Genomic DNA, 276846 nt, shown 5'->3' with positions numbered 1-276846 from the left:
TTTTAAGTGTAAAAAACTCTTGCTTTGACTTTTATGTTTGTTGATGCAACTTCTTTTTCTTATGTATATAACCTTTATCACATGTGGATATTAGGAGTAGAAAGTTTTAAAACCTCCAATTAAAGTAAATTTTGCTTTGCTTTTTTAATCTCAATTTAGATGTGGGGCAGGAAACTTAGAATCAAAACTTATCACCACAATGTTTTTTCTTTTGGTTTACTTCAATCTGTGTCTTCATTGAATTAATCTCCATCTATTATTCTGTCTCCTCCCTTTTAAATCTTGGAAATGTAGAAAGGAGTTAACAGTATTTTATAATTAATGCTCCTATGACTTTATTTTAGAAGTCTTAGTGTTTTCAGGCTTCTCCTGAACTATTGGTGAGTCTTAATAAATTGTGATTGATAGCCCTTAAATTCTTTTAAAGATTTTATTTATTTGAGGGAGCACGAGTGGGGTGAGGGGCAAAGGGAGAAGCAGACTCCTAGTGATCAGGGAGCCCAACGCACGGGGCTTGGTCCCAGGACTCCAGGATCATGACCTGAGCCAAAGGTAGATGCCCAACCGACTGAGCCACCCGGTACCCCAATAGGACTCAAATTTTTTAAAAGATTTTTTATTTAATTGAGAGGGGAGGGGCAGTGGGAGAGGGAGAAGCAGACTCCCTGCTGAGCGGGGAGCCAGATGCAAGACCCCAGGATCCTGATCTGAGTTGAAGGTAGACATTTAACTGACTGAGCCACCCAGGTGCCCTCGAATTTTTGTTTTACCGATTCTATAATTTGTTAAAGTGCACAGTACGTCTGGTGTTTTATGAATACATGAGAGAATTGTAAAGATTCTGGGTAGAACTAAACCTAGTTTCCCATAACTGCATAAGTCTTTGTTAGGATATTGATACACTTGTCAAAATTGGCTAATAAGCCTGTTAACGGAGCAGCTAAATTTGTGGAGTTGACAGTTAATTTTTGAAAGGTAGAAGTAAAATACTGCTAAATAGGTTTTCTAAATGCAGATAAAAAAGTATTCCATGGTGTTGCACATAATTTCAACTTTCTTAAAACATCCTTGTTTGTAGCCTATAGATTACTGAGTTTAAGAATTAAAGATTTTATCCAAAATTAGAGACATCTGCCTGACTTTTGTATCAAAGAATCAACAAATGTATTCAGTACTGCCTGTCTGCCATGTTCCTGGCATCGTTCACTGTGGTAGGGATAGAGCAGGGATGTTCTGTCCACATGGAGCATACGTTCTATTGGGGGGAAAAAAAGACTATCGGCAAGTGAACAAAGCTCAATTGGTAATAGTCTATTAAACTTTCTCACAGCTTTCCATTTGGGACAATTTAATAATTTTAGGAAAACATTTTTAATATGTACAAAGATCATCTATAGGCAGTCAATCTCTCTGATTTGAAAGGGCATGGAAAGAATTTTTGCTCTTGCTATAATATTAAGCTAGTTTATTCTGATTTTCCTTATACAATGACATAAATTATTACCCAGATTCAGCATTTGGGTCAAAATCCAAGGTTGTTTTTTTTTTTTCTGAAAACTAAACACATACCTTTTAGGATTTTTATGTGAATAACATTTTCACTTAAGTCAAAAGCTTACAGCAGTTTTAAAGTAGGCAGAGATCAAAGTCTTTAATATTTTTGTCATTTGCCATTATTAACCATTAAATTTCTATTTATACTGTGATAATCTGTATCCCTTATGAACACTAAGTTCGGAACGGGAAACTCTACTGTCAAACTTTTGAACCTGCAATGTACCGTGGTTGGGGGCATAGAGGAGTAGTAAAGAGTAAGTGATAGAATAAGCCCAGACCCTGCCTGCAAGGTGTTTAATGAATCAGTGGTGGGGAAGATCAGTCAAAAAGTATCCAAAAAGTAAAAATCTAATAATTCATATCTAACCACAGATAGTTTGTGCTTACTATCTGTACTAATAATAATGACTAACAGTTCAAATTGTGCTTGGCTTTTAAATGTATGGACTATTTGATTTATATTTCTGTTTTGCTCAGGTCAGTTTAGATTCTCTGAGTAAATTAACCAGTGATGGAAAACTATATGGCTGGCAGGAAAAAATGAGTATCTTTCCATACTAGAAATGGAGTACAATCAAATGGGTACAGTATACAGCAGGTAGTTAGCAGGGAGCTACTCTGCTGTTGTAAATAGGAGTAATATGACTAAAGCAACAACAGATTTGATAGCTGTGTGAAAGATAGCCCAGGGAGGAGTAATGGTAGAGCCAGACTTAACCCAGCCAGCCTGTGGGCTGCTAGGGTCTGTAAGCATGAAATGACTAGTGGAGCCATGGTGAGAAGAGGAGCCCAAGAAATTTTTTAAAGGAATAATTGGAGTCAATGACTTAGATGTGGGGACTGAAGGAAAGAGTGAAACACCTGATCATGTTAACAGGACCAGTGGGATTGAGCACCAATGACAATAAAATGGAAAAGCCTGCAAGGAACTGTTTTTAGTGCATGAGTGAAAGAATTTTGGTGAGAGAAAGTTTATGTTAAGTGAAATATTATGTTGACTATATTCTGAGTGGAGGCATATTTTACCAGTTGAGTCTTGGAGTCATTGACATACAGGAGGCAACTGACGATGAGTGAATTAAATTATTTTCGTAAGGATTAAATATGGAGAAAGTGAAATAGGAAAGCCTGGCCCTAGCGGACTGGGGTTGAGAAGGGTTGGAGTACAAAAGATGGCTATTGCAAAGAGAAGGCAGTAAATAGCCTGAGAATACAGCATCTTTGATGGCAAGGAACAAGATAATGTTCTTCTCTACTTGTCTCATGCTATAAGCCGGCAGTAATTTATTCTCTAGACACATCATAATTTATATTCGTCCCTCTTTATACTTCTTGGTGGGGAATTGGCTACTAATCTGAGACAATAGGATGGTTTTGGAAATACCATCCTCTAATTTGTACCAGGTCTATGGATGTCAGTGTAGTGACTAAAGTGTTTGAGAGCCAACGTTGACAAGCCTTTTTTCGAATTCATCTGAACCAAAACCAAGAGGCATCTTTCAAATATATGCCAGTTAAGTATTTCTCCCCATACCTTTCAATAATACAAACATTTTTGTTCCTCTCAATTTTCTTAGAGTTTGCTTTGGTGTTTTATCCACAAAAAATGTGTTAGGGAGATAAATTCTGATTAACTGGGCTCTCATCTGTTGTTGACCTATTTCTATTGCTCCGTAGAAAGATATTCATGTTCTAGTTGAACGGTATTAGTTTGTAGGGCTACTTTAACAAATCACCACAAGTTTGGTGGGCTTAAAAGAACAAACTTTTTCTCACTTCTGGAGGCCAAAGGCCAAAATCAAAGTGTCAGCAAGGCCTTGCTCCCTAGCAGCTCTAGAAAAGAGTCCATCCCTTGCTGCTGGCATTCCTTGGTGTTAGGCCTCAGTCATTCCAAACTCTGCTTCCATCTTCATATCGTCTCTGTGTATGTCTCCTCTCTTTTAGGAACATTCGTGATGGCATTTAGGGCACACCTGGGTAATCCAGGATAACCTTATCTCAAAATCCTTAATTACATCTGCAAAGACCCTTTTTCAAATAAAGATAACCTCTCAGGTTAGGGCTTAGGACGTGGACATTATCTGGGAGCCATTATCAGCCAGTGCACAGTGTTCTACTAATTTTACAGTAGCAAAGACCAGCATGGGTCTGTTCGCGGGTAACCCCAAACATCCTGAATTGAATCAGCAGGCCTAGGGATCTCCCTTGAGAGATCCCACCCAGGAAAGTCCCAGGTTTAAGCTGCTCTGTAGAGATTCTTTGGAGGGAGACCTAGAATCAGGTGAGACTCCCAGGAATCTGTAAGAGGTCGAGTTAAGGCTAGTTCCACAATTCCAGAACCGACATAGTACCCATGGGTAACTGCTAACTGTTACCCCACTGAATTCCCATTCACTTGTGTGTTAGCATACATCTTGTCTACACTACATATTTCATATTTTTCAGTGGTGACAGAAATTTCCCCCTTCCACTGACTTAGATTTAGGAGTGATATAAATAACGAACTTTATTTTCTTTCTTTTCATTTTCAGACTCAAGAGGGTTTTCCCTCCACCTCACCCCACCTTTAATCAGACATACATGATTCATATTAGAAGTAAAGGAGCACTTCTGAAACCAAACAGGTCATGATTTAGAAGATTTTACTCAACTTCACTGAATTGAATGTTTTCTTTACTACTTTTTTGTTTCTTGTTTTAGAGATTGGAGTGATGGACAGGCACGAATTACATGACAAAAGTTTATTTGGTTGAACAGAAGGAAGTACATTGAACATTTAAGCAAATTAGGGATTAATTTAGTCCAAGATGTTTTTTTTTTTTTATTTGTTAGTACATCTTGCATTAGGGGTGAGGTTTCCGTCTGTAATCACTTCTCAAAACTGAATTTGGACCTTCTCCAGATAAGTTTTATCCATTAATTACTTGAAGTAATGATAGAAGGAGCCAGTAACCATCTGTGTGGTTTACATGTTTAAGAGACAAACTTAAAGTTCCCAGAAGTTGATTAAGTCATTCTCTACTGGAACTGTTTTGGAAAAAGTTCTCATTTCACCCATTCATTCCTTTGAATTTTCTGACTTCAGTAAAGCATCATAAAAGATTTTAACTGGCAACTTAATAGAGTCTATTTGGTTAGACTAAAAAACAAAAGTATTCCTGAAATAAATTTTGAGCTCTTGCAGAAGCTGGACCAGCTGGTAGTGAACTAGTTAGCAAACACCTAACAGCTCGCTCTTAATTTTTCAGGAACAAAGAGAATGTTGTTAGCCACTTTCAAAACATTAATTTCATTCCACCAATGAATAGAGGATAGCACCAATGAAGGAAGTGGCTCTCACTACTCCCCTCTCCACTCTGAACTAGTATAGGGTATTCTTAGGTCAAGGCTTACTCCCCTTCTCAGAATGTGGCTAATGTCAGATGTAGAGTTAATGATTTTGTTGCCCAAGGCCCTCTGCCAGGGCTCGTTCAGGGAGGGTAAAGAGGACAAGTCTCGGGAAGTTGTCCAAACGGTCGATGTAAAATGCCAAACTATGTCAGCCCTGGAAAGTGAAGGCAATTTGCAATGCCACCTCTTCCCCCACTGTCGGAGCTGCATCTCCCCAAGAGTTCCTCTCCCCTAGGCTATTACATCATAAGGAAGGGCTTTTTTTCTTAGCTTAGTTGCTCATCAAACATTGAGACAAGCAGTAAAATTGGTCATAATTGGCTTAACTGCTTTAGCTCACTTTGAAGAAGAAAGGTGAATTCTAGGTGGCAAAAGATTTTGTGGCAGGTCTCCTTGATCTGCACAAAATAAACTCTGGAACACCACATGAGTTAAACCAAAATATATTCACTATCTAGCCTTAAGCCTAGTTTGACTGTAACTCCTCTTTTCCAAAGGAAAATAATCTGTGGAATTGTAGTAACAATTATTATATATTAATTATTAACGTGTTACTACATAATAATCTATGGAACCATTCGGTATCATAGGCTATTTCTCTGCTTTCCTTTCCTGCTGTTCTGTCAAGGCAGAGAATCACAAATAAAAGTTTAAGAAAGCTGTCACTCAGGTTCCCCAAAACCAATTAGTATGGGGAATGATGAAAGAATAAGAAAAACTAGCAAATGATTCTTTAATTCTTGTTTTTTGGTATGATGTTTCCATTAAAGAGACCTTTTTAGATTGAAGAACTCAAGCTCTAGTAGTTGGAAATAATAATAATATTAATCATTCCTTGGGTCCCCTAGTGTATGCCACTCACTGCTCTAAGCACTTTACATGTTTTTATTTAGTCCTCAAAACGATGCTGTGCAATTGGGGTTATTAGTGTCCCCTAATACTGCTAACAGAAGCATTAAATCAATAGAATTAAATATTCATTTTATACACTGGAAAATGAAATTATTTGCTGATATTACAAGTGAATAGCTTGAGGCGCCTAGCTGGCTCAGTCGGTAGAGCACGTGACTCTTGATCTCAGGGTAGTAAGTTTGTGCCCCATGTCGAATGTATAGATTACTTGAAGTCTTAAAAAAGAATTAGTGAATACCTCAAGAGCTCAAGAAAAAAATCTATTCGAATTATTCATGAATTTGGGAAGTGGCTAGATAAAAGATAAGTATGCCAGATAATTAATAGCTGTAGTCTATATTCACAGTAAGCCCTTGGAAGTTAATATGGGGGTACACATTTATGACAAAAACTATAAATCCCTCAAGGAGTAACGCTATTAAGGAAGAGCTATTATAAAGTCCTAATAAAGGATATAAATCAAGATCTGAACAAATAATTATATTATTGAATGGGAAGGTAATATCATAAAATATCAATTCCCCCAAATTAATATTTTAATGTAATATAATTCCAATTTGAATTTCAACTGGGTGAAGTTTTGAAATTGAAATTTAAGTGATTTTTTTTTTTAAGATTTAATTTATTTGACACAGAGAAAGAGAGAGAGCACAAGTAGGGGGAGCAGCAGAGGGAGAGGGAGATGCAGGCTCCCTGCGTGGGGCTCCATCCCAGGACCCTGGGATCATGACCTGAGCCAAAGGCAGACGCTTAACTGACTGAGCCACCCAGGTGCCCCTGAAATTTAAGTGATCTTAAAATTCAAGTGAAAGAGGGGCGCCTGGGTGGCACAGCGGTTAAGCGTCTGCCTTCGGCTCAGGGCGTGATCCCGGCGTTATGGGATCGAGCCCCACATCAGGCTCCTCTGCTAGGAGCCTGCTTCTTCCTCTCCCACTCCCCCTGCTTGTGTTCCCTCTCTCGCTGGCTGTCTCTATCTCTGTCAAATAAATAAATAAAATCTTTAAAAAAAAAAATTCAAGTGAAAGAAGTAATGACATTAATCAGCATAGAATTGAGTCCAGAAGTAGATTCTAGTGCATAACAGAAATTAATATATGAGAAAAATATATTTCAATAAGAAAGAATGTTAATAAATGATGCTAGCACAACTAGCTATTCATCTGAGGAAAATAAAAGTTCGACCCCTATATAAAGCGAATTTCAGATGTTTTTTAAATTTTTCAAGCTATAAAGTAAAATGAAAATCTTAGAAACTAGAAGTGTAGTCTAGAGATAAAGAAGACCTTTTTGGCCAATTCAAGAAACTCAAGCTATTTTAAAATTAAAACATTTTATATATTTAAATTATAAAATTAAAGAATATCTATTTCTATATATCTAAAGAATATATATACATATATATATAATTTGCTTGGCAAAATACATTACAGAGTAGATTTGGGAAAATATAACAATATATGGAAAACAAAGTCCTTAGAAATTGTGAAGAAACAATCCAAAGAAAACTAGATGAAATATTATCAGGCAGTTCAGAGAAGAGCAAATCCAAATAGCTCATAAACATCAAAGAATGCTCCAACTAGTAGCAGAGAAGTGCAAAGCAAAGTACCAAAGAACCCAACACATGGGCAAAATTCACAGAACACTCTAGTTCCAGAAGAGAGTTTAGAGAACAAGAAAGGAATCCTGTATGGTTGATGGCAATGTACATTGTAGAGCCTTTGGGTAAACCAAAATTTTAATTTGCTCTCTGCTAGTATCTGTTAAAATTGGAAACAAGCATATTTGACCCAGCTATCCTATTCCTGATAGCTACACCAAAAAAATGAAAAGATCTATACACAAGACTATTTACTGTCACACAGTGTTGAAGAAAAAACAGAGAAAGGGTAAATGACATCATCAATGAAGAATAATCGGATAGATTATGATTCATGCATAACATTGAACATTATGCAGCATTTCAAAGTGAGCATGATAGTTACTGGTTGACTTAGAGGGATTTCTATGAGGTATCAAAAGTGGACAAAGCAAGCTACTGAAAGATACGTACTGGGTTGTTAACATGGTTCCAGAGGAGGGAAGGGGTGAGGAAGTTAGGGGGATCTCAGTAGGTGGGAGAAAAAAAGCAAAAATACATCAGGAAGAAAAAGAAAAAACAGGAACACAAAGATATAGAGCATCCTCATTGCCAGCAGCAGGTAAATAACAGTTTCTGGACTATAAATTTTAAAAGCTCTATGAATGTCATTATTAGATATAAAATTGGAGGGATAATGTGCAATAATAAAAATCACCGCGAAGCAGTAGTAATATGAGTGACTTTTGAATTATTTGTTTGCCCCACGTATCGTTATGCTCTCATTAAGTAAAAAATAAGTTAAAAAATGTTAAGTAAGTCATCATCATAACTTCATACTTAAATCAGGAAAAAAAAAATCATCATTCGAAAAGTCAAAGGAGTTTAGCTTTCTTTTCTTACCAAAAATTCAACCTTTTACACGGCTAAAGACAAGGAAGGACGAGGAAGTGATTTAGTGAAGGACAAGGAAGCGATACTCCCCTAGGATGGCAAGCAGTTTTCTAAAGATTAAACTCAATCATTCAAAAATCGCAAATAGGAAGCCCAGATGGATTTTGAAGTGCAGATTTACCTAATGCCCTCTCGTAGCACAGACTAAAGCTTCCAAACAAGTTTCAAGGTCAATGTTCAAGACAGACAGCTTTTTCTTGCATTATAGTGCACTGCCGATACTTATATTCTATTATTTTATGCTTTTAAATGCACTTCTATCTATGAACCTGTGTAGTTTGCTCTTACATGTCAATATATTTGTAGCTCAAAATGCTCTCAAACTATTTTTAAAGTCATCTCCTGCTCTTGATTTATGAAACAAATATGCTATGTTTTCAATCATTAAAATAACACCTTGAAAATTTTGTTAAAGAATGATTCATAGCGGGGCGCCTCGGTGGCTTGGTCAGTTAAGCGTCTGACTTTTGCTTTCAGCTCAGGTCATGATCTCAGGGTCATGAGATTGAGCCCCAGATGCTGGGTGTGGAGCCTGCTTGGGAGTCTCTCTCTCCCTTTCCCTCTGCCCCTTCTCTCTCTTTCTCTCTCTCTCTCCCTCCCCCCCTCTACTCCCAGGGGGGGGAAAAAAACAAATTCATAGCATTATGGATGCATGATGCATTCTCTTAAGGATATACTTTGATAGATTCTCTAAATTAGAAGATATTTATTTATAAACAAAGGTAACAGTGCATATTTGGTAAACTGCCTATTCAAATTTTTTTTTTTAAAGATTTTATTTTATTTATTTATGTGACAGAGAGACAGCCAGCGAGAGAGGGAACACAGCAGACGAGTGAGAGAGGAAGAAGCAGGCTCCCAGCGGAGGAGCCCGATGTGGGACTCGATCCCGGAACGCCGGGATCACGCCCTGAGCCGAAGGCAGACGCTTTAACGACTGCGCCACCCAGGCGCCCCGAGCCTATTCAAATTTTTAACTATTTGTTATGGTGATTCTTAAAGTCCATCATTTAGTCAGATAATAATGTGTGTTTGTTCCCTCTTTATTCCTTCCGCCTCCCTGCCGTCTTCCATCTCACTCTGTATCTCCGTCTCACTCAGCACATGCCTCCCATCTTCAGCCAAACACTGAGGTCTGGACAATGACCTGCATGAGATAAACGGGACTAAACGCTAAACGCCTTTATCCATGTTCTTAGCACTAGAGAAGCCACTCCCTGGGTTCTTGTGCAAACCCCAGAAAAGAGGAGAAAGCACCTGTGATGTGTGAGATTGAATTTCCTGCCTTCAACCCACTAAGCCAGGCAGGATGAGGGCTCAGTCAGAGCTAACACACACCATATAAGAAAAGCAATTTACTGTGACTTTTCTTACCCAGTTGAATTTATGGGGTAAGGTTCATGCTAGCTACCTTCTTTTCATAATAAAACTAAACAGAGTATAAATCGTGCTATTTAGAGAAAACAGAACAAAGCAATGCTCTCTCCAGGGCCCTAATAAATCATTCTTCAGAAACGCAAATGTGTTTGATTTACAGGATCTCTATGCCAAGCAGAGAAGTATGTGAAAACAGCCAAGTGAAATGCATAAGCTGCATTGTGGTTTAGTCGGAGAGTGTCCTATATCAACAGGGAATAACGATTTTAGTTTTTCAATTGCTCCCAAGATCATTTCCACTATTGATGAAGCCTGAGATGTCTGTAAGAGGAGTCATTGCAATTGATTTATTTGTCTGGCAAACTTTTTGTCAGCAAATTCACCACTACCTTGAAAATGTCACTGACTACTTTATACTTAAGACTTAGAAGCACAAGCCACAACGATATTGAGCTAACCCTTACTGTTAGAATTCTAAGAAGCAATAATAATATATTTATGATTTTATGTTAAAAATCTCCCAGACATCGATGTTTAAATCACAATTCAGCAATAAAAGAGTAACTCAAAATTACAAAGTTTCACATTTCATCATTCTATTTCCTCTTCAAATTAAACACAGTTTAAGAGAATTAAGAGAAGCCGAAACATAAATTATTCAAGGTTCTTCCTGTTTTTACGCTTCACAAGATTAAGATGATAAAGAAGTCTTTTGAAGTGGTGGAGAGTACTGTGAAGTATATATATATATAATAGAATAAAATATAAGTGAAAATAAATTTAATCTATTTATACAAATGTAGATTCTCTTGCTAGAATATTTTTTGAGGAATTGAATCAATTGTATTGATTGGAAATGACCCACTCCTTCAAGAAAAATCTGAGCACATACTAAATGACAAAAGGTAGAGGTGAAAAAAACAGATATGCTCCCTGCCTTCTTGGTGCTGAACAAAAGAGCCAGCACTTCTATTGAATATTTGCTATATGTGCTGATGATAATATTAGCCAATGTTTATTGAGTGGTTATTATATACCAGGACGGTTCTAAGTGATTTAAATATGTAAACTGATTTAATCCACACAATAAATCTGTCCAATCTGTTATATGGAAGCATACACATCATTTGTCCAAGTCTCCACCAACTAAGTAGGGGAGCCAGGATTCAACCCAAGCAGTTTTTGTGTTCCTCAAATTGCTATATAAATACTATTTAATTACCAGTACACACTGTTAAAGATAATACTCATTTCTCAATTTTACAGAAGAGGACACTGAATTGTAGAGAGGTGAAATAAATCATTAAATGTGAACTGACCAACATCCTACCCACTAACCTGCTTTATTGGGAAGAAAGACCAGTGTCAAGCAGGCTCTACATTTAAACTTTGATCCTACTTGACCTTGGAGTAAAGCATTTTTCTTCAAACCAAACAGCATTACCCTTCCCCCTGCAAAAAAAAAAAAAAAAAAAAAAGGCATATCTGAAACGACAAAATGTACTCAGTCAGTAGCTTCCCGTTATCACCACAACCACATCCTTGTCTAGAATCCCATCACTGTCTCGTTGAGTCTTTCCATTAGTTTTTCTCCCGCACATGAAGTTCAAATAACACACCCAAATCCAGTGCGCACACTTTTACGCTCCACACTGAAGTATTGTTTTTCTCCCTGACTCATGAACTTACTTTTGAAAATTTAACATTTTATTCTATCCTTTTTTGCTCCCTGATCTGAACCAACTTTGTATCTTGCAACAAAGCTCTGTTTTGCTTCACATCATTGATGTTTTAACTACTTTGCAATATCACTGCTACTTATGCATAAAATATTTGTCAGAATTCCATTCTACTTACTGAGATCTGATATATTTTGAGCAGGGAGCCGAATTAACTAAAAAATAATTTAGAGTTTATTTTGGTATATATGTGTGTGTGTGTATATATATACTGAACATTGCCTTGCACAACAATGTGAATATGATTAATGCCACTGAACTGCACACTTAAAAATGGCTAAATACTAAATTTTATATTATGTATATGTTACCATACTTTTAAAAAAGATTTTATGTATTTATTTGACAGAGAGAGAGCACAAGCAGAAGGAGAGGAAGAAGCAGACTCCCCACTGAGCAGGGAGCCCGATGTGGGCTCCATCCCAGGACCCTGGGATCACGCCCTGAGCCGAAGACAGACACTTAACGACTGAGCCACCCAGGTGCCCCATATGTTACAAGAATTTTTAATAAATAAATTAAAGAGCTGGTTGATGTGAAGGGGGAGAAACAATAAAACACTGGCAACCAAGCACTAATGCCAATTTGCAAGATGGAGTAGTTTAACTTCATAGTAAGTTTTAAGTAAGAGTATTTTAAGAAAATAATAACCACATTTTATTTGGTAACTACAATATGGATTTAAAGTATTTATGTTACCCGTGTCAAGATCAAATAACTATGTTTGAGTAGGTAAGTTTACATGATTTTTTTTTAATGAGAGAATGTTCTTTTCCCCCCAGTGTATATCTTCCAGGTACTAGCACTGTGCCTAGTACATAGCAGACATTAAATAAAAAATTGTAAATGGATGATTAAGGCTTCTTCGGGATTAGATCCACTGAACTGCTTTATACAGAGAACAAAAGGACACTTTACAGCCGTATTTCTATTTTTCAGTATAAAGCTGATTATTTTGAGCTCTTCATCTAGACAGGGAAGAATGCTTCTGCTGTTACTGCAGCCTCGCAGAAGGAAAAGGATTGGGACTGGTCCAATTCACCCATGTCGCTAATGCCTCTATCACTGTGTCTTGAGTCTGATGTTGCCAAACGAACTGATAAGTATTACCAGAGTAAGAATAAGATCATATTTGAACATACATAATATGCCATACATATGATAATGCCTAGTACTGTTCTAAGGCTTTACACGTATTAAGTCATTAAATCTTTATAACACCTGATGATCGAGCACCATTATTACACCCAAAAGGAAAACCTGAGGCACGCACTTGCGCTCCAGGTCACATCGCTGGTAAGTGGTGGAGCTGGGATGTGACACTCGGTAGTAGTCGCATGGATATATAGTAAGAAAACCACTAACCAGCAACTTCCAATTTACCACAAGAGAAATTTAGCTGAGAAGGGAAAGACTGAAAAAAACAACAGCCAGAAAGAAGGTCCAGGTGAAAGAATGCTTTCTTCTGAGGGAGGAAAGATGTCAGGCAGATTTTGAAACAGAGACAAACTGACCTCACAAGCCATCTGATGTGACTGTGAGAAACACTCAACAATACCCAGGTCGTATCCCTGCACCCTGTCCTTCCAAATGTTTTTTTAAATGCTTATCATGAGAAAACCATGGGGACAAATCCAAATTGAGGAATATTCTGCAAAAATTGGTCTGAAAGTCTGGAGGACTATTCTAAACAAAAGTAGAACAAAGAGGACAACTAAAGGCATAACCCTCTATTGGCTCCTGTATTGGAGGAGGGCTGTTATAAAAGGCATTGTCGAGATAATTGAGGAAATTGAATATGTTGATTATGGTATTCCGTCAATGCTAAATGTCCTGAGTGTTTGTCGTACTAGGTAGAAGAATGCCTTGTTCTTGATTTAGGAGATGCCTTCCGAAGTACTTAGGGGGGAAGTGTCAAGATGTATACAACTACCTTTCAAATGGTTCAGGCAAAAAAACAAAAGAGAGCAAGCAATTGTGGGGAAATGTTAGTAATTGGTGGTCATAGTTAAAGAAATATTAACACCTTGGAGTGCCTGGGTGGCTCAGTCAGTTAAGCGTCAGACTCTTGGTTTCTGCTCAGGTCACGATCTCGGGGTTATTGAGCTCGAGCCCCGAGTGGGTCTCCATGCTCAGCGCAGAGTCGACTTGAGATTCTCTGCCTCTTCCTCTCCCTCTGCCCCTCCATCCACTTGCGCGCTCTCTAGCTCTCTCAAATAAATAAACAAATACAATCTTAAAGAAAAAAAAAGAATATATTTGATGTGGGAAACAAAGACAAAAGAAAAATTATTAAATTTTTCCTTACTGCCTACAGCCCATTGACAAGTCCTTGAAATAGGCAGAGTGACATTCCTCTAGGGGACTCAGCTGCCTCAATATTAATATTTTGCTAAGGGCAAAAGGCAATCTTAGCCCGACCTCCCCCCCCCAGGATCCTGTAAGTCTACTTTAACATATAAAAATTCCTTTGGAAACTTCCTTTATCTTTACCCCCCCCCCCCAAGATACATGTTAGGAATCATCCTCCAAGCACATGGTCCACCGATACACATCTAAAGGGCCTCGTGACTGAGGGTTTACTAAAGAATAATAAGTGACCTTTCCTAGCCCCCTCATGGTCCTAGAAACCTTGTTTCTAAAATACCTTGGAGGCTTGTGCTATCCCTACCCCCTTCCCAACTTGAAACTATATAATCAGTCACTCCTCACAACCCCAGTGCAGCTTTTTCTGCCCATGGGTTCTGTCCCAGTGCCTTAATAAAACCACATTTTTTTTTTTCACAGAGAGACAGCCAGCGAGAGAGGGAACACAAGCAGGGGGAGTGGGAGAGGAAGAAGCAGGCTCCCAGCGGAGGAGCCTGATGTGGGGCTCGATCCCAGGACCATGGGATCAGGCCCTGAGCTGAAGGCAGATGCTTAACCACCCAGGCACCCCTAAAACCACATTTTTACATCAAAAACATCTCAAAAATTCTTGGATGTTGGCTTTGAACCCTAACATCATATTTCCTACATCATATTGACACCTATTGTACTGTTTTTCAGCTTTAATGTAGGTTTGAAAGTTTTCGAAATAAAAATTTGGGGAGGGGATAAACAAGTAATGATTTTCTTCCTCAACTGTTGGGGTTAAGGGAGAGGAAAGAGTGCTCCAGATCAGACAGTTGGGGTCTGAGTGCTCTTGGGATAGCTGTTTCCTGGTCTTTAGCTCCTGTGCAGCTGTTCCCAAGCCTTTTCTCCAGCTTCTTAACAATTCTGTGAGTTCCTGATAAGCTTCTAGTAAATTCCCTTTTGCTTAAGTTAGTGATAGTGAATTTCTATCATTGAAATCAGGATCTCTAAAAATAAAGCTAGAATATATACAATATGCCCCACACAAGGAGTTTATTCCAAGTAATTTTAAGGTAGGTAATCAAATGAATACATTTTCAAATATTTTGGGGGCAGTATGGTGTTCATGCCTACTAATTAAATGTGTCAAAGTGAACCCCTCTACACTCTTCAACAAGCCTTTTCTCTTTGACTATGAACTGAACACTGGGCTAATCCTTTGCACCAAATTGCTCTTCCTCCTTATTGTGTGTCTTATGGTCAATCACTTCAAATACATTATATGAATTAAACACATCGGAATTCAGTTACCAGGGGACACATGGCAAGAACGTGAACCACTGGCTCACATGGTGAATAAATTTGCTCCAGCACCATAAAATCATTAGGACCAGATTTCCCTTTCAGAAAACAACAAGTGCACTTTTGTACAGGAATATTAGGAGATAGGAAGAATGAGAGAGCACAGGCTGGGACTCATCAAGTAGGTTATTGAAAGCGGAGACTTTTTTTTTAAATTTACATTTTAGGTAGTGAACATAAAGTGCAAAATTGGTTTCTGGAGTTGAGTTCAGTGATTCATCACGTACATACAACACCCAATGCTCATCACAACAAGTGCCCTCCTTAATACCCATCACCCATCTAGCCATCCACCACCCACCTCCCTCCAACAACCCTGTTTGTTCTCTATTGTTAAGAGCCTCTTATGGTTTGTTTTCAAAAGAGGAGACTTTTGAGGACTACAATGTGAAGTGTACATTTGGCATCTGGTCGTTTATCTTTGTGATAACTCTCTGATAAAGGCGTTACCTCCATTCTACAGATGAGGGGGAATATGTGCAGGAGGAAGGTTCAAGCCTACATAGAGCCCCAAATCACTTTTCCCCTCAAAATGTCATGTGGTCTTAGTGGGAATCCAGTATGAAGAGGCCTTCCAGTACATTACCTAGGATTGCAGCAGAATATAAACGGGTAAGGCAAAACTTAAGACTGATTCCTTCAGGGCCAGAATATTCTAATTTTGCCTATAGGGGCACTTTGAAATAGAGGGCAATACCATCACCCTTTATGCTACTTTTGTATGTTTATTTCAAGTTTTTATTTAAATTTCAGTTATTAGAGTACCTATACTGTAATATTAGTTTCGGGGAATTTAGTGATTCATCATTTATGTATCACCCTTTATGCTTTTTAAGACAGGTGGTCCTTTTCTCCTTAATAAAGAAAAATACCAAGTAAAAAACAAATAGTCCGGATAGAATACAATTTCAAGAACTGTAGGGGGTTTACACTACAATTCAAACAAGGTGAATACAGTGAGACTGTCAGGGACCCCCCGAGGTGGAGGGCAGAGCCTGCACGTCTGAATTCCAAGTCCGAGGTTCCTTCTTACTAAGAATACCAGGAAATGACTGCACATTTCTCTAGACGTCAAGAGACGTCAAGTTTCCCTTTAGGATAACCTGGCGCTTGGACCACGCCCACAAATACCCGTCAGGCAAAGTGGCCGCAGCGCCTCAGCGCTAGACCCTTCAGGCCCCGCCCCCTGCCCCGCCCAGCACTGCCGGCCCGGCCCGGCCCGGCGCCATGACACTAGTACAGCCTTCGCGCCTGCGCAGGCCGGACCTGCGGCAGTAGGCGGAAGTCGTCGCGCGTGCGCTCGATGGGAAAGCTAGTTCTCCCTCCCTCCCTCCCCCTTTGCTCTAGGGCGGCTTTTCTGGGACATACTTCCGGGTCGAAGGTTTTACTTCCGGAGAGCGGGAAGGCTGAAACGGGGTGATTAAACTGGAGTCGAGTTTGCGAGGTTCTCGTTGGGGAAGGCCGTGGCCATGGACAGGTCAGTTCTGGTGGTACTGACTAAGCTCGGAGACTTGCCCCTCCTGCTTGTTGGCGGAGCGAAATAAGTGAAACCCGACTCTCAGAGGAAGCCGAGGAGGGCCCGGGTGCTAACCTTAGGACTCCTTTCCTGGGCTGGGGGGCTCTGTAAATGATGGGAGAAAGGCCGCTTGGGTGGGGGTGAGTATAGACGGGGATAATGCCCTGCGTTCTCACGGCAGCTCTGCCATCTGTTTTGTGTTCTCGCGCGACATTTTTCGCTCCTGGGGTGGGCGGGATAAGAGGTGCCCGACATTCGAGATGCTGAGTGACCTGCCCGAGATCACAAAGCCAGTTTGTGGCGGAACTGGGTTCTCAACCCAGACTTCCTGATTACAAGTTCCAGCATCAGAGAGTTACTGAACTGAGTTGTTTCTATGACCGTGGCACTATGCTAGCCACCTGCGACATAGGTGAGTTATTCTATGCTCTTGGCCACGGGGAATTGGTTGTATAGTGGAGGAGACATCCGAGCAGTGCAAAGTGATGTGTTTTGATTGTTCTGTGAGAAGAGAAAATGAGGATGCGGGTTAAGTCTACCTGCCACGGGAGGTAGCAGGAAGAATTCTCAAAGGAGGTAACTTTCTAGTTGGTCTGAGTAATAGTGCCAACACGGAGTGCCTTAAACGCTTTAAGTATATTATTAGCTAATTTAATTTTCCTACAGTCCTTTGAGGATAGGTACTATGATCCTCTTTTCATACATAGTACTTGGGCTAAAAGAGCTTAAAAACTCGGTCACATTTAGGAAGCTAATAAATAGAAGAACCAAGTTGCCAACTTGAATCATTGTGTCTCCAGACTCCAGGAGGATTTCTGGTGAGTTCAGTGTTCACCAGGTGGATCAAGGGGGCGAATGTAGTCTTCTATAGAAGAAACAACATGTACAGGGTGCAAGAATATGAAAAGGAATGCGTTGTGTAGCCAAACGGTCACATGCAATATGTGTTTGTATGGGGATGTTCATTGCCGAATATAAGGCTGAACTGGTAAGTTGGGGTTAGATTGTAAAAAACAAAGGAAATTTGGACTTGATTCTGTAAGCCAGAGAGATTCTGGCTTCAGAGCTACCTGAAGGTTTTAAGTGGAGGAACAGCATATTGGATTCTTGTCTGAAAATACAGGCCTTTTGATTCACACAAACTACGTTCTAGACCTTGGGCTGAGAATGATGGGAGATCAGGGGCACTGTGATTGCAATAGTACTGAGACGAGAGATACCTGTCCAATTTACCTGAATTCTTTTTCACTTAGCCTTCCATCTGCCAGTCCAAACAACAGAATTTTTCATAGTATCCCTGGTTTGAAACATTTTGGAAACTACGGAAGATCCTTTTAAGAGATAGTTCCTGCAATTTTAGGGAACTCCTCAAATTAACAGAGGAAAGACCTGCCTTCCTGAAGCAATTATGTAAAACAGTGTTATAATATAGATTCCAAGTGTTGAAATCATTCCATAGGCAAAAAATAACATAGTGAGTGCTAGAAACTCAAAGATGACTGTGCAGGAAAAATTTGAGAAGGACTTTGAGGGATAAGCAAGATTTGGAAACAAAGAGCACTGTCAACCAAAGATCAAAGACTTGGCTACTGGGACGATCTATACCTTGACTGACCCAGGGTCCTTTGCTCCAATCATGATAAAGTTCTTTGCAAATGCTACATTCTCTATTTCATTCACATGAACTTAATGATACTATTTTAGGAGTGGCTATGGAGAGATGTCATCGCCTGTGATCCGGGAGGCAGAGGTGACTCGGACTGCACGGAAACAGAGTGCTCAAAAAAGAGTTTTAAGTATCCTTTCCATTTTAAGTATTGTTATACAAATTGCAATATGCTTGGAATCAGGATCATAGAATTTTCTTTTAATGAGAGATATTAAACACTCGCTATTATAATAAAATGCTGTGAAAATTAGTCTTTTAAGTCCCCAGATGTTATTTGGTAAATTGAATGCTGAAATACAATGAGGTTAAGATTTGTGTTACCCTGAAAATAAGGGTGTTCTGTTTTACTGCTATCATATTGTCATTAGCTTCCGCTGAGATTAGATATCCTTTTTTTAACTTTGAAATGTAAGGACCATGTGTAGTAATCTAAGATTGATATCTGAGAAATTAATTAGTAGAGGGAGTTATTTACTCTTTGCATAGAAAAAATGGTAGCCATAAAAACCTTGTTTTTAAAAAAAGTATTCCCATATTTTATTTGGTGTAAATATGGTTAATTCGAACTTTAATGGTGTCTTTTCTATGTGGAAAACTTTTCTTAACATTTCCTGTAGTTCGGCCATCCCAAGATGAAATTTTTGCCAATACTACACCAAGAAACCAGGTTATCCCTCGGACTCCCAGTTCATTTCGACCACCTTGTAAGATTTTTTGCTTTTAAAGCATTTAATAATAATAATAATATTAGCTATAGGTTAAAACTTACCATACACATATTTAAATATACTCTTTGGTTACAATATCAATAATTTAGGACAAATAATAATGATCGTGGTTACTGTTTGTTGAACTCTTACCATGTACAAGATACTGTACATAAATACACAATGACTATAATGTATTATCTCTATTTTGCCAAAACAAAGTGAGACTTGGAGAAACTATTCAGTAAGAATAGCATGGCTGAGCAAATATGTAAGTAATGGAATCAGAATTCAAGCAATGATTTGTATACTTCAAAGCCTATACCCTGTATACCAAATGGCCTCTTCAGTACACTTTATAAAATTAGAATATGAAGAATCCATGGGCTTATTCATGTCTTTTTTTTTTTCTTTTTCTTTTTCTTTTTTTTTTTTTTTTTACCACTTGGTTATATTTTAACGAAAGCATCTCTATTTGCAGTAAAAATTTTTCCTGATGGGCTCAGTAGTACCAAAAGCTGAGATTTAGAAAAATCAGTTAAATCTTTATATCGTGGAAATGTTAATATTTAAAGTATTTACTTAGAATCTCTGTAATTGAAAACAAAGTTATTGGGGCACCTGGCTGGCTCAGTCAGTAGAGCGTGTGACCCTTGATCTTGGGGTTGTGAGTTTGAGCCCATGTTGGGTGTAGTGATTACTTAAATAAATTTTAAAAATTAAAAAAAAAAAAACCAACAAAGTTATTGTTTGATTGATTGATTGTTTTGTTTTCATGATCACTGTTCATGCACTTTAGATTCTTTTTACTAACCTCTTATCTGTAGTTACTCCACCCAGCCGAAGCTTACTAAGGCATCCAGATGTTTCCTGCATTCTTGGAACAGGAGGGAGGTCTCCCCGGCTTACACAGTCTTCAGGGTTCTTGGGAAACCTGTCTATGGTATGTAGGAAAGCAGGGCTGAAAATTTCCCCCTTCGTATAAAAGTATGATCTTGAGCTGAAAAGCCTTTAGTGAGATTTGAAGTCCTAGTCATCAAAAGAGTAACTAGGTGATAGAGATTGAAATGGTTTTTGGTTAGGCTTTCAGAAAGCAAACCCTGAAGCATCTCAAGTCACAGATGGGAGCTGCAAAACCAAAAAGATTTAGATGCAGATAGAATGCCCTAATCTGATAGTCCGCTGATCCAAAGAAATAATTGGCGGGTTGCTGATAGCTATAAAAGCTGAGTCCTGTTTGTTTTTTGGTTTTTTTTTTTTCTTTTTAAAGATTTTATTTATTTATTTGACAGAGAGAGAGAGAGAGCCAGCGAGAGAGGGAACACAAGCAGGGGGAGTGGGAGAGGAAGAAGCGGGCTCCCAGCAGAGGAGCCTGATGTGGGGCTTGATCCCAGAACGCCAGGATCACGCCCTGAGCCGAAGGCAGACGCTTAACGACTGAGCCACCCAGGCGCCCCTGAGTCCTGTTTTGAAACATAAAAGAGTAGGAAGCCAAGAGTAATGGATGAAGAGTAACATAAGGAAGAGAGATGATGGATTAAAGGAAAGAAAAGAGAAAATGTTGGGAAAAGTAGATGAGACACGCTTCAGGAATCACTGTGGTACAGTATTTAAAATAGAAGAAATGTCATATAAACTGATACGGATTGACTTGACCTAGGTGTTTAAAATATCCTCTAGGAAAAGAAAGGATTGTATCTGAGACAGCACAGAAGAGTTCTGTTGGAGTAGTAGAGTATGATGGCTAATTTAGTGCCGAAAACAAGATAAAAACGGGTCTTTTGTATTTGCCTCTATGCTTATTAAAAAGGCACGGATTTTTATACACACTTGAAATTGTCTAGATAAGGTGTTTTCTGAAGAATGGTTTTGCATGTTAAACCTCTCCTTAATCTTTAAAATATTTATTGTTGTCTTACAGATTTTGAGTGTTATATCTAACAATGATCTAACAATTGAACAGTTTTGCTCTGCATATGAATCTGGTTTATTTTGGCAGTGTTCACCTTATTCTGCTTGAAAACATGAGCTAACTGACTGCATCTGGTTTTAAACAAAAGAAGATGACTTATTATTTACTGTTTTAGAACTGCAAGATTAATAGTAAAATTCTTACTGTCTTAAAGCCCAAGACAGAGTAAATGTGTATTGATTATTATAAATATTTAGGTTTAAATATACATTTTTATTGTTGCTTATGCCTGGATTTTATTAATAAAGGCAGTTTTTTTCTTTTTTTTTTATAAAGGTTAAAGTTTTTAAACCTTCAGATAGCTTTTTCTGCCTTAAAAAGATGGATTTTAAAGAAAGGTGAATTTTAAAAACAGGGACATGTTTTTAAACAGTTTAGACATGTCCAAAAATAGTAGAGTAAGCCCCACGTTCTCATTGCCCAGTTATCAATATATGGCTGATCTTTTCTCATCTACACCCACAAGCATTTCCCCTACATTACTTTACAACTCCCAGATTTCACACCACTTTACCCATAAATACTTTTGTATGTGTCTCTGAGACATAAGGGTACATTTCTTTAACACATCTGACACTGCATACGTCACACGTGCGTGCACACACACACACAGTAATTCCTTTATCATTTCAAATATCCATTCTGTATATATATTTTGTCATTATTGTATATATTTCATTAAGTGTCCACATTTCTTCAGTTATGGCAATTTTTTTTAAGTTGGTTTATTTAAGCTTCAAATAAACACATTGCATTTGCTTGATATGTCTCATCTTTTAATCTGTAAGTTCCTCCATCATCCCTTTTATTACCATTTATATGTTGAAAAAACTGGGTCATAGGTCCCATACAATTTCCCAATATTGAAAAAGTGATGTGAACTTAGAGCAGTAGGACTTACCTGTTAATATCAGCTTCAGTAGTACAAAATGCAATGTTTATTGCCTTTAAAAATATAGAGAGAGTAGTACAAAGAAGAAAACATTCATGAAAGGTGTGATTTCCTTAACAAATAGCCTGTGGTTCTCTCTTAAATATGAAAAACACAGATAGAGGTTTAAAAAAAATTTAGCAATATTAAAGTCTTTATTCCCTCAATGGGCAGTAGCTCATTCATTACTTTTCTGTATCTTCCCTTTTTTTTTTTTTTTAGGTAACTAATCTGGATGACAGTAATTGGGCCACTGCATTCACATCACAGCGATCCGGAACCCTCACAAACACAGAGTCCCACAGTGTAACAGAGGACGTAACTCTCAGTGCTGTTATGTTACGTGAAGATGATCCTGGTGAAGCTGGTAAAATGGCTTTGAACTTTTTAACAAAGTAGACTCTTCCTTTACTAAGATGAAGGAAGCTGTCTCTTACTTGTGAGTGTCATTATAAAGTAGTTTTTGTTAAGCTGAGTAGTTCCGGTAATGCCTGAGCTGTTCGATGTGGTAGCTCTGGAACGTTGAGAGCCTCACCTTTGTTCTCAGTTGGAGCGTCTTGCTTCAGCGTAAATACCTGGTCAGGTTAGTAGACTAGGCTCATATCTTTAGTCTTTTCACATTTGTTCTGTTGGAAGAACGTGTCTTTTTCATTAGGTTTAGTTTTTATCTAATATTGTTGACATGTTTTGACGTGGACGCTAATGCTGTTTTTTTGTTCTTGTTTTTTTCAAGTAGTATTGTGACCTTTCTAGTTTTAGGTTGGTTATTACCATTCCCTTGAGGAAAAAAAGTTTGCTTTCCATGTGTTTGTGTGTACTTGTTATTACATAAGTTCTTCACTTTATCATCATCATAAGCTAACGTAATAGAGTCAGTGTGCTTACGTCTGTGTGAACATTATCTTCTGTAACTGTCCATTAGAGTTACAATAACTGTTCCCGTTTGCGGGGAAAGGAAACTGCTGCTCATCGTGGTTAACTGGCTCCAGCTCACCTGGCTAGGAAGTGAAGACACCAGGATTTGACACTAAGCAGTTTGATTTCATAGCCCTTCTCTTACATGGTGGCAACCACTGCTTCCTTATAGTATCTGCCAGAAATAAGTACTCAAATTTTGAGTGATTCAGAAATCCTTTGTACTGAATCTTTAAAATACAAAAAAATCTTCGTTTTTAGTATAATGGATGAGACCTTAGATATGATATAGCACTTTAGTAGAGTGTGTGTATTTTCCCTGAGTAGAACATGTCATCTTAGTATCTGTTATAACTTTCTCAGCTACTTTGTTACGTGTTTAAAGTGCAATTCAGATATTTTAAAATTTGGCTCACATTTTCGTAGTAATTGTTGATAGATCAGATTACTACCTAACACATCTTTGGGCTCTTAAAAGACCTGTAGGTAACAAAAAAAATAGATAACGTTGGACTACATTAAAATCTAAAATTTCTATGCATCAAAAGATACAATCTGTAGAGTGAAAAGGCAGCACACAGAATGGGAGAATATATTTGCAAATCTTAAATATCTGATAGGAGGTTAATATCTAGAATGTAGAAGAATTACAGCTCAACGACAAACAACAATGCAATTTAAAAATGGGCATAAAGGGGCGCCTGGGTGGCACAGCGGTTAAGCGTCTGCCTTCGGCTCAGGGCGTGATCCCAGCGTTATGGGATCGAGCCCCACATCAGGCTCCTCCGCTATGAGCCTGCTTCTTCCTCTCCCACTCCCCCTGCTTGTGTTCCCTCTCTCGCTGGCTGTCTCTATCTCTGTCAAATAAATAAATAAAATCTTAAAAAATAATAATAATAAAAAAAAAATAAAAATGGGCATAGGACTTAAGTAGACATTTCTCTGAAGAAGATATAAAAATGGCCGGTAAGCATATGTTATGATGCTCAACATTACTCATCAGTAGGGAAATGCAAATCAAAACAGAAATGAGACTACCTCACATCCACTGGAATGGATACTACCAAATCAAAACAAAACAAACAAAAAACCCAGAAAGTACATGTGTTGGCAAGGATGTAGAAATATTGGAGCCCTTGTACATTATTGGTGGGAATGTAAAATTGTGCAGTGCTATGGAAAACAGATGGCAATTCCTAAAAAAATTAAAAATAGAATTACCGTATGATCAGCAATTCTACTTTTGGGTATATGCCCCAAAAAACTGAAATCAGGATCACAAAGAGATTTGTATACCCCTGTTTGTAGCCCCATTATTCATAATAGCCAAAAGGTAGAAGCAACCCAAATGTCTGCTGATGGATGAATGTTTAAATAAATGTGTTATATAATACAGTGGGATATTATTCAACCTTAAAAAGTAAGGAAATTCAGACAACATCCTACCACATGGATGAAACTTGAGGACGTTTTGCCAAATGAAATAAGCCAGTGATGAAAGAAGAAATACTGTGTGATTCCACTTATATGAGGTACCTTAATTAATCAGACTCCTAGAAAGTAGAATGATGGTTGCCAGGGACTAGGGGAAAGTGAACAATGGAGTAATTGTTTAATAGGTACAGAGTTTAAGGTTTTTTTCAATTGAGATGTAACTGACATATAACGTTGTGTAAGTTTAAGGTATACAACATTGAATTGATGTGTTTACATATTGCGATGTGATTATTAGTGTTAGCTAACACCTCCATCATACCTTCACATCACAGAATTACCATTTCTTTTTTGTGGGTGAGAGCATTTAAGATATAGTCTCTCAGCACCTTTGAACTGTATATAATACAGATTTGTTGATTATAATCAATGCTATGCATTAGATTTCCAGAACTTACTCATCTCCTAACCGCACGTTTGTACCCTTTGACCAACATCTCATTTTCTCACCCCCTAGCCCTGGTAACCACTGTTTTACTTTTTGTTTCTATGAGTTTGGATTTTTAAGATTCCATGTGTAAGTGTTATCATACAGTATTTGTCTTTCTCTGTCAGATTTATTTCACTTAGCATAACATTCCCAGAGTCCAGCCATGTTGTTGCAAGTGGCAGGATTTCCTTCTTTCTCATGGCTGAGTAATATTCCATTGTATGTATATACCAGTTTTTTACCCGTTCATCTCGTGATGGGTACTTGGGTTGTTTCCATATCTTGGCTATTATGAATAACACTGCAGTGAACGTGGCAGTGCAAATATCTTTTCGATATCCTGTTTTCATTTCCTTCGGTTATATATGCAGAAATGAGATTACGGTTTCAGATGGTAGTTCTTTTTAAAAATTTTTTGAGGCACCTCCATACTCTTCTGTAGTAAGCTGAACCAGTTTACATTCTTACCAAGAGTACACAAAGTTCCCATTTCTCCACATTGCAGCACTTGTTATTTCTTGTCTTATTAATAATAGCCGTCCTGACAAATAAATAAATAAAATCTTAAAAAAAAAAAAAATGAAAAGGCTAGCCTTTCCCCACTGAGTATTCTTGGTTCCCTTGTCAAATATTAGTTAACTGTATATGTGGAAGTTTATTTCTGGACTCATCTTTTCCATTGGTCTGTGTGTCTTTTTTTAATGCCAGTATCATACTGTTTGATTACTAAAACTTTGTAGTATTGTTTGAGATCAAGAAGTATGGTGCCTCCAGCTTTGTTCTTCTTAGGATTGCTTGGGCTCTCCTGAGTTATAGTTTTCCAAGATGAAGTGTTCTGTGGGTAGATGGTGGTGATGGTTGCACAGCAGTGTGAGTGTACTTAATGCTACTGCATTGTACACTTAACAATGGCTAAGATGGTCAAGTTTGTTATATTTATCGTATCACAGTTACCATTTTTAAGAAAATACAGGAGTTAAAAAAAAGTTGTGTAGCTGTGTTTTTAAGTTTTCAAAGAAACAAAATTACCTAGGAGTATGTCACTTAACTTTTTTGTTCCTTTTCTTTTTAATGTGTTCTAGCATCCATGAGTATGTTTTCTGATTTCCTGCAGTCTTTCTTAAAGTACTCTTCATCTACAGTTTTTGACCTTGTAGAAGAGTATGAAAACATTTGTAGTTGTCAGGTAAGTTCATTTTATACCAAGTTAATTTGGTCAAGCTTCAGTACTCTTAGTTTTTTGAGCAGCCTCAAGCTATGAATTTCCATACTGTATGTAAGGGGGATGTCTTAGGGGTGTAGTGGCAGGAGTGGCATGGTTGGGAGGTTAGCCAGAGCAGCTCTGTTTTTTGCATAATGAAGGTCCATATAAGATTTCTTTGGGAACAAGAGGATTCTGCTGCTTTAAAAAAAAAAATGAAAAATCCAAAATATGCAAAGAACTCTTAAAATCCAATAATTAGGAAATTAACAGTCTAATTAAAAAAATGGACATGGGGCTTCTGGGTGGCTTAGTCGGTTAAGCATCTGATTTTTGATCTCAGCTCAGGTCTTGATCTCAGGGTTGTGAGTTCAAGCTCCGTGTTGGGCTCCATGCTGGGCGTGGAGCCTACTTAAAAAACAAAACAAAACAAAACCCCACAAAATATGTTAATAGACACCACACCAGAGAAGATACACAGATGGCAAATAAGCATATGAAAAAATGTTCAACATCATGTATCATTATGGAATTATAAATCAAAACAATGAGATGTCACTGTATACCTATTAGAATGGCAAAAATCCAAACACAACACCAAATGCTGGCAGGGATGTAGAGCAGCAGTAACTCTCATTCAGTGTTGGTAGGAATGCAAAATGGTACAGCCACTTGGGAAGGCAGTTTCTGTGTCTTACAAAACTGAGCATACTCTTATCGTATGATTCAACAACATTCATACTCTCATATTTACCAAAATGAGTTAAAAACTTATGCCCACACAAAAACCTGCATATAGATGTTTATAGCAGCTTTATTCATAATTGCCTAAACTTAGAAGCAACCAAGATGTCCTTTAGTAAGTGATTGGATAAGTCAACCATGGTACATCTAGACAAAGGAATATTGTTTGATGCTAAAACAAAATGAGCTATCAAGCCATGAAGAGACAAGGATGAACCCTAAATGCATATTACTAAGCTAAAGAAACCACTTTGAAAAGGCTACATACTGTGTGAATCCAACTATATGACATTCTGGAAAAGGCAAAACTTGGAGAGAGTAAAACTAGACCTGTGGTTGCCAGGGGATGGGGAAAATAAGGATGAAAGTGGAGTTGGGTGGATTTTTGGGGAAGTGAAACTACTCTAAGTGAGATTGTAATGTGGATACCTGTTATTCATTTGTCAAAACCCGTAGAATATACAATACCAGTGGGACGCCTGGGTAGCTCAGTTGGTTAAACATCTGCCTTTGGCTCAGGTCGTGATCCCCGTGTCCTGGGATCAAGTCGAGCATCTGGCTCCTTGCTCAGTGGGGAGCCTGCCTTTCCCTCTGCCTGCTGCTCCCCCAGCTTGTGCTCACTCTCTCTCTCTGACAAATAAAATCTTAAAAAATATATGTATAAAGCACATCAAGAGTGAATCCTTATATAAAGTATAGACTTTGGGTGATAATGACAGGTCAGTTTTGGCCATTGATTGCTGTAACAAATGTACTGCTCTGGTGCTGGATATTCATAGTAAGGAGTGAAGTTGTATGTGGAGTCAGAAAGTAACAGGGGCGCCTAGGTGGCTCAGTTGTTAAGCATCTGCCTTTGGCTCAGGTCATGATCCCGGGGTCCTGGGATTGAGCCCTGCATCGGGCACCCTGCTCAGCAGGAAGCCTTCTTCTCCCTCTCTCACTCCCCCTGCTTGTGTTCCTTTTCTCGCTGTCTCTCTCTGTCAAATAAATAAATAAAATCTTAAAAAAAAAAAAGTAATGGGAAACTCTTTACTTTCCACCCATTTTTGCTGTGAACCTGAAACTGCTTGAAAAAATTGTCTATTTTATTTTATTTGTTTATTTATTTTAGAGAGAGAGAGCACGTGCACACCTGAGCTGGGGCGGGGGGAGCATAGGGAGAAGGCAAGGGAAGGGGAAAGAATTTCAAGCAGACTCTGCATGCTGAGCGTGGAGCCTGACGTTGGGGCTCAATTTCACGACCCTGACATCATGACCTGAGCCCAAACCAAGAGTCAGCTCCATAACTAACTGAGCCATGAGGTGCCTGTAAAAAAAATTAAGTCTGTTTTTTAAAAAAGGAAAAGGAGGGGCGTCTGGCTGGCTCAGTTGAAAAAGCATGCAACTCTTGGTCTTGGGATCATGAGTTCTAGCCCCACACTGGGTGTAGAGATTACTAAAAAAATATATATTTAAAAAAAAAAAGGCCTTCAAATAACTATTGCATTTAAGAATGATTAAAATAATAGCCAATATTTTGAGCATTTAATATTGTTTCAATAATCAGTCTCTGAATTGTTCCATTATAAAAGCAATAGCTTCATTAAATAACAAAAGCAGTAATAATAACTTAGTGAATTACTGGAGTTAGGATTCCAATAGAAAATTTAATAATGGGAAGTACAGATAACACTTTTATTAAACATTGCCCAAAAGGAGGGAAAAATTGTGGTGGTAGTGATTCTTCATGTTCTGAATGAGAGCTCTCCTGTTTCCTAGTTCTTCTTGATAAGATAAGGAAGTACTATTCATAACCTTTGAGAACGATTTCCTTTACCCTGTGTCCTTAAACTTTCTGATAAACAGTTTTGTGTGTGTTTCTGGAGAGAACATCCGTACTTTTCGTTAGATTTTCACACGTGCCTCAACCTGAAAAAGGTTAAGAACTGTTTCAGAACAAGGAGGGACTTTGGTTAGGTTTTGGTTAGAAATGACAATGTTTTAGTACCAATCTTTTTTTTTTTTTTTTAAGAGAGTGCTTGCACGTGGGATTGGAGGAGGGTGGGGGTTGAGGGGGAGGGGGATGAGGGGAGGGGAGAGAGTCCCAAGTAAGCGTGGAGCCCGACTAGGGGCTCGATCCCAAGACCATGACCCAAGCTGAAATCAAGAGTCAGGTGCCCAACTGACTGAGTCCACCTGGCACCCTGTACTACCAATCTTAAAATGTTTTTCTTGATTTGTTACATGGTATTAATTTTTCAGGCATAATTTGAAGATATTTTTAATTTTCATTGCTATGCTATTAGCTCGTGTTATGAATTTGTCAGGTATACGTTAGATTTAGCTTATCTCCTGGGTAGGTATACAAGAAGAAAAAATATACCCATGGCCATTATTGTTGAATCTGAAATCTAGAGTATGTTAAAACTTTTACATATATACTCACATAAACATACCTTAGTTCAAAGGCTGTTTCTGGTGGGAATGTTATATTTCATTCAATTAAAAAAAGGCAATAGATAGGCAGGAACAATTTATAATATAATGTGTGTGTGTATTTATATATGTATATATTTAGTTTTAGCACCATGCAGTTGAAGAATACGAAGTTATGACTCGGAATGGTAGAAAACCTCTTTACCTCTGTGTTTTACGTCAGGTGAATATACTGAGTAAAATAGTGAGCCGAGCAACACCTGGACTTCAGAAGTTCTCAAAAACAGCCAGTATGCTCTGGCTTCTTCAACAGGAGATGGTCACATGGAGGCTGCTGGCTTCCTTGTACAGGTACAGTTGTGTGGGACTCATCAGTGAAATAAACACAAGGTGACCAATACGCAAATTAATTTAAAAGTTAGAGTAGGATGTGTTTGGAAATAGGTTCTGCTATTTTTGATATTTATCGTTTCTAAAGCCTTGTAATTAGATCATTGGCAGGGTGAGTTAGGAGGGAGGAGGGAAATACTAGGTCATAAAGCTGCTAGCTCCCAAGAATGTATGTATTACAATTTAAGGAAAGTGCTGAAAATATTGCAGTGCTTAGGAGAGGATAGGTAAGAACTGAAAAACTGACGTTATGTCAAGCGGCAGTCTGAAAGAAGTTAACCATTTCATTCTCAGATGCTCAGTAGTTTCGGCTCTCTTTCAGTTGCTCTCTCATCATGATGAGAAAATCTTGAAAGAAAATCAGATTACTTTTGCCATGCGAAAACATTATATTCAAAGGTTAGGTATGTGCATCAGGAGGTAGCCATGACAGACTTTTTGTATATTCTAGTATCAGTTTTGTTCAGGTGTCAGTTACAGATCCAGAAGGTATTTATTGTATCTTTATCTTTAAAGAATGATTAAATTTGTTGGGAAGCTCATTTATTTATGCTGGCTAGAATGCTGGTTTGTGTATATGAATAGTTTAAAAGGTGATTTCATATATAAATTACGGCTTTTTCATTTTGTGTTATTTTTCCTCAGAGACAGAGTACAGTCTGCATTGGAAGAGGAAAATACATTTGCAGTTACTGTAAGCTTAAAATTAATTTTTTCCTCTATAAATATTTAAAAATTGAAATGGTTTTTAGTAATAGAATTTTATTTTTTACCATCTTGAGTTTCTTCATTTTAAAAATTTTACAAGTAAATAGAGGATATCAATGTCATAAAATAATCAAATATTGATTTATATAATAGAGTAAAAAGGTAAAGGTCGTCCTTTTTTATCTCTCTTACTCTTCAGTCTAACAGCTTGCTACCAGACACTTTTCTGTGAATCCTTATGTCTACATACACATAGTTTTTTTGTTTGTTTATTATTAACATATAATGTGTTATTTGTTTCAGGGATACAGGTCTGTGATTCATCAGTCTTACACAATACACAGCACTCACCGCAACACATACCCTCCTCCCCAGTGTCCATCACCCAGCCACCCCATCCCTCCCACCCCCCCTCCATTCCAGCAACCGAGATTATTTCCTGAGATTGAGAGTCTTTTATGGTTTGTCTCCCTCTCTGGTTTCGTCTTGTTTCAATTTTTCCTCTCTTCCCCTATGATCCTCTGCCTTGTTTCTCAAATTCCACATATCAGTGAGATCATATGATAATTATCTTTCTCTGATTGACTTATTTTGCATAGCATAATATCCTCTAGTTCCACCCACATCATTGCAAATGGCAAGATTTCATTTTTTATGATGGCTGCATAATAGTCCATTGTATGTATATACCACATCTTCTTTATCCATTCATCTGTTGATGGACATCTGGGCTCTTTCCATCGTTTGGCTATTGTGGACATTGCTGCTATAAACATTGGGGTACAGGTTCCCTTTCGAGTCACTACATTTGTGTCTTTGGGGTACATACCCAGTAGTGCAATTGCTGGGTAGTAGGGTAGCTCTATTTTCAACTTTCTGAGGAACCTCGGTACTGTTTTTCAGAGTGACTGCACCAGTTTGCATTTCCACCAACAGTGTAAGAGGGTTCCCCTTCTCCACATCCTTGCCAACATCTGTTATTTCCTGACTTGTGAATTTTAGCCATTCTGACTGGTGTGAGGTGGTATCTCATTGTGGTTTTGATTTGTATTTCCCTGATGCCAGGTGATGTGGAGCACTTTTTCATGTGTCTGTTGGCATTTGGATGTCTTCTTCGCAGAAATGTCTGTTCATGTCTTCTGCCCATTTCTTGATTGGATTATTTGTTCCTTGGGTGTTGAGTTTGAAAAGTTTTTTATAGATTTTGGATATTAGCCCTTTGTCTGATATGTTATTTGCAGATATCTTCTCCCATTCTGTCGGTTGTCTTTTGGTTTTGTTGACTCTTTCCTTTGCTGTGCAAAAGTTTTTTTCTTGATGAAGTCCCAGTAGTTCATTTTTGCCCTTGACTCCCTTGCCTTTGGTGATGTTTCTAGGAAGAAGTTGCTGTGGCTGAGGTTGAAGAGGTTGCTGCCTGTGTTCTCCTCAAGGATTTTGATGGATTCCTGTCTCACATTTAGGTCTTTCATCCATGTTGAGTCTATTTTTGTATATGGTGTAAGGAAATGGTCCAGTTCCATTCTTCTGCATGTGGCTATCCAATTTTCCGAACACTATTTGTTGAGATTGTCTTTTTTCCATTGGATATTCTTCCCTGCTTTGTTGAAGATTAGTTGACCATAGAGTTGAGGGTCCTTTTCTGAGTTCTCTACTCTGTTCCTTTGATCTACGTGTCTGTTTTTGTGCCAGTACCATACTGTTTTGATGATTATAGCTTTGTAATAGAGCTTGAAGTTTGAAATTGTGATGCCACCAGCTTTGGTTTTCTTTTTCAGTATTCCTCTGGCTATTCAGGGTCTTTTCTGTTTCCATAAATTTTAGGATTATTTGTTCCATTTCTGTGAAAAAAAGTGGATGGTATTTTGATAGGGATTGCATTAAATGTGTAGATTGCTCCAGGTAGCATAGACATTTTAACAATGTTTGTTCTTCCAATCTATGAGCATGGAGCGTTTTTCCATTCTTTGTGTCTTCTTCAATTTCTTCCATGAGTATTCTATAGTTTTCTGAGTACAGATTCTTTGCCTCTTTGGTTAGATTTATTCCTAGGTATCTTATGGTTTTGGGTGCACTTGTCAATGGGATCGACTCCTTAATTTCTCTGTCTTCTGTCTCATTTTTGGTGTATAGAAATGCAACTTATTTCTGTGCATTGATTTTATATCCTGCCACTTTACTGAATTCCTGTATGAGTTCTAGCAATTTTGGGGTGGAATCTTTTGGGTTTTCCACATAGAGTGTCATATCTGCAAAGAGTGAGAGTTTGACTTCTTCTTTGCCCATTCGGATGCCTTTTACTTCTTTTTGTTGTCTGATTGCTGAGGCTAGGACTTCTATTACTTTTTTGAACAGCAGTGGTGATAGTGGACATCCCTGCCTTGTTCCTGACCTTAGGGGAAAAGCTCTCAGTTTTTCCCCATTGAGAATGATATTCACTGTGGGTTTTTCATAGATGGCTTTTATGATATTGAGGTATGTACCCTCTATCCCTACACTATGAAGACTTTTAATCAAGAAAGGATGCTGTACTTTGTCAAATGCTTTTTCTGCATCGAGAGTAACATATGGTTCTTGTCGTTTCTTTTAATAATGTAGTGTATCACATGATTGGTTTGCAGGTGTTGAACCAACCTTGCAACCCAGGAATAAATCCCACTTGGTTGTGGTGAATAATCTTTTTAATGTACTGTTGGATCCTATCGACTAGTGTTTTGGTGAGAATTTTTGCATCCACGTTCATCAGGGATATCGGTCTGTAATTCTCCTTTTTGGTAGGGTCTTTGGCTGGTTTTGGGATCAAGGTAATACTGGCCTCATAAAATGAGTTTGGAAGTTTTCCTTCCATTTCTATTTCTTGGAATAGTTTCAGAAGAATAGGTATTAATTCTTTAAATGTTTGGTGGAATTCGCCTGGGAAGCCATCTGGCCCTGGACTCTTGTTTGTTGGGAGGTTTTTGATTACTGCTTCAATTTCCTTGCTGGGTATGGGTCTGTTCAGGTTTTCTGTTTCTTCCTGGTTCAGTTTTGTAGTTTATAGTCTCTAGGAATGCATCCATTTCTTCCAGATTGTCTAATTTGTTGGCATGAAGTTACTCATAATATGTTCTTATGATTGTTTGTATTTCTTTGGTGTTGGTTGTGATTTCCCTTCTTTCATTCATGATTTTATTTATTTCGGTCCTTTTTCTCTTTTTTTTTTTTTTTTTGATAAGTCTGGCCAGGGTTTTATCAATCTTAATAATTCTTTCAGAGAACCAGCTCTTAGTTTCATTGACCTGTTCTACTGTTCTTTTGGTTTCTATTTCATTGATTTCTGCTCTGATCTTTATTATTTTTCTTCTCCTGTTGGGTTTAGGCTTTATTTGCTATTCTTTCTCCAGCTCCTTTAGGTGTTGGGTTAGGTTGTGTATTTGAGACCTTTCTTGTTTCTTGAGAAAGGCTTGTATTGCTATATACTTCCCTCTTAGGACAGTCTTTGTTGCATCCCAAAGATTTTGAACAGTTGTGTTTTAATTTAAATTTGTTTCCATGAATTTTTTTAGTTCTTCTTTAATTTCCTGATTGACCCATCCATTCTAAAGATGCCCTTTCTAACTTTCCTCTTGTGATTGAGTTCGAGTTTCAAAGCATTGTTGTCTGAAAATATGCAGGGAATGATCCCAGGCTTTTGGTGCCAGTTGAGACCTGATTTGTGACCCAGGATGTGATCTGTTCTGGAGAATGTTCCATGTGCATTAGAGAAGAATGTGTATTCTGTTGATTTGGGATGGAATGTTCTGAATATATCTGTGAAGTCCATCTGGTCCTGTGCGTCATTTAAGCCCTTATTTCCTTGTTGATCTTTTCCTTAGATCGTCTGTCCATTTCAGTGAGGGGGGTGTTAAAGTCCCCTCTGATTATTGTATTATTGTCAGTGTGTTTCTTTGATTTTTGTTATTAATTGGCTTATATAATTGGCTGCTCCCATGTCAGGGGCATATTTACAATTGTTACATCTTCTTCTTGGATAGACCCTTTAAGTATGATATAGTGTCCTTCTTCATCTCTTATTACAGTCTTTGGTTTAAAATCTAATTTGTCTGATATAAGGGTTGCCACCCCAGCTTTCTTTTGATGTCCATTAGCATGATAAATGATTTTCCACCCCCTCACTTTGAATCTGGAGGTGTCTTTGGGTCTAAAATGAGTCTCTTGCAGACAGCATATTGATGGGTCTTGCTTTTTTATCCAATCTGATATCCTGTGTCTTTTGATTGTAGCACTTAGCCCATTTACATTCAGTCATACACATAGTTCTTTTAATGTATAGTATGATCTCATTTGTATACTATACTGAGTTTCTGTTTTATTCATCAATATTTGGGTTTTTTTTCATGTCAGTTCTTATAGATTTACCTTATTTTATTGTAATATGCCAGAGTATACGTGAACCATAATTTTTTCAGACATTCTGATGGACATATCTAGCTAGTTTCCAGTATTTCTGCTATAGCAATCAGTAATGCAATGAACATTCTTCATATTTGTATATTCCGAAATTTCCTGCATTTTCAGAAGTGAAATTGTTGGGTCAAAGTTTAATAGACTGTCACAGTGCCTTCCCAACGGAATGTACAGATGGTGGGTAAAAGTGTTTATTCTAATATCAATAATTTGATGTTGCCAGTTGGAGGGAAGGTGTATTACTTTAATATGCATATCACTGAGCATTAGCAAGGTGGAGGGTTCTTCATTCTTACGCATTAGTATTCTTATACAAATTCTATAGTCATATCCTTTGTTCATTTTCCAATTAGTGTTTCCTCTTGTATATGTTACAGATCGTTTTCTGTTACTTGTCTTTCAACTTTGTTTAAGGGATCTTTGTCAAGCAGACAGTTCCACTTTTATGTGCTCACATCTGTCAGGTTTTCCTTTGTCATTCATTATCTTGTGTCTTGTTAAGGAAGTCTTTCCTACCCATTTTCAAAATATTCTCCAATGTTTTCTTCTAAATCTAAATCTTATTTACTGTATAATTAGCTCTTGGAATTCACCTGGAGTAAGTTTGTCTCTGAAGTAAGAAAGAGATTTAACTTTTTTCAAATGGCGTCCATTTAGTCCAACACCACTTATCAAACAAATGTATTTATCATATTTGTATATAGATCTTTTCTTTCATTGATCGATTCATTTGAAAACCAGTATTATGCAACTGATTCTCTAGTTCAGAAGTTTTGATATTTGGCAAGGTAAGTCTCCCTCCTCATTTAAAATTATACATTTTTGCACACTTTTTTTCCAGCTGAACTTTACAGTTTTCATTTCTTTTAAGTCCTATTGGGATATTTATTGAAATGGTATTGAATTTGTAAATCTGGGGAGAAAGGACGTCTTTACATGTTGAATCTATTTATGATCATACGTATCTCTCCATTTATTTAGATTTTTTTAATTAACATATAATGTATTATTGGTTTTAGAGGTACAGATCTGTGATTCATCAGTGTTAATATAATACCCCATGCTCGTTGCATTACATGCCCTCCTTAATGTCTGTCACCCAGTGACCCTATCTGTCCACTCTCTTCCATTTACTTAGATTTTTTATAGTTTATATAAACTCTTCTCTATAAAAGTCTTTATGAATCCTATTGTGAATGAACTCTTTCCTGTTACATTTTCTAATTAGTTATTAGTGTCAAATAGGTTAATGATTTGTGTGTAGTGCTCATATTTAGCCATTTTTCTGAACTCATACTAGCTCCAGTTGGTTTTTTCATTTGATTTTTTTTGAGTCTTCTACATTGGCAGTAATTGTCTACGCATAGTAAGTTTCCTTTAATCCTTCTAATCTCTAATTTCTTTTACTTGCTTATAACATTGATTAGGAGCACCCGTACAGCATTGAATTGTATTAGTAATAGTAGGCATCTTTTTCTTATTCCTGACTTTTGATAATGCTTTTGTTTTATTGCAGATTAAGGGTTTTGTTAACTAGCTAAGAGTTGGGATGGGTATTGAATGTAATCAGGTGTGTTTTAGCTTCCATGAATATCTGCCTTAATTTATTAATGTAATGGCTTGCATTTTCCTAACGTTGAGTTATCTTCAAGTTGGAGAAACTCTGTTATGATACATTCCTAAATATACTACTAAATTTTATTAGCTAATATTTTATTGAGAACTTTTGCCAAATGTATTTTCTTTTTTTGTGACTTATCCTTATCTAGTTTTGGTGTCTGAATTATGTTAGCTCTCCAGAACAAGATCATAGATCTCCCATCATTTTTTCATACTCTGTTTGAAGAACATAGAAACTACTTGTTCTTTAAAGACTTGGTAAAAATATGCCTTTAAGATCATAAAGACCAGGGTTTAATTGCTTTTTATTTTCTGATTATAAAAGTAATTCATGTTTGAAGTAACTATAAATCAAAAAAGGAAAAAATACATACACATTTTTATAGTAAATGATTTCAGTCATACATGTCTGTTGTTAATCTGCTCTTTCACCTAAAATATTTTTAATATCTTTCCAATCCTTTAATATATTTATTCTACAAACTCTGTTTCATTCCAGTCAAGTGACATGCACATGTAGGAAGATTATCATATATTTGGCTATTTATTGAACTTACTGGTTTTAATAGTTTTCCATTGATTATTTTATTTTTCTATCTACAAATAGTGATGACTTTCCATACTTATTACTATTTAGTTCTTTTTCTGATTTTACATATTAGCTAGAACTTTCAAAGTAAAGTTGAATAATTACAGGAATTCTTTTCATCTTCTTGGTATTATTTTTCTTATTTTTATTTGTTTTAAAGATTTTATTTGAGAGTGAGTGCGAGTGGGAGGGAGGGGCATAGGGAGAGGGGCAAGTGGAGCTCCCCACTGAGCACAGAGCCCAAAAATGGATGGGGCTCAATCCTGGGACCCCAAGATCATGACCTGAGCCAAAGTCAGATGCCTACCCAACTGAGCCACCCAGGCACCCCTGTCTTCTTGATTTTATAGGAATGTCTCTCTATAGTTATCGTTTGTTATAGGCTTCAGCTATATTAGCAAAATATTCTTCTATTTCTAATTTCTGAAGATATTTTTATCAAGTGACATTTTGACATCTATCAAGGTGTTCACATTGCTTTTTCCTTTAACCTACAAATAAGATGAATTAATTAATAGATTTGACCCATGCTTCTACTGGTCACAATATCTTACTTTTTGATATACTGTTTAATATTACTTGCTAATATTTATGTGAAGTTGTCTTTTAAAGTCAGTCTTAAGACCCTTAAATTGTCAAGTTTTATTACCTATCAACTTCTGCTCTGTAAAGTGAAAAGAGTCTAAAGTTTTTAAATGTTCACTTTCTGATAATGTCACATGACTACATACTGCCATTTATTAAGATTTTGTTTGTTTGTTTCATTTTGTTCTCTGTTTCATTTTTCCCCACAACATCATCTCTGGGGAAGTAACGTTTTAAAATTCCAAGTGTAGCCAAAGAATTAAAATATCAGGTAAGAGCAGCTGCAAATTGATCTAGCAGTTTGAAATTTACTTACGAAAATTTTCCAAACATGAATATACAGATTTATTGTATGGTTAAATGTTTATGGGTAATTAAATATAATTATGTTAGATTCACTTTTCCTTTTCTATTGAAATAACATTCTTAGAGCATCTTTTTTTTTCTTTCCTTCAAATAATTTTTTTTAATAGGCTCTTAATGCCAGTGAGAAAGTGGTGGTGGAAGCATTATTTCAGAGAGATTCACTTGTCCGACAAAGTCAGGTATGACTAGAACTTTGAAATATTTTTTTAATGAAACATGGAGAGAAGGTAAATGACATACAAAGAACTGACTTTTTAAATTTAAAACATTAATTTTTTTCTTTTTGATCTTTTTACTTGTAATTAAAAGGCATTAAGAACCTATTCTTCAATTTTTGAGTAATAGCCCTAGTATTTGCAGGAATAGCCTTTTAAGAACTGTATTATTCCTATAGAAAATTTAATTCTTTTGCCATATCTGTATATCTTTTTTAAAAAGATGGTTGGAAAAATTGTTAATTGGTATTTTTTTAAGCAGAAGCCTTTTTTGAATTGAGAATTGGAGTACCACTTCAAATAAAACACTAACAGATTTTTTAGTTAATACTCTTCTTTTTTTTTTCTTTCCTAGCTGGTGGTGGATTGGCTAGAGAGCATTGCCAAAGATGAGATTGGAGATTTTTCCGATAATATTGAGTTTTATGCAAAATCAGTGTATTGGTAAGTTACTAAACATTTATTCTTGAAGTCACTTAACATTGGTTTTGTTTATTCATCTTTCAACAGATATTTATTCAATTCTTACTGCTTATTCAGTCTGTCAGCAAAACAGATAAAAACTCTGCCTTTATGGTGTTCTAATTGTTTAAGAGAGACCAGAAATAAATATTTAGCCTGTTGGGTAATTAGAGTTTTTAAAAAACTCCTTTTCTTACTGATCAGTGGAACAGACTATAGAACCCAAAACCAGACCCACACTTAGATGGTCAGTTGGTGTCCAATAAAGGCATTAAAGCAATCCAGTGGGGAGAATGAATGTCTTTTCAGTAAACCATGTGGAGAAAACTGGATATCAATGCAAAAAAAGGTCAACCTTGACACCTCCCTCACACCATACCCAACATTTAATTCAAGGTGGATCACAAAAGCTAAAACCACAGAGCTTTTAGAGGAAAACATAGGAGAACATCTTTGTGACTTGGGGCTAGACAAGAGTTTCTTAGGTCATAGGAAGCAATAATCGGGGAAAATTGGACTTCATCAAAATGAAAAACTTCTCATTAAAGACATCATTAAGAAAATGAAAGGGGGCAAGCCACACACTGGAAGAAACAGGTAAGACCTGTAGCCAGTAGAGAGCTACAACTCAATAATAAAAAGATAATGCAATAAAAAGGGCAGAGATTTGAACTGATATCTCACAGAAGCGGACAGATGAATGGCCAATAAAGGCAGGAAAACATGTTCAGCATCATTAGTCATCTGAGCTAAAATGCCTCTTTCTCTTTAGCATTTTTGCATGTTTTTCTGAGTTTGTACTCTCTTTTTCTTACTTTGACTTGATTTTATTTTTTTATTTTTTTATTTTTTAATTTTTTTTTATTTTTATTTTTTATTTTTATTTTTTTTTTAAGATTTTATTTATTTATTTGACAGAGATAGAGACAGCCAGCAAGAGAGGGAACAACACAAGCAGGGGGAGGGGGAGAGGAAGAAGCAGGCTCCCAGCGGAAGAGCCTGATGTGGGGCTCGATCCCAGAACGCCGGGATCACGCCCTGAGCCGAAGGCAGACACTTAACGACTGAGCCACCCAGGCGCCCCTGATTTTATTTTTTTTAAATAGACCTACTAAAATTACTCCTATAAAAACTTTCGTACTTTTTCTTGCAGGGAAAATACCCTGCATACCCTGAAACAGAGGCAGCTACCTTCTTACATAGGAAGTGTCCGTCCCCTTGTCACTGAATTGGTAAGTTTCTTTGAAATGAAAGTTGTCTTCAGGTGTCCATGATTGTTTTTGGTTTTTGTTGTTGTTGTTGTTGTTTATTTTTATTTTTTTTAAGAGTTATTTATTTGTTTGAGAGAAAGAGTGAGAGAGAGTTTGAGAGGGGAGAGGGTCGGAGGGAGAAGCAGACTCCCCGCTGAGCAGGGAGCCCGATGCACGACTCAGTCCCGGATCATGACCTGACCAAAGGCAGTTGCTTAACATGCTGAGCCATCCAGGTGCCCCCTGTGCTTGTTTTTTAAAGGCTGAGAATTTTTCTTCACACAGATCCTTGGTTTGGTTTCCCAAAGATTTGCATATATTGTTTAACTCTAAAGCTGCTCAGTTGCATTCGAATCTGATGAAATGTATTTGAACATATCTGGGGCCCATGAATTGTAAATTGTAAAAGAAGGTAGAGAAAGTGATTTGCCAGCTTTAAAAACAAATTAATTTTGGTCTTACAGTAAGGTTTGACTCCTCAGGGGTAAGGTGATGACTTATGAAAGCTCTTACATGGGGCACCTGGGTGGCTCAGTTGGTTGAGTGTCTGCCTTCGGTTCAGGTCGTGATCCTGGAGTCCTGGGATTCTGGAGTCCTCTCCATGTTTCAGTCTGCTAAAATTCACAAGTCAGGAAATAACAGATGTTGGCAAGGATGTGGAGAAAGGGAACCCTCTTACACTGTTGGTGGAAATGCAAACTGGTGCAGCCACTCTGAAAAACAGTACCGAGGTTCCTCGAAAAGTTGAAAATAGAGCTACCCTACTACCCAGCAATTGCACTACTGGGTATGTACCCCAAAGATACAAATGTAGTGATTCGAAAGGGAACCTGTACCCCAATGTTTATAGCTGCAATGTCCGCAATAGCCAAACGATGGAAAGAGCCCAGATGTCCATCAACAGATGACTGGATAAAGAAGATGTGGTATATACATACAATGGACTATTATGCAGCCATCATAAAAAATGAAATCTTGCCATTTGTAATGATGTGGGTGGAACTAGAGGATATTATGCTAAGCGAAATAAGTCAGGCTCCCTGCTCAGTGGTGAGCCTGCTTCTCTCCTTCCACACCCTGCTTGTGCTATCTCTCTCTCAAATAAATAGATGAAATCTTTAAGAAGAGAAAGAAAGAAAGCTCTTATATATAAAAAGCAAGGGGGGAAAAGCTTGAGGTTAGAAAGGTCATTCTAGGATATGAGTAATAGGAATAACAGTAGATTTGAAAAGATCAGGAGTCTAATTCTTGTAGAAATAAAGGAATAGAGCATTGTGACAGGTGGAGACGTGGGAACTAAATGTTTATAATGAAAAGTGAGAGAAATAAGTAACAATTGGGAAAATTGATAGAATTCCATTGGGTACCAAAGTGGTTTTGACAAAAATTGTTTGGAAACTACTAGAAGAGCATGAAATAAATCATAGCTAAATTACCCTGTAGCAAGGAACTAAAAATCATTTAATCTTAACGGCTGGAAAGTGGTGATTTCCTTCTTACCAAAAAGAGACCGTGCTCCAAAACTGAATGATTGTATCGGTCTGCAAAGTATTTGTGAAAGAGCTATCTCATCTATTATGAACTTTATTTTCCAAATCGATATTAGTATTACCATATACTTAGTAACATTTGAAATAAGAGTCACATTAAAATAGTCTTTCACTTAAAATTCATCATGAAGATCACATGTGCTATTTGCTGCAAAAGTGAGGACAATATGTTATCCCAACTGTTTAAAGGCACATTTTGTTCTATCTGTGAAAAATAGTATGTGGGATTAACTGTTTTAGGTAGATTTTATTTACTAGAAATTTATTCTTAAAAGATTTTTTTTTTTGGACACGGGTCTGTTTTATATGGCCTTAGTTCCATAATGGGCTCTCTTATATGTTCTCGGAGTATCAGCTAAGCAATTTCAGGTCACAGAATGTATTGTCGACTCCTCCTTCAGTTTTTCCTCAGTGCTCATTCTCCATCTAGGCCTATTTCTGTTGAGAATTAACTTGGTTGTGTAATTGCTACAACAGGGTACAGCTCATGTCAGCTTGAATGATGAGTAGCAGTTTTAGAATTGTCTGGCTAGGCTGCCATAGTGGTGTTACCCGCCTTGCCTGACCGAGGCTTGTACCTTTGTGGACCAACAGAGTTTGTTCTGAATGGGCAGCAGACAGTTGTGTGGCTCTCTGGAACACCTGTGATACTTTCACTCCCCTTGTTACTTAACTAAATTGTAAATAAATTTATTTCAGTATATAAACTCAGGAGATTTATCATCTCGGTGATGTCCAAAATGTACGTGGCTACAAAGAATTTATCATTGATGTTTTTTGTTTTGGTTTGGTTTGGTTTTTTTGGTAGGACCCTGATGCTCCCATTAGACAGAAAATGCCCCTTGATGATCTGGATAGAGAAGATGAAGTCAGATTACTCAAGTATCTTTTCACTTTAATCCGTGCTGGAATGACAGAAGAGGTAAGTCATACATCCCTGCTTCTTCGGTTTCAAAGTCATAGATTATTTAAGTTGGAAGGGATCTTTGTGACCACCTACTATGTCTCCTCGATGTAGTAATCTCTTCCACAGTATTTCTGGATCTACTTCCTGTTTGAACGTTTCCGGTGATAAGAAACACATTGCTGCAGAAAGCAGTGCATTCTTGTTTGTGCAACTCTGATAGATTCTTTTTAAGAAGTCAAATTTTGCCTCCCTGTATTGTACTGCATACCCTGGGCTTAACCCCCTTATTTTTAGTTCTGATTTTTAAGAGTTAAGAATGAACCTGACCCTAATTGCTCTTCTAGGTGACACTGTTTACCCTTGAATGGCCCACAGACTTCTTCCTTAAAATCTCACTTTTTAAAATCTCTTTTGTGGTACTTAAGATGTTATGTATAGAATGTGAAGGATCTAATTCATTAGCTTACTGGATGACTTTGCTGACTCTTGAGGTGGGCAGTCTGATGCGTAGGCGCTTCAAGCTTGGGGTAATAGGTGGCACCTGTTTTGCAGTCTCCTTGGTGATGTTCTTTAGGTAGATCTATGTTAGTTCAAACTATTGTAATTTCTTATGGTAGTAAGTCCTGAATTATTAAGCATCATTCTTATTTTTTAATTAAGAAAAGAAGTGGTTATTATATACTCATTTATTCAGAAAATATTTGAGTTCCAGCCACTCTGTCTGGTGATATGGGAAGTAACAGTGGCAAATAAAGTTGTATTTTAAAAAACAGAAAACAAAAATATCACATTACTGCAGCCTTGAAAAACAAAATCTCTTAAGGTCCCACTACCTTTACGTAACCACAGGTAGTGGGGTTTTGTTATTATCATTATTATTACTATTATTATTATTATTTACTAGAGCACTCTTTTTTTTTTTCCTGCCTTTTTTTTTCTTAGAGACAGCAAGGGCTTCCATAAAGTCCATATTTTCCATCGTTTCCATTTACAAGCAAACAATAATATAACCCTGAAACCCAGAGATCTTGGGTGACTTCCAAGGTCACAGGATTAGTGAAATAATCAAGGCTGGAATGCAAGACTCTGATCCCAGTTCATGCCTATTCTATTACAGTGTGGTCACTCTGGCTCTGCCACTCATTGTGAGTCCATGAGTAAGCTAATCACCTTTGGGCCCCAATTTTCTCATCTGTTGAACAGGCACATAATTAGCACCTCTTTCTTGAGGTTCATATGAGGATCAAGTGAAGTAATTCATGTGAAGTACCTCATAGTGTCTGGCTCATAGTAAATATTCAATAAATGAGAACTCCCATTATTAACATTTTCACCTCACATATGAAGAAACTAAGTATTAGAGCCTCAAAAAGACTTGACAAGAGAACAGGATTTTTTTTCTTTTTCTTTTTTACTGTTACCTTTTGACCCCCCTTCATCCATTTCTCCCAACCCCCACCTCTGGCAGCCAGTGTTCTCTGTATTTATGAGCTGCTTTTGTTGTTTACTTTTTTAATTCCAAATATAATAAGGGAGGTCACATGATATTTTTCTTAGTCTGACTCATTTCACTTAGCATGATGTCCTCTAGGTCCGCCCATGTTGGTGCAAATGGCAAGATTTCTTTCTTTTCTGGCCAAATAATATTCCATTGTGTGTGTATATATATATATATGTATATATATATACACCCCACATCTTTTTATCCATTTATCCATCAGTGAACACTTAGGTTGTTTCTATATGTTGACTATTGTAAATAATGCTTCGGTGAACATGGGGGTGTATATATTTTTTCAAGTTAGTGTTTTTGTTTTCTTAAGATAAATACCCAGAAGTGGAATTACTGGATCATATGATTTTTCTATTTTTAATTTTTTAAGGAACCTCCTTACTATTTTCCACAGTGGCTGCACCAGTTTGCATTTCCAGCAGCGGTGCTCAAGGGTTCCCTTTTCTCCACATCCTTGCCAGTACTTGTGTTTGTTATCTTTTGATAAGACCTTTCTTTTTTACCTCTTTTGAACATAATCATAGTATAATACATTGAGGTTTTTATAACAACTTTATTGAGATATAATTCACATACCATATAATTCATCCTTTATCTTGTATTTAAAATACACAAGTCAGTAGTTTTGATACATTGCATTATTCTTTTTTTCCTACTGTGATAAAATATATATATCACAAACATCACAATTTGTCATTTTAACCATTTTTTAGTGTACATTTCAGTGCCATTAATTGCATTTACAACTTTGTGAAATCCTCACCACTATGTTTCCAAAAGCCTTTTCATCAACCCAAACAGAAACTCTGTAACCATTATGTAGTAACTCCCCATTTCTCCCTTCCCTCAGCCCCTGTAACCTCTGATCTACTTTCTGTCTCTCTGAATTTGCCTATTCTAGCTATTCCACGTGACTGGAATCATGCAGTATTTGTTCTTTTGTATCTGATTTATTTTGCTTAAAAAAATGTTTTCAAGATTCTATATACAGTTCTTATCCTTCCTTTTTTAGATAGTATGTCAAAACAAAGCATTTTTCCATGTTACTACAGAGCTTTTAGAATTTTAATAGCCCGATGTTTGGGGTAGGATATTCTTTAACTGGTTATATTAATCGAGTTCTCTAGGTTCAAGTGATAAAAACCCGACTCAGGTTATTTACAAGTGAGGAATTGATTGGTTTGTGGAACAGGGAAGTATAGACGGTTATATCTGGTTTCAAGCAGGATCCGGGGACTCAAAAGATGTGTATCTCCAGCAGGAGCGCTGGGAGTAGTAATTCCTCTGAGATCACATCCCTAATCTTAGACTTCAGAGGTGGGATCATAGGATCTTACCCAAACCATATGAACTAAATGGGGAAAAGACAGTTCCTAAAGAGGTGTTGTATCTATCTCACTGGTATATTTTGCTGGTAGTCTAAGCTCATCTGCTTGGTCACAGTTAACATAAATATCAGTGGGCTGAATGAGCACTAGTGCCTTGTCATTATAGAGACTAACTCTGTTTTCGTAATACTTTAGTGTGAATTGGGGTCATCAACATCTTTAGCCCCATTTGTCTCTAGCAGAATTAAATGCTTGTGGGCACCATGGGAGCCAATTAGGAAGCCCAAAATCAAAGAGTAAAGGGAGTATTAGGGAAGGGAAGAAAGGCGGAGACCACAGAAAGACATGCATGCTTGTGGCAAAGTGAAATGCCATTACTAGTTGTCTGCATTGTCCTTTGAAACATCGTTCTTTATCTAATCCTGTCATATATTGCTTATATACTTTTCTGTTAGGTACAGATACTTTTCCAGTACTGCACTGGTTAGATGACTAACTGCTCTTTTTTGTTTCTAAAGGCACAACGGCTCTGTAAACGTTGTGGTCAGGCATGGAGAGCTGCATCACTTGAAGGCTGGAAACTCTATCATGACCCTAATGTGAATGGAGGTATTTTAGTAGATTTGATTCTGAGAATTGGGGATATATTTAGTTCTAAATGCCAGTCTTTATGAAGCACAGCTTTTGTTTTTAGAAATTGTTGAAATAAGGAGTTCTCTATTTTAAACTATAAATTTTTATTTCTTTCACTGTTTTATAGGAACAGAATTAGAACCTGTAGAAGGGAATCCATATAGAATCATTTGGAAAATAAGTTGTTGGAGAATGGCAGAAGATGTAAGATACAAGAAAATCTTTACTGATACTGATTTTTAATTAATTGCAAGCCTGCTGAAGGTGCTGTGAAACATTCAGAGTGGTATAAGACTAAGTTTCTGTTTTCAAAAAAGCTTTTTTTTTTAAAGTAGGCTCCACACCCAGTGTGAGGCTCAAACTCACAACTCTGAGATTGAGTTGCATGCTCTACTGACTAAGCCAGGCAGGCGCCCTGTTTTCAAAAAACTTCTGATCAAATTGAAAAATAGGGGTGGGCAGGCTTACCTACTAATCAGAATTATTCAGACACTAAGAAACACTGATAAAAGGCAAAAATACAAAAGAGGTACCAAATGAATTCAGAAAATAAGCATTTGGGCTAAAACGGACTTCCCCGGAGAGCGAATTGAATTGCGCTTTAAAAAATTAGTTGTTGGGTTTGAAAAGAAGAGGAAGGAATTCACGGTAGGATGTGTAAGTTGGAAAACCCAAGGGAAGGTGGGAGGTCTATCAGGGAGAAACAGAAAGCTCACCAAAGGAAATAGAGTCAGTTCTGTTACGACACCACGTGACCTGTGCATTCCTTAAAAATCACTACAGCACGCAAAATTGCGCAGAAAACCCACAGGCCTTTTGGGGAAAATAGAGTTGCAAGCACGGTACGAAAAAACCATTGGTGAGACATCACAAGATAAAAACTTAACAAAACACCGTTAAACAGAAAATACACAAACACTACAATAAATGCAGCACTTTACCTTGAAAAAGCACTGACGTTTACTTGTGGAATTGAGTGTCGGGGGTTGCAGCTTGTGAGTTACTGTGAGGTGTAGAAGGAAGTTAGCTGAAATTAAAATGAAAATTGTAACACTTGATATGGATGGAGTTAGCTTACAATACACCTAATGAAGTGAGGTAGCAGGTAGATGTGTGAGGTATGTTAGTTTTGTGTATTTATAACGGGCTCCATTCAGCTAGGTGTGGTTGTCTGCGTCCACCTAGTATTTCTTGTAGATGAAATTGTGCATTATGGGAAATTTGCATTACGTTTAAGTTGTTCCTTGGTGGATCAGTTGCACTGGCACAAATTCACATTTTCAAAACAAAGGTTGTAACAGAACTAATGGAAAAGATGATTGAAAAAGATAAATCAAGAACAGGCGCTGGTGGTCCTCAAGTGTTGCTCTAAAGGAGTATATCATAGGTAGTAGTGAACCAGCAAAACCTCAAGGGCACACGGCAACAGTGCTTTAAGAAGATTAGCATGACAGTGAAAAATAGGCTCAAAAATGGAATGGACCAAAGGCTGAGAAACTAGTTAGGAGCCTGTCGGAATTATTCAGACACTAAGTATTAAGGGCCTGTCCCAGGATAATATTGATAGTGGAAAGGAAGGGAACAAGAGTGGTCAAGAGAATGATTGGAAACAAATGCAGAGGAGGTCTCAGGTATATAGTGAAAGCGAAGCCTCTTATTTAGATGATAAGAAAACAGGAAATGCCATCAATAGAATCTGATAGTAAAATGGACTAATTTGGTGAATATAATTAGTCCTGCTTAGGAATTAAATTCAAACTGGTGCAGGACGGGTCCCAGGTGCTTTGTTTTGATATTCTTAGGTAAGTATCAAATAGTGTAGGTATTTAGGAACTTCCTAGAGGAAAACATCTACCCCGGTTCTATCTGGAATAAAATTTGACTATGATAAGTAATCATTAGAGTTGGATCTTTCGTCCTGTATTTGAAACTTAGATGATTTTTCCTGAAGATTTCAGCACCGACTATATCAGCAAACCGAGTCCTTATTGACCCACTAGATCTCTAACTAACGTTTAGAAACTATCAAGTGAATAAATAAGTTCAGTTTAGAAGACATTGTAAAATTCCAGATGATGAAAAAAATTGACATGTTAAGAAAAACATCATTTCATATTTATACTCATTGTATTTCAGGAGCTTTTTAATAGATACGAGAGGGCAATTTATGCAGCTTTAAGTGGGAATCTCAAGCAGGTATGTAATCTATTTTAATTCTATTTTTTTCCTGTGGAACAAAATCAGATACATATTCTAATAATCATATATAATAAATTTTATAAGCTTAAGCTACTTTCTAAGAGTGGCAGTGACAGCGATAATCATGAAATAGAATAGTGACTTGAGCTGCTTAATTTCATGTATGTCGTACACCAAGTGATGTTTTAGTACATGGAATCAGACTTTAATTTCTAAGAATTGTAAATTTAATTACAATACATACATATATTTTTTTACAACACACATTTATTGATGACTTATAGTGCCGATAGGTTTATACGGAAGTGTACCACTAAGGCGGAGTGACTGTTGGGATTGTCTTGTGTGTGTGTGTGTTGTGCTTCTTGCAAACCCCACCACTGCCCTGCATTTTATAGCTATTTGAGGGATGTTAGAATAATTAGTTGAAACACCATCTTATATCAACATGGAAAATTGATGCTGTTGTGAACTGAGTATGGAAAAAAATCTTAATAGTTCAAACTTTTTAGAAGATGTGGTGTGGGTGAGGTAAAGGGCTATATGATATGGTATTTTACAATCCACTATATTTTATGTCTTTAAAATGACTTTATGGTCATATCAATAGTAGTAACTTCTTCCTCCCCCCCCCCCCCCGCCCCCGCCCCTTGTTGACTGTGTATGTGTTTCTGGTTTGGCATGGGGAAAAAAGCTGCTTCCTGTCTGTGACACCTGGGAAGACACAGTGTGGGCCTACTTTCGGGTGATGGTGGACAGTTTGGTAGAACAGGAGATCCGGACGTCAGTAGTGAATCTAGATGAAACTGAAGAACTCCCTAGGGAATATTTGGAAACAAAGTGAGTTTTGTTTTTTTGTCCTGGTGATTTGCAGTATGCTCTGTAAAGTTTTATTTTGTAACCCTTATTAATATTGTTTTATCCCTTTTCTGTTTTCTTTTTAAAGTTGGACCTTAGAAAAGGTATTTGAAGAACTTCAAGCCACTGATAAAAAGGTAAATATTAGTAGAAACATTTTAGGATAACCGGAATAGGAAACAATGTTATGCTATTGTGTCGTGTATCTGAAAGGCAAAAAAATATATGAAACTTTGTTATATTTTCTCTTCTTTTCCTTACCTCTTATCTAAATGAGAGACATTCTTTTTTTTTTTTTTTTTTTAAGATTTATTTGAGAGAGAGCACAAGTGTGGTGGGAGGGAAAGGGAGAGGGAGAGGGAGAAACAGACTCCCCACTAAGCAGGGAGCACAACTCGGGGCTTAATTCCAGGGTCCCGAGATCATGAGCTGAGCTGAAGGCAGACGCTTAACCGACTGAGCCACCCAGGCGCCCCTAAATGAGAGACATTCTTTAAAAGGAAGAGACTTAACTGCATATTTAAATGATACATCATTTCTGCCTCTTTGGTTCAGGATTGGTTTCATCTAAAAACAAGGGTATGCATGTAAGCTAACTTACCCCTCTTTGGAAAACGAAAAATATTAATGGAAGATTAACAAGACTTTTCCTAGATCTTAAAATCATCTAATATTTTTAAGTAATATTCTAAATAATTTTAAATAACTGAAGTATGTAACAAAATAATCCAGAGATGTAAATAAAACCTATATAATAACTTCCTCCTAACCACTTTATGATTATTCTCATCCCCCAGGGGTAATAAAATATATAGCTATGTAGTCTTCCATATCCTTCTCTATACTCTTACAAATATGTGTAAATAATGTAGATATTCCAAGGTAGGATTTTGATTTTTGTTGTTGTTTTTTTTGCATCATACTACATACATTACTCTACAAGTTGGCGGGGGGGGGGTTGTTTTTTGGGTTTTTTTTTTAATTTACTTTTTTGAGAGAGAGGGAGAGAGATTGCATGGAGGGGAGGGGCAGAGGGAGAGAGAATATTAAGCAGGCTCCATGTCCAGCGCAGAGCCCCAGCATGGAGCCAGACACAGGGCTCAGTTTCATGACCTTGAGATCATGACCTGAGCTGAAATTAAGAGTCAGATGCTTAACTGACTGAGCCACCCAGGCATCCCAATTGTTTGCTTTTTGTGTCTGTTTTTTTCATTTAATGATACTTTTTCCAAGTTAGTGGATGTAGATTTAATGTAAACTGACTTATTCTTTTTAATCATTCCTCTTTTGATGGTATTTAGGTTGTTTCTAGCACTGCAGTGAACATTCTTATATACATATATGCTTACCTGCTAGTCCTGTTTTAGGATAAGTGTCCTAAAAGCAGGACTGCTGAGGTAAGGGGTAGATGTATATTAAATTAATTACCTGGTTGTAGCATTTAATTCATACTCCCATAAGTAATTTACTAATGTGGCCATTTCCCTGCATTCTCACCAGTCCCAAATTTCACACTTTGAATTTTTTGCTAATCCATCAGATTAGGTGGGAATTAGGAACTCACTGTCCTACTCTTACTTCCCTGTCTATTCATCAGTCTAAGCAAGTTTTCCGGTGTTTATTGACCATTTGTGAATTTCCTATTCAGATCTTTTACCTATTTTCTTGTTGAGTTTTATCTTTTCCTTATTACTATATATGACCTCTTTGTATAGTAAAGAAATTAATGCTTCTTCTGTCAGGTGTTTATTACCAGTCTGTTATTTTGGAGATTCTAGCTAATTGAAAATAAAACAAGTAAAGGAATAGATATAAATATTAGAAAGGGGGGAATATTTACATATGATAAAAGTGTAAATCTAGAAACTCAAGATTCAATCAGTTATTAGGATTAATAAAAGAATTAATAAGAATTAATGAGAGCTTTTTTAAGTACCTGAATTCAAGACAAAGTTACCCCAAAAAATCATAGCCCGTCTGTACTTTACACAACTAATTAGAAAAGGATTTAGTGCTCCCCCCAAAAAATGTCCCATTAAATTATTGACTAAAAATATAAGATATATAGGATAAAATTAACTAGGGGTTTGAGGACTTTCATAAAGAAACTATAAAATCTTATTGGAAGACATGAGTAAATAGATGTACCATGTTCCTGGGTGAGAGGATTTGATGTAAATATTAGGCATTCCAAAATTAACATAGAAACCTAATACTTTGGGGGATTATTTCTGAACAGAAAATTTTACAAGTAGAAGAGTAAGTGAGAATGGCAAGACAGCAAGAAAATTTGGAAAAAAATAATACTATGCAGTACTTGGCCTTATTCAATAATAAAACAATATAATTATACAACAACGGTATGCAGTTAGCACAGGAATGAATAGATCAGTGAAACACAGAAGTCTTTATTAGATCCAAATAATGAATTAGCACTTAATAGATGACAGAGGTGATCTTTCATTTCAAAGGAGGAGGGATGGTTTATTTACATACACGGTATGGGCATGATTGACTTCCTATCTGGAGGAAAACCGAGTAAATCCCTACGTCATGCCACATTTTAAAATCAGTTCAGATGGAGCAAAGATTTGAATGTAAACAAGAATGAATGCTGAAAGAAAATTTAGATAACAAAATTAAAATTAATATATATTTGACAAAAAAAGAAACTATTTGCTTCCAAACAATGCAACAGCAGGTCACTTGTAGTTTTTTCTACTCTGTGTCTAATCACTATTTTGGTGGTTTCTGTTACACTTGGTGCCGTGTGCAGAAGAGAATACGCAAGGAATGCTTTCAAGAACTGTTGTTCATGTTCGAGGAAATCTTATAGTTTGTTTTGCTTAAGTTACATGTGCCCTTCCTTTCTGGCTCACTATGGAGTGCCAAGAAAAACGGTGGTAAAACATAAAAATAAAAGTTTAATAATATTCACAGACATTAAATTGTTTTACCACAGTTCTCTGCTTTCAAAGATCGTTCAGCTTGACTATATCCCAAAGGCATTATCTTTCTCAAATTTGTTTTGATCTCCTAAGACACCTCATATGCAACTTTTTCTTTATGTTGTTTCAAAAGTTGACGTTTTCGTTTACTAATAATACGTACTATAGAATGACCACTGGGAGATTTATGGAAAATGTAAACATTTTTTCAGAGAGTTTTGGAAGAGAATCAAGAACATTATCATATTGTTCAAAAATTCCTTATCCTGGGAGACACTGATGGTAAGATACTATACCTTTGTTTTGCTTTCTATGAGTTCTTTGTTATGGCAATTTTGTAAAAAGTTATCAAAACAGTGCATGACTCACCACATCTTATAATCTTTATATCAGCGTATTTGAATGCAGCTGTTAATTAATTGCTAGATAATAGAGTTTGAACTTACTCCTGGGTCTGTTTTATATGGGGTTATTAACAATGAGGTAGTGATTTCGTAGTACTATAGGAATACAGTAAATATCCTTAGTAATGTTTATTTCTGTTCTTTTCATATTTATCCCTATTATTGAATTTTTGCTTTGATGGCTTGTAGGTTTGATGAATGAATTTAACAAATGGCTTTCCAAAAGCAGAAACAATCTACCTGGACACCTCCTCCGCTTCATGACTCACCTCATTTTGTTTTTTCATACTCTGGGACTACAGATCAAAGTAAATAAAGAACAATTGACTGTCCTTTGCAAGGCTGATGCTATATGCCTCTTATTAGGAAAACATGCTACTTTTTTGCCATTGTTTTCTAGAAATGGTGGTAAGGGTACAGAAGTCTTTTTTTAAGATTTTATTTGAGAGAAAGTGAAAGAGCACAAGTGGGGGTAGGGACTGAGGGAGAGCAACAAGCAGACTCCCTGCTGAGCAGGGAGCCTGACGCAGGGCTCGATCCCAGGATCCTGGGATCATGACCTGAGATGAAGGCAAACCCTTAACCGACTGAGCCACCCTGGTGCCCTGGTATAGAAATCTTCTATATAGTCTAGTATGGTCATTCTATGATAACTCGCTATGGGTGACCCTTTGGGGCTCTGTTTTATGGATGCAGAATACCAGTGGTTGTATTTGTGTTTCAAGTAATTTTTTTAAAGATTTTATTTATTTCAGAGAGAGAGCATGCACGTGTACAAGCAGGGGGAGGGACAGAGGGAGAAGCTGACTCCCCGCTGAGCAGGGAGCTGGATGTGGGGCTGGATCCCAGGATCCTGAGATGATGACCCAAGCTGAAGTCAGATGCTCAACTGGACTGAGCCACCCAGGCGCCCCTATGTGGTTTTTGATAAATTCATAACTTTATCTTCGTCAGTACCCAACTCTAAATCAGCCAGCTAAGCTAACTGAACCAGAGTTTTTCTATGTGAGGTTTCAAATCTTTGTTTTCTTTTTTCTTTTTGTTTCTTTTTCCTAAATGATAATAACATTTTAGTCAGTACATGTAGAAGGCAAAATGATACAGTAGTTGAAAGCTGGGGCTTTGGAGTAAGTCCTGGGCTTACGTCCTTACTCCCCAGCTTCTAGTATATAATTCTGGGTAAATAAAACCTCCGTAGTTTCTTAGTTTAGAAACTCTTAGTTTCTTCCTCTGTAACTTGTGAACAGTGATAGTAACCACCCACAAAGAGTTATGGAAGGTTAAATTGGACAGCACATAAACTCTGCTAAGCACTTAGCCTACCTAACATATAGTCATTGCTCCATAGTAAATATTAAAATCATTAAATCATTTAATAGCAGAATTTTTATTAGATTTATTGCTGGTACACGTAAGCAATCGTGTTTATAATTTATCTTTTTTTTTCTACAAAGGAAGAAGTTTCCATTGAAGTTTTAAAGACATACATACAGGTAAACTTTAAGAATCCACAATTTGATTTTTTTTTTTTTACCGTTTTGGTGGAAACAAAAATCAGAATGGTAATGTTTTAATGCTCAGTGGCAGGAAAGTTGTCAGAATCTGTAAGAGATCTTTTAATTATCATAAGTATATTTTATTTGGAATTTAAAGTCATTCTGTTCAGTACCATAAATCCACGTCTATATGAATCTCTTGTAAATGTTTGAAATTTTAAAGTGAATTTTTTTAAAAAGCACTGCTGATCCCAGAACCTGTTCTATCATTGACATACTTTGGCCTTTTTCTGTTTTTTAGCTTTTAATAAATGAGAAGCATACAAATCTCATAGCATTTTATACCTGTCATTTGCCTCAAGACCTAGCGGTTGCCCAGTATGCATTATTTTTGGAAGGTGTTACAGAATTTGAGCAGCGCCACCGTTGCCTGGAGCTGGCTAAAGAAGCAGGTAAAAATGGTTGAGAACTTTTTGTTGGGCTTCACAGGCAAGTTATCATTTTGGCATTAGTAACATTTATCTTTCTAGTTTTAAATCTTATTTCTCTTGAGAGAAAAAGAATGAGATTTTTGATGAAATTCTGTTTTAGGAATAAAATAACTTCTGTAACTCATGTGTAAAATATCCCCATTATGGCATTTCCTTTTATAATTTTATAATGTCTTTTCATACTTTACATGTTATATTTTTAAAAAATTTTTATTCTAATTTACCAAATCATTGTGACTATTTAGAGAATATTAGTGTGAATGATTAATTCTTGTTTTTGTCTCTTTAAAAAATTCCTTAGATTTGGATATTGCAGCTATAACAAAGACTGTAGTCGAGAATATCCGGAAGAAAGATAATGGTGAATTCAGTCATCATGACGTGGCCCCCGCCCTAGATACCAGCACTACTGAGGTAACGTGAGGGGCAGAGGAGATGTGTGCGTAACTCCTAATAATCCCTCATGTGGCTCTTTGGTGAACTTCCACCTTAACATACTCTGGCTCCTTTCTTTTTTTTAAGAATTTTTCTTTGTCATCTGAAACCTTTTAAATTTTAAAAATTGGCAGCAGACTTAAGGTCTTATGTATGGGATTTAAATTACTTACAGTAGTATTGTGCTAAAGGAAGCTTCTTTAACAGAAAAAAGTGAGCATTGGATTTTTGCTCATTGGATTATTCTAGATACATGATCAATCACTAACTCTTAAGTAGATTACTTACCCTATTTTCAGAAAGCAAAACATTTTAGAGGAGGAGGAGGAGGAGCAGTTAAGTTGATGGGACATAATTCCAGATTCACACTCCAATAAGATTTTTTTTGTAATTTTTTTTCAGCTTTTTTTTTTTTTTTTTAAGATTTTATTTGTTTATTTGTCAGGGAGAGAGAGAGAGTGTGAGCATACAAGCCCGGGCAGCGGCAGGTCGAGGGAGAGGCAGGCTCCCTCCTGAGCAAGGAGCCCAACGTGGGACTCGATCCCAGGACCCTAAGATCATGACCTGTGCCGAAGTCAGATGTTTAACCGACTGAGCCACCCAGGCGTCCCTTTTTTATAATTTAATAGAGTTACTAAGTGTGAGAAGAAACTAAGGAAAGCTAGATTCTTTCAAAATTTCGGATAACTTGAGGGAAAATCATGCTTACTAAAGTGCAGACGTAAGTTAATTCTACTAATTTGCAGAATATATTAGAAAAAAAGCACAATTGATGTTTCTTTTTTTTCCAATTAAATGAATAGGAGGACCGTTTAAAAATTGACGTGATTGACTGGTTGGTATTTGACCCAGCACAGAGGGCAGAAGCACTTAAACAAGGCAATGCGATAATGAGAAAATTCTTGGGTATGCTTTATTTTAATATTATTTTTTCAAGTTTTTGTTCAAACCTATATATTCTTAAATTTTGTTTCGTTGTGTTTTTTTGTTTTTCTAATGTTCCAATGGGGGAGGGGAGGGCAGATGACAAAACCACCATTCTTACATATCAAGAGCCTAGTATTACGAAACAAAACATTTAACGTTATCATTGTCCTAATCAGTTTTTCATATCATCTCAAGGCTTTTGAAAAATGTAGTTGCCTTAAGACACAAAAGTTGGTAAAAGCAACTGCATTAAATGAATCCTTTTGTGACTTGACACATTGAAATAAGGAAAAAGCCTGGCCGTTAAGTAGAAGGAATCACCCAGACCTTTAACAGAAGTACTTTGGGACTCGAAATGCTTATAGCTGACTGTAAAAGTTGCAAACCAATTAATTTGACTCCTTTAGAAACCACTATATTGCAATTCACATATATTGAAAATTGTGTATCTTTTTCACAGCATCAAAAAAGCATGAAGCTGCAAAAGAAGTGTTTGTGAAAATTCCTCAAGATTCTATAGCGGAGATCTATAATCAGTGGGAGGAACAAGGAATGGAAAGTCCGCTTCCCGCTGAAGATGATAATGCTATCAGAGAACATTTGTGCATTAGAGCTTATTTGGTGAGATGATAAAGAAAATCACAAATGTTTCTATCTTCATGATGATTTTTCTGATTTCACTCTCAGACTTTGAACTGTTTTTCCAGAAGTGGTGACTGACTTCTTGGCTTATCTCCCTTGTGACTGTGGTACTGACTGATCCACAGGAGCATTGAAATCGTGGTCTGGCTTTCATCAGCATAAGCTTCTAATTAATGCCGACTGACCAAGAATTTCTCACATGGTAGAGAGTGTGTGATGTCTGAAACTTAGTTTTCTTAAGATTCTTTGAATGCTTTTATCAACTTTAATATTTCTTTTGTGGGGGGCAATAACTGAGAAAGGTAAGATAATGTAAATTTGTTATACCTAAAATAACAACATACTTAAAACTCATTCAACAAATAATGAAGTAATTACATCAGGCTAGATTCTAGGGCTACATCTGTGGATAGCAGTCTGTCCTTGCCCTCTAGAAGCTAATGGGCTAGTCAAGAAGACAGACAAGTAAATGTGCGTACATCATAGAGCAGTAAATGGCAAGATACTTATATGACTGGAGTGCTTGAGTTAGGAGTAGGTGCCAGAAAACACAATATACGTGTACCTTGCTGGTATTTACCAGTTGACAAAATATTTATTCACAATGATTTTTTTGTGTGCAAAAAATAAATATCGAACAGTTCTGTTTTTTGATGTTGCAAAATTACTTCTAAGAACCAAATTTTTTTTTTTAAAGATTTTATTTATTTATTTGACAGAGACAGCCAGCGAGAGAGGGAACACAAGCAGGGGGAGTGGGAGAGGAAGAAGCAGGCTCCTAGCAGAGGAGCCTGATGCGGTGCTCGATCCCAGAACGCTGGGATCACGCCCTGAGCCGAAGGCAGATGCTTAACGACTGTGCTACCCAGGCGCCCCTAAGAACCAAATTTTAAAAACTGCGTAGAACATATGAAAACTTGTGTTTGTTTTGTATTTTTCTATTTTATTTTACATCTTAGGAAGCCAATGAAACCTTTAATGAGTGGTTTAAGCATATGAATTCAGCTCCACAGAAACCTACTTTGATACCTCAAGCAACTTTTACTGAGAAAGTGGCTCATGAACACAAAGAAAAGAAATACGAAGTAAGTTGAATATAGACAAGACCTACCTATTGCATTTTAAAAATACAGGTCATATATTTATTTTTTTCAGACTTTTTAATTTTGATTCCAGTATGTTAACATACATTCTTACATTAGTTTCAGGTGTTGTCCAGCATCGTGATGCAACACTTCCATACATCCCCCAGTGATCATCACAAGTGCACTCCTTAATCCCCATCACCTATTTCACTCATCCCCCCACCCACCTTCCCTAATCTGTGGAAGGACACTTGGGGGCTTCCATAACTTGGCTTTTGTAAATAACACTGCAATAAACATAGGGGTGCATGTATCCCTTTGAATTAGTTGTTTTTGTATTTTTTGGGTAAACCGCTAGTAGTGCAATTGCTGGATCATAGGGCAGTTCTATTTTTAACTTTTTGAGGAGCCTCCATACTGTTTTCCACAGTGTCTGTACCAGTTTGCGTTCCCACCAACAGTGCACAAGGGTTCCTTTCACTCCACATCCTCACCAACATTTGTTGTTTCTTATGTTTTTGATTTTAGCCAGTCAGGTGTGAGGTGATACCTCATTGTGGTTTTGATTTGTATTTCCCTGATGATGAGTGGTGTGGGCATCTTTTCCTTTATTTCTTGGCCATCTGGATGTCTTCTTTGGCAAAATGCCTGTTCAGGTCTTCTGCCCATTTTTTAATTGGTTTATTTCATTTTTTTGGTGTTGAGTTGCAGAAGTTCTTTATATGTAATTTTAGATACTAGCCCTTCATCGGATATGTCATGTGCAAATATCTTCTCTCATTCAGTGGGTTGCCTTTTAGTTTTGTTGATTGTTTCCTTTGCTGTACAGGTTTCTATTTTGATATAGTTCCATTAGTTTGTTTTTGCTTTTGTTTCCCTTCTGGAGACATCTAGAAAAATGTTGCTATGGTCAGTTTTTTTGTTTTTTTTTTTAAAGATTTTATTTATTTAGTTGACAGAGATAGAGACAGCCAGCGAGAGAGGGAACACAAGCAGGGGGAGTGGGAGAAGAAGAAGCAGGCTCATAGCAGAGGAGCCTGATGTGGGGCTCGATCCCATAATGCCGGGATCACGCCCTGAGCCGAAGGCAAACGCTTAACCGCTGTGCCACCCAGGCGCCCCACTATGGTCAGTTTTTGAGATATTTACTGGCTGTACTCTCTTCTAGGATTTTTTTTCAAGATTTATTTATTTTAATTGAGGGAGCGCAAGAGTGCGAGTGCAGGTGGGAGTACGGGTGGGGGAGAGAATCTCAAGCAGACTCCCCGCTGAGTGCAGAGCCTGTTGCTACGCAGGGCTGCATCCTGCGACCCATGAGATCATGACCTAAGCTGAAACCAAGAGTTGGATGCCTCGCTGATTCAGCCACCCTGACACCCCTCTCTTCTAGGATGTTTACGGTTTCAGGTCTCCCATTTAGGTCTTTAATCCATTTTGAATTTATTTTTGTGTTTGGTGTAAGAAAGTGGTCCAGTTACATTCTTTTGCATGTAGCTGTCCAATTTTTCCCAACACCATTTATTGAAGAAACTGTCTTTTACTTATTAGATATTCTTTCCTGATTTGTTGAAGATTATGACCATATAATTGGGTAGATCAGGTCATATTTAAAGAGATAATTTCTTCAGCAGTTATATTCTTACTATAACAGGTGATCTTTCTGTTAATGGTCTTTGAAAAAAAGCCATCTGTTTAGTTAGTTTTCTGCACATTATTAACCAAACATGAAAAATACCTTCAGGTGACATTAATGTTCATTTATGAGGTTGAGATTTTAGTGTTTTATTCCACTACAATCTGTTGATAGTTATTTTTGTATTTGGCTGCCCAAAGTCAGCTCTATTTTTTTTTTAAGTTTTATTTATTTAAGTAATCTCTACACCCATGGAGGGCTCGAACTCACAACCCAGAGATCAAGAGTTGCATGCTCCTCCATAAAGTCAGCTCTTTAGAATGATATTCCGTGTAAATGTTCCTGTCTGTACTTTTACAAATACATTATTTATTGATTTTAGTTTGTTAATATGTCTGCCTTATGTTTGTTTTGCAGATGGATTATGTTATTTGGAAAGGCCATTTGGATGCCCTAACTGCCGATGTGAAGGAGAAAATGTACAATGTCTTGTTGTTTGTTGATGGAGGGTGGATGGTGGATGTTAGAGAGGTAAGCTCTGACCATTGTGTACAGCTAAAAAGAAGAAGTCTTTTTTCAAATGTTCTTTCTCTGAATAGGAGCATCTATGGATCTTATATAACCTTTGTTCTTATAACTGAACATCCCATAATTTAAACCTAGACTGAAAATACTAATACTAACTAGGGAATAGAAATCTTGGACTGTTGGGTGAACAGTTTCTTCAGATTTAATATGTTCATTCTGGACCTAAAAATTTAATTTTATGTGTATTCAACTCAAGAATACAAAGATAAGTCTAGTAGCCGTGGCCCTCATCTCTGAGCTATCTATTTAAGTGACCTGGGGGGCTTTTTAAAAATGCGGGGCTCCACTCTGAGATTCTGATTTTAATTCATCTGAGGTAGGGCTGGGTTTTTTGGATATTTTCTTGTAATCTGCTGGAGAGCTAAAATGTGTGTCTTGGGTTGAGATCAGTTGCAGGAGTACTAAATGCCATAAGAAAAGCACAGATTAAGTATTTTGTGCGTTCAGGAAAAGAAAAGGTTGCTTTTACCTAGAAGAGGTCTAGACAGGATGCTTGAAAGGTGTGCCATTTGACTGATTCCTGAAGAATGGGGTAGAAGCTGGATGAGCTGAGGGGAAAGGAAGGATACTGCAGCTATCACGTGAGCAGAGAGGCAGAGGCCTGATCCTGTGGCATAGCAGAAACCGTGCGTAACCAGCTTTGCCTCTGCAGACCTCATGATCTGTCCAAGGGAAACTGGAAATGCTGGATTCTTGAATATCTGGTACAGTATTTTGAACAGAGAAAACCATAGGAGCGTTCTCGGTATCTTTCCTTCTGCTATTCTCCGTGTCCTGATATATTTACTTTTTTTTTTTTTTTTTTTTTTAGATACTACATTTGTCTAGCTCTTCTAGCCTCCCTTTCTGACCAGAAGCAAAAAACGATAGGGCATAAGACTAGACTAGATTTGAGCCCCTACTTACTGCTGTTCCTGATACAGTAAATTCTCCCTAAAGTTCATAATAGAATACTGTTGATTTCATAAATAGTTTTGAACCTTCAGCAAGTTACTTGAGCTAAATTTTTCTCTTCTGATGCATGCTGGTTTTCATGAAGATAAAATTTTAGTGTTGCAAAATGCTACTTAAGTATCATTCAAATTTTGAAAAGTCTTTAGTGGTTTATTTATACATAAATCTTTATTCTAATTATTAACCTTAATAGGTTAGATAATGAAAGTCAAAAATAGTCTGGAGTATTGTAAAAATAGAGTTGGAGTGGAAGGCAATGAATGATACTTTCGTATTTTATCAAATATTTAAAAATCAATATTCAGGGGCACCTGGGTGGTTCATTCAGTTAAGTGTCTGCCTTTGGCTTGGGTCATGATCCCAGGGTCCTTTGATTGAGCCCCACATGGGGCTCCCGGCTCAGTGGGGAGTCTGCTTCTCCCTCTACCCCCTGCTCATGCTCTCTCTCTCTCTCTTGCTCTCTCTCAAATAAATAAAATCTTTAGAAAATAAAAATAAAAATCAATATTCAGTCTCAGTCACTTCTTCAGATCTAATCCAGAAGAGATTTCTTGAATAATCAAATGATAAATAATGATATTTTGAATCACCTCAGTTGAGTTTAGCTTAATACTCTTACATATTCAACAAAGTAGGGAATTACTCAGGGCTCCTGCTGGCCCACAGTCACTTGTATATGAATTTGGGAATGGTGCCCCTTCTCTTAAAGAGATCGATTCTGTGCCAAGTGCACATAACCTGTAGGGTCTAGACACAGGCTAGACCTCGGTGCCTCACTTTCCAGGCCAGCCTCCATTGGGCAAGGATAGCCCTGGCATTGTACGCGGTCTCTCATATCCACAACTAAGGCTTTTACGTAATGCCAGAACAGACGCTTCGTGTTAGAAGCTCGTAGCACACAGGGTTGGCAGGGGGGTTGGAGCAGGCAGCTCGTCTTTACCTACTTTTCACCACCTGCACCTCGACCACACTCTAGTTGAAACCTCAACTGTCCTTCCCTAACTTCCCGGTCCTCCTTATACAGCTTCATCGTCTAGATCAGCTAGTAATCCTTTTAAAATGGACTAGACGTTACTCTTCTACTTAGAACCTTCTGATGACTCCTTACTATGTTTTGAATAGAACTCAGTTCTTTTCTTGAGGTACAAGACGGCACATACACTGGACCTTGACTACCCCTCCCCCAGTCTTGTATCCTACTACCTGACCCCCCACTACATTTTAGCCTCTGGGCCTCTGCTGTTCTTCCTCTGCCTAGTATGCTCTTTCCCCAAGGTAGCTGTGTGGATGGCTTTCCTGCCTCCTTCGGTAGTGTGCTCAATGTCCTCTCTCTTTAGAGACCCTCCCCCTCCCCCAGCCAGCCTGTATCACTTTCTCATTATCCTGCATTGGTTTTCCTCATGGCAGGAAATATATATAATAGATATTTATTTGCTTCTTGTGCGTCTACCTCCATTAGGATGTGGACTTCATGAAGGCAGCAACATTGTTTTCTTCATTTCTCTTTGACACTTAAGTTAATGCCTAGCACATAAGAGGCTTTCAGAAAATATTTGGTACCTTTTGTAAATGACTGGGGTGAATGCACTGTCTTCATATTAGAGATACCTGTAATGTCAGCTCAACTCCTGCTGGCAACACATACCAGTGAATGAATTTTTCTCATGTGTAAGGCACTACTATATGTCCCTAATAGAATGTTTTAATTTTATATATTTACAGGATTTTTCAAAGCTTTTGTTCATTTAGATGACAAAAACAGCTTAGGTTGTGGAGAGCGATTTATTTCCTTTTCCTTGTGGCAAATTGCTGGGCCCATCGGACATGGTTCACGGTGGTTGGTAGCCTGCTGGTATGGGAATCCATTTTAGTTCGCAGAACAGGTTACCTGTAACACCCCCATGATATTTGGCAGCAACAGGACCCAGAAGAAGCAGGTGCCAGAATCCATCCTGTCAGATCAGATTACTAATAGACCTGCTGCTACTTTCAGGTGTTAAGGGCGTCTGGGAGCCAGGGGGCACTTTGCCTCTTTAGCGTGGGGGGGAAAGATTACATTGGAACACAAATGGAGTGACTCAGAGGAAGCAGTCCTCCATTCTTAACAGGCTCTGGGTGGAAACAACTATTTTGAATTATGAGTAAGACCTTTGGTTTTAAATCCACTTCTGAAGGTAGCGAGTGCCTATTTGAGAAAAGAAGAGTGCTTTCCCTTTTAAAGTTAAGAAAACACAAAGCATGCATTTTAATATTTACTGTTATATATTTTTATCTCAAAACAAGACTAAAGGATTGATGGTAATTTTTCCTATGTGTGGAAACCTGACCTAGGTCACCCTAAATTAGTACAATCACTCATTGGTAGAATTACCACATTACATTTTGTTGCTTCATGCCTCCACTTACCTACCTCTACCTTTGACAAATGCTTTAGCCACTTAATATTATACTCTGTCCCATGAAGATAATTTCACTGATTAATATAAATTGTCATAAACAAAAAAACTTCCAAACTTCTAAGAAGGTACTGCTTTTAAAAAAATTAATTAGGTATTTTATTAGGCTTTTCTGAAGACCAGTTATTTAGCTTGTCTTGTTTTCAGTTTTGTCTTATGCTATGAATTCCATGGATTTCCTTCCTATTTTTAAGAATTGCTTCATAAATTTTCAGGTTGGGCACTTTTTAAAATTATTTAAATGATTTTAGTTTTCAAACTTGTTGCGAGAAAATGTATTGGGTATATTTCTCTACTCTTACTGTGCCCACATAATTTTTTAGAAAGGCCCATGTATACTTAGGAAGAAATGCTAATTGTTTTCTCTACATTATTTTCCTCATAGATCTGTTCTGTCTCATTAATTATATTATTCAAATCTATAGGTTCTTTTAATTTTTCTATTTTTGAAAAATTATACAAATGAATCATAAATTCACGTTGCTTAAACACAGTTTGCGGTGACATTGTCCCACCCGCTGTGCCTCTCCCCTCATCATGACCCTTCTTCCTAGCAGCGATCATCACGAGTTTGTGTGTCCTCTCGCATGTCTTTCCAAATCTGTACACATCCAGGGCAGGTGCCACTTTTCTGTTTTGTTCCAGTGGTATTTAGTCTCTAACTCTTACTGCTTTAAGCATGTTTTTATTCAAGACACAGTAAGTATTAGAAATACAAATTCAAAAAAGAAAAATATAAATTCAGAAGCATTTTGTTTTCGTTATCTAACCTGGGACTCCTCTGCAGTATGTTTTGTTTACCTTCATGCTGTTTTACCGAAAATTATGTCTCTAGCTATCATTAAAATCCTGCCTTGTTTTCTTTATAATGGGCGTCATAAGCTTTAGAGAAACCCCATTAGCTTTTACCTGTTGCATTTTGGTTTTGATTCAGCACTTGATTTTTTTTATAACAGTTATTTAGCTTCAACTTGTTAAAATGACAACTTGATGTCTGACTATAGGATGCTGAAGAAGACCATGAAAGGACACGCCAAATGGTCTCACTGAGAAAGCTTTGTCTGCCAATGTTGTGTTTTCTGCTTCATACCATATTGCATAGTACTGGTCAGTATCAGGAATGCTTGCAATTAGCAGATATGGTCTCCTCTGAGCGCCACAAACTGTATCTGGTAAGTTCTAGAGCATTTACAGCTTTCAATTTTAGTGATTTGATAAGCTCCGTAATAATATTTGATTTTGTGAGATGTGTTTACATTTTTTAGATGTTCTTAGATTTTCTTAAAGTAATGGTCCACTTCTAATGTTTGTTCTGTTTTTGGAAATACATACATATTCGTAAACACTAGGAAGTAAATAGACTGGCTCAAAGAAATAGCTTTGAAGTTCTTGGACCACGCTAACATACTGGCCTTGGCTACATAAATCTTAAAGAGGAATTTCTTCTTACGTTAAGCTAATTGGGTTAAGTGACTATAAATTCATATATTCTTCCTTGTTCTCATTCTTAACTTTTTTTTTTTTTTTCTTAAAATCAGGTATTTTCTAAGGAAGAACTAAGGAAATTGTTGCAGAAGTTAAGAGAGTCCTCTCTAATGCTCCTAGACCAGGGACTTGATCCATTAGGATATGAAATTCAGTCATAATCCATCTACTCTGTGATCTCACTAACTTCTGTGATAAATGGAGTTTCTTGTAAAATATACATATTTGTAATTACTGGGTTTTTCTTTTGCATTGTCATGGAGAAAATGAAAATTTAGATATTTGAATTTTGTACTTTTCAGAATATTATGGTGATACTTTGAAAATTTAATGTATTATATCACTGTCTCCCTTTATTAATAAAATTATATAAAAATTAAAATTTTCTAATGTAATAAGAAATTAAATTTCCTATTATCCTACTTTTCTCCTGTGAGTATAAATACTCTGATATCTTAAAATTATAAAGAGGATGGAAAGTAGAATCGTATCTAAACCAGGTATGTAATTTCTTATCATAAAATTTAGTATTTTTTAAATACTACAGTTAAGATGAATATAGCAAGATTTTTGTCTAATATTATACTCTTGTTTTCTTTATTTTGAAAACATTTCTCTTTTATTAACTCATTCAGCAAACTGGCTACTAAAATAGTTGGATCTTCTGAAAACTTATCGTGGTTCATAGTACCTGGTACATAGTAGGCACTGAATAAATTGGGAAATACAAAATGAGTGGAATCTAGTCCAGCCCTTGTACTAGGGGAAGTACAACAAATAATGCCGTGAAAAAGTGCAAGTAGTCTGTGCAAGAAGAAACTGTTTCAGCTAAGAGGTCTCTGAGGAAGTAGCATTAGAGCTGCTGTTTGAGTAATGCACTGAATTTGCAAGGGCAAAGAGAAAGCACAAGAAGAGTGAGGCACTGCACATTAGGAAATCAGTATGAGCAAGGCCTGGACATGTTAATGCATGTAATGCATGTTTATGAATCAGCTAGAATTTTTCTTTCTTTTTCTTTTTCTGTTTGTTTTTTTTTTTATAAAGAGAGAGATCACATGCAAGAATGGAGAGGGAGAAGAGGGGAGAGAGAATCTTCAGCAGGCTCCACACCCCATGAGGAGCCCAATGCAGGGCTCGATTTCATGACCCCGAGATCATGATGAGCTCAAATTAAAAATTGGACACTTAACTGACTGAGCCACCCAGGTGTCCCACACCTGAGGAATTTCTTAAATACATAGTTACCGATGCCACCTCTAGAGATGTCTGGCTAAGAGGCCTGGGATAGGGTCCTGGACGTTGTATTTTCAAGTATAATATGCCATAGGTGATTTCAGTTAGTTTGGGATATTCTGGCTTAAATCAGAGATGGATATTGACTCCTCCTCTTGTACGCAAGGCAGGTAGCAGTAGTTGACCGTGATGCTCTGTTGGCATCAGCTGGGGAAAGCTGTAGAGACAGCCAGTCCTCCCCAAATTGATAAACAGGTTCAACACAATTCTTATCAATATTTTAGCAAGAGAATAGATTGTATATTAGTTGGTATGACTGAGTTAATCTTAGGTGTGGTAAAATTGTATTGTGGCCAGGTAGGGGAGTGTCCTTATTTATTTATTTATTTATTTTTACTTTTTTTACTCAGAGAGAGAGCACAGCAGGAAGGGTGGTAAGCAGAGGGAGAAGCAGGCCCCGCACTAAGCAAGGAGCCCCGCGCGGGACACCTGAGCCAAAGGCAGGAGCTTAACTGACAGCCCCCCAGGCATTCCGGGTGTCCTTATTCTTAAGAGATAAACACTGAAATATTTAGAGATGAAAGGTCGTGAAGTCTGCACTTTAAAATGGTTTAGCTTTAGGGCACTTGGCTGGCTGGTGAGATAGTGACTAGAGCACGCGACTCTTGATCTCGGGGTTGTGAGTTCCAGCCCCATGTTGGTATAAAGATCACTTAAAAAATAAAAATTTAAAAAATAAAATGCTTTAGCTTTAAAAGTCTACACAGATAAGTATGTCAAAATATTAACTAATGAATCAATGTGAAGGGGACAGCCATGTTTATTATACTAATCTTTAAACTTTCCTGTAGATTTAAAAATCTTCAAAGTAAAAGATTTGGGTGGAATTAAATAGTGACACGCAACTGACTATCCATACAAAAAAGAAATCAACTGTGACCCTCACTTTATATCATTCACAAAAATTCATTAGAGGTGGATTATAGGCCTCAATATAAAAGCTAAAACAAAAACTTTGAAGAAAAATAAATACCTTCATGACCTGTGAGTAGGCAAAGATTTCCTATAGAAGAAAAATGAGATTTCCTATTGACAGAAAGCAGTAAGCATAAAGGAAAAAATTGATGAGACTTCATTAAAATACAAAACCGCTCACCAAAGACACCATTGTGAAAATAAATAAGGTAGACACAGGCTGGGAGAAAATACTTGCAAAAATATATCTGACCAAAAAAACCTACTCAGAATATGTAAAGAACTCTTACAATTCAATAATAAAGGAAAAAGTGGGCAAAAGAATAGATGATTCATAAAGAAAGAGAATGTGCATAACCAGAAGCCCATGACAAAGTACTCAAGTCAATAGGGAGTGCAATGAGAGACACAATGAGCTACCACCACCTGTCTATCGAGGGTAAATCAAAGAGACTGACAGCACCAAACTGGAGCAACTGCTACCGAACGTGGCTGGGGGAATATAAAATGGTACACTCTTTGGAAAAGTTTTGACGCTTTTTTTTAAAGATTTTATTTATTTGTCAGGGAGAGAGAGCATAAGCAGGGGGAGCGGCAGGCAGAGGGAGAAGCAGGCTCCCGGCTGAGCGAGGAGCCCCATGCAGGACTTGATCCCAGGACCCCAGGATCACAACCTGAGCCAAAGGTAGACACTTAACCGACTGAGCCACCGAGGTGTTCCAAGTTTTGACTTTATTCTTATAATCACCTATTCTTTAACCCAGAAATTTCACTCATATATTTACTCAAGAGAAATGAAAATGAATTCCACAAAAACACTTGTGCAAATGCATTTTATAATAGCCCCAAACTGGAAATGACCCAAATGACCATAATAGGATGACTAAACAAGCTGTGGTATGTTCATACAGAACAATATTACTCAACAATATGAAAAGGAAAGAACTACTCAACAAAACCTAGACACCAGAGTACATACTGTACGATCCATTTATATGAAGTTCTAGAACAGTCAAAACCATGGTGAAGGAAAAATGAAAACTGGTTTCCTCTTGGGGATGGGGATGTGGGGATTTCCTAGGGAAACTTGTAAGGTGATGGAAATGTACTGTATCTTAACAGGGGTATGGGTTACATAGGGGCATCCATTTATCAAAAAATGTACAGTTTAGATTAGTGCATTTGAGTGAATGTAAATTTACTTTTGAAAGATCAAATGGAGGGGTGAGGAGTAGGTACACGTGAAAACGGCAGCTGGTGAAGCCAGGTGACGGGTATTAACTTTGCACAAGTTTGAAATTTTCCATAATAAAAAGGAGGGGAAGTGGGCCGGGAGCCAGAGAAATTTGGGTTGGAATCTTAATCTTATCCCTCTAGCTGCAAGGTAACAGCCATGAACCTCTATTTTCAACATCTGCAAATGAAAATAAAGATAATTACATTTCAGGACAAGTGAAGATGAGGACTACTGTGCTTTGTGAAGGAGGTAGAGAAAGCCGCTTAACCAATTGAACCAATCTGGAGAAGGGCAGTTTCCTGAACAGTAGAAACCTGGATGAAATGGCAAATATGGGGTTAGACTCAGTAGCCCTAATCCAACAGGGATTTCAAATCCACTAGATACTGTTTTATTTTAATCCAAATTTCAGATTTCATATCAAAACTATTTCCAAATATTGCAAGATAAATAGATGAATGATAAGATTATTATCCATGCTAAAATTATCAGTCCAACTCTATAACCACAAGGAGACAATGAATTGAGTAGACTGAATGAAGACGGGGTGCCACAGCCCTTAATTGGGGAGCAGATGAGGGTAAACATTGTAAATGATTGATTAGAGGGTTCTGTAGATCCAAACTGGAAGGGAGGATGGCAATATAAACTGTGGAAAGGGCACGTGGTGTGGTAAGAATCCGTAGAATTTGGTGGCATGATAGGAAGAAAAGCTCATCAGGAAGACCATGTTAGGAAAACCAGACTTTAGACTTTGCCTAATTGACTTCTACGCATTCTCAAATCTTGAAGATTCATTTCCTTGGGGAACTCCTTGACCACCTCTCCCTCCCCAGGTTTAGCTCTGATTGTGTTACACCTTCACAGAACCGTATTTTATTACTTCAAAATATTCATTTATCATAGTTGATCATTGTTGCCTGGCAGTCTCTCACTAAGTTCTAAGGGAGAGGGTCTGGTCTGGCTTTACTCTCCACTATCTTCCAAGTGCCAAATTTAGTGCCTGGCACAAAACAGGTGCTCAATATCTGAATAATTCTTACATCAAAGAGGAAATTAAAACTCAATCAGACTACTTAGGAATTAAGGACTGAGAATATTACACTGTCGTGAGGGCTGTGGGTAAAGCTATTCTCAGGGGGAAAACTCATAGCCTAAGTCCTTTTATTTTTTATTATTTTTTTCTCAAAGATTTTATTTGAGAGAGAGAGGAGAGAGCATGTGTGCCCTTGCCGAGTGAGCAGCAGGAAGGGCAGAGAAGGATGAAGAGGGAAAGGGAGACAATCTCCAGCAGACTCTGGGCCACTGAGCACAGGGCCCCAGACTAGGGGCTCCATCCCACCACCCTGAGATCATGACCTGAGCCGAAACCAAGAGTTGTGCTCAACCGACTGAACCAGGTGCCCTTAAGTCCTTTTATTTTTAAATAAATTGAAGAACTGAACATTCTATTCAAGAAATTAGCGGGGAAAAGTCAAGAAAAAAAGTTATAACTTGAATCAAAATCACTAGAAGTAATCCTTGAGAAAGCCAATAAAATAGTCAAGTTACTGGGACCCGTGGGTGGCTCAGTTGGGTAAGTGTTTGCTTTCGGCTGAGGTCATGATTCCAGAGTTCTGGGATCAAGTCCCACACTGGGCTCTCTGCTCAGTGGGAGCCTGCTTCTCCCTCTGCCTGCTTCTCCCTCCCCCTGCTTGTGCTCTTTCTCTCTCTGACAAATAATAATCTAAAAAAGAAAGAAAGAAAAAGCTTAAAATAGTCATATTACTGGTAAAACTAATCAAAGGACAAAGAAAACCCAAATGCATACTTTTTACAATAAGTGGTAGAACAGCAGATGAAATAATTTTTTTTTTTTTAGATTTTTATTTATTTATTTAACAGGGAGAGAGAGCGCACAAGAAGGGGGAGCAGCAGGCAGAGGGAGAAGGAGAAGCAGGCTACCTGCTGAGCAAGGAGCCTGATGCAGGCTCGATCCCAAGACCCTAGGGTCATGACCTGAGCCAAAGGCAGATGCTTAACCATCTGAGCCACCCAGGCGCCCCCAGAAAAAATAAATTTAAAATAAGGTAGATCACTATATACAACTCTAACCAAGTATATTAGGACGTTTAAGTTAAACGGAATTTTCCTAGAACAATTAAAAGGCCCAACATTGATTCAAAAAGAAGAAAATCTAAATAGTGTACTAACGATGATGAGTATGAGAATTCATCATACTATTTCGTGTATTTTGATTTTTAAAATAGAATGTTTAAAATACACTTTCATTCCTTCCAGGCTCAGAGTTTTCCAACAAGTAATGCTAGAAGAAAATGGAGGAAAGTCTATGAAACTCTGTAGGAAAGAAAGTGTGACTATGAATATTCATGCAGTCAATTTGTGATAGAAGTTTAAGAGCCATATCAAAGTTTTTAAAATCATCTCTGTTAAATAAATAAATAAATTAATTAATTAATTAATTAATTAATTAAATTAAATACACTTTCAAGAAGTAATGCTTTCCCTTCTTTGGGGATGACTACATTTGCTGAGCACCTGTCTCATACTGGCCCATAGTGTCTGCACTCCACCAGCTTGAGAGCAGCTGTCTAGCAAGTGCGTCAACTGACACACAGGAGATGTCCAACAACAAGAGAGGAGTCCCAGATGAACCCAACCAGAGTCGGGGTTAGGCGACCAAGGAGGTAGGGGACCGAGGACGCAGTTTTTCCTCACGCAGAGCCCAACGCGCCTGCGCAGGATGGAGATCGCTCCACCCACAGCTCGGGGTCGGAAGCAAGGGCGCCCCGAGCCACGTGGTCGCGGGCGGAGGGGGGCGGGGCGCGCGGGACGTGCTGCCGCGTCGTCACCAGCTGAATGGGCGGTGGCGGAGCATGTGTGTGCCGCTGAGGCTGCTGCTCGCCCGGGACGCCGAGAGTGCATGCCTCTCCCGGGCCAGACCGTGAAGCCGGAGAGGACGTGGCGGCGGCGGAGGAGGGGAAGAGCAGCGGGAGACAGGCTGGGCATCCTTGTCGGGGGCTGAAGGGCCCCGGCTTGGCGGAGGTTATGGCATCGCTTGCGGACCGAATGCGAGGCAACGGGCGCATCGCCGCTGGGCTCCTGCTCAACCTCCTGGTGTCCATCTGCATCGTGTTCCTCAACAAATGGATCTATGTGCACCACGGCTTTCCTAACATGAGCCTGACCCTGGTGCACTTCGTGGTCACCTGGCTGGGCTTGTACATCTGCCAGAAACTGGACATCTTTGCCCCCAAAAGTCTCCCGCCTTCCAAACTCCTCCTCCTGGCCCTCAGCTTCTGCGGCTTCGTGGTCTTCACCAATCTCTCTCTGCAGAACAACACCATAGGCACCTATCAGCTGGCCAAGGCCATGACCACGCCGGTCATCATAGTCATCCAGACCCTCTGCTACAAGAAAACCTTCTCTACCAAAATACAGCTCACGCTGGTGAGTAGCTTCAGCTTCGCGAGGTGCACCTTTTCACAGTCCACGTCCTGGACCGTCTTTCTCCCCGGGAAATTTGAATGTTTAACCTTGCGCCACGCTCTTTCCCCATCGTCTTGAAATGCACACATGCGTCATCTGTGACCATGTGAACTTCAGGCTTATTTGGGAGAAGTGAAAAAAGTCATCCTGGCACTCTACTGGGCTCTTAGCCCAGAAGAGTGTGCTTGTGTGAGTTTTAGGTAACTACTCTTTGATGGAAATCCTTAAATGCTGTGATTGGTAAGAAAACTGTATTGCGTTACGCAATTCAGTGTATCGGAATATCTGCAAAATCTCAAACTGAAAAACGGCCCTCTTTTGACCCAGGGGAATCAGATCATGTATGGTAAACCTTAAAGATTCAGCATAAAATATGTCTTCGAATATGTCTTCAGCAACATACTGCAGAGGTTTCTGTGTCTTTAAATAAAAAGAGATGATAATTTTAGCACTTAATGATTTACAATATTTAAATTCTTAATGCTTTTGTTATACGTTCATGCTTATGTGTTGTTTAGACACTAGTCCGAGGGGTCCATTACTCCTGTGTGCCTGCAGGTGGTATGTGTTTGTTGCAAATTGCAATGCATTGACTCATTATTTTACCCCGAATTTGAAGTAAAATTAAATACCAACATAAATATAGAATTAACATATTTCACTTTGAGGAAATCGGTTTGTTTTTTCAAATGGAAAAAAAAATCCATTTTTTGTAGAAGTTCATTGTTTCCCAGTGATGTTTTTATGATTAACCTTGTAAGACAACATGAAAAGAATACTAAGTTTATGTCTCATGAATTTAATCTGAACAACATTTGCCTCTTTTTCTTTACAGATTCCTATAACTTTAGGTGTAATCCTAAATTCTTATTACGATGTGAAGTTTAATTTCCTTGGAATGGTGTTTGCCGCTCTTGGTGTTTTAGTTACATCCCTTTATCAAGTGGTTGGTAATTTTTTTTTCTTTATGTGCCTTTTTAGCAGATTTCATAAATTTTGAAGCTGTATCCCAAGGTTTAGAAAATACAGTATAGAGACAATAGACTGTTGGGAAGAAGGCATAATTGCATAAATTGTCTGACTCCGGGTGAAAAGAAGAAAGGAGACAGAGAAACTTGGGTGTAGGGTGCTCACCCAGTACCTCCCCACCTGTTGTAAGTGTATAGTCCCCATGCTTACCAGTGTGTGGGGGGGGGTGCTGTAGTATCATCGGGGAAATATTTACAAAATGAGTAGTAAGACTTTGTCCTTGAAACTGAGATCATTGGTTAAATTATGATTTACTCTTTCATTATAAGATTACTGTGAAGGATCGGGTACCTTTTCCAAAATTTGATCAGGAAAGGAAAATTTCAGATTTATAAATCTTTGCCTCAAAAAATATGCTGCTGTTACAACTTGTATGTCAGCTTCCCGTGATTTGTCTCTATCCGTAGTTTCTAGCAATGGGTATTTCACTTCTGGTACCACAGTAGCTCCGTGCCTTGCCTGTAGCAGGCACTCATTAAAAATTTGTGCACGGATCCACCTACTTCATTACCATAAAATCACAACAAGTATGGTTTTTTGTTTCTTACATAGTGGGGAAAAATAACTTGGTGAAGGGTGCAATGAAACAGTCTTTTCTCTATACTGAAAACCTTGGAGTGGAAATTCTGGGTGTGCCTGCATGGGGAGTCTGAGCCAAAATGTGTAACCAATTTTCCTTTTTCACAAATACCTTCTGGTTATAAACTAAGGCATTTGTGTTACGAATGTTACAGCTTTAAGAAGCCTTAAATCTACAGCCTTAGCACTTTCTAGTACTGATCATTTCGGAAACATTGTTACATAAATGTGGTGGGGTTGAGTACACTTTTAAGCGGGAAGAAGCAGCATAAATAAGAGACCAGTGTCATGAAAAGACAAAGCACCCACTCAGTGCTGTCATTTGGCTTCAAGATGGTGTGTGTTTCGCTACAGAGAGTAAACAGAGCAAACTCAGCTTTGTGCTTTAAGAAGATTGTACTTAGATGTACTTCAGTGAGTTTAAATTTTGTTACTAGATACGGCAGGTGAACGTTCCTATTTGTCTTTTTTGTTAGACTATTTTTTTTGGCCCAGTGGGGTTAAATGTTTTTTAAGTATAGCAAGAAATTGTATTTATTGAACATTAGAATTTCTTGTATTCCTTAATGCATAATTTCAACTCAGAGTATTCACTTGCCAATATGACCATTTTTGTTCCCAAAAGTCTCAAAATTGCTGTAGATTAGAATCAAAGAATTCTGTACCCTCAGGTACGTATCTGAAATGGGACTGACTAAGGAATGATTTGTGGACAAACTAATAGGCAGAGTTTTCTCTTGTTAGTAAACAGTAAAAGTACTGTTAGGGAACAGGTATATTCCCCAACAGGTATATTCATTTTTTAAAAGTTGTATTTTCCCGTTGTATCCCGGTGTAATTTCTAAGTTATTTCTTCTTATACTGCTAGGGCATTAAAAGGAGTTAAAAGATGAGTGATGAGGTATTAGCTTTCGTTGTGGAGAGACGGTTGACTCACTTATGCATTCATTCAGCAGACATTCCTTCTGCTTGATGCTTGGCCTTGGAGATACAAAGATGGATAGCAGCTAAGATCCCAGCAGTGTAGAAACACGTGTAGACAGCTAATCACAAGCAGTACAGCTCAGGGTATGAGGAAAGGTCTGAGGAGCACGGGAGAAGAAGTGGCAGTTCTCCTAGGGGTGGTGAGGTAAGACTTCATGGAAAAGTTAGCGATTTAAATGGAAGGGCCTACAGGAATTTGCTTAGCGGAGAAATACAGCAAAGGCCTTTCTTTGCGACCACGTGTGAAAGTACGGAGCATTTCTGGAGAACTTGGTGTATGGGGTGAGACTCTAGTTGCATTGTGGAAGGCCGAGGCTTGGGGGTGGGTGAGGCCAGATGGCACAGTCTTGAATGTCATGCTAAAGGAAGTGTGCTCTTTATCCTGCGGGCGCCGGGAAAGTTTAGATAGGGGAGTGACTTGACGGCTCCCTGTGTTTCAGCACATTAACTCTGGTGGCAGTGACGGCTGAACAGTTGGGAGGCTCTCCATGGTTCAAGGGGAAGACAGGAAGGCCCTGAACAGACAGTGCTAGAGGCCCCGAAACCTTTTGGAGCAGGAATTATTAGCAGGACCAGACCGAATGTAGAATGAGCAAAGTAAGGCATCTCATCCTGGGGGTGATTAGGTCTTTAATTATGGGAGCCACACAGGAGGAGCTCATTTGGGGAAGTAAGCCCTGAGTTGTTTTACAACAGTCCCTGCAGAGTGTGGCAGTGAAGGCCGCCCAGACGCTGTTGACGTTTGGGGATGAGGGATGCCCTGAGAAAGGAGGTCCGAGCTGGAGACATCTTCGGGTGTAAGTGAGATCAGTCAGGGAGATACAAGAAAAAGGCCACACATCTGCCTTAAAAATAGTAAATGAAGAAAGACGTAGGTGAGGAAACAGTGCAGAGCAGAAGTCAGGTTCGTCCAGGAGACACTCGCCAGTTCCGCAGAGAGCCCCAGCAGGCGGAGGGCAGAGGGGTGGCCCGTGGGTGTGGCCGTTGGAGGTGACAGCGCCCTTCGGGAGAGCAGTTGCGTTAGAGCGATGGTGGGCAGAAGCCAGGGTGCACAGAGGGGAAGTGGAGGCCCTGAGAAGAGCCACCATTCCAGGCGGTTCTGTGTCAGAGACATGCAGCTGCCTCGTGAGGCTGCTAAAGAAAGCGAGGGGCGGGCGTCCACACTCTCCCTGCGGCCCCCCAGGAGCAGGCCGCAGAAGAATCGATCCTTTGTCCTCCGTATTCACAGGAGACTCTCAGGGAAGGCTGGCAGGAGTATGTTTCACATTTCCTGCTCCTCTATTTTTGTCTTGGTGAATTTCTATAGCCCTCGAGTTTATATAACAGGATACCCAGATCTCCAGGAAGAAGAATTATGTAGGAGCAGTCATTCAGAAGCCTGGCTGTTCTCGCCAGATCTTATAAAAACAGCCCTGTCAGGCTTTTTTTAGTCATATTTGCGAAACATTTTGAGGACTGATGGGATTTGAGGTTTTGAGGTGTTGGTTCTCCTGAATAATATAGTCTTTTGGGTTTTTTAAAAAATCTTTTTAAAAGACGTTATTTTAGAAAAAGAGAGCTTGAGTGGGGCTGGGGGAGGGGGGAGGAGAGGGAGAGAGACAAGCCGACTCTGCACTGAGTGTGGAGCCCAGCTCCAGGCTCGATTCCATGACCCTGAGATCATGACCTGAGCCGAAGTCAAGGGTTGGACGCTTAACTGACTGAGCCACGCGGGCACCCTCTGAATGATACCGTTTTTATTTATTTTTTTAAGATTTTATTTTATTTATTTGACAGAGAAAGTGAGCACAAGCAGGGGGAGTGGCAGGGAGAGGGAGAAGCCTGCTCCTTGATGAGCAGGGAGCCCGATGCGGGGCTCAATCCCAGGACCCTGGGATCATGACCTGAGCCAAAGGCAGACACTTAACCAACTGAGCCACCCAGGTGCCCCTCATAGAGTCTTTTAAAAGGATTTGCAATTATCTAATTTCTTCAGATGTATTGGTGGGGGATTACCCACAGAAAAATCATCCATAAGGAAGAAAATTCTTTCTGCCATTGGTTGAGTTTTCTAATGTGAATGAAAAGGCCTCACATACTTTTCTAGCCACCACATCGGTAGCCCGGATAGCTGAGGTTCCTGTCATTCCCTAATTAGCCTGCCCTGCCCACCCTGTGTTCTTTTGCTGGGGGGGGGGGGTTAGAAAGAAATGAAGTCTAGCACTGCATCTCTGTTCCTGCTTCTCCCCTAAATTTCCATTCCTGTCTCCTTTTCCCAAGATCTCTGATACTCTTGGACCCCCCCTGTATGAATTCATTGACTTGCCCCATTTACTAGGGCCAACAGGGAAAAGAGGATATTTTTTCTCCTTCTTTATAACTGAGAAGAAAATAGATAGTCGTGCACTGAATTTATAAAGCTCCTTTCATCCACGATGCTTAAAGGACATTCGTATATATTACTGATCTTTGGAGTCTTGTAGAATAATTAGGCACTTCCTCTTTCCCCAGCCCTGCCCCACGTTCCCATCCTGGTGACTAGAGTTGCATCTTTTGTTTACGAAGCGATGGTATTTTTTTCCTGCCTCACGTGTCTTGTCTCCGATTTTCAGTGGGTAGGAGCCAAGCAGCATGAATTGCAAGTGAACTCGATGCAGCTGTTGTCGTACCAGGCGCCCATGTCCTCCGCCATGTTGCTGGTCGCCGTGCCCTTCTTCGAGCCAGTGTTCGGGGAAGGAGGACTCTTTGGCCCCTGGTCCGTGTCCGCGCTGGTAAGTTCTACTTGTTTTGCTGTCTGCGAAACAAGAGAATCATCCCGCTGCTATTCGTGCGATTTTTAGTTTTCAGAGCACGGTCTCGGATCCATTCTCCCGCTTAATCTTCATAATTACCCTTGAAGGGAGGCAAGCGAAGGATTATTTTTTAGACAAAGAGACTGAGACACAGTGTGCGTGCGTGTGTCTGTGGGTAATTTTATAGACACAGAAGCATGTCATATATGCTGCTTTTATCATGGATTCCTTCTCCCCAGCCCCCTCCCCACACACATTCGACGTTTCATTTCCCCGTCTCTGCCCCTGAAGGTAAGTCGTGTTAACATTCTAATGCGTGTTCTTCCCTGGTTTTCTCTGTGCTATCCATACCCATGTAAACTATACACACACACGTGTATATACGTAAGTTAAACATTTGTTTCTTTGACAAAAGTGGGATCACAACATAAATAATTTTCTGCGTCTTGCTTTTCTTGCTTCGTGTCTCATGAACATCTCTTCAAAGCATTCTGTTCAGTGTCCGTGTACTAGATGCAGTTCTTGACCACCGTGAACAGCGTGGCCGTAAACATCCTGATACATGTGTCTCTAGGAGCTGGTACTTTCTTTCCTTTGGACTAGAGTCCTAAGAGTGCAATTGCCAGATCAAAGGGAAGTGTACTTTGGGGGCATTTTAAGTTAGAAAGTGTAATCCCCCTACTTAGGGAAGGAATTTCTGCTTCCCGCAGCTTTAACCTTTGGAACGCAGCCCGTAGAAAAGGCTTGTTTGTTGGTGGGGTTAATTTATCAAACTTACACAGCCCTTACTCTAGCCCAAGAACTAGCCCAACACTTTGCAAATGTTAACTTATTTAATCCTCATAACAACTTTATTAGGTGGATACTATTATTATCCTCATATTTTGGATACAGGATGAGGAAACTGAGGGACAGAGTTAAGTAGCTGACTCAAGATCCCACAGCCAGTAAGCAGACCCAGAGCAGGAGTCCAAGCATGCTGACTCCAAAGCCCGTATTCTTTTTTTTTTTTTTTTAAGATTTTATTTATTTATTTGACAGAGATAGAGACAGCCAGTGAGAGAGGGAACACAAGCAGGGAGTGGGAGAGGAAGAAGCAGGCTCACAGCGGAGGAGCCTGATGTGGGGCTTGATCCCATAATGCGGGGATCACGCCCTGACCCAAAGGCAGACGCTCAACCGCTATGCCACCCAGGCGCCCCCAAAACCCATATTCTTAAGTGCTCTGCTGTGCTGCCTGGGAGCAGAATGCTGGTGGTTTCAAACTCAGACACTTGGCATAGAACCTTTTTTCCACAGTAGATATCACTTGTCCGTCTCTCAGATAATATTGCCCCTTAATTTTACAAAAATTCTAGCCATCCTGGTTACCTGGTCTTCAGACTCTTGCAGCATAGATACCTTAAACCGGAAGCAGGGGGCCTTATGCGATAGGCCCTCTGACAGATTCGAAGAAGGGAGAAGCAGCCCCCAAAAGTCAGAGGAACTAAGAACATAGCCGTCTGAGTCCACAGAATAAGAAGTCACTTTCGTTCCTTAATGTCCCTAGAGGGCATCGTTGCCTCAGAATAGAGCCGGTGGTTGTGTTTTCTGTGTGAGTCAAGTCATCAAGAAGTACTGTGCAACATTCTATCCACTCAGTAAAATTAACAATGGTGTATTTCTACAAACAGTTTTTTAAGTCTTTAATGAACATTTCTCTTAGTTGAAAATATAACGGACTCACTGTTGTAAAACAAATGAGCTTTTACTGTTTTTACCTAAATAGGACGCAAATCCAGCCCCTTTAGTCCTCCTGTGACCACGGTGATCTAAAAGCTGATAAAAGCCTCAGGGGACAGAAGGAATCTTCAAATAGGACATATTTTCTATAGAATTTGATTTCTTAATAATTCAAATCATAGCTGATACTTTATCTAAATTCTCTTATTTTAGAAATAGCAAATGACTTTATAACTTTTTAAATACAACGGTGGGAAAGTTTGGACAGATGTACTGTGGACACACAGCGGTGCAGCCACTTTGTCCCCATCCTCGGCCGGGCTGGTTTCTTCACGGCCCACGCACACGCCTTGTGCTTTCTTGCCGCCATGCTTTGGCCCCCACTGTCCCATCTGCTAGGAATCCTACTCCTTCTTCTTTCTCTAATGTGTACATACGTTCAAGGTCCAAACACCACTCCCTCCCTGAGCCCCAAATGACATCTCCTGCCTAGAGATTCATAAAAAACCTGTTGTGTGTTTGCTTGTTAATGAGGCAGCGCTCAGGACTCTTTCATCTATTTCCTGAGCTCACTGCCTTTCATGTGGCCAAGAGGTGGCATAGCAGAGTGGGTTACGCACAGGGACTCCAGAGCCAGGCTGCCCTGGGCTTAAATCTCAGCCCTACCACTTACTACTGTGTGATCTAAGGCAAAGTGCTTTTCCTCTCTCTCTGTTAAAAGGGATAATATTTTACTACCTCATGGGTGTTTGTGAGGTTTAAACAAGGTAATATATGTAAAACATTTAGGACAGTTGTTGGCATGTAATAAGTACTATGTAAGTGCAAGCTATGATTATTATGATTTTTTAGTATGTCCTCAAGTGGTTTCAAAGCTCTTTGAGGATGAGACCCTATTCTGTTCCTTAAAAGGTATGGCCTAGCTTTATAGATAACCAATGAATGCCCATTGATTTAATTTAAATAAGAATAAGCATGAGCAGTTAGTAGAAAAACATCTGGAAGGATACGCGAGAAGGTATTAACAGTGGTGGGTGGTTAGGATTATAAAAAGTCCTTACATTCTTTTTGCTTATCTTTATTTTCTGATTTTTTTTGCCTGTATTTGGAATATGCATTATTTTTATAATTAGAAATTATTGCAAAATAGTTTTTCTTCAGATGGATAAGAAAAATGAACCTGGAAATTCACATTCAGGCAGGATATTATTGGAGAATTTTCACTGCATTTTGTAGACAAAATTACATTTCTAAATACTATTCATTCTGCTATTTTATTCTCAATGCCTTGCTGTCTCCCAAAGGGATTCTTTTAAAACTCTCGTTCTTAATGGTGGTTGTTTAAGTTTTTAGGAATGCCTAATGAAATGGATTTTTACCTGAGGACTATAATGATCACAAGTGCTTTACATTAATGATTTTTTGGGTTTGTTTGTAGCTTATGGTGCTGCTCTCCGGAGTAATTGCTTTCATGGTGAACTTATCAATTTATTGGATCATTGGGAACACATCACCGGTCACGTATCCTTTTCCTCGTAACTCACGAATGCGTAGTCTTTTATATTTTCCCAAACTCTGTCACAATTATTTCCTTCTGGGAGCCTTGCATTTACTATTACTGGCCTAAACTGAGTAGCTAGACTGATCTCCAGGCTTTTCTTGTATCTTTCCACACTAGACTCTACGGAAACTTAAAGAAAGGTGAGCTAGGGAAATGAGTTAGTTTTCTGTCTCATGCAGGCTTTTTTGTTTTCTTATGCAGTAAGTGACCTTTCCCCTTACCAAAATCAACATAGAGCACCAAGCCTGGCACATAGTGGAGTTAAATAAATACTGGTGGAGTGGATAACGGAGTGGACGCTGGGGTTCTTAATCACTTGTCAGCCCCTATAGTAATAAAGTGCAGGTACAGCCAATCCAAAAACAGAAGATAACTTCAGACCGTTGACATCTGACTTTTGAATATGTTTTTGTACTTGTTTGGATATGGGTGTGCCTGTTTTTCTCAGTATTACCTCCAATCAAGAAATGAAATCAGGCCTTAAAGGTCTGAATCATTTTTAACATTTTGCTTGTCCTGCTGTTTCTCTTCTTGTTTCACTCTGTCTCCACTCTTAAGCAAAAGCAAAGGATTTCCCCAAATCAGAGAGGTAGTTTAGTAACATTATATCCAAGTGTGCTGATTTATTTAAAGGAGTGAACGCTGAGATGTCAGCAAAGTAAAAAAGCAGTCTCTTTGCCAACTATCGATAAATACCAACAACAGTTATAACAAGAATAATTATAAAAAACCCAACACTTAATAAATGTTTATTTTCCACCAGGCACTGTTGGAAAGAAACACCTCAGGTGTATGAGGCATCATGCTCTCAGAGCAGCTCTGTGAGGTGAATTCTGTCGTATTTTGCAGAGGAGAAAGTGGAGGTGCAGAGAGGTCAAGTGACGTGCTTACGGTCATACAGCTGAGAAGTGTGGTGTCCAGATTTGAGCCCACGCAGTCTAGTCCCAGACCTCGTGCACCATGCTGCCAAATCAGGGCATCCAGGGATGTGCCCTAAGAACACTCGTTCGTTCAGCAAATATTTACTGAACGCCCACTGCAAACCACGCTGTGACTTAGTCAGTACTTACGTGGTGAATGTCTACTGTATGTTGGGTCCTGGAGCAAGCAAAAATCCTTGCTCTCCCAGGTTTCAGTGCTGGTGAGGGAGACTATAAGCAAGAAAATTAAAGTATACGTAGACAGTGTGAGATAGTGTGAAGTGCCAAGGAGAAAAAGTAAAGCAGGAAAGAGGAGCTGAAGTGTCGGGGGCTGGGTTGAAACTAAAGAGGGGGCAGTCAGGAAGGGGACTTCTAAGTGAAGACCCGGGGGAAATGCAGTCGCCCCATGCAGATTGGGATGATTAGCGTTCTGGGCAGAGGGAGCCGCGGGGAGGCCCTGACGAGCAACAAGGAGGCCTTGTGGTTGTGGCGGGGAGCGGACAGGGTGGAGAACAGCAAGGCTCTGAGAGGAGCTTGTACTGAGTGAGATGGGAAGCCTTGGATGCCAGGAGCGGAGAAACGACGTGATTTTACCTATGTTCTAATGGGATCAGTCTGGGCTGTGGGTTGAGCAGAGACTGAAGCAGGGTTTTCAGCCTCCGTCCTGCTGCCCTCGTGGGTTGGACAGGCCTTGTTTGCAGGGGCGTGTCCTGCCCACTGTCAGGTGTTTCCCAGCGTCCCAGCCACTACCCGCTAGGTGCCGGTAGCGCCCCCTTCTGCCCAATGGTGACGGCCAGAAAGGTGTCCAGACCTTTTTGGCGGCAGAATCACCCCGGTTGAGAAGCACTGCGCTGAAGGAGGCAAGAGGAGAAGGGACCCTGGAAAGAGGATGGTGGTTTGGTACCAGGATTGGATATGTTTTCAAGTAGCACCAGCGGGTTTTGCTGACAAATCGGATGTGAAGAATAGGAGAGGAAACAGGTTGGCTCACGTGGTTTGGGGCCTGAGCGCCTGGTGTGCTGCCAGCAGCTGAACTAGGACAGCCCGAAGGAGGTTTGGGGGTGGGAGTTGGGGGGAGAACAAGTCTGGGAGTTCAGGGTCAGGGTCTCAGCAGCAGTTCTTCCAGAGTCGGGTGTCCTGTGTAGATGCTGTTTAAAGCAGGGAGGCTGGTGCCGGTTACCATGCAAACAAGTAGAGGAAGAGCCGCCATGAGACTGGGTTCTGGGTCACGTCGGTGTTGACTCTCCGGAGCTGAGAGGAGCTGGCAGTGGAGGCAGAGGAAGGGCGACCAAGGCAGGGGAGGGAAGCCGTACAGACCCCCCAGGTGAGGAGGAAGGGGGTCAGCCGTGTTGAATGCCACTGACAGGTCAAGTCGAGGAAGGCCGGGAATTGAGGAGGGGGCTCGGGAAGGTGGAGGGCGCCGAGGTTGTGACGGGAGCTTTCCGAGCATGGAGGGGAAAGCCGGAGCGAGCGGAGAGGGGAATGAGGGGACTTGGAAATACCAGGTGTAGACTGTTCCTTTTTGATTGAATTTAATGTATATATGCCTTTTTTACCTCACTGAAGAATTTCTTTAAATTTGCCTTCCCTCTCGTGTAACTGCCTTCCACAGGTCGTGAACTACGTCAAAAGAGAGGCTGAGGAGTCAGGAAACACCGAAGTGTTAGAACCAGTGTTAGAACAGTGTGCTTTGAGACAGTTCAGCGTGGAAAGTGAAGCCTGTCTTCTAATGGTTAGAGTTAGCATCCTGGGGAGGGGTCAGTGCACGCCCGGCCCGGCCCTGCAGCCGTCGCCGTCCCCTGCCGGGAGTCAGGGCTGGGAACGGCTGCAGTGTCAGAGCTGCCCTGTGTGTTTGCGAGAAGATGCCTCAAGCACCCGGCAGATACTTGTTAGGCATAAATCCTGCTGTTGACAACGGCCGACACATATGGTGCTTGCTATGTGCTGAAAACTTCGCATATGTTGGCCTCGTTAATCCTGGGAGGGAGCCTTTATCGATTTCCATTATACAGACAGGGAAGCTGAGGCACAGAGTGGTAGCTATTTCTTTTTTTTTTTTAAGCTTTTGTTTATTAGCCAGAGAGAGAGAGAAAGAGCACAAGCAGGGTGAGGGGCAGAGGCAGAGGGAGAACCAGGCTCCCCGCTGAGCAGGGAACCCAACACGGGACTCGATCCCAGAACCCTGGGATCATGACCTGAGCCAAAGGCAGACGCTTAACCGACTGAGCCATGTAGGCGTCCTTGGTAGCTATTTCTAATAGCGTTATTGGAAGAGCAGCTGAGTGCACACCAAACATCTGAAAAAATAGTGAGGTCCTAATTTATAAGGGAAAAAACATATGTAAAATATGGAATGAACGATTTTTAAAGGCATGGCGTGTGTTTAGTTTGTTATTTTAAGTACAGTGATTTGGAAACCTCTAACCAAGCAGCACGTTACTGCTGGCCACCCACCAGACTGGATCCTGGACTTGGAGTTAAATAGACCCGTCCACATTTGGACTCCAGCTCTGCCACTTCCAAACTCGGTGATCTCAGTTATTTGAAATCCTTGAACCACAACAGTTGTAGGATGGGAAGAGTGGTACCGCAGTGAAGGTCAATGTCATGCTTAATGACGTGAGGTGACACGTGCGGGTAGCAAGCATAGCGCCTAGTGTGTCACTGGTTCTCCGGCTCACCGCTCCCTTGCCCTGTTTCCCTCCCAAACTGAGGCATACCGGATGTGTTTACCTTGAGTCTGCTGTCTGGTGCCATGCACACCTCCCTCATTTGCCAAGGGAAGTTTATTAGAAATAGCGCTGTAAAACATCGTAATAGATTGCTGGGCAAAATCGCTTCTCTGTACCTTGTTCTCAACTCCTTTTTCAACCTTATCACATAGCGCCTTTGTTCTTCTTTGGAGAGAGATAGTAGAGACAGTCGAGGCAGTGTCCTGTCACTATTGCTGAAGCCTACTGAGAAAACTAGGATTGACCTAGATCGAAGTCCTTGTTTCTTATATGGGGGATTGGGGGGATTCAGGCTGTGCTCCATGCAGTCCTTCCAGCCACAGGAAGCCACACTTCACGTGTATGTGTGCGTGCGTGTGTGAATGTAACATCTCGCTTGTTTTTCCTTCTCTGTGTGAGTGTGTGGGTATAACAATCTAGCTTGTTGGTTTTCTTGATCCTTAGCCAAAAACCTCAGCTATAACATGTTTGGACACTTCAAGTTCTGCATTACTTTATTTGGAGGATATGTTTTATTTAAGGATCCACTGTCAATTAATCAGGGTCTTGGCATGTTATGCACGTTATTTGGCATTCTCGCCTATACGCATTTTAAACTCAGTGAACAGGAAGGAAGTAAGAGTAAACTGGTACAGCGTCCATAATTGGGTTTTGGTGGAGAAAAGAAAGCCACGCCAAGAAGATAAAAAATGTTGAGTGTGCAAGTTACTTTTAAAGAAGAAGAAAAATTATATTGCAAAATTCATTGAATGATGGTTTGCAAGAAGTAACACAAAGGAAATTTTATTCATAAATAGGACTTTCTCTTTTAGAGTACCTCTAAGACCATGGCTCATGCTTCTTCTCAAAGATTGATTATGTGAAGTCTGTAGGATGCTTCGATTATACCAAGTGAAATACATGAAATTTAAGTTCTATAATAGCGACAGAGGGATCCATATCACTGTTCTACAAATGTGTCATGGTTTGTAAGTGTTCGTACCCTTCTAAGGAAGGACTGTGAGGACTCCTTTACTTGCTCATAGGTGGCCCCCAGTGTGAGCTCTTTTATAATTTCAGCCGAAGTGTTTAAGTCAGAATTTAAATCTAGCATTTCTATTTTAGTTGGTTTAGTAAAACTTCCTGCTTATTTCACTTACAGAAATGAAATATCATTTCTAGAAAGCAAAGTGTAGGAAAGAAGACCCTAAGACAAAATCCAGATCTGAAAGTCCCATATTTCCAGTAGAAAATTGATGTAAGAAGTCACACGTTATCCAGAAAACTACAGTTGCTGTAGGTATTCCCTTGTTTCTGAGCTCTCCGTGAACTCTAGAAACCGCGTATGGCATTAAAAAACAAAACCGCTCCATGTTTAACTGGCCCAAAGAGGAGACTATGGACGGAACCGAGCAGATGTCTTACCCCGTTCTCTCGGCCTCTCGGAGCATTTCACGTTGGTAATATCTTGGTACCAGCTCCCCGCGTCACCCCCTACCTCCCACGTTGGAGGCAGGCATGGAGCTTTCTTTGGCACTGAAGGCTTTGTTGTGAACTCTAAGGTGACTGAGGAAAATTTTCATGCAGCAACTCAGGGCAAATACTCTCCAAACGTTAAGCAGAAACTTGGTGAAAATATGAGGAAAGATTTTAAAGAGAAGTAGAAAAGTAGTGAATATTTAACCAGCTCCATTCGTTTCTAGAATAATTTTTTAAAATGAGGATACAGGGGAAGTACGGGGTTTCCACTGAAGGAGTGGGGGCTGGATTATTAGTGCCACAGATTTCCTCACACAGCATGTCTCTGCCTTCCAACTTCTTGACCGTTGAGTGTTAAAAGCGGTTGTCGATAATTTCTCACAATACATTGAGACAGTCCCTCTTGGAACAAATCTTTTAAAAATATTACATATAAACTTTAAATGAAAAAAAAAACACAACTCTTCAGAGGACAAAGAACCACCTATAAAAAATATACCTTTTTGGATTTTTTTTTTCATGGCCTATTTGAAATGAAAAGCCTGACTGAAAATCTGTTTTGACAGAATTTCCATGTTTCGGTCAATTGTCAGGTGACTAGTACGTGCGATTTTCTGTTTTGTTTTAAATATTCTTTGGTTCTTCTCGGTTTCTAAAGAAATATTTTGCTGTGCTAAGAATCAGCAAGCACTCTGTCTTACCAGATGAGCCTCAGGCATTATGTTTCTCTAAGAAATGTTCTCCGTGTGTGTTTAAATTAACATATAGTTATTTCCCCAAAGCTGGAGAAAAGTATTTCCGTGCAGTGAGGATTATGTGACTTCTGCACACGGACAGCTGAGTCGATTTGTGCTGTGTGGAAATTCTATTTTAACTGTAAATACGCGGGGGGTGTAATAAATGTTGGGGAGGGTTATAATAAATGGCTGCTGTCAGTAGGAATGCAATAAAAAGGTTGGAGCAAGATAGGGTCAGGGGATGTGCATATATAATTGAATAAAATATGTGCCACCGGAACTGGGGTCTGATCAACATTTTTTACCCTGAAGATGATCTTCCCGTCGAAAAGGAAATCCCTGGGGGAAATGACCAGGCCCAGCCACAGAAACAAACCAGAAACAGTGCCGTGGATGACACCCACTGTCCTTTTGTTACAGATGTAACTGTACTTGTTTGTAATTCTATGTTAAGTGGCCGAACTTCAGTTTTCACCTGTTACAAATAAAGAGAACCTGATATTTTTACTTTTCATGTTGTGCGTCAGAACTTTTTAGAACCAGTGAAAGAAGGATCGCCTCTGTGTGTATTTGCAGTGGTAATGCTGGTCTGTCCAGCCCCCCAAAATGCAGCTTCTAATAAAACAAAATTCTCATGTTACTTTAAAATAACACGGGGGCGCCTGGCTGGCTTAGTCGGCGGAGCGTGAGACTCTTGATCTTGGGGTTGTGGGTTTGAGCCCCAGGTCAGGTGTAGAGATTACTTAAAAAAGTAAAATCTTTTTAAAAAAAAATAACATGGGGCACCTGGGTGGCTCAGTCAGTTAAGCATCTGACTCGATTTCTGCTCAAGTCATGATCTCAGGGTCCTGAGATCAAGCTCGACATCGGGCTCCATGCTTAGTTGGGAGTCTGCTTGGGATTCCCTCCCTCTGCCCCTACACTCAATCATGCTCTCTCTCTCTCTCTCTCTAAAATAAATAAATAAAAATCTTTTTTAAAAAATAACATACCTTGAAGGAGAAATCTGTCTTTGAAATGAAGCAGGCTTTCTTCTGTTTCATTTTTATTTATTTTTATTTTTATTTTTTGTTTTATTTTTTAAAGATTTTACTTGAGAGAGAGCAAAAGTGATCACAGAGAGAGAGGGATCACAGACGCAGAGGGAGAAGCAGAACTTGCCGCTGAGTGGGAAGTCCAATGTGGGGCTTGATCCCAGGACCCTGAGACCATGACCTGAGTTGAAAGCAGATGCTTAACTAACTGAGCCACCAGGCGCTGCTCTCCTGTTTCATTTTTTAAAATGCTTTTTAAACCTTGCCATTTTTTTAAGTCATAGTCTTTTTTTTTAAATTTATTTAAAAGCAACAGCATTAATCAGACATTCCACATTGACTCCATCAGTAAATATTTGTTGGGTGAATGAATACACAGAATGGCCAAAGGTGAAAGTCTGATTGAAAGAATGGAAACCGGATTTATTAGATATATTGTGTTTTGCATTTCTATTTCCAAACTTGAATTGGATTATACTTGCTACGCTCAGGAATACAATGATAATTTCATTCACTCAGCAAAAGTTTATTGAACATATGTGCCAGGCATTCTACTAGGCACTGTGCAAAGACAGTCCTTTCATGCCAGAGCAGTCCTGGATGTCCTATGATCTTAAACCTCTATCTAGCAGAAAAGATATTAAGTAAAAACAAGACATTAAAAATAAGGCATTCATCAAATAAAAACAGTGAGTTTATGATGACAAATTCAGATAAACGCTAAGAACATAATTCTCTAGGGCATGTCACAAGAATCTGGCCCAGAATTGGCTGTCAGTGAGGTGTCCATGAAGAAAAGATGACTGAGCTGAGCTCTGATGGATTTATGGAAGTTAGATAAGTAAAGGGAGGGGATCGCATTCTGGTACAAAGGAATAGCACGTGCAAAGGCCCATGAGTCGAACTGCAACAGGATGCTGTAGGAGGCTACATTTCAGGGAGGGAAGGTACGGTGAGACATGAGACTGGAAAGGAAGGCTGGCCTCGGACTACAGAACACCTTGCAGGCCATGTTAGGAATCTAGTATGAGCAAGAGGGAGGGTTCTGAGTCTTGTCGCAGTCAACCCCTTTGTGCTGAAACTAATCAAGGAGAACCAGAGGGATGCTAGGAGACCAGCTGGGAGACGATGTACCGAGATGTGATAGCTTGGAGGGCTGGTCGCGGCGAGATGATAGATGTGGACAGATCCAGGAGAATTTAGTAGATGGCATCAACATGGCTGGAGATGGATTAGAAATGGAGGGCACGGGAAGAGGTGAAGTCAGGAATCACACTGATTCCTGGGTCTGATTGGTGTAGCTGAGAGAGAATGGTGCCATTCTGCGAGACAAGAAACAAGATGAGGTGTAGCATGGGAAGGAGGAAGATGATGAGTTCATAAACAGCCATCTTGATTTTGAGGCGTCTTTGAGACATCCAGTTAAAAATGTTAATCAAATGATCAGATACACAGGTCTAGAAGTCAGGTAATGTTTTAGTTGGAGTGGAAAGAGTCCGTGGGGAGTTCACGGGGGTGTGACTGATATGGATGAAAACGCAGATCAGGACGGGCTTGCCTAGGAGGCCTGTTTGCAGCCGAGCCGTGAGGAACTCTGGCATACACCGGTGGAGGAATATAATTCTGAGAAGGAAGAAGAAGACAGGAGGAAGCCGAGGCTAAGATAATGGGAGAGAGGGTGGACAGATGAGACGTCACTGCCGAGAGGTTAAGGGAGATGTGTACAGAAAAATAACCATTGCGTTTGCTGGCAGTTCACTGTTGACCTTGGGAAGGCTGTTTCCGCGGAGTGATGGTCGCAAATGCAGACTGGAGCGGGCCGAGTCCTCAGTGTGAGAGAGGATATGGAATCTTCGAGTATCCCCAGTTCTGCCGCCATTGCAGCTTGTGATATTGAGTGCTGGTTGACATGAGCAGGGGGCTTTTCGTGTGTGAGTCTAAGACTCTGACCATAACGGTAATTTATTAGAAGTAGAGTTGTAAAGCACCAGATAGCCTGTGTACTTCTGCCAGGGACACGTCCTTCTTTCTGTAGCAGGGATGATCTTTTGTCCTGAAAAGGAGTTTCCTCTTTGGCTACTGAAGGTATTTTTGAAATATGGATTGCTATTAATAAGATCAACTGTTACTTTTGCCAACTGCCAGCGTACTTTGAAAAAAAAAAAGTTTGCAGGCCCACTAAGGGGTGATCAGTTATGCATTTTTGGTTTCTGTTACTGCAAGATAACCCTGCTGAGAAAAAGGCCAGTCTCAGTCGGGGAGCTAGTATGGCGCAGTGGAACGGCTTAGCCTGGACATCGGGATCGCGGCTCCCGGTCCAGACTCCACCATTACGTAGATTGTCTTTGGCTTTGGGCTGTCTTGGTTGACTCTGGGTTCTCAGTTTCTTCATCCACAAAATGAGGGCTTAGATGGAAATGATTTCCAAGGGACTCTTCATCTCCAAAATCCCCTGCTTCTGCTTTTTCAGATTAAAATTACAATTTCTCATTTGTTTATGTTGAGAGCAGATTTGATGAAACGAGAAAGATTTTTTTTTTTTTTTTGGCCCTTGTAAGAGCTCTTCTTGTTCGTGTGCATTTTTTTACTGGTGGATTGTTTTTAGAAAGTATATGCAAAATATTAAATGTAATATATTTTCATATTTGTTAGGTTACAGGACATATGGTTTCATTTGATTTATCAGAATCGCTTCACACTTCGTATGAAGTCATTGAGAGGTAAAGTATTGCCAATTCACCAAATTATTTATGGCTGTTTGAGGGATACTCTTTGATACGCTGTTTCTAATTTGGAAAATAGCACATCACACAAACCATAGTAATTCACATTTTTCTATTGAATTAAAAACTTCATAAATATATGTACACCACAAGAACAAGCCTGCTTATTTATTTAACCAGCCAGGATTAGGCCTTCCTTTTTTTTTTTTTTTTTTAGGACTTTACTTTTTTTAGAGCAACGTTAGGTTCATATGCATTTCTAAATGTTGGATTTTTATTACCCATAAAAATTGTTATTTTTTTGTTTTGTTCTTCTGTTTTTTCCTGAGAGAGAGAGAGAGAGCAGGTGTTGGGGAGGGGCAGAGGGAGAGGGACAGAGAGAATCTTAGGCAGGCTCCATGCCCAGCATGGAGCCCGAACTCGGGGCTCGATCTCATGACCGTGAGATCATGATCTGAGCCGAAATCAAGAATCGGATACTTAACCGACTGAGCCACCTAGGTGCCCCAAAATTATTTTTTCTTTTACAATCAAATGATTTATATCAACCAAATGTTTTCATTTTCCTTTTCCTGTTTGTTCTTAGACTCCCCAAAGTCAGTTTCCTATTTTCTCAATTCTCCTTTTCTCAATTTAAAATTAGTGTTGGCGGTTCGGTACAGGAGAGTGATGGGGAGAGGTCTTACCAGGAGACGGGAGGCTCAAAATCAATTAGTCTGTTGAGATTGGGGGTCTCCAAAACGGGGATTTACTATGGGAACGATCAGACTCTCCAGGTCTTTGGACTAGAGTTCTTAGAGATCATGGAGTGGCTCGCTGACTGTATTTGCCAGAATCAGAATGTTTTATACAATTTAACAAAAACTTATACAGGGGGGAAAAAAAGACAAAAAATGCTGTGGAAGCATGGCTGGTTTCCTAACCAAACACCCATTCCTATTCTTTGCGTCTACTCCAGAGGCTGAAATGCTAAATTTTCTTTTCACCATGTTGCCACATAGTTAAGGATAGTCGTGTAAGATCTCGCCAGTGAAATGTAATTGGAGGTCACTGAGGATTTCTGGGGAATGTTTTGCTTCCCTGCTAAAAGGGGCAGATGTGGTCGGCGCTGCCTTTTCCTGCCTGGAATGTAGCTGTGTATGTCTAGACTTGGACTAATAGCTAAAGGAGTGGTGAAGACAACCTGATGTGAAAGTGCTGAGCTGCTAAAACAAGGCCGTCAGGTGCCTGTTTCCAGGCTTCTTGTTCTAGACGAAAAGTAAACCCTTATTTGTTTAAGCCACTTTTAATTGCTCCTTGCCACTGAAAGCATACCAATGAGAATTTGAGGGTGAAACGGGGCAGGAATGGGGGACTTGCTCTGTTAGACTTTAAAACCCAGGAAGCAGCAAGTGAATGTAGCTGGTTAAAAACAAAACTAGAGTAGTTGGTAGCCTGACCCCAGCCGTCTTTGCAGTCCATAGGGCACCAAAGCACGGGGGCCGGGTGGATGGGAGAGAAGAAATTGTTTGGTGGACATGGGGGCACATAGATGGAGTCCACACCTGGGGCTATTGGTGCCTTGGGGTGAGTGAACCAGCTCTAACAGGAACAACCTTTCCAGTTAAGTGGGAGGTGGTCTATCTCAGACATAGCTTTATACTTATTCAGTAACTGCCTTATTCCCAGAATTTTCCCCAGTTCTTCAAGTTGAGTTGGTAGATCAAGAAAGCACTATCACCAGTGTCTTAAAGGTTATGCCTCCATCTTGGAACTGGACATCAATGTGAAGGTTCTAAGGATATTCTGTAAGAGGAACAAGGAAAAACTCTGTAATGCTCCAAGACTTCCATAAAATCATAGGAGAATGGAGTGTCACTAGAGGGCCTCCCACTGCCCACACACATAGGACTGTGGATGCTAGTGAGAGCATGTGTGATGGAAGGAAGTGAAGTGATTGTCATGGAAAATTCTTCAGCCAAACACAGGACAATTTTTCTGAAATAAAGAATATCATGAGGATATCCAGTGTCTGCACTCAAATAGCGTCCTCACAGGGACGTCAAGCCTGTGAATATCTCTTACCTCTGGAAAGCTCAATGCTGCTCTGAAACTCAGGGATTTTGCCAAGGAAACTATGGGCTACAACTTTTGTCCTCTCCTCCCCTGACACTGCACTGTGTGGCCCCACAGAAGTATGATAAGGCTTGTCATCATGGGTTCTCCAAAGTCATCATGTTTGTCTCCATTCTAACCCAACCTTGGCCTCACCCTCTTTCCTGGTGTGAAGATCCAAGTAGAGTGGTCTGAATTTCCGCCACCCTCAGGGATGAGAGAAGTCAAAGGAAGTCAAGATGCTCATCTGGACCTGCTGGAAATGGAGTTCACTCAAAGAATGACCATTGCAGGGTTTACCAAGTATGGGATCATGCAATTGATAACAGTTCTCCGGATTAGTGCCATTTAAGGTATAGACCAGTGTCAGTCCACGAACGGTTTCTTACCCGGTCAGACAAAGTAAGCACAGAAGTTGAGAGTAAGTGTTGAGGAACTTTTATAGCACTTTGGTATCACCGTGACAGCCAGACAGTTGACTTTGTATTTTACAAAAGTGTCCCTCGGCAGTGGATTGGAAGTAAAAAACTGGTTTCCAAACAGTTGGAGAAGGATTGCCTCTCCCCATCTGCGGAGAAAGTGCCAGAGTTTTGGCCACAAAATGATTTGATTGTGAGGAGCTTTGTGGTTTACTCAGACTAGCCTCTTGGTTATGTGGCTTAAAACAGGTCTTATGTTAGGGCCTTTGAATCCCAGACCTCTCCAGCCCACTAGAGCCGTGGAGCTTAGTGGAGGGACAAGAGGACGTGGGGCAACAAGTTTGCGGCATCTCATATATAACTCATTAATCTGATCGCCTGCTCGTTGTCTCCACTGGGCGGTCTAAGAGATCTCTCACACTGAACTTCTCTTCCCTGACGCCAAACCCCTTCATCCACAACATTATCTTAGCATTTGCTCGGATGGAAAGTCTTGAAGTGGTTATTGACATTTCTCTTTTTCTCACCTCCTTACCCACCCTGGCAGGCTGGTTGGCTCTGCCTTCCAAACATCCAGAATCCAACCTCTTCATACCATCTCCACTGCTACCATGATGGTCTCCTAAAGGATCTCCCCACTTTTACCCTAACTGTCCACAGCTCACAGTGCAGCAGCCAGAGTTGGCCTGTCCTGTCCTGCCTCTTCTCAAAACCCCTTCATGGCGCCCCCATTGTACTCACAGAGTCAAATCCTCCCAGCGGCCTCAGGCCATATAGTACAGGAGCTCCTCTCTCATGCTTTCCTGCCTCCTCCGCCCCTACCACCAGGCCTTCACGCTGTCACTGCACACTCCAGCCATCTCCGGCCTTGGGGGTTTGCTCTGGCTCTGTGTGGAAGCTCTTTCCCCATCGTCTGTGTGGCTAATTCTCGCTTCATTCTAGACTTCCCTCAAAACCTCACATTTTCAGTGAGGCTCATCCTGATCGTACTACTGCAGCGTACCTCTCCTCTCTCCCTGCACTCTCCAACCTCCTGCCCCTGCCCCAGTTTTTCTTTATTCCACTGAACGCGTATCTTTGTATTGTACCATTTTCGTGTGCTCATGGTTTACTCTTGCCCTCTCCCACCAGGATGTGAGCTTCACGGAGAAAGGGATACCGTTTTATTGACTGCTACGAGTAGAGCCAGGCACTTAATAAATGCATCTCCCTATAGCAGTTCTTACCAATTCCCTTGAAGAATCCCCCCGAATGAACCTCACTGTCGCCTCAGAGAAGGGAAAGCCGAGGGAGAGAAGGAGGAATAAGAGAGCTCTCATTAAAATTCAGGGCTGAATTACCCACTAAAAACTGCAAGAGCTTCTCGTGCTCTGGCATTGCCCTCCCCGTCTCCCGGTCTTCCATTCTGTCTTTCTTCATTCCATTCTAGATGGACCAGAAACAGGTGGCGAGTGAAGGATCGGAACCCACCCACTGACAGACTTGCAGACTTACACAGGCGAGGCAGGAGGGGTGGAGGAGCGGCTAAATCTATTCATTCACTTTTAAAACATACATCTGTAGCCCTCAGTTTGTTTCTCATAGTCCATAGTCTCTCATGTTTCATTCCCCCTTCTGATTACCCCCCCTTTCTTTATCCCTTTCTTCCGCTACAGAGGGGAGGGGGGTGGGGGAATGGGATAGACCGGTGATGGGTAGTAAGGAGGGCACATATTGCATGGTGCACTGGGTGTTATACACAACTAATGAATCATCGAGCCTTACATCGAAAACCGGGGATGTACTGTATGGTGACTAACATAATATAATAAAAAATCATTATAAAAAAAAATAAAAAAATAAAACGTACATCTGTACTGGGAGCTCCTGGGTTTTTTTCATCAGAGTGGGAGTTTGGAACAGGCATCCAGAACATCCCTTGCCTCTCTGTAACAGAAAGTTGGGAAGCAGGAAAAAAGCAAAGACAAAGTTTAGCGGAGAGAAAACACAAAATAAGATAGAATAATTCCATTCAAATGTATCTGTAATCATAACTGCACTAATATTCATATGAAATTCACCTAATTTAACACAAAGACTTTAGATAGAATCTAACTACAGTTGACCCTTGAACAACACAGGTATGAGCTACGTGGATCCACTTATACGTGGGTTTTTTAAAATGTAGTTGAGCTATAATGTTATGTTAGTTTCAGGTGTGATTCAACAATTCTCTCTATTACATAATGCTCACCACAGCGGTGTGGTCCCCATACAACGTTACTGACTATATTCTCCGTGCTGTACTTTTCATTTCCGTGACTTATTTATTTTATAACTGGAAATTTGTACCTTTTAATCCCCTTCACCTGTTTTGCCCATCCCCACACCCACTTCCCTCTGGCAACCACAAGTTCTCTGCATTTGTGAAACTGTTTTGGGGTTTTTTTGTTTGGTTTTCTTTGCTTTTTGGATCCCACAAATAAGTGAAATCATATTGTATTTTTTTTTCCCTGTCTGGCTTACTTCACTTAGCACAATATCCTCTAGGTCCATCCATGTTGTCCCAAATGGCAAAAATCTCATTCTTTTTTTTTTTTTTGGCTGAGTAATATTCCATTGTATATATACACCACATCTTCTTTATCCATTCGTCTATTTTTGGGCACTTAGGTTGTTTCTATATCTTGGCTATTGTAAAACATGCTGCAGTGAACTTAGGGGCACATATCTCTTTTTGATATATGCAGATTTTTTCAATAAATATATTGGAAATTTTTTTGGAGATTTGTGACATTTGAAGAAACTTGTAGATGAACAGGGTAGCCTAGAAATACCAAAAAAATTAAGAAAAGGTTAGGTATTATTGTAAGAATACAGCATATAATATGTATAATTTACAAAATATGTGTTAATCACCTATGTTATCAATAACATTTCTGGTCTATAAGAGGCCATTAGTAGTTAAGTTTTGGGGGAGTCAAAAGTTACCTATGGATTTTTGGCTGGAAGGTGGGTCAGCACCTCTAACCCTTGTGTTGTTCAAGGGTCAACTGTATGTACTTTTTGTAGGAGACTTTCCTAAAGGGACGTCTGGGTGGATCAGTCAGTTGAGCGTCTGTGTTTGGCTCAGGTCATGATCCCAGGGTCTTGGGATCGAGTCCTGGATCGGGCTCCTCACTCAGCAGGGAGCCTGCTTCTCCCTCAAACTGCTGCTCCCCTGCTTGTGCTCTCTCTCTGACAAATAAGTAAAATCTTTTAAAAAGAGAGAGAGACTTTCCTATAAAGAGAAAGAAGAAAAAAGAAATCGAGGGTAGTAATAGCAATATTAGACAAATTAGAATTTAAGGCAAAAAAGCATTAACAGGATTAAGGAAGGTTTTTTTAAAAAGGAAAATCCACCAAGAACATAAACAATTATGAACAATGTAACAAACAGTCATAAAATTAAAAGGACAATTGAAAATTTTAACACAGCTCTGTCAGAAATGATAGAGCAAACAGCCTGAAAGTTAGCAAACTTGTCTAATAGGTTTATTGAGGCCCTGCACTCAGCAAGCAGAGAACACACATTCTTTCCAAGTACTTGGGAAATATTTCCAACAGTGAGGATTAACAGATAATATTATAAATAGTTGGTAGGTTTAAATGAAGACATTTTTGTTTCTGTCCATTTACTCAAACAATAAAAATGATGTATTTAAACCACCTTTTACTGCTTTAAAATACTTCTGAGAATATATTAGAATATTGAACAATTAGATTTCAAGATACAGTTTTCGGCGCAGGCGATCTTGTGGCTTCAGGGAGGCTTTGGACGGCACTGCAGGTGGGAGGAGAAGGAGCAGGACCATGCGCTGTCCTAGACGTGTGCCTGGAGCCAGAAAGGGTGTAAGCAAGCATCACATGAGAAGAAGAACAGCTCCGGAGCAGCGAACTGATGAAGCCGTTCGCAGAACTACCCAGGAAAGTTAAAAGAATAGAAAAATAAATGTGATTAATAAAGAAATATGGGTTTCCACTAAGCATAAAGGGAGTGAGCAAGAGAGACATTTTGGGCCACTTCTTTGGCCCCTGTTTCTATCTTCTTTTTTTAAGTTTATTTATTTTTTAAGTAATCTCTACACCCAAAGTGGGGCTCGAACTCAAGACCCTGAGATCAAGAGTCACGTGTTCTTCTGGCTGAGCCAGTCTTGATAGCAAGTTTCTGTCATTTCTAATATTATTCCTAATGCAGGACATCTGGGCTATCCTAGATCGGTTACTCTTTTTATTTCCATTAGTTCTACATTTTGTTTTAAAATCTCAATGCATAATTTCTAAGGTTAAAAATTTTATGGGGCGCCTGGGTGGCTCAGTCGTTAAGCGTCTGCCTTCGGCTCAGGGCGTGATCCCTGCATTCTGGGATCGAGCCCCACATTAGGCTCGTCCGCTGGGAGCCTGCTTCTTCCTCTCCTACTCCCCCTGCTTGTGTTCCCTCTCTCGTTGGCTGTCTCTATCTCTGTCAAATGAATAAATAAAATCTTTAAAAAAAAATTTTTTTTTAATTTTCTATATGCCCTTCTGAGAGCTTTGCTTCCTTTTGGGTTGGAGAACTTTTTCCATCAGACCTAAGATTGCAGGACTGCAGTTTGCCACCCCCAGCCTATGAAAAGGGGGCTTGTCTTCTCCAGCATTTATGTCTTGGAGCCCTGGTTCAGAGGGAACAGAGCCAGACTCTGGGCCAACACGGAATGAATGCACAGTCAGGACACAGAGGGGAGAAAGCAGGGAAGCCTTGTTTAAACCCTGGTTGTGGTGAAATCTTTGGGGGAAGAAAAATTCAAGAGGAGTTTATGAAGAGCGTTATTTGAAAAGTATAAGATTGTGATTGCAGTATAAACTTAAGTGACTTGGGGAATGAACAATGCATGTGGCACAAGCATAAAAAGGTAACCATCATTCTCGTTGTAAATCTGACAGTATTTGTAATCAGGGCTGTCTGTGATACCGCCGCTTGCCAATTAATTCTGAACGTTCTCATGGTGAAAATTCTCTGGACGAGCAAGGATTCTCTATAAAAAGGAAAAAGCAAGATCGTTAAAGTATCAGTATAAGTCGAACCTCCTTTTGCTGAAAAAAACTATCATGGTTACAGTTACAGAGGACTGTGTGTACATTTTGGCTTAGAGCCGTCAACCACTCTGCTTTGCTAATAATAAACAATAGTGGTTTGCAGAGATGTTACTTTAATTAATGCGTCTCCTAAATGGTTTCCTTTTGACCTCTTTTTCTCCTCCTAGCCCCTCGCTTCAAATATGAAGCAAATCTCCAGTCTGACCTCGACTCTTCTTCTCTTAGAAGCTTCCTGAGCGCAGAAAATGTGTCTGCTGACAGTGGGTAAAATAGTGCTGGTCACATATCAGACACGATCAGCCCTAAGCAGCCAGCTCTCAAAACCACATCTTTCGTTCTGTGCTCCTGTCCATAGTTCATCGCTGTTCTTTCAAGAAACAGTGGAGTCCCGTGAAAAATGCAGTTTACTGCAGTTCACAGCTCGATGAGGGGAGAGCTTTCCCTTGAGGTCCCCGCGTGCGTACGTCGGTGCGCAGCCCCAGGGCCCTCCGTGTCCTTTATCACCCAGGCTCCTGAAGAGTCCTGTACTCAAGGGTCAGGCCTAAATAAAACGATCATCGTGACTGCTTCTTCAAGGACGTTGGTAAGTGACTCTTAAGGGAAACTGGCTTTGTTGTTGTTTCACTCGCGGGCATGGTGATGAAGGACAGTGTGGTGACGGCTGGTACCGCTGGTGGCAAGGCCCTGAGTCGGGCCGGCGGCCAATAGTTCTGCCCACCCTGCTCTTCGTGCCGTCAGTGCAGCAGTCCACGCGGTCAGTGCCAAGCCAGTCAGGTCTCAGTATTATTAGGAAGAGTTTTGACCTCACAAGACCCTTGCAAGAGGTTCACTGGAAACGTCGTGAATCGCTGCCCTAGGCTTTCGGGATGTCATGGCTGCTGCCCCTGGGGAGCTAGAGTTCCAGTGATGGAAGACAACCAACAAGGGGAGAAGTAAACGAGGGGCTTTCAGAGCGTGATCGAGTCTGTGAAGAGAGTAAACACAGGGAATGGGAGAGACAGTAACTAAGGGTGGAGGAGGGGCTGCTTTGGAAAGGTGAAGAGATGACCTCTGACCCGGGAACTGAAGGGTGGAAAGGGGTCTGCCATGCCCAAGACTGGGGAAGAGGTTTCTGGAAAGGTGATATAGCAAGGGCCAAAGGCCCAAAGCAGGAAACAGCTTGGCATTTAAGAAAGAGGGGCCTCTGGGTGGCTCAGTCAGTTAAGCATCCAACTCTTGGTTTCGCCTCAGGTCATGATCTCAGAGTCTTGAGATTAAGCCCCAAGTTGAGCTCTGAGCTCAGCGGGGAGTCTGCCAAAGTTTCTCTCTCCCTCCCTGCACTTGAGCTCTCTTTCTCTCTCTCTAAAATAAATAAACAAATCTTAAAAAAAAAAAAAAAAAAAAGACAAGAAAGAGTAGTCCTTTCCAGATAACGGCAGTAATTTTTATGACCCTTAGGATTCCTTCAAGGGGGAGTCTATATTCTTATCATTGAAAATTATAATAGTATCTATATTAACTTTTTAAATCCTTCTACCAATGTTGTTATCCCCATTTTACAGATGAGGAAACTGAGGCATGCTGAGAATAGGAAAGTGGTGGCAGAGCTAGAACACCAGGAAGTTTGGCCACAGAACCTCTAATCTTAGAGCCTCTTTTTGAGAAAACAATCACTCAATAGTTAAAAACTTCCTTGTTAGTGCATTAAAAGTCTTTTCTCTTTCTTTCTTTCTTTCTTTCTTTCTTTCTTTCTTTCTTTCTTTCTTTCTTTCTTCTTCCTTTCTTTTCTTCTTTTCTTCTTCTTCTTCTTCTTCTTCTTCTTCTTTTTTTTTTTTTTGGTGTTTAATGTATCTAATTTATCCCTCCTTACTTTGGGTCTGGAGAACTGAAGCTATCAGAGCCACTGACACATCACATCTATCACTTGAGGAAGGAACAGTAGCTCAGTGGAAAGGAGTTTCTCTGAGTAATTCCCCTGAAAAGTTTCTCTCTCAACTTGAGTAGTCACAGATGCATTGATTCTTTATGAAGATTTTGTCTTATTTTAAATGAGATAAAAAGAGCAACGAGCTGTGAAGCCAAATGATCCACTCTGTGACAGGTTCTGTCTCTCTGCGACACAGGTTGGTCGCTGAGTGATTTGTCTAACTTCTGCATGGTCCTGTCAGGAGGTTACAAAAGTCGAACGTCCTACTGCCAAATCTATGCAGAGAGGCCAGAGGTTGTAATTCCCTCTCTAGGAGGGAAGGGAAGGGGACCTCACTGTCAGCTTGGGGAGGAAAGGAAGCCTTCCCCCAAACAAGGGCAGTGAGACCCCCTACATCACATTCTTGAGATGTTTGCACTGACCCAGCAGCATCTCTTTAATCTTCTTTGTGGAATCTTCTCTGCTTGGCTTATTCTCAGCCCACCCCGCCAACCCCCCCCCCCCCCGGCTCCAATCCATGGGCATGGGCTGAAGTTGCAAACCTAATTCAAAAAGTCAGATTTACTCTCTGGTTATAGGCACTCTGTTATCTGGACTGCAACAGAACCACATTCCTTACTGAGAGACCAACCCCAGTCCACCAGGCTTTGGCCGTCTATACCTCAGCCCTAATGGTAGACTCTGGCTTCCGTCCACCAAAGATCCTGCTTGGAGCTTCCGGAAATTATGTGGTCAAATCAAGGCCTGGACCTGTGTTGGGAACTCTGTCCTGGCAATAAAGAAAACACAGAATATGCTTCATCAATTTTCTTTCTTTTCTTTTCTTTCTTTTCTTTCTTCCTTTCTTTCTTTCTTTTTCTTTCTTTTTCTTTCTTTTTCTTTCTCTTTCTTTCTTTCTTTCTTTCTTTCTTTCTTTCTTTCTTTCTTTCTTTCTCCTTCCTTCCTTCCTTCCTTCCTTCCTTCCTTCCTTCCTTCCTTCCTTCCTTCCTTCAGATTTTACTTATTTGACAGAGAGAGGGAGAGAGAGAGGGAACACAGGCAGAAGGAGAGGGAGAGGGAGAAGCAGGCTCCCCGCTGAGCAGGGAGCCCAAGGCAGGGCTCGATCCCAGGACCCTGGGATCATGACCTGAACAGAAGGCAGACGCTTAATGGCTGAGCCACCCAGGCGCCCCGATCAGTTTTCTACCTCTGATTTCTGTAACATGTAACAGACTCTGAGCTTCAAAGGGCAGGAGTCCTGGCTGTTGCTGCCCACCTCTCTACCCCTGACACTGGCACAACGCCTGGCACCGTATGTGTCCAGTGACGATCTGTTCAGTGATTGAACGATTACACGAGTGTTTTAATTGGACACGTGGAAATAGACACGTGAGTGTAGCAAAAAATGTATTCATTCACTTGGTCTTTTCTTCAAGGTTTCACAAAGGTGTATTGAACCCTGATTACGGCAGACACGCTGTTAGATGCTAGGAATAGAAAATCCCTGGTGAAGCAATCTAACCAAGGGGACTTTCCCAACAAGGTAGTCTCAAAGAAATAGTCCTTTTTTTTTTTTAAGATTTTATTTATTTATTTGACAGAGAGAGAGAGAGCCAGAGGGAGAGGGAACACAAGCAGGTGGAGTGGGAGAGGAAGAAGCAGGCTCCCAGCGGAGGAGCCTGATGCGGGGCTCGATCCCAGAACGCCGGGGTCACGCCCTGAGCCAAAGGCAGACACTCAACGACTGAGCCACCCAGGCGCCCCTCAAAGAAATAGTCCTTTATTCAGTTGGTAGCGTGAGTTAAGAGTCTTCTGCATGCAGTACTCTGTACTAACCCAGAAAAATGGAACCACATGGAAGACATTTCCTTCATCACGGAGCCTTCTGCCTAAAGGCCAGAGAACATGGCCATATGCAAAACACTAAAATGTTGTGCGATGACATTTAGGAGCAAGAATTTTCTTGTTAATACATCACCTATTGTACCAAAACACTGCAGCCTTATGAGTAATTGAGTGATTATTAGTCATGGTGTCTTCATCAGAGTTTCCGTCTGGCTGTGAAGCTGTCCCCACCCTCTGCTTGTGGAACTCCCCTTCATGCAGATCTCGGGGAGTCAATATCTACTTCTGTGTCCAGATGCCCCTGTGAGTCTCTCTTTTAAGAACTCAGTTCTCTTCCTTCTAAAGTTTCATCCCAATTTGCAATTAGATCTTTATTTGTTTATAGTGTTTCTCTTTTACTGCACTGGAAGCTCCAAAAATGCGAGGACTTTTTATTTTTAATATATTTTTAAAGATTTTATTTATTTATTTGAGAGAGAGCAAGAGCAAGGAGAGGGGCTGAGGGACCAGGAGAGGGAGAAGCAGGCTCCCCACTGAGCAGGGAGCCCAACATGGGGCTCGATGCCAGGACCCCGGGATCATGACCTGAGCTGAAGGCAGATGCTTAACCGACTGAGCCATCCAGGTGCCCTGGAACTTTTTATTTTGATCAGAAGATCTTTCACATGCCTTGCATTGTGCCCATACACATTTGTTAAATATATGAATTAAGGATCACAAGCAAATTCCTGCTTAAAATATTTTGATACCTAGGGGCGCCAGGGTGGCGCAGTTGCTAAGCGTCTGCCTTCGGCTCAGGGCGTGATCCCGGCGTTTTGGGATCGAGGCCCACATCAGGCTCCTCTACTAGGAGCCTGCTTCTCCCTCTTCCACTCCCCCTGCCTGTGTTCCCTCTCTCGCTGGCTGTCTCCGTCAAATAAATAAATAAAATCTTTAAAAAATTTTTTGATACCTAGCAGATAGGATTACAGTGATGATTGAAGAAGCTTGTGACACGATTGGTTACAAAGGATGTCTCTCTTCACATTGAGCCAAATGACTGTTTTCGCTCATGCTGGGCAAGATTCTGGTCTAGATTCTAGTTTACTTTTTTTTTTTTTTTACTTTTTTAAACTTTATTTTTAATCATGATAAAGACTCGACCTTTTTAAAAACTAGTACTTAAATTTCAAGTGATTTATTTGCACAATTTATTAATATTGTTTTCAACTGAAATTTAAGAAATACATCTTTTAAACATCCCCTGATTTAGAAAACATATCAGAATTCAAGTAAATTGATACTTTGGTAAAGATGTATCCATTAATCTATCTTTTTTTAACTCACTTTTATTTTTTATCTTTTATTTTTTTTAAAGATTTTATTTATTTATTTGACAGAGATAGAGACAGCGAGAGAGGGAACACAAGCAGGGGGAGTGGGAGAGGAAGAAGCAGGCTCATAGCTGAGGAGCCTGATGTGGGGCTCGATCCCACAACGCCGGAATCACGCCCTGAGCCAAAGGCAGACGCTTAACAGCTGTGCCACCCAGGCGCCCCTTATCTTTTATTTTTAATTGAGATATGTTGATATCTCAATTATAGGACAGCTATATATAACATGCTGGTATAAGCTGTACAACATACCGATTTGGTACACTGACATGTTGCGGTATGATTACCACCGTAGCCTTTGCTAACGCCTCCATTACCTCACATAATTATTTCTTTTTTGTGGTAAGAACATGTAAGATCTAGTCTCTTAGCGACTTTGAGGTATATAGTACAGTCTTGTTAACCATAAACACGACGTTGTGCGGTAGATCCCCAGAACTTATTCATCTTCTAACTGCAGATTTTCACCCTTTGACCAACATCTCTCCAATTCCCAGTAATTTATTTTTTAAAGATTTTATTTATTTGAGAGAAAGAGAGAGCACAGGAGAGGAGCAGAGGGAGAGGGACAAGCAGACTCTGCACTGAGCGTGAAGCCTGATGTGGGGCTTGATCCCAGGACCCTGAGATCATGACCTGAGTTGAAATCAAGAGCCGGCCACTCAACTGACTGAGCCACCCGGGTGCCCCGACCATAGTTTATTTTTAAAAATTATTCTTGGGGTGCCTGGCTGGCTCGGTCAGTAGAGCATGCGACTCTTGATCCTGGGGTTGTGAGTTCAAGCCCCATGTTGGGTGTAGAGTTTATTTATTTATTTATTTATTTATTTATTTATTTAAGATTTTATTTATTTATTTGACAGAGATAGAGACAGCCAGCGAGAGAGGGAACACAAGCAGGGGGAGCGGGAGAGGAAGAAGCAGGCTCATAGCGGAGGAGCCTGATGTGGGGCTTGATCCCATAACGCCGGGATCACGCCCTGAGCCGAAGGCAGACGCTTAACCGCTGTGCCACCCAGGCACCCCGTGGTGTAGAGTTTATTAAAAAAACAAAAAACAACAACAATGAAAAACTAAAAACTATTGATTTTTGTTCCTTTTTTATGTGGTATATTTGGATTTAACTTTAAAGTGCTGACACTTTTTAAAGATGTATTTATTTATGAGAGAGACGGGGGAGGGACAGAGGGAAAGTGAAACTCAATCTGACTCACTGTTGAGCGTGGAGCCCAATGAGGGGCTCCATTTCAGGACCCCAAAATTACGACCTGAGCCCAAACCAAGAGTCAGACGCTTAACCAAATGCACCACCCAGGTGCCCAAAAGTGCTGACACTTTTAAGTAAAGTGATGAGGGCTGAAACATTTAGCCTTACCCAGATTTTTAATACTAACCACACCACCTGTAAGTTTGAAAACAAAACCACAGATTGTGGCATTTTCTGGCCGTTAGAGGGAGCCACTGCTTTCTAAATCTTAAACTGTAGAGAACTTCCTCTTCTGTCATCTTAAAACCAAGGCCTCTTGAAAGTATTTAAATTAAATTTCAGCTCGGTAAATTCCCTTAAATAGAAAAGATCCTAAGAGGTAGAAAGAAATAAAATAGATAGTCAATTGATTTACATTTAACATTCAGAAATGCTGCTTATTAGAATTTGAATTCATTTTCAGAATTTCCAGAGGTTTGAAGGGCCCCGCTGGGTTTATTAACAACACAATAGTCAGTTAGAGAACCAGAGAGGGAACTGCTTAAAAGGAAAGAGTGACTAATGGGGTCAGAGCCCTAAAATCCTGGTGACTTAGCAAATTGCAACGCAAGGATTTTTCTCTTAAAAAGTGGGGGGGGGGGGTGCACCTGGGTGGTTCAGTCGGTTAAGCGGCTGCCTTTGACTGGGGTCATGATCTCAGGGCCATGGGATCAAGCCCCAAGTCCCTCTCTCTCTGCCTCTCCCCCTGCTTGTGCTCTCTCTGTCTGTCTCTCTCTCTCAAATAAATAAATAAAATCTTAGGAAAAAAGTCTGTATTGATTTCTCTTGTTGGTCCCGGTCATTACTTCTCAGCCTATAATTGTGCTCCTCCTTCGTTTCCTCCTCTAATGATAAAGGAAGCTGCAGTTGCTAAATGTTTGAACCAAAAGGTAGAGCCTGTGGTGGCAGAAGCCTGGGCCTTCGCCCTCATCTGCGGTTGCTTTTTTGTTTTTTTTCCTCACTCTTGTTCTTTTTGTCTTCCTTTCCTATCATATTATGGGTTTTTCTTAACCCTCTCCCCAGCCTTTCTTCCTTCTCTCACTTCTACCTTGAACGCACCTGCGAAATAAAGCAGGGCAGCGCACTGCTCCTGCAAGTCAGGAAGGCTAGTGCAAACGAACAAGGCCTCAGTGGTCACTGCAAATATAATGTAAAGAGAATTCCTTTTGAAAATAAATGAAACACACAAGGTGTTCTAACTCATTAATATAGATATGAGATGCAAATGGAAATTTTTAATATATAAAATTGGCAAACATCCGGTTTTAATTTTCATAGAGACCTAGAAATCCACGTCGTTCTAAATTTAGTATAGCCAAGGGATATGGGGAAACAAGTACCTCTTCTATCGATCGTGGGACTGTAAATTGGCGTAGCCTTCCTTTGACGCAGAGAATCCATGTGATCCCAAGGAAGGAGGAGTGGATCCCAAGGAAGTAAAGATGGGCATAAGGGTTTTTGCCAGGGAAGTTTATCGTGACCCTATCATTAACAGCAAAAAAGTGGAAAGCACCTAAATGTCTAACAGTTCTTGGTCTGCTAATCCGTGTGATTCCCCAAACTTCTGGAAAGACCTGGAGTTTTTACTTTGTACTCGATAGGTGACCCTTGGTTGGATGGGTAAGGACCCTGGAGGTTCGTGGACCTGTCCAGTTTTCTCTCATTTCTGAGTATAAACCGCTTCGTTTCACCACTGTTTTTAATCTGCTGCTGCTTAGAACTTCCACCTACTTGCAATTATAACCCTCTTTAACTTCTAGTCTGGTTAAATATAATAACGGTGGTCTTTTTAAAAAAGTATTATTATTGTATTCCTCAGAGCTTAGCATCACGATGAATATGCTCTTAAGAAATTCTTATTGAGGGGGCGCCTGGGTGGCGCAGCGGTTAAGTGTCTGCCTTCGGCTCAGGACGTGATCCCAGGGTCCTGGGATCGAGCCCTGCGTTGGGCTCCTGCGTTGGGAGCCTGCCTCTTCCTCTCCCACTCCCCCTGCTTGTGTACCCTCTCTCGCTGGCTGTCTCTCTCTGTCAAATAAATAAATAAAAATCTTAAAAAAAAGAAAAAGAAAAAAATTCTTGCTGAATGAGTGAATAAGTGAATGAGGTATTTGTGATCTGCCTTGAATGTGATTGGCTCTACTTCATGCTGTAGGCCTGTATCCCTCTGCAGAAAGAAATCATTTACACAGTAATACAATGGGGGGGGGAAACGACTATGATTCATAGCATTTAAAATGTTAACCTGACAAAACAACAGTGATGGTTTGGCCATCCATCCATTCAACAAATGTACTGAATACCTTTTAGGTACTAGGCACTGTACAGCACTAGAGATAAAAACTCAGAATTACAAATTCAGAAAACTATCTGGCTTGAGTTGTTTAAGGTCTCTTAAGGGACTATGTGTGGGGGTATCAATTTCTCAATTCAGACAAGTAGATACACCTGAAATACTCATTTCCTGTCTATGGGCATCCCCTCCTTTTATGTCAAGGTACCTCTGAAACTAGATAGGCTACCAGAAAGTTTTTTAATTGGCATATCATCAGAAGTAAAGGAGTAGACTAATGTAGAAAGCTATTTCTTTTAAGCCATGGAAAGACCTAGAAAATTTTATGTTTTTCTCTAGTAAAGCGATTATTTCCATGCCAGACAATCATCAAATTCTTATTATTTAATTCCCTTTTTTTACATACTTCCTGTATATAAATATAGCAGTCCTTTATATTATTTCAGATAATAAGATAACTAAGTTACAATTCTCATTTTAGGACACATCCTACTTACTTAGAGAAGTCTGGGGTATTTGCCTAACTTCAGCCAACTGTGTGTAAGCCTTTACATAGCGTGGGATGTTCCTGCAGATGACTAGTTCACCCAAGTTAGGGTGATTTGTACAATAAAGGTGGAATCCCCTCTCACTGGGGGAGCTATTAAAATTCAGTAAATGGCATTGGGACAGCCATTTGTCTGGATAAAAATGAAGTTATATTCTCTACCTAATACCGTTCACAAAAATATATTCTGGAGGGATTAAAGACCCAAACAACAAACAAAACTACCTATATCGGGGAGAGAATATAGGAGAGTATGTTTATGATTTGGGGGAAGTAGAAGTCATTCTAAACCAGGTCCTAAATGCAAAATATATAAAGGAACAGACTGATAAGTTTGACTCCACAAAGACTGACCGATGCAAGCAGCATATCAAAGTTATCTGATACAAAAGGCGTCATCAGCGAAGTTACAAGATTGATAAGCGTGAATAACACCTACGACATGTTTAGGCAAAGTCAAAAAACAAGTGACAGATCAGGAGACAGTATTTGCCATAGGTATAGCACAGAAAAGGTAAGCATTTAGATCTATAAAGAACTCCTACAAAAAGGGAAAACTCAGACCAATGGGAATATGGAAAAAAATAATAGGACAAGTTATTTATAGAAAAATAAATATAATTGGCCAATGAACGTATGAGGAGAAGCTGAACCTCACCAATTACCAAGAAAAAAGGATTATATTTAGAACATCGGGTTAACAATTTTCAATCATTATATGGCAAAAATTAAGCATTCTAATAAAATATCTTATGTGGGTGTGGGAAAGCATACAGGCACATTGCTAATGGGAATATAAAATTGATACAGTCATGTGGAGGGGCAATCTGGCAACACTGAGTAACATAAAAACACGTGTATGCTATGAGCCAGCAATTCTGCTGTTGGTATCTGCTTTGGAAAAACACTGGCACTTGTGCATTAGAAAACATGTACAAACATGCCCATTGCAGAGTTCCTCATAGGGAAAAACTGGCAACACTGAACTACGACTAGAACAAAGGCTAACAAAGTGTACATTCAAACTACGTAAGCAGTGGTAACGAGGCCATTACTGCAGTCGGAGCTCACCTGGATGGCTCTCCACCGTGTCCAACTGGATAGAAAAAGCAAGTTACAGCTATATTGTTGATGCCATTTTATAGAGAAAGAAAATAAATGACACCATGGAATGAAATTACATATGGCCTTAAGAACACGTGTAAAAGTGTGTAAATATATGAAGGAAGAACTGAGAGGAAACTAGCCTAATTGATAAGCCAGGTTGCCTCTGGGACGAGGAGGGGCAGGGATGTGGGTGGGGCTGGAAGAGGATTTGTCCTTGTCCCCTTTTTAAAAGAATGCATGTATTATTTCAATTTTATTTTAAAAAATTAAGTCGGTTTTCTGGTGAATAACTGCTGAAGAGGAGGGACCATGTCTGGTCCCTTTAAACATAGATAGATGCAGACAATATCAAAACTGAAATATGTATACATTTATAAATAGAAATTTATTTTTTAAAATTTTTTGTTTAACTTTTTTAAAAAATAGATTTAATTTATTTATTTGAGAGAGAGTACGAGCCAGAGAAAGCGGGAGGGGGGAGCTGAGGGATAAGCACACTCCCCACTGAGCAGGGACCCCCCCACCCAAGGAGTCGAGGTTCTTGGTCCCAGGACCCTGGGACCATGAACTGAGCTGAAGACAGACGCTTGACCGATTGAGCCACCCAGGCACCCCTATAAATAGAAATTTAGATTTAAACACACGTGTATATGCATATAAAGCCTAACTTGAAATCAAGAGAGACTTTCATTTGTACCAGCAATAAAAAGGGAGCTCCCAAATCTAAGCAGGAAGCGCTAGAGCCGAGGGGCTCGCCGAGCAAGGGAATGGGATTGGATTTTGTTAGTGGAGACTGGGATTTAAGCTCTAGGTAGCAGCGTCAGAAGCTAACAGAACGTGGAGGAACCCGGTAGACAAGGGACATCAGGCTGGAGAGCAATGTATGTGTGCAGGACTGACAAACAGCACCTGGCCAGGAGCACCTCCCCACCCCCAATGTAAAAATACCAACTTAGAAAGGCAGAGAGTGAGGGAAATCTAAAAGACTGAATATTTCTTTCTTTCTCTTTCCTTTCCCCTCTGTCCATATTTTTTTTTTAAGATTTTATTTATTTATTAGAGAGCAGGAGTAGGGAGGAGGGGCAGGGGAGAGGGAGATGCAGGGCTCAATCCCAGGACCCTGGGTTCATGACCTGAGCCAAAGGCAGACACTTAACTGACTGAGCCACCCAGGTGCCCCTCTATCCATCTTTTTCTTTTTTTTTAAGATTTTATTTTTAAGTAATCTCTACACCCAATGTGGGGCTCGAACTTACAACCCTGAGATCAAGAGTTGCATGCTCCATCGGAGGAGCCAGCCAGGCGCCCCCATCCATCTATTTTTTAAAACCAGAATACTTATTGCATGACTACTCATTGAAATCCTTATGATAAACTGATAAATACCACAAGCACCTATAAACAATTCTACTTAAGAGAGACTGGAAGCTGTCTAAATGGACTGTTTAAATGATCCAAGCCAGCCAGATTTAAATAATATCAGGCACTTGGTTTTCCTATTAAAATCCAGGTAGAGCCTCAGCAATAATTGTAGGTAAAATTAAAATGTCATTTTTTGTTTGCCTTTCTGAGTTGTAGTGAGTTAAATGTGCAATCCCTCTACTTAGTAAAAATCCATTACAATATGTATTGTCTATAGTTCTATTTCCCCCACGTTTTCAGTGCCTGTTTGTTCCAGCCAGAGAGTTCACTGTGCTGCCAAGACTCTCATAAATGAGAGTATCTTGAGCTATTTTTAGTTAAGCATGTACTGCAAGGCCAGTCATTTGTGCTTCTTTTTCTTAACTTTCTGTCCTTTATTTTGGGTTCCGGGGAACAGTGTGACCCAAAATGTCTGACATAATGTATGTAAGTGATAGTGTTGGCTCACAGTGAAGAAACAGACTATCATGACTTTAAAACCAAAACCAAAACCAAGGGTTACAGTGACCTGAATTACAGGAACGGCAAGTAGAAGTTGGCCGTCCCCTCCTAGATCTAGCCACAGGAGAAAAAATTTGAAGACCCAAATGTCGATGAGGCAGCTCCGCATTGTGGAGAAGGCAGTGTCTTTTTTAAGCACTCTGAAGATCCGTAGCAGAAACATCTGGATCCAGTTACATGGTGTTAGTTTCAAACAACTCAGAGACCAGCAACGGCCTAAACCTGCGTGGTCAGGCAGAGACCTTGACCTCCAGGCAGGAATTTCCTGACCCACTGAAAGCATCCACGAGGACAGCAGCCACCACCCAACTTGCCTTGGGAGGAAAGCTTTCATGTCACGAAAGATTGCTCTGCTGTCCTACAAGATAATACCCCTTTTGTGGGATTCTCATTTGAAGCTCATGCCAGCCTGCCATCCAGACACCCATCTCTGCCTAAGCTGTCAGATTTGCCCGGTCTGGGCTGGACCACAATTATTTGTTCAATACAAAATTGTATCCGTCATGAGCTTGAAAGGCATAATTTTCTAGGAAAAATGTCAATGAACAAAACTGACTTCAGGAGAAATAAGAAATCTAAACACTGGGGCACCTGGGTAGCGCAGTGGTTAAGTGTCTGCCTTCGGCTCAGGGCGTGATCCCGGCGTTCCGGGATCGAGCCCCACATCAGGCTCCTCCACTGGGAGCCTGCTTCTTCCTCTCCCACTCCCCCTGCTTGTGTTCCCTCTCTCACTGGCTGTCTCTCTCTGTCAAATAAATAAATAAAATCTTTAAAAAAAAAAAAAAGAAATCTAAACACTAATCATGCCCCAGAGCAGGCTAAATTTGTGGCTCTGGTGACCCGGAACTGGAAATGGGGACATGGGTCATGGATCTGTCACATGCCACACCCTCTTCTCCGTTCTCGCCACTGTTATGCAGAATTCCAGAAATGACCCTCAGCGATGCTTACCCTGTATATTCCTCTCCCCTTTGAGTGTGTGTAGAACCTGGCGAATATGATGAGATATTATGCCCATGATTATGCTACATTACATGGCAAAAAGGAGTTTATCTGAGTTGGCCAAGTCCCATCACAAGAGCCTTTAAACTCAGAGTTTTCTTTGGCTGGTCTCAGGGGAGTAAGTCAGAGGTCTGAAGTATAAGGGGTACTCAACACACTGTTTCTGGCTTGAAGATGAAGGGGGCCATGTGCTAAGGAATGTAGGTAGACTTCGGGAGCTGAGAGGGGCCCCTACTGACAGCAAGGAAAAGGGGGTCACAGTTCTACAATTACCAGGAGCTGAATTTGAACAACAATCTGAATGAACTAGAAAGCAGGTTTTTCTCTAGAGCCTCCAGATAAGAACCCAAGTTGGCCAATCTTCATTTTGACCTTGTGCAAACTGGAGCAGAGAAACACAGTCGAGCTTACTTGGATTTCTGACACATAAAACTATGAGCCAAAATATTTGTATTGCTTTAAGCCAAGACATTTGTGGTAATTCATTACACAGCAATAGAAAATTACTACATTACTCCTTTGGCATTGAGGGGGGGAAAGAGGAGGTGGGAGAAAATGATCTTTTCTTACATGATTGCCCTTAAAATTTGTTGCACTTTTATTAGTTGGACATATTCATGTTTTCTTTATATGAAAAATACCAGCTGGACAATGGAGACATTTCTGTCCCCTTTCTGTTGGTCGTGTTGGCCTCTCTGCTTAATGCAAATTGAATATCAGTTCCCTCCAGGTGGCAGGTATACAAAAGCTAGTTCTCCAAAGGGTCCTATGGCATGGCCCTGGCAGGAAGTTGGACAGGGGGGATCCTAATGAAGCTCAATTTTTTTTTTTTTTTTTTTTGCCCCAACACAGCACATTCCACCAATGGATGTCCTTTGGTGTCTGTTGCTGCCAGGGTTCTCTTACCACTCCAGTGGCCATCTTGGGGGCTACCAGCAAAACTCCTTAGACCCCTGCCATCTTCTTCAGGGACCACTGACCTATGAGAAACTCCAGAAACCCTTCCACACCTAAACAGGGAGTGCTACACCACCTCGTTATGTCTCTTCTGCCAGTTGAGTGGTTCAGCAACGTTCAGACAAGATGTAGTCACGTCTCAGATATGATTGGGGGGCAAGTAGGGGACTTATAAACTCTTCATTCCTCCAGAAGGTAACCTGTTTTGCTCCTCGTCCTCCCTTAAAACTGTCAATGCTAAAAGTCATCAAACTGGTTGAGCCTGTATTGCCCTATGGGAACCAGAATCTCAGGTCAAGAATTGGACCTTATCTGAACTTAGCCTTGGAGAATTGAGTAACTGTTCTCAACAGGACAATATTTCCACTTAAATCCCAGAGATATTTGGTAACCTTTAAGGACAGGATAAACTCTCAGGTATGCTCCCGTATCATCCTGTTACACTATTCCTGTTGCAAATTCAATTCATCAGTGTCCTTAAAAAAAAAAAAAAAAAAAAAAAAAAGACCCATTATAACTAAGTAGAGTCTATCTGAGTAAATACAAGGATGGTTCAATATTAGAAAATCTATCACTACAGTCTTAACATATTAACAGATTAGGGAGAAAAGCCACGTGATCATCTCCAGATACGTAAACACTCATTCATATTTTTTAAAAATTTCAAAACATGGGGGCATCTGGGTGGCTCAGTCGGTTAAGTATCTGCCTTTGGCTCAGGTCATGATCTCAGGGTCCTGGGATCGAGTTCCACATCGAATCCCTGCTTCTCCCTCTCCCTCTGCCTGCTGTTCCCCCTGCTGGTGCTCTTTCTCTGTCTCTGTCAAAGAAATAAATAAAATCTTTAAAAAAAATAAAAATAAAAATTCCAAAACATGAATAGAAGGAAACTTTTATAATGTAGTAAAGGGCACCCACCTAAAACTTACATCAAACATCAAACTTTGAAAGCATTTTTATTAAAGTCAGGAATAAGACAAGGATGTCTACTATCTTTGCTACCATTCCATAAAATAATAATTGCTCTAATGGTTATATGACAAGAAAAGAAGATGTAGGAAAGGAGGAGACAAATTGATGACTTTTACAGATGATTTTACTGTTTTCATAAAAAATTCAAGAGCATCTACTGAAAAACTGGCAGTATTTATAAAACAAAATAAAGCAGTTTTAATGGCTGTAAGATCAAAATACAAAAATCAATCATTGTCCTAAAGAGAAAATGATAGAACATTATTAAAGAATGTAAAGAGAGACCTGAAAACAAGTGTCACGTTCGTTAGGACAATGAAGAAGCCAGACTGAAAAGACATCAAACTAATCTGTTGATCCGATGCAATTTGAATGAAAATTCCAGTAGGATTCTTGTTTATGATTTAGACAAACTAATTCTCAAAGTGACATCCAAGAACAGCGAAAACAATGCTGAAAAAGGTAAGACAGATTTTCTTGTTAGATTTTGAAACTCGGCGTAAGGCTTACTACCCTATGGTCCAGTAATTCCTTTTGTATGTTTACAGATTCATAAATTTATAGTCAGTGTCATAAAAACATGGACTCAACGGGTGTACACCAAATTGATAGTTACAGCTGCCTCACAGAGGAAGGGGAATGGGATTAAGAATAAAAATAGGGAAATTTCAACTTTTTTTAATATTCCATGTTTTAATATCTCTGAAGCAGAAATGACAAATGTGAACTGTAGGCAGCGGTTACATTAGATATTAATTGTTCTGTGGATGTTTCTGCATATTTTAAACTGTCAAGTTTAAACAAACAAAAAGTGGATTACTTCTCAAAATAGAAACAAAATGCCTCTGTTTATACTCACCATTTGATGGGATTTTGCTTTTTAAATAACACTATTCAACTCCAGACGTTTGGAAAGATAAGAGGAATTTGAACTACTTCTGTAATTTTAGACAGCCAAGTAAATATTGTGGAACTTCCAGCATTCTAAACATTGTACACACTGTTTCCGAGATAAATCTTGTTTATTTTTACTCATTCTTTAAAGATTAATCAGTTATCGTTAATAAATGCAAGTATGAAGTGGTCCTGGGACCAGGACAAAAGTCTATTGTGAATGTGTTTGCAGAGTTTAGGTCCCAAAGAATATCAAGATGCTCAAGGCGTCTCCATCTCTTGGAACAAAGGACCGTATCAAGAGCAACGCTACTGGGGCGCCTGGGTGGCACAGCGGTTGAGCGTCTGCCTTCGGCTCAGGGCGTGATCCCGGCGTTATGGGATCGAGCCCCACATCAGGCTCCTCTGCTATGAGCCTGCTTCTTCCTCTCCCACTCCCCCTGCTTGTGTTCCCTCTCTCGCTGGCTGTCTCTATCTCTGTCAAATAAATAAATAAAATCTTAAAAAAAAAAAAAAAAGAGCAATGCTACTAAAAATTAAGCAGAAGTCGGCTCCAGAAAAGCCTGGAGTAAATATAAGGGCAGAATGACATAGGATAATAGTGGAATGCAGGGAAACAGCAGCACCTGGTCTGCATTTTTTAAAAAGATTTATTTACTGAGAGAGAGAGAGAGAGAGAGAGAGAGAGATAAAGAGTGGCACATGGAGGGGGGAGGGACAGAGGGAGAAGGAGAAAATCTCAAGCAGACTCCCCACTGAGCGTGGACCCCCCCCCAACTCGGGGCTCCATCCCCTGACTCAAGATCATGACCCAAGCCAAAACCAACAGTAGGTTGCTCAACCGACTGAAGCATCCAGACACCCCTGCATTTTTTTTCTTAATGGTAAAGTCACAAACAATAGGAACAGATTCTCAAGTGAGAAGATGCAGTGTGATTTCTCCTTCCTCTTTTTCTTTGACTTCTGCAGTATTCAGTATCATTACCTAACTCACCATTTTTGGGACACCATTTTTGGGACACCATTATGTGGCCTGTGTTGGGTGGCTTTCTGGTCATTCCTCTCATTCTTCGCTGTTTCTACCCCTGCTGCCTTATCCCAGTCCAGTCTCTTTTCTCCTTTGAGGAACTCATCACTTTTTATACGTTGAGCCAATCATCCTCTCAAAAGGTCTGTCTCTAGCCTGAGCTTCAGTTCCACATTTTCTACCACTGAACTCTTCGTTCTGTAATGCATAATTCAAAACTCAACAACCAGCCAGCTTTTCATTTCCTCTAGACTTTTTGTCAGTGGTATCCTCCTTCACTTTGGGTGGAAATTCAGAGTCAGCCTGGTAGGTTCTATGACAGAGGGCAGTATGACTATCTTGTTCACTCCCTGTAGCCTTGGGTAGTGTTTGTTACACATGGTAAGTTTTTAATACCAATTCCTTGAAAGATAGAATCCATGCCTCAACCACCTCTCTCCTCAACACCTTAAATCCTATCACTTCTTCCCTCATTTCTGTTCTCTTGTATTTTCTCCATCTCTTGAGATTTTCTTATCCTATGTCAGACACACAGTTTCACAACCAGAAACCTCACTGTATTTGATATGATAAAGATGAGATTTGTTAAAAGCCAAACCCAATCCCTGAATATAATAATGTTAACAATTCAATCAATTGAATGACCAGTATGTTTAAGAAAGATTCCTTTCTATAGGCTAGGGAGTGGGAAAAGGGAAAGTTACAACTTTATTAAAAAAAAAAAAAAGCCCCTATAAAAAAGGAACTAATTGCTTCCTGGACAAAGAATCTCGTTTTTTTGCAATGACTGTGCTTTTGGGTTGAGCCACCTCAATTCTTACGTCTTCTCATTTTTTAAATTGCCACGTCTATGTGCCAAAAGGAGAAAGGTGAGTCTTTCAGTAGAGCTCCTAACATATAAATATATATTCTTAATGAGAATGCATGTTATATAAACAAACCCAAACATTCTAAAAGCATAAAGTGAAAAGTAACCGCTGTTCGTTATCTCCTCCGCCACCCCGCATCACGGTCGCCACAAGTCTTCTGCTTCTCCAGCTAGAACATTTGTATGCGTCGTGTACAAGTGTATATTGTAGTAGTTTTAATCATACTTTTTAAAAACAAGTCTTGAAATAACTCATTTGTATACAACTCCGGTAGCTGGCGGTGTGGGCTTAATATATCGCACAGCTGTTAATTTTGGTTTCGTTTTTGGTAGCGGCACTTAGGGCCTGGTGCCTGCAGTTTCCACCGCGGTCGGGAGTTGTAAACACATGACACACAGAAATAGCACAACGGATAAAGAAGTCCCCAGGGTTGCGCGCCAAACGAGGCGCGGCGGGCTGGGCCGAGCCCCACCCCAGGAGAGCTAGCAGACGAGACCCGCCGGCCTCACGGCTGCCCCGCACCCCCTCCCGCCCTGCGGGGCCGCGGGCCTGTGCTGTGCGCGCCGCGCTCCGGGGCCGCCCCCTTCGCGGAGGCGGCCAGCCCAGCCCCCTCCCCCCATTGGCGGACGTGGTGTGCCCGGGGCGCGCGCGCGCGTAAACGCCCGGATGAGCCGCGGCTTCCGGCGCGCTCCCTTCGGGCAGTAGGGGGCGCGCGGCGGGCGCACCTCGGCTGCCTCGGCTCTTTCTGGGGCCTGTGCGGCCCTGTGTGGCTGGGAGGAAAATGGAGCAAGAGCCCCAGCCCCAGCGGCAGCTCTAACCCCTGTGACCGAGGTCCTGCCGCTTTCGCCCCCAGGAGCCTCCTTCTTCTCCGGACCTGGTGCGTTCGAGCACCCCAGTGGGTGCCTGGGCCCCGCGAGTGGAATGGTCGCCGAGGCCCAGGGCGTCGGGTTTCTGCGCGCCCAGTGAAGGGAACTGGGGAGCCTCGAGGGTCTCCGCTCCCCATACCCTCCAGGCGCGGACAACCCCGCTTGGTGAAGAGCAGGTAGCGGCGGGGAAGCGCGTGGCAGTTCTGGGTTTGTTTTGTGACTTGGGTCTCCCAGCTGGCAGTCGTTTGCAGTCTCGTCCCCGCCCGCAGCCTTTGTGCATTTGGTGGTGGGGGGCGCGGGGCACGTGGGTTTGTGGAGGTTTTGTTGGTAGGACGCGAGGTTGTAGCCGCTGGGGAGGAGGGCGGGGTTTCTGGCCCGTGAGCCCGGCGGGCGGGGGCCGGGGGGACTCCGCGGGTGGTCGGGGTAAAGGTCATGTGGGCGGGGGTTGTGCTGAGCTGTGGTCCGCAGTCTCCCGGCTCGGGGTCCGGATAATGACAGGTGCCTGTTCTGTAGCCTGCGTGAACCGGGCGCCGTGTCTGAGCGAGTTTGGGCTGGTTCTGTGAGCAGGTTGACTCAGCTTTTCCCTTTGGGCTGGTCAAGTTCGGACACGTTCCTAGGACGCAGTAAAGGGAGCTAAGCCCTGACTTGTCTCCAGCTGGGTCTATTTAAACCATGCTTTTTCCCAGCTGTATTCACTGGCGATTAGATACCTGTGGTCAGCGACGTAGAGCACTTATTCTACACTGATCCAGGTAAGGACCCGCTTGCTACTGGCTTTAGTTTTAATAAAAATAGTATTTAAGGGCATTATTTACATCTATTCCGTATGACTTTTTTTTTTCCACAGATGTTTCATTATTTCAAGTTTTTATCTTGTGTGTTTTTTCTTCCCCTACTCGTAGGCAAATGTGCAATACCAACATGTCTGTGTCTACTGATGGTGCTGTAAGCACCTCACAGATTCCAGCTTCGGAACAGGAGACCCTGGTTGGTATTTTTGTCTCAAGTGTAACTTTTAAGAATAATTGATTTTGTGAGGTGATCTACTAAATTCCATAGACCCCATTTATAGCATGGTTCTCTAAGTGAAATTGTATGTACACAGTTTAAATTCTGCCATTTATGCCAGGCATAAATGCAAAAGCTGACTGTAAGAATCGGTATTTATTTTCTTAGTCCTTTATCACCCTGGATTTAAAATTGAGTTCCATTAACATTCTTAAGCATGGATGCTGAGGTGGTGTTTGTTATTGCCCGATTTTTTTTTTCTATTTTGACTTGCCTGTATTTAACTTTTTAGGTGGTTTCTAAAAGTCACAAAAGCAATTCATGCTTGTAAAGATTTTAGGCATTACAGAAGTGTAAAAAGTGAAAGCTGAAAATTCTAGTCTTCTCTTTTGACCATGTCTCCTTTTAGATTTTTTCTGTGTGTGTACCCACATATATACATGCAGGTTTTAATCTGTTATTGTCTTGTTTTGTTCTGTTAAGACAGGTGTGCAGATTCCATTCACGTCAATAAATCTATAGAATTCTGCTTAATGGCTCCATTGTGTTCCAAAGCATTAGTGTACCTTTTTAAAAATTTATGCCTCTGCTATAGGTTTTTTTGGATAGGTTTTTAAAAAAACTGCCTTTAGTTTTTGAGTATTACAAATAGTGTTGCTTTGTATGTGTATCCTATGTTATGTGACTCCTTCTGTAAGATTTTGTCTACAGAAGTAGAACACCTGGGTCCTAAACTATACGTATATTTGATTGCTATTCATAACTTGCTAACAAAAGATTGTGACAGTTTTCCCCTCTGCCAACACTGAATATTATCAATTTTTATTATTTTGCTATTTTTGTGGTGAAAGGTTCTGTATTACTGTTTAAATTTGTATTTCCCTGATCTCTCTTGAGATTGGGCATCTTGTCATTTCTTTTGGGATTTCTTTTGGGATTTGCTTGGTCTTATCTGTCCACTTTTCCTTTAGGTTTATGGTGTTTTTTCTTAATAATTTGTAGTAGTTCTCTGTGTTTCAAATATATGTAATTTTTATCATTTACAAAGTTTGCACTTAATTTTGTCATCTTTTTCCTATTGAGAATGTTTTTATGAAGTCAAATTTATTTTGTTGGTTTTTGCATTTCACATATCATGCTTTGGAAGAACGCTCCCATCCCAAGATTATACAGATAGAGCCCTATATTTTCTGGTAGTGTTTTTAATTTTCACATCTAGATCTTCATCTGGAATTTATCTTTTTGTTATTAAATTTAAGATTAAGAATGGTATTGTCTTTTATAGTGTTCTTGCATGTCTTTTAGGTCTTAATAAAAAACTGATGGCTTTCCATTGCAGATTTTTACCTTGAGTTCTGTGTAGTTTGAAGTTAATATAACACACATAAAATTTTAGGAGGAAAAAAAAGTAATTTTTTTATCTTTCAAGCAAGAGTTCATTATTTAAGTGACCTGAAAGTAAAGTATATATGTAAGCACACACACACAAAAGTGTGATCAAAACAGTTAATGAATCAATACCACACTTATTGTGTATTTTAAGTTTTTTGGTTATTATTGTTAAAGATTTTATTTATTTGAGAGAGAGAGAAAGCACGAGCAGGGAGAGGGTGCAAAGGGAGAGGGAGAAGCAGTCTCCCCACGGAGGTAGAGATGTGGGTGGGACTCGATCCCAGGACCCTGGGATCATGACCTGAGCCAAAGGCAGATGCTTAACCGACTGAGCCACCCAGGCGGCCAGTGTTTTGGTTATTAAATAATATTCTGTTGATTAGCTGGAAATAGGCAATTTTCTTAAATCTAGTTTTGATAGTTAGATTCCAAACTGAGATGCTGTTAGATTTCAAAGTTAGGCAAAGGGTAGGAGTATATTGAAGAGAGACACAGAGGCACCAGTCTATGTGGACATGGCAAGCTACAAAGACACTTGAGTTTTAAAGATTTTGATATAGCAACGGTTAGGGAGAAAGAGTATATTATATCCCTGCCTCCTTGCCAGTTATTTTCTCCATACCACTTGGAAAACCTCTAGATCGGGGTCAGGCACACTATAGCCTGTGGGCCATATTTGGCTTCCTGCCTATTTTTGTAAATAAAGTTTTATTGAAATGTAGCCATGGCCTTTGGTTTACATATCTGTACTTCTGAGTCAGACCATCTGGCAGGAAAAGCTTAAAATATTTACTATCTGGGTCTTTATAGAAAAAATTGACCCTTGATCTAGTTGGTGGGTTCCTTATCATCCCCCCACCCCCAATATCTAGCACTGTCTGGTGCATGGTAGAAGCTCAGGAAATGTTCGTCAGGAGATACTTGAAATGCAGACCTACTAAGAGGTAGCATGATACAGTAGGAAGAAAATGCTGGTTTGTAGTTGAGGGTTGTGAGTTGCAGTCTCAGATCTGCTCTCAATTATCCTTGTTAGTTGTTTAAGTCCTCCAGCCTTCAGGAGCCTAATGTGTGGAAAGAAAAGATTGGGAAATGGAGCTACCCTAAATACTTACTCTTTTCTCTTGGATTTTGCAATTTAGTTTATGGTAATCTCATTGGAGTATTCCATTTATAGTTAAGTTTGTAAGGTAGTAAGCAGATAATAGAAATAGCTGGAGGAAAAAGAATAATTTTCACTGCCTTGGCATGGATACTATGTTTGATTGCAGCTGATGATACTTGAGGATTCTGTGATTATTTGCATAGTGAAATCTCAGCATTTTTTTCCAAATTGCCTTGACAGTCTATGATATTCAGTTTCTATAGTCTGTTATGTTTAGTGAAAACATTATGACTTAGTTTTTGAGTTCTAACCTTGTGAGATTGTTAAATATAACGTCTGCTACCTTTATTGAAATTCTTCATGGAAATGCTTGCTGTGGAGCTTATAGATCTGGAATAATTTTGGAAGCATAATAGCAGCTTTTTTGTTCTTTGTAGGTTAGACCAAAGCCTTTGCTTTTGAAGTTGTTAAAGTCTGTTGGTGCACAAAAAGACACTTATACTATGAAAGAGGTAAGCTGAATTAAGAGTTAACAAGATAACTAATGTCTTGCTAGTTACATATAGCCATGGGGGGAAATTGGCCATATAGAGGGATTTTTCAGTAAGCAGCAGTATTAAGTATTGTGGTCATTTGAACTACAATTTGAAGCTGAAATTCTAATTATTCTTGAATACCTTTTCTCAGCTAGGAACTCTGAGACAGAGGGAGGCTCTGCAGGGGTTCTTAGCATTTTTGTGCAGTGGACCCCCTTGGCAGACTGGTAAAGTCTTCTCAGAATCATGTTGCTAAATGCATGAACCAAAATGTATAGATTACAAAGGAAACACATTATGTAAAAAAGTTATCAAAATGGTAAACAAGTTTGTGGTCTGTGTGCTTTTCTGAGTGTGTTTTTTTATTAACACATGAAATAAGATTTAGCAGCAGATCTAATAAATGTAATTTCAGAATAGTGAGGAGTATAGTTAGTATTTTGAGATGTTTACACCAAGCATAGTATGATATGAAAACACTTGTGATTTTTATTGGTGACAGAAATCACAGGTATTACTAATGCTTTGTGGTTTGTGGCCTATATTCATAATTGAAGAAAAAGCTAAATTTCAGTTAAAAGTTAGTGAAAATATAGATAGAAATTTTTTTCCATCCAAATTAATGGACCCCCTGAATTCTATCCAAGGACGTCTTGGGCATTCATGGATCCCAGGTTAAGAACTTCTGCACTAGCGATATATGAGTACAGTATACTGATCTTTCTGGGATAGAGGTGAGCTGATTCATGAACATATGTTCTATTTAATGGATGCATTTCAATGTAATGTTCTCTAGCTTTAAATTGTGCACAGAAGCATGATTTTCAGTGAGACATTGGGCCATCTTAGGCAAAATTTCATTGTGAATGAAATGTGCCTTTTTCCCATCTCTCCCACTTAGTTTATGGGGCCCAGATTGCTTACAACACCGAAGTAACTTATCTACATCAGGATAGTGGGTCAGAAAGAGACTCCACGCCATTTTCCTTTTTCAGCCACACTTTTTATAAACTTATGGGGTGTTTGGTAGGAGTGTAGGTTCTCTTCTTCCTTTTCCATTGTTTATCAACTTATCTTCAATCCATAGTCACCAGGGAATATTCCTTTAAGTCTGAGGCCTGCTTAACCAGTTAAGTCTATGGACAGTAGAGGAGCTTGCAGGGAGGTGTCAAGGTTAAGGATGTTTTTGAGGTTAAGGATGTATTTAGGGCTGTTAACTTGGGTTTGACTTCATGACCATCATGTAATTGGTTAAGGAAACAAAAAGGTATGCATTTAGTACTAGAAATGAGGAGAAAATTGATCAGGCCATTATAAAGGTGTAGAATGCTTATGCTAAACCATGTAACAGTTATATATATATTGTCTGATTGAGTTTTCAGTTGCAGGATCTTTGTTTTGGGGCATATGGGAGAATGATGACAGCTAGTATGGAGTAGTAGAAAAAACACTAGACTAGGAGTCAGAAGACCAGGTCCTATTTCCATATCTTTAATACAGTGAAAACAATTCTATAAAATATCAGAGAATGAGACGGTACTTGTAAAAGTACATTTAAACTGTAAAAAAAAATTCATACATATTTAGGTGGTTAATAGGTTTGTATGTGGATATCTTAAGATGTATCACTTCTTTGTCTTAATGGAACATACAATATTTAGCTGTATAGGCATGAGTCAGGGTCACTATTTTGATTATTGTTTTATAGATTATATTGATATCTTCAAGAGTTCATTTTATTCACTGAATTCTTCCAAACCGTTGTGTAGATATAATTGGTCACGTTCCTGTGGTCCTCATCTGTGATGACTTCAGAGGCTGTTGAGATGTATGGTGTTTGGGATTATTTACTGTTTACTAAATGACTCCAGGTCACTGCTATGTTTTAGTTGATGTTTTGATTTTGCAACTTTTTATTGCTCTCAATGGTTTTGCATTTTGCTGCCTTTTCCCTTCTCCGAGTACGTAGTTCCTAGATATCTGGGCAGAGTTAAAGTCTGTTAGGCACACTTTATCTAAGTAAATTGGAAAAGCAATGTCTACTCCCATAAAATTAGAAGGAAAAGATTCAAAAGCTTTTTTGAGTACTGAATGGTGGTTATTATAGACAGTTACAGGTATGGTTGCAGGTTATGTAACCATCTTTAGATAAATGAGATATTGAATGTATTTGAAACTAACATTTAATTTTCTTTAATGCTCAGAAATCTTATTTCTGTTTCAGGTTATATTTTATCTTGGCCAGTATATTATGACTAAACGATTATATGATGAGAAGCAACAGCATATTGTGTATTGTTCCAATGATCTTCTAGGGGATTTGTTTGGAGTGCCAAGCTTCTCTGTGAAAGAGCACAGGTAAATTCTTCAGCTTAGTCCGTTGTAAAAAGCCAGTTGGGCAAACATTTCAGTTTACCTCCCTCTTCACTGCCTTTTGTCAGAGAAAAATTGTTGCTGTATATATAAAAGATGCGGAAATTTAATTTCTTAGTAATATAGCATATTGCTTGAGAACCTGAGTTCTGGAATCTTATAAACCTGGGTTTGAGACCTAGCTCAGTCATTTACTAGCTGTGTGACTAGGTAAATTGATTTACCCTCTCGAAGCCTCAGTTTACCCTTACTGTAGGGATAATATAAATACCTCATGTGGAGGTTATGAAGAGCCAATGTGTAAGAAGCAATGTTTGACACATAGAAATCATTTAAATGTTAGTCACAGGGGCATCTGGGTGGCTCAGTCGTTAAGCATCTGCCTTTGGCTCGGATCATGATTCCAGGTCCCAGGGTCCTGGGATTGAGTCCCACGTGGGGCTCCTTGCTCACGGGGAGCCTGCCTCTTCCTCTGCCAGCCGCTCCCCCTGCTTGTGCGTGTGCGCACTGTCTCTCTCTGACAAATAAATAAAATCTTTAAAAATAAATAAATGTTAGTCACAGTTACTGTATCTTAAAAAATATTGTTGCAATTACTTTCAAAGACAATCTTTAGACCACACTGTGGTAAAGGCTTAAATTTGAGCCTTACTTTGGAGATTATTTTGTCATATACCATTACAGCACTTAGCCGAATTTAACCCAGATAACATTTCTAGAATTAGTCTACTCAGAACTGAAGACTTTTTTCAGTCTTCGTTCCTTAAATTACATTTGGAATTCCTTTTCCCGTTTGGTTTAGCACAGTCCGTGTAGAGCCTTAGCATGCATGTGTATCTTAATAAATGGGATGAATACTTTTCACCTGAAGCAATTAATTAGAGTCTACTGGTATTTAATGTTCAGTAATACTATAGCTAAAAAGATAGTAATTAAATGGAATATTTATAACTTTAAAACAATTTCATTATATAACCATAATATATATTCATTATTGGGCAGTAGGAAAAGACAGAAAGCTAAGAATAGGGGAAAAAAAGACTATAGTTTGTCATTGAATGGTATTTAAAAAAAAATAGTTTCAGAGAGAGCATGAGCGGAGGGGTGGGGCAGAGGGAGAGGGAGAAGCAGACTGTCCACTGAGCAGGGAGCCCAATGCAGGACTCGATCCCAGGACCCTGGGATCATGACCTGAGCCGAAGGCAGATGCTTAACCGACTGAGCCACCCAGGTGCCCTTCGAATGGTATTTTTACCTGTTGTTTTTATATTATGTGCAGATGTGTTTTGACCCAGTTGTGAACATACCATATTTAATTTTGTCATGATTCTTAATTTAACACTATATAAACACCTTTCCATTAAGAAATCACATTTATCTAATAAATTTGTTACTGTTTTATACTTTGTCTTGGGATATAAGCTTTATTTTATAAATTTAAGAATTAACTGTATTGGTGATTTTGTACCCTTTGAGTGTTGAATCTTCTGATAATGTTCTGAGGTATTGTATAGTTTCTCAAATTGAAAGCATAATTTACAAGTTATCTTTGACTTGAATTCTTGTATGTTGAGAGGTTAAACACTGGGGAAATTATGTACCTGGAAAAAGAATATGAATAGGAATATTGATATTTATGAGTTTATGGGGCCGTATCATTAGTCCCAAAGGTGAAAAAAAATAGTTGGGATTGGCACTTCCCCTTAATCATGAGAATTAGAAATGATAGCATGTGACCAGTAACATTGCCTAAAATCATTAGTTTAAAAGAAAAGAAGGAAAAGTGTACCATAACATCAATGAAGACTAAAATAAGTGAATTGTCTTCCTATTGGGATATAAGCTCCCTGAGGGCAGAGATTAGTTTATATTTTATTCCTTTTTTTCCTCCGTTTCTAGAACAGTGGTTCATAGTACGTTTTCAGTCTGTATATATTAAATGAGTGAAGGAATCTTCATCTTTTTTTTTCAAGAGAATATTAAATCGTTTATTGATTACACATGATAATGGATGATACACAAGCTTTAATCCCATCTTTAATTTTATCTGATACCATAATTCAATTTAGATATATTGCATAGGATGTGCCAACAATCATATTAATAACCAAATAAACTCCAGGACTTTGCTTGGGTGACCCTTTTAATGGTGAACTCCAAGGTCACAACACATTAACTGTCAGTTCAACTACACCAAGGTTTGTGGAGACAATGGCTTCTTGTGCCCAAGCAGGTTGCAAATAAATTTCGAATGGAACCTGGCATCACCCTGATGGAATTCTAACTTCACACTATTGGGGTAGTATACCAAGACGGCTTCAGAGTAGACTAACTTTACACAGCACATTTAAAAAAAGACACATTTATTCAGCGTCATGATCAGACTATTACATTTAGCAATCAATAGCATGGGTGCAAAAAAAAAATCTACATTAAAACCCTTTGTTGGAATGCTTTACACTTTCCACAGAACAGAAATTAAAATAACCTGTTATACAATTAGTCACAAATACAGTCCTCGAGTTTTTTGCCCATACACATGAGTATTGTCTAAAACATGTCTTCTTTGTAGCAGCTAGGCCCTGCCATGCTTGGCTGAGTTCACAAATCTGTTGTAACCTGTAGCTTCCCTGTCACTTCTCTGGCTCTCCTCTCCTGCTAAGCTTTGTTTCCTGGCAGTAATTAAAACCTTCTGCCACTGCCGTAGCTACTGCTGCTGCTGGAACCACCATAGCCACCTTGGTTTCATGGTTTGGCAAAGTATTGGCCTCCACCACCATAGGGGCCAGAGCTTCTGCCCCCAAAATTTCCTCCTTTCATGGGTCCAGAATTTGAGGATTGACTCTTGTAATTGCCAAAATCATTATAGCTTCCGCCACCTCCAAAGTTGCTTCCACTACCACCGCTATAGCCGCCTCCGCCTCCTCCGTTGTTATAGCTGTCATAGCTGCCACTCCCGCCATAGCCACTGCCCTGGTTTCCATAACCCTGTCCACCACTTCCATAGCCTCTGCTTCCTCCGGAGTAACCAGGGTCGCCTCCTCCATAACCACCATCATTACCAAATCCGTTATAGCCATCCCCACTGCCACCATATCCACCACCACCTCGACTGCCGCCACAGCCACCTCACCCACTGAAGTTCCCTCCACGACCAAAATTGTCATTCCCACCAAAACCACCTCCACGACCACCACAGAAGTTTCCAGAGCCACTTCGACCTCTTTGGCTGGATGAAGCACTAGCCATCTCTTGCTTAGATAGGGCTTTCCTTACTTCACAGTTGTGGCCATTCACAGTATGGTATTTTTGAATGACGATCTTGTCAACAGAGTCGTGGTCGTCAAATGTTACAAAAGCAAAACCTCTCTTTTTGCCACTGCCTCGGTCAGTCAGGATGTCAGTCACTTCAATTTTCCCATACTGTTCAAAGTAATCTCTTAGATGGTGTTCTTCAGTGTCTTCTTTAATGCCACCAACAAAAATCTTTTTCACAGTTAAATGGGCACCAGGTCTTTGAGAATCTTCTTTTGAGACAGCCCTCTTTGGTTCCACAACTCTTCCATCCACCTTGTGTGGCCTTGCATTCGTGGCTGCATCCACCTCCTCCACAGTGGCTACGTGACAAACCCAAAGCCTCTGGAGTGCTTGGTGTTTGTTTCTCTCATTACCACACAGTCCGTAAACGTTCCCCACTGCTCAGAATGGCTCCTCAGACTCTTGTCGGTTGTTTCAAAGCTCAAACCTCTGATGAAGAGCTTCCGCAGCTGTTCAGGCTCTTTGGGAGACTCTGACTTAGACATGACGGCGGTGGGAGGGGAGACTTAGGATGCTTACTCGGCGGCGTCCACGGGCAGAAAGGAGTTGGAATCTTCATCTTTTAATAGATTTTAAGATCAAGAAAGAAAATCCACGAGGTGATTAATGGAAGTCAGAATTAAAATCAAGTTCCTCTATAGTGGGTTTTGTATAACCCACTGCCTTTTTAGGCAGTCTGCTTCTAAGCTTTAAGCACAGAGCTAGAAATTTCTTTTGTGTTTGAAAATACATATATCAACCTGCTTCTGCACTCACACCCATTCCCTGGGGTCTTTTGGTAAAGTACAAATATGGCACATTTCAGGAAATGGAGATACGAAGTCTTTTCAGCTAGAGAGACCTTTGTGGTTAGTCAGAGTAAGTGTATGTAATCACCGTACGACTAATTATGATGCTTTTCAGGACCTGGAAGCTTGCCAGTGATGTAGTTTGAATGCAGTGATTTAAAATTTAGCTTGTGTACAGTATTTAAACATATATTTAAAAGTGTGGTTAAGTCCAGTTTAATACATTTTTATTTTAAAATGTACATCTTTTTCTTTTTTTCCTCCCTACAAGGAAAATATATACAATGATCTACAGAAACTTGGTAGTAGTCAATCAGCATGGTAAGTTAATTCTGAGTACCATAAACAACACCATAAAAATATTTTAAAGACATTTTATGTATGTGGAGTCATTTAACAGGAAGAAATGAACTATATGAACTAAACATAATACTAAGGTTCTAAGGCGTATTTGCGATATGTGAAGTTAAATACCTTATTCCATCAATGTAAGCCTTGGGATGTCAGTATTAAAATTTGTTTTGGAAGATTTCTGGATTTTTTTGGGGGGGAGGAGGTTCACAAGCATTTATTAAACACTTTATTTTTAAAATTTATTTTACATTTTTATTTTAATTCCAGTGTAGTTAATATACCGTGTTGTATTATTTTCAGCTGTACAATGTGGTGATTCAGCAAATCCATACATTAGCTGGTGCTCGTCGTTACAAGTGCACTCCTTAATCCCCATCACCTGTTTAACCCATTCTCCTACCCACCTATCCTCTGGTAACCATCATTTGTTCTCTATAGTTAAGAGTCTGTTTTTTGGTTTGTCTCTTTTTTCTTGGTTTTGTTTCTTAAATTCCACATATGAGTGAAATAATATGGTATTTGTTTTTCTCTGACTTACTTCATTTAATGTTATATTCTCTAGATACATCCATAGTGTTGCAAATGGCAGGATTTCATTCTTCTTTATGGCTGAATACTATTCCATTATATATATATGTATTTATATATATCTCTTTCTATATATGTATATATATATATATATATATATCCTATTTTCTTTATCCATTTATCTATTGATGGACACTTGGGCTGCTTCCATAATTTGGGTATTGTAAATAATGCTCCGTTTATCTTTTTGAATTGGTGTTTTTGTATTTTTTGTGTACTCAGTAGTGGAATTACCGGATCATATGGTGATTCTATTTTTAATTTTTGAGAAACCTCCATACTGTTTTTCACAGTTTGCGTTCCCTCCAACAGTGCATGAGGGTTCCTTTTTCTCCACATCCTTGCCAACATTCGTTGTTTCTGAAAGGTAGATAATTTCAAGGCCATGCTTACTAGAGATATGATCAAACCTTGAAACGTGTATTGAAAGGGTTTGAGAAGTAATATAGATACATAAGTAGGACCATTTGAATGGATGAGCCCTTTTTTGTTTGTTATTTGTAATAGACAAAACTTTATCAATTTATTTGTGTAAGTGGCATTTAATTTCTCTACCTGTAGACTAGCAGTTCTTAACTGGTTGTTTTTGGGTTACATACTCCTTGGATTATCTGATGAAAGCATTGGGTTCTTATTTCAGAGACACACAAACATAAACATATACAGTGATGCGCTGGTGAATGTTTAACAACCCACTTTTCAGGGGAAAAGCCCTGATCTTGTGGTGTTTGCTGAGTTCCATGGTGTAAATAACTCCCACCATGGCCATTTTCAGGTTACATGAATGGAGTTGGTAAGAAAGGTACACAGTCTGCTTTGAGGACCAGTAGGAGCTGGCTCCCCACACACCATAGACATCTTAAAGCCCATCCTTGAACTACAATTAAGAACTGTTCTCAGAAGCTTCCTACAGTGAACTGGCTACTCTTTTGTGCTTCCACTATTCTGTATTTAGACTTTATTGTTACATTGTTTTCTTACACTTATTTGTATTTCTGTTTCTTGTATCCTAACCAGGTTTGCATTATGCATCAACAGTATGGTGTTTTATTAATACAATGTTTAATAAATGAGTTGAATGCTCTTCCAAAGTTAGGACTTAAGGCCCAGAAAGGGCATCACTCTTATCCTAGAGTAGAAGTGAGACTGGTGACATGTTTTATTGTTTTACAAAGCTCTTTATGAAATCAGGTGAAGGCAAATAGAACAAACGACTATAGTATTATAGTAGTATTTTCAGTTTTCTTAAATATTATCCCTGATGTGTTCATTCATTCGTGTAAAGAAACCTTGGTAGATTACTAGGACAATTATATCAATGAGATGGTAACCTGTAGATTACTTGGGTTATTTCCATTCTGGATTTGTTTCAGGTTTCAGTTTAGTAGAATTAACTTCAGAACTCCTGTAACTGTGTTCTCAACCTGTCACACCTAGTACTTCCTTTTTATTACATCTGTATTGTAACATCTTTTATTACATTAAAACAAAATATAATCTGGCTGTATATATACAACTTAAAATCAGTATAATACATAACCCATAATATAAAGAAATTATTATGATAATGTGCATAATTTCAGAATGTTAGCGCGTGAGCCTGACATTCCTATTAAGATGAGAATGTTTCCCAGGGAGTAATAAAGGGTGTTTGTTTATGATCTTTGGCAGCTCTATTCCCTATCTGAAATTTTGACTTCTGAGCTCTGGGTCTATATATCCAACCACAAACTAAACCTACCTACCTGAATGAGTTTCATCCACTTAGGTCATTATCTTTCTATCCTAATCTGTTTGTCTTCTGAAGTTTCTCTCTTGGTGAATGGGACCACCCATTTATCCATCCAAGGCAGAATCTTGGAGTCCTTCTTGACACCTTTCTCCCTTGCCTTGTATATCAGACACCAGGCCTTGTTGGTTTTTACCTTTTTAACTTCTCTGGAATTGATCTTTTTTCAATGCCGTAGTATAGGCTTTAATACTTTGGCATTTGTAGTTTTGCAGTTACTGTCTAGTACTGGCTTCCCTGCCTCTGCTCTCTTTTTCTTCTGTTTTGCCAAAGTTTTTAGGGGTTCCTTATTGTTCGTTGGATAAAAAACTTGCTGTGAACTAGCAAATCAGTCTTATCTATTGGATTAAACGTTTTTAATGGTGAGTGGCTGCAGCAGTGCCATAGGGCAGCTTCTGAAGCTGGGAAGAATGCGGTGATGCAGGTTGGACGGCATGCGTGCTGCTTGCTGACGTCCTTGAGCTGTTTCACAAGCCACACGGGATCCTAGATCCTGCTCACATTCCAGGAATAATTGACTACCTGTAATTCCCTGCAACAAGCATTGGTACTTCACTTCTGGATGCTTTTTTCATGGGGTGCTCCCTCAGTCTGGAATAGCCTTTCTTAGTCCTGCTGCTTCATGTTCTATTATGTGAAACCTTTCCTGATTCCTTGTTCCTCAGACTTTGCCCTGTCCCTACCAAATAATCATTGCTCTGTGTTCTTCACTGATTTATCTTACAGTACTTCTTTTATCCTGTTTATTATACTTCCATTACTCTTAATGTAATACTACTCTGTATTAAAATTGAATTATCTTATTTACATCTCCAGTATCTAGCATGGGGTTGGCTTCTGGGAGATACACATTTTATGTGTGTTGAAAGGTTAAACTGTGTAAGGAGTTTGTCCTGGACTGGCAAACTAGTGTCTTTCCTAGTTGTGATTCTTTGTTGTTGTTGTTGTTTTTTTCCCCCCATCAGAACCATCAGATTCAGGCACATCTGTGAGTGAAAATAGGTGTCACCTTGAAGGTGGGAGTGATCAAAAGGTAATCTTGAAATGAACACGTTCTAGTATGATGTTTCTTGAAAGTTAGGTTATTTTAAACAAATTATTTTTAGCTTCCTGGTGTTACAAGTTCGTTTTTGTCCCCTCCCTCCCCGAATGCTTAGGAGCCGGTGCAAGAGTTGCAGGAAGAGAAACCTTCATCTTCAGATTTGGTTTCTAGACCGTCTACCTCATCTAGAAGGAGAGCAATTAGTGAGACAGGTATATACGATTGTTTAATAGACACTTTCAAATAGCTTTTCAGTGTTTATTCTCTAATAAAATTAATGCATTTAGGCTTCATGAGATTGTGTTTTGTTTTTTAGATGAATTTCTGAGTTTCTTTCGTTCTTATTTTTATGTGATTTATTTGGTTTAAAAATTGCTTTCTTAGCAACATCTTTCTGGTGGACTGTAGCAGGCACGGTTTCCTGGGCCCCACTGGAGTTCATAGTCCGTTGTCTATTATTCAAGATAATAGAGGACAAGTGTATATCCTCTATATTAGTCCTTAGTTACCTTAGCAGTTAAAATATTTGTTGCTTCTAATAAGTGATAAAACACTGAGTGTAAAAGCAAAGTGAATAACATCTAGAACTGAAGATGAGATAAAATAGCTGAGAACATTTTACAGAGAAAAGATAGTGGAGGAGGAGGAGGCTGTTGCCTGATTAAAGTCATAATAACTAAAACTGCATGATGCGGATGAAAGAAGGGTTCAAATCAGTGAGATAGACTAGATAAATCCGGACTAGTGTGTACGCGAGGGCAGAGGGCGGTAAGGACACCTCTGTTTTGTTAACTGTGTGGGACTGAAACAAATGGTCAGTTATTTGGGGAAGAAGAAACAAGTTCTGTCTGTACCACATGCCAAAATGAATTCCAAATAAGTTTAAAAGATAAATGAAAGAAATTATATTTGAAGGTTATTCACTTTAAACTTGACAGTGTTAATACCTTTATTACGTAAAAAGTTCCCCAAAGTTGATTAAAATATTAAAAATTCATATAGCAAAAAGGGCAGAAACCCACGTTTTTCATAGTAAATACAAATGACTGATAAATAGGAGGGAGTTTATGGATGTTAGTGATTTCGCTTTATAGACAATAAAAAATGCAAAGGTGTCTTTTCTAGGCTATCAAAGTAGCAGAGATGAATTTTTGACTCATCCTTGTTAGCTTGTGTGTTGGTACTGTTGTACTATTGGTATATCAGTTGGTGTAAGTTGTTGGTGTTAAACTTTTGTGGATTATAAGAAGGTATGTAGTTCTTACCATTTTTCCAGTAACTGTACTTCTAGAAATCTATTCTAGGGATATAATCAGAAATTCAAAGATTATATATGTAGAGACACTAATTGCATCATTTATAATTGAAGACATATATGATAGAAAATGTCATCACTCTGGTTCATGCCGTTGCCCTGTCTCTTTTTTTTTTTTTTTTTAAGATTTTATTTATTTATTTGACAGAGACAGAGACAGCCAGCGAGAGAGGGAACACAAGCAGGGGGAGTGGGAGAGGGAGAAACAGGCTCATAGCAGAGGAGCCTGATGTGGGGCTCGATCCCAGAACGTCGGGATCACGCCCTGAGCCGAAGGCAGACGCTTAACTGCTGCGTCACCCAGGCGCCCCTGCCCTGTCTCTCTTGACCATAGCAGCATTGTTCTGATTTTCTTACTCCTAGTGTTCCTTCATGTAGTACCAAAAGAGATGGTAAAAGGTAAATTGAAATGTATCGCTTCCCACTTAGCCACTTTTGTTACTTCAAATAAAACCCACATTTTTGGGGGCACCTGGGTGGCTCATTTGGTTAAGCGTCTGCCCCCAGCTCAGGTCATGATCCCAGGGTCCTGAGATCTGGTCCCACGGTGGGCTCCCTGCTCAGTGGGGAGTCTGCTTCTCCCTCTCTCCCTGGCTTGTACACACTCTCTCTCTCTCAAAGAAAGAAAGAAAATCTTTAAAACAAAACCAAACCACACTTTTTACCTGAGCCTACAAGGCCGTGCTCTACCTTTAACCATTTTTTGGCCCTTTCCCCCCACCTTTATTGTTTCCACTGTACTGATTATTTGGTTCCTCAAGTCAAAACTCCTTCCTGCTTTAAGGCTCTTTGCACACGGTTTTTTTCTGCCAGCAGTTCTTCCTATCTCTGCTTACATGGTCAGCTCCTCATTTTTCTGTTTTTGCTTAAATGTGACCTTCTGAGAGAGGCTGTGTATAACCAACCGGAATCTCTCTCTCTTTTTCCTTAGCCCCAGCTTGTTTCCTCATAGTACTTACTATCATTTGTAAATAATTACGTTTTGGTTGCCTTGATGTTTGAAATTAAACTTCCTCTGGTGGCGGGGATGATTGCTGAGTTCACTTTTGTGTACCCACGGCCTAGCACTGTGCTGGACAGTAAGCAGGTGCTCAGATTTGTGGACTAAATCATTGAATTATGATGAACAGTAGAGGGGCGCCTGGGTGGCTCAGTCGGTTAAGCATCTGTGTTCGGCTGAGGTCATGATCCCAGGGTCCTGGGATCAAGTCCCACATCAGTCTCCTTGCTCAGCGGGGAGCCTGCTTCTCCCTCTTCCTGCTGCTCCCCCTACTTGTGCGTGCACTGTCTCTCTCTTTCTGACAAGTAAGTAAAGAAAATCTTTAAAAAAAAAAAAGTATCAAGGACTTATGATCTAGTTGTGGAGATCAACACAGAATTACTTAAAATATAGGATATAAGAGTGTTTGGAGAATTCAGAGGAAAAAAGATGTCTTCTGGCTAGGAAGGTCAAGAGAAGGAAATGGAGTGAGCAGAGGCGTGCGAGTTGTACCTGTTTCAGGCATATGGATTATAGTTTATTTAATCCTATAACCCTATTTGGTACTGACATAAAAGGCAGCAGTAAACACCTTGCCACATACATCCTTAAGTAATTACGCAGGTATTTCTCAATCTCTAGGATAGAGATTGCCCACAAAATGTATCATTTTAGATTTCTACCAACAGTGTATAAAAATGTCCTCTCTCTCAAATCTCTTGAAATTTTTTCTCTCATTTTAATTTTTGTAGTTCTTGTGGGTAAAAAGTGGTATCTTGTTTTAATTTGCATGTCCCTGGTCAGTAAGAGGTAGGAGATTTTTTCATATGTTTATTTAGTTCTTTGTGTTCTGTGAATTGCCTTTTCATATATTTGACTTTATTTTTTTTTTTAAATCAAGTTTTGTTTTACTTGATTGGTGGGAGGACTTGTATTAAGGGATAGTAACCATTTTATGTATGTTGCAGATTTTTTTTTCCGGTTAGACATTGCTTTTTAACTTTTATTTTGCCGTGTAAGCCTTAATTAATATAGTCTTATCTTGATAAACTTTTTCTTGAGGGCTTTGCAGTGCTATTATCATACTTCCTTACCCCAGTATTATAAGAATATTATTCTCTTACAACTATTTGGATGGTTTTATTCTTTGTTGTTTGTCTCTTTAATTCACTTGGAATTTATTTTTATATTTGGTACACTGCATGGTAGGACTCTCACTTACGTTCCTGACAGATTTGGTAACGTTATAAGTCAGAGATAATTTATTATTTAAAATAAACCATTTTCACTGGTTTTGTTTCCTATTGAAAACACAGGGTACTGAGGAAAATGTTAAGAATACCTTCTAAGTAGGGGGTGCCCAGGTGGCTCAGTCAGTTGGGCATCCAACTCATGGTTTCAGCTCAGGTCATGGTCTCAGGGTCATGGGGTTGAGCCCCGCTTCGGGCTCCGTGCTGAGCGTGGAATCCGCTTGAGATTCTCCCTCTGCCCCTCGCATTTATGCTCGCTCACTCGCTCTCTAAAATAGGTGGATCTTTAAAACACACGCACACACACAAACTTCTAAGTAAATTAAACATTTTTGGTTCTTTTCAGAAACAAATCTTATATCCTAAAGTATGATTTTGACAAAAATTTTAGCTTACTTGCTTAATGAAAGCTCTAGATGGGTTAAATTAGTTGTGACTTAACGGAGATGATGTTCTGAAAGAAGCTTAAAAAACCTTTTTTTTTTTTAAGTTTATTTACGTATGTACATAAGTTATCTCTGCAGCCAATGTGGGGCTCCAACTCATCACCCCGAGATCACGAGTCACACGATCCTCCTGCTGAGCCAGCCACACACCCAGAAGCTTGAAGAGCTTTTTTAAAAATGCAGTGTTCTAGGGGCGCCTGGCTGGCTCAGTCACAGAGCATGTGACTCTTGAGCTTGGGTTCCTGAGTTCAAGCCCCACATTTGGTATAGTGCTTACTTAGAAAAAATACAGTGTTCTGTCATAGCTCTCAGTGGGACAGATCCAATAGAAGTGTTGACTTTTGAAACAATAGTAATTGTGACTATTTTTAATTTCATTGAAATTAGATTTTGGTACAAATAGGTACTCAAGGCAGCTCATTTGCTGAATGAATCATAGTATAGGGTTTTAATTGACTTGTCTTTCTTTATGTATCCAGAAGAACATTCAGATGAATTACCTGGTGAACGGCAGAGAAAGCGCCACAAATCTGATAGTATTTCCCTGTCCTTTGATGAAAGCCTTGCTCTGTGTGTAATAAGGGAGATATGCTGTGAAAGAAGCAGTAGCAGTGAATCAACAGGGACACCATCAAATCCGGTAATCTCTTCATTTTAAATAAAGCAAGACTCTTGAGGCGCGTGGGTGACTCAGTTAAGCATCTGCTTTCAGCTCAGGTCATGATCCTGGGGTCCTGGGATCGAGCCCCACATTGGGTTCCCTGCTCCATGGGGAGCCTGCTTCTCCCTCTGCCCCTCAGCCCGCTTGCGTTCTCTCTCTCTCTCTCTGTCAAATAAATAAATAAAATCTTAAATTGAAACTACTATATAAATCTTCTCCACTCCCAACCCCAAGTTTGAGAGAAGAGTGGGAGATAGTTGTAGGGTATGTTTGGTAAAATTAGTACCAGTATTAATAGTTGTGAATGTCATCCTACATATTGGAGAATCTTCGTGGGCCACTGCACCAGAAGTAAAGTCAAATAAATAGGAGTATAGAGTGGTCTGAGGATATGTTGTTTTACTTTTTAAAAAATAAGGGAACAAAAAAGCAAATTTGGTTCAGTTACATATGTTAGAATTCTAAGGCAGTTTTGTTTTGAATATTTAGAATAACAGTGTCTTTATTTTCGTAGCTACTAACGAATAAGTCAGCATAGTCTAAGCCACACATTTGCCACACAGAGGCCTAGATATCAGGAGAGGTCTGTTTACTAAGGCTGTGGAATATAGGTATGTTACTGCATGGGTGGTGGGAGAGTTTTAGTACTTTTTGATTATTGATAGAAAATCCCAAAGCATTAGGAGTAAAATTCTTAAGGCATGTCATTGGAAGAAGTTTGGTGTAAAAAAAAGAAAAAGAGAAAGTTTTTGCTGACAAGAATGCCTGACAAATGGAATATTATCTTTCTTTGTCATTAAACATTTGTCTTTAAAATATTAAAAATGGAACTTTTGTGTTATGGCAATATCTCATGGCCATTATTCTGGATATTAGTGATCATTTTATAGTTCCTAGAAGGTGTAAGGGACTGAATCAGTTGTGATAGTAATCTTATTCTTACTTTTTCTGTAATGTTACTTCTCACATTATGTTTACATTTTTCTCTTCCAAAGCAGTGATTCTAATGGATACGGGTGGACTGTCCAGTTAGGATTTACTAGAGCGGTTACTTCTGTAGGCCACTAGGTGGCATGGACGGCAAGTTCTTCAGTCAACCCGTCCGTCAGTGTTTTGTGTCCCAGGTTCTGTCTGGTACTGGGGTGGAGTGGTAGTCAAGGTAGATATGGTCCCTGCCCTCAGCGGGGGACACATCATCAACAATGAAATAGGTAATTAAGACATTTAATAAATGCTATGGGAAAAAAATACAGGTTATTGAGGCCAAATATATGCCATCTGAAAATTAAATCCAATTAAAGAAAACTTGACATGTACACAGACTTCATGTTTGGATGACGCTATTCCTTACAAATGATTTAAATAGAACTCCTATTCCCTGCTAAACTTAAGTCTTTGTTACAGTTGTTTCAGAATTCTAGTTGAATGATACTTTAAGTCCTTGTTTTTGCTTTCTACCTGGGACACTGCCCTGTTACCAAAGTAACAGAGGTATTTATTTTTTCTTTTTGTTAGTTCTATCCTATATTGTCTTCTAAAAATTCTATTAAAAAACCACTGTTTTTCAGGCTAAAATTCTAGTTGTGAAAGCTTTTGGTAGGGCAGGGTTTTTTCCTTCATTTTAGCTTATCCGATATGAGAATGTTACAGTCCTCATTTGGTGGTGGTGTTCGCCAGTTTGTGAAGGGGGTTAAAGAAAAGTGCATTTGCCTTCCATCTTTCTTAGCGGTTTAATAAATTGGGGAACTAAGGCTATATTTTAGGCTCTATACTAGGCAGTGTATACGATATCTCGGCAGCCTCAAATTCCATTTACAGATGGGAAAGATAAGCTTGAGAGTTTTAAATAACTTGTTTTAGGTCCTATAACTAATAATTGCCACAGTTGGCATTCAGGCAAAACCAGGGACTTCTGACTTCAAAATTTAAGATCTTTCTGGTGCTTTTTACATGTACAATATTTTAGAAGTTTCTGGGTCATTCTTTTTTGAACATTAGCCAAAACTTTAAAAAACAGCTTTTAACTTGATTTCTTCTTAGCATCCTAGAACAGGGGTCGGCAAACTTTTCCTTAAAGGGCCAGTTAGTAGCTCATTCTGGGCCTTGTGGGCCGTATGGTCTTTGTTGCAGCTACTCAGTCTGCTGTCGGGCTTAAAGCACTCGTAGACAACAGGAAATGGCTGTACTCGGTAAAACTGGATTCCTTAAAGTAGATGGCAGCAAGCCATACTTTGCCAACCCGGACTGTAGGGGATACTTGCTGAGACTTCAACCTGCCTTGTGATTTACCCCCATATTCTAAACTTAGTGCGCTAAATGCTAGTTAATTGATGTATCCAGTTTCTTAGGTTACTTTATTAGAGATTGTATTCTAGGAGCCCGGTGTGGGACTCGATCCCAGGACTCTGGATCACGCCCTGAGCCGAAGGCAGACGCTTGACAACTGAGCCACCCAGGCGCCCCTTACTACTTCTTTCCTAACATCGCTATAAAAAAAGTCTTTTGATCTTAGTGTTTATAAAATACTTTGCTTTTATAGATAATAGAAATATCAAAGATCATTTAATCCAAACTCTTCTCATAGATGAAGTAGCTGTGGTCTTTACAGGTTAATATGTCCAAGGTTAAGTAGCTCCTTAGTGGCAAATCTAGAAGAGTGTTTATATCGTGATCCTTAGACCACTGTACTTCTAGTTCTAGCTTTTGGCTTTGTATATGTTCCTCTTGTTAGCCACTGATAGCAAATATTATGGGATTAATGGTCTTATTAGGGTTCTTACACTATAAAATGAGGAACCACATGAGCTGATACAGAATTTTTAAAATAAATTTTAAAAAATTATGTCTGAGGGGCGCCTGGGTGGCGCAGTCGTTAAGCGTCTGCCTTCGGCTCAGCGCGTGATCCCCGCGTTCTGGGATCGAGCCCCACATCAGGCTCCTCTGCTAGGAGCCTGCTTCTTCCTCTCCCACTCCCCCTGCTTGTGTTCCCTCTCTCGCTGGCTGTCTCTATCTCTGTCGAATGAATAAATAAATAAAATCTTTAAAAAAAAATTATGTCTGAAAGCTGTTTCAAAGAAATTATTCTCAGAGTTCATTAAAAAATCTCATGGGGCTCCTGAGTTGTTCAGTCCGTTAAGCGTCTGCTTTTGGCTTAGGCTCCCTGCTCAGCGGGGAGTCTGCTTCTTCCTCTCCCTCTTGCCTCTCCCCCCTGCTCCTTCTCTCTCTCTCTCTCTGTCTCCATCACACTCTCTCAGATAAATGTTTAAAAAAAATTACTGTGTGGGTTGTAGCTACTAGCATTCTATCAATGGGAAGATATAGAGATTAAGACATGTTTTTAACTCAAAGTGTGTATAACTCAGATCTCTAAGACTTATGCATGCAAGATTATGCATAATTTATGTGTAAAAATATGTAACTTATATATTTATATATAAAATATATTCAGTATGTAAGTAAAGAATTAAAAGGGGAAGTACTCTTTTAGTTGTGGTATTGACAAAAGCTTTAGCAAAAAAGGATGAGTGGGACTTAAAAACTGTGAGGTTATTCCAGTGAGAGAGCTAAATGTGGAAGTTGAAGCGCCATGTTTGGTTGAGGAAAAAAATGTAGAACTGGCTGGTTGTTCATATTTGGGGGATGGGGGGGAGTGTTTAGTTGGAGAGAAGATAAAAATGTTAATGTGGTCCTGGGTGAACCTTGAATGTCAAGGGAATTTAGCCTTTTTCCTTTATGTAGCAATAACCCAGAATCTTACTCTAGTGACATTGTGCAGGCGAGATCTAAGGAAGTAGGACAGCAGGGGTGAGCTGGGAAGCTGTTACAGAGGCCAGTAGGTAACGTACTTTAACTTTTTTTTTCTCCCCCTGATTTTAGGATCTTGATGCTGGTGTAAGTGAGCATTCAGGTGACTGGTTGGATCAGGATTCAGTTTCAGATCAATTCAGTGTAGAATTTGAAGTTGAGTCTCTCGATTCAGAAGATTACAGTCTTAGTGAAGAAGGGCAAGAACTCTCAGATGAAGATGATGAGGTAGTTTTTTCTCTCTAATTACAGTCTAAAGTTCTTCAGTATTTTCTGTATTCATTGATAATTGAAATAATAATGTATTCTGATTTCACTTAATCTTTGACTTTTGATTTGTTCAAACTAGCATATGGTTTTGTGGACTTGAGGCTTTTGTAGTTCCTTGTTGTCTGGTTTATATTCTTGTAACTATAAATGTCAAAAAGTCAATACTTCTTAATGAACATTCTTATAATAGTCTTATTTTAAAACAATCCCCCTCTTTGGCATGCCTAGCTGGCTCAGTAGGTGGAGCATGCCGCTCTTGATCCTGGGGCCAGGAGTTTGAGCCCCACATTGGGAGGTAGAGTTTACTTAAAAAAATAAATTTAAAAAAATTCCCCTCTTTTAATATTAATTTACTTTTTATAAAAGTAAAGCGTGCATACGGTTAAAGTCCCTGGAGATGACCTTCAACATCGTTGACTGTTTCACAGTTAATATCTCCATATTTATAAAAATAAAAATGTTTATACTGAATTTTTTGCCTTACTTATTTTGAACATCCCGTCTGATGCCTTTTAACCATAGTGGGTCAGGATTTCATGGTCGTCCACTTTTCCCCTTTTACACTCACTTATTCCATTTGACCTCTGTCTCAGAATTTCTCATTTATAGTAGTACATGCTTTTTGTTTAGGACTTACCACTTTTCCTGGTTAAGAAAAAAAGGTGATGAATTGATGCTAATGGATTTGTTTTATTAGGTATATCGAGTAACTGTGTATCAGGCAGGGGAGAGTGATACCGATTCATTTGAAGAAGATCCTGAAATTTCCTTAGCTGTAAGTATACATGTCCTTTTTTAAGGAATTAAGAAAACATAGAGGTTAAGGTTAGAAAAATACGCATAGTCTGCTTCCTGACATGAGGTAATTTCTATAAAATTAAAATCTTTTTAGAAAGTGTTAAAGCATTTTTGTTCTTTTATTTGTTGTGTCGGAATGTTACTGAATGTTTTTTTTAAGATTTTATTTATTTGACAGCGAGCAGAAGCAGGGGGAGCGGCAGAGGGAGAGGGAGAAGCAGGCTCTCCACTGAGCAAGGAGCCTGATGTGGGACTTGATCACAGGACCCTGGGATCATGACTGAGCTGAAGGCAGACCCTTAACTGACTGAGCCACCCAGACGCCCCTGTTACTGAATTTTTTAGGGTGTGTGGGTGTGTGTGTGTATTTGAACTTTGAACAAAAATTTTTTTAAAGGTTTTATGTATTTGAGAGGGCAGAAGTAGGGGGAGTGGCAGATGGAGGGAGAGGGAGAAGCAGGCTCCCCACTGAGCAGGGAGCCCGATGTGGGGCTTGATCCCAGAACCCTAGGATCATGACCAGAGCCGAAGGCAGACACTTAACCGACTGAGCCACCCAGACGCCCCGGAACTTTGAAAATTTTTTATTGAAAATTTCAAGTACGTGCAGCATAGAGAGTAGTATTATATATCTCTAGTATATTTATCACCCGGCTTTAACCGTTACCAACGTTTTGCCAGTCTTGTTGATTTGTACTAGAGAATGTGGTAGGTAGGATTTGCCGTTTAAGAATTCAGGACTAGGGCCGCCTGGGTGCCTCAGTCAGTTGAGTGTCCTGACGACTCTTGATTTTGGCTCAGGTCATGATCTCAGGGTTGTGAGATTGAGTCCCGCATCGGGCTTGGTGCTCAGGGGGGAGTCTGCTTGTCCCTCTCCGTGTGCTCCTCTTCGCCTCACCCCTGCTCACACATGCACGTATGTTCTCTTTCTCAAATAAACAAAATCTTTAAAAAAAAAAATTCAGGACTAAGGGGCGCCTGGGTGGCTCAGGTAAGTGTCCAGCTCTTGATTTCGACTTAGGTCATGATCTCAGGGCTGTCAAGGTGGATCCCTGCGTTGACCCTACGCCCACCGTGGAGCCTCTCTCTCCCTCTAAAAAAAAGAAAATAATAATAAAAGAATTCAGGACTTAGCACACTTATATTTCATGTTTGTGTTTTTTTAACTGAATATTAATGCTTTAATTTTTGTTCTTAATATTGCCTTTAACTATATTTGAATGGGAAATCTCATTTTTCTTTGCTGAGTTGAAAAGTTATCCAAATGCAAAAAAGATGAAATTGTAAAATTTTTGAAAAAAATTTTTGCTGTATTAGAAAATAATTCAAGTAACTAGTTGACATAGATCCTGCAATTTATCGGGCTCTTTGAAGCACTTTCTTTCCCATATTATAAAACTTCTGTCTTTGGTTTTTATCAGTTGGGTAGCATCCTACTTTGAGAACTTGGAAGAACTAATGTGAGAGAATGAAGTCATCTCCATCCTTACTGCTACTTTCTTAGGTCATTTGTGAGGCAAATTAAAAATGGTTATTCATGGCAAGTTTTACATGGACATTGTCCTCAGGCAAGAACCATGCTTCAGTTACGATAGGGGGATAGGATGTGTTCATTAAAGAGCCTGGGGATGGTAAGGGGGTTTCTTACCCACATGGCGTGACGGTGGAAAGGCTTGGGAAGTAAGTTGAGGTATGGGAGAAGCAGTAAGCACTTACAGAGATGAGGACACAAGAAAGTATAGATAAGTAGGGGGCATACATTTTGGATAATGACAAGGATGACAGGTTTTAGCTGGCAGTGATTGCCGAGAAGAATGTTTTAGTGTTTTCTTTGTGGATGAAGTTAGGGAGCACTCAGTTGAGCCCAGGCTGCAGAGCACTGCGGAGGCGGTCCCAGTCAGCGGCGCGCTGGGCAGTAGCTTCATCTAGGTTGATTGGGTGGACATTGGGCACGGTATCCAGGGTTAAGCCTTTAAGGGAGTGAAGTGAGTACAGGCCTCGTTTCAGAATAAAAGACTACATCACACTTGCTTCAGCTAAATGAACCAATTGTATCTGTGTCCTTAAACAGATAACTTTATTGGGACATGGTTAAGATCACAGTGAATAAATTTTTTTGTTTAGGATTCTTTAGCATGGTTTGGCTGAAAAAATTATGTACTTCATGTACTTTTTAATCTCATGCTTGAGGAAAGATGGTTAGATGTCACATGTTTTATATAAAACATGAAATGCTGAAAATTGAACTGTGTGATAGATTTTACGTCAGACATATTGCAGTTGCTGGTGTTGGCTGTGACTAGTGGTTAAAGGGTTACAGAAACTAACTCTGTCTTTTTCATTGAAGGACTATTGGAAGTGTACTTCGTGCAATGAAATGAATCCTCCTCTTCCACCTCATTGCAACAGATGTTGGGCCCTTCGTGAGAACTGGCTTCCTGAAGATAAAGGGAAAATACCTGAGAAAGCCAAACTAGAAAACTCAACACAAGTAGAAGAGGGCTTTGATGTCCCTGATTGTAAAAAAACTGCAGTGAATGATTCCAGAGAATCATGTGCTGAGGAAAATGATGATAAAATCACACAAGCCTCCCAATCCCAAGAAAGTGAGGATTATTCTCAGCCATCAACTTCTAACAGCATCATTTACAGCAGCCAAGAAGATGTCAAAGAGTTTGAGAGGGAAGAAACACAAGACAAAGAAGAGGTTGTGGAATCTAGTTTTCCCCTGAATGCCATTGAACCTTGTGTGATTTGCCAGGGTCGACCTAAAAACGGTTGCATTGTTCATGGCAGAACAGGACATCTTATGGCGTGCTTTACGTGTGCAAAGAAGCTCAAGAAAAGGAATAAGCCCTGCCCAGTATGTAGACAGCCAATTCAAATGATTGTGCTAACTTATTTCCCCTAGTGGACGTGGCTATGCAAGTGAGTTCTACATTTCTAACTATATAACCCTAAAAATTTAGACAACATAAAACTATTTTTTTACATGTATCAAAGGAAGAAATTATCTGTACATGTAGATTTCTTCTCTAGTGTAATTTACCTACTTTGGGAGAGACAATAGTAAATACTTCTTTTAGAAAAATTTCAGTTTTGTTTATATTTTATATTTGGGCTTTAATGTAATTAAAATTGGACATATAGCTCATCCTTAACCCTTACTCCTCATATTTTAAATGATTTCCATTCCTTAAAATTTAGAGAAGTACCTGATTTTAAAAAATATAACATTTAAATATAAGTTATGTACATTCAGGTTATGGTATGCAGTGATTATGTTACTTACAAAACATTCAAATCTGCAGATAGTTTCATTCACCATGCTTATGCATTAAATTGTCTAAATTTTTAGGTTTAGTATACGTATATTATTTATTGATTTATAAATAAAATATTAAATGATTAAGAATTGTTTCAAGAATGTGATTATTGGATCTTATAAATTTTTTTTGGTAATGGGTTTTAAAATGGAAATTATACTTGAATATCATCTACTTGGGTAATCAAAGGTACGAGTCTGAATGTGCTTCTGTTTTTGGGAAGGCCAAGACTGCCCACGGTGGCAGTACGCATAGTAATGGACAGCTCGATGCAGTCGGCAGCTTCCAAGGCATCGAGTAAGACTCAACTTGAGAGAATGATGTTACAAAGCTTAGTAGGGCCATGAAATGCTGTTTTCCCCTCCCATTAACTTATATTATCATATGGCAAGTTGGCTTAAGTCGTTTCTCAACAAGTAATAGTGAATGTTCTGGAAGGGATGTAGCTGGGGCAGGGCGGGGAGCTAGAACTAACCACCCTGCTTCTTGTCAGCATGAAAAGCCCTGTTGTAATTTTCTGTAGTTTCTCTGCATCCTCTCTGAAGCTAAATTCCACGGGGCCAAGAACCTGTGTTTGATTGTGACACCATATGTAGGTGATCAATAAGAGTTTATTGACGGTCTCAAAGCATTGGGACCTATCTTGAAATTGACTTCAGAGCAGGAGTCTGTGGGCTCCGAAGTCAGACCAGGGTTAGCTGTTGGCATCATTTTGTTCACCTTCATTTTTAATGAAGGTTTTAAAGGTACTGATTAGCGTGAGTGTGTAGACCTCTGTCTAAGGCGGCAAGTGCGAGTTGCCGTGGCATGGTGAGCACAAGTTCATAGTTGCGCTTGCTCGCTGTTCGGACTTCGTACTGGGGTTTGATTTCATCTTTACAGAAAAGTGTTTCTTCAGCTTAAAAAAATACTGTTTAAAAGTTTGTGGCCATATTGTCTATCATACAGAGCCAGTTTTCACTTATATATAGTAGGGAATTCCTGACACAAGTACTGCTTTAAAAAGATAAATATATGAAAGCAGTAGCACGTAGGGTGCTCAGAAGTGTTGTGAGTATGTTCAGTTATAAAGTAGACTGTTAACAGGAAGTAATAAAAAGCAGAGCATAGAACAAGAGGAGTCTCCAGTGCAAGCAGACGGGAGACTCCCCGCATGTTCAGTAATAGGTAATACGTTTGAAATGATGTGTTAAAATTGTTAGAATAATATTTTGGATAAGTAGAATAATATTTTGGATAAGTAGACCATAATTGATTATTTTTAGGAGACAGATGATCCTAAAACATATAAATTTTTATTGTTCTCTTTTAAAGCTCTTCTTTAGAGATTTGTGTTTTTAAAAATTACGGACATTGGAGCACCTAGTGGCTCAGTTGGTTTGGCCGCTGCCTTTGGCGCAGGTCATGATCCTGGCCTCCTGGGAGTGAGCCCTGTATGGGGTTCCCTGCTCAGCGAGGAGTCTGCTTCTGCTTCTCCCTCTCCCTCCCCCACCCTTGTGCTCTCTCTCTCTCAAATCTTAAAAAATAAAAAATTGATAGACATTTTCCTCTTATCCTGTTTCAGTCCCACAGACCTGCTGTCAAAATATAACTATTTAGATGTCCTGCTAATAACTTAAAGTCAACTTATTACAGTAATATCTTTCACATTCCAAATTGCAAAATTTGCCTTTTTTTCCCCATTTTTGTTACTGTCATGTTAGATGAATTCCATTTGAACATTTCTCAGTTAAATTTCAGTACATTTATGTGTTAATTTTGGTCCACACCTTTCCAGGTCACACCCTGCTATTAGGCCTTCTTCCAAGTCAGTGAAACCTACCTGAATTGACCTCCCTGCCTTTGGTCTCTCCCATTTTTGGTTCATTTATTGATAATTTACAGATAGCTTCATGTTGGTTCCCTGATTTAAATACAAGAAAAAAAACTTGAATAATTCTATTTCTCGTTGAATATTATCGCAAATGTTCTGGGTGTTCATTTTAGACTTTTAGGCTCCTCTAACGAAACAGCTACTTTTCTTTTCACCACCATACTCTTAAACACTTTTGCTGCAACAAAGTTCATTTACATCCTCTCTCATGAGTTATTTTTATTCTAATGGAGTGGGAAGGGCTAAATTCAAATAGATCTGGTACTTGCTCTGTGACCTTAGAATTAGAGCCAAATCTATAGAGCCTACGGTAGGGCCTGGCAGGTAGTAAAGAATTATAAATGTTAGCTTTTAATACTTTTCTGACTATTAGCACTCCAAAACCCAGCTGAATCAGCCTTGAATTAGCCCTTTTTTTCCTTCTGTACTGTCTCAACTCTGAGGTACTTTGTTCACACTTAAATTTATTGATATGTTGCTTTGTATCTTCTCTCCAAAAGCAGGTCGTGACATCCGTTTGTACCTCCCCCGCCCCCAGCAGATGCCTGTGTAATGCGTTGTGTGCACAGTAAGCATTCGGTAAAGGATGATTGCCAAGGAAAACGGCTATGTAGTTTTCTCAAATTTAGAAGACGAAAAGACAGTTTTAAAAAATATCCAGGAAAAAAGTCTGCAATATTGCAATAATTGCAATAAATTACCTCAAAGGCAAAAGAGAAACATTCGAACAAAACCATGGTTTTCAGAAGTTGATACGGTATCAGAACTGTAACAGAATTGGTAAAGCTTTGCCTAAAACATCCCTCTGTTAAGTTTTTCCACCTTTTCTCACGTTTATCTTGTTCTTTTTCAAGAGGCAAGTGAGAAGACCAAATCTCTTTAGTCAAACACTGTTCTGATCACCAGGTGGAAGCGCTGCTCCGGGAGTTCTCGCGGGCATCCTTCAATGGTAGGTAGACCCCTACGGGACAGCACGCTCCCGCGGAGCTTGCTGGGCTAGAGAGCAAAGACCTGCTGGAGCTCTGCTCTCGCTTGTTAAAACACGAACTTCCCATCTTGGTCCTGAAATCCTTCAGTATTCATCCTTCAGAACTTCATGTCCGTGGTCAATAAGGGAAGACAATTTTTAAATGAACGTTCACTTAAGTAAGTGTTATTTCAGCATGAACTCTGAAAATGTTCAATGAGTGTGTTAAGAAGGTGTAGCGATTACCTGTGTGAACTGGTGCCTCTAAAATTTGAGGTTCCAGTCGTTAGATCATTTGCTTTTCCCTCATTATAAAAAATAGAAATAGAAAATTTCTGCATAATAGAAACTTTCAAAAACGAAGTCGGAAAAATAAAAGCACATAATTCTGCCATCCAAAAAATGGACTAATCACTTATCTTACTTCTTTTCCCTATTCTAATGTTTTAGAATTTAGTCCATTTTAAAACTATACCTTGCTTTTTGGGGAGTAATGGACCCTCTAAGGAACTGCAAATATTGAAGTCTAGCTAAAATGTCCCAGGGAGCTTCTGCCAAGGGGGTTACTATATATAATGAATTTTGAAGAATTTTGAAGATAGAAAACCTTTTCCCATTTACTGAGTTGAGATAGTCGTTGTTTTTTAGAAATTGGTACCTCTAAATTAGCCATTTTTTTTTTAAGTTTTTATTTATTTATTAGAGAGACAGCCAGCGAGAGAGGGAACACAAGCAGGGGGAGTGGGAGAGGAAGAAGCAGGCTCCCAGCGGAGGAGCCCGACGCGGGGCTCGATCCCAGATCGCCGGGATCACGCCCTGAGCCGAAGGCAGACGCTTAACGACTGAGGCGCCCCTCTAAATTAGCCATTTTGTACTCAGCCATGTCTCATTTAAACTGTTATATACGTGTTTTAGAGGGCAAACTTGAGTCTGTCCTTGGCTAGAAATTTGACATTGGGTTACAGTGATGAGGGTTAGAGGCTATTAATTTTCCAATTCCTACAGAAGGCAAATCTTTGCTTATAACTACACTCTGTTTCAAAAGCACTTTGAAATCAACAAAATTTATTACTTGGGACAAAAGACTTCTCCCTATACCAGCATTTCCCAAAATATGTTTGGTAATCAAGGAATTTAAGTTCAGAGGGTTGGTACTAGGCTTAACTATTTAAAGAAATGGTTCTCTGGCTTAGTATGTTTGGAAAATCCATTTCTTTCCTGCATGATTTCTCAGAGCCTTCACTACATTACTGTGCATTCTGAAGTTTGCAATTTTTTTTTTTTAATCAGAAGGCACATTTTTCACCCATCATCTGCCCCATGGTACAGTGATTTAGAATATAACATACACAGCAGGATGGGTATGTATCTTAACTGTCCTGGAGTGACTGGGTTTTGAAGAGTTGTTGCAATATTATTGCCTCATAAAAAGATCATTACATTTGGTCTTGTCCAGGCTTTATTTGGTGGTAATCAGTTCTGTCTTGTATGTGGACTTCGTTACATTTGCATATTTGTTTTTAAGGCAATGGTAATGGAAGGAAACCATATTCATTGCTTACACGAATATTCTTTATTAAGAATCAGGACGGGCACCTGGGCTGGCTCAGTCAGTTAAGCGTCTGCCTTTAGCTCAGGTCATGATCTGGGGGTCTTGGGATTGAGCCCCACATCAGGCTCCCTGCTTAGCGGGAGTCTGCTTCTCCCTCTCCCTCTGTCTACACCCCCCACCCTGCCCCGCTCATGTGCACTCTCTCTCTCAAATAAAATCTTCAAAAAATCAGGATTATTCTAAATTTACTAAATTCAGAGGTAGTGATGGCCCCTACCCCATAAACTTCGTCTTAGACAATTTGTGCAAGTTCTTAATTATAGAAGAAAGTCACTGAGAAAACTTATAAATCAGCTGTGAAACATCTAGAAAAGGCTGCGGAGTAGTTCACGTGCTAAAGTAGGATACGTTGTTTTGTGGCCAGTTGAGTATCTGCTTGTTAGTGATAGAACGTAAAGTCTCTAATGAAGTTAAACTCTTTCCCTAAACTTCTATTTTCGGTGTTGTGAGGTGGTTTGTTGTTGTTGTTGTTGTTTTTTGGCTCTTCAATCATTTTCTCTCCCCTTCCCCCCTGTAAAGTCATGAGGAAGATATAAGGGATGTCGTAAAATAGACAACTGTATCGTCCCTGTAGAATAAAAAGCAAACTTCTTAATAAGCAGTTTCCCATGTTGCAATGAGACAATATGCTGTGCTCATTTTTTCTGGATTTCCTAGGAAAAGGCATTTCCAATCCAGTATCAGATAGTTTTACTTTCTAAAGCTAGAGGTAACTTCTTAGAGCAGCTTAAAAAACATTACAAATGCAAATTCGCTTGCGGAACAAAACACAACAGTGATTTCTTAGACTTCCAAAATACTAAGAGGCTTTTAATATTTCTGCTCTGAATGTGATAATTAAGCACCAAAATCAAATGGACACTTAACCTGTGGTGGGGACTTACCATTTCTCTAAAATACTCCTTTCCATTTAGATTCATTCATGTTCATTTATCATAATTTAGATACATAGAAAAAGCTGTTAGTTCAGGAGGTTCCTTAGCTCTTACTAAATGCTCATTGCAGCTAGCCGGTGTTTCAGTAATCAGGTCAATTCTGTTTGTATCTGAGACAAAAGACCTGGTCTTTAATAAGGTTTATCATGCTGCCTTCAAATTATTTATGCCACCTAGTGTTAATGATCCTTTTTCTGCTGGGGCGAGTACCAAAAAGGACATCAAAAACATGGCATCTTCAACTACGGCTTTCGATAGCCACAGAGTCAGTCAAGCAGGGGCCTTCCTTTAACAGGTAAGGAAACCGAATGTGGGGTGGGTATGAACTCGGGGTTCCTGCCTTCTCGTTAAAATTTTACTCCCGCATTCTGTCGTCTTTTCTCTGTCTTGTAAACCTTTACCATGTTGTTTCCTCCATAAAAGGAATTCTACCTGAACTGAGAACCCGAGGAGTCTGCCCCCAGTCTAAGAGGGTAAGGGATAGGAGGGAAGATGGCCTGTGGGGGATCTGGGGCTCTGGTCTGCGCATAGTTGGAATTGCATGGTGGTTTCTCCCTTTGGACACTTAACTTGGTTAGTGGAGATTGAGTCATACTAAACCCTCACTACAAAGTTCACTTCTGAGCACTTTGCTGCAAAATATGTACCCTGAACGTGCTCTGTATTAAATTCAGGGTTGGTTTAGATTTGGTTTGGAGATTGTTTTACTTGTCTCTAAGTGATTTTAAGTTTGATAAAATTTCTGATTTTAAAAACATTATTTCCTTAAGGAATTTACATTAAGGCTCGTGAACCAGTTCAGATTTTGGTTCATGTCCCTTTGAAAATGGGTATCTTAGAAAAGTTAGGACTCAGGATGTCTGATTGAAAAATAAGGCTTGAAGGTAAATCGAGTTCTATATATGTTTTGTAGCAAACCAAAATCACTTCTGTAATATTAATACATACTTTCAAGTGTATAATAAATTACTGTTTATTTAAATAAAAATGATCCAGATATTCAAAAGTTATTTATAAGAGATAAAAAGGCTACCAATTCTGTTTAGAATAACAAGTTAGATTCTGCGCATGTGGAATGAGCTTGGTCCTGGAACAGCCAAGTGCCCACGAATCTCCCATTCATTTGTGGTGCTCGCGCATTCCTCACGTACTGAGCAAGGTATAGTTTTGTGTTTAGGTCCTAGAGAACTTGCAGTTTGAAGAACCAGGGCAACTCACATTCCATGAGCAATACAGAGCACTTAGAAATCTGCTTAGGAGTTGCTATTTTTTGGTTTGATGTTTCTCCCCTTAATTCTTACATAAAATGTTTGAAGATATGGTTAACTCTCATGATAATGGAGAACAGTTGCTTCAATTGAGTACTAATGGTAAAAATTTTGTTTTCTGATAAAAAAGGTAGCTTGTGTTGTTAACAGGTAACACAATACATTTACTATGAACCTTAGGATAAATGTATTTGACTTTATTTGTTGATACATATTTGAAAACTCTTTAGTCAGTGTTGCTACTGAGACGAAATGACTCAACGCCCAACACAGTGTCTGGGAGAGACTGGGTTTAGTAGGTTCATGGAACTCTTTGTTCACTCATTCATTCAGTTTCTACTATGTACGGGGCTCTGAAGATAAAAAAATGAAATTTTCAAATAATTAAATAGATCCTGGCCTCAAAGCTCACATTCTATTAGGGAAAATCACACATGAAAGTAGATCATAATACAGTTGTAAATTCATAATAGAGGTAACCCATTTAATTTGAGTACCGAAGAGGAAAGGTCCCCAGATTGACTGGGAGGGAGAATGGACTGGGAGGGGTGATGGTCAGCAAAGGCTTCCTGGAGGAGTTGACACCTGAACTGAGTTGAAGGGGCGGCAAAGAAAACGTGGTGGGTCAGAATGGCGCTCAGACACGGGACGCAGACGGCGCACTGAGTGCACACGAACTACAAGCAAGTTGACTGTTGTTTTTTGTTTCGAGTAGACCTTCTTCCCCAGTGCTGCGCGAGGACGGATTTGAAGAGGAGAAGGCCAGGCGCGGGAGACCGTTCAAGCTGCTGCAGCGGTGCCAGTGAGTCACGGTGGCCTCGACTTGACGACGTTACTAGCCATGGAGAGAGGGAGAGTCAGCCAAGGTTTATAATTCACGTCGATCTTTAGTGACTGATTTCTCCTCCTCCCTCAGCCCATATCGTCATCAAGGATGACTGTCAGTTCCTAGTTTGGTGGTGCCAGAGACCAGTACAGGGGGAAGAGCAGCTCCAGGGAGAAAAATACGTTCAGTTTCAACACGAGGAGTTTGAGGTACCTGCGGGTCCATCCGGTGGGTGCGTACAGTGGGAAGTTGGACTTGAGTTTGCAGCTCAGGCAAGGGGCTCGAGTGACACATTTGCAGGTCATCGGCACAACAGAACTGGCAGCTGAGTGCAGAAAGGAGGGGCGCTTAATTGATCTGTGGTTCTGGGGCTCTGTAGATAGAACCTCTCCATCCATCAGGCCCATAGTTTTTCTTGGGCCACTGAGACGTGGTTGCCTCTTTCCGCTCCTCTTTCCTTAGAACATTTTTGCAGTGAAGTATTCCCAGTCCCGTCGTCATTTCTGCCTGCGCCGAGAAGTAATTACATACGGCCCTGCCTGTGTCTTCACATACAGCACGACGGCCAGGGTTCGTAGGCGGTCGGGAATCGGCGACTGCTCACCTTCATTGCTTACGTTCATCTGGCTCTCCGTAGACAGAATCTGCTCCATTTTTTTCTTGCAGGAACTTCTTTCTTGATCCTCAGCTTTTTCTTACAAAGTTCTAAGACAACTTCAAGATTAAGTGTAAGTGGACAGTACTTGAAAGGTAGGTGTCTTCCATTCATCAAGATTAAACCATTCCTTTTGTTATCACCACACACGGCTGGTTGTGGTTTGAAAACAACCGTTTCTCTTCTTAGGGAAGGACCATGGCGTTTCTTTGGTCCAGGTCCCGCAGAGGGAGTTAAGAGTTGCAGTAACCTGGTGTGCATAATCCCTGATTCCAGGTGATGATGGGGCTTGTGTTTCACATTTTGCTTTATTTGACAAATATGTGAAAGATAGTCACTAAGAATAAGAACAGACCAGGCTTTGTTGCAGCTGAGTGGCTTGGCAAATCACTATACAGAGGAATCTTAGGACATGAAGGATTTGATACTGGGATAGAATCCAGTTGGCCTCTGAAGGGAAGTAGAATATCCTTTTTAAGAGCACTAAAGTTCTGGGATTTTTCTGGAATAACCACCTTTGTGAGGTATGGATCGTGTCCAGGGACTGTAACCTGAGAGGAAACAAAAAACAATCATCTGAGTGATTTCAGATGTTTTGTGGTGCCAACACTAAAAACACTGAAATCCACCGCTAAAATGAGGCCTTTGTAAGCACACGTAGCCAGCTGCCAGGCCTCCCAGGCTAGTAACGGCTTCAGGCCTGCTCACTGAATGAGTTGTCCAATGCCTGTTGTCCCAAGTTATGAAGCGAAATAAAGACAGGTCCTTCATCTGGAGATGTAAGCTAGGAGAAGGCAGCCATAGACTGATTCTCTCCCCATCATTTTTATGGAGAGCAAAGGTAAAGAGCTGACTGTTTCTCTTTGTTCCAAGTCTGTACTTAATATCCAGATTGGGTATCGAGATTATTTATAAGTGGAATTCTGTTCCCAATTTATTCCATTTTCCTTGTAGCTGGTCTAAGTTTATTGCTTCCTCAGAAGGCTTTGATTTTTACCTGGCTTTCTCCCTGAGTCTGAATCTTCAGCTAGATTAATTGATTGATTGATTTTTGGTGGAAGAAATCAGGAAAAATAGACAAATGCTAAACTAACTACAGAGGAGAAATACTTTTTTAAAAATAAATATTAGAGATAGAGCGAGCGCGCCCATGAGTGCACCAGCCGGGAGGAAGGGGGTGGGGGGGGGGATGAGGGAGAGGGAGAAGTAGGCTCCTTGCTGAGCAGGGAGCCTGTCGCAGGACTCGATCCCAGGACCCGGGGATCATGACCTGAGCTGAAGGCAGACGCTTAACCAATTAAGCCACCCAGGCGCCCCTAAGAAATACTTTTATTATATATGGAGAAGGAAAAGAATGGGGGAAAATCATTTATATTTTAGTCATTCATTTCAGCTTCCGAAGTCTTGCCTTCGAACGTTGTCCTAGAACTAGTAGCTAAAGCCAACAGGTACGACGTTAGTCTAAAAGAGGAAATGAATAATTCATAACTTTATAAAGGTGTGCCTTATTCTGGGGATTAGATTTTAGATTCTAATTTAGATTCATTACAATGACCTCCCCCCCCCACGCGCACACACTTTTTTTCATGGAATGGAAATATCACTGTAACAGGAAAATAAAAGGCCTTTTTTAGGCAAAAATTCACAGTGAATTGAGGTCTTTCCAGTTCTAGGAGAGATTGTTAAGAAGATTAGCAGTTGATGGGCCCCTCTGCTGGGCTTTGTCGCAATAACCTATGGAACAGAGCAGCTGTGAATCCTACAGTTTTATGAACTGACAAACATGCCTTTTGTTATTTCACCTTTAGGACATAACAAAATACAAAGCCAGTTTTTACTACCGAGTAGATGACCGCCTTTTCCCAGGAGTTGCTTCTACAGAACAACTGCTGGTCACTGGCATCAGACCCACTAAGCAAAGCAGAAGAATCTTGAGAGTCTTAGAGAAAGTCGTATCGAGGAGGAAGAGGCACGATCTGGCCAACTCAATCAGGTACTTATTCATTTAGTTCATTCACAAATCCAAGCCTCCCTCTAGGAATAAATGATTCAAACATCTTCATAGAATTAAACCTGGGACTTTACTTGCATTGATTGGAACTCACCATCATTTCCTTACAAAAGGGCTGCAAAATATGCTTTAGATAGCGGTAAAATTAGTGGATCGAATTTTATTTATAATGAATTCTAAGGAACTTGTATCCCAATCCATTTTTTAATAGCAGAAATTATGTTTCATGAAACGGGCGTTGAAATGGTATTCCATGAAGCTTGGAAGTACTTTGGCTACATTGTTTAATTATTCTTATTAATAATCAGGTTCATTCCATCTTTTATCATAGAACATATCGCAAGAAATAGATTTGGCTTCTATTAAAAACACTGCCAGTTGGGAAAAAAACATGATTTGTTTGGCATGTTCCTTTATTCCCACCTCTCCCACTCCCTGCCAAATGCAAGTCTGATGATGTCCTTTCCTTCTGTCCTGATGTTTCTACTTTTGGGACTTTACAGACTTATTACAGATTCCTTCTGGGTAAGTACTGCAAGTTCTAAAATGTTTTAATAACCATAATGAGGGCTGTATACTTACATTTATTACATAGGACCCAGGCAAGAGAAGAAGATAATACTCTCCAAATTTGTTGGTTCTATAAGGGCAGATATGTTTTCTGTCTTGGACTTCTACAATTACATTGGGTAATGGATTTCCATTCTGATCAAAAACTTGACCCTTTACACCTGCAAGACAAAAAGAACATTAAATGTTAACACTACATTTTATGACATGTGAAAAAAAATTTTTGTAGCTATTTAAGAAAAATACACCCAATATTTATTAGGCTGTTTGGATGATGATGATGATAAAGTATTTAAGAGAAGGTTAACCTTCCCAAAAAACTGAGAAATAATGGTCATATAACATTAGTTTCAGATGTACAACATAATTTATTTGTGAAGTGGTCACAGTATATCTAGTTAACATAATTCAAGATTTTTTGTTTAGAGTTTTTATAAATGGGTGTTAGATTTTGTTAAATGGTTTTTTTCTGCATCTATTGGGATGATCATATTACCATCTTTCATTCTGTTAATGTGGTATATTACGCTGATTGATTTTGCATATGTTGAGCCATCCTTGCATCCCTGGAATAAATCCCACTTGATCAAGGGCCTTTCAATATATTGTTGAAGTTGCTTTGCTAATACTTTTTTGTATTTTTGCATCTATTTTCATCAGGGATATTGGCTTGTAATTTTCTTGGAATGTCACTGGTTTTGCTATCAGGGTAATGCTGGCCATGTAAAATAATTTTGAGAGCATTCTCTCCTTCTCTGTTTTATGGAAGAGTTTGAGGACTGGTATTCTTTAAATGGCAGAATTCACCAAGGAAGCCATCTAGTCTTGGGCTTTTGTTTGAATTAGTAATCAAAAACATGCCAAAAATCTCTTACTAGGTCTGTTCAGATTTTCTGATTTTCGTGATCCAGTCTTGGTAGGCGTATGCTTCTGTGGATTTAACTATCATCTAGGTTGTCCAGTCTTTAGTCTTTTATGATCCTTTGCATTTCTGTGGTATCAGTTGCAACATCTCTCTCATTTCTGATTTTGAGATCTTGCTCTCTTTTTCGTAAAGCTTTACCTTTTCAAAAAACCAGCTCTTAGTTTTATTCATTTTTTTCTACTGTCTTTTTAGTTTCTATTTCATTTATTTCTGTTCTAATCTTTGTTTCTTCCTTCTTCTAACTTTGGGCTTATTTTGTTCTTTTTTCAGTTCATTGAGGTGTAAAGTTAGGTTGAGGGTTTTTTTTTTTTTTTTTTTTTTTTTAATTCCAGTTAACAGTGTTATATTAGACTCAGGTATACAATATAGTGATTCAACAATTCTGTGAGATCTCTGTTTCTTAATGTAGGCATTTATCCCTCTGAACTTCTTAGAACTGCTTTTGCCGCATCCCATAAGTTTTGGTATGTTGTATTTTCATTTCATTCAGGATTTTCTCTTTTGACCTGCTGGTTGTGCAGTAGCATGTTGTTTCATCTCTGAATATTTCTGAATTTTCCAATTTTCTTCTAGTAATTGACTTCTGGTTTCATACCACTGGGGTTGGAAAACAGTTGAAATGATTTGTCTTTGTAAATTTTTTTTTAAAGATTTTATTTATTTGAAAGAGCAAGAGCAAGAAAAAGCACAAGCAGGGAGAGGGGCAGAGGGAGAGGGAAAAGCGTTCCCCCACTGAGCAGGGAGCCTGACGTGGGGCTTAATCCCAGGACGCTGGGGTCATGACCTGAGCCGAAGGCAGACGCTTAACCACTTGAGCCACCCCAGTCTTTGTAAATTTAAGACTCATTTTGTGGCATGACATATGATTTATCCTAGAGAATGTTGTATGTGCACTTGGAGAAAATGTGTGATCTGCTGCTGGATGGAATGCTCTATATATGTTAAGTACCATTTTCTGTCTAGATGACCTATCCATTAATGAAAGGGAGATATTAAAGCCCCTTACTGTGATTATATTGCTGTCTATTTTCCCCTTTAGGTCTGTTAATATTTGCTTTATATAGTTAAGTACTCCTACGTTAGATCATTTTGTTGGATTGACTCCTTTATAATTCTGTAATAACCTTGTTTCGTATTAGTCTTTGTCTTAGTCTGGTCTAAGTGTAGCTATTCCAGCTTTCTTCTGGTCTCCATTGCATGGAATGGGTTTTCCACCTCTTCACTTTCAGTCTGTGTGTGTCCTGATATCTGAAGTGAGTCTCCTGCAGGCAGCATATATAGATGGGTGTTACGGTTTTTAATTTTTACTTATTTTTTTATCCATCCAGCCACTCTGTCTTTTGATTGGAGAATTAGTCCATTACATTTAATTACTGATAGGTATGTACTTATTGCCATTTTGATAATTGCTTTCTGGCTGTTTTGTAATTCCTTTGTTCTTGTTCTCTTCCTTCACGATCTGTTGGTTTCCTACAGTGGCATGCTTAGATTCCTTCCTCTTTGTTAAAATGTATAGGTTTTTGCTTTGTGGTTACCTTGACACTTACGTAAAACTGTAACAGTCTATTTTAGTTGATAATAACAAGATTGCATTCTAACCCTTTGCAGGTTTCTTCCCTCCTGCCCACATTTTACATCTTTGAGTATTCATTAATTATTGTATTTACAGTTATTTTTGCTACTTTGTCTTTTAACCTTCATAATAGTTTTATAAGTGATTAACCACTACATTACATTGTTCTGAATTTTATTCAAGATTTACCTTTACCAGTGAGTTTTTCTGTTACTAATTAATACCTTTCATTTCAGCCTAAAGAAGTTCCTTTAACCTTTCTTGTAAGGCTGGTCTAGTGGTGATGAGCTCCTGAACTATTTGCTTGTCTAGAAAATCCTCTCTCCTTCAATTCTGAATGACAACTTTGCCAGATATTCTTGGTTGTCAGTTCTTTCAGCACTCTGAATATATCGTGCCACTCCCTTCTGGCTTGCAAAATTTCTGCTGAAAAACTGATAATATGGGAATTCCCTTGTATGTAACAAGTTTTTCTCTTTCCACTTTTCAGATTCTCTGTCTTTAACTTCTGCAACTTGATTATAATGTGTCTTTGTGTGGGTCTGAATTCATCTTATTTGGAACTCTCTGACCCTCCTGGATCTGGAGGTCTGTTTCCTTCCCCAGGTTGGGAAACTCTTCAGCCATTATTTCTTCATATAAGTTTTCTGTCCCTTTCTCTCTCGCTTCTCCTTCTGGGACCCCTAGAATGAGAATGTTGGTATGCTCAGTGTTGTCCCATAAGTCCCTTACGCTCTATTTCATTCTTTTCTTTTTGCTGCTCTGGATTAGTTCCATTGCCCTGTCTTCAAGTTCACTGATTTTTCTGCTTCATCTAGTCTGATGTTGAGTGAGTCTGTTGTATTTTTCAGTTCTATTACTGTATCCTTCAGCTGTGTGACTTATATTTGGTAGTGTCTTGTAGTACCTCTTTGTTGAAATTCTCATTTTGTTCATGCATTGTTCTCCTGAGCTCAAAGCATGGTCATTATTTGAACTCTTTATCTCCATTTCAGTAAGGTCTTTTTTGAGGCTTTATCTTATTCTTTTGTTTGGACTAGATTGCTCTGTTTCTTCATTTTCTTTGACTCTGTGTTGGTTTCTATCCATTGGGTAAAACAAACAGCCGCGTCTTCCAGTCCTGGAGGAGTGGTCTTTTGTAGATGAACCTCATCATTCAGCTCTGCCCTAGCTCCTGGTTGTTTCTCAAACCTTTGTGATTATCTAAGCAGCCACTTTATTCTTAGTGGTTCCCTGTAGTAGAGATTTTGCCAAGACCTCTCAGTACCTAGATTCAGGCTGATTGATTGTATGCCAGACCCTCAGGCAGAGGCTTTTATGCAAATAAACCTCTTTCAGGGGAAGACTGGGGGATGGATGTGTCTCCCTGGTCCCTTTACACTGAGCCCTGGGGTGAGAGCCAGTTAGAACCATGAACACAAACCCCACTGGCTACCAGAGCTACTAAGAGGTATCTCCTGGGTGGTAGCCCCCAAAACTTGGGCACCAGATGTATGCACAGACTCCCTTTTGGGAGAGACTGGTGAGCTGGAGGGAGGGAGCATGCAAACATGGTGTCTGCCAGCCTCCATCTGTGGAGAGTATTTCAGTAGACCCCTAGCAGTGCGTTAAAGTAGCTGCCTGCCCCTCAGGTCAAAGCTCTAAGACCAGCAAATAGGTCTTTTTCACAGAAAAACGGCATCGAAATTTCAGTTGGCTGGCTCTGCACTGGGCCCTGGCAGGCAGCCAGATGCACCTGTGTGGACCCTTTAAGCACGATTTCCCAGTTCGAGTGTCTCGTGGATGCAAGCTCTGTGGCTTTCAAAGCTAGGTATTTTCAGGGATGGTTTCTTGGTTGTAGCTTTTAAAAGCTGGGGTGCCAGATGTGGGGTTCAAACCTTTTGCTGCTCGGGGAGAAGCTTGGAGTTGAGTTCCTTCGGTGTGGGTTGCTGCAGGAGAGACGGGGTGAATGGCAGGATCGTGTCCCAGCCTCTCCTACTCATGGCCATGTAGGGTTATTCTCAGTCATCGCTGTGCAGCCATGGCTCAGGTAGTTTCTGCATTTCCCTCAGAGGAAACTGTCCCATCTGGAGCTATAGATCCGGTGCGTCTTGGGGAGATGAGTTCAGGATCCCCCTGCACTGCCATCTCGAACCAGAACTTGGTAAGCTTGTTTTTGATGTAACTTAAAATATAGTAAGCTAACAATCAAATTTATAGGCTAAATTTGCTGCCAAATAGTCCATTTATAGCACCTGTTATCAAAATGAGAGAACACAGACCAACCTAAATCCATTGCTGTCCTTTCCAAGTTGCTTACTCAGTCACCAAACTACTACAGCACTGCCCGCAGTAGCGTCCGCTAAACTAAAAAATGCCAGTGTATTTACAAAAAGTGGGGGAGGCGGTGGCACCTGGCTGGCTGAGTCGGTGGAGCCTGGGACTCTTGATCTCGGGGTTATGGGTTTGGGCCCCACGTTGGGTGTAGAGATTACTTTAATAAAAAAAAAAAAAGCTAGTGTATTAATTTACAGTAAGATACTTACCTATGTAAGGGACTCAATAGTTTTGTCTCATGGTCAAACTACATGGGAAACAATTACAACCACAAGATTGCTTGGAATCATAGAATCGATTAATGGTGTCTTATTACTAATAACAGGAGTGAACATTTATTGTTAGTATATTTCAGACTCTACGGCAAATGCTTAACGTGCATGTTCTCCTTGGAGCCTCCCATCAACTCTGTGACGTAGGCAACATTATCACACTTTTACAGGTGAGGAAACTAAGGCTTTGGATTATTAAATAACCTTAACCTCCTAGAGCTAAGTGGTACACCCTGGCTATAAATCCACACTGGTCTCCAGGGCCCACACTGAACCTGATACCATTCCCCTCACCTCAAAATTTCAGGAGCACAGTTAAGAAAAAGTCATTTTAAAATGTTACATTTTACCTTCCAGTGTGTTCATTCAGTGACATATCATCTTAATGACATGAGAAGAAGCCACAAGGTAAAAATAACCCTGAACTATCTCCAGACCATTTTACTTAGTAATTATTTACTGGAGCACAAAGATATGTGGCATATATTATAGTTCCTTCAGAAAAGTTTAAAATGAAATGTAAAAGTTTTGACACATAGCAACAAAATCTTTGTCTCAAACATTAAGGAAACTTCTGGGTGACCCAACTTGCCTTTAACTTTCCTAATTCTTGACTCTTCATTTCCGCCTCCCCCAGAGAAGAAATTACTAAATGCCATATTTCCTTCTTGCATATTCAACAGATAATAGCAGCTGTGAACCTCTATTTTCAGGTAATGTGTCCTTTTGCCTCTTCTAAAAGTTTCCTTTATTCTTACTACTTGGTATGTGTCCTTTTGATCTTTAGGTGGGACCCAACCATAAACATCAGTCATGACTTAGTAACCCAATTATGCATTTATTCATTGGAAATCAGTGGCATTATTCTTTGAAGAGATATTTCCATCATGCCCTTCTTAGGAAGTCTTTTGACACATTAGGTAAGTACCAGTCAGGTATCAGTGTAAATCCCACATCACTAAACATTCCCAAGACACCGTATCATCACCTGTAAAATGGGAGTGATAATGTACCACCTTCCAGGCCTTTCCTTCCCAGACAAGGTGAGCCAGAGACATCCAGATGGGTCAAAGTCTCAGATGCATCTTAGCAAGTGGTGAAGCTGAGCCACTGAATGCAACACCACGTGACAAATACCAGTAAGAAGGTGTTTGCTCCCATCATCCCCAAGCAAAGACCGTCTTAGGTTCTCTCCATTTCCGTGTGTAGTAGGAAGACAAGTCACAAAAACCACACTATGGGTTTCATTATTAAATTAAATTAGAAAAAAAAAAAAGCCTCTGTCTTAAACCACAAGGGGGCAGGGTTGCTGTGCTTATATATATATTTTTAAGTAGGTCCTGCATTCCTGATTATAGGGACAGGCAGATATTCTTTATAAAACCTAGTATAAATGGACTTGTAAGCCCTCCAAATTAATAAGTCATGCTATAATGTGTATGTTAGTTAACATTTTACAAAGTCCTTCACTGGCATTATTAGGTCAGCATGATACTCAGAGCCGACCTTAATTCAGTGCTTGGAAAATAACCTTTACAGCTAGACTGAAATTCTGAACAGAGTAGTGCAGTTGTGTGTGGCATATTTTTTGTTCAGCTGCACTCCCATGTTGGTGGTGATGGAGAAATTTTAGAATAGGCAGAGTAACACTAAATAAATAAAATAGAAAGGCTAAATTACTGTGTGCTTCAGGAGGAAAATCTAGTAGCAGAATACCAGAATATTGAGAGGACCCACTAATCTAAGATGCTGATGAAAAATGACTTAACATCCCTTATATGAAGTAGGCTGATTCCCTGTGATATGTCTCAGCCCTGCGAACTCACCAATAATCTTGGTGCACCTGTGCTGTGGGGTGGGGGTGCTGGAAGTTGGGGAGAGAGGTGTGAAAGGGGGGAGGGGCATATATGGGGCCGAGGGATGCTCTTATCCTTGCACTCAGCCCTGGACCCCATGTCCTTCTGACTCTCTCCCCTCCATCTCTCTAGCAGGTGGAAAGCTTTGGGGTGAAACATGCAGAAAATTCCAGGAGTTGTGCAGTTAAGCAGCAGGCCTATGATGCAACCCTCCTCAACACAAACCCACACCTACTTGAGCTTGGTGTGGTAGCCTAACTGCTATGCTAATTTCTGAAGCCGTTCTGAATGGAGAAAAAGAACTTAAACCCTGGCAATGCAGACAGCCTTCCACACCCAGCCCACAGAGACGCAGCTTGGCTAAATAAGCTTGAACTGCACAACTCCATCACCATCGCAAGCACTGTTTCTCTGGTAGAGTGGTTTTCAAAGCGTGGTCCCTGGACCAGTGGCAGCAGCATCTCCTTGGCAAAGATGCACCATGCAGGACACACTAAATCAGACTCCGGGGCTGGGGCCTGGCGATCTGGGTTTTCACAAACCCTCCAGTGAGTCTGCGGTGCAGGTTGGAGAACGACCACTCTTGCTCTGGTCAGTCTGCCCATCTATGATCAAGGCTAGACAGCTGTCAAAAGACTAGACGGGGAAGATGGCCAGGACCAGGGAAGTCATGTGGCAGAGTTGCAGGTGTGTAGGGTTTGAAGCTAATGGTGCTGGCTCACCACGCCAGGACTGGGAAAAACGCAAAATGGCACATCCAGGGTTCTCTGGATCTACGATATTGTGGGACAAGTGACAGGCAAACTGGGCATTTTCTAGATGGGTGATGATTTAACAGTAAAAACTGGTTTTCCTGGGTCTTTTGTGAGATTTCCTGGTCATTCGACATGAAAAATTTGAAGTACTCTGGATTTTCCACCCACATATTAAAGTAACATACATCATGCTTTCCCTTCTATGCACTGACGGGCATTGCATTTCTCACGTGCTGCAGATATTCAGGCAGAGAAAAGTGTTAGTCATTAGTTCTGGTACTCAAAATGAGGCTGTACCAGGAAAACAGAGGGGCTTGCATTTTCTCAACCCAAAGATTTTGCCAGATTCTACATTTTGTGTTAACATAAATTAATAAAAAGAATCTTACAAACCTAGGTGCACCTGTTTTATATATTCAATCAATGAGGCCTTGTTTTTATTCCAGAAGAACGGAAGCTTCTCCTCATGAGGATATTTACAGCATGACAGCTCCAACGTAATTTCAAAACACTGGGCCCAGATGTAGTTGTAATCTTGCATTCCACCTAAACACAAACATTTCATTTTTTAAGGTCTAAAACTAGAATGGAGTCAAGTATCCTGTACCTTGGGGACAAGTCAATCAGACAGTTGCCAGGAAAGTACATGTAAACAGGAAAAGATGAATTTGACATATTAGCATATAAACTCAGGACTTGATATTTTATTATGCAGGCACGAACAGGCAATCCTAACTACTCCCATATGGGTACCTGGATCAGAGCAGACTGAAGTTCAACTGTGCAGCCACTGAGGGGGAGGGTCAGTCCTTTTTTGTCAATCAAACATTACAAAAAGGATTCATCAGCATACATTTCTTCTGTAAATTACATTCTAAACAGATATGGAATGATACTTCTAAAAAACTGTTTACAAACCATTCATAAATACATAATGTAAAGCCAAGTATACTCATTTAGAGAATAATGGCTAAGTTTAGTGAGCATTCGCTATGACCGGGTACCATTTGGAGCGTTTGTCACGGCAGTGACTCCCCAGGTCTTACAGACGAGGAGACTATCCCAGAGGGAAGTAACACGCCGGTGAGTGCAGAGCCCAGCATAGGCCTTCCAGCTCAAGGCCCGGGCTCCTGCCCGTGACACGGAGCTCCTCCGGGCATGAAAGCCGGGCCCGGCCGGCTCTCGGGAGAGAAGGGACTGCTGCTGCCTTCTGAGGCCACCAGTGCCCATGCTCACCTCCCAGTTCTCACCTCTGGAGACCCTATTTTCAAAGGGTTATAATCCTATTTCGTATTTTCTCAGATGCAAAACTTTTGATATTTTAAAATCTCTGAATTGGGAGGGGTCTTAAAATTGAAGGCTGAAAAACACCATCGTCATTAGTTTGGCCAGAAACATTTTCTTTTCTTCCTTGGTGGTACAGTGTATTTTGTAATCAGTGGCATCTTGGATTTGATGAAATACAGTAACTTTGAAGGAGGTACTTTCTGCCAGATTTTAATTTGTTACGCTTGATATCTGCCTAATAAAAGATGTATTCTCAATTCCATGGGGCATTTGAATTAGAAAAAACCTCATGCTAAGAAAACAGTCAAAATATATCAAAATATTTAAGTAATATCTACGTAGGTCTAGATTCTAGCAGGAAGAATTCCTCTGTCCTTTGTATTTACTTACCTTCTAAGTTTTGCATCTCTCGGACCTCGTTTTCACCAAGAAATGAAAAAGGAAGAGAGAAACAAACCCGAAGTCCTCTCAGGTTGGACGGCTGTCAGGCCGAATTTAAAGGGCAGGACGGGTACAAAGCGCACAGGAGCGGGGCTGCTAGGCGAGAGCGTGCACGGCTCCGGCTCCGGAGAGTGCGAGTCCGGCCTGGGGACAGAGCCCCCGCCCCGAGCAGGAGTGCTTTGTTCTAAGCTTCTCAAAGGAGCTGGCTCCGCCTGCTTCTCTTCTCAGGACACACCGCTTACACACGGGTCCCCTTGGGGGCACTCCCCGACGGCAACGCTCGGTTCCTAGCTCATCCCCACGCATCTGGATCTGCCCTGAGGGACAGCTCCGCCCTGCGGCAGGACGGAAGCCTCCGCAGTCTGAAGAGTCAGGAGCATCCCGGGGGCGACAGAGAGAAGGGTGGGGTGCTGCGCTGTCGAGCGGGCCCTGCTGCTCACGGTCGTGGTCTCTGCTAATCTACGTTACCCGGAGAGCCGGCAGAGAGACACGAGTGCCGGCCTGTGCAACAGGACGGCGCAGCCCGTGCGTCCACGGTGACGACTGGGAAAGGGGCCCGTGTGCCGAGGGGCAGCCTCCAGCTTGCTGCGGGCAGGCTCCGGCCAGTCTCCAAGGCGGCAGCTTCCACTGGGTGATGGAACCCAGTCCCCGCCCACCGTCTCCCCTCGGGCTCTCCCGCCCCAGAGCCCCCGACAAGCACGAGCTCTCCTACATCCCTGGGCTTGCGCTTACAGGATCCCTTCTACGAGAACATCCTTCCCGCCCCCAATACCCTGATCCCTACATGGCAGTCTCCTTACCCCTTCCTCACCCAGCCTTCCTGTTCCAAGGGCAGAAAACTAGAACCCCCTTTCCCCCCACCTCATATCCACCTGGAAAAGTGCTTTTGTTCAGCTTGCAAAGTGGCTTTAAAAATCACCATACCTCATGTGAAAGTTCAGCCTATTTTACACACTGGATGATCTGGCGATACGTGGATCCCTCCTATCTCGTGGCCCTAGGTAGCTGGGTTAGCAGCTGTCCCTGGTGGACGTAACAGAAGCGTTACATTTCTCCAGGGTCTTCTCTACTCCCTATTGTATTCTGCCTTTCTACCTCTGTGGCACACTGTACCTTTTCTAAATCGCTTACTTTTATTCTAATTACACTGCCACCACAGTGATTTACTTGCATGTTGCTCTTCCCTGTTAAGCCTGAGGGTAGGGGCTGTGTCCTGCTCCGCTCTCTTGGCAGAGTTCCTGGCTCATGGTAGGTGAACGCTGGGCGAGTACCGAGCAGCTCTCGGGCAGTCACCCCCCACCACTTCTGGGACATCAGCTGACGGAACACGACTGAAAGGACGGCACCGTGCCCAGCAAACTGACAACTTCTGGGGTCAACCAAAGCCAGCTGGCAGCTGTGGATGAAGGCACTAAGGACAATGCTAGAAGTGATGAGAAAAGAAACTTACCTTTGAGTGGATACCAAGAGTAGCCATTCGTGATGCCATTGGGAAAGTTCATTTTGTTTTTACAGTGGTCTCCTTTCTTCATGGTGGGATTTCTTGAAGCGTAGGTATGTGCAAGGTGTTGAAAAACATCGTCGTCGGGGGTTAAGCTACGGGAGTGTAACGTCCCCGTCGCTGTGTGGGAAAAACAAACCAAGACCCTTCTGTTGGTGTCGGAGGTCGAGGAGGGTCGAGGAGCCACGTGGCGCCGTGTTAGCAAACACGCCCTCGCATCACGTGCAAAGACCCTGCTTTCCCAGAGGGACCCCTGCCCCCTCCCCCGAGCACTCGTTTGTGATGAACAGAGTGATATCACACCAAATAGACGAGATGCATATTCCAACTCCTCCTGTATCGGCCTCCAAGTTAAATATCGTCTTAGCCAGTCTACTAGTTTCTGGAGGGCGCTGAACTTTCCTTACATACTGGAGGGGCTGACTAAAGGCACCGTGCTCATTTTAAGTCCTCGTCCCACAGGGTTCTAAACGGAGTCCAATCATCACTTCTATGATTAGCAAAGAAAGGTAAGGTGTTCTGCTTTTATTTTCTCTCAGGCATGCTGCCCATGTGGGGTATTCTAACCCAATTTTCCTGCTTTTCTGATGAATCTCAACCCCATGGGTTGTCAGGTTCAGCCACACTGCCCATCTGCAGTGTATAAATTGTAGGAAGGGTGGCCCAGAGGTGAGAAAACGAGGCTCTTCTACCCCTGGCAGAGGAGGGAAGAAAGCAGACTTCTGCCCTCCGGAGACCGTCTGTGCAGTCGCACTGGGGACGGAGAGCCGGGCCAGGCCGCTGTTTGCTCACCTGGAACACCGTTGTCAAATGGGTAACTGGCCACCAGGGCACCGCCGTGGAGGTTGGCAGAGAGGACAAACGTCTCCGTCTTCAGCCACTCCATGACGGCCACAGTTTCAGGCTGCCTTGATACATTATTAAATTCAAAAGCATCGGGGAAATTTCTATTCAGGTCATAGTAGTTGTTATTTTCCCTTTAAAAGAAAGAACATTTGAGGGTTTACTGATGGTATGTGAGGAAGTGGATTCGTGCAGGGTGTATCCCTTTGGTTTGGGCTCCAGGTGTTCTTCCAAATGTGAACCCAGGGAAGGTGGACAGTTGTCCTGGCAGCCTGGGCCGAGCCACAGCTGGCACTCACGCACTACTAGCCCCTTCCGTGTGACCTGTCCTCACTAGTGGGAGAGTAGTAGTGTGCTGTAAGCAGGGCTTTGATAAGTGCTTGCATTTTGGGGCTTTTGCTCTTGGAACACTCCCTGTGGGAAGCCTGAGGCTCGGGTGCTAGGCCTGTGGAGAGTCCGCCTGGAGAAATGAGGAACCCGGGTGACAGCCAGAGTGCAGACTCCAGACGTGCCCCAGACTGGCTGTCTCTGCCAGACCCAGCTGAGGCTCCAGACAGGATGGGACAGAGACGGCCAGCCTTGCTCTGGCTGGTCCAAATTCCTAACTCACAGGATTGAGAGTAAATAAAAAGGTTTAAATCCCTAAATTTGGGGATGGTTTGTTACATAGCAAGTGATAACAGAAACAACAGGAACACACTACTTTATACAAATGTATTTCTGGAAAGTGGACTGGCCATGTTCAAATACTCTAGAAAAACAAAGTTGAAGGGAATCAAGTGGTGAGATTTTTTTTTGGTAAAAGCAAACAAATGTTTGCACAAATATAAATGTGTATTAGACATCTGAGAAATTCTAAACTTCCTGAGGCGGATTGCAACAAAATAAACTTTAAATCAGAAATACTGCAAGATTCCCTCTTCCTTTTTGTTTTTTTTTTTTTTTTTTTTTAAAGACTTATTTATTTAGAGAGAGAGCACAAACGGGGGGGAGGGACAGAGAGAGAAGCAGACTCCCCACTGAGCACGGAGCCTGGTGCGGAGCTCGATCTCACGACCCCAAGATCATGACCTGAGCTGAAGTCAAGAGTCAGACACTTAACTGACTGAGCCACCCAGGCGCCCTGACTCCCTCTTCTTTTTTGGTTAGTTCTTGTACCGGGTTAATAAACCAACTGGTAATTACTGAGGGCCTAGGTAGGCCCTGGGGATTTAACAGTGAGCAACACAGGCTACAGGATTCCTGCCCCTGGGTAGCTTACAGGTTTGTAAGGAGAGACGCTGAACAAGAAATCAGACCTTAACATTTGTGCTATGAAGGGGAAAGGGCGGGTGATATGAACCAGGGGCTTACTATAGGATAGAGCAGGGAGGGAGTCTTCGCAGAAACATTGTTGAGCAGTGAGGGGGATGAGGAGTGGGAAATGAGGTGTGCCCAGTGCCTGAGGCGGGAAAGAACCAGGTCGGTCCAGGAGATGGCGGACACTCCAAGCGGCCGGGGCAGGGTGAGCAAAGGCGAGCAGCAGGGCGGGCACAGGAGTAAAGCGGGCTTCTTTGGGATTTTACTTTTCCTCCTCAAAGCAGCGGCAGCCTGAAGAGTTTTCAGCGAGGCAGTGACATGACCCAGGCTGAGCTGGTTCACGAACCAGGCCCCGGGGCACGGTCTGATGGGGGCCTGGTTGTTCCACCTTGACCAGCCCATCCTTACCTTCCAATGCTGTAAAAACAATCAGGCTTGACGACCGCTTCAAATCCATCGGGGTTCATGGAGGGCATGAAGTGTATCCGGGTACGGTTGATTAAGTTTGTGATTTCAAGGTCTTTTCCATCATTGGTTACGAGATGTTCAATTAAATGGAGCAGCAGCTCCCGCCCGACAGTCTGTATGTGTTAAAGACAGAATGGGATATTATTAGGTCAGAGGAAAAGAAGAAAAATAGTCCCTAAAGCACAAATTCACCGGCGAGGGATTCTACTCCGATTTGGTATTTGAAACCAAAACCAGTTGGGAGCCCACTGTTTCTCAAACACGTGGTGCTCTGGTAGGTGGCAGTCCCGGCGCTGAAAACCGTTAGTGGACATTAGGGGAAAAAATTAAAAAGTTAATTAAAAAAAAAAAAAGGTCCCATCTGTAAAGAATTTACTTTTTAAAAAATGAATTAGGTGGGATAAAGATTATTCTGTTTCAGATTTGTTTCCCTTCCAAAACACTTTCTGGAGTGGAAGGGCAGGGGCGGCGTTACCGAGAGGGCCCCGGAGCGCAGCTCCATGAGGATGGGCCGGCAGCCGGCCACCGTCGTGTGTGTCTCGGTGGATCGCAGGGTGACAGTCACTGCAGCAGACACATGACACAAATGTAGGTTTTAATAGGGAAAAATTCAGGTTTGTAACAAGCATAATTTAAATAGGTCTCAGATTTTAATAGCCCCCTATTTCCGAATTGCCCTCTTGCGCACTTGGCCACGTTGGCCATCTCTGCGTATTTCCGACTGCCACAGTCTCGTGTTGCCGAAACCTGAGTCATTTGCACATCGGCCTCACAATTTTTTTTCCATATCTGCATATTATCTATCCACTGCTTTGTTTCTATTTTTAAATCAGCTCCCTTTTTACTCACGGGAGAAATGAAAACCTTTGTGTTGTCACTATTTTGCTAGATAGGTTTCTAATGTGCATTGTTTAAAAAGCAGGACTATGAAAATAAAAATGGTCATATTCACCTTACATATCACCAGTGACTGGGAAACTAAAAACCTATGAGAGATCTCGTTTTATAATCCCCAATGGTGAGGACTGTTTTTTTTTTAATTAAAAAAACACTTCAACCTTACTATAGAAACATTTGACTGGGCTCTATCAGCTTGTGTCTATAGTTCTGGGTTCAAGGAATCGGCTTCTGAGTCGGAATGCAGGCCTCTTACCTGAGACCAGACGCTGCTGAGGGCTGGTGAGTCATGGGAAAGTGGCTACATTAGAGGCACTAATGTGGGCAGTGAGCAGGACAGGAGTTTCCAGTCACAACTCCACCGCATGACCTCACTGCTGTGACAACGGACGAGCGATCCTCGCGTGCTAATTCCTCACTTTATCCCCCCCACTGGCAAGCAAAGAAACCACATTTTATGCATGCGTTATCCTAATGAACATGGAATAATTGAGACTAAGAAAGTTTGGAATATGTGAATTACATATTCACAGGTAGTCATCAATTTCAGAGCGGAAATATATTCAATTCTGACTTTAATTTCTTCCTACTTATTTCTATCTTCTACTACCTTGACTTTTGTTTTTACAAGTCAACAGTGTCAGCTTGTGGGGCACCCGGGTGGCTCAGTGGGTTAAGGGTCTGCCTTCAGCTCAGGTCACGATCCCAGGGTTCTGGGATGGAGTCTCACATCAGGGTCCCTGCTTCTCCCTCTGCCTCTGCCCTGCCCCTCCCCCCTGCTCATGCTCTTTCTCTCTCTCACAAATAGATAAAATCTTAAAAAAAAATCGTCAGCTTGAAAAAGTCCTCACAAACTAATAACCAAAAAGTCAAGTAAGCCACACACTAGGTTTCCAGTTCTCTGTTTTGGGAGCTCAAGCACTCTGGAAGCAACCTTATGAGCTCTTTGCTGGCCAGAGGAACTGCTGGTGACTCTCTTTTGTAAAAAGTTCAGTTACATGTGGAGAGTGTGGCGATTTAAGGAGCATTCTGCCAAGGGGTTTGGGAGGAGGAGAAGGTTAAGGAAAGGGAGGAGGCAGTGGCCAGGAGTCAACTGTGGCTCCTGAAATTTCTAAACGTTGGTTGGGACTGTCGGATGGCTGGTTCAGGAAGAACCCGAGGCCCGAGTCCCCAGTCAAGTACAGAGTACATCCCCATGGGGCTCAAGATGGGACATTCCCTGAACTAAACCACCGTAAGCACGCCACAACTCAGGACAGGCGTTGGCAAAGACGGTCGTCCAACTCAAAGCAAATGGAAACAGAGAGGACTCAAGAAGCTACTGTTAAGCTGTAGAATGAGACTGAGAAACTGTGGGAGAACAGGTACAGAACAGAATGTGAAAGTCAATGTTTATCATTAACAGAGGGCGGGGGCTGGGGGGAGAGAAGTATTCATAGCCAGGGGTCAGAAGATTCTATCAAGAGCTAAAAATTATATATTTTAAATGATTACAATTTCCAAGTTTTCCCTCATTTTTTTCCTTGACTTTGGAAGAATCTTCCAATAATTTCTTATTTTGAGAAAATATGTATCAAGTTCACCAATTATTGTAGTTTCACTTCAGTTTTATCCTGTCCAAGTAAAATGAAACCTCATAAAGGGTACCATAGAATAGGACACCCATTTTATTTTATATCCTTTTAATCCTTCTCATTCTCTTACTACAGAAATCCACAGGTGTCTAGCATGATGTCTGGCAAAAATTTAAGAGGGTTATTTCTGAGTGGGGGATTCTGAATGATTTGTATTCCTTTTATTTTTCTGGTGTCACTTTTTAAAGAAAACCTTTACTATTTTTACAAAACCAATAAAATCACGATTCTTTCAAGTAAACAAATGTAAAACCAAGGTATTTTCAGTTTGTCTCCATATTCCAAAACAAATCACAAGTCCTTAACTGCAGAGGAGAAGTAAAAAATCTTGGAAATATGGTAAAGAACCAGTTAAGAGTCAGATAATTTAAAAAATGTTGAGGTTAAACAGCTAAAATTTCAGGGAGTTAAAGTCCTCTCTTTTTGTTGGGCTATATTTTGCTGCCTTCCTAACAGCAGATTTATGCCAAATATTATTCAAATTAATTCTTTCCAGCCTTAATATAAATGTTTCAAGCACTCACTCATGTTTTATGCATAAACCTCCCTTCTTTAAGTCTTTGAATATGAAACCTCAGAGAGTCCAAATTTTAAAAAAGAACACGGTCAAAGCAATCCCAATAGCTTAATCAGCTTTCCATTTAGCACGCTCACTTCCTCTCTGTGAGGGTGTAGACTTAATATGAGAATCCCTTGTGAAGAGACTGAAAGGTTGGATGAACACACTAGTTCCCAGAGCCTTTCACTGATCATTCATCTACCAGGTAAAATGGCCATCACCCAGAAAGCAGAAAATAAATTCTCCATCAAGGTGGGATTTGCTAGAAATAAAAATGAGTGTTCTAGCTCTTCAAAGACTGTCTTTTAACAGTGGAAAAAAATTTTTGAAGAGTCTACAATCTAGCTAACTTGTGAGAGAGTCAGAGAGAGAAGGAGGGAGGGAGAGAGAGAGAGAGGGAGGACGAAATCCAGCTATTGCAATGATGGAATCTGTTTTTAAAATGCTACACTGTAATGCAGCTTCTCAGTGAAAAAAAAAAAAAAGCCTGTGAGTTCTGCGGCTCCCCTAATGGTGTGTTACTAATTCATTTGTCTGATTGCCTTAAGTCCTTCCTCAAATATCAACCTAAATATTACATTATCTAGCAGACTTTTTCCTGGGCGCCCAAAGTCTGGGTCCCATGATCTGCCCATGTGGTCCCAGAACTCTGCACGTTTGTGTTTCTCCTAATACTGCCCCCATACATTTACAACGGCCCGACTGACCTTTACTGACCTTGACTGACCACCCCGCCCCCCATTCCATCCTCTAAGCCTGAGGTCAGGGTTCCAAACAGGCTTTCTCTGTAGCCCTCGTATCCTGCCCAGCTCTGGGGATATCGTGTACTCAGTAAATGATTGCTGATTACTGTTGACAAATCCATTACAAGGTCAAGACTATTCTAAGGAGGAAACTTCTGAAAACATGAGGACTTAAGCTGCTCAATGAGGGCAGATGTACAAATGATCAAGTTCTTTCCTTTGAACCATTTTCAAACACTGAACCACTTTTCCAGAGGTGGCTAACAATTCTGATCATGCCGAGGACTCAGGATATCGGGTCGGCCTAGCCCAGCCTTACCAAAAGTGGAGATGCAGAGAAAAAGCACAATTACAGGAGAAATTTAATACATGCTCAAAAGAATCAGACACTTCACTTGGAATAAAAATTCTAACCCCAAAAGGAAAAAAATAATGGTCTAAAGCCACACTGCATAACGGAGGACATTTTGCTATCATCTGGGATAATGGTGGAAAAGAGAACTTGGCAAATGGCATCTGGAAGGACAAGCTTTAATTCTGTTGTTTTTAGTACATTTGGAACCTGTACTGAATGTTGACTACACATCCCAGATTTTCCAGCACAGGCAAAATTCAGATATTATGTCTCAGTGTTCGTATAAATACCCTCTAAATACAAACATCTAAGCATACAAACTGTCTCATAAATTGTCTCTTACATGCCTAGAAGGTGTGTGAAAATCATTTTTTCATTATCCTTTATTTTTAAGTTGAAAAATATGGTCACTGTTATCCAGGGAATGTTTTTGCTTTCAACTTACATAGAGAGAGCACAATAAATTATAAATTAATGCCATCCAAATGTGAAATTCTAAGTGTGATGTGGGTATTTCAAAACTCTACCCGAGGGGTGCCTGAGTGGCTCAGTCAGTTAAGTGTCTGCCTTTGGCTCAGGTCATGATCTCAGGGTCCTGGGATCGAGTCCCACATCAGGCTCCTTGCTCAGCAGGGGAGTCTGCTTCTCCCTCTGCCTGCCGCTCCCCCTACTTGTGCGCGTGCCCTTCCTCTCTCTCTCTCTGACAAATAATAAATAAATAAAATCTTACACACACACAAAAAGTCTGCCCGAATAACCCATCACGGTAAAAGTAATTCATTGATGTTTAAGAAATAGGAGGTTAAGGGGGAAAAAAAAGAATCCAAGCTGGGCAATTCAGTTAAGCATAACAAGCACATATTGAGTACCTACCCCCCGTACTACTTAAGACGATGGCCCTGAGATCAAGGGAACCGTGTGAACCCAGCCTATGACCTCTACTTTGCCTATTACTGGATTACCTTAAAACTACTGGCGCTCAACTTTCCAGCACATAGTCATGCCTTACTTCAGTATTTCCATTAGACAGGAATTAGAGATGTCTTAACGATCTAGAGATTAGCCAAGATGTTCTTTTTCTACAAAGTTTAAAAACCATGGGATAGGAGCAGGCACAGAGCAGCGTGAGGCGGCCTTGAGGAAGGAACGAGGAGTGATTTTCCCAGGCTTCTCTCCTGCCCACACTGAGGCTGAAGGTAGTAGATGTTCCCAGTTTGGGGGCCTGAGAGATTCCTGGTTAGAGCTTATGACAAAGCCAGCCGGTAGCAGAAGGAGGGCAAGGAGGACAAAGACCCCATTCTCAGACAGTGTCAGTATTGGTGGAGTAAGGGAACGGTAGGGAGCCCCACTCAGTGTGTGCTGGCATCGCCCCTTCCAAGGAGAAACCATCACTAGACCTCAGCTGGGTCTGCAGAAATTAAATCTAGAATCGAGGCTTCTACAAGGCAGTATGCACACGGAAGGCCCAGATGAACTAGAAAAACACCTGCTAGTCTCATGAAAATGAGAAAGATGGAGACTCAGAAACACTTCTCCCACGTTGTTCTGGAAAGAGCATGAACACCAGGTGGCAAACGCTTACCAAAGGGTGCTGTTAGCTATCCCGTGTGATTCTCCCGCAATCAAGGAGGGGGAGGCAGGGAGTAGAACAAAAAAAGGGACAGATGGGGACTTGGATTTCTATCCAGGGTTCCTCTAAGAGCTTGCCACTCTTTTACATGATGAATGAGACCAAATCTCATCGAAGGGCACTGTTAGGTATCCATCCAAGCAGATCATAGATCTGTACATCAAAAGGAAAAGAGTACAAACAGAACCCTTAGAAGGCAGCAGAGAGACGGGGCGCCTGGGTGGCACAGTCATTAAGCGTCTGCCTTCGGCTCAGGGCGTGATCCCAGCGTTATGGGATCGAGCCCCACATCAGGCTCCTCTGCTGGGAGCCTGCTTCTTCCTCTCCCACTCCCCCTGCTGTATTCCCTCTTTCGCTGGCTGTCTCTCTCTCTGTCAAATAAACAAATAAAATCTTAAAAAAAAAAAAGGCAGCAGAGAGAGTCAAGGAGGCAGACCCGTAGCTGGATAAGGCTCAGTGCTTGGGCTCGGATTCAGGCAGCCTACGACGACGCACATGCCTGGCTCCCTTCTGGATAACCAGGACTAACCCACATGCCTTATGCAGAAGAGATCGAAAGAATCAATGCCCACCAAGCACTTAGTGTAGCCCATGCTCATTAATGTTGGCTCTCGTTACTATGTGCTTGTAAAGCACTGCGGAGAAGGTAACTTGCCAGCCTCATCGGCGAGGCACAGTGAGCCAATGTCATCGGAAGGACATGGGCCAACGGCAGGGTGATGGAAGACAAGAGAAGTATTACACAAGAGGAGGCTTAACGTCACTTCTTTTATAACAATACCTGCTGCAAAGGGGCCGTTTTGATTTTGCTACCTAAAGTTTGCTTTTTTGCAACCCTCAGTATCAGCCAAATTAATCCATCTTCATGTTTCCTATGGGTCTATTAGCTAAAAAATGTTTCACCTAAATCCAGCAAACCTTTACATTTAGCTTCCAGTTGAAAGGAAACAGAGAGACCAGAGGCACAAGTTCAATGATACCGTAAGGAAGGAAGCAAAAATCCAGAATGTGGGACATTCTGAAGGCCAGGTAACTGATCAGGTCTCTTTATTAAGTCTAGGGGAATGAAAAGATCCTTTAAGTGCTAGAACAGAAGAGATTCAAGGGAATGGACCACACGTGATGCCTGGTCGTGGACTGGCTCCTGATGCAGACAATCTGGGGGACGTTTGAGAGACTAGAAATCGGGGTAGAAGACAAAGAGAGGATAAACTCCTATTGACATGCAAGGGTAGCTAGCATTAATTAAATGTTACAAATAGCAAATCAGCACAGCTCATTTAATAGACGTGCACACGTGCACGCACAAACATCTAGAAGAAGAGTAAGGAATTAACAGCACTAATGTTTAAAAGGTCAACAGACAATGTTGTTGTCGGTTTATGTTTTTTTCTGATCACATGACTGATCTTATAATAACAACAACAACAGATTATCTTTAATTTATAAAAGACCTGATTCAAAAACAAGGTTTAAGGACAGAAGGTAAACATTCATGGGGGAAAGAGCAGGTATGACCGGCAGAACTGGGTCTTCCTAATGCCGCCGATGCTCACGGCCATCTAGCCGGGTACCTAGCGCGGGCAACACACACACCTCTGTGGGGTGGGGTCCAGGTGAGAGAGGAAACATTTTAAAAAGTGTGGTCACTTCTGTCCACCAGGCCACTCTGTGCATATGTGTCCCCTGTGGGGTTCTCCACACGAGGCCTACAGACTCCTAGAAGATCTATACATCCTGAGGTCAGCACCCCAAATCTGTGGTGGAAAAGCGAGGCATCCATCTAAAGACGGTGAGAACCAGTGCCCTAAAATGTTAGCTTTGCAGCTTTTTATAGTGGGTTCTCGAAAATGCTCTTTCAATTCCAGAAGATCTGAGAGAGGAAGAAGGCTGGGTAAGGTGGGTGGACCCTCAGACTCGTCTGCTCCTGCGTGAAGCCATCACTGTCCCCCGCTCCTCACGGCACCAGGAGGACAGAAGGTACAAGATCCCACATTCAGCATACGTTCCTCAGTGGCCCACAGAGCCCGGACACTGCCACCAGCTGGGACACACGGGGGATCACAGGGCCTCAGGTCCCCGCCTCAAGGTGCACGGGGACTTTCCCCCTTCTCGATCTCAGTCCTTAGCATGCCTAAGAATCCGGGTGAACTGCAGAGCCCCAATGTGATGGGCTCTGTTAACGACCCAGACAGCAAGATGCCGCAAGTCTGGGAAAGCGCATGTTAGGAGTAAGCAGACTTGGAGGTGAGTGAGGGAAAGGACTCTGCCTTCTCTTTCAAAGTTTCAGCTCGGAGGATTATTTCTGAGCAGCACGCTGCAAACTCTCAAGCGCCAGGAATTCAATAAGTAAACTACCGAAGTTAACGAACGCTAGACACTCTTACTAAAACTGGACCCCACGGGCCTGGGTCCAGAGTCCACAGCACGAGCGAAGCGCGGGCGGCCACCTGCAGCGAGCAGTTCTCTATCACCACAACGCTGGTCCAACTCCCGGCAACATCAAGCCTCTGACAGGCACAGTCCGATCACACTCAGAAAGTCATGGGGGGACTGACCTTCCATCCACTCACAAATCTGGTCCAAAGGCCACCCCGTTCTTAGGGGCGTGGGTTTGCGTCTTGCTGCCGCTGCAAGAAGTGCCCTCTGCCAGCAGGACAGGTCGGGCAGCGCGAGTCCCGAGACGTGGCTCCTGCTCCTACGAGCCTGGGGTTGGGGAGGGCGAAGCCAGGACAGGAAGCCCGGCACCCGAACAGAGCGGCCAGTTCCCAACTGTCTTCACAGGTCAGCGGGTTGTACCTATCGGACTACGCCTTTGCTTCGACATGCCTTAAAGTTAAGCCCGTTCTAGGGGGCGTTACACATACTGCTATGTAAACGTTCTTGACTGTGATGACTGGGAGCCCACTTCCCCTCCCATTGGACTGCCCAGGCGTATGGTGTCCCAGGAACAGAAAATACCGCAGTTGTCACACTCCGGAAGTCCTCCGAGCAAGGGTGGCGAGACACAGAGGTGAGCACCCTCAAAGGCCTGCTGGGGACGACCGCCCAAGAGGGTCATTTGCAAAATGAAATAAATAACTGGACATCAAACAAAACAAAAAGTTTCTCTCTGAGAAGTTGGAAAAGAGGCAAAACATTATAAAATTTAAGGGTGTTTGTTGAGAGAACCCTATGTTTGATCACCCCAACTTCGATATTGAAAACACTGAGTAGAAAATTAAGAGAAGGTGACAAAGCTTTCAAAAAGCCAGATATTAGGAGTTTGGATAGCTCTCTGGGATCTTCTGATTGTTTGGAGTTCAAATACAATAGAGCTCCTTAGCTGGGTCCCCGATGCCCACCAGGAGGTGGGAAATGCCAACCCAGGACGGGTTCGGGGGCTCGGCCAGCCATGTGGAGCTGGGCACTGCGGTTGTCCCAGCTCCGGCACAAAACCAGCGCCAGTGACCCTCCCAGGGCACTGGCTGTGGTGGTTGCCGGACCCTGGTTCCTTAAATTCTCTCAGAAGTCCTCACTGGAAGACCTTTCCAGACTTTTTGGTACGATTTATGCTGCTTCCTTAGCATTTACATGGATCGCGAGAGACCCGAGGGGACGTTTCTCTGCTGACATCACATTCAAGCCACAAACGTACCTCGTCTCCGTGCATGTTGGCCACGTATTTGAACTCTGGAATCCCAATTCTGTGCTCCTTTGGAAAGCGCCCCACGACAAGAACCCACAGGTTTCTACCTTTACAGGGAAGAAAAAGATAGACAAATAAGTTGTGTTTGTAAATGACAGAAGAACTCCGGGAGAATGAGCCGGGAAAGCAAGCCGCGGCTTCTCCCACCTGACTCACGTCTCAAGACGACCGGAGTGTGCAGGACTAAAACCTCGTACTCAAGATGCCTCGCTCCCGACCAGCCCCACCCCCTTCAATTTAGCACCGATATTCCACTTACTATTTCAGAATGTGATTTTTAAAAATTGAAGACTGATTAGGCTCCATGGGTCTGATTTTTCCAAAACGTTTATATACTTTACTCTGAGTTCCTAGTGCTTTATAGAAATGACCTTGCTAATTCACACGATTACACAAACTGAAATTATAGTTGATGGTTGACTGGGAGGGTGCCGTAATTCTCAGTTCAAAGAAGGTGAAAAAAGCAACAAGGAATAAAATATGGAACTCGGAAGGGAGATTGTTATTCAAGTAACAAATCCTGAATCTTGCATCAAACACTGTGTAACACAGCTCCTTTGCAGCAAGTGTCCTTGATATGCACGAGTCCTGTCAAGTAAACTGGGAACCATAATCCATCCTAATGATGCCTCAAGGATACTTCTAAATCCTAATCCTGCCTTGAGGAGCATGATTCGGGCAAGGAAGGGCAGAGACTAAAGATCACTGAGGATTTGCTCTGTGTAGACATTATGGTTGGTACTCTGGTACGTGTTATCTCGGTAATCCCTTGTCATGACCCACGGAGATGGATTTTTAACCAAACTTTACAAACGAGAAAACTGATCTTCCAAACACTTAGGTAAGCTGCTTCTGATCACACAGCCAGTAAGAGGCTGTGACTTGAGCCCCGGAGCCAAGGCGTGGCCTATTTGACTTAGATTCTAGGGTTCCTTCCACTACAACTGCCCATCGCTCAGGAGGCTTGGTTTCTTAATCAGTAAAACGAAGAGGTCTCTCCCGGTTCTAAAATCATCTCTTTCAGTCATCAGGCTCTCTTAATACAAAAGACTTTAAAGTTAGAAATTGAGGAATGTGTTCAAAATCTATCACACATACACAAAGTTCAAAAATCTGTGATATCTGAGCTTTCTGTGGAATTCAAGAGTCCGGGGAAGGAACTTAATGGCAGCTGATGGGCTAATGTGGAACAGGTTTCTGTGGGATTTCAGAGCCAGTCCCTTAAATCAGGGGTCCCACAGGCTGAGGAACACTCAATTGCCACGAAGAACCCAAGAAGAAACAGATACTCGGCCCGTCTTTTTCACCATTCTTAATTTATTGTAACAATATTTTAGGTACATTTTTCATGACAGGGTGATGTTCTAAATTTAGTAACTGCAGGATGTCTCAGAAAACACCCACAAAATGCTGTCTATCTGACTGATGCCACCTGACTAGAGCAGAATCCTCGTTCATTCATATATTCGTTCACTTAGTACGACTATATCCAGGCATTTAGACATGTGATCAGACTCCACAGGGAAGTTATACGCTCTACACCCAGTGAGTTTCTGATCTAGTGGAGAATAGCAACGTGCAAACATATAATTACGCCAGATGGTGACATATACAGCCAAAGAAGTGTGTACAAGGTACTGCTGTGCATGTCGAGTAAAAGAAATGGTTAGTTCTTTCCAAGGAGGGGGATCATGAAAAGCTTTACAGATCTAGGGGTTTACAGAGGACTTTTTTTTTTTTTTAAAGATTTTATTTATTTATTTGACAGAGAGAGAGACAGCCAGCGAGAGAGGGAACACAAGCAGGGGGAGTGGGAGAGGAAGAAGCAGGCTCCCAGCAGAGGAGCCTGATGCGGGGCTCGATCCCAGAATGCTGGGATCACGCCCTGAGCCAAAGGCAGACACTTAACGGCTGCGCCACCCAGGCACCCCCTTACAGAGGACTTCTGAACAGGGTTTTGAAGAATGATTCTAAATTTGCCATATGGACAAGTATAATCCATCTAGTGATTTCCCATCAGAACCATTTCATTAATCAGAATCTTCTATTCCCTGGTATGATTTCTCAGGTCATCTGGAATTTCAATTCTACAAAGTTAACATTTTCATGTGAGCAAGGAAGTTTTTGTTTTGTGGTTTTTTTTTAAAGGCTGGGTGTGGAGCCTACTTAAAAAACAACAAAAAACAAGGGCCTTGAACTCATGACCCTGGAGCCATGACCTAAGCCGAGATCAGGAGTTGGACGCTTAACCGACTGAGCCACCCAGGCACCCCAAGGAAGAACTTTTTCTGAGCGAGCTAATAAACCTGTTTCTTTAGGTTTCCTTCTGCAGAATTCTTTTTTTGTAGATATTATTGCTTTTAAAGCTAGAATAATCACAGATTTGTACAGAATATGATTTAGTCCCCTCACCTACAAGGGGGAAATTCAATATCATCTCAACATAATATTTACCAATTGTTATAACAATATAACAACCAATTTGCAACAGCTGGCCTGTTACAGAAGGATAGGGTAAGACAACAAAACCTGACTTGAACTGGACATCCGATCTTAATTGGCTTAAGGAAGGAGGGAGATCAATAAAACCTAAGTGGAGCAGTACTTTGTGGGTAATTCAATCCCAATTTTAGCACGAATGGCCCCCAAATGAACTGCGAGATGAAAAATTTATGAATAACCTCAATGGCACAAAGTTTGAGAGTGAAAACCAACCAATAATCCTAGAAGATAGTCACGCAATGCTTTTGGAATTACAAGCTTCTTGAAGGTTTTAACTCCCCTTTCCCACAAACACTGGCCATCTCTGGCTTAGACCAAAGTAAATGCACAAAAGACAAACTTTACTTTCCACAGTATGATTGCCAAGGTCAGGGTAATTTAAATAAGATTTTTTTTCTATCAAGGTTGGAAAGGCTACCCTTATTCCCCCCTTCCCAATGGCAGGTGTGCTGAAGAGTTCTGAAATGCTTGGCCTCTTCCTCTTCACTACAAAGTAAACAAAACCTGGAGGCCAAATATTTTAGTAACTGTATTATATTCAGGAACTGGAGCTTGATACAAATCCCAGGGATGTGACACAGGTGCCCAATTAGGTTTGCTTGGAAGATCAGGAAAAGCTTTACAAATTTAGAAGGATTCACAAAGATCCAAAGACAAGAAAGCGGGCGAAAAGTGCCATGAAATACTTCAGGAATTCAGGAGAAAGCCGATGGCAAAGTTCAGAAACTTAAATATAACTTCAACAGGTAGAAATAGGAGGAGTGTCCTGCCCACATCAGATCCTCGTAACAATGCCAAGCCCTGAGCCCCATCTGCTAAATCAAACTCTAGGGGGAAAGCTCAAGGCCAGCATTTCACAGGCTCCCTTGGTGATTCCGAGGCCCATTAAAATTTGAAAGCTGGCTGAGGCTGAAGCAGTGAACATCCAGATAGATCTGGGAGGCACTTGGTTTTTAGGTAAAACCATTTCATCTTACATATAATCACAAGCACACGCCTATGTTAACAAATATACTTCTCTATCTTTTTAAATGGCTGCTTATTATTTTACTATCTGAATATACTACCATTAGTTCAACCACTGCCCTTTTGTTAGATGTTCAAAAATAGTTTTATGCGAACTACAGCATATCCACCAAAATTATATACAGAATTTTGAAATCAGAATACAAAATTGTATTAACTACAGCCATGTAAAAATCGATTGTTCATTTAAAAAGTACCATGGAAGGAAACCGCTCCATGCATATAAAGCCTTGAATTAACAGACGGGTCTACAAGAGTCGACAGTGACGCACTCTGAGTGATAAGGGTTCGAGTGATGGGGTGATGAAATGAAAAAACTTTTTTCCCCACTTCCGTACCTTTCCAGTTTTTAAAAAATAAAACACCAAATCCTATCACTCATGCAGTACAGATCCTACGCACCAGACCCCAGCACTTTGCTACTTGACCTGCACAACATCTCCCCACGACGGGTGGTACCCACGGCTTCCTGCTGGGGAAACAGATCCAAGTGGCCCAGCCAGGGTCCACACCAAGGTCTGTCTGATTCTAAAATCTGTGTTCTTCTGATGATGCCAGGCTGCCGTAATCTCCCTGAAAGCACTGGGTAGGCCAGAGCCAACCTCACCCTGGGGGAAATGTTCCCAGGCAGTTCTCTCCATGTGGTGTTGCTACGGTTCACACCTGCAACAGGACCCAGCTGCCACCTGGCTATGACCAATGGAGCGAGGACAAGAGCCCCGACTCGAGGGCTAGCTATCCTGTCAGACTCTTTCTGCTCAGAGGGTTTCAGACTCCGCCTGGGTGGCCTGGTCCCCGGAGCAGAGCTGGAGTGATGAGGCACATTCCGGTTTTTCATGAGGCTTGTTTGTATTGATGAGCCACGAAGCTCTGGTATCCAGAGGGATGACTCAGTGGCTGGTGTCCCAGGCTCCACAGAGCTCTGCGTATCGCTACAATCACCGCCCGAGCTAAGTCAGAGCTTGAGAGAGCTTGCCCGAGAGCTGGGGTGTCCTCATATGAAAATGGGAATAACAGCTCAATGGACGAGGCTGTTGTAAGGCTGACGAATCCCTTCCTCCTTCCCCAAGGATGAGTCAAAGGTCTGACGCCACACCTTCAATGTCACTCGTGCACGTTCCAATTACCACCCACACAAAGAGCTCAGCACACATGGCTTAGCCCTACAGTAAATAATGGGCGAGATGAACACAGCACGTTGCTTAAGTCACGTTAAACACCTGGCTTCCAAAGTTCACAGGGCCTCTGGCTTTGAAGTGGAGGAAAAGAGGTTCCTGCTAAGCAGCTCATTACAAAAACAACGCACGCACAAACAGCAAACAAACAGGGACAAAAGGCATGGGCAAAAGTTTCCAGCCTGGCTAAGCTTGCAGAGTAGCATCACTCATAGCTCACAGCATTTTCTGTGACCACCACAAGCGGGAGGCACGAGGACGCTCCTTTCAGCCAGCTGGGCACAGCCGTAGGTGACCTCAGAAGGCCGTCATTCTGGAAGTGTGGTCTCGGGACCAGCAGCATCAGCAGCATCTGGGAGCTAGTGAAATAGGCACTTTCTCGGGCTCCACCCCAGATGGGCTGCACCAGAAGCTGAGAGGGAGGACCAGTGTTCTCGGTTTTAATAAGAACCCAGGGGATTCTCATGCACACTGAAGTTGACAAACTGCCGTAACAGGAGCTGGAGATTTGGGGTATTAAAAATTTCTGTAGTAGAGTTTAGCTTCTCCTGTCTGATACACACTCTGTAACCAACCCGCCCCAAAGGAGCCTCCCTCCGCTGCATGGTCATCACTCTCAATGCTGATAGCCGGGGCTCCCAGAACCCCAAGATTTTGTGGGGATGACCCAGAGGTGAGGAAAGCTTAAACACTTTGCTTTAAAACTACTCAGTCTGCTTCTTTACTTCTCCCTCTGCCCCTCCCCCTGTCCGTATGCTTGCTCCCTCTAAAATCACGGGGCGCCTGGGTGGCTCAGCCGCTTAAGCGTCTGCTTTTGGCTCAGGTCATGATCCCAGGGACCTGGGATGGAGCCCTGCATGGGGCTCCCTGCTTAGCAGGGAGTCTGTTTCTCCCTCTGCCTGCTGCTCCCTCTGCTTGTGCACACGCTCTGTCAAATAAATAAATAAAATCTTAAAAAAAAAAATCAATCTTTAAAACTACTCATGTGGGGGCACCTAGGTGGCTGAGTCAGTTAAGCAACTGACTCTTGGTTTCCGCTCTGGTCATGATCTGAGGGTTGTGAGATCAAGCCCTGCATCAGGCTCCATGCTGGGCATGGAGTCTGCTCTCCTTCCCCAACTCCCACACCCCCCCTTCCCCACGTGTGTGCGCTCTCAGGGAAAAAAAAAAAAAAAAAAAGTAATACCATAGAAAGACATCACTGGCAAAGCCTATCTCTTCAAATTCCCCCCCCCCCGGATAATCTCATTGTATCTGCCTGCATCGTCAAATAGTATTTGTATGTGGACAGCCATGATTCCAGAACTGGAATAATGTTTTGAGTTTGAGAAGTGCAAAGTGGGACATGAATAGAGAAAAATGGACAACAAAAGGACCTAAATACTGGTCATATGGCAGTCGAGTGGGGCAGTCGCAAGCCAGGTGAACAGAGGAGGCCCTGTAAGGATGAGGTAACACCCAGGCATAGGCCGAGCGCTAGCCCGGTTACCTGCTGGAACACAAGCCCGCCTGACTTCAGGAGCCAGGAACGGGACAGCAAAGGCTTTGCTGACCATGGCGAGGAGACCAAGCTGGGGGCACAGCCAGCACCGCAGCCTGGATGGACTAAGTGCTCCCCGAGGCAACTGGACTCCTGCGTGAATCCTGGTATGGACCTGACAAAAATCAGATGCATCTTCACTGTGAAACCTACTATCCTGCACAGAGGCTTAGCCTTTCATTTTCCCATTTATTCATTCAATAAATAGGTATTGAATGCCTAGCCTGATTCTGGCATTTAGTCAGCTAAAACAATTGTAAATCACTGATTATACTAGCCTGAAAAACACTAATTTTCTACTTTTTGAAACTATTTTGGAATGTCATATTTTTTATTTAAGTAATCTCTACACCTAATATGGGGCTCGAACTCACAACCCTGCGATCAAGAGTCTCATGCTCTACTCAGCCAGCCAGTCAGGTGTCCCCTGATTTTCTGATTCCTGACATCACTTTCATCATTTGGAAAAAAAAGACAAAGAAAGAAAGAAAAAGAAAGTTCAAATGAAGCACAATGTCTTATAAACTTTCCATTATTTGGGGCCTTAATCAAATGTGAATCAAATCCCATGGCTCCACTGCTTATCCTGCAGTAGCTCCCCGTGGCATTATGATAGGACCCAAGCCCTCAGTGGGGCACGTCGGACCTCTCATGGTCTGTCCACTTTCTGCTTCAGCACCAACCCTCCCCGCCCCAACCACAATCCCATACACCAGGCTCTAGCTATTCTTAATTACGTGGAGTCCCAGAAGGAGCCAACCATCCACCTCTACCTTTAATGCATGCCGTTTCTTCTGCATGGACAGTCCTCTGTCCACCTGATCAAAGCGGCCCACTTCCACTGGCCTTTTCAAGGCTTAACCAAAAGCCCCCTTCCGTCCAACACTTTTCTTACCCTTCTCCTCCCTTGGTGCCATCCCTTGCCAGCCTGAGTTACTCTCCCTTTGGAACCTTTGTAGTACTTCTGCAACCCCTCTCCTAACACTAATTGAAGCCACAGGTTTTCCTGCCAGCAAGGGATGGTATATCATTGTGCTTGCAGAATCTCGTATAGCGCCTGGCACGTACATAGATGATCGACATGTGATTGTTGATGGGATGGATGACTGGATACGTTAACAACTCAGGAAGTCCAATTGGAGCTGGGGTCACCCCTCGTCCAGAAACTAGATGGAGTTTTCCAGTATTATGGAGAAGTCTGCAGCTAATCTACAAAGTACAATTTGGGTAGGATCTGAAAAGGATCCAGTTTTCTAGATTGCAATTCCAGAGTAGATGGACCTTCTTGGAGTATTACCATGGCAGAGTGCAGATATCCAAACCAAATATCTGGCTTTGAGTTAGACTCTTCCAACATTATGGGGAGATGGCATTTCATTTGCTTCCACATTTGTCCCCATGCACAGCACTAATGTTTTGAAATGATGCCTGGGAAATGCAGACGTTAGGTTCCATTTTATGTCTTCCTGAACAGGTGAAGGGAGTGGGAGAGGAGATTTCAGTTTCTAAATCAGGGATTCTGAAAGACATTTCCTTTTTTAATTGAAAAACAGAAAGGAGGGACGCTTGGGTGGCTCAGTCAGTTAAGCATCTGCCTTAGGCTCAGGTCATGATCCCAGGGTTCTGGGATCAAGTCCCGCACTGGGCTCTCTGCTTGGCAGGGAGCCTCTTTCTCCCTCTACCTGTGGCTCCCCCTGCTTGTGCTCTCTGATAAATAAATAAAATCTTAAAATAAAAAATAAAGAAAAACGGAAAGGAAAAATTTGAAGATGCATTGAGTTGGGATAAATTTTCTTTTCTTTTCTTTTTTTTTTTTAATTTCAAAACAGGTCACGACTCTGGAGAAGCAGAGCAGCTCGTCTTGTTAATTATTAACCAGAGCATCCTCGGCAATCCCTCTGCCTTTCTGCTCTGGCGGGTCTACCTTCTCTGGTCCTCCCACTCTATTCCCAAGTCAGAGGCTGAGGAATCTGTCCCTTCCTCTAAAAATTTTAGTATTTGACCTGTAAATTAGAAGAAGTTTTAGAAGAAGTTTTAGAACTTCTTTAGTTTAGAATCTAAAGTTTAGAAATTAGAAGTTTTAAAAAATTGAGTTTTAAGAACTATCCATCATTCTCATATCCCAACCACCATAATCTCCCTATGTTCCTTTCTAGTCTTTTTTTTTTTTTTAAATACAGAGACAGGAAACTTGTTTTTAAATCCCCAAAGTGAAAATCTCTAGAGGCTTCATACTATAAAAAGCTGAGAACTTCCCTTTTTGGTCCCTCGGAGAGAAGTCAAACATCACCAGATCATCCTTTTGAAGAGAGTGCAGCAATCATGGTAGCCACGCTGAGTATTATCTTAAAATGCAAACAAAACTTAAAGAGATTTTTTAAATCTTGTTTTAAAAGATGCAATAATTACAGCTAACACTACACATTTATTGTCCATTCGAGAGTTCTCTTTTATAGTTTGTCAGGAGCATCTGCATTCAGTATTGATGTTCCAGTTCTTTCTCCCCAGTTGTTTTTATTTCTTATGAGTTCCTATAGGTGTCTCAGAGCTGTGATTTGTGATGAGGTCAATTCAGATCCATTTGACCCAGAAAAAGACAGTGTGTTGGAGGCTGGCTTATCCTTCCTATTTATTGTTACCCTAAGAACTCATCTTTTCGTGGCAAGGAACAATGGCAATTAATTTACTGGTTTCCTCATAAGCTACTTGGGAGGATACAACTTTTTCTTTCCGTCATCCCACTCCCTGAGCTTGTGCCCTAACAGGCTTTCTTTGGAGAGTGAAGCCACTAGGTCCAGACAGGGATGTGGAGCTCCTGACTGACAGCAGGAGGAGCCCTGAAATGAGGTTCCTTGGAGGACTCGACCTGACCAAAAACTAGGGCATCTGACAGATTCGAGGGATTAACAAAGGTGGACTTCTTGCTAGTACCATGGTTCTGAGATTTAAATCTCACAAAGGACTCAATAGTTTAGTAAGGACATCAAAACCAGTATTTCAGTGGCACACCATCTGCCTCAAAACAGCACCTGGGATTTTTTTTTTTTTAAGATTCTTATTTATTTGAGAGAGAGAGTGCACAAGCAGGGCAGAGGAGCAGAGGGAGAAGGAGAAGCAGGCTCCCCGCTGAGCAGGGGCCCAAGGCAGCACAGGGACTCGATCCCACGCGGGACTTGATCCCAGGTGGGACTCGATCCCAGCACCATAGGATCATGACCTGAGCCAAAGGCAGACGCTTAACTGAGTGAGCCACCCAGGCGCCCCACATCTGGGATTTCTTCAAAGATACTCAGTATCCCTCAGCAGCACTTTATGTACTGATACAGGTTCTAGAATCAAAGTGCCAGGGTTTAACCCTCAGTTCTGCCACTTACTAGCCATGTGGTATTGGGCAAGTTGCTTCGCCTCTGACTGAATCCGTTTTGTCAGCTTTGTTACAGGATTAAGAGTAACCACACCTCACGGGGCTGCTATCTCACTTAATCCCCACAAGCTTTACGAATAGCGCCAGGAACATGGTAAGCACGCCCCTGCTTGAGGACCTCAAATGCACAGAACTGGCTGATGACAAACCTCAGGCTCCAGCAGACGAGGCAGCAGTGGAGCAATTACAGAAAGATTTCAAATATGAAGTGTCCATAACATACGGATAGAGACCTTCTGCCAAGAATCAGCTGCAATGTACGTCCCAGAAGATCTGCACATAGGCTCAGTGCAGAAAGACCAATACCCGCTTAAGTTTTTTAAAAAAATTAGAAGTATGGACTCAGGAAGCAGAAGGGGCTATCTTGAGAAAACCCGTCCTTCAAAATCTGTTAGCAAAAAAAAAAAAAAAAAACGGCCACAAACATTCCTATCACCAGACATCCAGTGAGTTTACTTTTTAGAGATTTCATTCAGAATTCCCAGGACGAGATGCCTGAGGATGGCGTTGGGCCTGCAGGCTGCACGCACACATGGCCAGAGGGCAGGGCAGGCAACTGGTCACCTCGGCTAATGGTGCTGAACCGTTAACCATAAACATGTCTTTCACATTTTCTTACACGGCTTATTGTCAAAGTGATTGAAGCCATCACACAGATTTTAACTATCTCCAGTCTAATGAGGCTGGAAGCCATGTTAAGATTTCCAGTCTGGAGGGAGTCCAACTCATCACTGAAAGAGCACAGCCCAAGAGCTTGTAGATAAGGAATCTGTTCTTTAACAAGTCAATGACATAAAACTGGTTCAATAGGAGTGGGTCAATGTCAACAAAAGGGAGGGGGAGGGTCCCAGATTACGAGACTAAAAAGACATTAACACCATATGCAACATGTGAGCCTTGACTGCATTCTAAAAAAAAACAAAAGTTCTAGAAAGGCATTCGTGGGATCATTGGAGAACTTTAAAATGGAATATATTTTCATTGAGTAGTATTTTTCCTAGTTTAATAATGGTGTGTTGTGGTGAGGTAGGACAAAGTCATTTTTAGGTGATGCATGCTGAAGTATTTAGGGATGATGTGGCGGGCTACTTAGCATGTCTAATAGTTCAGCGAAATCTACAGATAGAGCGCAGAAAAGACAAAGCCAACATGGCAAAAGACTAACAGCTGGGGCTTCCACATGAAGACTACGCGAATATTTTACTATTTTTACAATTTTTCATAAGTTTGAAACATTTCAAAATAAAGAGCTGGGGAGAGGGGAGGTTTCGAAAAGGTTAAGGTAAAAAATCATGGGCTGATCCACTGGCTTCCACAGCTTACAGAGGTGAGATGCAGGATCAAGAAAGGTTGGAGTTGTTCATCTGAAAGCTGAGGCCGTGAGGAAGGGAATGGAGGCCCGGAGGTGAGAAATTCACAGGCTGCCTCTTCCCACTGAAAACACAGGACTATCCTACGAAAGGAGTTAAGAAATTGCTGTGTCAACTATCTCAAAACCAAACCACATTAGCTTCTTACACATCTCCACACATAATGAGAAAGAAATCATCCCAATGTGAATGTTAACTAAAGGACAAACTTTTTTTTTTAATTTTTACTATAACCGGAAAACAAACCACAAAAATTTTTTTTTGAATCATATGATTTATGTGACCATTGAGCCTTTGGATCACCAAGTCATTAAGCCAGCAAAGGCCAAGTGACTAACAGAGGATAAAAATAAGAAATGAGTACAGCTTGGGTGTTAGGCAACTGAATCATGACTCCCATCTCTTCCCCAAGATTGGACTTTGGATCAGGGGAAAAAAGGAATGTAAGCGGTTGGAATTCTTCTCTCTGCCCCAATGTGATCACCATTCCCCTTCAGGCTTTAGTTGAAACAGAGCAGCAAAACTATTCCGGGGAAGGAAGGGTGAGGGGAGGCAGGGACAGGGGCAGAAAAGTCTGGAAAAGAACGGCCTGTCACCCAGCCCTACACAGACTCTGAAGAAGCCCTACTTTACCCCATGGACATCAGTGCAGGACCATACATGTGTGGCTTTCACGGATCTTTTCAATTTATCCTTTGACAAACAAACAGCATATATTCGCTGTCAACAAACTTGAGAAGCTACATGATAATCACTCAAGGGCTTTCAAAGAAGTGGTAAATGGGAGATTTATTTACATTTCTGTTTCTGTTCATTTTTAATACAGCCAAGAAGATTGGGCATACTTTAACACCATAGTTCTAGATGGTGCCTAGAACCATAAGCTGGGGCTAATTTTTTTTTTAAGATTTTATTTTTGGGGTGCCTGGGTGGCTCAGTCAGGTAAACATCTGACTTTGGCTCAGGTCATGATCTCGGGGTCCCGGGATGGAGCCCCACGTTGGGCTCCCCTCTCCGTGGAGAGTCTGCTTGTCCCTCTCCTGCTCCTCTCCCTGCTCAAGCTCTCTCTCATTCGCTCTCAAGTAAATAAATCTTTAAAAAGAATAAAAATAAAGATTTTATTTTTAAATAATCTCAACACCCAATGTGGGGCTTGAACTCATGACCCCGAGATCAAGAGTGGCATGCTCTGTGGACACCCAAGGAGGCAGCCCTGCTGGTGCTAATTAATTTCTCTACCAAAGTAGCATGTTACATTTGCTGTCCCTATTGTTGCAAAGTGGATACAAATAAAAACATTGACTTAAGAAGAACCAGCGCCCAGGCATTCACATCACTGCAACAGCGTACTTTCAGAAATGTCAACACCTATCTCAAGCTTACAAAGCAGATCCACTCACAATGGTCACTCACTGAGGGGCATGATAGAGTGAGCTGCTTCAGTAGGAATTTCCACTCATTTTGGGCTTTTCCAGGGCTTCACTGAGAATTTGATTTGGATTAAAAAGGGAGAAGCATATTTAAATGATGTCATAATTTTGGAGTCAGAGGAACAACTCAAAGATTTTAGGAATTCCTATCTGCTTAAAATACTGATATTTGACATAATTTCCAAGGTGTTTTCATATACTTCGTATTATTTAATCCTCAGCAGAAACCACATGAGATAGGTAAGGCAGGCATTATTATCCTCATTTTACTGATGAGGGAGGGAACAGGCTAGGATAACCTTGGATTTGAAGCATTTTTTGTTTCACTCTGAGACTAATGTTTGTTCCACACCGCTCTTCCAGTGTAAAACAGCACTTTCCCTGTTACCATCTTAGATGCGATACAGATTTACCTTTCTTAAGACAAAAACTTGAGGCATCTAACTCCCAAAACAAACAAGAGCTTCATCTTCCTCGTCCCTCTGCCCACCCTACAAAAGCAACTTCTATGTGTGTGTGTGTGTGGTTAGTGTATATTGTGTTTGTGGTGTGCATGTGGTATAAGTGTTGTGTGTGTGGTTTCTGTTGGTGAGTGCACGGTGTGTGTGTGACATAGGTAGGTGTGTGTGTTTGGTCTATTTGTGGTTTTTGTGTTATGTATATAATGTGTGTGATGTACATGTGTGGTGCATGTATGTTTGGGTGTGTTATATGTGTGGTGTATACGAGTGTTTTGTAGTTCTAGGTGTTGTGTGTGTGATGTATATGTGGTAATCGTAGTGTACGTAAATGTGTGGTATGTATGTGGTGTTTGGTATATGTGTGGTGTGTGTGTGGTGTGTGTGGTGTGTGTGTGGTGTGTATGGTGTGTGTGTGTGGTGTGTGTGTGTGGTGTGTGTGGTGTGTGTGTGTGGTGTGTGTGTGTGTGAGTGGTATTATTGTGGTGTGTGTTTGGTGTATGCGGTGTGTGCACTGATACACCACACATATACCACACATGTATTACATACACAACACACAAATACCACACATACAGCACACCACAAAACATATACTACAAACACACAACACGCATGCAGCACACATACATGACAACATACATGGGAACCACACACCTCAAACGTTTGACATGCTTCTATACCACGCACATACCACATTTACCGCAAAACCCGCACATATCACAGAGAACACACATGACACACAGAAGACCAATACGCACATACCCCACACAAACCACAAATATACCCCATGCACACATCACTCACATACCACACATACAGTACACATACATGAAAGCAACTCAAGTCACCTCTCCAATAGCGACATTCAACTCATCAGACTCATCAATGAGAGATGCCTTCTGGGATGTCATGTGTTTATTTTCTTTTGTGCCTATAGAAGCTTTGAGAAACTAACTGCTTACCATTCAAAATCAATGTTATCTGGGGTACTTACAAGAAGAAAATATACTAATTCAAAAAGATAAATGCACCCTTATGTGTATTGCAGTACTCTTTACAATAGTTAAGATACGGAAGCAACCCAAGCACCCACCAACAGATAAATGGATAAAGAAGATGTGGTATATGGATAACTGAGTATTACTTAGCCATCAGAAGGAATGAGGTCTGGCCATCTGTGACAACACAGATGGACCCGGAGAGTATTAAGCTAAGTGAAACAAGTCAGAGAAAGAGAAATATCATATCATTTCACTTGTATGTGGAATCTAAAAAACAAAACAGATGAATAAACAAAAAGCAGAAACAGACCTATACAGAGAACTGATGGTTGCCAAGGTTGAGGGGGATGGGCAAAATGGGTGAAGGGGAGGGGGAGGTAAAGGCTCCAGCTACGGACTGAATAGGTCGTGGGGATGAACGGCACAGCAGAGGGGATATAGCCAACGGTATTGTAATAGCGTTAGATGGTGACAGAAGGTGGTTGTACTTGGGGTCAGCATAACATACAGACTCGTTGTTGAGTCAGTATGTGGCACACCTGAAGCTAATGTAACATTGTATGCCAGCTATACCTGAATTTAAAAAAAAGTTTTAAACCCTTTCCCCACCCCACCCCCCAAAAACCAAAGTCCATGTTATTTGCAAAGCAGGCCTCTGCACACACAAAGAAGCCAGCATTTATTTTGGAAGTTGCTATGTTTCCCAGCTATTTCTCTGGCTGTGTATTTATAATCGGCTGGCTGATCCTAATTCTTTTCTGAGTGGAAGACCGTGGCCTTAATGATGCCGCCTTGTACTCGTAACTGCAGCTTTTACTCAATACACCGAAAGTAGCAACACTGAGTGTTCAGGCTCTGAACTGCCTGTCAGAGTAGATCCACACTGTAAGGTCAGAAATCTCTCAGGCCCACCTTTTCGGCCTTATCAAACTGCGTAATTAAGCTTACATCTCAGGTCAGCTCCCACCCTAAAATGTGGGCCGAGAAATGCCCACTTCTGAGGAGTATGAGGAAAGGCAGCCGCTAATAAGCTGCCTAAGTGTACTCGCCCATTTAAGCACATCTTATCTTGATCTTTGGTAGTTTATAAAATATTTAACAATTCATGCCCTGCCAGTTCCACAAGGATACGAGGCAGCTTGGTCAGAGAGCACATTGCTCACTGGCAAACTATTCGCAAGAAAGAGTAGGCCTAACAGACTCATGAATGCTCAACATCGCTCGGCATCAGGGAAATACAAATCAGAACCACAAAGAGACACCATGTCACACTGGTCAGAATGACTGCAATTACCAAGGCGGGAAACATCAGATCTTGGCGAAGATGCGGAGAAAAGGGAAACTCTTGCACTGTTAGTGGGAAGGCAAACTGGCGCAGCCACTCTGGAAAACAGTAGGGAGGTTCCTCAAAAAGTTAAACATAGAGCTACCCTACGACCCAGCAATTGCACTACTAGGTATTTACCCAAAGGACACAAACATAGTGACCCGAAGGGGCACATGCACCCCAATGTTTATAGCAGCAATGTCCACAACAGCCAAACTATGGAAAGAGCCCAGATGTCCATCAACGGTTGAATGGATAAAGACAAAATGGCACATGCACGCGCGCACGCACACACACACACACACACACACACACACACATACACACACTGGAATATTACTCAGCCATCAAAAAGAATGAAATCTTGCCATTTGCAATGATGTAGATGGAACTAGAGGGTATTATGTTAAGCAAAATAAGTTAGAGAAAGACAAATATATTGTTTCACTCATGTGATTTAAGAAACAAAATAGATGAACATGGGGAAGGGAAGGAAAAATAAAATAAGATGAAAACAGAGAGGGAGGCAAATCATCAGAGACTCTTAATTAGGGAACAAACTGAGGGTTGTTGGAGGGGAGGTGGGTGGGGAGATGGGGTAACTGGGTGATGGGCATGAGGGAGGGCACTTGATATAATGAGCAGTGGGTGTTATAACTGATGAATCACTGAATTCTACCTCTCAAACTAATAATACACTATGTATTAATTAAGTTGAACTTAAATAAAAAAAATTTTTAAAAGGAAGACACTTGTCATGATGAGCACTGGGTGATGTATGGAAGTGATGAATCACAATATTGTACACCTGAAACTAATATTGCACTGTATGTTAACTATGCTGGAATTAAAATAAAAACCTAAAAAGATAAACTTATATGCACAAACCCTATTAAAGTCCCAGAGCTTCTCATGGTCTGCTAAAAAAAAAAAAAAAAAAAAAAAAGAGTGGGCTACGTGCCATGTCCAAAGGCCTAGAACTGAGTTCATGCACACAAATGTATGATGCAAGACAAGCTTCTCAAAAGGCGCCTATATTTCCATGGGCTGTGACACAGGAACCGGAACGAAAAGTCTCAATAATTATAAGGAGCCATTCCAGAGACACTTTTTGACTATATTAGACACTTTCTCACAATGGATCAATGTTGCCCTGGCTTCTCTCCCACCTGTTGGGACAGTCACAGCTCTGCACTCATCATTTACAGCACCTGGTGGCCAGCCTCGACCTTTTCTGAGGTATGCCTCTATTTTCCTCCGTTGAGTCTAAAAATTTTGTGAATGGAGACTGTATTTAAGCTGTTGCCCAGCTCACTTCACCACACTCAATCAAATGAGTGGGCTGAAAAAAATGAGGCAGATTCTTAGGAGAGGATAGGCAATATGAGATTTGCCAGGGTTTTCTCATTGCTCAACAAGTCAGCAGTGCTCAGCCACAGAATTACTAATAGGGCACCACCTCGAGACAGACCCGACCATAACTCAGCATCAGATACAGTCTTAAAGACAAATGAGGATGTACTGTTGAAGCGACCCTCCACACTCGGCACACAGGTAGGTAAGGTGGGCATGAAATGGCAAGACAAAGGGGGAAGGCTGGGGAGGAGCCGTTTTAACCACGGCTTTTGCGTTTGGGTGGAAGGGGAAGACGAGGGCTGGAGGATGTGGATGGCGATAGGGTCATGTACAGATGACTTCTACCTAATGGAGATAAACTTCGGTAGAACAGAGCCAGTCCTGGCATTTCTCCTCTTTCCATTAAAATGCAGGAGGATTTGTAAACACCTCTCATAGAGGCATGAGAGGGATTCAGAGAATTCTTGTTGCAGTAATTTTATGCAGTGGTTCTGCATTTTTGTGGATTTTTTAAAATCATGTAAGATATATCCTGCAGTGTGAGTTCGGTCATTCCCAAAAGTTCTCTTGCTCTGCTCATACAGTCCTGTTGACGGCCAGAGTTAAGCAGATCAAAAGCAGACTAGACCAGGTTGGTAGCATTGCTGTGTTTCTTACAAGCGTATCTCTGGAGGCACCTGGCTGGTTCAGTCGGGAGAGCATGCAACTCTGGACCTTGGGGCTTTGAGTTCAAACCCCACATGGAGTGTAGTGAGTACTTAAAAATAAATCTTAAAAGAAACAAAAATCCCCAAGCAGATCTCCAGACTACTTGCAGCAGAATTACCTGGGGTTTTGTTAAAACTGCGAACTCTCAGGCCCCACCCAGAATGGGAATCTCTAAATATAAGTTCAGGAGTTTGCATTTTTCACAATACCTCAGCTGACTAGAATGCACACGATTAAAAAAAACCAACCAACCTCCTTAGTGAAATACAATATACACATAAAAATTGAATTGTATAAACTGAACCCACAGTTGTGTAGCTAGGGCCCTCGAAGGACCCCGTGCCTACTTTCAGGCACTGGGATCACGCATCTGTTGTGTATACATGTAAACCATTCGTTCTCCGGGCTGCATAGTAGGGCAGCGTGAGATGCAAACCCGATGGGGAACCACGGCCTTCCAGAACGAAGCATAAACAGAACTTCTCTCTGCACGATCGGCCACATCTTATATCTGAGGGCACTTTTCTCCTTTTTTCACCACGACGTTGAACTTTGCCAGGAACTACAGAACTCCCAGTCACGGACGCCAGAGGGCTGTCTGGGTGCAGGTGCGCTACAGGCGCAGCTGCTGTTCAGCTGGGAAGGCGGCCTGAGAACCACAGACACTTGGTACAGAGGTTTCTCGCTCTGCCTCACGAGGACTCATGGGAGCGTAGCTCTCCCAGTCCGCAGCATTTGCAGAAATAGCCAATGCGGAGGCCGGAGCAGCGGAGCGGTTCTGCTTACCTGGAGCCAGACTCCGTGGGGCCGCGCTGGGATTCTGCTATTTCTGGCGTGACCCTAGGCACCCAATTTAAGTCCTTGCAGTCTCAATTTCCTCCTGTGTCAAACAGGCTTATAACTGTACCTTGTTGGGCTGTTAGAGGGAGTAAACGAGCTAACCTTCGAAAAGCACTTAGAACGGCGTCTGGCGCATAGCAAGCAATCACGCGTGTTTGATGAACGATCTGGGATTTCTAAGCTCGCTGGTGTAACACACACACTATAGGGTTGTATGGTTCTAAATGCCAAAAGAAAAGGGGTACTGAGGTGATTTTGAGTGGACTGGCCCAGACTAGTTCCCACTCCAGCCTTCTTTAAAGAATTATCTACTGAAGGCTTACTGGGTTGTTACCCATATTTCAGCCACAGGGCATCCTCTTTCAATTTCTGAGGATGGAGACCAGCTTCATTAAGCAGTTGGAGGTGGGAGGGGGGTGGGGAGAGTGTTCAACAACATGGGGGCCAGTCAGGAGTCTCATTTCTGTTTTGCATTTGAGGAATCCCAGAGCAGCCAATTGAGGCTCCCTAATTTTATAAAAATCACGGAGTCTTATGAAGACTCAAGTGTTAATGGGATTTTAGCTGTTTATTTTGGTTGCATTTTCCAATTTTTAAAAATGTTTAGGTAATCTCTTTCACCTTCCCCAAATCCCAATTTTGTAGATTCATTAATTTTGAGCCAATGCTTTCTCATGCCTCAATTCTTTGTATATGCATTCTTTTCAGATGTATTAAACAAAAAACCCTTAAAAAATAAACTCTCTGAAGAAACTCTCTTAAATCTAAAAAGGGTTAATTAACATACCTACCACTTAATGGTCTACTTTGAACCTCTGGTAGCCAGAATTAATGGAAATAAAGTCAATCATTAATCCAAGGTAGGGTTATTCCCCCCCCCCCCAGGTTGGGTTACTTTTACATAGGATATTATCCCAAAGTCATTTTTTGTCCCAGATGATGGATTAATAATCCTATTGCATTACATTGCATTACAACTAGAAATACCAAAGAATCCAATCTCTGAATCATTCTGGCTTATTTTTGGTTCTTGTATCTGAAGCTGTGACGTTTCATGTATTTGAGAAGTTTCATGTATTTCCTGAGCAACCAGGACACAAGGTCAACCAGGGGCTCGGCTCATCCTGCTGCCTCCATCCCTTCCTACACCCATTATGACCCAGTTTATTCGACAGGCTACAGCCTTCTTTCCCATCACTTTACTCTTTCTTGACATCTACTCCTTAAGTGTCTTTCTTTTTCCTTTTTTCCAGATTTTAAGTAATCTCTATACCCAGTGTGGCACATGAACTCACAACCCTGAGACGTGAGACCAGCAGTCACATGCTCTACCGACCCAGCCAGCCAGGTGTCCCCTAAGTGGCTTTTCAAAGTCTTCATGTTTCTTTCTGCTTACAGAAATCATACACACGTTTTAAAATGTTGAACTTTCAAAAATACATATACTGTATGTAGGATGTGAAATCTATCTGCACACACTCCATTCACAAGAATAGATTCCAGATGGAGTCAGGTGCCAAATGTAAAACGAAAACTATAAAAATATTGGAAAAAAGCATACACTATATTTATGACCTTAGGGTAAAGGCAGTCTTTTTAAATGAGACATAAAACATAAAAGCATAAAGAAAAAGATTGACGACTATGCCTTCATAAAAATTAAAACTTGTGTAAGGCAAAACATATTAAAAATATTTATATTGTATATATATTGAACAATAAAAGACAAGCCACAGAATGGGTGAAAATATTCACCACATATATCACAGAGAATGTCCAGAATATCTCAGGACTACAAATAAGCAGAAAAAGAGGCAAAGGGCATGAGGAAATAAAAATGACCAATAAACTCTGAACGTAAATTCCTGGGGGCAGGGATTTAATCTTTGTTCACTGCTATCTCTAGCATCTACCCCAGTAGCTCAGTGTTTAATGTTAAATAAACACGAAAACATGCTCATTCTGATTTTCAATCATGAAAATGCAATTTAAAAATGGAGATTTTTTTTTTTTTTTACACTGATTGGATTGGAAAAAATTTAAAGTGTTGGTTAGGATTGGGGAAATGCACATATTCATGTGGTGCTAGAATGTAAGTAAGATATCTTATTGAAGGGCAATTTGCCAGTATCTACCAAGTACAAAAATGCATGTAGCTTTTGACTTAGCAATGCCTACCTTGAGAAATTATGGAGGCTATATGCTTGTTCAAGGGTATCAATCATAACATTGCTTGAGATGTCTGAAAGATGTTGTAAATACCCTAAATACTCATCAATATGGAAATGATTAAATAACCTCTGAGAAAAATCAAACCATGAATAGTATGAAGCGGCTAAAGACAAGGAGGTACAATTACCCCCCGCTTTTTGAAAGTTTATATTATGCTACTCCATTTTTATGAAAGACCTACATTACTACCAGTTTTTGCTAGCTGAAAAAAATCTGAAGTAGGATTTTTGCTTTATGAAAAAAGGCAAAAAGAGGAAATAGTATCCAGCATTTGTTTTGCAGCAAGCGGTTAGAGGAAGCGTGCCCGAACAGCAGCAAGAGGGCCCCCCCCACCTACTCTCAACACCTCAGCATCAAGCCACCACAGAACTGTGTTTGCCTCTGTGCTTCTCTTGATTATTTTGTGCATCTGTTAGTACGAGGTGTGCTAAGATATCAGAAAAGCCTAACAGAAGTTATTTTTTGGGTCTGTGAACACTCAAAAACTTTTCTATATGAGTTAATGGTAATTGCTTCTTCACTTTACTCCATTGCACTAAGGAAAGGGGTCAAAGGAACACTCGACTTCTGGGTAGCAGGGGAAACCTGTAATACTCTGCGTGCCAACCCCCAACACACGTAAGTGAAAAAGGCAAGTTGCATAACAATACTTAGGTAGAGATGCCCACAAAAGTATGGACATGTGCATATATAGAAATGCGTAGAAGAATTTGGGACATGAATTTTTTTTTCCTTTACAATATATTCTGGACATCTTCCCTATCAAAAACATAAATTACCTTGTTCTTTTTTTATAAAGCTTATATAATATTTCATTGACTGAGTATAGCATAATCTAATCAGTTTCCCATTGATAAATGTATGGTTTTATTTTTCAAAAGCTTTATTGAGATAATTTACATTCAATTCACCCACATAAAGTGTACAATTTGATGGTTTGGGCACATTAAATTATTTTTTTTAATTGTGGTAAAATATAAAATTCATCATTTTAATTACTTTATGTATACAATCTAATAAGCATTAGTTAGAGGACTATCATTTTCAGTTTTTACTGTTATAAATAAAAAAAAGTATAGATTTGCAGCATTAAGATTTTATTTATTTGGGGGCGCCTGGGTGGCACAGCGGTTAAGCGTCTGCCTTCGGCTCAGGGCGTGATCCCAGCGTTCTGGGATCGAGCCCCACATCAGGCTCCTCCGCTATGAGCCTTCTTCTTCCTCTCCCACTCCCCCTGCTTGTGTTCCCTCTCTCGCTGGCTGTCTCTATCTCTGTCGAATAAATAAATAAAATCTTTAAAAAAAAAAAGATTTTATTTATTTGACATAGGGGGAGACAGCCAGCGAGAGAGGGGACATAAGCAGGGGGAGTGGGAGAGGAAGAAGCAGGCTCTCAGTGGAGGAGCCCGATGTGGGGCTCGATCCCAGAATGCTGGGATCACGCCCTGAGCCGAAGGCAGATGCTTAACGACTGAGCCACCCAGGTGCCCCCAAATCTACATTCTTATACATACTTAGTGCCAACGTGTTTCTCTATTGAACAGAAAGCACTCAGCTGCTGAGGACCAGTGATAAAAATACGGGTTGGTCTTTTCCTAAGATTACTACATTATTGTTAAACATGACTTTAAACCTCTTAAAGAGGCAAATTTTCAAAGCAAATACAAAAGTGGAAAAACAACAAAAAAAATCCCTTATTATTCTATGTTCATTCACATTGTCAAGTATACAAATACAAGCCAATTAAGCAAAGGATGATTTGTTATCCAGTATCTGACAACTTACCCTGAGTCTTTTTTGCCAAACAGATCATAAGCAATTGGGCCCTACATAGGAGAGACACAGCCTTAATATTAAATCTGCTTTCCCCATCTGGACTTCACAGTCTAACTAGAGGGGGACCTTTGGCAAATCACTTCATCCAACAGCCTCATGTTCCTCTTCTGTCAAATGGAAGGTCTGGCTTGGATGCTGGAGCCTGTACGGCCCAGGTCACAGGTGTGCCGGCAGGAATGAGGCCAGCCTAAACCTGCAGGTGTGGGGGTAGCCAAGCTCTGAAGACGGACAGCTCGGGTCTGAATCTGCCAGCTACTTACTTTGTGGCCCTGGGCAAGTTACTTAACCACTGGCAAGTCAGTCTCCAAAGCTGTCAACTGGTATTTACTTCACAGCTATAAAAGCTCAATGAGAGAAAGCACAAAGACCGCCTGTCCCTGTGCCAGATGGCAAAGATGCCCTCAGCAAATGGCAGCTTCAACCGCTCAGTGCCAGAGCATGTGGCAGGGCTGTGCTTCCCACTCACCACAGACCCCAATTTCTGCAACAGCGATCGTAGAGGTACTTCCGTAGCATTTCTCAGGTGCCAATCATGTCCTGAGCACCTCATATCTATTAATTCATTTACCCTCAACAACCCAGAAGGTTAATACTATTATTTCCATGTTACAAAAGAGGAAACAGGCCCACAGAGATTAACAATCCTGCGCAAAAAATCACGATTACTGAAAAGCATAACAGACTCTTAACCACTATTCAACTGTCTTATCGTCATTTTCAAATATCTGTGTATTTGCAGATCTGAGTATAAATATTTCACTCTCCGATAGCTCTCCAATTTTAATACCTGCTACCAAGATCTCTTTCTTACCAAGATTTTAAAAATTAAGATTATTTTGTTAAACACTCAATTTTCACCCTACCACTTACTTTAAAAACCTATTTTTATAATAACTGCCAGATGGGAACTTGTTTTTTTTTTTTTTTAAAGATTTTATTTATTTATGTGACAGAGAGACAGCCAGCGAGAGAGGGAACACAGCAGGGGAGAAGGAGAGGAAGAAGCAGGCTCCCAGCCGAGGAGCCCGATGTGGGACTCAATCCCAGAACGCCGGGATCACGCCCTGAGCCGAAGGCAGACGCTTAACGACTGCGCTACCCAGGCGCCCCATAGATGGGAACTTGTTTTAACGGGGACTCTATAAAAAAAGAGTGAATGGGAGAAGAGGCATTTTTCAGCTTCTCACTTGGCACTTACGACCTCAGAGATCACGCCATGGTGCCTAAGGAGCCAAAGATACTTGGGAACTCACATGCCTGGACAGTTACCTTCTCCTACTGGGCAACACTCTATCCCATTAGTTCACTCTATTTCCCTACCGTTTCCACCTCAAAAGTGAAGGATTTCTCACTAGACCACACTAACTTTATGCTAGCTCACGAGGCATCCCTTAGAGGACAGCAGGCCTCAGGGTGGGACAGCCTCAGATTCTGTTCATTTCCCCAGTTGAAAGGTTACTCTGTTTTCCTTCCTTAACTCACTTCTTTTTTTTTTTTTTTAAGATTTTATTTATTTGACAGAGACAGCCAGCGAGAGAGGGAACACAAGCAGGGGGAGTGGGAGAAGAAGAAGCAGGCTCCTAGTGGAGGAGCCTGATGTGGGGCTCGATCCCAGAACGCAGGGATCACGCCCTGAGCTGAAGGCAGACGCTTAATGACTGTGCCACCCAGGCGCCCCCCTTAACTCACTTCTATCTCCATCTCTAGCAAGCGGGACCCTGATGGGGAATGACATGGTTACTTGTCTGATCCGACTGTCGCATTCACAGGCAGAGGCTGGCATGCTGCACGGCCACCTTCTCCTCCCAGACATTAAGGATGCTACAAGAAGCCTGTCCTGCCAGTCAGATGGCTTGATGTCTTATGCACAGTTCTCACCCGGGAACCTGCAGTGATAGCATCTAAGGTACCTTAGTCTGTGCTCACTGGAAAATCCAAAGTTCCTGATGGCCAGATTCTATCCCCTGCTCTCTTCCCTTCCACCTTGTCAATCAACCGAGCCTCTATGAGCCTGAACCTCAGTTGTGAGGGATACTGCTGGGCTCAGGCAAACGAGAAGCTGTGGTTAAGTGTTTCCAAGCATTTTGAGATATTTCGAGAGACTGCCTCCCTGGAGCATAGCAAGGATTTGGGCATGGGGAGGGTCAAGAGTGAGATCTTTTCCCTAAACCAACACATTGGTCATCAGCCAAGACACTCTTATGTACACAACCTCCTAGCATTTGGTTTGATATACAGAGTATATTCAATATTATCTAATGGATACAATCTTGTCTTGATCAGTTTCAGAGGTCTCTGAACCCTTTGTAAAGCATCTATGTTCAAAGAGCACGGACTGATACTCCTTCGCACGTACCAGGCAGCCTGGCACATTGCCTTGCTTACGGCACACCCTCAGTCTGTTCTGGCAAAGGTATCATGGTCAATACAGTAATTTTCATGCTACCCACTGTGGGTCATGTGACCTTCATTCCAATAAAAAAAATCCAATGTATTATCCAATGTAAAAACTTAAAGCTGAGCTGCTCTGCATTAGGGAAGGGCAACCCAAGCTGTCTTCTGTTTCCTTACCCACTGAAGAATCCCAAGCCACCTCGACAGGAGCCTCCAGGCTCTAGAGACCATTTGAAAATCAGAACAACTGGGGCTCTGAATTCTGACAGATGTGGGTATGAATTCCCAGCCCTGCCACATACTAGCTAGAGTGTCTTGGGCGTGTCATCTTTCTCAAAGCCTCAGTTTCCCATCTGTAAAACAGAGAGACCACCACTGAATTCCCAGATAGCTATCAGGATTTAAAATAATGCATACAAGTAAGTACCCAGCACATAGTAAGCGTTCAATAAAGTGTAGAACTTTACTACAAACCCTCAAATACCCTTTATTATTCCTTTTTAAACATATTTTCCCAAGGACAGAGAACAGAATGTCCTATGGAAACATAATTCCCTTGGGGCTACAAATATTGCAATTTTAGTGAAGAGTTACGGGAGTCAAAATATTTTCCCTATTTATCACTGTTCTTTGAACAATCTGTTTCCAAAAAACCAAAAAACAAAAACAAAAGCCGCATGACAACAAAATCCTTCTAAAACTTTGTATCTTCCAGTGAGCACAAACTAAGATACCCTAGATGCTAAGATACAGTAGAAACAATCACCAGCAAATCTTTATCTTTGATCATACATACAAGGGCATCGTTGGCATACACACACGCTGCTCCAGGGGCTTCTGGCAGCAAACCCCACAAGCCCCCTAGGCTGTAGTCTGTTGTTTTTTTTTTTTTTTTCATTCACTTTACCTGGAATTCCTATCCTCTCACCTGTCTGCCTGATAACATTCAAAGCTTTGTCTAAGTATCAGCTTCCTTGGTAAGCCTTCCTCCACTTTACCAAGCATCTTGGAGGTTAGTTCTTTGAAGGTCCATGGTCCTGTCACAGTGCTTTTCTCATTAAAGTGCCTGGGTATCAAGCCCCCAGCTCTCGTTCCTGCAGAGAAAGATCCAGGCCTTGTTCTTTGTATCGTCCCACAGATTCTGGTAGACAACAGAAGCTCCCTACATATTTGAGGAAATATATACATGAATTACTAAGAGACAAATTTGGATTAATGACCCAAATCTACCAGTTACCAAGATAGAAGCTTGGCTCAGCAATTGCTTCATCTTTGAACCGTATTTGTTCTCAGCTCTACAATGGGAATGTAAAGAATTCAGAGTTTTTACATAGCTTAAATGAGGAAAATTTGTGAAGGGCCTAGCACAGTGCCCGGTATGTAACAGTGACTCAATAAACGGCACTCGCATTTCTTTCATTTCCCATCCTCACTGCTCTTACTGAATAGCTTTCCAGAAAATGAGACCACGACTCAGTTCCCTCTCAGTGCTGCTACCACCACCTGGAAATACAAATGGTGGTGTTTCATAAGAACGATACCCCAACGTTATTTTTAAGTACAAAGTATCTGTGCACTGTTGGTGGGGATGTAAAATGGTGCAGCCATTACAGAAAACAGTATGGCGCTTCCTCAAAAAAATTAACACTAGAACTACTATATGATCCAGCAATCCCACTTTTGGATGTATATATCCAAGGGAAATGAAATCACCATCTCTAAGAGGTATCTGCACCGCTATGTTCACTGCAGAATTATTCACAATAGCCAAGACATGGAAACAACCTAAGTGTCCAGAGAGGGAGGAATGGATAAGCAAAACCATATATAGATCTATAGATATAGATCTATATAGAATACAGTCTATTATACATAATATATATTAAATTGCCTATTACATACTATATTAAATTTTCTATGCTATATAATGGAATTTTATTCAGCCGCCAAAAAGGAAATAACTGCCATTTGAGACAACATGGATGAAACTTGAAAGCATTATGCTAAGTAAAATAAGTCAGACATAGGAAGATAAATATTCTATAATCTCATTTACATGCGGGAACTAAAAAAGCCAAAGTCATAGAAACACCGGAGATTGGCGATTGCCAGGGACCAGGGAGTGTGGGAAATGGAAATGGGGAGATGTTGATCAAATGGTACAAACTTCCAGTTATAAGACAAGCTAAGTTCTGAGGATCTAATGTGCAGCATGAAGACCATAGTTAACAATACTGTAATATATTCTTTTAAAGTTGCTGAGAGTAGATGTTAAATGTTCTCACCGCCTCCACAAAATAGTAGTAATGTTAGGTGAAAGATGTGTTATCTTATTATGGCAATCATTTTACAATCTATGCATATCAAATCACCATGTTCTACACTTCAAGCTTACACAATATTATATGCCAATTATATCTTAATACAGCTGGGGAAAAAGTATCTGTTTCTACATATCTGGCATTTCTCTTTGAATTTTGGATTTAATATTTATCAGTTTCTCTATAAGTTTAGCACACACAGAATCACCTCCAAAATTGCTGATTAATAAAATCCTTCCCTCTCATGTTATCTGTGCTCTGTGAGGGCAAAAAGAAAAGATAGTATGTGTCATACACTGTCGAAATGTTTCTAACAAACTGTATTGTAAAATAATCTTTAAGGTTTAAATGAACAGTTCAGTCCAATTACAGGATTTAATGAGAACTTTTCACACTGATAGTTGTTGGGAACTGTTATTTTTACGGATTTGATATTACATTTTGTGGTGTTCTGATTCACTCAGTCTGGTGGGTATTTTCTCACTTATTTCCCCCCCCCCCAAGAAATGGATATTCCATCTTCTTTCTTAAAGGGTATCTTTACAGTAATGCAAAATGAAATGTAAAGTTATCAGAAATTTTCCAATCAAGAAAACGAATTTGTCATTTTCCTATCAGGCATGAATCCCAAGGAGGATTGTGGCTCCTTCTGGATGAAGCCAAAAATCTTCAACAAAGTGTATGAGGTCCTCCATGATCCCCTCACCTTGCCGCCTCTCTCCCCTCCACACTATCCTCTTCAGCCACACTGAACTTCGTGGGTTCCTCAAGGGCAATAAGCTCCTTCACCACCAGGCCTTTGAATGTGCTATTTACTGCCTCGCCTTCCCCCTTCCACCTGGACACCTGCAGGTCTCGGCCACAGTGCATCTCCCACGGGGCCACTCACACCTGTTATCTCCTGGGGTGTCTCTTTCCTCCCACTCACTTCTCAGGCTGTCAACCGCATCAGGGTGGGGACCAAGTCTAACTTCTTTATATTCCTATGGTAGCACACGCCACAAACCATATTAGGCATTCAATAAATATCCTCGGAATTTGTCTAGAGAATATGTCTAGAGAAAAACAATTTAACACCACTTTATGGCTCTCAGTTTTCACTGACAGCAACATTCAACATGGTTGTTAACCCAGACCTCAGCAAGGAAAGAGTTAAAACAGCCTGTCTGTTTTACTCACCTCTTGTTTATCTCTGGAACACCTGCAGTGGCAGTAATGACCCTTAACCAAACTCTGAGCCTATACTTCTGAAATGCTCACTAATTAATGATGTTATTCTGTACCCTCAAGTCAGGAGTAGGTCAGGAAGAACCAAGCCAAAAGCATTGTTTAAAGTAAACAAGAAGATTCATGATGTGCACCTGGTATCTTGCAGGAGTCTGCACTCTGGATGGTCGCTAAGTTATGTGCGCAGCTCCCCTGAAGACTCTGGACTGCCGAGATTGGAGTGGGCTTCCATGACTGGAGGTACAGTTCACAGGTGGAGAGAAACACGGATCTGTGGGTTCTTCACAGAGGGACAGCCAAGAAGCTGGTGCTGACCCTTCAGGTCTTTGCCCGTGTAGATCATTATCCTGCTGTTCCTGCACCCTATCCTTTAATAAACCTTAGCTCTGGGATGCCGGGTGGCACAGTCAGTTGGGCATCCATCTTCGGCTCATGATCCCGGGGTCCTGGGGTCGGGCTCCCCACTCAGTGGGGAGTCTGCTTCCCCCTCTCTCCCTGCTCATGCTTGCTGGCTCTAATAAATTAATTAAATCTTAAATAAACCTTAGCTCTGAGTAGGACTTTTTGAGTTGTGAATCCTTCTAGCAATTCACTAGTGGGTGGCCAAGGGACCCCAAAATAGCCTCCTTCTTGAGCTGCTGCCCTTCCTTGATGTCTATGATCCCACTCTTCCTTTTCCTCCTACCTTATTGCTTATTTTCTTTTCATCTTCTTCACTGGCTTCTATCTTTACCAGACTCTAAATGGCATAATGTCCCATAGCTTTATTCTGGCCTTCTTTTATCTTCACTTGCTTGTTAGATTATTTTCAGTTCCATGGGTTTCAATACCATCTATATATTGATAACCCTCAAGTGTATTTGCCTATTTCTCTAGCCAACCTCTCCCCCAAACTTCACACCCATACCTAACTACTGGACATCCCATTGGATGTCTACTAAGGATTCCAAACTTATAAAAAGTTGTCTACATCACAGCTCTTGATTTCAACCCAAACTTGCCTTTTTCTAGTTGTCCCCATCTTGATCAATAATACCTCCCACACTCAACTGGCCAAGCATAAAAGCTAAAGGTCATTCCTGGATTTTTTTCCTCCCGATAGTCCCCTTCCCCTTCCAATCTCTTAGCAAGTATTGTTGGTTTTGTTTCTGAAACAAATCTCTAATCCTTCCACTTCCTTCTGTTTCTAATACAGCATTTTAATCAAAATCACCACCATCACCATTTGCCTGGATTATTATAAATGGATTATTCTTTCTGCTTCTATCCTTGCCCCTTTTTATTTAGATTTTATTTATTTATTTGACAGATATAGAGACAGCCAGCGAGAGAGGGAACACAAGCAGGGGGAGTGGGAGAGGAAAAAGCAGGCTCCCAGCGTAAGAGCCTGATGTGGGGCTCGATCCCATAACTCCGGGAGCACACCCTGAGCCGAAGGCAGACGCTTAACGACTGTGCCACCCAGGCGCCCCTATCCTTGCCCCTAATTCTCTATTCAGCCAGTTATTTTTTATAAACCTACCTCAGTTTATATTACTGTCCTTAAAATACTCCAATGGTTCCCTATTATCCTCAGAACAGACTTGAACTTTCCATGCTTGATTGGCTTGCAAAGTACTCTATGAGCTGTCCCCTACACACACCTCTCCAACTTCATCCAGTATGACTTTCCCTTTGCTCATTATCCCCTGGCTCCCCTGGTTTTGCTTCTATTCTTAGAATATAGCAATAACCCAGTCTACCTCAAGGCCTTTGCAATTGTTGCCCACTTCTGCACTTGGAACTAGTGTGTGCTGTAGATCTCATAAACATATGCTGTGCGCTTAAAAGTACATGTTCTTAAAACTTAAAAGATGACCAAGCCCAATTAAACTGTTTATTAAAGCCAGAATGTGGTATATCCCAATTTATCTTTCTGTTTCTTTAAAAATAGAATGGAACTTATCAGTAACAAATAAGCCAGCTAGGCTTATCTCTAGAATGGTAAGATTATTCAACTGAGTTCCTAAGAGTAATAGGAAAAAATAAAACATGTTCCCCAATTGAATAGCCTTTATCTGAAACTTAACTCCATGTACATCTGGTATTATTAAGGTGTACGTAATCTTCCTAATTAAAAAGTAATGGGGAAACTGAATTGTTGCATGTTAAAATGATCTGTGCGGGGGCGCCTGGGTGGCTCAGGTCATGATCTCACGGACCTGGGATGGAGCCCCATGTTGGACTTTGTGCTCAGCAGGGAGTCTACCTCTCTCTCTCTCCCGCCCCCACCCCTCCCCACTGCTCCTTCCCTCTTTCTCTGTCAAATAAAATCTTTAAAAAAAAAAAAAAAATGATTTGTGTGCTCTACACATCTGCAGGTGTCTATACTCACAAGAGTGACTATCCCCCTCCCCCTTGCCGCCTTTAAGAAAATTTTAATGGGTGGGCCTGACTGAGTTGCAACAATGGGCAAGGGAATGAATATTTGGTAGGATCTAAACATTAAAGTTAAGGTCCTTCAACAGTCTATCTCCCTGTGAATTTCCAAAACCTGTGCCTTTCTGAACCACTCGAAGCAAGAAAAATTAAATGTGTCAGATCCCTTCATCTTAAAGCTCTACAACATTCCTGAGTATGGATGGAAAAAGACACTGAATCAAGGGTTTCCATTTTCTGCTGAGCTGTGTGGGGTGGAGGTCAGGTTTCATCACAGGATTCTTTTCTTCTCTTTTTAAATTCTCTAAATAGACACTTTAAGTTTTCTTTGCACTGTTCTAATAAAACAAGGCATATTTACTCAAACTCTTCTTACTAGAGGAGCATGCGTATCTCCTATATTTATTCTCTCAATACATGTTTGGTTAGTGTTTGAGGGACCTTGTGAGAATAATTCAATTATGCCCTTCACTGCCTGAAAGACACTCAGGTAGGTCCCTGCTGCCACCTCTTACGCTCCAGTGAATTACCTTGAGCTGTGGCATCGACCTCTCCAGTTTATATTATTTGCCATAAAATAGCAGCAATTCAAGTTTCCCCATTACTTTTTAATGAGATTTATTTATACCTTAATAACAGTAGATGCACATGGAGTTAAATTTCAGATAAAGGCTACTCGGTTGGGGAACGCAATTTTCTTTCTTTCTACTACTCTTAGAAACTCAGTTGAATACCATAAAAATACCATGAAATACTTGAGAGGCTGAAGTACTTACTACATACAATTTATGTAGCAAGGTAAAGTTATATACCCACGTTATATATGGTAACTATATAAAAGCATATATAAAAATATAGATCCTATATACTTACATAGTGTAATAACAGGAGTATACACTATACTGTGTAAACGTAGGTTTACATTCACGTTTCACTTACTATGCATGGAAAGACTTCAGCTTTGCCCCCGAGAGTGCTTGCCTTTTAATAAGCACACATCTGGGCCTAGGATAGGAAGGTGAGCACAGCCCGATCCCTGCCCCCAGGTGCAACATAGCTAGAGCCACCAAAGTTGCTCAGAGAGAGGAGTGCAGGGAGGTGCTAACCCTGCCCAGGGGACTGGAGAAAGGCCTCCAGGACAAGCGAACATTTTGAACTAAGCCGTGAAGAACTGAACGGGTGATCACAAGGTAACATCCATTCCCACTCTAAAAATGGGACATTGGGGGCGCCTGGGTGGCTCAGTCGTTAAGCGTCTGCCTTCGGCTCAGGGCGTGATCCTGGAGTTCTGGCATCGAGCCCCATGTCAGGCTCTTCCTCTGGGAGCCTGCTTCTTTCCCACTCCTCCTGCTTGTGTTCCCTCTCTCACTGGCTGTCTCTCTGTCAAATGAATAAATAAAATCTTTAAAAAAAATGGGACATTGTACTAAATTTTGTCTGACTGTATTAATAATATACTCGTGTACTTTGTCCGGAAGTATCTGAGGCATGAATTTGGATAATTGTTCATGTGACTTCAGTTTTGCTCTAGTATGGTTCGAGTTTCCTCAGAGATTTCTATCAGAGAAATTAAAAAACTCAGAATGTGACGAACGGAAAGCTCTTTAAACAGAAGGGGGTTTCACTGGTTTCTTCCACTAAACTCTGTGAAAGGGTAAACCCTCCCGCTACGTAAGCACGACTGTTCATGCCTTTACACCCCCCATGAAGGCTGTTATCTTCAGCTCCGGGTAAGTTCATGATAACTCTGTGGAGCCAGTTTGAAGGCCATTTGTTTGAAGCTGGCAGCCTTTTTCTGATGCGGTGTAGACAGCCCTCCAGCTAAGCTTGCTGAAGCTACTATGCCAAGGGTCACAGACCAGAAAATTTGTACTTTAAAACATCTGACATGCAGCAATCCCTACAACACTGTGATGAGAAACATTCTTAATGTGCAACTCATGTCTGTTTCCATTTAACCAAACTCAAATTAGGATTTACGAACTTCTCAGCAAACTACTCTACTCTTACACTGAATCACTGAGGAGCTAGGGAGAACACCCAATTGCTTTAAATCACTAGATAGGAAGATCCGCTTTAATCTCCTCCTAAACCAGATGCAAGTTGGTGTTTGAAATAATCTTAATTTTTTTTTTTTTTTTTTACTTTAGGATTCTTTTTTATCTTCCTAGGTACTCTTAAAGAAAGGGACATTCTAGATACACAAACTAAAAGAAGGAAACAGGACTAATGGCAGTTTTTATCGCTCAACTCCAGATACCGCCGTCACCACAGTGTTGCCTCCAGACACGCACGTTCATTGACTCAGAACAGAGACCAAACACCTTCTGGATGCTGGCTACATAAACTTGAATCTAGGTCTGTGGTTTCACTTCAACAGCTCCTAGCCCTATCAGTTTATGCCTCTTTTCTCCTGTCCAGTATTCTGCAACTCTTCCTTTACCATGCTGGCGTAACATTCACAGAAAACACATTTATGTAGATAATTTCAAAAAGATCAATATAACATTCAAATCATATAAACGAGAAATAAAAGGGAAACGACTTATAATAAAACATGGCAGCAGCAGGTAAAACCTTGGGCACGATCCCCGAGAAAGCCACGAGAAAGTCAGCCGCTTACACCTACACTCGAGAGTCACCATGGAGGCCGCGGTGACAAAGGCTGACTGATTCAGCTGTGTGGTCACTGGCGTCAGGATTTTCTGAATGTGAAATCCCTCTCAATCAAGTTCAGAGCGACGGAAAATAGAACTTCCCCTCAGTTTACATAGTTACATTCCTGGAAAGTTCAGTATGTATTAAAACTGTGGGGACAGTATTTTTATTTGTACATAAAACAGAGTTTGGTTTTAGGTTCAGATAATTATAAACTGGTCTTTCACCTCAAGGGCATTAGAAAATGTGGGTGACAATTTTTTTTACTCTGCATAACTATTCCTGCATTGCTGGCAAGATCAGAAGGATGCATCAGAAGGGGTCTCCCTCCCAAGACTTGTAAATTAGGGCCTAAACCACCCCCTCACATTTCCAAAACTCCCCCTAGGGGGCGGTACTGCTCTTAATGAGAACCACTGTTCTCTAAAGAGATGGCACTTTGGTGGGTGGTGTCCTATAAGCGTGCAAACCAGAATCTCAGACGTCTCCTTTTGCCTCATACTCAAAGACTGCTGGCATATAGAAAAAAATTTATCTTTACAACCAAAGATGGAATCTGAACTGCTTTAGATTAAACTGAATACCTTAAAGGGGTCAAGGAATTCAACAGACGACCACTTAGCACAAAACAAAAACATTTAATATAGGACTTTTCCTGGATGATAGAGGATGCTTGTCAACTTTTTCAGAATCAGAGGTCAGAGGCGAGATGGGGGGGGGGGCAGGAGATACAGGGTGGAGGAGGTAAGGAACAAGGATAGAGAAAAAGTAACTGGAGAAACTTCACAGGAAAGAAGGTTCAAAATTTGGCACCAAGATAGACACACTGGTTTCATTTACTAATAATTTGGTTCCACTCTCATTTACTATGTATAATCACTTAATCTCAATTCTTCATATGTAAATTGGAGGATAATAAGGGTATTTCATACCATTGTTAAAATGATCAGGTGAAACATAATGTGTAAAGTACCAGGAAAATAGTAAAAGCCACTTGATGTTGGCTGTCACTATTTTTTAAAAGTTTCAAATGCCACTTGTTTCTAGAGTATTGGTGTTTAGATATATTTGAGATTTGGAATAAAAATGGTTACTAGACAGAAGAAGCAGAGTAAAATTCTATATTACTTTTTGGATATTCTGTCTCAATTTCTTTTAAAATATCATACTACAAACGTAGGTGAAATCTAAATCTTTAAAAAAAAAAAAAAAAAGGCAGAATCTTTAAGAAACCCCAAATGGTGAGGGGCTCCTGGGTGGCTCAGTCGTTAAGTGTCTGCCTTTGGCTCAGGTCATGATCCCAAAGTTCTGGGATCAAGTTCCGCATTGGGCTCCCTGCTCAATGGGAAGCCTGCTTCTCCCTCTCCCACTCCCCCTGCTTGTGTTCCCTCTATCGATGCCTCTCTCTCTCTGTCAAATAGATAAATAAATAAAATCTTAAAAAAAAAAAAAAACCCTGAATGGTGATAAACAAGGCTAATATTTGTAAGATGTTTCAGAAAAGGACTCTGCATTTCAAACCTTTAAAGAAGCAGAAAGGTTTGCCAAACCATTATAACTTTAAATCACAAACGTGTATTACAGCTGAAATTCCTAGATTTTTGTTTTTAAAGATTGTATTTATTTGACAGAGAGAGACAGCTAGAGAGGGATCACAAGCAGGGAGAGTGGGAGAGGGAGAAGCAGACCTCCCGCTGAGCCGGGAGGCCAATGCAATGTGGAGCTTGATCCCAGGACTCTGGGATCATGACCTGAGCCGAAGGCAGACACTTAACGACTGAGCCACCCAAGTGCCCCTGAAATTCCTAGATTTTAATGCTTTTCTTGATATTTGGTCCTTGATGCCATATATACATTATAATGAGCATTTTAGGGGCGCCTGGGTGGCTCAAACATGACTCTTAATTTCAGCTCAGGTTGTGATCTCTGAGTCATGAGATTGAGCCCATGTTGGGCTCTGCACTGGGTATAGAGACTGCTTAAGACTTTCTCTCTCCCTCTGCCCCCATCCTCCTGTGTGCATGGCCTCTCTCTCTCAAAAAGATAAAATAATACTAAAAATTAAAATGAGCATTTAATACAGGATCCCAAGCAAACTAGCTTTAGGATCACACTTGAGAAATGAACAGAGTGTGACAGACAACCAAATGTTGTGGCAAAGTTTTATACACAGTTCTTTTCTGAGGGCAAATCACCAGCTAAAATCTACCCCATCAAGGGCAGTAGACAATGAAAGATCTTTGTATGAGAACACAGTACATGCCTCTTTGGGGCAGGAGTCTAAACCAATTCCAGAGAGATTACTGAGCATCTGATATGGTATGGCTCCTGGCAGAGTAATTCAATTAATATCTGTTGAATGAATATATGAAGGTGAGTGTTGTTGGGGAAAAAGCATGAGAAATAAATCCTCCCTGATACATTAAACAATGAAAAATAGACACTTCAATAGTCTTTATTATTATGCTATTATTTTAAGAACGCAACATAAGACCTACCATCTAGGCAAATTTTTAAGCATACAATACAGTATTGTTACCTGTAGGGACTATGTAGTAAAGCAGATCTCTAGGACAGATTTATCTTGTATGACCAAAACTGTGTACTCTTTGACAAATACTACAATAATCTTTCAAACCACTAACGCCAGTACCGATTTATGACTAGTAGAAGATTTAGAAGTTGTTTTTTTCTTAGCATATATTTCTTTTGATACATAGCATACATTGATTAAAAAAATCAATACAATCTTTTTAGGAAAGCAATTTGGTTACATGTATCAAATACATAAAACTGCTTAAGACCTGGTAATTCCCTTTTGGAAACTTCCCCCTAATAGCAGTTACTGTATTCCTAGCAGCAGCTTTTATGTAGCACTTTCTATGTGCCAGGAATTATCCAACAACTCCAGGTCGCATTGCTACAGAGTAGAGGATCTAGAATTTGCACTTGGGCGCTGTGGTTCCAAATTCGGTGTTCTGACAACTTTTGCCGTCTTAGCTATGACGAGGTCTACTTTGGCACTGTTTGTAACAGGAAAAGTTTAGAAACAAACTAAATGTCCATCAGTGGGGTAGAAGTTAAATAAACACTAGGGGGGCGCCTGGGTGGCACAGCAGTTAAGCGTCTGCCTTGGGCTCGGGGCGTGATTCCGGCGTTATGGGATCGAGCCCCACATCAGGCTCCTCCGCTATGAGCCTGCTTCTTCCTCTCCCACTCCACCTGCTTGTGTTCCCTCTCTCGCTGGCTGTCTCTATCTCTATCGAATAAATAAATAAAATCTTTAAAAAAAAATAAACACGAGGATATCCATTGATAGGACAAAAAGCAGGCATTAAAATCAAGTTTTAGAAATAACATGTTTGCATGGACAAACAAGATAATTGGCTTAGTGTGAGGGAGAAAGGCGCAGAAGAGTACACATAGTGATTTTGGTCTACTAAATGTTTTCTTTGTATAGTAAAAATTTTTCCTTGGTGTTTTGCTGTATCTTCCAAATTTTCTAAATGAACTTAAATTCCTTTTGTACTCAGAAAAAAAAAGTTACTAACAAATTTCTCTCTAGGCCAGCACAGCCCAAGCAATATATAATGCAAGTCATAAAATTTAAAATGTTCTCGTAACTATAACCACGTTAAAAAAAGTAAAGAGGTGGAATTTTAAAAATATTTTTAACCTATAGTTCTAAATTATTTCAACAGATGACCAACATAAAAACATTATTTTTTTGTACTAAGTTTACAAAATCACTTTAGCACATCTTAATTCTGTCTAGTCACATTCCTCCTGCTCAACAGCCAGATGACTAATGACTACCGTAATGGACAACACAGCTATAGATTCTTGGCAGAAGCTATACTTTGAAATCACATGCGCCCAAACCAGGACTTTGCAACCCTCCACTAAACAACCTCAATCTCCATGTAACCAACTACACCTGTGTCAAACTGCTTCTTTAAATGCAAAAAGATGTGCTTGGGAGATACATGGATCTGCATTTGAATCCTCTAACACTCATTAGCTGTGTGCTCTTCAGCAAGTTAATTAACTTCCCTGTGCGTCATTTGACCTGTTTTGTAAACAAGGATAACAACACCTACTCAGAGTTGTTGACATTGAAATAATGTATTAAAACATATAATATGGAAAGCACTTGATAACAGATTTTTATTATCTACTCCTTGCCCTTTGCAACCCTCTTTATTCAGATTAAGTAAAGGTTAGACTTAGCAGAAGGGAAAATTCTTAAAATGGAGATGGTAGAAAATGTCATTTTAAATGGTCCTAAAACTAGAAAAAGGAATACTCATTCACTGTTGGGAATGCAGACTAGTGCAGTCAGTCACTCTGGAAAATAGTGTGGAGTTTCCTCAAAAAGTTAAAAATAGAACTACCCTACCATCCAGTAATTGTGCTACAGGGTATTTACCCAAATAATACAGAAACACTACTTCAAAGGTATACATGTACCCCTGTTTGTAGCAGCATGATTCACAAAAGCCAAGATATGGAAGCAGCCAAGTGTCCATTGATTGATGATTGGATAAAGAAGATGTGAGATCTATATACACACATACACACACAACAGAATATTATTCAGCCATAAAAAAAATAAAATTGTGCCACTTACAATGACATGGATGGAGCTAGAGTGTAATGGCTAGCAAAATGTCAGTCGGAGACAAATAACCTAGGATTTCACTCATATGTGGAATTTAAGAAACAAATGAACAAAGGAAAAAAAGACAAAATAAGGAAACAGACTCTTAATTATGGAAAACAAACTGATAGTTACCAGAGGGGAGGGAGTGCAGGATGGGTGAAATGGGTCGATGGGGATTAAGGAGGGCTTAATGAGCACTGGGTGATGTATGGAAGTGATGAATCACTATTGTACACATGAAATATAACACTGTATGTTAACTGGAATTAAAAACTTAAAAAGCCAAAAAAAAAAAAGTCCTACAACTAATTTTGGGGGCTATGGAGAGGCTTGTTGGGGAAATCCAATAAATACATTTGTCCTTTGGCGGGGCGGGGGTGGGGGGGGGGGCTACCTAACGGCAGGCAATGAATGGCACACAACTTTGCCTCACACGGCTTTCGCTCAGCAAACATTCAATTCATTTAACAGATATAAATTACTGAATATGTGCCAGCATTAATACTAGACAGACGTGATTAGGAGTGGGGGAAAAAATGGGGGAGTATATTCGCCTAACTAAATGGAGGAATGAATAAACCAATGAATATTGTACCTTTTCTAATTTTTCTCAACTCAGTTGTCAATTTTTTGAGTTGCTGCTCTTGTTTCACCTAAGATTTTACCAGGTCAGTAGGTAATGGGGTTTCTTCCAAAAGGTTCAAATGAAATATGGTCAGTCTACTATGGCTGAATGTGGGTGCAGGGTATATGTGGGTTCAACTTTTGTGTGGGTTTCAAGCATTTCAAAATAAAAAACTGAGAAGAACATCACCAGTTACAACGGAAGGTAATCATCACGACACGTGTCAATGCTTTTAAAGCATCATTGTTTATAATAGATCATCAGAACCATATAGAGGCCCCCAACAGGTGAAGGACTAAGACAATCCCCATAACCAAGAGGATAAAGTACTAAACGGCAACCAACTTACATCTGCAGACTTTGTCAATTCATAGAAATATGTAATGAAATGTGAACTGAGGGAAAAAAAAGCAGACTAGGATCCATGATTACAACAACAAAAATTCACGTGATGTGCACTTACAAAACCTAAAAATGTATTTGACCGGGCAGGAATATTACTTCCTCTTCTAGGTAGATTGCCCAGGTTCATAATAAAAAAAATAAATAACATCTATGGTAAAGGCTGTTTGCTAAGCAAACATATCCTACACCAGAGGGCGGGATAGCCAGGGAAAACTGCCTGTCTAGTGAAAAGAGCACCAACAAAGGAGCACTGGTTTTCAGTGGTCATGATAACATGCAGTGATACAGTTTAACCACCACTTGGAACCTTTTTCCTAATCGGAGTAATTATTCAGAACAATATACTCAACACAAACATTTGATGACTAGTGCCAGATTTTATTTTTACATAACTTCTCAATCTTTTAACCGCAAGAGTGCATACAAAGTGGAGGGGGGGGATGCCTACTGCCTTTCACTGTTACTGTGGTCTGATATCATGCAACATGGATCAAAGTAGCTGGTTCACATTAAGAGACTCCCCAATTTTCTTCCACAAGCACTTTGTGCTTGAAAACATAAAAACTTGCCAAATCATTTAGTACTTAAAATTAACAACACTGTCATCATCTCGTGGCTTAAATGATGACTGAACAATAACTCAAGATACTTGCTTTATTAATATAATTAGTATTCTTAGATCTTTTAAAATTGCTCTTCTCTAACCCTAGGGGGAAAGGATTTCAAAAGGCTGAATACATATGCTGATTCAGGATACGATTTCTCACACATCCAACCTCTGTAATTTGGATTATAGAGCAATATAGAGTAATTCTGGCACCAACTCTTTGGCAATGTTGTTTGAAAACAAAGATACCATTACACACATGATCCAGCATTTTTTAGTTTGCATTGCATGTAAGTAAATTTGTATAATAGGTCTTCTTTAATATAAAGTACTAGATTTTTTTTTAAATGATTGAGAATATAGTTATTAAGAGACACTCCTTGGTTCAAAAGCTCAGAGGTAAAATCTAGGTAGAGTTGGAACACAACTATAAAGAGAAGAGATCCAAATTGCATTAACTTGACAAAAACTTTTGATTTAAGCATTAAGTTCTCAGGTAATCTCTTTGGGGGTACAAATACAAAAATACCAAGAAATAATAATGTTTGATAAAGTATTTGCCTTGTCCCCAAAGTATTACGCCTTTAAGTAGAAGGATCTAAACGCCAATTCTGGTTATAAAGTCTAACATCTGGTGATCTTAAGCAAAATACTTAATATCTCTCTGATTCAAATTCCCTGTCTATAAAAATGAGACTTAATATACAGTTATTTATATTTAATATATAATTTCTAAATTAAAACAATTAAATGATAAATGTGAATATGGTAGTCCCAATCATTGCTAAGATATTATCCAGCAACTGTCTTATTCAAATAGATAATTTTAAAAGAGTCTTTAACCAGTATCAGAAACACTTTTTTGCATAACTTCAAGCCCTGGGGCTAATTACACATGACACAAATCTTGCCAACTGTACTGCTTAACATTAAAAGAAACTTATAGTTTTGCATCGCTTTATGTCATAGGGTTAATTACACACAACAGAAATTTCACCAACAGAACTGAACTATTTTAGCTTAAAGGAGACTTTGAAAAAAAAAAAAAAGATACTAACAGTTCAAATCACATTTAAAGAAGCCAACAAAAAGGGAAAGCTGCGATGGATAAACGCAGACTTTCTTGACATAAGTTTATCTACCAAGACAAACTAAAATACACACCTCAAGCAACCAGTGCCTGTAAGATGGAAAAAGAACGCCATTAACGCACAGGACTCAATGACACTGAATGACAGCAGAGGCGTTTACTAAAGTTCAGGTCTCCCCACTACTTCTCTGACAAAATAAACCAACACGACACACAAAAGCGGAAAACCTCCAACACGCAAGGCACCGGCTTACCCGCTTGCAGCTCCCCTGAGTAGCTCCAAGGAAAGGGGGCAGGAAGCTAAGGTATATTCAATGAATGAAAGCGAGGACTGGGGCTTTGGGAAAGTGCACGAGACGGACCCTACCTTTCACAGATTTCCCAATACTGTGTAAGCGAGTGATGGAACTGTAGTTTTGGGCCACATTCTTCAAAAACGCTTCCATCTCTTCCTGGTGGTGGTAGCCGAAATCCAGCGCAGCTACCAAAGGCAGCAGCAGCCCTAGCCAGAGGCGGACGAAGTCCATGTTCTAGAGATGAATACAAATAACAAAGCTGAGAACAGATAAGGAAAGGGTTGTGGACGTCACTAGCTCGGCTCAGCGCTGTGCTGTCAAGTCTCCTGACACTACCGCTCCCTGCTTCCAAGAAGGTAAAAGTTGGAAGCAGCACCTTCGGGAGTTGGTGTGAGCGGAGCACGAGTAGCCTCGAGTGCCCTCCATCCCGCCGCCCGCCCCTTCCTCCCTCTCGTCCCGGAGTCGCCGCCGGCCGGCAGCTGCAGCAGCTGCGAGAAGCTCCGCGCGCGCCCTCAGCCTCACCCCTGCCCCGACGCGCACCTCCAGCCGTCGCCTGCCGCTCGCCGGGACCCGGCATTATAGCCGGGCGGGGGGGACGGGCGGCCCCAGGCCCCGCCCCCGGCGCCTGACTGACGTGCCGCCGGCCCACTCGGGCGCCGCGCGGCTCCCTACTGGGCGGGACCGAGCGGCGCGGCCAGGGCGGCTCAGCGCCCTTCGCACCTGGGCGAACAGGAACGCGCGCGGCGCGGGGTTACGGGGGCGCGGCGGCCCGTGCGGGTGAGCGGCGGAGGGCGGCGGAAAACCGAGTCGCCTGTTGCGGTCCCGCCCTTTGCCCGCGCCCCGGGGTGGAAGCGTGTCCTCCCTTTGGCCACGGCTCCCGCGAGGGGCACGCGGGCGTGTGGGTGTCTCCAGCTGCTGCGAGTTTGCAGCTGTAGAGCCGGGCCCTTGGCTCACCTGGAGCCCGGGACGCTGTGAGAGCTCCACGTGGCTCTCACGGTCTCGGCGGCGCCGGTCGTAGGGGCCGAGCTCCCGGCTGTGCCAGGCTCCCCAGCCCTGCTCTGAGGGCGCGTGTGTAGACGTTTTAAATTGCCAACTGTGCAGTATAGGAAAATTTCCGACAAATTTATTTGGTGTGCGAGATTGGCTCAATCAGTTAAATTTAAAACGGGAAGTCACATGCAAGAAAGCACAGCCACTATTTGTAAATCCAACACTCCTTCCACCGACACTCCCTAGGCCAATTTTAGTTCTCTTTTTCTAAAATGCTTCTTTCTGGAAGGATGAGGTGGTCTACATTTGCACGAGGGATAAGAGATTTCACCAAAGCCTGAGAGGCGGTTTGTGGCGTGGGCCAAGACCACACACCTGTCACACGTTACCTGTCAGAGTAATTGAAGATTCCTGCCGAGGTCCAGTGAATATAAAAAGCTTGAAAACCACCGATTTGGAGTAACATTCCTCTTTAACAGATTCAAAATACTAGTGCCCCACTGAAAACTAATTGAACAGAATTTCTCTCTAGGTCCTGGAAAGGACATTTTTAAAAAATGCATTGAGTGAACCCAATATGCCATCCGAAGCTGAAAACCGCCATTGATTTGCCTGCCTCTTCCTTGTTGCAGATACAGATACAATTGTAGAATTGAGCTCTCAGGAACAATGATGCCCCCTGTGATTCCCAGGCAGCAGAGCCCAGAGAGAGAAAACCTAAGACTGTAGCGTCACAAGATTTGGGTTCCAATCCCTGCGCGGACTCTCAGTGGTTGTGTCAACTCACTGTGCCTTAGTTTCCTGGTCTGTAAAATGGAAATAATAATTATACGTACCTAACTAAAGTTGGCAGGCCCATTGTAACAACTGTATGAGGTGTTTATTAAATAATCTAGTTTAATTCATAAGTCTTTAGACTTTTCTAAGAGTTGGAAAATCTTGACATTGTTGGGTTTTTGAGCGGATTTCTTTTTAAGTGTGCAGCAGTTACTCTGCCGTGACTTCTAGCAGATGGCTTGAAGAGATTCTTTCACTGTTGTTCATTGACTAAAAGGTCTCAAAGGAAGTGGAATGGAGTTGAGGAGGTTACATTTAGGCAAAGTTACTATAAAAATAGGAAAGGGAGTTGATGAGGAACAAAGTGAAAGCTTGCTGATTGGACTTTAGAAATGCTACATTTGTTATAGAAGAAAGTAGTTATAGGATTTCCTTCAGTGGTACTGCGGCTGGAGACTGGAGAAATAGTGGCTTTGTCAATACTGAGGTAGAGATCGCAAGGGTTGTTGTTCCAGAAAATCAAAGGGGTGAAGTATAGTTGAAATTACTGCCCTTGGAATTCACAGTAGGTAGGAAGGGAAGCAAATTCAGAGAACCAATCAGAGAATTGAGGTAGAAAGAGTACAGAGGATTGAGGGCTGAAGGTCTAAAACCTAGTGACTCAAAGCATGGTCCAGGAACAGCATTGACAGCACCTGTAATCTTGTTGGAAAGGCAGGCTCCCTTGTCTCATTACAAACCTACTGAATCAGAATGTGAATTTTAATAAGATTCTAGTTAATTCACAGGTACATTCAAATTGGATTTGCACTGGTCTAGAGGTAACAAAAGCTTAGTACTAGAGTCTAGTGAGAAATAAAGAAAAATAGAAAGTTGGTCTAATACAGTAAAACATTAAAGTATGAGGCTTCAAAGGTGATCTAAGTATGACACCACTAACAGTAAAACCACAGTAAAGAGGCTAATAATTTGACAACATAAAAAATGTATACCTTCTGTAAAGGAAAACTCAGCACAAATGTTACCTGAAAAATTACAAACTGGAAGAGAGAATTACTAGCTCTTACAAAACCAAGAAAGACATTAATTAGCAGCCCACAAACGGAGTAATACAAATGACCAATAAACATAGTAAAAGCTACCAAAGTGGTTAGCAATCAAAGAATTTACAAATTTAAAGGGCAAAATAGTATTATGTTTTGCTTTTCACTAAGAAAGATTTAAAAGATGGATAGTACTTGGACAAGATCTGAAGAAATGGCATTTCTGCTGTTTGAACGGTACTATAAACTGATACAACACTTCTGGAGGACTATCTGGGAATAGACATCAACATTTAAAATACGTTCTTCCTTTCTAGGACTATAAGCTATGCAGGTAATTCAAAGAAGTGCTGAATTTATATATGTTAGGATCTTTACTAGCACCACTGTTTTTAATTGTAAAAAAAATAGATAAATGTAAATGTCAAATAATAGCAGATTGATTACATCAATTGTTCTCAGCTGGGGCGAGATTGCCCACAGAAGCCATTTGAAATAGCAGGAAACATTTTTTTTTTAAGATTTTATTTATTTATTTATCTTTTTAAGAGCGAGAGAGTGCTCCTGCTCTTAGGGGTGGGTAGGAGTGGGGGGAGGGGTAGAGGGGGAGGGGAGGGGCAGGAGAGGGGAGGGGCAGGAGAGGGGGAGGGGCAGAGGGGAAGGAGAGGGTCAGACAGATTATTTTGCTGAGCATGGGGCATGATGCTTGGGCTCCATCTCATGATCCTGAGATCATGACCTAAGGGGAAATCAAGAGTCAGATTCTTAACTTACTGAGCCACCCAGGGGCCCCTAGCTGGAAACATTTTTCATTGTCATGACTAGGAGGATGGTGCCACTGGCATGTAACTGGTAGATGGCAGGGATGGTACAAAACATCCTACAATGCACAGTACAGGCCCCACGATAAATTATCCGGCCCCAAATGTCCGTGCTGAGGTTGAGACACCCTGGGTTAGATAAGGAATATTACATCCATAAAATAAATTATTTTTCAGCCATAATAATGATGATGTAGATCTGTATATATTGGCTTGGAAAGGTCAACCATTGAGTGACAAAAACCCGATTAGAAAAGTAAAATGAATGGTAAGATCCCATTTTGGAAAGCAAACAAAAAACTATTCCTAACAGCAAGTTTAAAAGGTCACAAAAATGCTGAGTGGTATGCTCTGGATTGCAGTGTTTTGATTCTCTCTTTTGAATCTTTCTGTATTTTCTAAAAAAAAATTTCCAGCAAATGTGTTACTTCCTTTAATCAGAAAAATAAGGTATTTTCATCTAAAAGCAGAACAGAGCAAAAAGCACAGAAGCATCTGAGATGAACAGTTCTGAATGAATACAATATCAAAAATTCTTTGTACTGAATTAGAGAAATGAAGAGTGAAAAAGTGAGTTACAGAACTGAGGAAGGCCACTGGAAATGGGATATGAAAGAACTGAAAAGGGAGAGAGTAGATCAGTCTTGCTCAAAAACGCTGAAGTTCCCTGAGTTAGTGGCAAGAATTGGAACAGAGGGAAAGACTATAGCTATGGGCTAAATACCTCAACAGAGGTCAACAAGAATAAGAGAAATGTAACTCGATTTTGTAATCTTTAAGCTTTCTTTTTTCTTCTTTCAAAAGTGTCACAAGAAAATATGAACAACTAAAAGAAATTTTGGAAACCTACAAATTCCACTTGCTCAAAAACAACCATTCTTAAAACAAATTTAGGTATCAATCTGTCCTTTAGCATTGCATAGTTGTTTCTATTTCACTATTATATACAGAATACCCATAATCATTCGTAGAGCTAAATCTTTGAGCACATCCTTATCTTCTTAGGATCAATACTTAGATAAGCAATTGCTAGGTAAAAGAGCATGTACATTTTTAAGATTTTAAATATTTTTAAATATTTTAAATAATACCAAGTTGTGCTTCTATAAAATGTCAAAGTATAATTTCAAAATGTTATAAAATAATTCTCATACAAATACAGTTAAACACAGTCAAGTTTTTAACTACCAAGAAAATCAGCAGTAAACAAAGCTGATTTAAAGAAAGATAAGAGAATTAATGTGTATAGGTAAGTATAAGAAAATACTGAAGTCATTCTAAATTATTGCTAAATTAGATAGAAATCTGATTAATGTCTTACAGAACATTAAATTATGACCTTTGGTGCTATCTTCTTTACACAGCAGAAATTATGAGCGTCTTACCAATTTTCCACAAGTTAACAACTAAATTTCTTTTTTTAAAGGATGAGTTTGAGCTTATGCTTATTAAAGAAATTGAATCAATAATGAATAACCTTTCCAAACAGAAAGTATCAGACCCAGGTGGGTTTACTGGTGAATTCTACCAAACATTTAAAGAAGAAATTAAACCAATCCTCTACAAACTCTTTCAGAGGATAGAAGCAGAGGGTACACTTCTTAACTCATTCCGTGAGGTCAGCATTACCCTAATACTAAAACCAGGTAAAGACATTATAAGAAAAGAAAACTATAGGGGCGCCTGGGTGGCACAGTGGTTAAGCGTCTGCCTTCGGCTCAGGGCGTGATCCCGGCGTTATGGGATCGAGCCCCACATCAGGCTCCTCCGCGGGGAGCCTGCTTCTTCCTCTCCCACTCCCCCTGCTTGTGTTCCCTCTCTCGCTGGCTGTCTCTATCTCTGTCGAATAGATAAATAAAATCTTAAAAAAAAAAGAAAAGAAAAGAAAAGAAAACTATAGGCCAATATCTGTCATGAATATAGATGCAAAAATTCTTAACAAATTATTAGTAAATCAAATCCAAGGGAGCATAAAAAGAATTATACATCATGCCCAAGTAGGCTTTATCCCTGGTATGCAAACCTAGTTGAACATTCAAAAATCAATGAATGTAATCCATCACATTCACAGATTAAAAAAAGAAAAACAGGGGCGCCTGGGTGGCACACCAGTTGAGCACCTGCCTTCGGCTCAGGGCGTGATCCCGGCGTTATGGGATCGAGCCCCACATCAGGCTCTTCCACTATGAGCCTGCTTCTTCCTCTCCCACTCCCCCTGCTTGTGTTCCCTCTCTTGCTGGCTGTCTCTCTCTCTGTCAAATAAATAAATAAAATCTTAAAAAAAAAAAAAAGGAAAACCACATGATCATATCAATAGATGCAGAAAAAGTATTTGACAAAATCCAACACCCATTCATGATAAAAACTCTCAGTAAACTAGGAATCGAGGGGAACTTTCTCAACTTCATAAAGACTATCTATAAAAAAACTGTAACTCACATCATACTTAATGGTGAGAAACTCAAAGCTTTTCCACTAAGATCAGGAACAAGGCAAAGATGTCCCCTCCCATTACTCATTTTCAGTATTATACTGGAAGTCCTTGCTAATACAATAAGGAAAAAAAAAAACCAAAGGCATACAACTGAGAAGGAGATATAAAACTACTTTTTTTCACAGGTGATATGATTGTATAGAAAATCCGAAAGAATCGACAAAAAAAAAAAAAAAAAAAGCAACTCCTGGAAACTGATAAAAGATTATAGCAAGATTGCAGGATACAAGAGTTAACATTACAAAAATCAATTGCTTTCCTATATACTAACAATGAAGAAGTGGAATTTGAAATTAAAAACATAATACCATTTACATTAGCACCCCCCCAAATGAAATACTTAACTATAAAACCAACGAAATATGTACCAGATCTATATGAGAAATGCCACAAAACTCTGATAAACGATATCAAAGAAATAAACAAATGAAGAGATATTCCATGTTTGTGGATAGGAAGAGTCAATATTGTCAAGATGTCAGTTCTTCCCAACTTGCTCTATAGATTCAAAGCAATCCCAGTCAAAATTCCAGCGAGTTATTTTATTGGTATTAACCTGATTTTAAAGTTTATATGGAAAGGCAAAAACCCCAGAATAGCTAACACGATGTTGAAAGAGAAGAACAAAGTTGGAGGACTGATGTTATCCAACTTCAAGACTTACTCTAAAGCTACAGTAATCAAAGCAGTGTGGTACTGGTAAAAGAAGAGATAAATAGGTCAATGGAACAGAATAGAGAGTCCAAAAATAGACCTCCATAAATACAGCCAACTGATCTTTGACAAAGGAGCAAAAGCAATACAACGGAGCAAAATAGTCTCATAAATGGTACTGGAACAACTGGACATCCAGAGGTAAAAAAAATATAGAGATCTAGATGCAGACCTTACACCCTTCACAAAAATTCATTCAAAATGGGCCATCCGCCTAATGTAACACTCACAAAGCTATAAAACTCCTAGAAGATAACATAGAAGAAAGCCTAGATGATCTTGGGTGAGGTGATGCCTTTTGAGATACAACAGCAAAGACATGAATTATGAAAAAGAATTCATAAGGTAGACTTCATTAAAATGAAAAACTTTTGTTTGGCAAACAAATCAAGAGAATTAGAAGATAAGCCATAGGTTGAAGGAAATTATTTGTAAATGCACATCCGATAAAGGAATGTTACCCAAAATATACAAAGAGCTCCTAAAACTCAACAATAAGAAAATACCTTGATTGGAAAATGGGCCAAAGACCTTAACAGACCCTTCTCCAAAGAAGATATACAGATGGCAAATAAGTGTATGAAATGATGCTCCCCATCATACGTCATCAGGGAAACGAAAATTAAAATAACAATAAGATACCACTACGCACCTATCAGAATAGCCAAAATCTGAAACTCTGAAACACCATGCAGGTGAGGATGTGGAACAACAGGAACTCTAATACATTGCTGGTGGGAATGTAAAATGGTACAGCTGCTTTGGAAGACGGTTTGATGCTTTCTTACAAAACCAAACAAATTCTTTCCATACAATCCAGTAATCCTGCTCCACGGTAGTTACCCAAATGAGATAAAAAATGTATGTCCACACAAAAACCGGCACAAGGATGTTTATTGAAGTTTTATTCATAATTGCCAAAACTTGAAAGCAACCAAGATGTTCTTCAGTAGACTGTGGGACCGTCCAGCAATGGGCATATTATTCACTGCTAAGAAGAAATGAGCTATCAAACCATGATGATATATGAACCTCAAGTGCATATTACTAAGAGAAAGAAACCAATCTGAAAAGACTACATACTATATGAGTCCAACTATAGGACATTCTGGAAAAGGCAAAACTATAGAGACAATAAAAAGATCAGTAATTGCCAAGGTGGATGGGTTGTGAGTGGGCTGAGAGCAGAGGACTTTTAGGGCAGTGGCGATGATGGACATATGTCATTACACATTTGTCCAAACTCATAGAACATACAACAATAAGAGTGAACCTTAAGGTAAACTAGGGACTTTGGGTGATTACGATGGGTCAACATAGGTTCATCCTCCATGAAAAATGTACCGTTCTAGCGAGTGATGCTAATAATGCGAGAGGCTCCGCATATGTTGTGGCTCGAGTCCAGGTGTCTCCTGCTATCAGGAAGTAGAGCGTTCCCATGAGAACCTTCATAAGTTTAAATGGCATAAAGCAAAGAAACAATAGCATTAACTTATATGGAAGATTTTTTGAGCATTCGCAGACCCCCCAAAAATAACCTCTTTTAGGCTTTTCTGATATCTTAGGACACATCTTATTACCGGATGCACGAAATAAATCAGGATAAAGCATAGATGCTCACAGACACAGTTTCAAGCCATGGAGGCTTGACGCTGAGAGGCTGAGCGTAGTGAGTCTGGTGGGACCACTCTTGCTGCCTGGGGTGCACACCGCTTCTGTAACAGCTTGCTGCAAAGCAAACACTGAGACTAATTTTACTTTTCACCTTTTCCTGTAAAAGTAAAAATCAGAAACAGATACTAATGTAGGCCTTTTTTTTTTTTTTTAAGATTTTATTTGTCAGAGAGAGAGGGAGAGAGAACACAAGCAAGGGGAGTGGCAGGCAGAGGGAGAAGTAGGCTCTCTGAGGAGCGAGGAGCCTGATGTGGGACTTGATCCCAGGACCTTGGGGAACATGACCCGAGCTGAAGGCAGACACTTAACCGACTGAGTCACCCAGGCACCCTAATGTAGGTCTTTTGTAAAAGCAAAGTGGTGTAATAACTTGAAAAGCAGGAGATATCTGTATATGGGAAATCTCTGTACCTCTTCAATTTTATTGTAAACTGAAAACTGCTCTAAAAAAATTGCCTTAAAGGTTGCTGGAGGGGAGAGGGGTAGGAGGATGGGGTAACTGGGTGATGGACATTGGGGAGGGTATGTGTTGTAATGAGCACTGGATATTATATAAGACTAATGAATCACAGACCTGTACCCTTGACACAAATAATACACTACATGTATTGAATTAATTGAATTTAAATTTAAAAAAAACTGCCTTAAAAAAGACAAATTTTCTTGAAACTTCACATGTAAAATGATGTCTTGTACTAATGCCACTCACTAATTCTTTCTGCTGCTTGCGGCTTCCTATATAGCTGAGAGGGGTTGGTATTTATGTTAAGTCTGACTCTTCCGGTATCTCTCTCTCAGCACTATACCTACCTCTTGCAAACTAGCTCCCCCCAAATCAGATCTATCCTTCCACCAAAACTGGATTTGTTATTATTTGATAAACACTAAAGAAGAAAGCGACTTTACAATGTGGTAGAATAGAAAGATTATAATATTTAGCAAAGGTTATAGAAGTCGTTAGTGAAAAGCTAGATGGTTTCCATGAAGGTCCAAAATTTGATCCTACCCTTGACTACCAAGGAGTGATATCTAAACAGTGGGACCCAGAAATTTAAAGAACGCAGCTTAACTCAAGCATTCTGTTTAAAACAAGAGCTCTGTAGTCTGTGCTGTACCTATTTTTGTTTTGTTCCTTTTTTTTTTTAAGAACTATAAATCTTTTTAACAAGCATTTCTCTAGGGATAATGATTGTGTTTTCTATTTGCTATGGAAGCTATCTATCAAAATCCAAGCAAAGTAGTTCTTTTATCTTGGATGTGTAACTGTAAATATGTTAGCATTCCTTTGGGAGGTTCATAAAGAATTTATGATAAAGTTCTGAATCTTAGAATTTTCTGTTTTTTTTTAAAAAGTTATTTATTTATTTATTTATTTATTTGGGAGAGAGAGAAAGCATGATCGGAGGGAGGGGCAGGGGGTGGGGAAGAATCTCAAGCAAACTCCCCACTCAGCTCAGAGCCCCACTCGGGGCTTTATCTCATGACCCTGAGATCATGACCCAAGCTGAAACCAAGAGTGGGACACTTAACCGACCAAACCGCCCAGGCACCCCAAATCCTAGAATTCTTGATGACACACAGGAAAAAATAAAAGGACTGGGACGCCTGGGTGGCTCAGTCAGTTAAGTGTCCGCCTTTGGCTCAGGTCATGATCCCAGAGTCCTGGGATCAAGTCCCACATTGGGGTCCCTGCTTAGCAGGGAGCCTGCTTCTCCTTCTCCCTCAGCCCCTCCCCCTGCTCGTGCTGTCTCTCTCTCTCTCTCAAAGATAAATAAATAAATAAATAAATAAATAAATAAATAAATAAATAAATAACATAAAGAAATAAAAGGACTGAAAAATGCTATTTAAGTCATCAAAAAGCACAGCATAGTTCCTAGAAGAGTATGACAAAACATAGCATGACTGTAAAGGCATCTACCATTATCATTCTTTCCATGGTCCCTCTTCAGCACTGTTACCCTGGGAGTAGACCTATTTGTAGCTCTGCCCTACTCTCTTATCATTCATTCACTCACTCATTCCTTTATCAAATACTTATTGCTTACTCTGTGCCAGGCGCTGGGATATTGCCAAGGGATGACAACTGTGAACAAGACAGGCCAGATCCTTGCCCTCGTGTAGCTTACGTTCTACAAGAGCCCAAACTCCCCAATAGAGAACATCATATGATCTCAGAAACCTGTGATCTTTCTTGGGAGCTGGCTTGACATTACTTTCTGCTTCTTATATCTAATCCTTAGTGGCGTGGACCACATTCTACACTGCATAGCACGACCTTCTTTGCTCAACATTTTCTCTACTTACTGAGAGTGAGGCAGAATTATACTTTAATCAGATCAAAATTCGATCCAACGCTCCAGTAGGTCCTAACACACCACTTGAGAACCACTGTCAGGAAAAATCTAAACAAGTGTGAAATTTAATTTAGTCCAGAAAGATATCTCTAGAGTGAGTGAAGCATCATGTTATAATTTTTTGTTTCTTCCATGGCATCTAGGTCAGTGCTCAGTACATGCTTGCTGATTTATAAATGTTACTCTAGGAAGGACAGAACATCACCATATTATACATAATAATGAATTGCCAAAAACTGTGTCTGGGGACCCAGACTACCCAAGTTTAAATCTTAGCTCTGTCACTTAACTATGTGGCCTTGAGTTTGTCACTTAATCTGTTTTCACGCCCTTATCTGTAAAATGGGGCTAATCATGGTATCGATCTTACAGGGTGATAGGGAACTTACAGGGGTGCATATATTAAGCAGGTTACTATAAGCTAAGAGCTTATAACCAACAGTGGCATATTGGAAATGCTTTATAAGCCCCAAACTAAAACTATTGTTATTATTATTACCACCTAGTGAAAGTGAACAAAACAGAAAGGAATACAAGGTCCAATACATGTTTCTGTTTTTCTTTTATTTCTCCATGCTAGCACCTTCCACATACTGCCAACAGTGGAATAGATCTTTATCAATTGGGATAATTTACTCTCAGGGAGCAATTGTTAGGACAATGACTTTTTCTCTTAAAAGCTTGGTCTTTGAACACAAAAGTAATACTTTTCCTACTATGCTTTATATATATGATAGATTTGAAAGAAAGCTTCCTGGGCCTAACAAGGCAAATTTCCAAAGCCCAGATGGTAACATTTAACAGCATTTAATCTGGTCATTACATTATATAGATATCAAATGAACTGATTTAACAGCAGATGATAAATGTACTCTTGTCTCTTTAGGAAATGGTGTAATTGCTGGATTCTATTTTCTTTCTTTCTTTCTTTTTTAAGATTTTATTTATTTATTGAGAGAGAGAGAGATTGAGAGAACGAGTGGGAGGAGGGGCAGAGGGAGAAGCAGATTCCCCCTGGAGCAGGGAGCCCAATGAAGACTTGATCCCCTGGGATTATGACCTGAGCCAAAGGCAGACACCCAACCTACTGAGTCACCCAGGCACCCTGAATTCTATTTTCTTCTCTACTTTGTATAAAATGTTGAGAAATGGCTATCTTTTGGCTCATTAAAAAAAAAAAAGTATATATTTGAGAAGCAAACCTCCTGACTTGTTAATATCCCAAAGCTGCCAAGAAAAGGGGTGGGGGTAGGGAGAAAGAAAGAAAAAAATGTACATAAACCAGAATGATGAAGAGACTATTTGAATGTAGTTGAAACTTGTAAGTTTCACTTACGCAGAGGCTGCTTCTACACGAGGCCTAGAAGCAATATAGAGGCTGCTGTTAGACAACAGGTTTGAGCAATGGAAACTTGATCAAGGCAGGAGAGCCCAAAGCGACCCGAGCCCCTGACTGAATTCAGGTGACCCACCTCAACAAAACACCCATAGGCACTAGCTAACCAATGGGCTATTTACAACCAGGCACGGGCACCAGAAAAGGGAGAATCCCATACGTCCCCATGCCTCCTCACCTTCCCTCTTCAAAAGCAGCACCCACTCACTGCCTCCTTGCGACAGCCTCTCCCTCCCTGTCCTGGCCGCCTCTCCCTTGCAGCGTATTCAACACACTTCTATTGCCTTTGTCCCGCCTCAGGTGAATCCTTTCACCGCCCGCACCACCGGCTCCCACCCCACATTTGGGTGCCCTCATCCAATCGGGAGAGACACCACATTTAGACACCACAACCTAATCATTTACTTTTCAGTGATTCTTTTGAAAACAGCCTAAATCTTGTCCATTCAACAATGGACTCCACAAAATCAAATTATAAATACATTTAGACAACACTCAGAGCAAATTCTCTTGTCTTCTCATGGTTAATTGAGTCATTCAGTCAGGGTGCCAGTGTTACAGGATTCTTTTCCTTCCTTGGTGCCCACAGTTCTTGGTCACACCAACTGGAAGAATGAAGAGGTAGACTGGACTGGGTGGTGGGCAGCAAAGCAAGGTTTATGGAGCGATGGTAAGATCCCAAAGAGGGAGGGGACCCGAGAGGGTTGCCACGGGAGTTTCTAAGTCTAGGGGTTTTTATGGGCTCATTGGCAGGGCTGTTTTAATCTGATTAACCCTCCCCGTACCTGTCATCCAATCAGGTTTTGTCATCTATCTATGTCTCGCCTGGGAAAGGCTGGAGGGCTCCTTCCAGGGTGGTGTAAAATCCTTTTAAGGGTGGTTTCCTCTTAGGGCGGGGCCCCTTATCCCTGCCCACCTGCCTTCCAACTATCCTTCATCACCAATAATTATTTATTGAACATTGAATAATATGTTAAACAGTGAGAATGCCGTGGTGGACAGGAGAAACAGCCTTCACTTTAATAGAGCTCCTATATTGGGGAAGCCTCAAACAACAGCTCAATGGCCAAGTTGATCTGTATCACAAACGAGAAATTGTAGGATATTGTGACACAGACTAACAGAAGGTACTAACTGGGTAGGAGTGGACTTGAGTGGAGGTCAGAGAAGGCTTCTAGAAGGTGTGTCTAAGTTGAAACCTGAAGGAAGGAGCAATAGAGGGGCCAGGCAGAGACAATCGTATGTTTTATTTAACATGCTCGTGTAATTTTTATTACATTTCTTCACACACATCAGAAACAATATTGAGATAATGATAAGCTGTTTTGTTTTGGGAGGCAAATTATGCTTGGAGACTGAGTTTGTCTTTGACAGCAATTAACACAATTTTGCTGTGGGACTCTAACAAGCCCAGAGCATACAGAATAAGGTCTCTTAATAAGCTAATAAAGAAATAACATACCCCAAACCAGTGATGGATTAATCACATAATTCTAGGCAATGGGAAAAGAAAGGAATAAAGTCCAAATGTAGTTGAGGTGTGCCTTTATATGAGCTGGTACTCAGGCTGCCAGACTGCCTTAGACACTGTTGGAAAATAGTCGCCTTTTACCAGGAAGGAGCTAATTGCCCCAAGGTCTTTGGAGAGCTGCTTAGATCAGCTACGTGTTGCCTTGCCCGAACCAAACGTTCTTGGACAGTCCTCACAAACTCTTTGTATTTATAGTCAAAATGTCCCCTGGCAGGGCGCCTGGGTGGCTCAGTCGTTAAGCGTTTGCCTTGGGCTCAGGGCGTGATCCTAGGGTCCTGGGATCGAGCCCCACATCAGGCTCCTCAGCTAGGAGCCTGCTTCTTCCTCTCCCACTCCCCCTGCTTGTGTTCCCTCTCTCACTGGTTGTCTCTCTCTCCGTCAAATAAATAAATAAAATCTTAAAAAAATTCCCCTGGCCATTTTTTCTTCTTTGAGTGCTTTTATTGATAAGCCCCCAGTGAGGCCCAGAGTTCCTAAAACCTTTGGAAATTCCTAAGTGATGAGAGTTTAAAGGTGTCTCTTATTATGTTAATTAGGTGATTTTTTGGGACTACACCTAAGGAGGGGGCTAGTTGCCAGGAGAGCCAAACATGTGATTAGAAGTTTGGAATTTTCACCAAAGGATAAAAGACAATCTCTTCAACAAATGGTGTTGGGAAAATTGGACAGCCACATGCAGAAGAATGAAACTGGACCATTTTTTTATACCATACACAAAAATTAACTCATAATGGGTAAAAGACCTAAATGTGAGGGATGCCTGGGTGGCTCAGTCAGTTTAGCATCTGCCTTCGGCTCAGGTCATGATCCTGGCGTCCTGGGATGGAGCCTGCATTGGGTTCCCTGCTCAGCGGGGAGTCTGCCTCTCTCTCTCTCTCTCTCTCTCTCTCTCTCTCTCCATCTGCCTGTCCTCTAGCTCATGCTCTCTCTCCCACTCTCAAATAAATAATTAAATAAAATCTTAAAAAAAAAAAAAAAGAAAGACCTAAACGTGAGACAGGAATCCATCAAAATCCTAGAGGAGAACACAGGCAGCAACCTCTCCGACCTCGGCTGCAGCAACTTCTTGCCTAGATACGTCTCCAGAGGCAAGAGAAAAAAGGCAAAAATGAACTATTGGGACTTCATCAAGATAAAAACCTTTTGCACAGCAAAGGAAACAGTCAACAAAACCAAAAGACAGTCTATAGAATGGGAGAAGATATTTGCAAATGTCTTATCAGATAAAGGGCTAGTTTCCAAAATCTATAAAGAACTTATCAAATTCAACACCCAAACAACCAATAATCCCATCAAGAAACGAGCAGAAGACGTGAACAGATGTTTTTCCAAAGAAGACATATAAGTGGCCAACAGACACCTGAAAAGATGCTCAACATCACTCGGCGTCAGGGAAATACAAATCAAAAACCACAATGAGATACGACCTCACACGGGTCAGAATGGCTAAAATGAACAATTCAGGAAACAACAGATGTTCGTGAGGATGCGGAGAAAGGGGAACCTTCTTACATGGCTGGTAGGAATGCAAGCTGGTCCAGCCACTCTGGAAAGCAATATGGAGGTTTCTCAAAAAGTTAAAAATAGACCTATTCTATGACCCAGCAATTGCACTACTAGGTATTTACCCAAAAGATACAAACATAGTGATCCCAAAGGGCACCTGCACCCCAATGCTTATAGCAGCAATGTCCACAATAGCTGAACTATGGAAAGAGCCCAGATGTCCATCGACAGATGAATGGATAAAGAAGGTGTGGTGTATATCTATACAATGGAATATTATTCAGCCATCAAAAAAATAAAATCTTACCATTTGCAATGACGTGGATGGAACTGGAAGGTATTATGTTAGGTGAAGTAAGTCAATCAGAGAAGGCCAATTATCATATGATTTCACTCATATGTGGAATTTAAGAAACAAAACAGAGGGTCATAGGGGAAGGGAGGGAAAAATAAAATAAGATGAAATCAGAGAGGGAGACAAACCATAAGAGACTCTTAACTCTAGGAAACAAACTGAGGGTTGCTGGAGGGGAGGTGGGTAGGGGGATGGGGTAACGGGTGACGGAAGAAGGGTGATGGGCATTAAGGAGGACATGTGATGTAATGAGCACTGGGTGTTATATGCAACCGATGAATCACTAAACTCTACCCCTGAAACTAATAATACACTATGTGTTAGTTAATTGAATTTAAATACAATACAATTAAATTAAAAAAATAGAAAGTTGGAACTTTCAGTCCCACCCCCTTGGTCAGAGGGGGATGGGGCTTGGAGGTTGAATCAATGACCAATGACTGACGACTTAATCAACTGTGTCTAAGTAATGAATGTAAAACCCCAAAAGGACAGGGTTTTGAGAGGTTCCGGGTTGGTGAGCACGTGGAGATTCAGAGAGAGTGGCAAGTTTGGAAAACTGCTTTGGGAGAGCCAATGCAGCCAGGACAGCCCCTCGAAGTACAGTTTTTTGGGAAGTCCCAGAAAAATCAGGCATGAGATGGGACAGCTGACCGAGGCAAGTCCCCTCCCCCCTCCACTTAAGAATTGTGGGATGCAGTTGGCATGGAAATAATCACTGAAGGCATTAATATACTACGTAAAGTTATGTGATATATTCGTGTTATAAATATTGAGTTTCAGCAGTGCACATCTTATTTTGACATCTGTAACAGTAAAGCGACCGGGAGAGGCAGTGAAGGCAGGCTCGTATTGGGCAGGGCAGGGCAGGGCACCGGAGCACAAGCGGCAGCTCAGAGACGTCGTTGCTTCCCTGCTGACTCACACGGTTCCGCATGGCGCAGCAGCTGGGCCCTCCGCTCCTGAGGTCCCGCCAGAGCTCCTCCTTCAGCCTTTGTGAGCCCAGGGCCAGGCGTGGTGTGTTTACCCCAGACAAAGGTGCCTACTGCTTCTGGAAGTCATCCTCATGTGGATACGAGGCTTGGAGGCAGGGAGATACCAGTGTGGGCTGCAGCGGGTGTCCACAGCTCCAGCTTGTGCTTGCTTTCTCCTACTTTCCTTCCGACTGTCTGCTCTGCACACTGCAGGCCCAGCACCAGATGCAGAAGCAATAGCCTTACACAGACCATTTAATGAGCTCCGACAACGACTCTTTCAAGGTCCAGTTCTTAAACCAAATGCCTCACTCTGTATCACTCCTGGTGGTTCTATTTCTGACTGAACTCTGACTGACATAGGGAGTTAAACGTATAGACTTAGGGGTCTCACAACCTGATGGAACCACTTGCAGCTGTGTGACCTTAGGCAACATCCTCAACCTCTCTGAGCCTTCCTTTTCCCATCTGTGAAATGGGAACACTAATCCTTTCCTTCTAGAATTGTCGTGAGATTATAAGTGAAAATCGCTTAACGATGCCTAGCCTTCAACAGCATTCTACACTTTTCTTATTGCCAGGTTCGGGGAATATAATGGAGAAGGCTAGCAAGTCCCTTTTCTGATCAGGCTGAGGGTCTGGTGAGGGATACAGGCAAGTTAGCAAGAGTGTAGTAAGTACAATGTGGTAAGTATTCCTATAAGGGGAAGAAAGAACAGTAAGGGAGGACTGGCTTAGTTTGGGTGGTGAGTGGGAGGCAGGGTTAAGTATGTCAAGGTAGGATTCCCAGAGGAAGTAGCATTTAGACTGAGACCCAAGGACAAGTAGAAGTCCTTAAGCATTCTGAGAAGAGGGCACTGCGTGTGCAGACCTGAGAGACAACCGAGAGCCAGTGACTGTCATCATTGTTCGAGTTGGTTAGATATGCCCCGTGCTGGCCCTGCCAGCCGCTGCCGCTGGTAGGTCTTGAGCCAGAGCAGGGAAGGGGGGTGGACCTGGAAAGTGGATAAAACCCAGAACTGCACAGCCTTACCGGGAGCCTGGAGGCCTAATCAGAAGTCAACTGGCCTAGCCATGAGGTGCCTCCAGACTGCGAGAGGAAGTAGAAAGCACTTTTAGGGTTGGGTCCTAGCAAGCAAATGTGACTTTCTTTATAAGAAGAAAAGGAAGAAGAGCAGAAAAAAAGGAGCCCGACACCATGTGTTATATAATGGGCCAGTGAAGGCCACAGGCAGGGCCATGTGAGGAGGGACAGGAAGCTGGAGTCCTGTGAGGGGTATTTGCTGAACTGGAACTCGGCAGAGCCTCTCCTTGACTGGTGTGCCCCCCGTTGCCACAGCATGGGAGGTTATTTGGTGAGGAGGGGGCAGAAGGCTTTTATACCCAAGTGAGAAGGAGGGTGTATCTTCTTCAAGTGTCAGTCTTACTTAAAGATTATTTTGGGGGAAAAGGCCTATCTTATTTTAAAAATGTATCCAACAGATATATTATGGAACAGTATGCAAATATCTTTTTTTTCTTTTTTTAGGATAAAATATAAGCTTCCAAAGAAATGTCACAGTTGAGAACTGTTTCCTGCTTTTCCCTCAGATCCCAGTTAGCGAGTCCAAGGTCCCTCTGTTCTGATGTTGGGTGTGCTTGGGGGGACAAAGAACTTGACCAGAAGCTGGTCAACAAGCACCAGGGTAAGGCCCAGGTGAGAGTCAGGCCTGAGCTTGCTTTTCCCTGCAGGCTAGTTCTTACCAGCTCCCGCCTCTGGGACTGGCTACACGATGTGGGGCCCTGTGCAAAATGAAGTGAGGTCGTTTGTTCAAAGACCAGCAAGAATTTCAAGACGGTGAAGCCAAGAGCCCTGAATAATGGTGCAGGTCCCACACTCACGAAGCTGGTTCCACTTCTCTCCCTTCTACCAAACACACACCTGGGACACTCACCTTCAGCTGAGACACCAGCTGAAGAGAGGGAGGAGAAGGGGGAAGAGAGAGAGAGGCACTTTCCCCCAGTTTGTCCTATCTATAGCCTTTCACACCTCCCAGGGTCTTTGCCTTCTCTGAATGGTTGAGAAGAGGGTGGTCAGGGCAAGACTCCACAGAGGTTCCATGTTGTCAGTTAGTCCTTGATGGTGGCCTGTGTTTCCTCATGAAAGTAAGTAAGTAGGAAGGCAAACCATTTGTGGCTACCTGTGTGCACCTCCTCTGTGCTTACAGATAGATGGGTCAGGAGAACGTGAGGCTTGAGCTTGGCTATCTGTATGATATCGTGGTCTAGTTGCATGATAGCTGAAGTTGGATGGCTGGGTATCTTCATCCAAACCACTATTTCTCAAGTAGATAAGGTCAGTCAGGGGAGATAGGTACTAGTTCATAGAAAACAGTTTCTTCTGCATGTTACTGTGAGAGCCAGCCCAGGACACTGATACGCATTGCCGCTACAGAATACTTGGCTCCATATTAGATCAGGAACTCAAGGCAGTACGCTTCATGGGATTGGGCAATGAAGAGCCCCCTTCAGTATGCATCTCCTCTTTCCTCTTTAAAGGATCTCCTTATGTGGTCAAAAATCTTAGATTTCTCACCCCCCTCCATTCTAAAGTTTTAAAGACACTTGTCTTTCTGTATTTTAAATTCACTCATTTATTCGTTTATTGTCTCAGGTGCCACTATGGCCTGGACGTTTGTGTCCCCCCAAAATTCAAATGTTGAAAACCTAAGTCTAAGGTGAGACCATTAAGAGGTGGGATCTTTGGGAGGGACTTAGGTCATGAGGGTGGAGCTCTCATGAATGAGGTTAATGCTCTTATAAAAGGGACCCCACAGTGGTCACTCACAGCCCCTTCGGCCATATGCAGATACAGCAAGGAGCTGGCTGTCTCTGGACCAGGAAGCTCTCGCCAAACACCAAATCTGCTGACACCATATCCTTAACTTCTCGGTCTCCAGAACTGTGAGCAATTTCTGTTTCTAAGTGATCCAAGTAGTTGGCATTTTGTTATCACAGCCTGAACAGACTAGGACGAGCGACTTCTACGTCTAGGTGTTGGCTTACAATGGTAATCCTGAGAGACTCAGTCCCTGCCCCTGTTTGGTGGCGGACTGGTGGTGATAGAATTCTTGCCAGCTTTTTGAAGGCAGGAACTGCTTATGACTCTTCCTTGTGTCTCCTTCAGCAGTCATCACAGCCCCTTCCCCTTACCATCTGCATCGTCAACAAAAGTAGTTGCTGAATTCAATGGAATAGATGCCATTTCAGTAGCACGTTGTGACAAGTGAAAAAAGTCTGTCACAACTCTAGACAAATATTTTGCTAGTTTGAGGATTAGTTATAATATGAATGCCTTAACCACAGAAGTCAATACCATGTGTTTATGGTAGCTTCGTTAGGATTACAGCATAGAAATTCATCAGGCATAAGTTACTCCCAGTCAGGTTTTCTATTTTTGTTAGCCTTTTTACAATTGCTTTTATTAGTTATTCCTTCATGATGTCTTGGAGAGCTACCCCATAAAATTATTAATGCTGGCTATTTGGCAGTTCTTTTAGGACATTGCAAGATTTATGAGCTATGTAGGTGGCAATGAAAACTTCACAGCATTATTTTTGTTGCATATTTTCTCTGTGCCACATAGATAGAAAAAATAAAACACCTTTAAGAATATTATATGCTCCAGCACAGCTTTGTGGGGTGTTGCCTAAGCTTGAGAAGTATGCACCTGTATTTCTTCAATCCCCTCACTCTTCCTATCACTCTGAAACTGCCCTGTCAAGATAGCCAAAGAACCCCAATGGGCACTTCTCAGTGGCTCCTTTGCTGACTTCTCTGCTTATCCTCTAAGCAGTGGTGTTCTTGACTCCTCATCTTCTCCATTTATCCTGTCTTTAGATAATCTCATCCAACCCCATGGCTTAGAATTCCATCTATATGCCAATGACTCCCAAATTTAAATTTTTATCCCTGACCTCTCCTCCATGCTCCAGACTTACATGGCTAAATGTTCACGTGACAATTCTACTCGGATGTCTAAGAGACATCTACACTCAATATTTTTTGAAGATGTGACTCTTGATTTCCCCCTTAAAACCTGTTCCACCAAACTACCCTTCCCCAGTTTTTCCATCTCAGAAAATGACACTATTATACATTCAGTTACTCAAACTCAAACCAAGGAATCATCCTTGACTTCTCTTTCCTTTCCTCACTGCCATATGCAATATGCCAGCAAATTCTGTTGACTCTATCTCCAAGTATATGCTGACTTTGCTGCTGACACCTCTACAGGTGCCATCCTGACCCAAACCACCACCATCTCTGTCCTAATTGCCCTCCCTGTTCCCTGTCTGGCATCTAGAGTCAAGTCACAACCCAAATGCCAGAAGGTTGTTTTAAAACCCAAGCAGAATACGTTATTTCCCTGCTTAAAACACTCCAGTGGCTTCTAGTCACACTTAGAAACAAACCCAAAGACTCCTCCTGGCCTCTAAGACTCCACGTAAACTGGCCCTTGCCTACCTCTCCCCTCTCATCTCCTTTGGTAATTCTACACGCTAGCCACAATACCCTGGAACACACAGGGCTACCTCTCACCTTAAGGCCTTTGCATTAGATCTTCCCACATGTCAGGCATGTTCTTTTTCTAGATCACCCCATGTCATCCTTCTTATCATTCAGGTCTCAACTTTAATGTCATCTCCTCAGAGAGGCCATCTTTGACCACTCAGCTGTAGCCCCCAGCCCATGTCCTGGTGGTCACTTCTCTTCACATCATCATGTCTTTACTTTTCTTTTTTTTTTAAGATTTTATTTATTTATTTGACAGAGACATCCAGCGAGAGAGGGAACACAAGCAGGGGGAGTGGGAGAGGAAGAAGCAGGCTCACAGCAGAGGAGCCTGATGTGGGGCTCGATCCCATAACGCCGGGATCACGCCCTGAGCCCAAGGCAGACGCTTAACGACTGTGCACCCAGGCGCCCCATGTCTTATTTTCATCATAGTGGTTATCATTACCAAATGTTTCCTTATTATTGTTCATAGGTTTATGTGGGGAACATGCCTAGAATGTAAGTTCCATGAGGATTGGGATCCGATCACCTTGTTTAAGGACCTAGCACAGGCTAGGTCCTTAGTACGTGTTTGATATTGAATAAAGAAATTATTACGTGTCTTTTACAAAGAGCCAGTCCTGTCCATAGGCTATTACCTAAATTAAGAGACTCAGAGGTATTTCAAACTCCCAGTTGCATAGCCATAATTTCAACTTTCACAGTCACTCCATTGCCACTGTCCTGAAATATTGTTATAGTGAAAAAACAAAACAAAACCCCAAAACAGACAGGAGAATAGAATGCTACCTTGCTAATACATTAATTCATCAAAACATGAGCCTGAGATAGAAATTAGATTATTTTCATTTTGGAAATCAGAAGAAGTGGGACCAAGAACACGTAAATTATAATGGATGTGTGCAAGAGAGAATATGAAAAGTTGTCTACCTGGGGGTGCTGCCCAGTAAGGACAGATAAGGGTGAAAAATTAGCTGGTGGGAGGAGCTTGATCCCTGAGAGGCCGTAATTGGAGAGAGGGTGAAGAGAGGGTTTGCTGAGTTCTTTTCACGTGCTGGCATTATTAGGTGACTTAAGGATAGGAGGAAGTAAAACACAGACTTTGGACGTCAGTGCCTTTTGAGAAAGCTGACTTATGGTGATTTCTGATGAGGAAGGATAATCATGCTTAATAAATAGGCACAAACATTTCAGTTCTCTCATATCCCCAGTCTTCTCTTCTAATATCAGTTTATATCTCTACAAGCAAAAATCAGTTAGCTTTGGGGTTTATAAAATTCACTAAAGCACAAATGTAAAAGTAAAATGTTACTCTGCTGATTTGCAATGGATTCTGGCAAGAATTCCCAGATAAACATACAAATACATTCTTTGTTCATTTCCACGAACAGCCTTTTTATAGCTTTTGAGACCTAGTCTAAATCAGTTACCATAAGAATTAGTGTTTCTGATAGGTGTTGGCCTTGTGAAACTGGAAAAAAAGGAATCATATTTTCTATAACATATGAATGCACAAGTGATTCATTCTTTGGCTCAGGATGGAAACTTTTTTTTTTTTTTTTTTGGCATTCTTGATTCAAATTTCTGCATTAGCTTCCCAGATTTTTCTCAATAAGATGTAGACACTGGATAGACTTCATTCACAAGGAAACACCAAGATAAATGGAGTGACTGATATCCAGCAATTTGAAACTTGTAAATATTTATGAGAAAATTATATCTGTCTTTGTGAGGATTTCTGTTTGAAACTTGTATGTAACTATTATGTGCTCTAGATTCTCTTTAAATTGTGGATTCTCCTGTTAGTATTGCCATGCTACATGGTAAAATCACTATGAAAATTTTGTATAATATAGCTACATTGAATCTTGAGTAAAAGGGACAATCCGGCTTCTTTACTCATATAACCCTTCTCCCAACTGAGCCTAGAGCATCCATCCATCCATCCATCCTTTTTTGGCCTACTTATCTTGACTTAAGTAGAGGCTCTGCAACCCCGTATTGGGAACTATCATCCTCAGCAAAAATTAGGAGAGTTTGTTAATTTCAATTTACTGGATTGATCTAGCCATTCCCAAATAGAATGCTGTGGGACACTGGCCGGGAGGACTGCGTGTAAAAGTGTCAGCAGGACAGGAAGAGTTATGAGAAAAAGAATGTAAATATAGTCTTTTGAACATTTGTATATTTTTATTTTAAAAACAGCCATATAAGCTAGAATGCTATCATAAGTATACTTAAATCAGTAAACCTTTAAGATGTTAGATTATTTTTAATATTGTGTCTCGTGGGTTTTTTTTTATAGGTTTTCAAGATTTTTTTAGTTGTGGTAAAATACATAATATTTACCATCAGAACCATATTTAAGTCTACAGTTCAATAGTGTTAAATATGTTCACATCATGGTGCAACCAATCTCCAGAATTTTTTCATCTTGCAAAATGGAAACTCTTTACCCATTAAAAATATCTCATTTCTCCCACTCCAGCCCTTGGCAATCTTCCTTCTACTTTCTGCCTCAATGAATTTGATTACCCTAGATACCTTATATGAGTGGAATCATAAAAAGTATTTGTCTTTTTGTGACTGGCTTTTTTAACCTAGCATAGCATCCTCAAAGTTCATCCATGTCATAGCATGTGTCCGAATTGCCTTCCTTTTTTAAGGCTGAATAATATTCCATCCTATGTACATGCTACATTTTATTGATCCACTCATCCGTTGATGGATACCTGGGTTGCTAGTCTTTGCTTCATACTTCCAAAAGACCTTACCAAGACATTGCTCCAAAACAAGTACTGTGTTCCCCCCAAGAAGAATTCTACTGAATAACATTTCTCCATTGTTACCAATAGCAAATTTGTGGTTTGGCTGCCACGTTAAAAAAAAGTAAGTCAAGCCATCGTTAGGTAAAGCTTCACTACTGTTTGCGAAAGGTAACATCATCTGAGAGTGTCAGGGTTCCCACTGATAAATGCTGTCTAAATGGTGATCTTGACTTGTCTTTGCAGCTCATTTGCACGTGGTAGCTTGGAAGCAGCAGAATTAATAGAAGGTTTAACAACGAAGGTCTTGATTTTGAGGACCATTTTTCTTGTCAACATGACTTCATGGAAAAATGCAGTTCATCGAGTTCATGTAAAGTCAGCTGGAACCTTCATATACATGTGGTAGAGTTAAGGAAATCCATGAACTTTCCATAAACATCCTGCATGAGCTGGTTAGGGAGCTCCTGGCCGTCCAGTCAGTTCCCTTGCCTCCCTTTCCTTCCATCTCATGCTCTTTGATCAGAAATACACGTGGCTTCAGTCCTGTATGAGGCTTTTGTTTGCTTTGTGTAAAGGAAATAAATAAGAAGAGCAGGTGTGACTCATTGGGGGGTAGAAGAACAAGGAAGAATGAGTGAGGAAGTGTCAGATCAGAGATCCAGAAGAAGCATGTTCAAGACTTAGGTAAGTGAACAGACACATCTACTGTTTGCATTGATAAATGGGACCAAAGAGAGACTGTTGAAGAAAACTGGCAGAAGTTTAAAGCATGAAATGGAAAGAAAGAAGACAGATAATCAGCTTTTTGCTTCTATTTCCTGAGCTGAGCCAATCTGGATATAGGCCTGCTCCCACAAGTCTACAAACCAATGTGGAAAAGTTGATTAAACCAAAACAAAAACATTAAAGGCAGAAACTCCCAGACCTCTATCCTTACTCAGCTCCCAGAATCGGACAGTTTCCTAGGCCTTACCCTCCAGGTAGGAGATTGTAAGGCTCTTCTTAGAGTCCAAAGGAAAATACTCAAAAATACTAATATGGGGGTAGAGGATGCGGAGGAAGAGAGTCAGCAAAAAATCCAGCCATATTACCCTGGACCTAGAGTGAAGATCAAAATTACTAAGCCTCTCTCTTGAACTTCCAGTTTTTAGTCTCCCATTCTTAGTTGGGGTGTTAGTAAGCAAAACAGACAAAAGTCCTGTTCTCTATGAGCTAATTACATCCTAATGAGGGAGCAGAAGACAAATGGGTAAAATATTATTTAGTACTTTAGAGAGCCATAAGTGCTTTGGATAAACTTGGGGGGCGGTGGTTATGAAAAGGCATTTTGGGGAGGGTATTGCCACAGTAGGTGACGTTGGGGTTGGGAGGGAAATCACGTGCGTCTCCTCAGCCTGCCATCTTCCCACGGCAGCTCTGCCTCTGCACCACTTTCATTTTCTGAGACAGACTCACCTGCACCAGCCCTCAGCCCCTCCTGTGTTCAGTTCCCTTGATCTGGGGCATGGCCTCCTCGTTCCGCCTGGTGTTCCACTCCTGTCAGAATGAGATTTGGGGCTGTGCCTAAAATTAACTGGGTTAGCCTCACCTATTTATTTTTATTTGCGTAATCAATGCAACAAGGAAAAGGCTTCAGGTATTTTCCTTATGCCAAGAAATCCAGCAGCCGTTTATACTGGTGGAGTTCATTCTGTCAGCCTCCGCGAGGTCTCTCCTGGTTCATCATCACAAGGCTGGTGAACTAGGTTAACCTCGGATGACAAACAGTTTACGACATCGAGCGGAGACACAGATTCTCGGCAGCAGCAGCACTCTAACATGTAGAATGCCGTTCTGCGGGACAGTCACCGTCTCCAGGGAATGAATCAACAGGTCACCTATAAAAACACACCTCTGAGTGTTGCAGGAGCACTCTTTGCCCTTCCTAGTAAACAAGGAGAAACCTAACTTTATGATCATAAGATAAAGAATCCTTATAGCTCTACCTTTACTGGGAACACGTGTGTAAACCTTTTCTAACCTTCTGTACGTTTTCGAACAGAGGGTAGTAACTAACCCAGTGCTCCGGGAAGGTGAAAGCACCTTCCGTCACAATGTGAAGTTTCTCACTTAGCACCACTGAGACGCTGATGGTCTCAGCTACGATTTTAAATGAGGGTAAATCCAAAAATTTGCAAGTTCCAATCATTCTATTTCATGCTGTATACCACAGCTTGGTCAGCATTCCTTCGGGAAGCCTTCCCTGATCCCTAAGAAGGGGACTGCCACCTGTACTCCCCCGTCATATACTTATCACGTTGTGATTGTCTTTGCCTATTTCCCAATTTTGAAGACCCCAGTAGACTGGACACTTCTGAGAGCAGAATCTAAATTTGTCTTTTTCTCAGTTCAATCCCCAGGGCCCAATGCAAAGGCCGGCCTCTGCAGGCACAGGATAAACGTTTGTTGAGCAAATGATTAAAATTAAAAATGAACAAAAAACTCAACATCATGATAGGGCGTTAAATAGTTCATATAAATCTTGGCAATTGTTCACTTTGTTTGGATTTAAAATAACATTGAAAATGCTCGATTAAAAAGTTAAATGTTGAACTCTGTTCCAACGTCACTTTCTCAGTGATGCCTACTCGAAATCCTATCTGAGACTGTACCTGGGTCACTCGCCCTCTCTTAACCCTCCTGCTTTTCATGGTGTTTATAGACCCCTGACAATGTACATCGTCTGTCCTCGTGTTCTATGGGACCTCTGTGAGAAAGACGTCTCAGTTTTCTACCACTCTATCCTCAGTGCCTAGAACAATGCCTAGCATATGGTAGCAGTAAATGAATAATCCTCCTTAAAAATATATGTTATTAAAGACTAATGTTAGTGAAGAGTAATTGTTGGGGTAAGGATGGAGTTAATTAGTGATTTTTAAAAATTTTAATTTTAATTTAATTTACTTTTTAAAAGATTTTATTTATTTAACAAAGAGAGAGAATGAGAAGGGGGAGGAGGGGAAGTGGCAGAGGGAGAAGGAGGAGTGGGCTCCCCACTGAGCAGGGAGCCCAATGTGGGGTTCGATCCCAGGACCCTGGGATCATGACCTGAGCTGAATGCAGGTGCTTAACCGAGTGAGTCACCCAGGAGCCCCTAATTTTTTTTTTTTTTAATGAGAAGAACACTGGCTATTCTCTGAAGTCCTGTGCTTTTCAACCCATTTGGCCATAGCTCATAGAAAGGATGAATTTACATAGTGACTTGGCACATCACATGAAGTAATATTTACCTTTATTACATGTGATGCTCTTTTCTTGTTTTTCTTCCCCTTCCATTTTATTTCATTAAAAAAAAGAAGCCAGTCTGACCCACTTAACTGATTTCCTAACCCACTCACAGTTTGAAAAACACCGATCTTTCACCTAATAAAATACCTGACTCATGAAAATAAAATAATGACTGCCTTCCCTATGGCACTACAGGTGTGTCCTGAAAGTTCCATGATAGCTTTGTTGATTGCTGAAAACAGACCCAGAATTAGTTCTAGCCCAGTAAGCTAATTTTTTTAGGTCTGTTGGGCATATATTTTTTCCTAAATAATTTTATGTATTCAGTGTTGTTCAGAAGATAATTTTATGCCATATAAAGAAAATTTCTTAATATCTCAACATACTAATTAAAATTTCTTCTTGGGCACATTTAGAGGAGGGAGGAAAGGAAATTCAAAAGTCACTATATTTGAAGTATCAAGTGTAGATGAAAAATGTCTTCGGCAGTGAATGGTTACAATAAATTTGTAAGGCATATAATTCCTTAGATATCTTAAAAGATTTCTTGATTTTAGAGGCACCTAGGTGGCACAGTTAAGCATCAGCTCTTGGTTTAGGCTCAGGTTGTGATCTCAGGGTCTCAAGATGGAGCCCACCCCTGTGCTCCACATGGAGCCTGCTTGGGACTCTCTCTTTCTTTTTCTTTCCCTCTGCCTCTTCCCCCTGCACTATCTTTGTCTCTCCCAAATAAATAAATATTTAAAAAATTTTTTTTCTTCATTTTATAAGATAGGACCTGAGATAGAAGAAAATTTTAGACTGAGTTTTGATATGAGATTATATAATAATATATTCTTTAGGAGTGAAAAAAGTTGCATCAAGGTAATCATCACTGAGAAGGAAATGGTCCACGCAGAAAGCATTTGCAACAATACACAAAAGAGGAAATACAAATGACTAACATATGGAAAAGTGTTTCACCTCTCTGGAAATAAAAGACATTAAAACAATAGTGAAAACTGTTAACCTATTAGAAGAACAAATATTTCTAAAAATGTTGTATTTATTCATTTTTAAAAATGAGATTTCTTTTTTTTTTCCTTCAAGATTTTATTTATTTATTTGAGAGAGAGATAGCCAGCGAGAGAGGGAACACAAGCAGGGGGAGTGGGAGAGGAAGAAGCAGGCTCATAGTGGAGGAGCCTGATGTGGGGCTTGATCCCAGAATGCTGGGATCACACCCTGAGCCGAAGGCAGATGCTTAACCACTGCGCTACCCTAAAAATGAGATTTCTAATACGAGTTGGGGTATAAGGAAGTGGCCATTCATACATTGTAGGCAGGCATGAAAATTGCTCCAACCCTTTTAGAAAATAATTTTGGGATATAGCTTTAAACATGTTTATTAAGGTAATTTTACGAACCTGTCCTAAGGGTATCATCTGAAATTTGGAAAACCTTTTTTTCATAAAGGTAGTAAACATAGTATTACTTATAATAGCAAAAAATTGGAAGTGAGGTTTAAGCTAAAGACAAATGGACTATATATAACCTCCGTTAATATATTGGCACTTATCTGTCCGTATGCTTTTTCTCTGCATGTATATATTTTTGTTGTGCTTTCAAAATGGGGTAATTCTAGCAAATATTTTAGTTATATATATCCAGTCAACACCTTTCCCGGCAAATATACAGTTCTACCACATTATATTTAACAGCTGCATATATTCTGTGTGGTCATACTGACATATATTTAACCAAATTGCCCATTTTTGATATTTATAAACCAATATTTTTCAAACCATAGTTCACGATTCTTAGTAGGTCATGAAATCAATTTAGGGGATCATGACTAGCAATTTTCTTTCTTATACTTAAAGTATTAAACCTTGGGGCGCCTGGGTGGCACAGCGGTTAAGCGTCTGCCTTCGGCTCAGGGCGCGATCCCGGAGTTCTGGGATCGAGCCCCACATCAGGCTCCTCTGCTGTGAGCCTGCTTCTTCCTCTCCCACTCCCCCTGCTTGTGTTCCCTCTCTCGCTGGCTGTCTCTATATCTGTCAAATAAATAAATAAAATCTTTTAAAAAAATAATAAAGTATTAAACCTTTATGACATGTTTTGGTAAATAATTGACAGGACAAGTCCTTCCTTAACCACATTCTCCTGTTTTTCTAAACTAGATGGGTTATTCTCATAAGTTTAGTCTAAAAAGTCGAGGTTTAAAATTATTTTGAATAGGTCCAAGAAAAATATGACGGAAAACTTCACATTAAATTTCTAAATTAATGTGGGAATTGATGCCTTTATGATAATGAATCTTCCACCAATAAATAAGGTGCATCTCTTCATGGATTTATTTTCTTTTATGTCTCTGAGTCAAGCTGTAGAGGATTCTTCATACAGGCCCTCATATTTCTTAAGTTTATGCATTGGTGTTTAATACTTAGTTTTGCTATTGCAAAAATATTTCCATTATTTTTTTTTCTAACCGAACACAGCCATCTGTAGGAAAGATACCAGTTTGTTTATACACTTATTTTGTAACGGAGCATACTGACTTCTAAAAATATTTTCCCACTCAAGTTGTATAAGTGGGATGAGAATGAGAGCGCTGAAATGTAACTGAAAATGTGCTCCTACCCCTCTTCCTTCCACAATCACATTTTGAGTCATTTTCACCTCATTAAAACAAGTGGCTGGCCCGTGAAAACAAAAATAAGAGCGTAAGGACATCTGTACCACCAAATCTCTTTCTTGAAAGAGCAGAGTGAATTTCCAAGTAAACACGATTAAATAACACATAACAGGACCCACCTGTGGTGGCTTTATCCGTCCCCTTTGTCAGCAGCTGCACGTCCTGAAGCCATGTTCTCCCTGAACAGGAAGAGCATAAAGGACTCTGCGGGGAGTTAAGACCCGTGCCTGCATTTTGACACTGGTTGCCATATATATATATATATGCCTCATTTTACAAACGAGAAAACTAGGCCCAGAGGGGTTAAATACTTCATTCACTCGTTCAATGAATCCCTGTCGAGCACTCGGCCCTCTTCTATGGCTGCGAGCTGCAGGACGGGCTCGCCCTCCTGAAGTTACACTTTAATGGGGCAGACATGTGTCAACAAAAATGTACCTTGTTCAAGGTCGTACACCGGAATCGTAAATCTGGCTGCAGAGCCTGTGGGCTTGACCACTACCTCACACTCCATGGGGAGAGAAGAGAACATGGGCCCAGAAAAGATCATCTGCCGTTTCCTGCAAAGCCCTCGAGCTGGCATGGCTTGGGTGAGCAGACCACAACCCAGGCTATGATCTCATTCATTTTACAGTTTCCACGCAGGGAGAGAATATTTATCTCCCAGACACCGTTGATTTTTTTTTTTTTAACCATGGTTTGGATACTATTTTATGTGCTCACCTTTCCTGACCTTTGCAGCCCACCTACCCAACCCAGAGTTCTTGCCTTCACAGCCCTGCTAGCTCCAATGCCAATAAAACTAGAGGTATCAGTGACTGATGAAACCTAACTGATTTTAGCAGGGACTGATAATGGGGCTGATGTCGGATTTTCACACACTAGTAGACAGGGTACAGAGAAATAGTCGAGTGCAGTTAGGCAGAAACTTTCAATGTCGTTCATAATTACCCTTAAAAATAGGTCCGTTGGTTAGAGGGCTAGCACCTGAAGCCACATAGATAAACTTACTCTTATTAGTATTTTAAAAGAGAGTAACTTTTACTTAATAAAATTCCATTTTATTCCATTTACCAGCCCCTGTGATTCCTTCAGTAATGAAACTCAGGCTCTTCTTGCTTACAAACATATATATTTGATGAATTTAGAGACTTCCCAACTATCCACAGTGAGTCTCCATTTACTATTTTCAGGATTTGTCTAGATTTTAATTTTTTATTAAAATATTTATATTACTTAACTCCTTTGATATCTTTGGAGTTAAGGAGGCTTTTATCTAAATCCAGGGTTTGAGAGCCCTGGAAAGTTTTTGAAGGATTTCACTTGCTTTTATTCAACACTGTTAGTTTCAATACAGGAAAAAAATATTTTCTCTATTAATTTAGCTTGATGTCAGATATTGTCAGTCCCTTCGAAATACGCTTCAAATTTCTGGCTGTAGTTAAAAAATAATTTGTGAGTTTTGTTGTTGCTGTTGTTCCTTTTGGATCTGTGAAAGCTAGGGAGGAAAGAAGGAACCCACAGGAGAAAACCCCCAGACGTCGTGTAGCCTTCTTATTAGCACTGCACAGAAGTATGGTTGATTCCTCTGAACCCTCTGTAATTAAGTGGTTTGCATAAATCTGGTGAGCACACTTGCTATGGAAAACTTTACACGCCTTTTTTTTTTCAGTACATCATGTGAAATCCTTGCAAACACAAGGACCTTTTATTTATTGACAAAGGCAACAGTGCTTCTAGACAAGCAGCTCTCTTGTCCTTCTCAAAAATAAGAAAGAGAATCTGTTTCATATTTTGGTGCAGAGTAACCAGAATGAAAACTACGTACTGGGGGTTATTTCTCTTTTATTTTGTGAATGCTTTCCATCCACCAGTGCAAATTACTTATGTAAACTAGCTTGTGCTTTCTGCAAATGACCTGAAAAACAGAAACTTTCTTAAGTCATTCGGGGTCAAGCATTACATTACAGACCACACTGAGCAAAGTATTAACTTACCTGCCCTTGGGAATTTGAGATAAAAAATGGAAGCTGGTGGAATGCTTTTTTCCTTTATCAACATTCCTGGACGGGCAATTGAGTATTCATCGCACAACATGGGTTGAATGCCTCTGTGTGCGGGGCTGGGCGCTAGGCACACAAGGCAGACGGGGCCCTGCCCTGGCCCAGCTCATTCTCGTAAGGGAGCCGGACAGGCTCATTCTCGTAAGGGAGCCGGACAGGTAAATAATTACAAGGCTGGGAGACTCGTGTTCTAATCAGGGACACCTGGCAGGCGCAAGGGACTCCCTTAATCCAGAGACCCGGCAAAGGACGAGAAGATGCAAGTCATAGCCAAACAATGCACGGATTTAAAATCTTTACTGATTCCAACCAACCCTGCACAGCCTGTTACCGTTTATTGCCTGTAGGCAAGGGTGGCCAAAGACCGTAAACGGGGTGTTTTAGGGAGAGTCTGTCATGCGGGCAACTTCTATTTTAAAAGAAGCCTTCCCGGGGAGGTGCTGCCTTTCCGGCCTTCCATCATTTGGTCCGAGACTTAGGATAGAGCCAACCATCCCTGTCTTCAGAGACCACAGTGGGTTCACCATGAATCGCCAATTAATAATCATTTATTGAGCGTCAACTCAGTGTTTTTGGCGTCCATGTCACCTTTTTGAAGAGTCCCTCACTAAGAGGCGAATTTAGGGCAAAGCTAATGAAGCTTCCATTTCGGAGCCCCTCACCTGCCACAGCCATTTTCTAAGTCCTGGGGGTGGGGGTGGGGGGCTCTAGGGATCTGTTCACGTGTTTGCATGTTTTTGTAAATGTTGCAAATAAAATATTTTGGCAACCATCAGTTAAAATGTAAGTCAACTCTCTCTTTTGACTCAGGTTGCCCCTCCCTCCTGCTGCCCCTCGTCAGGAGGCATTGGAGAGGCTGTGGGCATTTTGGGGAGCTGGCTAAGGCGAAGCTGATTTACGGTCCTGGGAAAGCCTCATCCCTCCCGGCCAACCACCTGTCGTGGTCATATGCAGGCAGCTCACTAAGGGCAAGTCCTCGACACCCAGCCACCACCGGCCGAGGTGAGCAGGAGAGAAGAGTTTGAAATGTGTGGAGTCTGAAGCTAGCCATGGTACAGCTTTCCAAAGCTCACAGCTCGTTCAGGAAAGAAACTTAGTGGAGGGCTCTCCAAACTTGACAATAATCCTAAAAAGTCATGATTTCGACAAACAATGAGTTCTGAAGCTCAAAGAAACTTAAAAAAAAAAACCAACAGTAACAACAAAACAGTAACAACAACAAAAATGGGTTTTTTTGGTCTACCATTTTAGGGGAAAGATCCAAATTTCTTTATTCTCTTAAAAGATGGTATACTACCAAACCATTATCACATGGGGATACCATCAAAAAAATATAGCCAAAATATGTAGGAAAGGGTATTGTAAAGGTATGTTAGGGAGTTCATATAAATATCATGTTTTTTCCCCCTGGATTTTGTGATGTTTGAGGCATTTGTTTGCTTTTATTACTTATAATTTGTCCTCATTTCTCATTTTGAATAAATCTTCATGTTTGTACTGGTTTATTTTCATGATTTTATATATTCATCTACTCTGAAAGAGGCCCCCCAGATTGTAAGCTCCAGGTTCCACAAGATCTGAATCCAGCCCTGGCTCGTGGCCACGCAGTCAGTCTCCCTCAGGCCCCTGAGTGCTCCTTCTCTCCTCACATCTCCCATGATGTGACTTTTCCCCTGGGAACATCTGTAGCTGTTGTCGAGGCCCCGGCCCGAGCGCCTCGCGCAGCCAGTGTGCGCGTAGCCAGTGTGCCCGCAGCCCACTTCCCACAAATGCCGCCCCCCCCCCCCCCGGCCACTTGTACCTGGGACCAGCTCTGTGGTCCCTCCCTGACTGAGGAACCACTTCACCTGGGGTGGCCAAGGACGGACAGAGACAGGGGTACAAATGCTCCATCTTCTTGCTTCAGAGTACAACTCTGAAGGTGTGGTCTGCAGGCCGGAGCCCCACTGACCAGGCCCAGGGAGATCCCACCTCACACTCCTGCTCCTGGTTCCCTCACCCTTTGCAGGTTTTTCCTGAATCAATCACGTGCATCCGGATCAGGTGCTGACTGCATTTATCGGCTGATGGTCTTCTCTCCTCCTCACTGGAGTATAACGTCAAGAGGGCAGGAACTTGACCTGTCTTGCTCACTGTGCGTTTCTGTCGCCTGGTGCTTGGCAGGTAATAATTACAGTAATATGGGATGAGATGAATAAACAATGAATGAATATATAAATTCCAGTCACTCCACACGTATTTCTCTAATCCTCATGGCAACCCTGAGAGGTAGATGTTTCTTTTGATATTACAGATGGGGAGGTGAGACAGACTTTGGGTAAGTGGCTTTCTCAAAGGAACCCCCCCTAGGGCGTGCCTCGAGGCTCTGAGCCCAGCCAGCTCTCCGCTGGCCCCATCTTCGGACCTCAGGGGTAGGGATCCAGCATTTCCCTGGATCACTCTGACCCAAGTGTGGGTGTGGACCCCTTCCTGGTCGGGCGCAGGACAGGCTGTACTGATGACAAGAGGCCATGTGTCACAGAGAATGATTCAAGGAAACTACAGCCAGGTCCTAACCCGAGGTCCTCTCCTCTGCACACTCCCTGCCTGGCCCCAAGGTTATTGCCCTGTGACAAGGAACAGCTCCCACCCCAACAGAAGAGCTTCAGGCAATTCCACAACACTGAGAAGGGGCCTAGTGCAGACCAGATGAGGAGCCAAGAAAATATCCCTCCTCCCCCTGCCATGCATACTCCTCCCCCAGAGTCTATTCCCCAGACGGGTCTCTTCCCAGGGCAGCTGACTAGCTGACCAGGAGCCACTCCCTTCAGGGGACAGACACCCTCACCTCCATGGGACCAGCAAGAAATGTTCATAATATCTGGCAATATATTTCCAAAATCTATGTTACTTCCTCTTTATTATTCTTGAATTTTTCAATTAAGATATAATTGACATATAACATTGTCTAGGTTTTTAAGGTGTACAATGTGTTGGTTTGATACATTTATATATTGCAGTGTGATTAGCGTCCTATCATTAGCTACTTCCCCCTATCACATCACATAATTATCAATTCTTTTTTGTGGCGGGAACAGTGAAGATCTAGTCTCTTAACAACTTGGAGGTTTATAAGACAGTATCATTGGCTATAATCACCACGCTGTGCATTAGAGCTCTAAAACTTCCTGTCTACTAGTTCTAAGTTTGTACCCTTAAATAACATCTCCCCAATCTCCCATCCCCCCCAGGCCCTGGGAACCACCATTCTACCCTCTGTTTTTGCAAGTTTGGCTTTTTTAGATTCCAAATATAAGTGAGATCATACAGTATTTGTCTTTCTCTGTCTAACTTATTTCACTTAGCATATGTCCTCAAGGTCCACCCATATTGTTGCAAGTGACAGGATTTCTTCTTTCTCACGGCTGAATAACATTCCATTGTGCATGCGTGTGTGTGTGCGTGTATCACATCATTTTTATCCATTCATCCACCAGCTGGCGCAGGTTGTTTCGTTATCTTAGCTATTGTGAATAATGCCGCAGTGAACATGGATGGGCAGATACCTCCTCGAGATCCTGATTTCAATTCCTTCATATACATTCCCAGAAGTGGGATTGCTTGATCATATGGTAATTCTATTTTTAATATTTAAGAACTGTTTTCCATAATGGCTATACCATTTTATATTCGTTGTTTAAGGGTTATCTTTTTTCCACATCCTCATCAACACTTATTATCTCTTGTCTTTTTTAATAATAGCCATCCTAAGAGGGGTGAGGTGATATCTCATTGTGATTTTGATTTGCATTTCCCTCATGATTACTGATGTGAGGATCTTTTCATTTGTGTTCTCTGGAAAAATGTCCCTGCAGTTCCTTTTCCAGTTTTTAATTGGATTGTTGGTTTTTTTGCTATTGAGTTGTATGAGTTCTTTATGTATTTTGGATATTAATCCCTTATCAGATAGGTGGTTTGTGAATATTTTCTCCCACTCTGTAAGTTGACTTTTCAATTTATTGGCTGTTCACTTTGCAGAAGTTCTTTAGTTGAATGTAGTCCTTTCTTGTTTATTTTAGTTTTTGTTGCATAGGATTTTGGTGTCTTATCTAAGAACCCATTGCCAAGATTTTTTTTCCGCTATGTCTTCTAGGAGTTTTACCGTTTCAGGTCTTACACTGCAATCTTTGATCCATTTTGAGTTAATATTTGTGCTTGGTCTAAGATAGGGGTCCAGTTTCATTCTTTTGCATGTGGATATCCAGTTTTCCCAAAACCATTAACTGAATCCTTTTTTAACTGTGTGTACTTGGCATCCTTGTAAAAAATTAGTTGACCGTGTATGCATGGGTTTATGTCTGGGCTCTCTCTTCTGTTATTTACAATCAAAATAACTCTCTCTATCCCAAGCTCTGTGTTTTCCAGTTTCTTCTTAGAAAGGTTTCATAAAATTTAGTAATGTGTTTTCATCCATGACCTCTTCCTACAGAATAGTAAACCAAGGTACATGCACTGAGTGTTTTATAGTCTGGTTATGGGAATGGGGTGAACTCATATGAGACAGTTATTGGGTTGTGCAAAATCAAATTGTAAATAAGACAGAGAATTAAATTATATATAGAAGGCTAAAGTACTTCTGTCTGAACCTCTCAAGGGAGAGGGTAAGGTCATTTGTCACTAGCTGCAGGTGTTGGTAAGCCACAGAAGTGATGCATTTCCTCTTGGATCTAGTTCACACATCACCTAAGGTGATAAGGGTGAGAGTGGGGTGCTGGCTGTCCATGAGCTGCTGCTGTCAATGGAACAGGAGGAGTCACCCTCCCAGCTCCCTCCTGCCATTCTCTCATCCTGCTCTCAACATCTGATTCTCCTTCCTGTCTTCCTACTTCATGTATTTCTCTCTTTCTTCTCCCTTTTCTACTCATCTAACCCTTCTCTTTTCCTCCTTAGAATTTAAGATTTGGTCATATATTCTACTTAAAAAAAAAAAAAAGATTTATTTGGGAGCTCCTGGGTGGCTCAGTCGGTTAAGCATCTGCCTTCGGTTCAGGTCATGATCCCAGGGTCCTGGGATCAGGTCCAACATCAGGCTCCCTGCTGAGCAGGGAGGCTGCTTCTCCCTCTGCCTGTGCTCCCTGCTTGTGCTCTCTCTCTGCATCAAATAAATAAAAACTTTAAAAAACATTTTAAAATTTTTTTGAAAAGATTTATTTATTTATTTGAGAGAGAGAGAGTGCAATGGGGAGGGGCAAAAGGGAGAGGGAGAGAGAGTCTTAAGTGGACTCCCTGCTGAACAGCCCCCCCCCCCCCAGCGCAGGGGTCAGTCCCAGGACCCTGAGATCACGGCCTGAGCTGAAACTAAGTCGAATGCTGGACAGGCAGTGCCACCCAGGCGCCCCTCATATATTCTACTTTTGAGGCACTGCAATTCATACAAGGGCAAGGACCCCGGAGCCACACAGACCTGGGTATGAACTCAGATTTGTGCCTTTTGGGCAAGTTATAGAACCTCTCAAAGTGCTGTCCCATTATTTGTAGAAGTGGGGACACAAATCTTTCTATGTTACTTGAAGGAAAAACTAAGACGGTAAATGTAACGTGGCACATAGCTGGCTCTCATTAGATGCTTATTTACCTCCTACTTCCTTTTTCCTTATTTTGTTCTGATAGCACTATGCATGCAGCAGTCATTAAATAGATGCTTATTGAATGAGTACTTAGGAGTTATTTTGGTAGACCCTCATTTACTTGGAATGGTTGAGTTTGGGATAGCAGCTGCTATTATAACCCCCTTCTTATTTTGTGCCAGGCACTGGGATTGGGGAAGTCCTTTTCATATGATGTCTGATATGACTTTCCCCAAATGCATAAGGTAGGCATTACTTTTATTATCCAAGACACAGTCTGTATTGCTCAGAGCCCACACTCGATTTTACATATCAAGAAAGTGAGGCTTAGGGGCGCCTGGGTGGCACAGTGGTTAAGCGTCTGCCTTCGGCTCGGGTGTGATCCCGGCGTTCTGGGATCGAGCCCCACCACGGCTCCTCCGCTATGAGCCTGCTTCTTCCTCTCCCACTCCCCCTGCTTGTGTTCCCTCTCTCGCTGGCTGTCTCTATCTCTGTCAAATAAATAAATAAAATCTTTAAAAAAAAAAGTGAGGCTTAGCGGGGTTGAGTAATTTACAGGAGGAGAACCTTGACCCCAGACCCAAACCCCCAATCACTAGGTTTCACTGTAGGCCATTGATTATTCATAATCCTCACGGCCGCATAAGGAGGATCCAGCCCCATAACTGGAGTTGCATTTGTTTCCCGAGTGCAAAGTGAAATGATCTTTCTTAAAGAGACTATTAAGTAATGTGCAGTGATACAAAATGGAAAGATTTGAGACACGGCCACATTGTTCTCGTAGGAAAAGATGAATATTAAGGGGTGTAGGAGATGGAAAAGCTGGAGTATGGGAGGAAGAGATATTGAGAGAGACTTTGTAGGGCAGCCTGGGGCTGGGAGATGACTTGAAGGTCTAATGGGGAATTGTATTAGATCGTTCGTGGTTTAAGAGGCAGCGTAAGACTTTGCTTTGCCTTCCACGAACTTTCTAGTGGACTGACGTTGTCCTCCGGAGATCTGTGAGCAGTTGTGTGCTTGGTGCCGTTGTGATGTAGCCTGAGCCCTGTTTCCAAAGCCAGAGAAGAGACTGATCACTAGGACCCATGACACCCGGCTTACAGAGAACCAAAATCCAGATCCCCTTTTCCCGGTCTCTTTTCCACCAGCTTCCTTCTCGCACCCACGTGCAGCCACAGCCTTGTCTCCCAGGCTCGTGCCCTTATTAATTCAGCTTCTGCTACAAAATAACTGTAGAAGACCCTAGAAAGGATCTACATGTGAAGACAACAAGGTTCCCTGGAAGTTTGCCGGAGTCTCGTATAGCCATTGATGAAGCAGAAGTCAGATATACGTGTGTTCTACTCTACCACATAAATTAAGGATATTGATATTTTGGTCCTTGCAATGCCACCAGATTGATTTTAGACGGCAACCAAGTGTGTCCAAATCAGTTCCTAACGGACCTGTTTTCTAACGAACAGGTCACAAGTGCAACCTTCAAAAAATAAGTTGGCAGAATCCTATTAATGTGGTCTCTCATCTTACACAGAAACTTTATTTTTATTTTTTCTAAAGATTTTATTTATTTATTTTGACAGAGAGAGAGTGGCAGGGGGAGTGGCAGGCAGAGGGGGAGGGAGAAGCAGACTCCCCACTGAGCAGGGAGCCCGATGTGGGGCTCGATCCCAGGACCCTGGGATCAAGACGTTGGCCAAAGGCAGAAGGTTAACCAGCTGAGGCGTCCAGGTGCCCCACGCAGAAGCTTTTAATAGATCAGATGCCATGTTGCTGCCAACAAAGTGAAATACAGCAATGACTTTGGATTATGTTTAAAATGCTAGGTGTGGGGGAAGGGGAAAATAGGTGAAGGTGGCCAAAGGGTACAAGCTTCCAATTGTAAGATGAATAAATTCTGGGGAAGTCATGTACAGCACAGTGACTAGGGTTAACAATACTCTATCGTCTATTTGGAAGTTGCTAAGAGAGATTTTCAAAGTTCTCATCACACACAAAAGTGTAAGCATGTGAGATGAGCGATGTGTAAACTAGCCTTATTGTGGTAATGATTTTGCAATGCATACTTATATCAAATCATTACATTGTGTACCCTAAATTTATACAGCGTTGTATGTAAATTAGATCTCAATAAAGCTGGGAAATAAGTGAATAAATAATAGAATCACAACAGAAAATAATAAAATGACAGTAATTCCTGCAAAATAGAGACCAGTCGACAGAGGCTGGATATCCCGAGCTGTCTGGTAAGGGCTGAGGTACATGGCTCTGGAAAGTTTAATACAGACTTTGTAGACTTTAACGTGCACATGAATACCTGGAGATCCTGTTAAAGTGAGGATTCTGACTCAGCGGGTCTGAGGTGTAGCCCGAGTCTGCATTTTTAACAAGTTCTCAAGTGGCGTCAATGCTGCTGAGCCACAAGCCACATGTGGAGTATAAGGCTTGGGTGGGTGGCAACTGTCCCCTCTTGTGCATTTTCTGCTTGATACCAAAACAAACAAACAGAAAACCAGTCACTGAAGGAGGATACCAGCAGTGCCTGTACGTAGGAGCTCCTGAATTGACATTTTCTATATTTGGAGGGAGCGCAGGGAAATTGCTACATTCACTTTACAAAGACTGGCTTTTCTGATCTCAAGATTGCTCCTGGACCTGCCTAGTCCACACTTTTGGCAATCCTGGTACTCGTGCCACGATGTGAAAATAAAGTTGTTTGTTGAGGTGTTTAGGGTAGCAAGTGCTAACTTTATTATCCACAAGGACTGATTACAAATAGAATAATTCTTCTGGAGATCTGTAAAAGCATAAACATTATTTTTCAGGTCTGGTTGAGGATTATTCACTTAGGGGCAGGGAATGGTCCTCTCCAACCCTGAAATTCCATGAAGTTAGCTTCCTAGTTATTATTTTCCCCTGGTTCTGCCCTGAGGTTGCAGTGAGAAGATATGCAGGCTAAGACAGGCAGAATTCTCAGATGCATCCCTTGCTCCCCACTCCCTAACGTTCACACCTTATGTAACCCCCCTCCTTTAGTTTGAGTGGGGCTTGTGACCTGCTTCTAGCCAACAGATTATGGCAAAGGTGAAGAGATACTGCAGATGCAATTAAGGTCCCAAATCAGTTGATTTTGATTTAATTGAAAGGGAGATTATCCTGGATGGACCTGATTTAATCAGATTAAAGTCCCTAGATGAGACCTGGGCTCTCCCTTAGGTCAGAGATTCTCTGTCTGCTGCTGCTTTGAAATACAGAGCCATGTTATGAAAGCCTATGGAGAAGGGCACGTGGCGAGGAACTGCAGGTGGCGTTTAGAGCTGAGAGCGAGCCCTGGCTGTAGCCGGCAAGAGGACAGGGACCTCAGTTGTACAACCATAGGAGATGAATTCTGCCAACAATCTGAGGGAGCTTAGGAGCAGATCCTTCTCCAGCTGAACCTCCAGATGGAAACACAGCCTGGCCAACACCTTGTTTGTAGACTTGTGAGACCCTAAGCAGAGAACCCAGCTATGAGATGCCCAGACTTACGACCTACAGAAACTTGGGATAATAAAAGTGTGTTGTTTCAAGCCACTAAACTTATGATAACTTATTATGCAGCAATAGGAAACTGACAAGGATAACTTATATTACACTTGCATTATTAAATCTTAATCTTGGGGCACCTGGGTGGCTCAGTTGGTTAAGCATCTGCCTTTGGCTCTGGTCATGATCCAGGAGTCCTGGGTTTGAGTAGTACATCCGGGCTCTCTGTTCAGCGGGGAGTCTGCTTCTCCCTCTCCCTCTGCTGCTTCCTTCTCCACCTTGTGCTCTCTCTCTCATTCTCTCTCTCTCTCAAATAAATAAATAAAATCCTAAAAAAAAAATCTTAATCTTGGTCCATGCATCTATTTACCAATCAAAATGCCAGTTAAAGCTCACCTCGACTTAGTTTTGTCTGAACTCCCTAAAATAGAGGGAAGCACTCATTTCACACATCCCTCCACACCCCCACCTTTCTGAATGATATTGCAGTGCAGTTGGTGGTTGGCTGTGAACAACCATCACAGACCACAGAACAGACCACGGAACAATCCTTACACTTGGCCATGATTTTCCAGCTTTTACCAAGAATCACCACTGCAAAAAGCCACTTAGTGATATGCATTCTGGGCAGTCCTGCTTGAAAGGCCTGTTGGAGTAGGCAATCAAGACTAAAATCTAAGTTTTCTTTAGTGAGACTTTCCAACACAGCGTAGGCCCTGAGAACCTTAATCCATTTATTTAGTCATTTAGCATTGATTATGGGCTATGTGCATTCCTAGGCAGTGAGAATCTAAGGTTGATTAAGATAGGGCACTTGCCTTCAGGTTGCTAAAGAAGACAGACAAGAGAACCAATAATTACAATCAATATGAATGAAAAGGGCAGTGGGTAAGTGAATACCAGGAGTCTACAAGAAAAGCTGTGCCCCAGATCACTACCCTGAAGCTTCTTTTTTTTTTTTTTTAAGATTTTATTTGTTTATTCGACAGAGATAGAGACAGCCAGCGAGAGAGGGAACACAAGCAGGGGGAGTGGGAGAGGAAGAAGCAGGCTCATAGCAGAGGAGCCTGATGTGGGGCTCGATCCCAGAATGCCAGGATCACGCCCTGAGCCGAAGGCAGACGCTTAACCGCTGTGCCACCCAGGCGCCCCAAAGCTTCTTGTTTACTTATCTCTCCTAAGAGACTATGAAGGCAGCCTCTTCTTTTTGCTATTACACTCCATATATTCCAGATACTTAGCAGTGTCTGCACATAGTAGATACTTCACATTGTACTTCATTGAAACTAAGACACCATTAATTAAGATCATATCACTATTTTATATCCCACCAGAAAGAAAAAAAGATATGCTGCTAATTAAACTACAACAGGCCAAAGATCATTAACAGATTCTGATTTCAGAGATGTTAAAATATGAGGAAAGAGAGAAGAGGGGGGAGGGGGGAAGAGGCTAGGCAAAATGGGTGAAGGGGACGGAGAGATACAGCCCCCAGTTATGGGATGAATAAGTCACAGGAATAAAAGGCACAGCATGAGGAATACAGTCAGTGATATTGTAGTAGTGATGTAATGGGACCGGTGGTCGCTACACTTGTGGGGAGCATAGCATGATGTAGAAACTGGTCAAATAACTAAGCTGTACACCTGAAACCAATGTAACATTGTGTGTCAACTATACTCAGTGTTTTTTTTTTTAATTTGAGGAAGAATGCTCATTTTAGAATGGATTAATAGCAAGTAATCACTGAACTGTTTTTGTTGAATTTCTAGAGGGATTATAGGAGTAACAGAATAAAGGTTTCAGAGTGGATTTTCAAAGATGTAATGTACATTTACAGCATGTTTTTCAGCATTATGCACTGTTGACTCAAACCAGCTTGTCAGAATGACCTCTTGAGTTCTTGGCCACAAGACAGACAAAGCTGTGGGAAAGATCTTTAAAGATCTCTAAGAGTTGTAAGGTCCTAATACTATGAAAGAATGCAAGATCCCATAAAGTTTAAAATATTTAATTATCACACAGAAAATACATTTACTTGTGTTAGGATCCCATCTAGTTCAAAGGCGTTTAGAGTTAGACACCATCACACACACACACACACACACACACACACACACACACAAATCCACTATTGGATTGGACTATGTCCTTCCTCCAATTCATATGTTGAAGTCTTAACCCCCAGTACCTCAGAATTTGAACTTGGAAATAGAGTCATTGCAGATGTAATTAGTTAAGATGAAGTCATAGTGGATGGGGTAGGGAGGGCTCTTACTTCAATATGCCTGGTGTCCTTACTAAAAGGAGAAATTTGGACATAGACAAATACTCAGAGAGAATACAATGTGAACATTGAAGGCAGAGATCAGGATGGTGGTCCACAGGCCAAGGAATGTCACAGATTGCAGCAAGAAGGATTCTCCCTTGGGAGGAACCAACCCTGCCGACATCTTGGTTTTAGACTTCAAGCCTCCAGACCCGGAGACAAGGAGTTTCTGTTGTTTCAGTGACCCAGTGTGTAGTACTTTGTCATGGCAGCTCTAGCCAACTAATAGTCTACGTGTCCTAAGAGCAAAAGAAATGCCACATCCAATCACATGACCAGCCTGGGTGGAAATTGCAGACTTTGTGAGGAGGCAGAATTACACAGTGTGAGTCAGGAGACAAGAAGCCTTTCAACATTTTGAAATCCATGACACAATATCTATAAAAAGACAGTCTGATAGTGAGAAGAATTGGTTGGGATGTCTGCAGCTCCAAGTCTCACATCTGACCCAAATCTCCAATCATTAGAATCATCTAACAATGAAGGTGGTAATTGCCATTCTTAGGAGCTGGGCAACCATAGTTGGGATGACCACATGCTTGCCAGTCTTTCCATCCCAGGAAGATGAAGAATCTCACATAGAAAAATTAAAGAGAATTAGTATGTTTTATGTTAAGAAAGAATCTGTGTGTATTTGATATTTGCCAGGTATCCTTCATTCTCTCATAGAACTTACTATCATCCAAGCTGGACAGGTACAGAGTGGATTGTTATATTTTTAGGAATTTTGCAAGCTATTAATAAACAATGTTCCAATCTTTGCAGCTACACAAAAATCTGAAGATGGCTAGTGCTGTTGCAATCATTAGTGCTGAAGCTAAAAGGGGCGTCAGTTTAGCAAATCTAATTGGTGTGAGGGTGAGAAATCACTTAATAGTGGATGACATCTCAGATTTAATGACAATACTTTTATTGGGAAAAACCAGATTGGGATGCAACTCTTTCGGTCAAATCATGGTGCAACTACAACCATAGTTCGGCTACAGATACAAGAGTTTGGCAAAACTGCTCAAAGGCTTTCTGTGAGAATTGATTGACTATATGGAATTTACAATAAAAAGTATTGCATTTTTTTTTAAATTTGGAAGTTGTGTGTTATATGTATTTACTATCATTTCCTTTCCCCCACCGCCAGTTGTTACACATTTACCACCGCTGGGGAGAAACCATTAACAAATACTCAAATAATAAGATAAATTCAGGTGGTGGACACAGCCATGAGTGCATTAAAGCCTAGTGATATGGTGAGAGTGACCGGTGGTTGGGGAAGCTCATGGAGGGTGAATGACTAGAAGTAGCCAGCCCTGTGAAAGCGGGCTTATTTAGGATAGAAGGAAGAGCAAGTTCAAAGGCCACATGGGAGGAAAGAATTTGTGTGTTGCTATTACTGCTGTTGTTAACAGCATCTGCACCTGTGACCCCGAATCTGAGGTCTCCACTCATTCCTTTCTTCCCCAAACTATCTGGGAACCACTCAGTGTCACTGTCCATTTGGCCCCATGGAAACACCTGTGATTCCTGGCTTCCTCCATAAACTCTCAGAATTCTGTAGGGTTTAGATAATAATTATACCATACATTCTGTTTTTGTTTCTTTTCTTTGGTGGAATTCTAAGCCACGGAATCTATATTTTTCCATTTTCCCTGCTCCTAAATTAACTTTCTTTTTAATTTAATTTAATTTATTTATGAGAGAGAAAGAGAGAGAACATAAGCAGGGTGGAGAGTCAGAGGAAGAGGGAGAAGCAGGCTTCCCGCTGAGCAGGGTGCCTAATGCGGAACTCGATCCCAGGACCCTGGGATTATGACCTAAGCCAAAGGCAGGCGCTTAACCGAGCCACCCAGGCACCCCTAAATTGACTTTCTTATGCAAGTCTAAACTAGACTCCATTTGAAGGCTCAGGTCCATCTCCCCACTTTCTTCAAGTGCCTCATGGCTGGTGGGCTAGTTTAATGATGGGGTTAAGGGCAAACGATTCCTTTTCCCCTCCATCCCAGATTAGCTTTGGAAATTGACAGCTTCTAAAGTAAAAGGAGACAGTTTGGGGCACGTTTTGATTTCCATACCTTTAGTAATCCCCCTGATCTTTTTTTTAATAATAATTTTTTAAATTATATGTTAGTCACCATACAGTACATCCCTGGTTTCCGATGTAAGGCTCGATGATTCATTAGTTGCGTATAACACCCAGTGCACCATGCAATACGTGCCCTCCTTACTACCCATCACCGGTCTATCCCATTCCCCCACCCCCCTCTCCTCTGAAGCCCTCAGTTTGTTTCCCAGAGTCCATAGTCTCTCATGCTTCATTCCCTCTTCTAGTAATCCCCCTGATCTAGTCATTCCTGGTGCCCCAAATCCAGGGCCTGCCTGGGCTCTGGGGGAAATGTTCAAAGGATGTTCCTTTCTGGGTGTAACAGCAGCCATTTGACTCTGAAATGCCAGGACTCTCATTCATTTCTTAAGGATGGTGCAAATGAGTTGAATGTTTCACACTGTAGACTTTTAACTGGAAAGTTTAAAAAAAAAGTTTGGAAAACAGCATTAAACCAAACCATTACAGTGATACACTCCATCAACAGATAAGTGCTTTGGCTGCAGCATGAAATAGCTAATTAGTAATTTAAAAGGTGATGCCTTGCCTTTTTCTGTTTTATTTTTTTTTTTTTAAAGATTTTATTTATTTATACGACAGAGATAGAGACAGCCAGCGAGGAGGGAACACAAGCAGGGGGAGTGGGAGAGGAAGAAGCAGGCTCATAGCAGAGGAGCCTGATGTGGGGCTCGATCCCATAACGCCGGGATCACGCCCTGAGCCGAAGGCAGACGCTTAACCGCTGTGCCACCCAGGCGCCCCGCCTTTTTCTGTTTTAGTTGACAAAAAGAGACACTTTCTCCTCCGTAGGCTGAGGGGCTGGCTCTTCTCACTGGCTGTCCTCGGGAGCACTTCCTTTCTCGCCAGGGCATCTGTGCAAGCCCCGAGTGTTTAACTTCACGTGTGAAATTATCAACGTCAAGTTGATTGCTGACATTAGAGCCAGCTGCTTCACGCGTCAGCGCAGCTGCCTTATGGCTGAGAACAAAATCTTACCCCTGCTTCTTGTTCCACAAGAAAATGCTGATTGTGAACCAAGGGGCTCAACACATTCATTTTTGCTCCTTTTGCCACCAGCTCAGATTTCTAGAAAATGAAACCTATATTCAGGAATCTGGAAACAAAAGCAAAAATGTACCCCTGTTTCTGAAAAAGTGCTCTCTTACTCATGGATCTCAGGATCTGTTTTCTCAATTTTTGGTTGTATGACTCACGGAGCTTTAAGGAACCACCCAGGAGGGCCCCATTCACTCGGATAATTAGGTTCCTCCTGTGTTAAAAACAACAGTCCCCACTTCCGAATGGCTGAGGAGTTAATAGCTCAGCACAATCTGAGCAATCCCGTCCTGCTGTGAGGCTTTGCTTTCACCTTCTTCTGGCCTAAAGGAGCCAGAGACTGGGTTATAAAGATGCTTAAAGTGGAACAAAAGAAAAAACGGAGCAGGCCTGGACAAGGCCACCTCAGGGAGGCTGGAGCAGCATGAGACCAAGGCAAGGCACTCCCGCAAGCCCGAAGATGCTTTCATCCTTTTTAGCCAGAGCTCCGACCATCCATTGTTTCTGTAACGTCCTGCATTAAAGCATTTTTGATGCAAACAATATATCTGCCAAATGTGTAATTAAAAAAAAAAAAGCTATGTATGTGAGCTGAGCAACAATTTCTTCTTTCTCTTCTCATTGTCCTTCTCTCTCTTCCTTGGTTTTTAAAGACTAAAAAAAAAAAAAAAAAAGAAAAAAAAGAAAAGAAAAGAAACCCACAAAACCCCTGCATTTTGCCCTGGGAGTGTGGTTTCACCAGTTCTCCCGCTGTTCGAGTCCGTCCCAGCTGTCATTCAAAACCAAGCAACAGGAGTTGGCCATGATTCAAAAGGGAAAAAAAAAATGTTTTTTAGGTTACACTTTGACATGTGTTGGATGATTTAGGAAGATCATGGTTCCTTGTCTCGTTTTCTAAGACTTCCTGAGTTCATTTTTTATCCTTTTTTCATCATTTTCTTCTAACAGCCAAAATATCACAGGCTTTTTGCTCTTTTCACAGAGTGTACTCTACCAGTCGGGTAACTGGCCAGTTAAGTTCAAATAAGAAAACAGGAAAACCATTTTTTTTAAAGAGAAAACAGAGCTGTTAATGTAACGGGATGAAGTGGCTACTAAGGCTGTGGTTCTCAAGCTGGGTGCCAAGGCACCCCCGGCTGCCGCCGCAAACTCGTGGCCCCTCACAGGATAGTCGCGAACCTTCAGAGAAGCTCAGCTCTCCTGGGCATCCGTCAGAGGCCACACCGACTGTAGGCTCGAGGTAGCTCACAGCAGCAGCATTCGATGGTATAGCCTTCCTTCCCATAACGACACATGCTTGTGAGGCCGGGTTCACCGAGCCGCTGTGCACCACAGTGCGGAACAGGGAAGGCGGGCCCTGCTGTCCAGTCTGTTCAGATGAATTACTAGGCCCAAGATGGAGCTGCTCCTGCCCAGGTGTCACATCAGCAGACTGAGACCCAGATAACTTTTGTGCCCCTGTGAATTCTCTGCTTGACCAGAAACCCAGTACAGAAGTCCACCCCCACCCCGCCCCCCACCATTCATGGTTTCGCTTTTCACAGTTTCAGTTACCCACAGTCAACCTGGGTCCTGAACTAGGAGATCGCTCTTCCTCTGACGTGAGGTCAGAAGGTCAATAGTAGCCTAACGCTCAGTCGCAGTGCTTTTGTCATTCACCTCACCTCCTCTCATCATGTGCGCATCTTATCATCTCACGTCGGCACAAGAAGAGTGAGTACGGTGCAGTCCGATATTTTGAGAGAGACCACATTCACATAACCTTTATTACAGTATATGATTATAATTGTTCTATTTTATTAATACTTATTCTCTCACTGTGCCTGATTTATAAATTAAACTTTATCATAGGTATGGATGTAAAGGGAAAAAATGGTATATAGAAGGTTTGGTACTATCCATAGTCTCAGGCATCCACGGGTCTTGGAACGTATCCCCCACGGACAAGGGGGAGACTACTGTATATCCAGTCAGCCAATCCCCAAACGCTAAGCCAACACTGAGATTTACACATGTATTTTTGTTCCTTATTTATTTTCTATTTTTCTGTTCCTTGTTTCTTATTCTTTATCCTGTTTTTTAAAAAATGCATCTTCCTAATCTTTCTCAACACAGGACTCCCATAGCCAATGACCCATCAGAGGTGACACATAAGACCTTGTTTGTCCTGTTCTAAGTCTAATCTCCAGCTTTATGGTCTCAAAGACTCAAAATGTCTCATTCTGTCAAAACAATGACAGCACCTGCGATGAACCCTGTCCTGTGCACACAGACTTATGCTTCCATAATAAGGGGGAGCCACTATGGGAGCTCAACTCCATCTCCAGAACCCCTCACCTACCCCCTAGCTGCCTTGATGGATATACTCATTGCCCTCCCCTCCCCCCCAACCCCTTCCTCGAAACGTCGTTCCCTGGGAGTTACTGTTTAACTTCCCTTTGCCCAGCACGTCTGATCGCCGCAGGACTCCCTTGACTGGTTTTGGTCTCAGCAACCCTCCATGACGTGGCTCATGGCGTCTGTGCCCTGATTACTCTGGGGTTTTGGATAGAAGCCCACCCCTACCCCCTTAAGCCACCTCAGGGCCCACCCATCCTGTGATGTTTAATTTTATGTGCCAATTGGGTGGGGCGGAAGGGATATCCAGAGAGCTGGTAAAACACTCTTTCTGGGAGTATCTGTGAGGGTGTTTTCAGAAGAGACTAGCATTTGAAGAGGTAAACTTAGTAAAGCAGATGACTCTTCCCAATGTGGGCATCATCCAGTCCGTGGAGGGCCCCAAACAGAACAAAGAAAGGTGGAGAAAGGATAAATTAGCTTTTTCTGCTTGAACTGAGACATCCGTCTGCCTTCTGCCCTTGGACATGGGTGCTCCTGGTTCTTGGCTTTTGGACTCAGATGGGAACTTACGCCATTAACTCTCCAATTTGCGGGGCTTTGGACTTAGCCTGAACTATGCTGCCAGCTGTCCTAGTCCTCCAGCTTGCAGACACTCAGGAAAGGACACAATGCTTCTAGGCCCTGCATTGGTCAGGTTCTGTCTGTGTTACATTGTTCAGTTTCAAGAGCCACATTTTAAAACAGGCAACATTATGATAAAGAGTCTCTCCTTGACCAAAATTAATGAGGCTTCTCTGAGCCTTTTTTTTTTTTTTTTTTTTTTTTAAGTAGGCTCCAGGCCCAGCATGGAACCCAGAGTAGAGTCCAGGGCAGGGCTTAAACTCACAACCCTGAGATTAAGACCTGAGCTGAGACCAAGAGTCAGATGCTTAACTGATTAAGCCACCCAGGCACCCTTTTCCTGAGACTTTTTAATGAGGCCTCCACCTTGGCCCCGGTCCTGTCTTTGGCCTACCAGCCACCCAGCCCAGTTGGAGCAAGAACTCTGCTAAGTTCCACTCTTGATGTCTCCTCTCAGCAATTTTCCATCCACTGACTCCTCACTGGGCTCATGGCTCTAAGTCCCGAGACGTCTCTGCTGTTTTTGGAGTTGAGCTGAATCTCTCACTTATTATAATACCTCTATTGCAATGGTCTTGAATAAGGCCTTCCTTACCACTGCAACAAGTGTCAGAAAAATGTTTTCTTTTTTTAAAAAAGATTGTTTATTTATTTGCAAGAGAGAGAGCACACGCATGAGCATGAGCACAAGCAGGGGGAGCAGCAGGCAGAGGGAGAAGCAGACTCCCCTGCTGAGCAGGGAGCCCGATGCGGGACTCGATCCCAAGACCCTAGGGTCATGACCTGAGCAGAAGGCAGACACTTAACCAACTGAGCCACCCAAGCGCCCCTGTACCTTTGACTCTTTTTTTTTTTTTTTTTTTTAAGATTTCACTTATTTATTTGACAGAGAGAGACAGCCAGCGAGAGAGGGAACACAAGCAGGGGGAGTGGGAGAGGAAGAAGCAGGCTCCCAGCGGAGGAGCCTGATGTGGGGCTCGATCCCAGGACCCTGGGATCACGCCCTGAGCCGAAGGCAGACGCTTAACGACTGAGCCACCCAGGTGCCCCTGTACCTTTGACTCTTTATCCCGAGGCTGATGTTGCCAAGGAGAACATGATTACTTTTGTAAAGCGACAGGCGATGATTTCCTTTTTTTTTTTTAAGATTTTATTTATTTATTTGACAGAGATAGAGACAGCCAGCAAGAGAGGGAACACAGCAGGGGGAGTGGGAGAGGAAGAAGCAGGCTCATAGCGGAAGAGCCTGATGTGGGGCTCGATCCCAGAACGCCGGGATCACGCCCTGAGCCGAAGGCAGATGCTTAACGACTGAGCCACCCAGGCGCCCCAACAGGCGATGATTTCTAAGAGCACAGCAACAAATGTGTACCTCCCTTCCTCATCCTGAACGTCCCTCCCTACTGCAGAGCCTGGGATAAACAGGGACTAGACAGTGTTTGTTGATTTCAATTAGATTTCAGAAAACATTATAGGGTAGTCATTTGTCTTTAAATTCAACAGCAATAAGAATAAAAATAGCTGTTTGCCAACCATCCAGGCATTTTCTGTGCACTGTTCAATGCTCTGAGCAACCCTGCCTGGTAATTACCAGCTCCATTTGACAGAGGAGAAAACAGAACCCCTGAGAGGTACACAGCTGGGCGGTAAGCTCCTCTGTTCCTGGTGCCTTTGTACGTAGATGTGTGCAGAATTTCCCTAAAGAGCAGACTTCAGTTGTACGCAGGAGACTGAAGTTTGGTGCCAGGTCTAGCTGACCATAAAATATATACAGTTTGCACCACTTTTTTCAAGAATGAGGCATTCGTCTGTGTTAATTCCCGCATGGTAAACAGGGAGGGAGGTTTCCTTCTTTAGAAGCTGACTGAATTGGACCCAAAAGAGCAGCATCCGTGCACGGCGTAATAGAGGACAGCTTCTGGGAACAGGGGCTGCTGAGTGCTATGTTCACGTACTCAGCACCGTCCGCAGATCGGGCGCTGTTCAGTGTCCTGGGAATACAGCTGCGGGGTCTGCACTTGGGTCCAGATCCTTGGAGCTATAGGCTTTCATTTTTGCGGCTCTGATAAATGTTTTAAAGATTATTTGATGTGCTGCTGGACCCCAGACAAGTCAGTTTGACCTAAACACAGTGAGAAACTCATGATTTCCTTACACTTTGATGGATCATTGAGGTAACATGAAAAAATAAGGAATATGACGATGTTATGCATGATGTATCTGGCTTCAATAATTTTTGTAAAAAGTTGGAAAATGATGAGAAGGCAAGTAAACTACATTAAAATTACTTATAATCCTATTGCCAGCCATGACCACCAGTGTCTTACACACACACACACACACACACACACACCTTTCTTTCTTACAAAACTAGGATCATTGTCTCAACTTTTTTTGTTTTGCTTTTTAAAATAAAATCAGGTCCCCCCTCCCTGACATAGACAAAATCTATGCACATTGTATGGAAACCAGAAAACACAGAAATGCATAATAAGAAAGTACTGCTATTTTGTCAGGGAGTCTAAAAGGACTATTCTGGAGGACTACCCCTATTTTGTAGGGTTGAGAGGGGAAAGGAGGAATGAAACCCCATTTCTCTCTCTCCTCACAGTACTTAAGACAGGAAATTGTGGGTTTTCACACCCATCTATTCTCCAATTCTCCGCCGACACCAACTGGGTAGCCTATAATTCAAATCAATTCGGCCACTATCTGCCTGGAGATAGTGTCAGACCCCACAGATTAAGGGCTCAGTCCTACAAGACTGCCATCCCTTCATTTTTTAAATATCTTATTTATTTGCCAGAATGAGAGAGAGAGAGAGAGAGAGAGAGCACAAGCAGTGAGAGCAGAGGCTCCCGGCTGAGCAGGGAACCCAGTGTGGGACTCGATCCCAGGACCCCGGGATCATGACCTGAGCTGAAGGCAGATGCTTAATGGACTGAGCCACCCAGGCATCCCAAGACTGCCCTCCCTTCAGATGCCAATCCCAAGTAGTGGGTCCCCAGGTTCCCCACAACTCTGTCTGACTTGTCTACAAATCAGAGGTCCCTGTGACTCTCCTGAAGTTCGATATTTGCTAGTATGGCTCGTAGAACTCAGGGAAACATTTACATATACCAGTTTATTATAAAGGATACAACTTAGGAACAGCCAGACAGAAGAGATTCATAGGATGAGGTGTGTGCGGAGCTCCCAAGCCCTCTCCAGACATGCCACGCTCCCAGCTTGTGAATGCGTTCCCCAACCCACCCGAAGCCCTTCAGTTAGGACTGTTTGGAGGTTTCCTTAGGTAGGCATTATTGATTAAATCATTGGCCATAGTCCCTTCTCCTCTTCTCCCCTCCTTGGAGGTGGCTGTAGGAAGGTAGGACTAAAAGTTCCAACCCTCTAATCACATAGCCAGTTCCTCTGGCGACCAGCCCCCATCCTTTTCAAAAGTCGCCTCATTAACATAAATTCATTTGTGGTTGGAAGGGGCTTGTTAGGAATCACAAAAGATGCTCCTTTCACATTTCCTAACCCAGGGCTATTTCAGGAACTGGGGACAAAAACTAAATATTTTAACAAAAGCTGTTCCTTTCTCCTTTTAGGACTTAGGAAATTACAAGGGTTTGGGGAGTACTGTGCCAGGAACTAGGGAGGAAGACCAAATATACATTTCTTATTATATGACAATATCACAAGGGCCACTGTTTGGACAGGATGTCTTTCGGGACGTGCAGAGCCGGAGCACCGGGTCAGGGATGACTTCCTTCTGCTCAGGGTGTGTGCAGCTCTGCTCGCTGTGCCAAAGTTGAGATCATCCTCACGCCAGAATGAGGAACCTAGTGGGTGGTACAGACAGGACAAGGCTTATCAACAGAAAAAAGTGGAAAAGCTGGCCTGGAGAAGGAGAGGAGGGATCGACAGGCTTCATAGTGTGGCTTCTGACAAGTGGCCAGACTCCCAAGACACCAGCCCTGGAGTGGACCATGGAGCGGAATCAGACCTCTGCCTCCTGGTAAAGATGCTGTCGGGGGGTGGTTCTCGTACTTGAACTTGCGTTAGAATCACCTGGAGGGATTGTTAAAACACAGGTTGCTGGGCTTCACCCCCAGAGTTTCTGATGCAGTAGGTTGGGGGTGGGCTTGAGAATTTCGATTTCCAAGAAGCTTCCAGGTGATGTCAATGCTGCTGGTCCGGAGACCACACTTTGAAAAGCGCTGTCATAGACCAGAGAAAGAACCCGAAAATTCTAGGTAAGCCCAAGGAGGTGACTATTCAGGATAGCTTGAAACTCACAGAATGCATTTGAAAGTAGGGGCTAAGAAATAAGAAATAACTTCTTCTCCTGGGGTGCTCCATATTTGGAGGCAGATCCTGGCAAAACAAAGCCTGCCTGCCTTCCTTCCTTTCGGATTTATTTATTTATTTATTTATTTATTTATTTATTTGAGAGAGAGAGAGAAAGAGAGAGTGTATGGCAAAGGGAGGAGAGAGAGAATCTCAAGCAGACTCCATGCTAAGCTCAGAGGCTGTCGGAGTCTAAATCTCACGACCCTGAGATCATGACCTGAGCCGAAATCAAGAGTCGATGCTTAACCGACTGAGCCACCCAGGTGCCCCTTGACTTGTAGTTCTAATCTGTCCTGAACTTTGCTGTTTTATCATTGTCCCTGTAGAGGCTAGAACTCTTGCAAGAGTGTGGGAATGAGTGTGTGCATATACATATGTTGTTGGGGAAGGGTGGTATAGAAAGCTTTTTCTTAATTCTGCAGTCTTTCTGGCAGAAAAATTTCTTTTTGAATGACAAGAGGGATGGCAACCAGAAAGAAGCAAATGACTTAAATGACTTGGTCAGGAGGGGCGCCTGGGTGGCTCAGTCTTTAAGCGTCTGCCTTCGGCTCAGGGCGTGATCCCGGCGTTATGGGATCGAGCCCCACATCAGGCTTCTCCACTAGGAGCCTGCTTCTTCCTCTCCCACTCCCCCTGCTTGTGTTCCCTCTCTCTCTGGCTCTCTCTCTCTGTCTAATAAATAAATAAATAAATCTTAAAAAAAAAATGACTTGGTCAGGAAAGAAAGGACAGGGGAATGAGAAAGTCTGGGGTGAGAAATAGGCCTCAGAGCCCAGATGGACACATGTCTTTAAATATTCTAAAAAGATAGATCTGGGTGCCTGGGTCGCTCAGTCGGTTAAGCATCTGCCTGCAGTTCAGGTCATGATCCCAGGGTCCCTGGATCGAGTCCTGCGTCAGGCTCCCTGCTCCGTGGGGAGTTTGCTTCTCCCTGTGCCTCTGTGGCTCTCCTTGCTCATTCTCTCTCTCAAATAAATAAATAAAATCTTTTTTAAAAAAGAGATAAAATTATGACTTTCAGATATGGAGTGAATATATGTTAAAGATTCTATTTAACTCATTCACTGAAGGAATCGGATGTTACAAGTGATTCAAAGAAGAATCCAAAAAGCAGACATATTCCTAGATCAGGAATACTGAAATGAATTTGCAAAGAGACGCAGCCCTGGATTTTGTCGTTTCATCACTGGATAGAATTTCTTTGCGTGTCTCTGGACAAAAAGTATTTGTATTACTCTCAATTTTCTAGATCTTACAGAGTTGTAAAATAGCTTAGTCAAAACAAAGTGCACATCCCTATAGAGCCAGAGAGTTTCTGACGGTTCCAGCGTTTTGTTGAAAGAATAGCCAGTGGTGTCTTTTCTTATTTCAAAGTCTTAAATTTTTCCTTCTTGTCTTTCCTTTTCCTTAAAAATGCTTGCAATACCCCATTAAATAAGCATTGTTCTCAAAAATGACTTTGCAGGCCTCAGTTGTATTTGCAGGCCTCAGTTGTAATAGAATTCCCCAATTATATGCTGACAAAGAAGGACAGATTCTTAAGGAATCTGTATCAATGTCCTATTGTTGCTGTAACAAATTATCACACATTTTGTGGCTTAAAATAACATAGATTTACGGGGCGCCTGGGTGGCACAGCGGTTAAGCGTCTGCCTTCGGCTCAGGGCGTGATCCCGGCGTTCTGGGATCGAGCCCCACATCAGGCTCCTCCGCTATGAGCCTGCTTCTTCCTCTCCCACTCCCCCTGCTTGTGTTCCCTCTCGCTGGCTGTCTCTATCTCTGTCGAATAAATAAATAAAATCTTTTAAAAAAATTTTAAAAAATAACATAGATTTATGGTCTTATGGTTCAGAAGTTGAGAAGTCTGAAGCGGATCCTATGAGCAAAATCCAGAGGCTGCATTCCTTCTGGAAGCTCTAGGAGAGGGTGCATTTCATTGCCTTCTCCAGTGTCTAGAGGCCACCTGCACTCTGCGGCTTGCGGTCCCTTGCTTATCTTCACAACCAGCAGCCTGGCATCTTCAAATCTCTCTCTTTCTGCTTCTGATTTGGCAGAAAGTAGTTAAATAGACAAACATAAAAAAGACTAACAAGCCACCTAACAGAGACTAGATCTCTCTAATCCAATAATCCCTTTACAAAACCACTACATAGTCAGACCGTAAACTAAATTCCCAGTCATGCTGTCACCACTGGGGAAAAACTTATTGGCTGTAAACAATTCAAAACACAAAATGAGCAGAGATCAAATTAAAATGAGAAAACCATGAAGCATGCAGAGTTGTATTGCCGCTTTAAGTTGACCTCTAGAACTCAAGAGAAGATGTGCCTGGATTTACGCTGCAGGTGAGACGCGCCATTTCTGTTGGTGGAGCTAAGCTGGCTGTCAGCTGAGTCTATTGGGCACCTCGTGGAAGGCCTCCAAAACTGCTAAAGGATAATTTTCAAACAAGGTAAAACCTTGATTCTCATTCAGATAGCAAATAAATATGGGTTAAAGATTCCATTTTAACTCATGATTTACTGAGGGAAGCAGGCAGATGTTACAAGCAGCTCAAAGGAGAATCCAAAGAACAGACACATTTAGATGAGAGATATTGAAAAGAATTTCCAAGTGGCTACAAAAGTGACTTTTCCACAGCGGGGAGAGGGTTGTTCCTCCACCAGATAGAATTTACCTACACATCTGTAGTCGAGAATTATTCACCATGCTATCAGCTCACTCCGAGAGAGAGAGAGAGAGAGAGAGAGAGAGAGAGTATGAAATGGCCGAGCCACATCGTTGGAGGTTCCTTCATTCCACTGAGAGCCTGGCCAGTCATCTCCTCCGCTTATTTCAAAGTCTTAAGCACTTCCTTCCAGTCTCATTGACTCAATTCTTCAACAATAATAGATTTTTACACAATGAGAGGCTGATGTGGTTACGTGTGTAGACTCCAGACTCACGCTGCCTGGACCGGAGCCTGGGGCCCACCATTTTTAGCTGTGTGGCTTTGGGCGAGTGACTCAACTGTCAGCAAACGACAGCCCAAGGGCCAAATCCAGGCTGCTGCCTATTTTCGTACAGCCCTTGAGCTCAGAATGGTTTTCATATTTTTAAATGATTGGGAAAAGAAACCGAAAGAAGAATAGTATTTCCTGACACATGAATATTATAAAATTCGAATTTTGATGAAAAGTTTTATTTGAATACAACCATGTTCGTTTGTTTACATACTGCCTGCTGCTGCTTTCACGCCTCGACAGTCGAGTAGCTGTGATGGAGACCAGATGGCCCACTGAGCCTGAACTATTTACTATCCAGTTCTTTACAGAAAAGGTGGCCCATCTCTGCACGCTCTCCACTAAACGTCTGGAAGTCTTGGTTGGCTTGTCTGCAAAATGAGGATAAAAATGGCACCTATATCGTGGTGAAAATTAATGGAGATATTGCACAGAATGACCTACGATGATGCCTGCGATCCTGTAAACCCTCAAGAGGACTTGGTTAATCAGAGCCCCTCCCCCAGATCGTTTCTATAGATGCGGAGAAGGAACCGTTCCCGCTTTCTTTTGGGCTCACTAAGGTAGGGTGTTTGATAAGCCTAGAGTTGTCCGTAGTCATGCCTATCGCCCTGCCTCCTCCATTAAAGACAACAAGAAACACTAACAGAGGGTGCCTGGGTGGCACAGGGTTGAGCGTCTGCCTTCGGCTCAGGGTGTGATCCTGGTGTTGTGGGATCGAGCCCCACATCAGGCTCCTCCGCTGGGAGCCTGCTTCTTCCTCTCCCACCCCCCTGTTTGTGTTCCCTCTCTCGCTGGCTGTCTCTCTCTGTCGAATAAATAAATAAAATTAAAAAAAAAAAAGAAAAAGAAAGAAACACTAACAGAGTTCACAGGTACCGAGCACATTCTGTGCGTCAGGCACTGCCGTGACCCCTTCCACCTCTCGCTCACTCCATCTTTCCGATACCCTACTGCAGGAGGTATGGCTGCCATTTTCCCCATAGAAGCTGAGACTGACAGCAGTCAAGGAACCTTTTGGGTAGACGGTAGGCCGGGGTTCCAGCCTCTGCAGGCTGACTGAAGAGCCAGTAGCTCGTACAGGGAGGACAGCTACCTGCAACAGAGGGGGGAGGCCAGTTTACTGGAAGAGGCTGGAAGAAAGAAACAGAGCCCTGCCAAGAGCCCTGCCTCCCTTGGCGGCTCATTTTGTTTCCTCTTGTTGGAGCGACGCTAGTGTGAGTTTGCTTTCTGCGGCCAGGGACAGAAATAAGCTGAGGAAACTGCAAGATGAAAATAGCACGGGCCTGTCCCCACCGTAGCTCGCAAGACGCCGAGGGAGAGGGACACGCACGAAGCCCAAAGGGCTAAAGTAAGGGCAGGCTCTCAGCGCTGTGGGGGCCCGGAGGGAGCCTCAAATCAGGAAACTCTCGCTGCGTACGTTCCGTGTGCCCGGCCCCGCGCGGGGCGCCCTTTGGTCGATGTCTTTACATTTCCAGCAAGATGCAGTAACTCGCATCCTTCGACGTTTGGGCCTTTTCTTTGGGCCGTTTGTGCGTCGGCGGTCAAGTACCCCTGTGGTCGGGTGGGGTCCACGGTCGGGCTGGCTGTGATGTGGCGTTTCTTACGAAGGGTTCCATTGTGATTGCACCATACCACTGAGGCTGCGGTGAGGCCCACAGACGGGCTAGGGAAAGCACTTGTTAAAACATAAAAATGTAATTTTAAAGAAGCCAGGGGTGTCTTTCCACTAATCAAATGACACAGGTGCTTGGATTTTAAACACTAACTTATTAAAAGGGGGCCCCACTTAGAGCTACTGCTTTTCACAAGGCAGGCAGTTCTCAGCCACAATGATCTGTCGTTACACACAAGTAGTTGCACCAACAATTGTCTAACCGTCGGCTGAAAATGAAGGGCAAGAAGCTAATTATTTCTCAGATGTCTGAGGTGGCCTGTCACGAGCTGGCTGGGGCCTAAGCGACTGCAAAACACGAGGGCCCAAGTGACACGGTCTCCTGGGTATGGACTTCAACAGTAACCCCCTTCTCACCTCCGCAAGAACGTGCTTTTCCTCAGACAGGCCTCTTATTTTCCCTGCCAACCTCTCACTTAGGACTAGTCACCGACTTTCTGGGTCTTGTTTCATCCATTCTGACTTCAAGAGTCCTCTTGTCAGCTGTTAGGAAGTGTGTGCTGTTTTTCACTTTATT

General features: G+C 41.1%; 4 protein-coding genes and 1 pseudogene across 32 annotated transcripts; 3 read left to right on the top strand and 2 right to left on the bottom strand.

The window, feature by feature from the left end:
* Positions 1-16538: 16538 nt before the first annotated feature.
* NUP107 (nucleoporin 107) lies at positions 16539-64727 on the top strand. 2 transcript variants are annotated; one of them, XM_045789629.2, is made up of 28 exons: positions 16539-16681; positions 18425-18516; positions 19007-19093; positions 19924-20039; positions 22222-22366; positions 25921-26024; positions 29422-29549; positions 30234-30282; positions 38007-38078; positions 38470-38558; positions 39730-39808; positions 42185-42298; positions 45643-45733; positions 45885-45961; positions 47894-47953; positions 48651-48796; positions 48903-48951; positions 51975-52044; positions 52356-52474; positions 53621-53659; positions 53964-54114; positions 54455-54567; positions 55392-55494; positions 55976-56136; positions 57117-57242; positions 59293-59406; positions 63878-64045; positions 64412-64727. In XM_045789629.2, the coding sequence occupies exons 1-28, from the start codon at positions 16674-16676 to the stop codon at positions 64517-64519; spliced, it is 2778 nt and encodes a 925-aa protein (XP_045645585.1). In that variant the 5' UTR covers positions 16539-16673; the 3' UTR covers positions 64520-64727. The 2 variants fall into 2 exon arrangements, with proteins under 2 accessions (XP_045645585.1, XP_087725120.1); XM_087868994.1 differs by lacking the exon at positions 19924-20039 and having other exon boundaries at positions 16573-16681.
* A 5911-nt stretch (positions 64728-70638) lies between these two features.
* On the top strand, positions 70639-86297 carry SLC35E3 (solute carrier family 35 member E3). The gene is made up of 5 exons (XM_045789628.2): positions 70639-71253; positions 72128-72238; positions 76476-76634; positions 79816-79898; positions 84048-86297. The coding sequence occupies exons 1-5, from the start codon at positions 70852-70854 to the stop codon at positions 84232-84234; spliced, it is 942 nt and encodes a 313-aa protein (XP_045645584.1). The 5' UTR covers positions 70639-70851; the 3' UTR covers positions 84235-86297.
* Positions 86298-115757: 29460 nt separating this feature from the next.
* Positions 115758-161610, top strand: MDM2 (MDM2 proto-oncogene). 25 transcript variants are annotated; one of them, XM_087868987.1, is made up of 16 exons: positions 115758-116128; positions 116855-116939; positions 119892-119966; positions 122215-122348; positions 126741-126790; positions 130166-130233; positions 130358-130454; positions 134712-134872; positions 138770-138925; positions 139665-139742; positions 142113-148773; positions 148902-148951; positions 150462-151503; positions 153036-153220; positions 153570-159814; positions 160883-161610. In XM_087868987.1, the coding sequence occupies exons 2-11, from the start codon at positions 116859-116861 to the stop codon at positions 142674-142676; spliced, it is 1464 nt and encodes a 487-aa protein (XP_087725113.1). In that variant the 5' UTR covers positions 115758-116128; positions 116855-116858; the 3' UTR covers positions 142677-148773; positions 148902-148951; positions 150462-151503; positions 153036-153220; positions 153570-159814; positions 160883-161610. The 25 variants fall into 25 exon arrangements, with proteins under 25 accessions (XP_087725113.1, XP_087725117.1, XP_087725107.1 ...); XM_087868991.1 differs by having other exon boundaries at positions 142113-148951; positions 150462-150548; positions 150663-151503; XM_087868981.1 differs by having other exon boundaries at positions 142113-151503; positions 153570-153763; positions 158358-158449; positions 158978-159814.
* Positions 124324-126363, bottom strand: LOC123787148 (heterogeneous nuclear ribonucleoprotein A1-like; annotated as a pseudogene).
* Positions 149922-249784, bottom strand: CPM (carboxypeptidase M). 4 transcript variants are annotated; one of them, XM_045789620.2, is made up of 9 exons: positions 249680-249784; positions 217853-218015; positions 176800-176897; positions 167285-167457; positions 165527-165711; positions 164684-164854; positions 161899-162051; positions 153821-153969; positions 149922-151778 (listed from the first exon to the last, which is right to left on the bottom strand). In XM_045789620.2, the coding sequence occupies exons 2-9, from the start codon at positions 218010-218012 to the stop codon at positions 151536-151538; spliced, it is 1332 nt and encodes a 443-aa protein (XP_045645576.1). In that variant the 5' UTR covers positions 218013-218015; positions 249680-249784; the 3' UTR covers positions 149922-151535. The 4 variants fall into 4 exon arrangements, with proteins under 4 accessions (XP_045645576.1, XP_045645574.1, XP_045645575.1 ...); XM_045789618.2 differs by lacking the exon at positions 249680-249784 and adding an exon at positions 247802-248092; XM_045789619.2 differs by lacking the exon at positions 249680-249784 and adding an exon at positions 218304-218379.
* Between the last annotated feature and the right edge of the window lie 27062 nt (positions 249785-276846).

This window comes from Ursus americanus, chromosome 17 (assembly GCF_024610735.1).
Source record: "Ursus americanus isolate L20-20 chromosome 17, mUrsAme1.1.p, whole genome shotgun sequence".
NCBI lineage: Eukaryota > Metazoa > Chordata > Mammalia > Carnivora > Ursidae > Ursus > Ursus americanus.
The sequence above is the reverse complement of the archived record's forward strand: the minus strand, read 5'-3'. Positions and strand labels throughout refer to the sequence as shown.

Excerpts from the sequence above, each read along its gene's own strand:
- MDM2 (XM_087868976.1), top strand. The coding sequence starts at position 116,859 with ATGTGCAATACCAACATGTCTGTGTCTACTGATGGTGCTGTAAGCACC. Across the intron at positions 130,455-134,711 it reads GAGAGCAATTAGTGAGACAG|AAGAACATTCAGATGAATTA; the intron begins GTATATACGATT and ends TTATGTATCCAG. Across the intron at positions 134,873-138,769 it reads CAGGGACACCATCAAATCCG|GATCTTGATGCTGGTGTAAG; the intron begins GTAATCTCTTCA and ends CCCTGATTTTAG.
- SLC35E3 (XM_045789628.2), top strand. The coding sequence starts at position 70,852 with ATGGCATCGCTTGCGGACCGAATGCGAGGCAACGGGCGCATCGCCGCT. Across the intron at positions 71,254-72,127 it reads CCAAAATACAGCTCACGCTG|ATTCCTATAACTTTAGGTGT; the intron begins GTGAGTAGCTTC and ends TTTTCTTTACAG. Across the intron at positions 76,635-79,815 it reads CCTGGTCCGTGTCCGCGCTG|CTTATGGTGCTGCTCTCCGG; the intron begins GTAAGTTCTACT and ends GTTTGTTTGTAG.
- CPM (XM_045789620.2), bottom strand. The coding sequence starts at position 218,012 with ATGGACTTCGTCCGCCTCTGGCTAGGGCTGCTGCTGCCTTTGGTAGCT. Across the intron at positions 167,458-176,799 it reads CCAACATGCACGGAGACGAG|ACTGTCGGGCGGGAGCTGCT; the intron begins GTACGTTTGTGG and ends TAACACATACAG. Across the intron at positions 164,855-165,526 it reads ATTTGACAACGGTGTTCCAG|CGACGGGGACGTTACACTCC; the intron begins GTGAGCAAACAG and ends TTTCCCACACAG.
- NUP107 (XM_045789629.2), top strand. Across the intron at positions 18,517-19,006 it reads TGCTCAAAAAAGAGTTTTAA|TTCGGCCATCCCAAGATGAA; the intron begins GTATCCTTTCCA and ends CATTTCCTGTAG. Across the intron at positions 38,559-39,729 it reads TATGCAAAATCAGTGTATTG|GGAAAATACCCTGCATACCC; the intron begins GTAAGTTACTAA and ends TTTTTCTTGCAG.